This window comes from Pristiophorus japonicus, chromosome 1 (genome assembly GCF_044704955.1).
Source record: "Pristiophorus japonicus isolate sPriJap1 chromosome 1, sPriJap1.hap1, whole genome shotgun sequence".
NCBI classification, from domain to species: Eukaryota; Metazoa; Chordata; class Chondrichthyes; family Pristiophoridae; genus Pristiophorus; species Pristiophorus japonicus.
In genome coordinates this window covers 151,918,812-152,207,169 of record NC_091977.1, presented here as the reverse complement: position 1 = coordinate 152,207,169, position 288,358 = coordinate 151,918,812, and the positions used below count along the sequence as shown (strand labels likewise).

Below are 288,358 nucleotides of genomic sequence, written 5' to 3'. Positions count from 1 at the left end.
CCACCATATTATGGTCACTCTTCCCCAAGGGGCCTCGCACAACAAGATTGTTTATTAATCCTCTCTCGTTACACAAGAATTACATTCATCGCAAGAATTACATTCTTCCGAAGTCCATTTGACTTTGTACAGTTTATTTGCATTTTGTGGTCGGTAACATCACCTGGAGGCCTGGGGGGGTGAGAGACCAGGGGGGTTGGGGGGGAGGCGGGGTGGCTGAATGGAGGCCAGGGGGTGGGGGGAGGTCTCTGATCATGTGGGATATGTTAGGTAGGGACCCTGGATCCAGGAGGTAGGTGTAAAGGAACTTACATAGGATTACATAGGGATATACAGCACAGAAACAGGTCATTTGGCCCAACCAGTCCATGCCAGCGTTTATGCTCCACTCGAGCCTCCTCCCATGTTTCCTCATCTAACTCTATCAGCATAACCATCTATTCCCTGCTCCCTCATATTCTTATCTAACCTCCCCTTAAATGCAGTTATTCTATTTGCCTCAACCACTCCTTGTGGTCGCAAGTTCCACATTCTCACCACTCTCTGGGTAAATAAATTTCTTCTGAATTTCCTATTTGATTTCTTGATGGCTATCTGATATTGATGGCCTCTAGTTTTGCTCTTCCCCACGTGGAAACATTCTCTGTATCTACTATTTCAAAACTTTTCATAATTTTAAAGACCTCTATTAGGTCATCTATCAACATTCTCTTTTCAAGAGAAAAGAGACCCAGCCTGTTGATCCCTTCCTGATAGGTATATCCTGGCATTTCTGATATCATCCTTGTACATCTTTTTTGCACCCTCTCCAGTGCCTCTATATCCTTTTTATATGGTGAACAGAACTGCACGTAGTACTCCAAGTATGGTTGAACCAATGTTCAATACAAGTTTAGCATAACTTCACTACTTTTCAATTCTGTCCCTCTAGAAATAAACCCCAGTGCATGGTTTGCTTTTTTAATGACCTTACCTCCTGGATCCAGCAGTCCTCACCTTGCTGTAGCTGGTGAGTTTTATGCGGTGTGCAAAACCTGACCAGCTAAAGTTAAACATAAAATCGAGGTTAAAGAGGCTTCCAGCCTCATTATAATATTTAAATAGATGGCCCACCTCTTGGCAACAGGTTGGCTGCCTGACGCCATCCCACCTCCCTTAAAAGTGGAAATGGGCAAGTTGGAGGCAGGTTCGGGTCGGGATTCTGACTTTTAACACTTTAACTACCTCCATGCACCCAACCCACTCTTTTGTTTAGTATAGTCCTTACTACTAGGGGAATCAAGGGGTATGGTGAGAAAGCAGGAATGGGGTACTGAGGTTGCATGTTGAGCCATTAACTCATTGAATGGCGGTGCAGGCTCGAAGGGCCGAATGGCCTACTCCTGCACCTATTTTCTATGTTTCTATGTTTCGATAAAATCCGCCCCCTATGTTTCTAGGGAAATAATGATCATTTTAATAACCATACTGCTTTTGCTATTATAAAGTCATTGAAAAGTAGTACTGTAAGCAAGCAGTAAAAGTATGGAACGAGTCAAAACAAAAATGTGTCTTGCAACAACACCAACAAATTTCATTTATATAGGCCCAGAAATCCCTGTTTCTTCTTCACGCGGGCGTTCGACTAAAAATAGGAAAGAAGTGCACCTACCTTTTGGTCGAATGCCCACCAGAGATTCCGGACTCGAGGCCTCCTCTTCTTGCGCAATGGAGCGCGTTCACGTTGGGACGTCCGTAGGAGTCACGTGGGCCTGGACACCCAATCACAGTAAAGTATTTTCTCATTCATAGTAATAGGAGTTTCGTAAGTCGGAAACTCCTATTAACTATGAATGAGAAACACCCCCAAAAACCCAAACATTATATAAAACATTTTAAAAAACACCTCACATAAATACACTATAGAAATTAAAGTTGATAGAAATGTATTTTAAAGAAAAAAAATTTGCCGATTCAAAAAAAATTTTTTAATTATGCTTTAAAATAAAATTACCTGAGTGGGCAGGGTTTTAACATAATTATGTTTTTTTTAATTTTATTTTAATCATGTTTTTGATATGTTTTTAAACTCTTACGCCTGTAAAAATAGGCTATGTGCCTGCTTTTATCAGGGCAAGAGTTTTGAGGACATTTGCTGGGCAAGATATGGGTAAATCCTGCAATCTTGCCCAAGCAAATGTCCTCACTCCCGAAATGTCAGAAACGTGACAGATCGGAAAAGCCGCTTTTCAGCGCATGAGCGTTGCACGTTGAAAACCGGCTTATCCGATGCCTTCCCGGGTCTGTAGAAACATCGTACAGACTCAGGGAGGCTGGGATTTCTACGCCATAGTGTCTTTAACATAGTAAAATGTTCCAAGGCGCTTCATAGGAGCGTTATCAAACAAAATTTGACATCAAGCCACATAAGGAGAAATTATGGCAGATGACCAAAAGCTGGGTCAAAGAGGTAGGTTTTAAGGAGTGTCTTAAAAAAGGAAAGAGAGGTAGAGAGGTTTAGGGAAACAATTCCAGAGGTTAGGGCCTTGGAAGCTGAAAGCAGGGTTGCCAATGGTGGAGTGATTAAAATTCGAAATGCTCAAGAGGCCAGAATTGGAGTTGCGCAGATATCTTGGTGGGCTGGAGGAGATAGGAAGCGGGAAGGCCATGGACAGATTTGAAACAAGAATGAGAATTTTTAAATCGAGGCATTGCTTAACAGAAGCCAATGTAGGTCAGCGAGCACAGGTGATGGGTGAAAGGGACTTGGTGCGAGTTAGGACATGGGCAGCAGATTTTGGATGACCTTCAAGTTTACCAAGGGTACAACATGGGAGGCCATCTTCAGCTGCTTCATCAATGACCTTCTCTCCATCATAAGGTCAGAAGTGGGGATGTTTGCTGAGGATTGCTTCAGTTCCATTCGCAACTCCTCAGATAATGAAGCAGTCCGTGCTCACATGCAACAAGACCAGGACAACATTCAGGCTTGGGCTGATAAGTGACAAGTAACATTCGCGCCACACAATGTGCCAGACAATGACTATCTCCAACAAGAGAGAGCTTTATCACTGCCCTTGATATTCAATGACATTACCATCGATGAATCCCCCACTATCAACATCCTGGGGGTCACCGTTGACCAGAAACTTAACTGGACCAGTCACATAAATACTGTGGCAACAAAAGCAGGTCAGAGGCTGGGTATTCTGCGGCAATAGACTCACCTCTGACTGCCCAAAGACTTTCCACCATCTACAAGGCACAAGTCAGGTGTGTGATTGAATGCTCTCCACTTGCCTGGATGAGTGCCATGAAGGAGTGCTGGCACGTATATGTGATTGGAAGTTCATCTTGGGGTCAAATATGATATCAAGGTTGTGAACAGTCTGGTTCAGCCTCAGACAACACTCAAGAAGCTTAACACCATCCAGGACAAAGCTGCCTGCTTGATTGGCACCCCATCCAGCACCTTAAATATTCACTCCCTCCACCACCAGTGCACCATGGCTACTGTTATGTCTGAAATGTACTTATGAATGACTCCACGAGGCAATGTGTTGTACTCAAACTGTAGTGACTTTGGTCCTTTATTTGTAACTCCAGAGTGAGGCACAAGCATGGTAGGCGGCCTTTTATACTAGGCTCTGCACACCTATGCAGGTGACCCTCAGGTTTCTCACTGCAGTGCTCTCTGGTGGACAGCCTCTGCCACAGGGGCAGGAAAGCCCGGTCTCCACCAGTTGCATCCTCTAGTGGTGCCAGCATAGCATATACACAGTGTAAATCTTATTGATAGTACATCAGGTAACAAGTCTCCATCTTATGCAACTATACAGTGACTACACAGAGAATATAACTATAGTCTGCATATATAACATCACTCTCCCCCAAGTCCTTTGTGCCAATTACCTTTGCACTATGTGCTCTGGCTAAGCTCTCCCCAGACTTAAGTGCCAATAGCCCTTGCACCTTGGCTGTGCTTTGGCTTGGCTCGCTCCCTGTTAACCCCCAAGTCCTTTTGCCACAACGTTGGGTAGTGGTTACCAGTTTGGATGGTTCGATAATGCAGTGGAGGTTCCAGTGGGTTCTGGGTGTGATCCATGTGTGTGTCCATGGCTACATACATCCATTTCCCCACACCCCCCCACAGCGAGATCATGCAGTAGGCCCATTACATTAACATACAGGATCAGACACAGTGCTAGTACAAAGAAAGGAAGTTACAGTTTGTATTGTGACACTTACATTCATTAGGTTTTGCGGTCGTGCACCAAGTTTGGGTAGATTGCATTCATGGTTCAGTCATGGTAAGTACTGAGGTAGCAGTACAGATATGCGAGGACGCAGATTCCAGAGCAACCGGACGGGGTCCTAGTCATCTGATGGCGGCGCTGCGCCCCCTGCGACCAGGGTGGGCTTGGTTCACTCACCTAGCCAGGACTCAGGGCCTTTGCCGTTGTCTACTGGTGGGCAGAGCCACAGATGTGTGTGGCCTCCTTGTCCTCCTTTGAGGGCTGCAGAATCTTCTGCCTGCTCTCTAACGGTGTTGGGAATCTGGCTGTTCCAGGTCCAGTTTGGGGAACTCGTTGGTTCTGACCTTTCGCTCCCGGACACGGCCGAGGTAGTGACTGGGTCTGGGGTCTGCGCCGCCTCCACCCGGGTGGTGGGCAACGGCAGCCGACTGCGCGTATTGGCGCCATTTTCGTTTCCAGGTCCATGGCAAATAGTGTCATCGGGTACCTGCAGCATGGGATAGACCTGGGGCAGGGTATCAGGATCAGTGCCTTCACAATCCTGAGGTCGCTGGCCTATAAATTGTGGGGACACCTGGGCAGGGCATCAGGATCAGTGCCTTTACCCTCCCAAATTCACTCGCTTGCTACTTTTGGGGACACTCTATTCCTGACATCTCGCAACAACATATCGGGCTAGACTTTCCACTTTCAGACTAAGGCCGAAAAAAATGGGCCTTGTTCCAGCGATGCAGGACCAATCGCCCGTGCTGATCGCCGGCTCAAGGCCTATTTTTTTTGTTGCGATTTTCCACTTGGCTTTACCTCAGCAATGTCAAATGGGCGATGTGATTTCTCGGCAATCTCACAATCGCCCAAAGAAAACGGAAGTGAATGAAAAAAAAGCTTCCCTAGCAACGCATTACTGCGCATGTGCAGGTTGATTTTTTTTTCAGGTTGATGCTCCTTCCCGCGTTTTCGGAGGTCGGGGTCATCACACATGCTCAGAAGCTCTGTGAGGGCCGGGGAGAGAGAGAGAGAGAATAAAACATTTTGTGTTCTGAATAATCTCATATTAATCGATAATGGAGGCATCATTTGAAAGGAGTCGGGCCAAGCCTTTCAGCGAGGAGGCCAATGAGGTCCTGGTGAACGTTGCCAGCACCAGGTAGGAGGATCTGACACGGGGTGGGCATGGGAAACCTCCACCCCGTGCATAATCGAAGGATTTGGGTAGAGATTGCCGACGTGGTCACGTCTGCATCTAATGAAGCCCAGACACCGGACCAGTGCCGCAAGCGTTGGAACAGCTTACTGGCAGCTGCGAGAGTAAGTTGAAATTTATATTTATGTATTATTTAATGATCTAAAGAGTAACTAGAATCTGCAATGTTATTAGGTTACATTTAAACATAACTAAATTATGAATAAATTTATGCAACCCAGCATAAAATTAAATGTTGTCGTGTGAAATATGCAACGTAATGCTAATTTGTAATAAAACATTTAAATCTGTCAGTCTTAAATGTCTTCAATGTCTTAAATTGCCTGATCCATTTGCTTATGCCGTGCAATGTTATCGTATCATTTACAGAAGAAGATCTCGATCAATAATCGGGAGCAACGCAGGACGGGCGGGGGCTCTGCCATGATGCACAGTTTAAGTGCTTACGAGTAGCTCGCAGTGGCCTTGGTGGGGCCAGGAAGCCGTTCGGTCACATTCCGTGATGTGGCCGAACCCACCCTTGGGACATGTGAGTAATGAGAAATGTGCATTGTTCAATGTGTGAATCGTTAGTAAATACTAAGAATATCGTAGTTCCGCATGTAATGTTATGCAATTAAAATGTAATTTGATATTATGCAATGTTATGCAATTACAATGTAATGTTATGCAATTATAATATAATCTGATATATAATGGTGATGTACTATATGAGGTCATGTTAGGTCATGTTAGGTCATGTTAAACCTTGAGATCACCTGTGCATATGGGGTAATGGAAAGCATTGCAATGTTTTGAGTTCGAGAAAAATTGGAATGCAATGATTTAAATAGTTAATCGTTGTTTATCAAATTAAAGGTCAAGTGGTCGTCGAGTTAGTGGAGTGCACTACCACGGAACCGTCTCCAGCATTACAGGAGGCAGAAGAAGAAGAGGAGTCACTGCAGACTCCTGCTGCTGTGCTTCAGCAGGAGGAGGAGGAGACGGAGACGGAAGAAGAAGAGATATTTTTTGCGGTGGGGGGGGGGAACAACCTGTGGCCATCTCAGTTGAGATGGAAGAAGCACCGGGACCAAGCGGTGTGCAGGTGGCGACGCCAAGGCGCGTCATATTGCAAACGCCGACCCCACGGAGGTCTGGTCAGCGTGGCGGGCAATCGCCTGCCTTGGAGGGCCAGACAGAGAGCTTGATTTTCCTGTGTAGGGAGACGGTCGCAATGGGTCGCGAACTTATCCAGGGGTTCGAGGGATTCTCTGCGAACTGGAGCCAGTTTCCAGCATCCTGGAGCCAGTTCTGCCAGAACTTCTCCAACTGGTCTTCTGAGCAGTCACTGACTGCAAGGGAGACCTTGGAGGCTATTCGGCAGCAGACTGCCGCAACCAATGCCCTACGGCATGCGTTGCTGGCTGGACACGGCGCTGCACCCCAAGGTGTCGTGTCTGCTCGCAGCGAGACCCCTAGCACTCAAGCGAGTACGGAGGGCACAGTTCCTCTGGACTCAGAAGAAGAGCCTCAGGCTTCCGCTTCCTCTCCGTCACTGTCATGTATCTTACATTAATATATATAACTGTATCCTAACATGCTATACATGACTGTAATAAGATATGACCTGTAACCACCAGCATACCTTACCACCAGGGGTGCACTTGCAAGAGACAGGTATATAAGGACAGGTCTCAGGCAAGTGCAGCTTTCCAGAGCTGTGAAATAAAGGTGCAGGTCCAGAGTGACCTTGACTTCACTACATGCCTCGTGTGAATCTGTACTGAGGGGACAATACTTTACAGTGGCGACGGGTTACGGGATTACAGAATCCACACAATGGCGAACAACGGATCAGATGAAAAGTACAATGTGGGAGACAATTGGGAGGACTTTATAGAAAGGCTCCAGCAAAGCTTTGTAACCAAAGACTGGTTAGGCGACGATAAGGCAGATAAGAGAAGAGCCCATCTCTTGACCAGCTGTGGCTCGAAAACATACGCTTTAATGAAGGATCTGTTGGCACCCGAGAAACCAGCAAACAAGTCGTTTGAAGAATTGAGCACACTGGTAAGAGACCACCTGAAGCCAGTGAGCAGCCTACACATGGCCAGGCACAGGTTCTACAACTACAGACGCTGTGTGGGCAAGAGCATACCCGACTTCGTGGCGGAACTTCAGAGGTTGGCTAGTTTATGTGAGTTCTCCGATGAACTGAGGCGAGAAATGCTGAGAGACTTTTTCATTGAAGGAATAGGCCACGCAGGCATATTCCGAAAGCTCATAGAGACCAAGAACCTGACCTTAGAGGCAGCAGCACTGGTTGCACAGACATTCTTGGTAGGGGAAGAAGAAACGAGGTTAATTTACAATGCAGGTATGACAACTAACGAAATAGTGGAACAAGAAGTTCACAGCACTAAACAAGCTGCTACCCCCACACACAGACAAAACCGGGAGAACAGGCTCTCGACAGCAGGCAGAAGCCATCAAGGGCCACAGGAACGGCCGTTCACACCTCATCAACCCACAATGCGAGCAATCAACTACAAACTGAGAGAAGTTCAAGAGAGATCAGCCAGACGCAGCTCATTCTTTGGGAACTCTTTGAACAATGGAATAGGTCTGTGCTGGAGGTGTGGGGGTGGGCACTCGTCAAGGGGATGTCGATTTCAGCAGGCTGTTTGCAGAAATTGTGAATATACAGGGAATTTGGCCCGCATGTGCAAAGAAACGGAAGCTCGGCTGGTATACGAATCGTCGGATGGGTCGGAAAACGGACCAGAAGATGGTGGGGACAGTACCCGGGACACCGATGTACAGCGGGTCAACACGATCAATGGCCGCTGCTCCTACAACAGGACGCCTCCTATAATGATGAGGGTCCTACTCAACGGGATATCTGTCAACATGGCGCTGGATACGGGAGCGAGTCAATCTCTCATGGGGGCTCAACAATTTGAACAACTGTGGCCGCATAAAAGAGACAGACCAAAACTCACAAGGGTCGACACCAAACTAAGGACCTATACCAAAGAAATCGTACCAGTCCTTGGCAGCGCATGCTCTCTGTCACACACAAAGGGACAGTGAACCGACTTCATCCTGTGGATTGTCCCTGGAGACCCCCCAGCACTGCTGGGGAGAAGCTGGATGGCAAAACTAAACTGGAAATGGGGTGATATCCATGCCATGTCATTAGAGGAACGGATCTCCTGCTCAACAGTTATAAAGCGATTTGAACATCTCTTTCAGCCAGGTGTGGGCACTTTCAAAGGGGCCAAAGTCAAAATCTACATCACACAGGATGCTAGACCGGTCCATCACAAGGCCAGAGCTGTACCCTATGTGATGAGGGAAAAGATTGAACACGAACTAGACAGGCTTCTGCGGGAAGGCATTATATCACCTGTGGAATTTAGCGACTGGGCAAGTCCCATCGTCCCAGTCATGAAGTCTGATGGATCCGTACGAATCTGTGGGGACTACAAATCTACCATAAACAGAGTCTCCCTACAGGACCAGTACCCGCTGCCCAGAGCAGAGGACTTATTTGCCACATTGGCTGTAGGTAAATTTTTCTCAAAATTAGACCTCACATCTGCGTATATGACGCAAGAATTGACCGAGGAATCCAAGCTACTCACCACCATCAACACACATCGAGGCCTTTTCATGTACAATCGATGCCCATTCGGCATCAGGTCGGCAGCTGCAATATTCCAGCGCAACATGGAGAGTCTGCTCAAGTCCATCCCGGGGACGGTTGTATTTCAAGACGACATACTTATCACGGGCAGGGACACCGACTCCCATCTCCGTAATTTGGAGGAAGTACTAAAGCGGTTGGATCGGGTAGGCCTACGAGTCAAGAAATCCAAGTGCCTGTTTCTCGCACCCGAGGTTGAATTTTTGGGCGGAAGGATTGCCGCTGATGGAATCCGCCCAACAGAGTCCAAAACAGAAGCAATTTGCCTGGCACCCAGGCCCCGGAATGTCTCAGAACTGCGCGCCTTTCTCGGGCTACTCAATTACTTTGGGAACTTTATGCAGAACTTAAGCACGCTGCTGGAGCCTCTCCACGTGCTACTCAGGAAGGGGTGCGATTGGTTTTGGGAGGACACCCAGGAACGCGCCTTCAATAAGGCAAGCAACCTTCTGTGTTCCAACAGTGTTTTGACTTTCTTTGATCCAGGTAAAAAGCTAGTTCTCACATGCGATGCGTCAGCGTATGGGGTCGGGTGCATTTTGCAACATGTCAATAGTGCGGGCAAATTACAACCCATAGCTTATGCCTCCAGGTCACTTTCGCGGGCGGAGCGTGGGTACGGAATGATAGAGAAGGAGCGCTCGCGTGCGTGTACGGTGTCAAAAAGATGCACCAATACCTTTTCGGGGCCAAGTTCGCATTAGAAACCGTCCACAAGCCCCTCACGTCCCTCCTATCTGAGAGCAAGGCAATAAACGCCAACGCCTCGGCGTGAATTCAATGGTGGGCACTCATGCTGGCGTCCTACAACTATACCATAAGGCACAGACCAGGCACAAACAACAGTGCCGACACGCTCAGCAGGCGACCACGGAAGGGTCTGACGAACAGGACTGTGAGATAATCATGGGAATCAATGCCTTTGAGTCCACAGGTTCACCCATGACGGCTCGCCAAATCAGAGCCTGGACGGCCAGCGACCCCACGTTATCTTTAGTTAAAAAGATGTGTCCTAACTGGTGACTGGGCAGAGGCTCGCGATGCCTGCCCCGAGGAATTAAAACCCTTTCACAGGCGCATGCATGAGCTATCACTACAAGCAGACTGCCTGATGTGGTGCAGCCGAGTAGTCATGCCTCTGCGAGACAGAGAGGCATTTGTCCGGGAGCTCCACCGCGAGCACCCGGGGATCGTTCTCATGAAGGCCATAGCCAGATTCCACTTCTGGTGGCCTGGTATTGACGCGGACTTGGAGCTCTGCCCAACTCAGCAATGCCCCCAGGGAAGCTCCACTGAGCTCCTGGCCCTGGCCTACCAAACCGTGGTCACGGGTGCACTTGGACTATGTGGGCCCATTCATGGGCAAAATGTTCCTCGTAGTTGTAGATGCATTTTCAAAGTAGATCGAATGCACCATTTTAATCTCGAGCACAACCTCCACCACTGTGGAGAGCCTCGCAACCATGTTTGCAATGCACGGAATCCCTGACATATTGGTCAGTGACAATGGTCCCTGCTTCACCAGCGCAGAATTCCAAGACTTTATAATTGACCACGGCATAAATCACGTCAAGACGGCACCGTTCAAGCCGGCCTTCAACGGCCAGGTAGAGAGAGCAGTGCAAATCATTAAACAAGGCATGCTTAAAATCCAAGGTCCCACGCTGCAGGGTCGTCTGTCGTGACTGCTGCTGGCATACAGATCTCGTCTGCACTCACTGACTGGGATCCCCCCCGCACAACTGTTGATGAAAAGGACTTTAAAAACAAGGCTCTCATTAATCCTCCCCGACATGGACAAAATCGTTGAGGCAAAGCACCATAAGCTGACTGAGTACCATGACAGAAATTCGAGGGGGAGATGGAATGAGATAGGGGACAACGTGTTTGTACTAAACTATGGCAGGGGTCCCAAATGGCTTGCAGGGACAGTAACAGGCAAGGAAGGAAACAGTCTACTGGTAGTACAAATGGACAATGGCAAAACCTGCCGGAGGCATGTAGACCCAGTCAAAAGCAGATTTACCAACAACACTGCGGAACCAGAGGCAGACTACAATGTGGAACTCGCACCACACCTGGTGGACAGACAGAGGGAACAACCTGAGGAAAGGGCAATCCCAACAGACAGCCCAGGCGAGTCAACAACAATCACATCAATCGAAACAGACAGCCCAGGCGAGATACCAGCAACCACAGCCAAAGAAAAACAGACACCAAGGCAAACAACTGAACCACAACTCAGACGCTCCACGCGAGAGCGTAGACCACCGGAGAGACTGAACCTATAAAGACAATAAGACCTTGAGGGAGGGTGATGTCATGTATCTTACATTATTATATATAACTGTATCCTAACATGCTATACATGACTGTAATAAGATATGACCTGTAACCACCAGCATACTTTACCACCAGGGGTGCACTTGCAAGAGACAGGTATATAAGGACAGGTCTCAGGCAAGTGCAGCTTTCCAGAGCTGTGAAATAAAGGTGCAGGGCCAGAGTGACCTTGACTTCACTACATGGCTCGTGTGAATCTGTACTGAGGGGACAGGACTTTACAGTCACCTCCACCACGGCAGGAAGTCTTGACATCCCACTCTGCACGACGTCTTGGTGTTGGTCTGCATAGAACAAAATGGGCGGGTGGGGTGCGAACACGGGGTGGGACAGGATCTGGAGGGAAACGTGGCCGCAGGTAGGGAGGGGGGGAGTCCTTCTCTATCGTTCACTTGTTTTAAAATGTTCACTTGCTGTTATTAATTTATTATACTCTTGTTATTGTTATTGTTACCAAATTGGCCAATTGTATTCAATAGTTAAATGTTCACTTGTTCACTTGTTAAGATTACTTAACTGTTCACTTTCCATTCTTTCTGAAATGGTCACTTGTTATCGTTACTGAAATGGTAACTTATTAGCATGACTGAAATGGTCACTTGTTATCATTACTTAAATGGCCACTTGTTCCTTAAAATGTTCAATTTCTTCTTCTTCTAACGTTTTGGGGATTTTGAGGGAAGGGTGGGCTGGTGCGGGGGGTGGGGGGTTGGAGGGTGCGTGTTGTTCATTAGTTCTTAAAAAAAATATATTTTTGTTAATTAAAAAAAAAGCTTTCTACAACTTTTGTACCTTCTCCATTATTTACATAAGTTTTACAATATACAGTTCTTCATGCAGATTTGTTTGTTTATTCTGTTTCACCACGGAATATCATTACATAACTTCATTGTGTAAAACCTGTTTATTAAATAATTCCGATATATCATGAGATCTATTTAGCATAGATAATGTGATAATATCTATTTATATTCCCTGTCCTAAATTTCTGAGTACAATTGGCTTCAATTTTACTCTCTAAATAACTCAGAACAATTCCCCACCCTTCCTCAGAGGCTAAAAATGGCATCCGTAGTGCCCATTTCCCTCTCTAAGGCCCTGAAAAAGCAACTATATTTGAGCATTCTTTTGGGCCTTTCATCGGCCCAGCGAAGTGCATGCTAAGTGCTGAAACTTGGGATGGGCCTTGTGTGGGCGATCATTTGGGCGATCATCTCAGCGATCAAAGTGGAAACTTGGGGGCCTATTTTTCCGGCGATATTTTGTGCCTAGTTTCCACTTTTTACTCAAAATGGGCAGTAGAGGTCCATTTTGGGCCATAGATGGGCCATAGATGGGCGATGTGAAGTGGAAAGTCTAGCCCTTTGTTCTTTACATTAGGAATAGTACCGACATCTCGCAACAAAATTTTGATCACAATCTTAATCGGTTTGTTACATTGATTGCCATGCATACAATGTCTCTTTAAGTTCAGTTGGTTGCAGGTCTCCTTTAAGAGAACCCTGCTGGCTTTACCCCAATCAAATCCTTTGTTAGACACCACGTGTACATAGAAACATACATAGAAAATAGGTGCAGGAGAAGACCAAGTGGCCCTTCGAGCCTGCACCACCATTCAATATGATCATGGTTGATCATGCATTTCAGTATCCCATTCCTGCTTTCTCTCCATACCCTTTGATCCCTTTAGTCATTAGGGTCACATCTAACTCTCATTTGAATATATCTAACGAACTGGCCTCAACAACTTTCTTTGGTAGAGAATTCCACATGCTCACAACTCTCTGAGTGAAGAAGTTTCTCCTCATCTCGGTCCTAAATGGCTTACTCCTTATCCTTAGACTGTGACCCCTGGTTCTGGACTTCCCCAGCATTGGGAACATTCTTCCTGCCTCTAACCATTCTGAAAAGGACCCGTTTATCCCAACTCTCTGCTTCCTGTCTACCAACCAGTTCTCTATCCAATCTCTTTGCACACCAATCTCTTGTGTGGGACCTTGTCAAAAGCTTTTTGAAAGTCCAAATACACCACATCCACTGGCTCCCCCTTGTCCACTCTACTAGTTACATCCTCAAAAAATTCTAGAATATTTGTCAAGCATGATTTCCCTTTCATAAATCCATGCTGACTTTGACCAATCCTGTCACAGCTTTCCAAATGCGCTGTTATTACATCTTTAATAATTGATTCCAACATTTTCCCCACCACCAAGGTCAGGCTGTTTTCTCTCTCCCTCCTTTTTTAAAAAGTGGGGTTACATTAGCTACCCTCCAGTCCATAGGAACTGATCCAGAGTCAATAGAATGTTGGAAAATGACTATAGAGTGTTGGTCCCTCAGCGTTGCACCTCGTGATATGGCCGCGGCCATCTTTTTTTCAGCCACGCTGCACCTCGCTGCAGCAGAGACGCCATCTTGCCTCTATCCTCGAGGTCGACTGCCTTGATCCTTCTCTCCCGCGATTCTGCCACAAAAGCTGAAAGAGTGCCTGTGAATTCGATCTTCCTCCCCAGAACTCCTGTCATTGGAGCCGGGAAGGTACTTTTAGGTCGTTCCAGTCGGATCATTGCCACGCAGTCGTGATGGATGGTCTGTGCCTCAGGTGCTGCGCTGGTCTATTCTCTGGTGCCTGGCCCAAGCGAAGGTGAGGTTTTGCTCTGCCTCTGAGCATGGGGGACATCGATTGCTGGAGTGAAGAGGTCTTGCCATTTCCACTGGATCTTCCCCATCCACCTTCTTCCAAGTAGCGTTGGATCATCACTTGCAACAATCCACAGAGGTCGTTTGCCACAAAATATTGCTCAAGCCTTTCCATGAAGGCATCCCAATCATCACCCTCTGCGAAGTCTTTTAGTGTGCCAAAGGTAGCCATGATCGCGTGAAAGTCATTGTTCTCATCGCCAGTTGTTATGTCCATAATGTACTTATGAATGACTCCACAAGACAATGTGTTGTACTCAAACTGTAGTGACCTTGGTCCTTAATTCCAAACTCCAGAGTGAGGCACAAGAATGGTGTGCAGCCTTTTATACTGGGCCCTGCACACCTATGCAGGTGACCCTCAGGTCTCCCACTGCAGTGCTCTCTGGTGGACAGCCTCTGCCAAAGGGGCAGGAAACCCCAGTCTCCACCAGTTGCACCCTCTAGTGGTGCCAGCATATATACACAGTGTAAACCTTATTAATAGTACATCAGGTAACAAGTCTCCATCTTATGCAACTATACAGTGACTACACAGAGAGTATAACTATATTCTGAATATATATAACATCTAGAGTGTGTACCATCTACAAGATGCCCTGCAGCAACTTGCCAAGGCTTCTTTGACAGCACCTCCCGAAACCGCTACTTCTCCCACCTGGAAGGACAAGGGCAGCAGGTGCATGGGAACACCATCACCTGCAAGTTCTCCTCCAAGTCACACGCCATCCTGATTATGGGTGCATTGGGGAGTGTGAGTGTGGCGGAGGCCATCTCCAGCATGGCCCATGCCTCTCAGCAGTCCAGTGACAACATCATTGCCCATCTAAACAGGCAAACGAATTCAATGAGCGAGAGTGGGGTCCCAGAGGTGATGGTGCATGCTATGGTTGACATGGCAGCAGCCACGACATCAAAGGCTGAAGCCATACAAGATTTTTGTGATGTCATGCAGTCACTGGTTGCTGGCATGCACTCAGACTGCAGCGGTTCAAACACAGACTGCAGCATTTCAGGCACTCCTTGCATTCATTCAGTCTCACAGTGCTGCCATGCAAGCTGTGTCTGCCGCTATCCTCTCTGTCTTTTCACAGTCGGATGGGGAACACACGGTGCTGCAGCAGGTCAGCAATCTGTAGGGGCATATATTGCTCCTGATGCTCTGGCACCGTCCCGGAGGAGTGGCAGTTTGCCGCTGGAAATGGAAGGTGCTGTCCTTCCTCACGATGACAGCATTCCGGCTCCTGCCACTGCCAGTCCACCTCTGCAGCCGACACCCCAGCCATCCCACTCTGCTGCCTGCCATCCTGAGGCAGTGCAGTCAGCAGTCAGGACGTCTATGCCCACAGCTGTTCCAGGACGTCCTCGTAGGCCATCTGTCCTGTGCTCCTCAGACACACAGCAGCCCTCAAGCAGCCTTGCTGCAGGCACTGAGGCACCATTGAGGAAGAGCAGTAGGTGAGGGAGGGGGTTGAGGCTGAGGGGTGGGAAATGCCAACGGAAATCTCACTGATTAAAGATGTCCCCATGGGTCCCAGTTACATCATAAGAACATAAGAACATAAGAAATAGGAACAGGAGTAGGCCATATGGCCCCTCGAGCCTGCTCCGCCATTCAATAAGATCATGGCAGATCTTGGTGTCAATGTTATTCCTCTGTTGTTTTCTTTCAAGGGGCAGGTACTCCATGTTGATTTATTTGAGGGTGGGGTTTTAATGAAAAAGTCCAAGATCTGATGTTTCTTTTGTCATGTATCCTACATGGCTACTGTTGGTACTATCACAAGGTGTGCCACCAGAGGGCACAACAGTGGGAGAATTGTAGGTTACCTGTATAGGTGTGCCTGGCCTAATATAAAAGGCAGGCCACCAGGTGTGATCCTCTCTCTGGAGTTAACAATAAAGGACTAAGGTCACTACAGTTTAAGTACAACACATTGTCTCATGGAGTCATTATTAGAGCATCTAAGAACACAACAATTGGCGGCGAGATTACGAACTTTCACGCGAAAATGGCTATCCTTGGTATGTTGCAGCAGTTCGCCAATGGAGATGATTGGGACGCCTTTGTGGAGAGGCTTGAACATTTCTTCACAGCAAATGACCTGGCAGGAGACGACCCGGCCACACTGGCTGATAAGCGGCGAGCTATCTTGCTAACCTGTTGTGGGCCCACCGCCTTTTTCCTCATCAGGGACTTGCTGGTACCAGCGAAGACAATGACCAAGATATACAAGGAGCTCGTAACCCTGATCCATGAGCAACTCAAGCCCAAGGAGAGCACCCTCTCAGCCAGACACTGGTTCTATACCCTCCGACAGCCCGAAGGCCAGGAAATCGCGAAGTACGCCGCAGACCTCAGGAGGTTGCGAGGAGGCAACATCCTCCGAGCCAGAAGCAAGAGCTTCCTCCTGGCCCGCATGTGTCGTTGGCAATGAGGGTGCAGCACCTTGGGGTTCAGTGCCCCATTCCAGGAACACTAGTAGCCCTGTGGCACCAGTGTTCCTGGTTATCACCTCCAGGGCCACCGCTATACTTGGCACATACTCTGTCATGGTCGCGGGTATGGTGGCCAGCTGCTGGGATATGCCCCCCATTGTCTGGAGGATCTGCTGATCTATGTCAACACTCCTTCTGGAAAAATTAACCATGTCCCCGCTTAGATCTGCCGCTGGTGGAGCAGTCCTGCTGCGTCGAACCAACCTCTGCAGGGTCGGCACCCACATGGAGACACTTGAGGTGCCCTACAGCAAAGTGCTTGGGCCCACTACCTTCACGATGGAGGAGGACATGGTCGCAGGAGCACTAAATGTCATCGGTGTTGTAGGCATGATGGAGCTTGTTGCTGCAGGCTCCTCAAACTCTGCTCTGTCCTCAGTGGAGAAGGCATCCTACAGCTCCAGGGGCGAGATTCGGGACTCCTCACCACCAGACTGACGATCCCTCGCCGACTTCGCCGCCGGATCCGCACCTTGCCTCGGTGGTGTTGCCTGTGACTGCGATGTTAGCTGAGCTACAAAATATAAATGAGGTTATTAGAGGAGAAGGGGGCGCTAGGGTCACAGGGTGATTCAAATGCTACACACAGCATATGCATGAGAACAGCACTACCATTATCAAAATAATTTGACTAATTTTCAAGACGTGTTATTGGCGGGCACTCAATGAGGCACACGCACCGAATTCACTGACCGGGGTGCAAGCATGCACGTTGCACCAGGAGTACGTCATGATCAGAGCGATCGTCAGCAGCCAGGCACTAATGGTGAGCCTCTAATGAATTTGCCATCGGGGCGCTAAGTTTTCACGCTCGCATTAATGCCCCCTCTGGCCGCTAACTGAGGCTATAGAAAACCGAAAATCCAGCCCTTTGTGTCTTCCTCACAAATTGCTTTCTCACCTATCTTTGTATCGTCAGCAAATTTGGCTACAACACACTCGGTCCCTTCATCAAGTCATTAATATAGATTGTAAATAGTTGAGGCTGCAGCAGTGATCCCTGTGGCACCCCGCTAGTTACAGTTTGCCAACCTGAAAATGACCCATTCATCCCGACGCTCTGTTTTCTGTTAGTTAGCCAATCCTCTATCCATGTTACTATATTATCCCCAACACCCTGAGCTCTTATGTAGTATCCTTTTATGTGGCACCTTATCGAATACCTTTTGGAAATCTAAATACACTCCACCTAATGGTTTCCCTTTATCCATCCTGCTGTTACATCAACAAACTCCAATAAATTTGTCAAACAAGATTTCCCTTTCATAAAACTATGTTGACTCTGCTTGATTGCATTATGATTTTCTAAATGTCCTGCGACTGTTTCCTTACTAATGGATTCCAGCATTTTCCCAATGACAGATGTTAGGTTAACTGGCCTATAGTTACCTGTTTTCTATCTCCCTCCTTTCTTGAATAGGGGCATTACAGTTGCAATTTTCCAATCCGCTGGGTCCTTTCCAGATTCTGGGGAATTTTAGAAGATTACAACCAATGCATCCACTATCTTTTTTAAGACCGTAGGATGCAGGCCATCAGATCCAGTGGACTTGTCAGACCTTAGTCCCATTAGTTTGCCTAGTACTTTTTCTCTAGTGATAATGATTGTTTTAATTTCCTCCCTCCATTTTGCCCTGTGATTTTCTACTATTATTGGGATGCTTTTGTGTTTTCTACCATGAAGACAGATACAAAATATTTGTTCTAAGTCTCTGCCATTTCCTTGTTTCCCATTATTAATTCCCCAGTCTCATCCTCTAAGGGACTAACATTTACTTTAACTACTCTTTTCCTTTTTATACACTTGTAGATGTTCTTATGGTCTGTTTTTATATTTCTTGCTAGTTTACTTTCATAATCTATTTTACAAGAGAACATAAGAACATAAGAAATAGCAACAGGAGTAGGCCACATGGCCCCTCGAGCCTGCTCCGCCATTCAATAAGATCGTGGCTGATCTGATCATGGTCTCAGCTCCACTTCCCTGCCCGCTCCCCATAACCCCTTAACCCCTTATCATTTAAGAAACTGTCTATTTCTGTCTTAAAATTTACTCAATGCCCCAGCTCCATAGCTCTCTGAGGCAGCGAATTCCACAGATTTACAATTCTCTGAGAGAAGAAATTTCTCATCTCAGTTTTAAATGGACGGCCCCTTATTCTAAGATCATGCCCTCTCATTCTAGTCTCCCCCATCAGTGGAAACATCCTCTCTGCATCCACCTTGTCAAGCCCCCTCATAATCTTATTTCGGTAAGATCACCTCTCATTCTTCTGAATTCCAATGAGTAGAGGCCCAACCTACTCAACATTTCCTCATAAGTCAACCCACTCATCTCCAGAATCAACCTAGTGAACCTTTTCTGAACTGCCTCCAAAGCAAGTATATCCTTTCGTAAATATGGAAACCAAAACTACACGCAGTATTCCAGGTGTGGCCTCACCAATACCTTATATAGCTGTAGCAAGACTTCCCTGCTTTTACTCTCCATCCCCTTTGCAATAAAGGTCAAGGTTCCATTGGCCTTCCTGATCACTTGCTGTACCTGCATACTATCCTTTTGTGTTTCATGCACAAGTACCCCCAGGTCCTGCTGTACTGCAGCACTTTGCAATCTTTCTCCCTCTTTATTATTTTTTTTAGTCATCCTTTGTTGGTTTCTAAAATGTTCCCAATCTTCTAGCCTACCTCTAATCTTCGCAACATTGTATGCCTTTTCTTTCAATTTGATACCATCCTTAACTTCCGTAGATAGTCACGGGTGGTTCACCCTTCTCATAGTCTTTCTTTCTTAATGGAATATATAATTCAGGCGCTGCACGCCAATTGACATCATGATCTGCATATTGATGTGTGGGCGGCGAGCATAGGCAACGGCAGCACTACCGGCCTCCTCTGGACCTGATGGCCTACATTCTAGGGTTCTAAAGGAGGTGGTTGCAGAGGTAGTGGATATATTGTTTGTGACCTTCCAGAATTCCTGTGATTATACAAGATTGGAAGGTAGCAAATGTAACCCTGCTATTCAAGAAAGGAGGGAGAGAGAAAATAGGGAAATACAGGCCAGTTAGCCTGACATCAGTTGTCAGGAAAACGCTGGAATCCATTATTAAGGAAGTGGTAACAGAGCACTTAGAAGATCATATTATGATTAGAACAAGAATTAGGAGCAGGAGTAGGCCTTTCAGCCCTCGAGCCTGCTCCGCCATTCAATGAGATCATGGCTGATAGAAACATAGAAACATAGAAATTTACAGCACGAAAGGAGGCGGATCTTCTATCTCAACTCCACTCTCCTGCTCTATCCCCATATCCCTTGATTGTCTTAATATTCAAAAATCTATCGATTGTATTAATATCAAAAAATCTATCGATTGAATATACTCAAACTCTGAGCCTCCACAGATTCACCACCCTCTGAATGAAGATGTTTCTCTTCATCTCAGTCATAAATAGCCGGCCCCTTATTCTGAGACTGTGAACCCTGGTTCTAGACTCCTCAGCCAGAGGAAACATCCTCCCTGCCTCTACTCTGTCAAGCCCTGTAAGAATTGTGTATGTTTCAATGAGATCACCTCTCATTCTTCTAAATTCTAGAGAATATAGGTCGATTCTACTCAATCTCTCCTCATAGGACAATCCCCCCATCCCAGGGGAATCAGTCTGGTGAACCTTTGTTGCACTCCCTCAATGGCAAGTATATCCTTCCTTAGGTAAGGAGACCAAAACTATACACAATACTCCAGGTGCAGTCTCACCATGGCCCTATCTAATTGCAGTAAGACATCTTAACTCTTTACTCAAATCCTCTTGTAATAAGGGCCAACATACCATTTGTTTTCTTAATTGCTTGTTGTACCTGCATGTTAACTTTCAGTGATTCATGTACAAGGACACCCAGGTCCCTCTGATCACCAACATTTCCCAATCTCTCACCATTTAAAAAATACTCTTCTATTTTTCCTACCAAAGTAGAGAACTTTACATTTCTCCACATTATATTCCATTTGCCATGTTCTTGCGCACTCAATTAGACTGTCTATATCCCCTTGAAGTTTCTTTGCATCTTCCTCACAACTTACATTCCCACCTACCTTTGTATCATCAGCAAACTTGGATATATTACATTTGGTCCCCTCATCCAAATCATTGATATAGATTGTGAATAGCTGAGGCCCAAGCACCAAACCTTGCGGTACCCCACTAGTTACAGCCTGCCAACATGAAAAGAACCCATTTATTCCTACTCTCTGTTTTCTGTCCATTAACCAATCCTCAATCCATGCTAGTATATTACCCCAATCCCATGAGCCTTAATTTTGTTCAATAACCTCTTGTGTGACACCTTATCGAATGCCTTCTGAAAATCCAAATACACCATATTCACTGGTTCCCCCTTATCTATTCTGCTAGCTATAACCTCAAAAAACTCTAACAAATTTGTCAAACATGATTTCCCTTTCGTAAATCCGTGTTGACTCTGCCCAATCCTATTATTCTGTTCTAAGTTCCCTGTTACCACATCCTTTATAATAGATTCTAGCATTTCTCCTACTACTGATGTCAGGCTAACTGGTCTGTCGTTCCCTATTTTCTCTCTCCCTCCTTTTTTAAATAGTGGGGTTACATTAGCTACCTTCCAGTCTGTTGGAACCCTTCTAGAATTTAAGGAATTTTGGAAGGTAACAACCAATCCACTATCTCTATAGCCACCTCATTCAAACCCCTAGGGCGTAGGCCATCATGTCCAGAGGATTTATCGGCTTTCGGCCTCATTAATTTCACCAGTACTATTTTTTAATTAATACTAATTTCTTTCAGTTCCTGATTCTCGTTAGCCACCTCATATTCCATTATTTCCGGGAGGTTTTTCGTGTCTTCTACCGTGTAGACAGACACAAAATATTTGTTTAATTTCTCTGCCATTTCCTTATTCCCCATTATAATTTCTCCAGTCTCAGCCTGCAGGAGGCCCACATTCACTTTTGCTAATCTTTTCCTTTTTACATATCCAAAGAAGCCTTTACAGTCTGTTTTTATGTCTCTCGCTAATTTACTGTCATATTCTGTTGTCCCTTTCTTTATCAATTTCTTGGTCCTCGTTTGCTGAATACTAAAGTCCTCCCAATCCTCAGGCTTACTGCTCTTTTTGGCAGCATTATAAGTCTCTTCCTTTGATCTAATACTATCTTTAACTTCTCTTGGTAGCCACGATTGAATCACTTTTCTTGTGGGGTTTTTGTGCCTTAAATAATGTATGTTTGTTGTAAATTATGTATTCATTTTTTAGATGCTAGCCATTGCTTGTCTACCATCATACCTTTTAATGTAGTTTCCCAATCCACCTTAGCCAACTCTCTCCTCATACCTACGTAGTTTTCTTTGTTTAGATTTAAGACCTAGTTTCAGATTTAACTAAATCACTTTCAAACTTAATGTAAAATTCTATCATATAATGGTCACTCTTCCCTAAAGGCCCCTTTACTACAAGGTTATTAATTAATCCTTTCTCATTGCACAATACTAGATCTAAAATATCCTGTTGTCTAGATTAGGCAGAGTCAACATGGTTTTATGAAAGGGAAATCGTGTTTAGAATTTTTTATAACTAGCAGGGTAAAGAAAGGGGAACCAGTGGATGTAGTATATTTGGATTTCCAAAAGGCATTCGATAAGGTGCCACATAAAAGGTTGTTACAGAGGATAAGAGCTCATGGGATTGGGAATAATACCCACTACCGATGTCAGGCTGACCAGTCTACAATTACCTGTTTTCTCTCTCCCTCCTTTTTTAAAAAGTGGTGTTATATTGGCTACCCTCCACTCTATAGGAACTGATTCAGAGTCTATGGAATGTTGGAAAATGACTGTCAATGCATCCGCTATTTCCAAGGCCACCTCCTTAATGGACTCTGGGATGCAGTCCATCAGGCCCTGGGGATTTATCAGCCTTCAATCCCATCAATTTCCCCAACACAATTTTCCGACTAATAAGGATCTCTCTCAGTTCCTCCTTCTTACTAGACCCTCTGACCCCTTTTATATCCGGAAGGTTGTTTGTGTCCTCCTTAGTGAATACCGAACCAAAGTACTTGTTCAATTGGTCTGCCATTTCTTTGTTCCCCATTATGACTTCCCCTGATTCTGACTGCAGGAGACCTACGTTTGTCTTTACTAACCTTTTTCTCTTTACATATCTATAGAAGCTTTTGCAGTCCATCTTAATGTTCCCTGCAAGCTTCCTCTCGTACTCTATTTTCCCTGCCCTAATCAAACCCTTTGACCTCCTCTGCTGAGTTCTAAATTTCTCCCAGTCCCCGGGTTCGCTGCTATTTCTGGCCAATTTCTATGCCACTTCCTTGGCTTTAATACTATCCCTGATTTCCTTTGATAGCCACGGTTGAGCCACTTTCCCTTTTTTATTTTTACGCCAGACAGGGATGTACAATTGTTGTAGTTCATCCATGCGGTCTCTAAATGTCTGCCATTGCCCATCCACTGTCAACCCCTTAAGTATCATTCGCCAATCTATCCTAGACAATTCACGCCTCATACCTTCAAAGTTGCTCTTCTTTAAGTTCCATGGTCTCTGAATTAACTGTTTCATTCTCCATCTTAATGTAGAATTCCACCATATTATGGTCACTCTTTCCCAAGGGGCCTCACACAATGAGATTGCTAATTAATCCTCTCTCATTACACAACACCCAGTCTAAGATGGCCTTCCCCCTAATTGGTTCCTCGACATATTGGTCTAGAAAACCATCCTTTATGCACTCCAGGAAATCCTCCTCCACCGTATTGCTTCCAGTTTGGTTAGCCCAATCTATATGCATATTAAAGTCACCCATGATAACTGCTGCACCTTTATTGCATGCACCCCTAATTTCCTGTTTGATGCCCTCCCCAACATCACTACTACTGTTTGGAGGTCTGTACACAACTCCCACTAACGTTTTTTGCCCTTTGGTGTTCTGCAGCTCTACCCATATAGATTCCACATCATCCAAGCTAATGTCTTTCCTAACTATTGCATTAATCTCCTCTTTAACCAGCAATGCTACCCCACCTCCTTTTCCTTTTATTCTATCCTTTCTGAATGTTGAATACCCTTGGATGTTGAGTTCCCAGTCCTGATCATCCTGGAGCCACGTCTCTGTAATCCCAATCACGTCATATCTGTTAACATCTATTTGCACAGTTAATTCATCCATCTTATTATGGATACTCCTTGCATTAAGACACAAAGCCTTCAGGCTTGTTTTTTTAACACCTTTGTCCTTTTAGACTTATGGTCCTTCATTGAAACACCTGAGAACTCATCCCTTTTTGGCGTGCAAGCAAGTCATCCTCGATATGAGGGACCCCCTATGATGATGATGATATCTTTGGCCTCCTGATCTGAGGAAGGATGTACTTGCCTTAGAAGTGGTGCAACGAAGGTTCACTAGATTGATTCCTGGGATGAGAGGGTTGCTCTATGAGGAGAGATTGAGTAGATGGGGCCTATATGTTCTGGAGGTTAGAACAATGAGAGGTGATTTCAATGAAACATTTAAGATTCTGAGGGGGATTGATAGGGTAGATGCTGAGAGATTGTTTCCCCTGGTTAGACTAAGGGGCGTAGTCTCAGGATAAGACTTTGATGAAGAGAAATGTCTTCACTCAAAGGGTTGTGAATCTTTAGAATTCTCTATCCCAAAGGGCTGCGGATGCTGAGTCGTTGATTATATTCAAGGTTGAGATAGATAGCTTTCTGGAATTTAGGGGAAGCAAGGGATACGGGGATCGAGTGGGAAAGTGGAGTAGTGGTCGAAGATTAGCCATGCTGAATGTTTTAGATGTATGGCCCACTCCTGCTCCTAATTCGTATGTTCTTATGTTCTCCCCAAAATGGCGGCTGCCGCATTCCACGCAGGAAGCGGGCGGAAGCGAGGCGGTCGCCATTTTTCAGCAAAACCGACCTTAACAACCGGGGCTAGATCTCTGAATTTCACGCCCCACATTTCAGTTTGATGACCTATCAGAACTGGAAAAAGATAGAGAAGCAATGACGGCGAAATTCAGGCCCTTAGCGGCAGTAGTTACGGCTGGTTTTGAAAAGAAAAAATGGAGTCCGCCTCACTTCCGTCCACTTCTGGCACCGTCTGCGCTGTGCGCCACCTTGATGAGGATAATAATACATGCGGGATGTGCTTTCGCTAGCAGTCTGCAAAGTAGGCAGATCATGACATTAGTCAGCATGTAACGCTAATTTGACACATGACCAATGTTCCCTCTAATATTTTTTGTGCGTACGGTCCCTTTAACTGGCTGCATTGCCCATTCAAATTTTCGTGAATGTGCAGTTTCTTGCACTGAAAATTCGGTGAACGGCCTGCATGGAACCTCTAGACCGCTGCATGGCCACACAACTAAATGGAAATGTTGCGCGTGAACTACCATTTTGGACGTCGCCACTCCATTCAACACCTTGTCCTAAACACGCACAGCTGAACGTGCGTTTAGATACACGAGGGACCCCCCACCAGCACTATTTAAAGGGAAACATCCAACTTGCAGGTAAGTTGATTATTTCTCTTGACTGGCTCTTGCAGAGTTTGTATGAATAATGGGCTGCTGAAAGACATTTAAAAAGAGTGATGCTGGACTTGGGTAAGTGTTGGCTCCTACTGCAAGACTTCTGACTACACTACTTGCTCCCAGTCACCTACCCACCTAGGATCTTCAGGGAGCACTTCTCCTACCTACAGTTAAGCCAGGAGCAGTGTGTTTGCATAAAAGCATAGAATGGTTCCAGCACAGAAGACCATTCGGCCCTTCGAGCCTGCGAGAGCACTTCAGCTAATCCCACTCCCCTGCCCTTTCCCTGTAGCCCTGCAATTTATTTTCCTTCAGGTACTTATCCAACTCCCTTTTGAAAGCCATGATTGAGTCTACCTCCACCGCCCTTTCAGGCAGTGCATTCCAGATCCTAATCACGCGCTGCGTAAAAAAGTTTTTCTTATGTAGCTTTTGGTTCTTTTGCCAATCACCTTAAAATTGTATCCTCTGGTTCTCGACCCTTCTGCCAATGGGAACAGTTTATCTCTATCTCGTCTGTCCTGACCCCTCATGATTTTGAACACCTCTATCAAATCTCCTCTCACTCTTCTCTGCTATAAGGAGAACAACCACAGCTTCTCCAATCTATCCACATAACTGAAGTCCCTCATCTCCGGAATCATTCTCATCAATCTTTTCTGCACCCTCTCTAAGACTATCACATCCTTCCTAAGGTGCAGTGCCCAGAATTGGACACAATATTCCAGTTGAGGCCAAACCAATGTTTTATACAGGTTCATCATAATTTCTATGCTTTACTTCCAAATTTTGTGTCATCTGCAAATTTTGAAATTGTGCCCTGTACACCCACATCCCAGTCATTAATATATATCAAGAAAAGCAGCGGTTCTAGAACTGACCCCTGGGGAATACACCGTCCTCCAGTCCGAAAAACAACCGTTCACTACTACTCTGTTTCCTGTCATTTAGCCAATTTCATATCCATGCTGCCACTGTCCCTTTTAGTCCATGGGCTTCAACTTTGCTGGCAGGCCTTTATGTGGCACTTTGTCGAACGCCTTTTGGAAATCCATGTACACTACATCAACCGCATTGCCCTCATCAACTCTCTCTGTTACCTCAACAAAAAACTTGATCAAGTTGATTAAACACGATTTGCCTTTAACAAATCCATGCTGGCTTTCCTCAGTTAATCCACACTTATCCAAGTGACTGTTAATTTTGTCCATGATCATTGTTTCAAAAAGCTTCTCCACAACTAAGGTTAAACTGACTGACCTGTAGTTGCTAGGTTTGTCTTTACACCCTTTATTGAACAAGGGTGTAACATTTGCAATTCTCCTGTCCTCTGGCACCACCCCCATTTCTAAGGAGCATTGGAAGATTATGATCAATACCTCAGCAATTTCTTCCTTCATTTCCCTCAGCGTCCTAGGGTGCATCCCATCCGGTGCTGGTGACTTATTTACTTTAAGTACAGCCAACCTTTCTAGTACCTCGTCTTTATCAATTTTTATCTCATCCAGTATCTCCTCTATCTCCTCCTTCACTATGACTTTGGCAGTATCTTTTTCCTTGGTGAAGACAGATGCAAAGTACTCATTTAGTACACAGGCATACCCTCTGCTCCATGCATGGGTCTCCTTTTTGGTCCCTAATCGGCCCCACCCCTCCTCTTACTACCTGTTTACTATTTATATGCCTATAGAAGAATTTTGGATTACCTTTTGTGTTAGCTGCCATTCTATTCTCATACTCTCTCTTTGCCCCTCTTATTTTCTTTTTCACTTCACTTTCTATATTTAGCCTGATTTTCAGATGTATTCTTGACCTGATATCTGTCATACATGCTCTTTTTCAGCTTCATCTTACTCTCGATCTCTTTTGTCATCCAGGGAGCTCTGACTTTAGTTGCTCTATCTTTCCCCTTTGTGGGAATGTACCTCAGCTGTACCCAAACTATTTCCTCTTTAACGGCAGCCCATTGTTCCACTACAAGTTTTGCCTGCTAATCTTTGATTCCAATTTACCCGAGCCAGATCTGTTCTCATCCCATTGAAATTGGCCTTACTCCAATTAAGTATTTTTACTCTAGATTGCTCCCTGTCCTTTTCCATAGTTAATCTAAACCTTGTGATACTGTGATCACTGTTCCCTAAATGTTCACCTACTAAAACTTGCTCTGCTTGACCCACCTCATTCCCCAGAATCAGATCCAGCAATTTCTCCTTCCTTGTTGGGCTGGAAACTTACTGATACAGAAAGTTCTCCTGAACACACCAGAAATTCTTCCTCTCTCTACCCTTTACATTCTTACTATCCCAGTCTATATTAGGATAGTTTAAGTCTCCCATTATCAGTATAGTTTTTGCATCCCTCTGTAATTTCTCTGAAAATTTGCTCCGCTATATTTTTTACCCACTAGTTGGTGGCTGATAGAATCCATCTAGTAGTGTAATGGCACCTCTATTATTTCTTAACTCTAACCAAATAGATTCTGTCCTTGACCCCACCAGCACTGTAACATTATTCTTAACCAATACTGCCACCCCATCTCATATCTTTCCTTCCCTATCTTTCCTGAACACCTTACAGCCAGGAATATTTAATACCCAATCCTGCCCTTTTTTCAGCCAGGTCTCTGTTATTGCCACAACATCATATTCCCATGTGGCTATTTGCGCCTGCAGCTCACCAACCTTATTTATTATGCTTTGTGCGTTCACAAACATACACTGTAAATCTATCTTAGACCATTCTGTGTTCTCTCTTAGTCTGACCCCACCTAATACCTTACTATTTATTACTTTAGTGCTATCCGTCTCTCCCAATCCTTTGTGCCTTTTATTTCTCCTTTCTCATGTTACATCCTGGTGCCCATCCCCCTGCCAACTTAGTTTAAATCCTCCCCAACAGCACTAGTTGGGGTGCAACCCATCCATCCTGTTCAGGTCCCACCTTCCTCAGAACTGGCCCGAATGTCCCCAGGAATCTGAAGCCCTCTCTCCTGCACCATCTCTCCAGCCATGCATTCATCTGCTCTATCCTTCTATTTCTATATTCACTCGCATGTGGCACCAGGAATAATCCAGATGTTACTACCTTTGAGGTCCTGCTTTTTAACCTCTTTCCTAGCTCCCTAAAATATGCTTGCAGAACCTCATCCCTCTTTCTACCTATGTTGTTGGTACCGATATGGATCATGACCTCTGGCTGTTCACCCGCCCCTCAGAAGTGTTTTGCAGCCACTTAGTGACATCTTTGCCCCTGGCACCAGGGAGGCGACCTACCATCCTGGAATCACGCCTGCAAGCACAGAAACGCCTGTCTGTTCCCCTAACTAACGACACCTCTACCACTATTGCCTTTTCAATCTTCCTCTTCTCCCCCTTCTGTACAGCTGAGCCACTCATGGTGCCATGGACATGGCTCTGGCTGTACTCCCCAGAGGAACCATTGCCATCACCAGTATTCAGTACTGAGTGGTTGGAGAGTGAGATGCACTCAGGGGATTCCTGCACTACCTGCCTGGTCCTCCTCTTCTGTCTGGTTGTCACCCATTTCCTCTCTGCCTGCACACTCTTACACTGGGGGGTGACCACCTCCTGAAACGTGCCATAGCGTCCGTTTGGGGGCCGTAACAGCCGCGAGGCGGGATTTCCTGCGCCAGGCGCGGAAGTCCCGCTCTGCGACCTAAATTCAGGTTACCACCCCCGAGAGCAAATGGAGCGCAAAATATCGTGCTCTACTTTCTCTGTGTGGCACGAGTGGGGCAGAAAGGTTCAGTGAGGGGCGCAGCGCTACGCGGTGGGACACATAGTGCTGCCGCATAGACGGGGCGCTATCCTTCACTCTGCGGGGGAGTGATGGGTCCCTAACTGGACCATCGGGGAGCGGGGTGTCATGGCGTCAGGTTAAGTTAGAGAGAATAAATGCTAATACTTACCCACCAATCATCTACCTGCAATCCCGTGACGTCACTCCTTGCTTTTGCTGTTCTTTTAGAATTCGGCGGATTTGTGTCTGCCGCCTCTGCTGCCAACTCCTTTCAGGTCCCAGAGGTGGCAACAGAAATCTGCCACCTCCTGCAACCAGATCTGCAGCCCAAGAGCAGGGCACTGATGGTCCTAAAGGTGACTGTGGCCCTGAATATTTTAACCAATGGATGCTCCCAGGCTGGAACAGGCGGCAGAGCTAACATCTCGCAGTTTGATGTCCATTCCTGCATCCCAGATATCTTAGAGGCTTTGTATTATAGGAGAAGGGACTTTATTGTCTTTTCTCTAAACAGAGAGAAGCAGGACAAGCACGCAAATGGCTTTACTATAAAAGCGGGCTTCCCCATGGTGCAGGGCGCCATCGACTGCACACACGTGGCTTTGCGGGCGCCGCATATCAATGCTAAGATGTACTGTAACTGCAAAGGGTACCACTCACTTAATGCACAGTTGGTGTACGATCACACCTGGTATCATAAGAACATAATAAATAGGAGCAGGAGTAGACCACACGGCCCCTCGAGCCTGCTCCGCCACTTAATACGATCATGGTTGATCCGATCATGGACTCAGGTCCACTTCCCTGCCCGCTCCCCATAACCCCTTATTCCCTTATCGTTTAAGAAACTGTCTATTTCTGTCTTAAATTTATTCAATGTCCCAGCTTCCACAGCTCTCTGAGGCAGCAAATTCTACAGATCCACAACCCTCTGAGAGAAGAAATTTCTCCTCATTTCAGTTTTAAATGGGCGGCCCCTTATTCTAAGATTACGCCCTCTAGTTCTAGTCTCCCCTATCAGTGGAAACATCTTCTCTGCATCCACCTTGTCAAGCCCCTTCATTATCTTATACATTTCGATAAGATCACGTCTCATTCTTCTGAATTCCAATGAGTAGAGGCCCAACCTACTCAACCTTTCCTCATAAGTCAATTACCTCATCTCCGGAATCAACCTTGTGAACCTTCTCTGAACTGCCTCCAAAGCAAGTGTATCCTTTCGTAAATATGGAAACTAAAACTGCACGCAGTATTCCAGGTGTGGCCTCAGCATTACCCTGTACAACTGTAGCAAGACTTCCCTGCTTTTATACTCCATCCCCTTTGCAATAAAGGCCAAGATTCCATTGTACTGCAGCACTTTGCAATCTTTCTCCATTTAAATAATAACTTGCTCTTTGATTTTTTTCTGCCAAAGTGCATGACCTCACACTTTCCAACTGTAATGTATGTACATAAGGTCTGCCCACAGCACGAAGCAGATATCGTGACAAAACAGGAACTTCACGGCAAGTACTGTGCACAAAATTGTATCGACGGCCGGCAGAGCTGCACATGGCAGGGCTTACTCGACTGCGTATGTGAGAACGGGAGCTGCTCAAAGTTCACCATCGAGGGCCTACTTGACTGCGTATGCGAGAACGAGAGCCGCTCAAAGCCCGCCATCGGGCGCAAATCCGAGCTCAACGTGTTGGCGTTGCGGGTGCAATCACTGACCCCATCAGTGCCGCTTCAGGCAGTATGTATGCAGAGGGTGTGCGAAGACGGGCATCTTCAACGGATGTGTCCGCAGCGGAGCAAGCGAGCTGCGACACACCACGTGGATGATGATCAATTCAGCATGGATCTGGCGATGCAGCCCAAGACATTTGAGAGCTCCGAGGAGGAAGTGTATAGCGTACGTGCGTTCCTAACAAAGAGCCAACCGATAATGATGGAGGCAAAATTAAACGGCGTGCCGGTATTCATGGAATTAGACACGAGTGCGAGTCAATCGATAATGAGCCAGAGAACTTTCAAAAAGCTGTGGAAGACCAAGGCAGAGAAACCCAAGCTGAGTCCGATAAAAGCGAAGTTGCGTACCTATACCAAAGAGCTCATACCAGTGACCGGTAGTGCAGCAATAAGAGTGTCATACGAGGGAGCAGTTCATCATCAACCGTTATGGATTATCCCAGGCAACGGCCCATCGTTATTCGGCAGGAGTTGGCTCGAGAAAATAAAATGGAAATGGTACGATATCAAAGCTTTGTCATCAGCGGATGATGATTTGTGTGCTCAAGTGCTGAGCAAATTTCCCTCACTGTTTGAACCGGGAATTGGCAGCTTCAAGGGAGCCAAGGTGCAGATTCACCTAGGCCCAGACGCAAGGTCCATCCATCACAAAGCCAGGGCAGTCTCACACATGATGAGAGAAAAGGTCGAGCTCGAATTGGACAGCCTACAACGTGAAGGGGTCATCGAATTTAATGAATGGGCCAGTCCCATTGTTCCGGTGTTAAAGAGTGATGGCATGGTCAGGATTTGTGGAGACTACAAGGTCACGATCAACCAAGTTTTGAAACAAGATCAGTACCCGCTACTGAAAGCTGATGACCTGTTTGCAACGCTAGCCGGGGGGAAAATCGTTCACCAAATTGGATCTAACGTCGGCATACATGACACAGGAACTGGTTGAATCATCAAAGAAACTTACGTGCACCAACACGCACAAAGGACTGTTTATTTACAACAGGTGCCCTTTTGGCATTCGTTCGGCGGCAGCCATATTTCAGAGAAACATGGAGAGCCTATTGAAATCTGTCCCCAAGACCGTGGCATCCTAGTCACAGGTCGTGACACCACCGAGCACCTGCACAATCTGGAAGAGGTTCTGCGTCGTCTGGACAAAGTGGGACTCAGGCTGAAACGTTCGAAGTGTGTTTTCATGGCACCAGATGTCAAATTCCTTGGACAAAAGATTGCTGCAGACGGAATCAGGCCTACAGAAGCAAAAAAAAAGGCTATCAAAAATGCACCCAGGCCCCAGAATATGACAGAGCTGCATTCATTCCTGGGTCTTCTCAACTACTTCGATAACTTCTTACCCAAATTGAGCACAGTATTAGAGCCTTTGCACAAGCTGCTCAGGAAAGGAGACGACTGGGTGTGGGGTGAACTTCAAGACAGAGCCTTTGAGAAGGCTAGAAATCTGTTGTGTTCCCACAAGCTACTGGTACTGTATGACCCATGCAAGCGTCTAGTTTTGACCTGTGATGCATCGTCCTATGGGGTCGGCTGCGTACTCCAGCAAGCCAATGAGTCAGGCTAACTACAACCAGTTGCATATGCATCTTGAAGGCTTTAGCATGTGTTTATGGGATTAAAAAAATGCACCAATACCTGTTTGGGCTTCGCTTCGAGCTGGAAACCGATCACAAGCCGCTTATATCGTTGTTCTCGAAACATAAAGGTATCAATACCAACGCGTCGTCCCACATCCAGAGGTGGGCACTTACATTATCTGCCTATGATTATGTCATTCACCATAGACCAGGCACCAACAACTGCCCTGATGCATTGAGCCGGTTACCATTGCCCACACCGGAGGTGGAAACGCCAATGCCCGCACAGCTACTCATGGTCATGGATGCCTTTGAGAGTGAAGGGTCGCATGTCACTGCTCAACGAGTTAAGACCTGGACTAACCAGGATCCGACCCTATCGGTTGTAAAACATTGTGTTCTTAACGGGGACTGGTCGACCATCACCCAAGGAAATGGGTGATGAAACCAAACCGTACAGCTGTCGCAAAGATGAGCTTTCCATCCAGCCCGACTGTTTACTGTGGGGTAATCGTGTTGTAATGCCCAAGAAAGGCAGGGCGAGATTTGTAGGAGAGTTACATAGTACGCATCCTGGTTTTGTCATGATGAAGGCCATCGCCAGGTCCCATGTTTGGTGGCCTGGCATTGACTCGGACTTAGAGTCATGCGTGCATCAGTGCAGTGCTTGCATGCAGTTAAGCAATGCCCCAAAGGAAGCTCCGCTCAGTCTGTGGTCATGGCCATCCAAACCATGGTCTAGAATCCACATTGACTTTGCGGGCCCCTTCCTCAGTAAAATGTTTTTTGTGGTGGTGGCTGCATACTCCAAATGGATACCATTGTGTTCCTAACACAGATGAGCCTGCACACAGGGAGGTTAAAGTAACAGTGACCTCAGTCTTTAGTAAGACACTCCAGAGTGAGGAACAGGCCTTAGGGGCCGGTTTACACACAGTGCTCCCAAGGGATGCTGGGATCCCTTGGGACTTCAGGGGATGTGCTCTCTGGTGGCGGAACATGGGAGTGCATGCTTTACAGATACACAACATCACTCCTCCCCAAAGTCAAAGTGGAAACTATTTACAAGGCGAGGCGGTCGGGAGCCTTTCTTTCCCTGGTGGACTACCTCTGTACAAATGTCTGTTCTGGTGTGTTGGCTGTGCCCTCGCTGGGCTGGCGTGTTGTAGGTCCTGCAGGGCTGCTGGGTGAGCCTGGCCTTGCTGGGCTGTTGGGCATGATGGGTTCAATTTCCTGGTCCGGGGTGGTGTCGTGGGTGTGTGTTGTGGGCTCAAAAAAGGTGGTGTCTGCTGTGGGTTGTTCAGGGCAGTCTGTGAACCGCAGTCTCGTTTGGTCCAGGTGCTTTCTGCAAATTTGTCCATTGTCTAGTTTGACTACAAACACCCTACTCCCTTCTTCAGCTATCACCGTGCCCGCGATCCACTTGGGACCATGTCCATGGTTTAGCACATACACTGTGTCATTCAGATCAATTTCCCGTGACACAGTGGCGTGACCATCGTTTACATTTTGTTGCTGCCGCCTGCTCTCTACCTGATCATGCAGGTTGGGGTGAACCAGCAAGAGTCTGGTTTTAAGTGTCCTTTTCATGAGTAGCTCAGCCGGGGGCACCCCTGTGAGCGAGTGGGGTCCCGTGCGGTAGCTGAGCAGTAATCGGGACAGGCGGGTTTGGAGTGAGCCATCTGTGACTCGTTTAAGGCTCTGTTTGATGGTTTGTACTGCCTGCTCTGCCTGCCCATTGAAGGCTGGTTTAAACGGGGCTGAGGTGACATGTTTGATCCCATTGCGGGTCATGAATTCTTTAAATTTAGCACTGGTGAAACAAGGCCTGTTATCACTGACCAGTATGTCAGGCAGGCCGTGGGTGGAAAACATGGCCCTCAGGCTTTCAATGGTGACGGTGGCGGTGCTTCCCGACATTATTTCACATTCAATCCATTTTGAAAAATTATCCACCACCACCAGGAACATTTTATCGAGAAACAGGCCCGCATAATCGACATGGATCCTCAACCATGGTCTGGAGGGCCAGGACCACAAACGTAGTGGTGCCTCTCTGGGCACGTTGCTCAACTGAGCACACACGCTGCATTGCCATACACAGGACTCTAAGTCAGAGTCGATACTAGGCCACCACACGTGGGATCTGGCTATCGCTTTCATCATTACTATACCCGGATGTGTGCTGTGGAGATCCGAGATGAATGTCTCCCTGCCCTTTTTGGGTAGCACTACGCGGTTACCCCACAACAGGCAGTCTGCCTGAATGGACAGCTCGTCCTTTCGCCGCTGGAACGGCTTGATTAGGTCTTGCATTTCAACGGGGATGCTGGCCCAGCTCCCATGCAGTACACAGTTTTTTACGAAGGACAGCAGAGGATCTTGGCTGGTCCAAGTCCTAATCTGGCGGGCCGTGACAGGTGATTTACCATTTTCAAATGCTTCCATGACCATCAACAAGTCTGCGGGCTGCGCCACCATCAACAAGTTTGCAGGCTGCACCATTTCCATCCCTGTGGTGGGCAATGGTAGCCAACTGAGAGCATCCGCACAGTTCTTGATGCCTGGCCTGTGGCGGATGGTATAGTTATACGCTGATAGCACGAGTGCCCACCTTTGTATGTGGGCTGAGGCATTAGTATTTATCCCCTTGTTTTCAGCGAACAGGGATATGAGGGACTTGTGATCGGTTTCCAGCTCAAATTTGAGGCCAAATAGGTACTGATGCATTTTCTTTACCCCGAACATACACGCTAATGCCTCTTTCTCAATCATGCTGTAGGCCCTCTCAGCCTTAGACAAGCTCCTGGAGGCATAGGCGACAGGTTGCAACTTCCCTGCAACGTTAGCTTGTTGTAATACACACCCAACTCCGTACGACGATGCATCACATGCTAGCACAAGTCTTTTACACGGGTTATACAAGCTTGTTGGAGCATAAAATGTTTCTGGCTTTCTCAAAAGCAATTAAATGTTTTTTTCCCCATACCCAGTTCTCACCTTTACGCAAAAACACATGTAGGGGCTCTAAGAGGGTGCTTAACCCCGGTACGAAGTAACCAAAATAGTTGAGGAGTCCCAGGAACGACCGCAGCTCCGTGACGTTCTGTGGCCTGGGCGCGTTCCTGATAGCCTCTGTCTTGCCATCTGTGGGTCGAATGCCATCCGCCGCGATCTTTCTCCCCAAAAACTTCACTTCTGTTGCCATGAAGACGCATTTCGACCTCTTCAACCGCTGCCCTACGCGATCCAGTCGCTGGAGGACCTCCTCCAGGTTTTGTAGGTGCTCGACGGTGTCCCGACCCATGACCAATATGTCGGCCTGAAAAACCACCATGCGTTGTACCGACTTGAGTAGGCTCTCCATGTTTCTCTGGAAGATCGCTGCAGCCGACCGAATTCCAAACTGACATCTGTTATAGATGAACAGTCCCTTGTGCGTGTTGATGCAGGTGAGGCCCTTCGAAGACTCCTCCAGCTCCTGCATTATGCAGGCCGAAGTCAGGTCGAGCTTTGTGAATGTCTTGCCTCCTGCCAGCATCGCAAATAGGTCGTCTGCCTTAGGTAGCAGCTATTGGTCCTGTAGCGAGAAACGATTAATAGTTACTTTATAATCGCCACAAATCCTGACCATGCCATCACTTTTGAGTACTGGAACAATCGGGCTGGCCCACTCACTGAATTCCACTGGGGAGATGATGCGTTGCAGCCTGTCCAGCTCGATTTCCACTCTCTCCCTTTTCATGTGAGGTACTGCTCGCGCCTTGTGGTGAATGGGTCGTGCCTTTGGGACCAAGTGGATCCGCACCTTCGCCCCGGAAAAGTTTCCAATACCTGGCTCAAAAAGGGAAGGAAATTTGTTGAGAACCTGGGTACATGAGGCCTCATCGACATGTGATAGTGCTCGGATGTCATCCCAGTTCCAGCGGATTTTGCCCAGCCAGCTTCTTCCAAGCAGTGTGGGGCCATCGCCCGGGACAATACAGAGTGGCAGTTCATGCACCATGCCCTTGTAGGTAACCTTGACCATGGCGCTGCCCAGGACAGTGATGAGCTCTTTGGTGTACGTTCTCAGTTTCGTGTGGATGGGGCTCAGGGCTGGTCTGAGTGCCTTGTTGCACCACAGTCTCTCAAACATCTTTTTACTCATGATGGATTGGCTAGCACCAGTGTCCAGTTCCATGGCTGCGGGTAAGCCATTCAATTTTACATTCAGCATTATAGGTGGACATTTCGTCGAAAATGTGTGCACCCCGTGTACTTCAGCATCTGCCTCCTCTCTCTGAGGCTCGAAATTGCTTTGATCCACCATGGACCGATCTTCCTCTGCCACGTGGTGGTTAGCAGGTTTTGCAGAGCTTTTGGAGGTGCCCCATTGTTCCACAGCTCTTGCAAACATACCCTTTGAAGCGGCATGAATAGGAAGCCTCCACAACGCCAACAAGGTGTGAATTGCCTTGCATTCATCCTTTGTTGCGGACTCTGAGTCATCTTGGTCACCTGAGGCCTGCTGGTAGTTGCAGACTCGCGGTTTCTGCCCTGTACATTTCTGCTTGCAGACACAGTTCCAGTTAATTTATGAACATTGCTAGCACTTGTGTGCTGAGAGATTTGTTTGGTGTTATCACTAGTGGACATAAACGCCTGTGCTATCGCAATGGCCTTACTGAGGGTCGGTGTCTCTACAGTCAAAAGTTTTCGTAGGATGGTCTCATGGCCAATGCCCAGTACAAAAAAAGTCTCTGAGCATCTGCTCCAGGTAGCCATCAAACTCACATTGTCCTGCAAGTCGCCTTAGCTCGGTGACGTAGCTCGCCACTTCCTGACCTTCAGATCGCTGGCACGTGTAGAACCGATACCTCGCCATCAGCACGCTCTCCCTCAGGTTAAGATGCTCCCGAACCAGTGTACACAGCTCCTCATACAACTTATCTGTGGGTTTCACCGGAGCCAGAATATTCTTCATGAGGCTGTAGGTCGGTGCCCCGCAGACCGTGAGGAGGACCGCTCTCCTTCTCCGTCCAACTCGTTGGCTACAAAGTACTGGTTTAGCCGTTCGATATAGGCTTCCCATCCTCACCCTCCGAGAACTTCTCCAGAATGCCCACAATTTGCTGCATCTTTGCGTTGGATTTGTATACTCGTCGCCAGTTATTGTGTTCCTAACACAGATGAGACAGCACACAGGGGGATTAGAGTAACAGTGACCTCAGTCTTTATTAAGACACTCCAGAGTGAGGAACAGGCTTTCGGGGCCAGCTTATATACATTGCTCCCAAGGGATGCTGGGATCCCTTGGGACTTCAGGGGGTGCGTTCCCTGGTGGCGGAACATGGGAGTGCATGCTTGACAGATACACAACACAGTGGAGATAGTTTCTCTCTATCTACCCTATCTGTCCCCCTAATATCTTGAAAACTTCAATCAGATCACCCCTTAAACTTCTAAATTCTATGGATACAACCCTAATTTGTGTAATCGCACCTCGTAACAACGCTTGATCCGGGTATCATTCTGGTAAACCTACAATAAGATGCATTCCATCCAAAGCCATTATATCCTTCCTAATGTGTGGTGCCCAGAACAGCTCAAAGTACTTCAAGGGGCTGGATTTTCAGTTGTCAATAGCCTCAGTTAGCAGCCAGAGGGAGTGTTAATGCGAGCAATAGAGCTTAATGACTGTTTTAGCGCCCCGGCGGAAAATTCATTAGAAGTTTACCGCGGCGCAAACCAGTAGCACCTGGTTGCAGACGATCACTCTGATCATGACGACGGTCCTGGAGCAATGCCCATGCTTGCGCCCTGCTTGTTAAATTAGGTGCAGCTGCCTCATTTAGTGCCCACCAATAATCACATCAGTACAGGCTTCCAGAGTCATTAACTGGTGGCTACTTAAAAAGATGAGGAAGCACTTCCCTCGGAGGTCACAGCCAGTTTACACAGAGCATGGTGCGTGAGCCCCCGAGTTTGCAGATAGACATAACAGTTCAGCTTTAGAAAAAGCTATTTTGAAAACTTTAACGGGGGCATAACTACTTCGCCAGCATTGGATGCTCTAGCAAGGTGACGGCAAGAGAGAAGGGCTGTTGGCCATATCAGTGGCCGAAGGAGGAGAGCCCTTAGACGTCGGGGCAGGAGTCCTTATCCCCTATGACTTTACCAGTGGCAATGCTCATACCTGAACCTGTGTCAGGAGGCAGTGCTTCCGAAAGGAGGTAGGTACAGAGATATGGCATCTCCTGCAGGCAGACCTGCAGCCTCACATCAGCACCAGGACTGCGCTGCCCGTTGCAGTGAAAGTCATGGTGGCATTCACCTTCTACGCCTCTGGCTCCTTCCAGGCTGCATCAGGGGACATATGTAGTGTCTCACAATTCGTAGCACATCGCTGCATCCGTGACATCACACAGGCTCTCTGCACACGTAGAATGGACTTCATTACCTTTCCAATGACCAGGGAAAACAGGATGGGTTTACCAGGATAGCAGGCTTCCCAAGGTTGCAAGGAGCAACTGTTTGCACGCACATGGCCTTGCGAGCACCATTCCAGAATGCAGAGGTATTTAGAAACAGAAAGAGATACCACTTCTTAAATGTGCAGCTGGTGTGTGATCACACTCAGCCCATCCTCGCAGTCAACGCTTGCTATCCTGGAAGCTCACATGATGTGCATATCCTTTGGGAGAGCACTGTGCCTCGACTGTTTCAGCTACCACGGGAAGGCCGAAGCCGGCTGCTTGAGGACAACGGATACGGCCTGGCCACATGGCTAATGACCCCTCTCCACAACTCCGCCACAGAACTGGCAGAACGCTACAATGAGAGCCATGCCACCACCTGCAACATCATAGAGCAGACTATAGGGGTGCTGAAGCAATGATTCCGATGCCTGGACTGCTCTGGAGGCAGCCTTCAATACTCTCCTGAACAGGTTTCACTGTTCGTTGTGGTGTGCTGCACACCTTGGCCAAAATGAGGGCCCAGGGCTTGCCAGTGGAGGCCCACCTCAGGAGGACGAGGAGAAGGACGAGGAGGAGGAGTAACAGGAACAGGAATGTGCCGATGCCCCGAATGTCCAACAAGACGACGAGCACCAGGAGCAGCCACGGAGGAGGCAGCGTGCCAATATTGGCGGCGACAGGGCTCTTCGGAGGCAGCTCATAAGGGAGCGCTTCGCTTAAATGGGGTGAGTTGAGCGATGCAACTAATAATGACCTTGCATTGTGCCATGTTAATGCTACCTCTCCATTACAAGTGCAGGGTCATACACCAGAGGCTGAAGGAGATGGTCAAAGTTACACTTTGTTTTTCACACATCGCTCAAACAAGCCCAAAAAACCCACACCCTCAAACAAAACGAAATGGAGCACCCATCCCTTCAAAGAACATAAACAAAGATGAGACTTCATTACATTTCTACAGAGGTCCCAAGGGGAGACATTTGTTCAGTGGGTCTTACCCTGGTATTTCCCATCCTTCTGCCTCACACCCCTCCCACGCCTACTGCTCCTCCTCACTGTGGCCTCAGTGCCTGCAGCATGGCCGCTTGAGGGCTACTGTATGTGTGAGGGAGAAAGGACAGACGGCTTACTTTGACGCCCTGGACCAGCTGTTGCAATGGAAGGCCCAGCTGCTGACTGCACCGCCTCAGAATGGGGGCCGACAGTGTGGGACGGCTGGGGTGCAGGCCGTGGCGGGTGCAGAGGTGGACTGGCAGTGGCGGGAGCCAGAATGCTGTCATCATGAGAAAGGACAGCACTTTCTATTTCCAGCAGCACACTGCCAGTCCTCCGGAGTGGTGCCAGACATCAAGAGCAATATATGCAACCACAGATTGCTGACCTGCTGCGGCACCATCTGCTCCCCGCCCGACTATGGGGATGACAGAGAGGATAGCAGCAGACACAGCTTGCATCCTCCGCCTGCTCCACAACGACATGCAGACCGTGATCCTTACCAACGGATCCATTACAGACCCAATCCACGTCCGGACCGGGGTCAAACAGGGCTGCTTCATCGCCCCAACCCTCTTCTCAATCTTCCTTGCTGCCATGCTCCACCTCACAGTCAACAAGCTCCCCGCTAGAGTGGAACTAAACTACAGAACCAGTGGGAACCTGTTCAACCTTCGCCATCGCCAGGCCAAGTCCAAGACCACCGCAACCTCTGTCGTCGAGCTACAGTATGCGAACAACACCTGCGTCTGCGCACGTTCAGAGGCTGAACGCCAGGACATAGTCGACGTATTTACTGAGGCGTACGAAAGCATGGGCCTTATGTTAAACATCCATAAGACTAAGGTCCTCCACCAGCCTGTCCTCGCCGCGCAGCAAGATCCACGGCAAGGCCCTGGACAATGTGGACCATTTTCCATACCTCGGCAGGATTTTATCAACAAAAGCAGACATCAATGAGGAGATTCAACACCGCCTCCAGTGCGCCAGTGCAGCCTTCGGCCGCCTGAGGAAAAGAGTGTTTGAAAACCAGGCCCTCAAATCTACCACCAAGCTCATGGTCTACAGGGCTGTAGTAATACCCGCCCTCCTGTATGACTCAGAGACATCTCAAGTCGCTGGACAAATACCACCAATTTTGTGCCACCTTCAGCTCTTTGTCCGATTCCGACAAATTTCTCAATTGGTGGCGCGAACTTTTTCAAGGTGCTAAAATTACCGCTCCACCTGTTTTAAAGCCGCAACAGAGGCGCGACCGAATTTCCACCCCCAGGTGTGGTCTAACCAGGGTTTTGTATAGCTGCAGCATAACGTCTACCCGCCTTGTATTCTAGTCCTCTAAATATAAAGGCCAACATTCCATTAGCCTTTTTGATTAATTTCTGTACCTGTTCATGACATTTTAATGATCTATGTACCTGGACCCCCACGTCTCTTTGGACATCCACTGTTTTTAGCTTTTCACCATTTAGAAAGTATCCTGTTCCATCCGTTTTAGGATGATCTCACATTTGCCTACATTGAAATCCATTTACCACAGTTTTGCCCATTCACTTAATCTGTCGATGTCCCTTTGTAGTTTTATGCTTACACTGCCCACAATGCCATCTATCATTGTGTCATCAGCAAATTTGGAGCTATGACTTACTGTGCCATCATCTCAGCCATTAATAAATACTGTAAATAGTTGAGGCCCCACCACAGATCTCTGTGGGCATCACTAATCACCTCCTGCCAATTTGAGTACCTACCCATGATCCCTACTGCTTGTCTCCTGCCGCTCAGCCAATTTCCTAGCAAGGGCAATAATTTGCCCACAATGCTGTAGGCTTCTACCTTAGTTAACAGGTTTTTATGTGGGACTTTATCAAATGCCTTCTGGAAGTCCATATAAATAACATTCAATGACATTCATTCCCCTGTCCACTACTTTAGTCACCTCCTCAAAAAATTCAATCAGGTTTGTCAGGCATGACCTACCTTTCACAAATCCATGCTGGCTCTCTCTGATCTGTAGAGAGGGCTTTAAACTAATTAGTAGGGGGGAGGATTCAGGTGAGCGAAAATGTTAAAAGTCAAAGAATAAGGAAAGGCAATAGAGCACAGTAGCACTGGGGGAAATGAAAACCAGAGGGTGCCAGGAAGGGACAGAATGTATAAGCATAAAGGTGAATCAGAAAGTGGGGTCAAAGCAGGAAAAAATGGGAAAAGAAACAAATTTAAAAGCTTATCTGAGTGCACGTAGCATTCGTAACAAAATAGATCAGTTGACGGCACAAATAGATACAAATGGGTATGACCTGATAGCCATTACAGAGACATGATTGCAAGGTGACCTGGATTGGGAACTAAATATTCAGGGGTATTTGACAATTCGGAAGGACAGACAGAAAGGAAAAGGAGGTGGGGTAGCACTGTTAATAAAGGATGAGATCAGTGTGTTAGTGAGAAACGATATTGGTTCAGAAGAGCAAGATGTTGAATCAGTTTGGGTGGAGATAAGGAATAATAAGGGGGCAATGTCACTGGTGGGTGTAGTCTATAGGCTCCCTAACAGTAGCTACACTGTTGGACGGAGTATAAATCAAAAAATAATGGAGGCTTGTAAAAAAGAAATGGCAATAATCATGGGCGATTTTAACCTTCATATTGATTGGACAACGCAAATTGGCCAGGGTAGCCTTGAGGAAGAGTTCATAGAGTGCATCCGGGTTAGTTTCCTTGAACAGTACGTTACGGAACCAACCAGTGAGCAGGCTAGCTTAGATCTGGTACTGTGTAATGAGGCAGGATTAATAAATGATCTCCTAGTAAAGGATCCTCTCGGAATGAGTGACCACAACATAGTTGAATTTCAAATTCAGTTGGGGGGTGAGAAAGTTGGATCACAAACCAGTGTTCTAAGCTTAAATAAAGGCGACTACAAAGGTATAAAGGCAGAGTTGGCTAAAGTGGACTGGGAAAATAGATTAAATTATGGGACAGTTGATGAGCAATGGCAGACATTTAAGGAGATATTTCATAACTCGCAAAAATATATCCCAATGAGAAGGAAAGACTATAAGAGAAGGGATAACCATCTGTGGCTAACTAAGGAAATAAGGGATGGTATCAAATTGAAAACAAGGGCATACAATGTGGCCAAGACTAGTGGCAGGCCAGAGGATTGGGAAACTTTTAAAAACCAGCAAAGATGGACTAAAAAAATGATAAACAGAGGAAAGTAAACTAGCATGGAATATAAAAACAGACAGTAAGAGTTTCTACAGGTACATAAAAAGGAAAAGAGTGGCTAAAGTAAATGTTGGTCCCCTAGAGGATGAGACTGGGGAATTAATAACAGAGAACAGGGAAATGGCAGAGACGTTGAACAAATATTTTGTATCGGTCTTCACGGTAGAAGACACTAAAAACATCCCAATAGTTTTTATCAAGGGGCTATCGGAAGGGATAAACTTATTACAATCACTATCACTAAAGAAGTAGTACTCGGTAAAATAATGGGACTAAAGGCGGACAAGTCCCCTGGACCTGATGGCTGACATCCCAGGGTCTTAAAAGGAGTGGCTGCAGGGATATTGGATGCATTGATTGTTATCTACCAAAGTTCCCTGGATTCTGGGGTGGTCCCAGTGGATTGGAAAACCGAAAATGTAACCACCCTATTTAAAAAAGGAGGCAGACAAAAAGCAGGAAACTATAGACTAGTTAGCCTAACACCTGTTGTTGGGAAAATGCTGGAGTCCATTATTAAGGAAGCAGTAGTGGGACATTTGGAAAAGCATAATTCAATTAAGCAGAGTCAGCATAGTTTTATGAAAGGGAAATCACGTTTGACAAATTTGCTGGAGTTCTTTGAGGATGTAACGAGTAGGGTGGATAAGAGGGAACCAGTGGATGTGGTGTAGTTGGATTTCCAGAAGGCATTCGATAAGGTGCCACTGAAAAGGTTACTGCACAGGATAATAGTTCACAGGGGGTAATATATTAGCATGGGTAGAGGATTGGCTAACTAACAGAAAACAGAGAGTCAGAATAAATGGGTCATTTTCCGGTTGGCAAACAGTAACTAGTGGTGTGCCGTAGGGATTGGTGCTGGGTCCTCAACTATTTACAATCTATGTTAATGACTTGGATGAAGGGACCGAGTGTAATGTAGCCAAGTTTACTGATGATACAAAAATGGATGGGAAAGCAAATTGTGAGGAGGACCACAAAAAATCTGCAAAGGGATATGGACAGGCTAAGTGAGTGGGCAAACATTTGGCAGATTGAGAATAATGTGGGAAAATGTGAGGTTAACCACTTTGGCAGCAAAAATAGAAAAGCAAATTATAATTTAAATGGAGAAAAATTGCAAAGTGCTGCAGTACAGAGGGACCTGGGGGTCCTTGTGCATGAAACACAAAAAGTGAGTATGCAGGTACAGCAAGTAATCGGGAACGCAAATGGAATGTTGGGCTTTATTGGAAGAGGGCTAGAGTATAATAGCAGAGAAGTCCTGCTATAACTGTACAGGATATTGGTGAGGCCACACCTAGAGTACTGCATATAGTTTTGGTCTCTGCATTTAAGGAAAGATATACTTGCACTGGAGACTGTTCAGAGAAGGTTCAATAGGTTGATTCCGGAGATGAGGGGGTTGACTTCTGAAGATAGGTTGAATAGGTTGGGCCTATACTCATTGGAGTTCAGAAGAATGAGGTGATCTTATCGAAACATATAAGATAATGAGGGGGCTCGACAAGGTGGATGCAGAGAGGATATTTCCACTCATAGGAGAAACTAAAACTAGGGGACATAGTCTCAAATAAGGGGCCGCCCATTTAAAACTGAGATGAGGAGGAATTTCTTCTCTCAAAGGGTTGTAAATCTATGGAATTCTCTGCCCCAGAGAGCTGTGGAGACTAGGTCATTGAATATATTTAAGGCGGAGATAGACAGATTTTTGAGCTGTAAGGGAACAAAGGGTTATGGGGAGCGGGCAGAGAAGCGGAGCTGAGTCCATGATCAGATCAGCCATGATCATATTAAATAGCGAAGCAGGCTCGAGGCCTACTCCTGCTCCTACTTCTTATGTTGTTATGTTCTTATGATCAACTGAAAATTTTTGAGGTATTCAGTCACCCTATCCTTAATTATAGCAATTTCTCAACAACAGATGTTAGGCTAATTGGTCTATAATTCCTTGGTTTCCCTCTCTAGTCATTCTTAAATAGCAGAGTGACATGCAATTTTCCAGTCCAAAGGAAGCGTTCCTGAATCGAGAGAACTTTGGAAGATTATAATTGGGGCATCTGAAATGTGCTCACCTACTTCCTTTAAAACCCTGGGATGGAAACCATCTGGCCCTGGGGATTTGTCACTCTTTAGTTTCATTATTTTCTTCATTACTGTTATTTCACTTACATTAATTTTATTGAGTCCTTGTCCCTGATTCAAAATGAGTTTCCTTGGGATTTCAGGCATGCTATCCTCTTTTTCTACTGTAAATACTGATGCACAGTAATTATTCAACATGTCTGCTATTTCCTTATCATTGAAAATATTACTGCTTTCAGTTTTTAAGGGGGCAACATTGCTACTGACTATCCTCTTTTTCCTGATATTGTAAAAAATCTTTGTGTTTATTTTGATATCCCTTGCAAGTTTCTTTTCATACCCCCTTTTTGTAGCTTTTACTATCTGTTTTGTGATCCTTTGCTGTACTTTGTATCTTTCCCATTCGCCAATATCTGTGCAATGTTTTGCATTTTTGTACACTTTTTCTTCTAGTTTTATGCTGTCCCTTACCTCTTTAGTCATCCATGGCTTTTTTTTTTAGCAAGTAGAGCTCGTGCTGCTCAGGGGTATGAGCTGGTTCTGTATCACCTTCAATTCCTTTTTGAACATCTCCCACTGATCTTCTGTCATTTTACCCAATAACAGACTTGCCCAGTTTACTGTGTCTGTCTCATCCCATTGAGGTCGGCCTTACCGAAATCTAGAATCTTGGGCAGTGATTTCCCTTACCTCGGCGGGTCCATGGCGGGCGAAGTCAGTGGCGGGTCCCAACCTCGCTGCTGGTTCCAGGCCATTGTCTAAAATGATTTTACGTTGATTGGGCTTGTTAAGCCCGCCCAGCGCGTTTCCTTGCCAATTGAAGGAAACAGGTCTGATTACGTCATTCGATGACGCATCAACAGCCGGTTTCCTTAACGGGACCATGCACAAATTTAGTTTGACAGTTGCTCTGTCAATGTTCTACAGTATTGAGGTACTGCAAACACTGACAGAGGTGCACAGCTGCACTCAGGCTCTCCCATGACACCCTTCATATGTTTATGGAGGGAGTCATAGCATGCAGAGAGGTTCTCTTCCCTTTCCCATGGGCGGAAGAGAACTCCCCAGGAGACCAACGCAGAACATTGCACAGGAGGGCACAAGCAGGGAAGGACGTCAGGAAGACTAGGCTGCTGTGGCAAAAACCTTTCAATGATCTTAATAGATCACGAAACGTTACTGCTGTGCCACTCATTACATCCCCATCACTCTGCCTTCCCTACCTTACTCCTGCACAACCTTACTCACACCAACTTATCTTGCACCTTCACCCATTCCTCTCTATCTGTTTTATCACTTCCCACCCGCCACACACACTCTCATCCTAGTCCAATCATACCAGCTAACAGCACACAAGGGTTTACAGGGTACAATTTCAAAATGTGCAGGTGACACAAAACTTGGAAGTATAGTAAACAGTGAGGAAGATAGGCAGGCTGGTGGAATGGGCGGACATGTGACAGATGAAATTTAACACAGAAAAGTGCAGAGTGATACATTTTTGTACGAAGAACGAGGAGAGGCAATATAAACAAAGGGGTACAATTCTAAAGGGGGTGCATGAACAAAGTGACCTGGGCGTGTATGTGGACAAATCTTTGAAGGTGACAGGGCAGGTTGAGAAAGCGGTTAAAAAAGCATATGGGATCCTGGGCTTCATAAATAAAGATGAAGGGCTGGATTTTCGTTATGTTGCTGGCTCTATTCACGCCCCAGAAGGGCAGTAATGGCGGAAGAGAAGCTTACCGGGCGGGCGGGTGACCAGCTTCCAGTGCCCCGCCAGCAAATTTGTTGCCGGTTTTGCGGGACGCAGAGCAGCACTGCCGGTTTCGACTGCACTAATCCTATAGCGCCCCGTAGTGCGCCGTGGTGGGACCGGCTGGAAAACCAGATGGTCAGAGCTGTCCTGGCGGCAGTGAGTGATAGAATTGGTGAATGAGCTAAGTTTGATTGTTTTCTTTAGTTTTATTTTTGCGATGTAGCTTATTGTGGGGTGTTCAAGGTATTAGGAATGTTTGTTGTGTTTTTAGTTGCGATTTATTTTTGCCACAGAAGCCTCTCTAAGGGCATTCCGAGACCGTCTTTTTAAAAATGGATTTTCAGTTGTTCAGCTGGCCTTGCACCCTAAAAGAGGTGTGTAATGCCTCCCTTAGCGCTCCGCCCCACACTCAGAGCCCAGCCGATGAATTTTGCTGACTAAGGTGTAAGCATTTCTCGGGTGCTATAATTACTATCCCGCTATGAATAACGCCACAAAATGGACATAAACAAATCCAGCCCATAGAGTACAAAAGCAAGGAAGTTATTATGAACCTTTATAAAACACTGGTACGATCTCAACTGGAGTATTGTGCCCAATTCTAGGCACCGCACCTTAGGAAGGATGTGAAGGCCTTAGAGAGGGTGCAGAAAAGATTTACAAGAATGGTTCCAGGGATGAAGGACTTCAGTTACGTGGATAGACAGGAGAAGCTGGGGTTGTTCTCCTTAGAGCAAGAAGGTTGAGAGGAGATTTTATAAATTATGAGGGTTCTAGAAGGAGTAGATAGAGAGAAACTGTTCCCATTGGTGGAAGGGTCGAGAACCAGAGTACACAGATTTATGTTGATTGGCAGAAGAACCAAAGGCGACGTGAGGAAAAACTATTTTACGCAGCGAGTGGTTAGGATCTGGAATACACTGCCTGAGAGGGTGGTGGAGGTAGATTCAATTGTGGCTTTCAAAAGGGAATTGGATAAGTACCTGAAGAAAAACAAATTGCAGGGCTACAGGGAAAGGGGGAGGGAGTGGGACCAGCTGAAGTGCTCTTGCTGTAACCATTGGGCTCAATTTTCCCCAATGTCATTTTTTGGCCTATTTCAAGAGGTATGCCTGTTTATTTTTGGCCTGACTACTCCCCAAAAAACTTGAAAGTTTCCCCATTCTAATTTTTGAAATTGGCGTTGCGCAACCTGTCCTTTAGCTTTGGGAGGTGGAGCCTAATGTCCGCGCCGAAAAAGGGATGCCCCCCTGCCCTCCCCCACCCCACCCCGCCCCCCCGCTTCTGCGCATACACGAGAAAAAAAAAGATGTTTTTTACATGACTGCTATGGGCGCGCAGGCCCAATACAGCTCCCGGTTTGCATTCAGCCATTTTTAAAGAGCCAGTTGTGTGTGAGAACTTTGAGTGGTGTGTGAGTACTTTAATTCTCAGTGAAAAAATCGGAGCTGCAATATGCAACACGGCTCAAGGACCAAGAATTTCTCACATAACAAAGTGGAGGCACTGGTTACTGTAATTGAGGCCAGATGACACGAGCTGAACACCAGCAGAGGTCAAATAAAAGTTTCACCAAAAGAAATGATGAAACGCTGGAACCAACTTTCAAAAGATTACTGTGCAATGGTCTGGCGGTCAATGCAAAAAGAATTGGCAGGATCTTGGTCAAGTAGTTAGTGTAAGTAATATTTTTATTTATTCACTGGAATTGCAATTGTAAATGTGACCATCTATATGGCCCACTCAACAGAAAGACACCCTCTCCGAAAAGTTATATTTTCATCTTTGCTGTTGGGGAGGATTTAAACTGATATGGCAGGGGGATGGGAACCAATGCAGGGAGACAGAGGGAAACAAAAAGGAGGTAAAAGCAAAAGACAGAAAGGAGATGAGGAAAAGGGGAGGGCAGAGAAACCCAAGGCAAAGAACAAAAAGGGCCACTGTACAGCAAAATTCTAAAAGGACAAAGGGTGTTAAAAGAACAAGCCTGAAGGCTTTGTGTCTTAATGCAAGGAGTATCCGCAATAAAGTGGATGAATTAACTGTGCAAATAGATGTTAACAAATATGATGTGATTGGGATTACGGAGACGTGGCTCCAGGATGATCAGGGCTGGGAACTCAACATCCAGGGGTATTCAACATTCAGGAAAGATAGAATAAAAGGAAAAGGAGGTGGGGTAGCATTGCTGGTTAAGGAGCAAATTAAGGCAATAGTTCGGAAGGACATTAGCTTGGATGATGTGGAATCTATATGGGTGGAGCTGCAGAATACCAAAGGACAAAAAACGTTAGTGGGAGTTGTGTACAGACCTCCAAACAGTAGTAGTGATGTTGGGGAGGGCATCAAACATGAAATTAGGGGTGCGTGCAATAAAGGTGCAGCAGTTATAATGGGTGACTTTAATATGCACATAGATTGGGTTAACCAAACTGGAAGCAATACGGTAGAGGAGGATTTCCTGGAGTGCATAAGGGATGGTTTTTTAGACCAATATGTCGAGGAACCAACTAGGGGGGAGGCCATCTTAGACTGGGTGTTGTGTAATGAGAGAGGATTAATTAGCAATCTCGTTGTGCGAGGCCCCTTGGGGAAGAGTGACCATAATATGGTGGAATTCTGCATTAGGATGGAGAATGAAACAGTTAATTCAGAGACCATGGTCCAGAACTTAAAGAAGGGTAACTTTGAAGGTATGAGGCGTGAATTGGCTAGGATAGATTGGCGAATGATACTGAAGGGGTTGACTGTGGATGGGCAATGGCAGACATTTAGAGACCGCATGGATGAACTACAACAATTGTACATTCCTGTCTGTCGTAAAAATAAAAAAGGGAAGGTGGCTCAACCGTGGCTATCAAGGGAAATCAGGGATAGCATTAAAGCCAAGGAAGTGGCATACAAATTGGCCAGAAATAGCAGAGAACCCGGGGACTGGGAGAAATTTAGAACTCAGCAGAGGAGGACAAAGGGTTTGATTAGGGCAGGGAAAATGGAGTACGAGAAGAAGCTTGCAGGGAACATTAAGACGGATTGCAAAAGTTTCTATAGATATGTAAAGAGAAAAAGGTTAGTAAAGACAAACGTAGGTCCCCTGCAGTCAGAATCAGGGGAAGTCATAACGGGGAACAAAGAAATGGCGGACCAATTGAACAAGTACTTTGGTTCGGTATTCACTGAGGAGGACACAAACAACCTTCCGGATATAAAAGGGGTCGGAGGGTCTAGTAAGGAGGAGGAACTGAGGGAAATCCTTATTAGTCGGGAAATTGTGTTGGGGAAATTGATGGGATTGAAGGCCGATAAATCCCCAGGGCCTGATGGACTGCATCCCAGAGTACTTAAGGAGGTGGCCTTGGAAATAGTGGATGCATTGACAGTCATTTTCCAACATTCCATTGACTCTGGATCAGTTCCTATGGAGTGGAGGGTAGCCAATGTAACCCCACTTTTTAAAAAAGGAGGGAGAGAGAAAACAGGGAATTACAGACCGGTCAGCCTGACATCGGTAGTGGGTAAAATGATGGAATCAATTATTAAGGATGTCATCGCAGTGCATTTGGAAAGAGGTAATATGATAGGTCCAAGTCAGCATGGAAATCATGCTTGACAAATCTTCTGGAATTTTTTGAGGATGTTTCCAGTAGAGTGGACAAAGGAGAACCAGTCGATGTGGTATATTTGGACTTTCAGAAGGCTTTCGACAAGGTCCCACACAAGAGATTAATGTGCAAAGTTAAAGCACATGGGATTGGGGGTAGTGTGCTGACATGGATTGAGAACTGGTTGTCAGACAGGAAGCAAAGAGTAGGAGTAAATGGGGACTTTTCAGAATGGCAGGCAGTGACTAGTGGGGTACCGCAAGGTTCTGTGCTGGGGCCCCAGCTGTTTACACTGTACATTAATGATTTAGACGAGGGGATTAAATGTAGTATCTCCAAATTTGCGGATGACACTAAGTTGGGTGGCAGTGTGAGCTGCAAGGAGGATTCTATGAGGCTGCAGAGCGACTTGGATAGGTTAGGTGAGTGGGCAAATGCATGGCAGATGAAGTATAATGTGGATAAATGTGAGGTTATCCACTTTGGTGGTAAAAACAGAGAGACAGACTATTATCTGAATGGTGACAGATTAGGAAAAGGAGAGGTGCAACGAGACCTGGGTGTCATGGTACATCAGTCATTGAAGGTTGGCATGCAGGTACAGCAGGCGGTTAAGAAAGCAAATGGCATGTTGGCCTTCATAGCGAGGGGATTTGAGTACAAGGGCAGGGAGGTGTTGCTACAATTGTACAGGGCCTTGGTGAGGCCACACCTGGAGTATTGTGTACAGTTTTGGTCTCCTAACCTGAGGAAGGACATTCTTGCTATTGAGGGAGTGCAGCGAAGGTTCACCAGACTGATTCCCGGGATGGCGGGACTGACCTATCAAGAAAGACTGGATCAATTGGGCTTGTATTCACTGGAGTTCAGAAGAATGAGAGGGGACCTCATAGAAACGTTTAAAATTCTGACGGGGTTAGACAGGTTAGATGCAGGAAGAATGTTCCCAATGTTGGGGAAGTCCAGAACCAGGGGACACAGTCTAAGGATAAGGGGGAAGCCATTTAGGACTGAGATGAGGAGGAATTTCTTCACCCAGAGAGTGGTGAACCTGTGGAATTCTCTACCACAGAAAGTTGTTGAGGCCAATTCACTAAATATATTCAAAAAGGAGTTAGATGAAGTCCTTACTACTAGGGGAATCAAGGGGTATGGTGAGAAAGCAGGAATGGGGTACTGAAGTTGCATGTTCAGCCATGAACTCATTGAATGGCGGTGCAGGCTAGAAGGGCCGAATGGCCTACTCCTGCACCTATTTTCTATGTTTCTATGTTTCTATGTTTCTAAGATGGGCCGCAACAAAAGAGAGAGAACTCGAACAGGAGAAGGCCCGACATATCTGCACCCACTTGGAAGACAGGGTCGCTGCTTTGATGGGTCCTGCCTGGAGAAAAGCAACCACCACTGCACAAGCTGGGCCCACACTCAAGGGAGAGGGTAAGTCCTGCAAACTCTACAGTCTGGCTTTGCTGAAAGTTAAGTACTGTGCAAGCTAGCCATTCTTCGATTCATGGGGCTGTCTCCATCAGCTACGCTTTGGTTGATGCAATGTGCTATCATTCATCATGGTCGTTCAAATGAGCCTGCTGCCTGTGCTGTGTGAGCCTACTCATGCCACCCTGCCCCATCCTCTGCTGCTAACCATTTGTCTGTTCTGTTATATTTTGCAGAACTTGAGGCCAATCCTGACGAGGCTGAAGCCGAAACAGAAGAAGATTCAGACGCAGACTAGCCTGAAGAGAACATCTTCCAATTCCACCTTCCAGACCAAGAGCAAGGGGGTGAGGGGCAAGGGGAGGGGCAGGGGGGGGATGAAGCCCCCACTGTTGTACTCAATCTGGAGGAGGTGTTGGTGCTGCCCATTGAGGTGCCAGCCCCTTTCCTGAGTGGTACGAGTGTTGGGACATTTCATGGTTTCACACAGTCCGAGGCTGCAGGTTCCAGTGGGTGCAGCAAGCCACACCCAGGGTGAGGAGGGGAAGGAGAGCTCGACAACGCTCTCCTGAGGTACAGGATGCAACAGATGTGGTTCAGATGATGGCAATGAGTGGGGAGAGCATTGACCTTACGCGATCACTCCTGGACACCATCAGTAGGGTTGGGTGATGAGGTATCAGGATTGTCGGGAGAAGTAACAACACTCTTGCAAGAAATGGGAACACTGTCCGGGCACATTAGGGATGGAATGTCGCATGTAGCTGATGTGCTGTTGGTGAACATGAGGGAGGGAATGTTGCAGTTAGCCGAGATGCTGTCAGGGTACATGAGGGGGAGAATGTCGGAGATAGCTGCTGCAATAAGGGAACACGCCCAGACCCCGCAGCCATTGACGGAATCAACTGCCACTCCCACTCCAATCCCCAGACCAATCTCAGAAGAGGCCCAAGTCGGGCCTTCCACATTACCGCCTGCCCCCGCCCCCAATCAAGAAGTGCGCATTACCCGAGATGCCCGAAAGAATAAACTTGGTACCAACCCGAGAAACTCTGCGCCACCGCCTGCGGGCAGGGGCAGAGTTAACAAGGCCAAGTGCAGCAGGTGGCCTTCGAATAAGGTGGGAGAAGGGTGCAGCCTTTCTTTGCTGCTGCTGTTGCTGTGATTGTTGTTACTGTTGTAACTGTTCTCAAATTAAAAGTTTTTGTAAGTGATGTAAATTTACAAGTTTAAAAGTTTGTAAGTGATCTTAACTGAAAACTTTAAAGTTTGATACAAAAATATTTTTATTAAAGTTAAGTTAAGTACAAACAAGTTAAACTTTTGAATAAAATATATTTTAAATTATAACTGAATCATTTTCATTATTTGTTCCATTATTAACACAACTTTTTGAACTAAAGAAGAATCATTTCCATTATTTGTTCCATTAACACAACACAACATTATGGAACAAGTCCAAACAGTAAACATGGTCCATTTGGAATAGTTGCCGCTGAGCCTTCAGGCATCAAAGCGTTCACAGATGAGCTGCTGGCGCAAGGCTCGAGCAATCGTTAAAGGGGCACAACGGCCCGCCCTCCTCCGCCGTCGTGCTCCTGGTTCACGTAGTTGCATATCCTCCTCCTCCTTGTCATTCTCCTCCTCGTCATCTGCATCTTCCTCCTCATCATCAGTCACTCTCACCTCAGGTGGGTCTTCTACTACCAGCTACTGCTGCCTCATGATGGCTAAGTTGTGTAGCATACAGCAAACAACAGTGAACTGACCGACAATCTCAGGGGAGTATTGCAAGTAGCCTCCTGAATGGTCCAGGCATGGAAACGTTGCTTCAAGATGCTAATTATTGTGTCTGTAAGCACTCTATTAATGATTCCATGAGGTCAGGTATTGCACTTGAACTGTTGTGACCTTAATCCATTTATTGCAGCTCCTGAATGAGGGTACAGTAAGATGAGCTCCCTTTTATACTTGGTTACCTCCAGTGTGCAGGTGACCCCTAGGTCTCCACCAGTTGCACCCTCTGGTGGTACAGGCATAGTGTATACAGTGTGAAGATACATTCAGTGGTCTTATGTAACTGTACATTGAGTGTACAGGGTATATACTTATTTTATACATACACAACATCACTCCCCCTAAGTCTTGTGCCACTGGCCTTTGCAGTGTGTGCTCTGGCCCTCGACTTGAGTGCCCAAAGCCCTTGCACTTTGTCTGTGCTTGGGAATGACACTCTCCCTATAGACCCCTAAGTCCTTATTGCCACAACATTGGGAAATGGTCAGCAGAGGACGGATGGAAGTTGCAGTGGGGTTTGTATGGGTTCTGGGTGTGATCCATGTGTGCCCATGGCTACATACATCCATTTCCCTCCTCATCCCCATACATAGACAATGTGTGTGGCTCAACATCTGCATTTGCATACATGTACAGAGAAAAAATAGGATTAGTTATATCACTGTTTGGGTTTAGCAGCAGTGGAACAAGTACATATTACGGGTAAGGTACATACATGGTATTACAGTCTTGCCCCTGGGGTGTAGGTGCAGGAAGGTGAGGACGCTAGTTCCAGAGTGACCGGACTGTGTCAGCTGGATGGGCTCGGATCACTCACCTGGCTGAGTCTCAGGGCCTTTGCCTTTGCCTAGTGGTGGGCAGAGCCACAGGAATCTGTGGCCTCCCTGTCCTCCTTTGAGGGCTGCAGCATCTCCCTGTTGCCTTTCAGCGGTAGTGGGAGCCTGGTCATCACAGGTCCTGTCGGAAGGGCTGGAGGGTGCTGGCCTCTTGTTCCCAGTACTGGCCCTGGTGGCCAGAGAGGTAGGGCCGATCTGGGACAGGGTGCCAGTAGTGGTGCCTGTGCTGTCAGCTGATCGCTGGCCCTGCAGTGGGTATGTTCCCTCTGTGTGTGGCCACAATCCCTGGGGCATCACATTGGTTCCGGAGGCGCAGGCTACATGATCGGGTAGCCCGCTGGACCTGGGTGCTTCTGACGGGAGGTTACCCTTGGTTTTGTCGGCGTACAAGTAGAGCCCGGCATCGCACATCATTTCATCATTTATAGTCATGATACATTGGCTCCGACCGCAATCACCTGATTCAACATTGTTAGTTGTCTTTATATATTCGCATATGTCACTTAGATCTTCGCATTTGTCAATTACATCTTTTCCCTGTATACTACTGTATACATCGCTGTACAATGTTGCATTTAGATATTTGCATTTTGTTAATTACATCTTTTAAATGTGTATCACCGGCATCGCTGTACAAAGAGTGGAACTATCCCTTTAATTGTGCTGGGTTGCCGGTATCCTTTAAGAGGGCCTTGCAATCTTTACCCCAATCCAGTTCGCTGCTCGGCATCATGTGTTGCCCCCTCAACGCTGCCCCTCGTGGTTTGGTCCCGGCCATTTTGACTTCAGGCGCTTCACCTCGTGGTGCGGGCGCCATCTTCTTTCTCTCCATGAGGTAGGCTGCGGTGATCCTTTTCTCCCCAGGTTCTGCCACGGAAACAGGGAAGTTACCTTCTGCGCCGATCTTCTTCCTCCGGAGTCCTGCCACTGGAGCCCTGAAGGTGAGGTCTGGTCGTTTGGGTTGGATCATCTCGCCGTTGGGTAGTGCGGTCTGTGTCATCGCCGCGCAGTCGAGTTGGACGGTTGGATTTTCAGGTGCTGTGATAGATCCAAATTTGGGGCCGCATAGGACGTCGATCGCTGGGGCCTGGAGGCTTTCCCAGCTCCAACAGATTTGGATTTGTTTCATCCATCTTCTTCCTAGCAGCGTTGGACCATCACCAGCGACGATGCACAAAAGTAGCTTGTGCATTGCCCCGCTGTAGGACACCTGGACATCCACGCTGCCAACGACTGGGATGGTATTGTTCATGTAGGTGAGCAGCTTCACCTGGATTTGGAGCATTTTAGGTCGTTCGATTGGATTGTCCCAGAATTTCTCGAAGGCCGCCTGATTCATCAGTGATTGGCTCGCCCCTGTATCGACCTCCATCGAGTCTGGGACACCGTTGATTTCAACTTCCATTTTCAATGGGGAACTCTCAGTGGAACAGGTAAACACTCCGTATACCTCTTTCTGGGGCTGGGCTGCCTCCTGGACTCTCTCTTCATCTTCATCATCACTGGAGCCCGGGTGATCGGCCAATTCTTCAGCGACTTGGTGAGTAAAATTTTTCTTACACATTCGCTGTAGATGGCCTTTCATGTTGCAGCCTTTGCAAGTATAGTCTCTGTAGCGGCACTGGTGCCCTGTGATTTCCTCCACAGCGCCAGCATGGGGCTGGCCGGTTGGCCCCATGTGGCGGACTCGGGGTTACGGGACTCGGGGTCGCAGTCTTGCCTCTAAAGGGCGCTAGTCAGGTTCGAGTGCTGCGGGTGAGTCATCATCCTCTTGGAATCACAGGCCGAAGCCATGAACGCCTGGCTGACGTTAATTGCCTTCTGCAGGGTGACTGTGGTGTCCCTTGGGAGCACAGGTATTTAAGGAGGCCTCACAGGCTGGAGAGGCACTCTGGAGTCCTGCAATAAAAGACCTAGATCACACTTTACTTTGAGCTCACAGTATCTGGTCAGACTCTTTATTCATACACAATAACTGGCGACAAGATACAGATGACAAACCCAACGATGCAGAGAACAGTGGGCATCCTGGAGAAATTTTGGAGGGGGATGATTGGGAAACCTTCATGGAGCAACTCGACCAATACTTTGTGGCCAATGAGCTGGAAGGAGAAGCGAACACTGCCAAATGAAGGACGATTCTCCTCGCCGTTTGCGGGGCACCAATGTATGGCCTCATGAAAAATCGGCTTGCTCCAGCGAAACCCACAGAGAAATCATATGATGATTTGTGCACACTGGTCCAGGAGCATCTGAACCCGAACAAAAGCGTTCTGATGACGAGGTACCAGTTCTACACCTACAAAAGGTCTGAAGGCCAGGAAGTGGCGAGTTATGTCGCCGAGCTAAGACGCCTTGCAGGACATTACAAATTTTAATGACATTTAGAGCACATGCTCAGAGACTTTTTTGTACTTGGCATTGGCCATGAAATGATACTTCGCAAATTTTTGACTGTAGAGACCCCAACCTTGAGTAAAGCCATAGCGATAGCCCAGGCGTTCATTGCCACGAGTGACAATACCAAACAAATCTCTAAGCACACGAGTGCTGCTACAAGTACTGTGAATAAAGTAACGTTGCTTTCGAATCGCAACATACAAGGCAGACCTCACATGCCTACAGCTGCACGTCCACAGATGTCTGAGTCCACCATCAAGGGTGATGAATGCAAGGCCATTAACACCTTGCTGGCCCTGCGGGGGTGATCATCATTTCCATTCATGCTGCTTCAAAGGATACGTTTGCAAGGGCTGTGGAACAATGGGACATCTTCAACGTATGTGCAGACGAGCTGCAAACCCTGCTAATCCTGCAAACCACCATGTTGCAGAAGAGGACAGATCCACGGCGGATCACGATGAACCAGAGCCTCATACCGAGGAGGCAGAAGTATATGGGTTGCACACATTTTCCACAAAGTGTCCCCCGATAATGCTGAAGGTTGAATTAAATGGACTTCCGGTGTCAATGGAGCTGGACACGGGCGCGAGCCAGTCCATTATGAGCAAAAAGACTTTCGATAAATTGTGGTGCAGCAAGGCCTCAAGGCCAGTCCTGACTCCCATTCGCACTAAACTGAGAACTTACACAAAGGAACTGATTCCCGTAATCGACAGTGCTACTGTAAATGCACGTACGATGGAGCGGTGCACAAGCTACCACTCTGGGTGGTATCGGGCGATGGTCGGCAGGAGCTGGCTAGGAAAGATACGCTGGAACTGGGATGACGTCCGAGTGCTCTCGTCCATCGACGACACTTCGTGTGCCCAGGTCTTAAACAAGTTCCCCTCGCTGTTTGAACCAGGCATCGGGAAGTTCCAACGAGCAAAAGTGCAGATCCACCTAATTCTGGGGGCGCGACCCATGCATCACAAGGCGAGAGCAATACCGTACATGATGAGAGAGAGGGTGGAGATCGAGCTGGACCAACTGCAACGAGAGGGCATCATTTCGCCGATCGAATTCAACGAGTGGGCCAGTCCAATTGTTCCAGTCCTTAAGGGAGATGGCACCGTCAGAATCTGTGGTGATTATAAAGTAACTATCAATCATTTCTCCCTGCAGGATCAATGCCCACTACCAAATTCTGACGACTTTTTTGCGACTCTGGCAGGAGGAAAGACGTTCACGAAGCTGGACTTGACCTCGGCCTACAAGACGCAGGAGCTGGAGGAATCATCGAAGGGCCTCACCTGCATCAACACGCACAAAGGTCTCTTCATTTACAACAGATGCACGTTTGGGATTTGATCAGCCACAGCGATATTCCAGAGAAACATGGAAAGCTCACTGAAGTCGATCCCGTGCACCGTGGTCTTCCAGGACGACATCTCGGTTACAGGTCGGGACACAGTCGAGCATCTGCAGAACCTGGAGGAGGTTCTTAGTCGACTCAACTGCATGGGGTTCAGGTTAAAACGCTCGAAGTGTATTTTCCTGGTGCCTGAAGTGGAGTTCCTGGGGAGAAGAATCGCGGCGGACGGCATCAGGCCCACCGATTCGAAGACGGAGGCAATCGAGAACGCACCGAGGCCACAGAACGTGACGGAGCTGCAGTCGTTTCTAGGATTCCTGAACTACTTTGGTAACTTCTTACCGGGTCTCAGCACACTGTTAGAACCACTGCACACTTTACTGCATAAAGGAGACGAATGGGTATGGGGTAAAAGCCAAGAAAATGCCTTTGTTAAAGCTAGAAAACTGTTATGCTCAAACAAATTGCTTGTGTTGTATCATCCATATAAGCGTTTGGTACTAGCATGTGATACGTCGTCAAACAGTGTCGGGTGTGTATTGCAACAAGCTAATGAATCTGGGAAATTGCAACTGGTTGCTTATGCATCCAGAAGTCTGTCTAAGGCTGAGAGGGCCGACAGCATAATTGAAAAAGAAGCGTTAGCGTGTGTTTATGGGGTAAAGAAAATGCATCAATATCTGTTTGGGCTCAAATTTGAATTGGAAACTGACATTAGCCACTGATATCCCTCTTTTCTGAAAGTAAGGGGATAAACACGAATACATCGGCCCGCATCCAGAGATGGGCGCTCATGTTGTCCGCATACAACTATGCCATCTGCCACAGGCCAGGCACAGAAAACTGTGCCGATGCTCTCAGTAGGCTGCCATTGCCCACCACAGGGGTGGAAATGGCACAGCCCGCAGATTTAGTCATGGTAACGAAAGCATTCGAGAGTGAGCAATCACCTGTTACCGCCCGACAGATTAGAACCTGGACGAGCCAGAACCCCTTACTGTCCTTCGTAAAAAACTGTGTGCTTCACGGGAGCTGGTCCAGTGTCCCATTAGAAATGCAGGAAGAGATAAAGCCATACCAGCGGCGCAAAGATGAAATGTCTATACAGGCAGACTGCCTTCTGTGGGGTAATCGTGTAGTGGTACTAAAAAAGGGCAGGGACACTTTCATCAGTGATCTCCACAGCACTCACCCAGGCATTGTAATGATGAAAGCGTTAGCCAGATCCCACGTGTGGTGGCCCGGTATCGATGCGGACTTAGTGCGCATCGATACCGCGTGCACAAATGTAGCACATGTTCACAGTTAAGCAATGCACCCAGGAAGCTGCCACTAAGTTTATGGTCTTGGCCCTCCAAACTGTGGTCTGGGATCCATGTCAACTATGCAGGCCCATTCTTGCGTAAAATGTTCCTAGTGGTTGTAGATGCGTACTCCAAATGTGGGATAATGTCGGCAAGCACATCCGCTGCCACCACTGAAAGCCTGCGGGCCATGTTTGCCACACACGGCCTGCCTGATGTCCTTGTGAGTGACAATGGGCCATGTTTCACCAGTGCCGAGTTCAAAGAGTTCATGATCCGCAATGGGATCAAACATGTTGCATCTGCCCCGTTCAAACCAGCATCCAATGGTCAGGCAGAGAGAGCAGTGCAAATAATCAAGCAAAGCTTGAAGAGGGCAACTGAAGGCTCACTGCAGACTCGCCTATCCTGAGTCCTGCTTAGTTACCACACGAGACCCCACTCGCTCACTGGGATTCCACCCGCTGAACTGCTCATGAAAAGGGCACTTAAGACAAGTCTCTCGTTAGTCCACCCTGATCTACGCAAACAGGTAGAGAGCAGGCGGCTTCAACAAAGTACATATCATGATAGCGCAAATGTGTCACACAAAATTGAAATTAATGATCCTGTATTTGTGTTGAACTATGGACAAAGTCCCAAGTGGCTTCCCAGCACTGTTGTGGCCAAAGAGGGGAGTAGGGTGTTTCGGGTCAAATTTTCAAATGGAATCATCTACAGGAAACACTTGGACCAAACCAAACTCAGATTCACGGACTATCCAGAGCAACCCACATTAGACCCTACCTTTTTTTTGACCCCCCAACACACACACCAGTGGTTGACCACGAAGCAGAACCCATCACCTGCAGCAGCCCAGTAGGACTCACCACACCAGGCAGCCCAGCAAGGCCAGTTGCACAGCAACCCAGCGAGGGCCCAGCAAACAACTCACCAAAACCAGCATTTGCACCGAGACGATCAACTAGGGAAAGAAAGGCCCCAGATCGACTCACCTTGTAAATAGTTACACTATTGACTTTGTGGGGGAGTGTTGTTACATATGTGAACCTGTAACTACCTTGTGTAACCACCAGAGGGCTCATGCCCTAGAGCCCCAAGGGAACCCACAATCCCTTGGGAGCACCTGTACTTAAGGAGGCTTCACCGGCTGGAGAGGCACTCTGGAGACCTGCAATAAAAGACTAAGGTCACACTTTACTTTGAGCTCACAGTATCTGGTCAGACTCTTTATTCATAAACAGAGGAGGCCCTCGTGGCCGATTCCAATAACAAAGATGTCCCTCAGTGCTTCTGTGAGGTGGTCGCCAAAATCACATGGTGCAGCCATTCATCTAAGGTCTGCAGCATATTTTGCGATTTCTTGGCCTTCGGGCCGCCGGTGTATGTAGAATCGGTGTCTGGCTGTGAGGATGCTCTCTTTAGGTCTGAGCTGTTCCTGTATCATTGTTACGAGCTCCGCATACGTTTTGGTTGTCGTCTTCTCTGGGGCTAGCAAGTTCTTGACAATGCCATAAACGGTGGGTCCACAACTGCTGAGCAGGAGAGCTCTGCGCTTATCAGCCAGCGAGGTCGGTGTGTCTCCAGCCAGGTCATTCGTGATGAAAAAGTGTTCGAGTCTTTCCACAAAGGCATCCCAATCTTCCCCATCAGCGAATTGTTTAAAGTTGACAAGGTTAGCCATTTTTCGCATGGAAATTCGTAATCTCGTCGCCAGTTATTATGTTGTAAGCATGCTAGTAATGACTCCGTGAGGTACGGTATTGCACTTGAACTGTTGTGACCTTAGTCCATTTATTGCAGCTCCTGAATGAGGGTACAGTAAGGTGAGCTCCCTTTTATACTTGGTTACCAGCAGTGTACAGTTGACCCCTCGGTCTCCACCAGTTGCACCCTCTGGTGGTACAGGCACAGTGTATACAGTGTGAAGATACATTCAGTGGTCTTATGTAACTGTACATTGAGTGTACAGGGTATATACTTATTTTATACACACACAACACGAATGGTCCTCTATTATGCTGCGCGTCGCAATGTGCGACTTGTATTCCCGGTCAGCTTCTGTCCGGGTCACACATAGGGATGTCATGAGCCAGGTGGTGAGGCCGTACCCTTTGTCCCCAGCGGCCAGCTCTGCCCTTGTAGTTGCTGCTGAAACATGGCAGATATAGTGCTCTCACGTAGGATGAACACATCATGGGTGCTCCCAGGGTATCGCGCATCAACTGTCATGATGCGATGCATGTCGTCACAGGCGTGCTGCACATTCACAGAGTGGAAGCCTTTTCTGTTCCTATACATCTCGGAATCCTCCAAAGGTGCTCGCAAGGTGATGTGGGTACAATCAATGCAGACCTGTATCTTTGGGAAGCCAGCAATCTTGGAGAAGCCCACAGCCCTGTCACACATTGTCTGGGCGGTCATGGGGAACTTTATGTAGTCATTCCTCTGGGCATATAGTGCAGCAATCATCTGCCAAATGCAGATATATGTTGCATGTTGAGAAATGGCGCACACATCCCCAGTTGTGGCATGGAATGATCCAGATGCATAAAATGAAAATGCAGCTGTAACCTTTACTTCAACTGACAAAGCAGTCCTCCTGATGTTTCTAGGGGGCAGGTCTGTTTTTATTAACTTACAGATCTCAGTTACAATTTCTTTGTGAAAGGCAGCCTTCTCACAGTCTGCATCACTCAGACGCAGGTATGAACGCCTGTCTCGATATACCCGACATGGGTAAGGCCTCATGCCCATCATCCTACGTGCTCTGAGGTTCCTCATGCAATGACGTCGAATCAATCGTCTGCTCCGCAGCACCATCATGCAGAAAGCTTGCACGAAGTATGGCATTGTCAATATTACGCCCATAATTAAATTGTACCTTTACAAGAAGCTCAAAACAGCAGGGCAAAGCACTCTCACCTTCTTTCCTCTTTCTCTCCAAGGTGGACACCTTAGTATGGACCACACCCAGGTCTGCGCATGCGCAATAGGCTTGCTTAGAATGGGAAGCTAGGCATTCAATGAAGACATTGGGGCAACAACGTCCAATGCAATTCTTTAATTTTTGATATTTTTCGAAGTACCACCCCACCACCGAACATCTCCTCACCGGGCTAGAGGGTTGGAGCATCGGCCGAACACAGGGGCTTGCCTTCCAAACCCACCCTGACCACCCTGCCCCTCCCCACCCCCAGGCTCCTTTTGAAGCTGCTGTATAGCCTAAGGGTTCTCATCCCTTATATAAGTGGCTGGCAGTTCAGTTCGGCTTCCACCCCCTCCCCACCCCGAGCTTCTTTTGAAGCCGAGCCCTGAGCCCGTGTCCGGGCAAGGGAGCGATTCTGCCGGCCGATGCTCCGACCCTCGATCCCGGTGAGAACACGTTCAGTGGTGGCATGGTACTTTGAAAAAAATCTAAAAATAAAGAATTGCATTAGATTTCCATTTTCTCCCTTTTGACATTGAAAAAAATTAAGATTTATGATGCATATTCTTTGTCTTCTTGACTCCCTCCAAAACTTCGGCTAAAAACAATGGCGTCTTTCTGCACTGATTTTGTGCACTGGTTTGTCTTGTGCCCAAAAGGTTTTTCGGGAGTGGTCACATACGCCGCCCGAAGAAAAATGTAAGTTGGCCAAACAATGTGAAAAACTGGTGCAGACATCAGGTTATGCCCCCATGACGCAAAAAAATCGTAACTTAAAAAAATCGTATCTAAGTGAATTACGCTGGCGCAGAAACTTTGGGGAAACATAGAGATTTTAATTTACTAAAAAAAACGATGCAGGTCAAAAAAACGGCGCAGATAATTGGGGAAAATTGAGCCCAATTAATGATTCTATGATTCTATTCACACACACTTTTATCCCTCACAACAATTTGAATTCTTGCTGTGAGCTTTTAACTTCTTTCTGTTTTGTTACACCTCAAGTGTCCAACTCAAGATTTCAAATGAAACTCTTTCGCGGTCTTTGTCTGCTGTGAAAGGACTGATGTTAATTTCTCCTCCTCCTCCTGTGCTTTATCTTTTTCAATCTGTATTTTGTCTCCATCTCACACAAAGTCTGCATCTGTCATCCCTTAACTTTTTTTAAATTTAAAGTTGTGAGACCATGTAAGTATCTCTTGTCACGTTAAACAACCCAAATCATAAGTCATTGTCGCCACGTTAAACAACCTACCCGTTGAGTCCATCTGTGAACCCATCATGGTACCAACCCTGGGCTACTACGCAGGTCATTACAACCCAAAAACTCGTTAACAGGTACAACAGCCTTAACACTTAACACGTGCACAGAAACTTCGTACAAAACTGCACCTTGAGGCTCCACTGTGAGTAATTTATACGCGATTCAGGGGCGAAATTCCCCAGCGCCATGATTGGGGGCAGCAACCAACTCAGGCCCGGCCGCAAAATTGTGGTTACCATCCCTCACAGGAAGTGGTGCGCAATCCCGCGCGCTCCGCTTTCTGTTGGGGAGCTACTGGGGCGCGTTGGTCAGTGCTACGCGTCTGCTCCACATAGCGCTAACACGTTTAAATGCCTCTTCCCTTCAGTTAAAGGGGAGGGCTGCTGCGCACTCTGCCAGGCCTCTGATTTTTTCCCTCCACCTCCCCCCCAAGAGCTTTCTCCACAAAAGCTGAATGCAATACTTTATTGGGGTTTAGACATTTAACATTTTGGTGAGTGGGTGGCAGGTAAATTGCTGTAATAAATACAGCAACTGTTCCATACATGGGCTACAGGTTGACTCATTTCTTCCTAGTTCAGTGGTAACTGACGCGACCTTCGGCCTCCTGCTCAGTTTAGCGCTGGAAAGAGTGCATTACACCACAATTTCTACACATTGCTGATGCAAATTAGCAGGCAGCACCAAAATACCGGTGCTGCCTGCGCTCTCTCTGCGGGCGGCCGTTAGCCTTGGCCGGCGCTGTTTCCGGCCGGTTTCCGGCCTACTCAATTTTCTAGGCCTATTTCTTTCATCATCATAGGCAGTCCCTCGAATTCAAGGAAGACTTGCTTCCACTCTAAAACTGAGTTTTCAGGTGACTGTACAGTCCAATACAGGAATTACAATCTGTGTCACAGGTGGGACAGACAGTGGTTGAAGGAAAGGGTGGATGGGACTGGTTTGCCACAAGCTCCTTCCGCTGCCTGCGCTTGTTTTCTGCATGCTCTCAGCGACAAGACTCAACGTGCTGAGCGCCCTCCACTTAGGGCGGTCTTTGGCCAGAGATTCCAAAGTGTTGGTGCGGATGTTGCACTTTATCAAGGCGGCTTTGAGGGTGTTCTTGTAACATTTCCTCTGCCCACCTAGGGCTCACTTGCTGTGTAGGAGTTCCGATAGAGCGCTTGCTTTGGGAGTCTTGTGTCGGGCATGCGGACAATGTGGCCCGCCCAACAGAGCTGGTCGAGTGTGGTCAGTGCTTTGATGCTGTTTTTATTACATTATTGCATTAATAAAAGAAGCTACAAGGCAATATGTAAAGAAGTTAAAATACAAAGGTTAAACTTATAGACAGATATAACCTGTTGACACCGACAAGGTTGTGAGGTGATCGATCTCGAAATAATCTTGTGGTAACACATGAGCGGCCCAGCCTCGCTTGAGAATGTTCTAACTAAACAAAGCTTTATATCTTCCTTAATTATATTAAACCACCCATTATATTATGGGAACTTGAGCCTGCTTTTGTTCCGAAATGTCAATAGATTTCAATGTTTTCCCAAGCCAAGCAGCCTCCTAACCACGCTCGCATATTCCAAAATAGACAGAAACAGTCAACGAATGGGTTCCCATGCTATGATCCCATAACATACGATAATCACAGTCGACGAAATGTCTTCTGACTTCGGTGTATAAGGACAGTTAAACAAACTGCTGAAAATAAAAACTTTGGCCTAGAAATTCATTATCGCCCCCTTTGGGGACGGTAATATCCAGATGGTGGGAAACGATGTGACAGGCGCGGAAGTCCCGCCCTGCTCGCTAAATTCGGGTTACCGCTTCCAGAAAGAAATGGAGCACCAAGCAATGACTGCCCTGCGCCAAGAGAAGGGCATCTTCCTGGTCGCCAGACTTTCCCCCAGGACCCGCGCGTAGTCGCCCCCACCAAGATGTCCCAGAACGCCTTGTGGAACTCCACGGTCAGCCCGTCCAGCCCCGGGGCCTTTCCCCTCGAGAGCTGGTCGAGGGCACCGGTCAGCTCCGCCAAGCTTAGCGGAGCGTCCAGATTTTCGGCGCCCTCCAGGTCGACCTTCGGCAGATCCTCCCACAAAACTCAACGCGCTTCCTCGCTGGACGGATCCGGAGAGAACAGAGCCCTGTAATAGTCTCGGGCCCTGATGCTGATGCCCTCCGGATCCGAGACCAGAGATCCATCGTCGGCCAGCAGCGTCAAGAGCTGCTTACAGACCCCCCGTCTTTTTTCCAGTGAGTAGAAGAAGGGGGAGCCACGGTCAGGTCCCAGAGGAACCGGATCCGCGACCTCACGAACGTGCCTCGGGACCCGACGAGCTGCAGGTCCTTCAGCGCAGCCTTCTTCGCTTCGTACACCGTCCGCAGGGCCGGGTCCTCGACGACTTGACCGAGGCGGGATTCCAGGTCAAGCACCTCCCTTTCCAGGCGCCCGACACTGGCCGCCCGCCTCTTGATACAACAGCTCAACAACTCTTTTAGTTGTTAACTAATAATCAAGTGCCCCCTGATTTAAAACTTTTCAAACAAGTGCCCCCTTGTTTTTTAAAAACATTTTTTAGTTTTTTTTTCCGGGGGCACCGAGAGGCAAATTATACAAATGCCCCCTAGCTAAAAGGGGAGGAGGACACTAAAACCCGACACAATAAACCAATTAAACTTAAAACATATAAAATCAAATGAAAATTTGGTTGCCGGGGGTGATGATGCACTCCAGTCCCTCCGGCGCCCACCTCTCGCGGAAGGCCGCGAGCGTATCGGTGGACACCGCGTGCTCCATCTCCAGGGACACCCTGGCCCGGATGTAGGCGCGGAAGAGAGGCAGGCAGTCGGGCTGAACGACCCCGTCGACCACCCGCTGCCTGGAGCAGCTGATGGCCCCCTTGGCCGTGCCCAGCAGCAGTCCCATGAGGAGGCCTTCGGACTTACCCGCTCCCCTCCGCACAGGGTGCCCAAAGATCAGAAGTGTGGGACTGAAGTGCAACCAGAATTTGAGGAGCAGTCCCTTCAAATATTGGAACAGGGGCTGCAGCCTCGCACATTCCGTAAAAACATGGAACACGGACTCCTCCAGACCGCAGAAATTGCAGGCAGCCTGGGAGCCTGTGAACCAGCTTAAAAACTTGTTGCACAGGACTGCTCCATGCACCACCCTCCAGGCCAAGTCCCCAATAAATAAAGGGAGGACTCCCGCATAGAGAGCACGCCATTGGGAACCCCCGCCCCCTCCGGACGTCAAGATGGTGCGCCATGGCGTGTCTGGACGGCAGACGAGGATGGCAAGGTGGAGAGTGTGCAGAAGCAGCCCGTACAGGAAACGCACTCTGCGCAGAACTGAAAGGCACGGAGGGGATTTCCCCGAGGCGGCTCAAGTTGTGAGGCGCCGGGTCCCGAGGGAGGTTCCGGGGTTTGGCGCCGATGAGGAATTCTGTCCGGACGGGGGTCAGTTCGGACGCGATCTCCCCACGTGCTTGAGCCTCCTCGACACACCTAACGGAGTCAGGGCCCAGAGCTGTTTTTAGCGACTCGATGGCATCGGCCGCGCGGCGGACATGTTCCCAGTTTAGGCGCAGTGCAGCACGTCTGGTGCCATCCAGCCCGCTCCTCCGCCATCGAGCAGGTCCCTGACCCTGGTCACCTCGCCAGCCACGGCCCTCTCATCCACCTGCCACCTAAAACCTCGGTCATGGAGGTACGGATTCCTGAGCAGCGGCTCCTGCCGGACAGCCGCCACTCCAGCCGGTGGAGAGCTGCGCTTGGTGGCAACTCTGTTCCAGACCCTGATGAGTTCCTGGTAAAAGACAGGCAGCCCCTGCATGGCCCCCAGGCTCACAAACAGGAGCTGTGTGTCGTAATTGAGGCCGTACTGCTGGCAGAAGAAATACGTCGCCAGCGCACGCCACCTAGGAGTGGGCTCGACATAAAGGTATCTCTGCAGGGTCTGAAGACGGAAAGTCGCGAGCTGGGCGCTGACGCACATCAACGACTGACCGCCCTCCCTAAGTGCGAGACTCAAGACCGCGGCAGAGACCCAGTGCTTCCTGTTGTTCCAGCTTCTTCTGTATCTTGGCGACAAACGCAGGGGAAGGGGTCAAAGTGACCAGCCGGAACCACAGCATAGCGGCCACCAGCTGGTTTATGACTAGTGCTCGACCCCTGTAGGACAGCACTCAGAGCAGTCCTGTCCAGTGCCCTAGGCGAGCGGCGATCTTGACCTCCAGCTCTTGCCAGTTCGCAGGCCAGGCTTCCACGTCGGGGCTAAGGTAGACTCCCAGATAGAGGAGATGGGTCGTGCTCCAGGCAAAAGGCCTGAGCTCCTCCGGCAGGGAGTCCACCCGCCACTGACCCACCAGGGGTCCGGAACATTTCTCCCAGTTGATCCTGGCAGAGGATGCGGCCGAGTAAATCTCCTGGCACTCACGCATCCTCCGCAGGTCAGCAGGATCCTCTACCGTGAGGAGCACGTCATCGGCGTAAGCCGAGAGGACGACCTCCACGCCCGGCCCTTGCAGAGCCAGTCCCGTCAACCTCGTCCGCAGGAGGCGCAGGAAAGGCTCCACGCAGATGGCATATAACTGGCCGGACATGGAGCATCCCTGGCGCACCCCTCTCCTAAAGCGAAGGGGCGCCGTCAAGGACCCGTTAACCTTAATCAGACACTCCGCGGCGGCGTACAGAGGTCAGATCCGGGCGACGAAATGCGTCCCGAAACCGAAAGCGCGCAGAGTTCCGAACAGATAATCGTGATCCACCCTGTCGAACGCCTTCTCTTGGTCGAGGGATAAGAAGGCGACCGACAGACCAGCCTCCTGGGAATGATGGATGAGGTCCCGGACCAGATGGATGTTGTCGTGGATTGTCCGGCCCGGGACTGTGTAGGACTGGTCGGGGTGGATCATGTGGTCCAGCACGGCACCAAGGCGAGCAGACATCACCCTGGCGAAGATTTTGTAGTCCGTGCTGAGGAGGGAGTCCGGGCGCCAGTTCTTAAGTGGGCGGAGATCGCCCTTCTTAGGCAGCAGGATGATGACTGCCCTGCGCCAAGAGAGGGGCATCTCCCCGATCGCCAGACTTTCCCCCAGGTCCCGCGTGTAGTCGCCCCCCAGGACGTCCCAGAACGCCCTGTGGAACTCCACGGTCAGCCCGTCCAGCCCTGGGGCTTTTCCCCTCGAGAGCCGGTCGAGGGCGCCGGTCAGCTCTGCCAGGCTTAGCAGAGCTTCCAGATTTTCGGCGCCCTCCGGGCCGGCCTTCGGCTGGTCCTCCCACAAAACTCTACGCGCTTCCTTGCTGGACAACTCCGGAGAGAACAGAGCCCCGTAATATTCTCGGGCCCTGTTGCTGACGCCCTCCGGATCCGAGACAAGAGAGCCGTCGTCGGCCAGCAGCGTCAAGAGCTGCTTACGGACACCCTGTCTTTTTTCCAGCGAGTAGAAGAAGGGGGAGCCACGGTCCAGATCCCGCAAGAACCGGATCTGCGACCTCACGAACACGCCTCGGGACCAGACGAACTGCAGGTCCTTCAGCGCGGCCTTCTTCGCTTCGTACACCGTCCGCAGGACCGGGTCCTCGACGACTTGACCGAAACGGGATTCCAGGTCGAGCACCTCTTTTTCTAGGTGCCCGACCCTGGCCGCCCGCCTCTTGGTAGAACAGCTCAACAACTCTTTTTGGGGGAGACAAAGTAGACATTAAATCAAGTGCCGCCCGATCTGGGGGACACTCCAAACATTTTTCAAGGCCCTTTTTTGTGTTTTTTTTGTATTTTTTGGGGGGGTTTTTTGGTGTTTTTTTTGTATTTTTTGGGGGGGTTTTTTGTTGTTTTTTTTGGGGCACTAAAATCATATAATTTACAAATGCCCCCTATAAAAGGGGAGGGGGACACTAAAAATCCAGCAATTAAAACAAATTAAACTTTAAAACATATAAAATCAAATTAAAATTTGGTTGCCGGGGGTGACAATGCACTCCAGTCCCTCCGGCGCCCAGCTCTCGCGGAAGGCCGCGAGCGTACCGGTGGACACCGCGTGCTCCATCTCTAAGGACCCCCTGGCCCGGATGTAGGCACGGAAGAGAGGCAGGTAGTCAGGCTGAACGACCCCCTCGACCGCCCGCTGCCTGGACCGGCTGATGGCACCCTTGGCCGTGCCCAGGAGCAGTCCTACGAGGAGGCCCTCGGACCTACCCGCTCCCCTCCGCACAGGGTGCCCAAAGATCAGGAGTGTGGGACTGAACTGCAGCCAGAATTTCAGGAGCAGCCCCTTTAGATAATGAAACAGGGGCTGCAACCTTGTGCACTCAATAAAAACATGGAACACGGACTCCTCCAGACCGCAGAAATTGCAGGCGGCCTGGGAGTCCGTGAACCGGCTTAAAAATTTGTTGCACGGCACTGCTCCGTGCACCACCCTCCAGGCCAAGTCCCCGATGAATAGTGGGAGGACTCCCGCATAGAGTGCCCTCCATCGGGAACCCCCGCCTCCTCCGGACGGCAAGATGGTACGCCATGGCGTATCCGGACGGCCGGCGAGGATGGCAAAGTTGAGGGTGTGCAGGAGCAGCCCGTACAGGAAACCCCTCTGCGCAGAACTGAAAGGCACGGAGGGGATTTCCCCGAGGCGGCTCAAGTTGTGAGGCGCCGGCTCCCGAGGGAGGTTCCGGGGTTTGCCGCCGATGAGGAATTCCGTCCGGACGGGGATCAGTTCGGACGGGATCTCCCCACGTGCTTGAGCCTCCTAGACACACCTAACGGAGTCAGGGCCCAGTGCTGTTTTTAGCGACTCGATGGCATCGGCCGCACGGCAGACGTCGGCCGAATTTAGGCGTCGTGCCAGCATGTCTGGCGCCATCCAGCCCGCTCCTCCGCCATCGAGCAGGTCCCTGACCCTGGTCACCTCACCAGCCACAGCCCTCTCGTCCGACTGCCACCTAAAACCTCGGTCGTGGAGGTACGGATTCCCGAGCAGCAGCTCCCGCAGGACAGCCGCCACTCCAGCCGGTGGAGAGCTGCGCTTGGTGGAGATTTTGTTCCAGTACCTGGTGAGTTCCTTGTAAAAGACAGGCAGCCCCTGGACGCCCCCCAAGCTCACAAACAGGAGCTGCGTGTCGTAGTTGAGGCCGTGCTGCTGGCGGAAGAAATACGTCGCCAGCGCACGCCACCTAGGAGGGGGCTCGATGTAAAGGTATCTCTGCAGGGTCTGAAGACGGAAAGTCGCTAGCCGGGCGCTGACGCACACCAACGACTGACCGCCCTCCCTAAGCGAGATACTCAAGACCGCCGCAGAGACCCAGTGCTTCCTGTTGTTCCAGAAGAAGTCCACCAACTTCTTCTGTATCTTGGTGACAAACGCAGGGGGAGGGGTCAAAGTGACCAGCCGGTACCACAGCATAGCAGCCACCAGCTGGTTTATGACTGGCTCTCGACCCCTGTAGGACAGCACTCGGAGCAGTCCTGTCCAGCGCCCTAGGCGAGCGGCGACCTTGGCCTCCAGTTCTTGCCAGTTCGCCGGCCAGGCTTCCTCATCGGGGCTAAGGTAGACTCCCAGATAGAGGAGATGGGTCGTGCTCCAGGCAAAAGGCCTGAGCTCCTCCGGCAGGGAGTCCACCCACCACTGACCCACCAGGAGTCCGGAACATTTCTCCCAGTTGATCCTGGCGGAGGATGCGGCCGAGTAAATCTCCTGGCACTCGCGCATCCTCCGCAGGTCAGCGGGATCCTCTACCGTGAGGAGCACGTCATCGGCGTAAGCCGAGAGGACGACCTCCACGCCCGGCCCTTGCAGAGCCAGTCCCGTCAACCTCGTCCGCAGGAGGCGCAGGAAAGGCTCTACGCAGATGGCATATAACTGGCCGGACATGGGGCATCCCTGGCGCACCCGTCTCCTAAAGCGAAGGGGCGCCGTCAAGGACCCGTTAACCTTAATCAGACACTCAGCGGCGGCGTACAAAAGTCGGATCCGGGCGACGAAATGCGTCCCGAACCCGAAAGCGCGCAGAGTTCCGAACAGATAATCGTGATCCACCCTGTCGAACGCCTTCTCTTGGTCGAGGGATAGGAAGGCGACCGACAGACCAGCCTCCTGGGAGTGATGGATGAGGTCCCGGATCAGATGGATGTTATTGTGGATTATCCGGCCCAGGACCGTGTAGGACTGGTCGGGGTGGATCATGTGGTCCAGCACAGCGCCAAGGCGAGCAGACATCACCCTGGCGAAGATTTTGTAGTCCGTGCTGAGGAGGGAGACTGGGCGCCAGTTCTTAAGTGGGCGGAGATCGCCCTTCTTAGGCAGCAGGACGATAACTGCCCTGCGACAAGAGAGGGGCATCTCCCCGGGCGCCAGACTTTCCCCCAGGTCCCGCGCGTAGTCGCCCTCCAGGACGTCCCAGAACGCCCTGTGGAACTCCACGGTCAGCCCGTCCAGCCCTGGGGCTTTTCCCCTCGAGAGCCGGTCGAGGGCGCTGGTCAGCTCTGCCAGGCTTAGCGGAGCTTCCAGATTTTCGGCGCCCTCCGGGCCGGCCTTCGGCTGGTCCTCCCACAAAACTCTACGCGCTTCCTCGCTGGACGGCTCCGGAGAGAACAGAGCCCCGTAATATTCTCGGGCCCTGTTGCTGATGCCCTCCGGATCCGAGACGAGAGAGCCGTCGTCGGCCAGCAGCGTCAAGAGCTGCTTACGGACACCCTGTCTTTTTTCCAGCGAGTAGAAGAAGGGGGAGCCGCGGTTCAGATCCCGCAGGAACCGGATCCGTGACCTCACGAACGCGCCTCAGGACCCGACGAACTGCAGGTCCTTCAGCGCGGCCTTCTTCACTTCGTACACCGTCCGCAGGGCCGGGTCCTGGACGACTTGACCAAGACGGGATTCCAGGTCGAGCACCTCTTTTTCTAGGCGCCCGACCCTGGCCGCCCGCCCCTTGGTAGAACAGCTCAACAAACCTGTGAGCATACTCGCTGTTGCATGCAGTACACATAACTTGCTGTGTAAATTAGGTTAGTTCATTAAAACTTTGCTTTGTTAATTATTCTTGATTTCAGTTTACATTGTCATTGTGGTCAACCACATCTGCTTCGGTTTCGATTTTCTTCATCTTATCTTCCCTATATTACAACTTTATTAAACCATAGAATCATAGAATGGTTACAGCATGGAAGAAGACCACTGTGACAGATTATTATATGAATAATCATAGAATAGTACATTACAGAAGGAAGCCAGTTGGCCCATCAAGTCTGCTCCGGCTCTTTCAAAGTGCAATCCAGTTACTCCCACCGCCCACTCTTTCCACATATAACTGCAATTTTTTTCTCTTTCAAGTATTTGTCCAATTCGATTTTGAGGGAATGAGGATCCCCTTATTTCATTCATCGGACCAGTCCATGTGATCCCCGGGACGCTCGTGAACTGCCTGTGCCCCTGAGATACGTGGGTCTCTACCTGCGAGTACCTGGAGAGGCCCAGGAGCGAGAGTCGCCGTGGATCCCGAGGCTCTAGGTCGGCATGGATCATCTTTGCGGATCGAAGGCTGTTCTTCGCGGGAAGGCTCTGACCGCAAATTCAGGGCTTATATAATTGGAGTAAAAACTCATTCCAATAAGATGCATCAAATTTCCCCCTGATCAGTCAAACAGTGTAGGAGGTAAAAACAGGAAATGCTGGAAATCTCATTGGGTGGAAAGAAACAGAGTCAACGTTTCAGGTCTGTGACCCTTCGTCAGAACTGGAAACGTACAAAATGTAACAGATACTTAAGGAACTGCAGTGGCACAAAAAGGGGGAAGAGGAGGAAAGAACAAAAGGGAAGGTCTGTAATAGGTGGAAGGCAGGAGTGACTTGAGAGACAAAAGGGATGATGGGCTGACTTGTGATGGTAATGGCACAAGTTAGAAAACAAAAGATGAGTCTCGATAGGGTGTGAATGGCTGCCATAGGAAAGAGAAAAAATAAAAATATAAACGAAAAAGGCTGGGGGGGGGGGGGGTGGGGGGCGGGGGCAGCTGGTATTGTAAAAGAAGGGGAGGAAAGGGAACAAAATGTGGGCAGAGGTTATGGTCTGAAATTGTTGAACTCGATGTTGAGTCCAGAAGGCTGTAAAGTGGCTAAACGAAAGATGAGGTGCTGTTCCTCAAGCTTGTGTTGAGTTTCATTGGAACAGTGTAGGAGGCCGAGGATGGCGAGGTCAGTGTGGGAATGGAGCGGAGAATTAAAGTGACAGATGACCGGAAGCCTCGGGGGACGCTCACAGACTGAATATAGGAGGTAAATACTTTTCATAGAATCAAAGAAGTTTACAGCAAGGAAGGAGGCCATTTCGACCCATTGTGTCCGTGCCAACCAACAAGAGGCTATCCAGCCTAATCCCACTTTCCAGCTCTAGGTCTGTAACCCTGCAGATTACGACACTTCAGGTGCACATCCAAGTACTTTTTAAATGTGGTGAGAGTTTCTGCCTCTACCACCCTTTCAGATAGTGAGTTCCAGAATCCCACAATCCTCTGCATGAAGAAATTTCCCCTCAAATCCCCTCTAAATCTTCTACCAATTACTTTAAATTTATGCCCCCTGGTTGTGGACCCCTCTGCTAAGAGAAATAGGCCCTTTATATCCACTATATCTAGGTCCCTCATAATTTTATACACCTCAGTGAGGTCTCCCCTCAGTCTCCTCTGTTCCAAGGAAAATAAATCTAGCCTATCCCATCTGTCCTCATAGCTAAGATTCTCCACTCCCAGCAACATCCTTGTAAATCTCCTCTATACCCTCTCCAGTGCAATCACGTCCTTCCTGTAATGCGGTGACCAGAACTGCACGCAGTACTCCAACTGTGGCCTTACCAGTGTTTTATACAGTTCAAGCATAACCCCCTTGCTCTTGTATTCTATGTCTCGGCTAATAAAGGCAATCATTCCACATGCCTTCTTAACTACCTTACTTAAAGGCCTGCTACTTTCAGGGATCTGTGGACGTGCACTCCAAGGTCCCTTTGTTCCTCTACACTTCTCATTGTCCTACCACTTAAAGTGTATTCCCTTTCCTTGTTAGCCCTCCCCAAATGCATTACCTCACACTTCTCTGAATTAAATTCCATTTGCCAGTGTTCTGCCCACCTGACCAGTCCATTGATATCTTCCTGCAGTCCGCAGCTTTCTTCTTCATTATCAACCACACAGCCGATTTAGTATCATCTGCAAACTTCTTAATCATACCCCCTATATTCAAGTCCAGATCATTGATGTATATCACAAAAAGCAAGGGACCCAGTACTGAGCCCTGCGGAACCCCACTGGAAACATCTTTCCAGTCACAAAAACACCCATCAACCATTACCTTTTGTTTCCTGCCTCTGAACCAATTTTAGATCCAACTTGCCACTTTGCCCTGGATCCAATGGGCTTTTACTTTCGTGACCAGTCCGCCATGTGGGACATTATCAAAAGCTTTGCTAAAATCCATATACACTACATCATATGGCTTTGCCCTCATTGACCCTCCTGGTTACCTCCTTGAAAAATTCAATCAAGTTAGTCAGACACAGCCTTCCCTAAAAATTCTGTGCTGACTGTCCTTGATTAATCTGTGTCTTTCTAAGTGAAGATTTATCCTGTCCTTCAGGATTTTTTCCAATAATTTTCCCACCACTGAGGTTAGGCTGACTGGCCTGTAATTACTCGGTCTATCCCTTTCTCCCTTCTTAAACAAAGGTACAACATGAGCAATCCTCCAGTCCTCTGGCACCACACCTGAAGCCAGAGAGGATTGAAAATGATCGTCGAAGCCTCTGCTATTTCCTTTTTTGCTTCGCTTAACAGCCTGGAATACATTTCGTCTCGGCCTGGGGACTAATCCACTTTCAAAGCTGCTGAACCTCTTAATACCTCCTCTCTCACTATGCTTATTTCATCTAATATTTCACACTCCTCCTCCTTGATAGAAGTGTCTTGATAGAAGTTGCCTCTTTCTTTTGTGAAAACAGATGCAAAGTATTCATTAAGAAACATACCCACATCTTTTGCCTCCACACACAGATTACCCTCACGGTCTCTAATAGGCCCTAACCTTTCTTTAGTTATCCTCTTGCTTTTAATATATATATATAAAACATCTTTGGGTTTTCCTTGATTTTACTTGTCAAGAATTTTTCATGCTCTCTCTTTGCTTTCCTAATATCCTTTTTCATTTCACCCCTGGACTTTCATTACTCCAGAGATTTTGCAGTATTTAGCCCTTGGTATCTGTCATAAGCCTCCCTTTTTTTCTTTATCCTATCCTGTATGTCCCTCAACATCCAGGGAGCTCTAGATTTGTTAGTCCCACCGTTTTTCTTTAAAGGCACATATTTGGCCTGAACCCTCCGGATCTCCTCCTTGAATGCCTCCCACTGCTCTGACACTGATTTACCCTCAAGTAGCTGTTTCCAATCCACAATAACCAAATCACCTCTCAGCTTAGCAAAGTTGTTTTTTCCCCAATTTAGAACTTTTATTCCTGATCTAAGCTTGTCCTTTTCCATAACTACCTTAAATCTAACTGAATTATGGTCACTGGCACCGAAATGCTCTCCCACTGATACCCTTTTCACCTGCCTAGCTTCATTCCCTAAAATTAAATGCAGAACCATCCCCTCCCGTGTTGGGTTTGCTACATGCTGGCTAAAAAAGTTTACTTGAATGCATTTTAGGAATTCTACACCTTCTATACCATTCACAGTAGTTTTATCCCCGTTGATATTAGGATAGTTGAAATCCCCTACTATTACTGCCCTATAGTTTTTGCACTTCTTAGAAACTTAGAAACATAGAAATTAGGTGCAGGAGTAGGCCATTCAGCCCTTCGAGCCTGCACCACCATTCAATATGATCATGGAATTGTGTATAGACCAGCAAATAGTAGAAGTGAGGTTGGGGACAGCATCAAACATGAAATAAGGGATGTGTGCAATAAAGGTACAGTAGTAATCATGGGCGACTTTAATCTACACATTGATTGGGCTAACCTAACTGGTAGCAATGCGGTGGAGGAGGATTTCCTGGAGTGTATTAGGGATGGTTTTCTGGAGCCATATGTAGAGGAACCAACCAGGGAGCTGGCCATCCTAGACTGGGTGATGTGCAATGAGAAGGGACTAATTAGCAATCTTGTTGTGCGAAGCCCTTTGGGGAAAAGTGACCATAATATGGTAGAATTCCTTATTAAGATAGAGAGTGACACAGTTAATTCGGAAACTAGGGTCCTGAACTTAAGGAAAGGTAACTTTGACGGTATGAGGAGTGAATTGGCTAGAATAGACTGGCAAACGATACTCAAAGGGTTGACGGTGGATAAGCAATGGCAAACATTTAAAGATCACATCGATGAACTTCAGCAAATGTACATCCCTGTCTGGAGTAAAAATAAAACTGGGAAGGTGGCTCAACAATGGCTAACAAAGGAAATTAAGGATAGTGTTAAAGCCAAGGAAGAGGTATATAAATTGTCTAGAAAAAGCAACAAACCTGAGGACTGGGAGAAATTTAGAATTCAACAGAGGAGGACTAAGGATTTAATTAAAAGGGGGAAAATAGAGTACGAGAGGAAGCTTGCAGGGAATATAAAAACTGACTGCAAAAGCTTCTATAAATATGTGAAGAGAAAAAGATCAGTAAAGACAAACGTAGGTCTCTTGCAGTTGGATTCAGGTGAATTTATAATGGGGAACAAAGAAATGGCAGATCAATTGAACAAATACTTTGGTTCTGTCTTCACGAAGGAAGATACAAATAACCTTCCGAAGGTACGAGGGGACAGTGGGTCTAGTGAGAAGAAGGAACTGAAGGATATCCTTATTAGGTGGAAAATTGTGTTAGGGAAATTGATGGGATTGAAGGCCGATAAATCCCCGGGGCCTGATAGTCTGCATCTCAGAGTGCTCAAGGAAGTGGCCCTAGAAATAGTGGATGCATTGATGATTATTTTCCAACAGTCTATCAACTCTGGATCAGTTCCCATGAACTGGAGGGTAGCTAATATAACACCACTTTTTAAAAAAGGAGGGAGAGAAAAAACAGGTAATTATAGACCGGTTAGCTTGACATCAGTAGTGAGGAAAATGTTGGAATCAATCATGAAGGATGAAATAGCAGCGCATTTGGAAAGCGGTGACAGGATCGGACCAAGTCAGCATGGATTTATGAAAGGGAAATCATGTTTGACGAATCTTCTGGAATTTTTGCGGATGTAACTGGCAGAGTGGACAAGGGAGAACCAGTGGATGTGGTGTATTTGGACTTTCAGAAGGCTTTTGACAAGGTCCTACACAAGAGATTATTGTGCAAAATCAAAGCACATTGTATTGGGGGTAATATACTGATGTGGATAGGGAACTGGTTGGCAGACAGGAAGCAGAGAGTCAGGATAAACGGGTCCTTTTCAGAATGGCAGGCAGTGACTAGTGGAGTGCCGCAGGGCTCAGTGCTGGGACCCCAGCACTTTAGAATATACATTAACGATTTGGATGAAGGGATAGAGTGTAATATCTCCAAGTTTGCAGATGACACTAAACTGGGTGGCGGTGTGAGCTGTGAGGAGGACGCTAAGAGGCTGCAGGGTGACTTGGACAGGTTAGGTGAGTGGGCAAATGCATGGCAGATGCAGTATAATGTGGATAAATGTGAGGTTATCCATTTTGGGGGCAAAAACACAAAGGCAGAATATTATCTGAATGGTGGCAGACTAGGAAAAGGGGAGGTGCAATGAGACCTGGATGGCATGGTTCATCAATCACTGAAAGTGGGCATGCAGGTACAGCAGGCGGTAAAGAAGGCAAATGGTATGTTGGCCTTCATAGCTAGGGGATTTGAGTATAGAAGCAGGGAGGTCTTACTGCAGTTGTATAGGGCCTTAGTGAGGCCTCACCTGGAATATCGTGTTCAGTTTTGGTCTCCTAGTCTGAGGAAGGATGTTTTTGCTATTGAGGGAGTGCAGCGAAGGTTCACCAGACTGATTCCAGGGATGGCTGGTCTATCATATGAGGAGAGACTGGATCAACTGGGCCTTTATTCACTGGAGTTTAGAAGGATAAGAGGGGATCTCATAGAAGCATATAAGATTCTGACGGGACTGAACAGGTTAGATGCGGGAAGAATGTCCCCGATATTGGAGAAGTCCAGAAACAGGGGACATAGTCTTAGGATAAGGGGTAGGCTATTTAGGACTGAGATGAGGAGAAACTTCTTCACTCAGAGGGTTGTTAACCTGTGGAATTCCCTGCCGCAGAGAGTTGTTGATGCCAGTTCACTGGATATATTTAAGAGGGAGTTAGATATGGCTCTTATGGTTAAGGGGATCAAGGGGTATGGAGAGAAAGCAGGAAAGGGGTGCTGAAGGAATGATCAGCCATGATCTTATTGAATGGCGGTGCAGGCTCGAAGGGCCGAATGGCATACTCCTGCACCTATTTTCTATGTTTCAACCTCAGTAACCCTTTCCTGCTTTCTCTCCATACCGCTTGATCCCTTTAGTCATAAGGGCCACATCTAACTCCCTTTTGAATATATCTAACGAACTGGCCTCAACAACTTTCTGCAGTAGAGAATTCCACAGTTTAACAACTCTCTGAGTAAAGAAGTTTCTCCTCATCTCGGTCCTAAATGGCTTACTCCTTATCTTTAGACTATGACCCCTGGTTCTGGACTTCCCCAGCATCGGGAACATTCTTCCTGCCTCTAACCTGTTCAATCCCGTCAGAATTTTATATACTTCTATGAGATCCCCTCTCATTCTTCTAAACTCCAGTGAATACAAGCCCAGTCGATCCAGTCTCTCCTCATATGTCAGTCCTGGCATCCCGGGAATCAGTCTGGTGAACCTTTGCTGCACTCCCTCAATAGCAAGAACGTCCTTCCTCAGATTAGGAAACCAAAACTGAACACAATATTCCAGGTGTGGCCTCACCAGGGTCCTGTACAACTGCAGTAAAACCTCCCTGCTGCTATACTCAAATCCTCTTGCTATGAAGACCAACATGCCATTTGCCTTCTTCACCGCCTGCTGCACCTGCTTGCTAACTTTCAATGACTGATGTACCATGACACCCAGGTCTCGTTGTGTAAATGTAGATTCTTTTCTCTCAATCTGGTTCAGCAAAATTACTGAAACGAATACCGTTTGTGCTTTAAACAAAGCAAGCTTTTATTTGAAAAGCAAATCCCGATCGGGGACCTTATCAAACAGAAGGAATGCAACTCTGATAGATCGCACCCACTTCCTACGGACATAGTGACGTTACATTGTAAAGGGACGATGGTTATACATTTTCGGCAAAAGATAACAAGATAGGGCTAGAGTGACATCCTAGTTCAGCCTATCTCTTTTGATCCCTCTTTCCCTTTGTCCACTCATAAGCCAACCTAAGTATGGTCTGATTTTAAACAAAGACCTTCTGTTAATGTTTCAGGTTAATAACATGATTTAATAAGACCTTGAGGTTTTTCTGCAAGCTGTAGGTTTTGTTTCAATATGTATTAGTGTTGTAACATTTCGCAGTCTCGAGTCTGAGATGTCATGGCTATTCCTCCATGAATTCTTTGTTAGCTTATACTGTCCCTATACAATTCCCACGTTCTCAACTTCAATGTCTCTATACATTTTTAAACATTCACATTTGCACCTCCCCTTTTCCTAATCTGTCACCATTCAGATAATATTCTGTCTTCCTGTTTTTTCCACCAAAGTGGATAACCTCACACTTATCCACATTACACTGCATCTGCCATGCACTTGCCTACATATTTGCTCTTCTATCTCCCTCTCACTGTTTGGGGGTCTATAATACACTCCCAGCAGTGTGATCAGCCCTTTTGTGTTTTTCAGACCCATATGGCCTCATTTGATGATCCCTCTAACATATTATCCCTCCTCACAGCTGTAATAGTTTCTTTAATAAATACTACCCCCTCCCTTTTTACCCCCTTCTCTATCCCGTCTGAAGATCTTGTAACCAGGAATGTTGAGCTGCCATACCTGCCCCTCTGTAATAGCTATAATATCATACTCCCAAGTGTCTACCTGTGCTCTCAGCTAATCTGCCTTATTCGTTATACTCCTTGCATTGAAGCATATACCATTTAGTACAGCCAATCCTCCTTGTTGACTACTTTCTAGCCCTTGTTTCCTCTGTCCTTCAAATTCACTTTCTATACTTTTGCTTTCCAATTCCAGATTTACTCCCCTCCCTACAGAATCTATTCTCAGGTTTCCATCCCCCTGTCAATCTATTTTAAACCCTCCCCAAGAGCATTAGCAAACCACCCCCGCCCCCCCCCCCACCACGAGGATATTGGTCCTGGCTCTGTTGAGGTGCAACCTGTCCAGCTTGTACAGGTCCTACCTCCCCCAGAAGTGGTCCCAATGCATTAGGAATCTAAAGCCCTCCCTCCTGCACCATCTTTCCAGCCACGCATTCATCTGTTCTATCCTCCTATTTCTTTCTGTACTCACTAGCTCGTGGCACCTGGAGTAATCTGGAGATTACTACCTTTGAGGTCCTGCTTTTTAATCTCTCTCCTAGCTCCTTAAACTCTGCAGGACCTCATCCCTCTTCCTACCTATGTCATTGGTACCGAAATGGACCACGACCTTTGGCTGTTCACCCTCTCCCTCCAGAATGCCCTGCAGGCGGTTGGTGACATCCTTGACCCTGGCTCCAGAGAGGCAACATACCATCCTGGAGTCATGTCTGCGGCCGCAGAAATGCCTGTCTGCTCCCCTGACTATTGAATAGCCTACCACTATAGCTCTTCCATTCTTCTTCCTACCCCATTGTGCAGCTGAGCCACAGCTTTTAAAACTACAGTTGTAATAATCTCAGGAAATATTTTAAGCTGTGTTTCTTTAATTTTATACATTGGGGTTTTCTAGTTTAGGAATTGATAAAATGATATGCAAAGTTTGGAAGGCTGCTTTCAAAAATATTCTCACCAAGAGTTCTTCAAACGTCTGCTGTTGTCAAAATATTAATTGAATTCTCTTCTGAACGATTTACACCAGTGAACTCCTGACCAACAGTTCATGTTCCCTTTTTGTTATTTCCATCGATGTCTCATGCAATAGTTTAAGGAGATATTTTGTGGGGATTCCACTCACCGTCCCTCCAGATCTGAGCCTGTGCTTTAACACTCACTCACCAGGGAGTGAATCCCCTTTACGGTATGCAGGCTAGTGTACTGTCACTGCTAGCTACAAGATGGTAGATCCCCCTCCCCCTCCAGCACCATGGTGAAGCACAAACCTCCACACAGCAACCATCATGGTGAAAGATCTGTGGAGCTACGGCAGTCAAAGAGGTGGGAGTGTCAGGCGGTCTGTCACCCATTTGTGGACCACACACAACACCCCGACAAATTTCCACAAGAGAGCTGTGGCCAAATGCCTCATGATGTGGCATTACACACAATGCTCCAACCCTACACATGCCAACACCAGATCCGATAGTAAAACCCAGGAGCCGTCACCAAATGATCTGGCACAGCACATTGCCCGAGAACGCCGCACCAATCCTTCGGGCGTGACCTTCAGCCTCATGCTGAGCTTAACGCGGAAAGAGCGTATTACACAACAGATTCTCCGCTCCGCTCATTAAATTGGCAGGCAGCACCAAAATATCAATTTGCTGGTGGCCATTTGGCTGTTACTGGCAAACGTCAACCAATCACCCTTGTGCATTCCCTTAGTGCCTGTCTTCCATGTGCCTTTGCCTGTTCCAGTGCTTCTACACAGTGCTCCCCCTGTGGCTGCAGCATGGCTGGTGGAAGATTGTTGACTCTCAGTGGGGAGACTGCAGATGGCCTTAGAGGATGACTTCGAGCAGCTCTGGGCCTCGAAGGCCCAGCTTCGGACTGCACTATCTCAGCATGGATGGCAACAGTCTGGGCTGGCTGACCAACAGGCAACAGCAACCGCACTGGCAAAGTGACAGTGGTGGGAGGACGAATGCTGTCATCCTGAGAGAGGACAGCAGGTTCGTACTCCCCGGAGCCACAGCCACTTCCCCCCGGGCAGCGCCTCAGCAATCCTAGTAATCTGTTGGGAGGACAGATTCCAGGACTATTGCAACACCCTTTCCGCCCTACTATCTGCAGCTATGGTGTCAGCAGTCTGAGCTTGCATGGCAACAAGCTGACATTGCATGACAGAAGTCTGAGTTTCTACTGCAGCACTCACACTTTGGGTGACTTCTGCTTGTGCTGCAATGGAAGCTGAGACATCGGCCATCAGATGCTGCATCATGGTTGGGTCCACAAGTGTGTTAATGGAGTTATCTACTACTTTCAGGAGCTGGGCGCCAAGCTCTGTGCAAAGCCCTGTGTCAAGTTGGTGCCAAACTCCTCCATGCTACTTGATATTGTACACAGACTTTCTAGCAGGCCTGACAATACAGCAAGCATTTTGTTATGCATACCCATCAGAACTCGTGTGCAACCTTGCCCTCCGGTGAGCTGGCACCTATGCTACCTTTGGTCTCTGCCCTTGCTGTAGCGCACGTCTGCTTGGTGTCTCACCACATGCAGATTCTGCCTCTAAGCTATCCTTTAAATTATGTGCAGTGTTAGTATCTGAGCTGGTGGCTGCGAGTGTGAAATCGAGTAACGGTGTTTCTTCATCATCAGTGTCTTCTTACACTTCCACTTGTTGATATTCCATCACTGCCGGCCAGTTCTGGCCAAGCTGCAGTTCTGAAAAGAGAAAGGCACGAGCGTAGGGCTTTGGTGAGGGGAGGGGGAGTCAGTAAGAGGTGCATGCTTACACCATCTGCAGCTTGTAAATCAGAATAGATTGTGGGATGAGGGAGAAGTGGGATGTGAAAAGGAGGATTAGGTATGAGGATACCATCATCTTCGATAGTTTCAGCTCCGTCGCTGGCCATGACCTCAGCAATGGCCGCTCCAATGATCTGCTCTATCCACTGTCTCCTTCATGGGGATTAGGACATGCAGGCACGCCTGTCCCCCACTGGTTAGCTCCTGTTGGCTCCGGTTGTGCGCCACCTTGTCCTGCAAGAGAGAGGGAAGTGTGTCAGTGGGTGTGGAGCAATCTGTTTTGATGATGTACCTGTCATGGCCGAATAGCTGGCAGTATGTGCAAGCTGTGAGATGTGGGTGTAAGGCTTGCTGCAGTGCTAAGTATGTGGGGGCGAGGTGAAGCTATGAATGTTAGGTATGAGTCCTGATTGAGAGAGCTTGTTGGTAGTTGAGTGATGGGGGTGTGGTGTATAAGAACATAAGAAATAAGAGCAGAAGTAGAACATTTGGCCTCCCAAGCCTGCTCTGCCATTTAATAAGATCATGGCTGATATTGAGCAGTGCCTGAGGTTAGTGGTGCAGTTGATGGGATATGGCATTTGAAGATGCATTCACTGACCTTGACCACTCGTGTGAGGTCATTGAACATAAGAGCATCAGAAATAGGAGCAGGAGTAGGCCATACGGCACCTCGAGCCTGCTCCATTTAACACGATCATGGCTGATCCGATCATGGACTCAGGTCCACTTACCTGGCCGCTCTCCATAACCCCTTATTCCCTTTGTGGCACTGGATCCAGGACATTGGGGCTTGACTCCTGGCATTGACCGCCACACTATCAGGTCCCATGCCTTCTGAGAGTTTATCTGGAGGGCCTTGTGTTCCCCTATGAATAGAGAACATCTCTCCTCCTCGCTGCCTCCTCCACCAAGGCCTCCAGTGCAGCCTCGGAAAATCTTGGAACCCGCTCTCTGCCATGTTGTGCATTTATTCAGTCTTTTTGCAGATCAGAATAAGTCACACAACGACTTCTAGTACCTGCTCCAATCACAACGCACTTCCCCTTTAAGAGGTACAAGCTGGCTTTAAGTATTGCAGGTTAGCTTTATGTGGTGCTATCCTTTCACAATTTTTGTCTCCCTGCTGAGGTGTGCATCCACTCAACAGTGCGCTTAGTGCTGGCTGCATGCTGCAATCATGTTAATTAGCAGGCAGCACGAAGTTTTCGTGATACGATAAGTGCAGGTTAATCCCGCATAGCAATCCCTGCACCCGTTTTTGAGCACTGTCCAATTTAGCCCCCCATAGGTGGACCTGTTATATGTACCCTTGTAGCAAGCAGAGATAAGATGTGAAGTTTTGAAGTACATATACTTACAGCCATAGAGGCATGTTGCAGGCCGTACGATTTATGCTTACATGTACATGTATTTTGCCGCCACATTGAGATGAAAGGAATGTTTCAGGATAAACCTCTGTAAGAATGTGAGTGAAAGAAGAGTTACAAGGGTTTATTTGCTAATGCAAAGTGTTCTCTGCTGCTAATGTGCAGCCATGGTGTTCATTCAAAGTACAGTAAGGTAGAAATAGTGCCTTAGCTACCTGATTAAATCTCTAAGCTTTTTCCTTGCTTGCTAAGCAACACCTCGATTTCAAAATTCTTATCCTTGTTTTCAAATCCCTAACGGGGCTCACCCCTCCCTATCTCTGTAATCTCCTCCAGCCCCACAACTCCCCCCTCCACCTCGAGATGTCTGCGTTCCTCTAATTCTGCCCTCTTGAACATCCCTGATTATAATCACTCTACCATTGGTGACCATGCCTCCTGTTGCCTAAACCCTAAGCTCTGGAATTCCCTGCCTAAACCTCTCTGCCTCTCTAGCAATCTTTCTTTCTTCATAACGCACCTTAAAACCTACCTCTTTGACCAAGTTTTTGCTCACCTGATCTAATTTCTCCTCGTGTGGCTCGGTGTCAAATTTGTTGTCTTATAATACTCCTGTGAAGCGCCTTGGGACATTTCACTACGTTAAAGGTGCTATATAAATACAAGTTGTTTTTGTTGTATTCATGTTCTCTGGGTGTTGCATTGAGCATTATCTATAACCATAAACTTTGTGATGCTATTCTGGGCAGTCTGTGCCCTGAAGTACCAAAAATGGCCATTCTCCTTTGCCTAATGTGATTCAATAACACTTCAACTGAAGCATCAGTAAATATTGGGGAGTATGCTGTACCCCACCTGTCACCTCCATCCAAAGGCTGAAGCTAAATTGATGTTGTAGATTTCTCCTTTAGATAAAAAGCTTTTCTCCTTTAAGATACTGCAGTAAGTCTTTAAATCCTACAGCAGCCATAAAATCCATCCCACAGCTGCTTTTTTATCAAGCATTGTTTACCCTTGGAGCACAATAGAAACAATATGATATGGCTGACCCCAATGTAGCCATGTCTGCCTTATGCCCATTCTGTTCTCAGATTGGAAAATCCCTACATATAGGTGACAGAGGTAAAAAAAATGGTCTCATTCTCCATTATTCACATGTTGGGGTATAGTACTGGGGTGGTTATGTTACTGGACTAGAAATCCAGAAGTCTGGACTAATGAGTTCAAATCCCACCACAACAGCTGGGGAAACTAAATTTAGTTAATTAAATAAATCTGGAATTAAAAAGCTAGTATCACTAATCTTGAACATGAAACTACCAGATTGTCGTAAAAACCCATCTGGTTCACTAATGCCCTTTCGGGAAGGATATCTGCCATCCTTACCTACTCTGGCCAACATGTGACTCCAGACTCACAGCAATGTGGTTGACTCTTAACTGCCCTCTGAAATGGCCAAGCAGGTCACTCAGTTGTACCAAAGTGCTACAAAGAAGTATACTAAAAATACAACTGGACGGACAACCCGGCATCAACCTAGGCACCGGACATGACAAAGGCACACCCAGCCCAGTTGACTCTGCAAAGTCCTTCTCACTAACATCTGGGGACTTGTGCAAAAATTGGGACAGCTGTCCCACAGACTCGTCAAACAACAGTCTAACATAGTTATACTCACTGAATCATACCTTTCAGCCAACATCCCAGATTCCTTCATCGCCAACCCTGGGTATGTCCTGTCCCACCGGCAGGACAGACTCACCAGAAGTGGTAGCACAGTGATATACAGTCGGGAGGAAGTGGCCCTGGGAGTAATCAATATTGACTTTGGACCCCATGAAGTCTCATGACATCAGGTCAAACATGGGCATGGAAATCTCCTGCTGATTATCAATGAACCTTCCTCAACTGATAAATCAGTACTACCCTACGTTGAACACCACTTGGAAGAAGCACTTAGGGTAGCAAGGGCACAGAGCGTAATCTGGGTTGGGGACTTCAATGTCCATCACCAAAAGTGGCTCGGTAGCACCACTACTGATCGAGCTGGCTGAGTCATGAAGAACATAGCTGCCAGACTGGACCTGTGGCAGGTGGTGAGAGAACCAACATGAGGAAAAAACCTAATACAAAAGCAAAATGCTGCGGATGCTGGAATCTGAAATAAAAACAGAAAATGCTGGAAATCTCAGCGGGTCAGGCAGTATCTGTGGAGAGAAAAACAGAGTTAACGTTTCAGGTCAATGAACCTTTGTCAGATTGAAGGGAAAAATCTACTTGACCTCATCTTCACTAATCTACCTATCGCAGATGCATCTGTCCATGACAGTATAGGTAGGTGTGACCACTGCACAGTCCCTGTGGAGACAAAGTCCTGTCATCACACTGAGGACATAGAAACATAGAAACATAGAAAATAGGTGCAGGAGCAGGCCATTCAGCCCTTCTAGCCTGCACCGCCATTCAATGAGTTCATGGCTGAACATGAAACTTCAGTACCCACTTCCTGCTTTCACGCCATACCCCTTGATCCCCCGAGTAGTAAGGACTTCATCTAACTCCCTTTTGAATATATTTAGTGAATTGGCCTCAACTACTTCCTGTGGTAGAGAATTCCACAGGTTCACCACTCTGTGGGTGAAGAAGTTTCTCCTTATCTCGGTCCTAAATGGCTTACCCCTTATCCTTAGACTGTGACCCCTGGTTCTGGACTTCCCCAACATTGGGAACATTCTTCCTGCATCCAACCTGTCCAAACCCGTCAGAATTTTAAACGTTTCTATGAGGTCCCCTCTCACTCTTCTGAACTCCAGTGAATACAAGCCCAGTTGATCCAGTCTTTCTTGATAGGTCAGTCCCACCATCCCGGGAATCAGTCTGGTGAATCTTCGCTGCACTCCCTCAATAGCAAGAATGTCCTTCCTCAAGTTAGGAGACCAAAACTGTACACAATACTCCAGGTGTGGCCTCACCAAGGCCCTGTACAACTGTAGCAACACCTCCCTGCCCCTGTACTCAAATCCCCTCGCTATGAAGGCCAACATGCCATTTGCTTTCTTAACCGCCTGCTGTACCTGCATGCCAACCTTCAATGACTGATGTACCATGACACCCAGGTCTCGTTGCACCTTCCCTTTTCCTAATCTGTCACCATTCAGATAATAGTCTGTCTCTCTGTTTTTACCACCAAAGTGGATAACCTCACATTTATCCACATTATACTTCATCTGCCACGCATTTGCCCACTCACCTAACCTATCCAAGTCACTCTTAGCCTCATAGCATCCTCCTCGCAGCTCACACTGCCACCCAACTTAGTGTCATCCGCAAATTTGGAGATACTACATTTAATCCCCTCGTCTAAATCATTAATGTACAATGTAAACAGCTGGGGCCCCAGCACAGAACCCTGCGGTACCCCACTAGTCACTGCCTGCCATTCCGAAAAGTACCCATTTACTCCTACTCTTTGCTTCCTGTCTGACAACCAGTTCTCAATCCACGTCAGCACACTACCCCCAATCCCATGTGCTTTAACTTTGCACATTAATCTCCTGTGTGGGACCTTGTCGAAAGCCTTCTGAAAGTCCAAATATACCACATCAACTGGTACTCCTTTGTTCACTTTATTGGAAACATCCTCAAAAAATTCAAGAAGATTTGTCAAGCATGATCTCCCTTTCACAAATCCATGCTGACTTGGACCTATCATGTCATCATTTTCCAAATGCGCTGCTATGACATCCTTAATAATTGATTCCATCATTTTACCTACTACTGAGGTCAGGCTGACCGGTCTATAATTCCCTGCTTTCTCTCTCCCTCCTTTTTTAAAAAGTGGGGTTACATTGGCTACCCTCCACTCGATAGGAACTGATCCAGAGTCAATGGAATGTTGGAAAATGACTGTCAATGCATCCGCTATTTCCAAGGCCACCTCCTTAAGTACTCTGGGATGCAGTCCATCAGGCCCTGGGGATTTATCGGCCTTCAATCCCATCAATTTCCCCAACACAATTTCACGACTAATAAAGATTTCCCTCAGTTCCTCCTCCTTAATAGACCCTCTGACCACTTTTATATCCGGAAGGTTGTTTGTGTCCTCCTTAGTGAATACTGAACCAAAGTACTTGTTCAATTGGTCTGCCATTTCTTTGTTCCCCGTTATGACTTCCCCTGATTCTGACTGCAGGGGACCTACGTTTGTCTTTACTAACCTTTTTCTCTTTACATACCTATAGAAACTTTTGCAATCCGCCTTAATGTTCCCTGCAAGCTTCTTCTCGTACTCCATTTTCCCTGCCCTAATCAAACCCTTTGTCCTCCTCTGCTGAGTTCTAAATTTCTCCCAGTCCCCAGGTTCGCTGCTATTTCTGGCCAATTTGTATGCCATTTCCTTTGCCATCTTCAGCTGCTTCATCAATGACCTTCCCTCCATCATAAGGTCAGAAGTGGGGATGTTCGTTGATGATTGCATAGTGTTCAGTTCCATTCGCAATTCAGCAGATAATGAAGCAGTCCATGCCCGAATGCAGCAAAGCCTGGAAGACTTTCAGGCTTGGGCTGATAAATGGCAAGTAACACTCATGCCACACAAGTGCAAGGCAATGACCATCTCCAACAGGAGAGAGTCTAATCACCGCCCCATGACATTCAACAGCATTACCATTGCCGAATCCACTTCAACACCACTGACCAGAAATTTAACTAGACCAACCACGTAAATATTGTGGCTACAAGAGCAGGTCAGAGGCTGGGTATTCTGTGGTGAGTGACTCACCTCTTGACCAATGTCCTGTTAAGCAGCGCCCAATCTGCAGATCATGCACAGGTCGCTCAGCAACGTTATACTGGAAAAACCATGCATGCACGTTAATTTGAATGGGCCGCGCAGCCCGTACCCAAAAGAATATTGCTCCTGACTCCCCAAAGTCTTTCCATCATCTACAAGACACAAGTCAAGAGTGTGATGGAATATTCTCCATTTGCCAAGGTGAGTGCAGCTCCAACAACACTCAAAAAGCTCAACACCATACAGGACAAAGCAGCCGTCTTAATTGGCACACATTCCAGCATCTTAAACAGTCACTCCCTCCACCACCGCGTAGTGTGGCCGCAATGTGTACCATCTACAAGATGCACTGCAGCAAATCGCCAAGGCTTCTCCGGCAGCACCTCCCAAACCCGCTACCGCCTAGAAGGACAATAGCAGCATGTGCATGGGATCACCATCATCCTCAAGTTCGCCTCCAAGTCACACACCATCCTGACTTGGAAATATATTGCCGTTCCTTCATCGTTGTTGGGTCAAAATCCTAGAACTCCCTCCTTAACAGCACTATGGGTACCTTCACCTTACAGACAGCAACGATTCAAGAAGTTATTCACCACCACCTTCTCAAGGGCAATTAGGGATGGGCAATAAATGCTGGCCTTGCCAGAGATGCCCACATCCCATGAACGAAAAAAAAAAAAATTGATAATCTTATGCGCTGATAACTTACAAAACAACATAAAATGGAATTTGTTCAGATACATTCATATTCTGTGGTGTGGGATGGTGTTTAGGGACACTGGGATCAAGGATTCCAAAATGAGAAATTACAGGTAGCAATGTAAGGGTTAATGAGAGCTATGGTGGGAGGCTTGAAACTAGCCACTCTACCACCAGGGAAAGCAAACAGAGCAAAACGAGGGGCATGTAGGCTGAGATCTGAAATCGAGTGGTAACCCACCACATCAACCAGGGGAAGCTAATAGGGCAGGTGGGCATGGGTAGACTGTGGCCTCAGGCTCAGAATTAGGGGGTTGCAAATGGGTTGATGATTGAGGGAGGCCCACAAACAGGCAGGGGGTGTTCCTGTTTACCCATTTATTGGGTGAAAACCCCCAAATTTAGGTTTTAAAGACCCATTAATCAGGGGAAAATACCCCAAAATTAAATTAAAAAAAACAAAATCATGCTAGACCGGGGCGCACATGCTTAAGAGCCAACAATATTGCCCATGGCAGTGAAAGTAACTATGCATTTGATTTTTTTGCCTTGGGCTCTATCCAGGCTGCAGTAGGTGACATCAGCCACATTAGTTAGTTTGCAGTTCATGGCTGCATTAAGCAGTTCAGTGATATCCTCTTTGCCAACACCAATCAAGTTATAACATTCCCCCTGGATGCCAGCAATAAGTATAAAAGGGATGTAGGCTTTGCTGCCATAGCAGGCTTCCCTCAAGTTCAGGCTGTGATTGACTACACCCGTTAAGTGAAGATTTTCCTGGCGCTGCACCCAGGTGTACTGGATCACGCGGGTGCAATGAACATTGAAAAATGGGGTGGGTTGGAACACTTGCTTGGAAAGAAACTGCCCAATGCTCTAGCATTTAAATTGCAGGCAGAGGTCCTAACCCACCAGATGGTTTGTATTCTCCACTAGAATGTCTAGAAAATGCAATAACCTATTTTCTTAACAATCTTACTTGCCCAACAAGAAAGGACCCAGTGTTGGATCTAATTTTAGGGAATGAAGTGAGGCAAGTGGAGCATGTTTCAGTGGGGGAGCATATGGATGATCCCAATATTATTAGGTTTAGAGTAGTTATGGAAAAGGACAAGGAAAAATCAAATGTGAAAATATTTAACTGGAGGGCTAATTTCAATGAGTTGAAAAGAGATCTGTCCCAAATGGATTGAAATCAAAAATTAGCACATAAAACAGTAAATGAGCAATGGGAGGTCTTCAATCAGGAGATAGTTTGAGTACAGACTAGACTCATTCTCATGAGGGGGAAAGGAAGGGCATCCAAAGCTAGAGTTTTCTGGATGACTAAAGATATAGGGGGTGAAATTGCCCTGCGCCCCATTTGTAGTGCACAATTCAAATTAAATGAAAATTTAGCGCCCGGCAAGATGGGCAGCTAAATGTCTCGGAATTGCGGTCTTCAAATCCAAAAAATCTGCGGGCGGCAGCAGAGGTGTAATTCACCTCTGCGAGGCAATAGAGAGGCAGAAGCGTGGCGCTAACGCGTCACAACGCCCCTCCCCTTCTTTTAAAGGGGAGGGCTGCCGCGAATTCTGCAGCCGCTTTTCTGGCGCTCATTGGGCCACCAGGGAGGGTTTCGGCCGAGCTAGCGGCCAACAAAAATAAGATGCCAGCCACAGCGCAAGGCCCTCCCCTTTAAGGGTGACCGGGGTGCCCCAGTTACCACAGCTTTGCAACCCGCAATGCTGTCAATGGCATTGCCCCATGCTAACCTCGCTCCTGCGGGGCAATTTTCCTCGCGGGGTGTAATGGGGTTGGTGCGGGGTGATAAGGGGTCGGCGCACACAGCGATGATGTCATCGTCATGTGCGCCGCTGCCCGGGGTGAAAACTACTGAGCGTGGCGCAAAGCAGTTTTCGCCACCGCCATCTCAGGGGCAATTCCAGCTGGGTCACTTCCGCCGCCTGCTCCCGGGCGAAAAGTCCTTATCGCCCCGTTAACACCTCCCGGAGGCGCTAACGGGCCATTCCGAAAGGGGCAAATTTGGCTCCATAGAGGTTAAAATGAGACAGAAAAAGGAGGCTTATGATAAATATCGGGTTCATAATTCAGTGAAGAATCAAGCTGAATCCAAAAGTACAGAGAAGAAATGAAAAAGGAAATGAGAGGCAAAGAGAGTGTATGAGAATAGATTAGCGGGTAAAATAATAGGGAACCTGAAAGTTTTTTTATAAACATATAAATAATAAAAGTCAAAGGAAGGGTGGGGCTGATTAGAGACCAAAAAGGAAATATTCTCGTGGAGGCAGAGGTCATGGCTGAATTACTAAATGAGTACTTTGCATCTGACTTCACTAAAGAAGAGTGTTGCCAATGTCACACTAAAAGAAGTAGTAGACAAATTGGATAAGATGCATCCTAGGTTGCTGAGGGAAATAAGGGTGGAAATTGTGGAAGCTCTGGCCACAACCTTCCAATGCTCCTTATATATGGGAGTGGTGCCAGAGGACTGGAGGATTGCAAATGTTACACCCCTGTTCAAAAAAGGGGCGAGAGATAAACCCCGGTAGTTACAGGCTAATCAATCTAACGTCAGTAGTGGGGAAACTTTTAGAGACATTGATCTGGAACAAAATTAATTGGTTCTTGTAAAAATACAATTCTGGGCACCACACTTTACAAAGGATGACAAGGTCTTGGAGAGGGTGCAGAGGAGATTTACTAGAATGGTATGAGGAATGAAAGACTTCAATTATATAGAGAGACTCGAGAAACTGTTTGTTCTCCTTAATGCAGAAAAGTTTAAGGGGAGATTTAATAGATGTGTTCAAAATCTTGAAGGGTTTTGATAGAGTAAATAAGGAGAAACTGTTTCCAGTGGCAGGAGAGTCGCTAACCAGGGAGCAGATTTAAAATGATTGGCAAAAGAACCAGAGGCGACTTGTGGAAATATTTTTTGACGCAGCAAGTTGTTATGATCTGGAATGTACAACCTGAAAGGGTGGTGGAAGCAGATTCGATAATTATTTTCAAAAGGTAATTGCCTCAATACTTGAAAAGGAAAAAGTTGCTGGACTATGGCGAAAGAACAGGAGAATGGGACTAATTGGATAGCTCTTTCAAACAGCCAGCACAGACATGTAAAATTCTATGATTCTATGATCAGGACTTCTCCCAATGAGTCACCAGCTTTCACAAATAGAATAGGTTTCCATTCCCTTAATAGACAGCTAGTGATTGATCACCACCAGTGAGTCATACAGGCTTTTGCCAGATTTCCTGAGTATTAGTCAGTAGGTTGTAGGTTCAATTCCCGCTCCAGAGAATAGAGCACAAAATCTAGGCTGACAGCTCAGTGCAGTACTAAGGGAGTGCTGCACTGTCGGAGAACCCATTTGTTAGCGCGAATGTTTTCCTGCAAGAATCACTCGACACTCTGGGTCGGTTCCAACGCCAAAATGGCTTTTATTACGCTGGCGGGGAGAGAGCCTCTGGTCCAACTCCAGGCACTCCACTCCACCGCACAAAGAAATCCATCGATATTTATATGTTTTACAACAGTTCATTACAGTTACTTCAGCCCACATCGGCTGAACACAATCCAATCATAACGGGATTATAGATTACATATAGGTTTTTTTAGCCCAATAGAATTCCCCTGATACCTCAGGGGATGTATGTTCGGTTCTTGTCAGCTCAGGCTGATTCATGATCTTGTTATGTGATGCAGGCCCCCCCTTATCTCTGTTTCTCGGGGCTCTGCTGTGTGAAGTCATTGATTAAGGACATTCCATTCCAGGTACTATAATGGTTCGTTATAGTTATCTTGTCTCAAGCTGTTGATCCAAGGCATTCCCGGTAGTGGGCCTCACAGGGTCATTGCTCGGTCAGCCTCAGTCAGCAGTTCATTGCTTGACTAACTGAGTTCCCATCATGCTTGGGCAGCCATTTTATATTTGGCCATTTTAAACATATACACGTATAGATATATTCAGCAGGTGCCTCATGCCTAGTGTATAGATATATTCAGTAGGTGCCTAATACCCTACAACAATTCCCCCCTTTCGGTAAAGGGACTAATCCTAGTCCCCCTTTAACCAACCGCCTTACCTTTATTAGTTTTTGTGCACAGCCCGGTACTTCCTGCCTCAACGTGCTGGCCAGTCACGCGGTTTCAGGAGTCCCAGTTGCTTAGATCAAATTGACAAAGGCCAAATCCTCCTGCCCCTCTATTAGACAGGCTTGTTTAATATCCGGGGACCGGGCATGGGTCCCTCTTCGTTGCACGTGGTGCCTGCATGCCTGGCAGGCCATTATGCCCCATGTTATTGCTAAGATCAATTGTATCCCAACCAGTATGTGTGAAATTATTCGAATCCAAGGATGGATGTTCACAGTTATTCCCCAGTCCCAGACCTTTCTCCACCAACTCTGACTTTGTAAGTCTACATCGATATCTTCTTCCAGTACTTTGATTTTAGTTTGCAGTTGGTGGTAGAGCTTTACGGATTGACCCACCCGAGCCTCAATTCCCGTAATACTTCGGTTAGATGTGGGATAGGGACCTGATCTGGCTCGTCATAATCCTGCAAATGATCGTGGAGCTGATCGGTTACATTAATAACTTCGGGTTTCCGGCGCCTAACCTGGGTGATATGTGCTTGCCCGATCGTGACAGGTCGTAGCGGCGCAAAGCAAAAGTTCGGCTGCGGTATCGGGCACTGCAGGTCATTATACTCGTATGAACGCTCTGTAGTAGAGACGCAGTATCTTCCCTTCCCTCCGTAGCCTGCCCTCGCAAGGTGCCTGTGTGCGGGCACTATTTCTAGTACACATCTGTCGGTTCGGTTAAACCCGCACTCGTCTAGCTCACCTCGGCCCACCGGGTGAGGACATACTGTGATCTCCCCCCTTTGCTTGCATTCTGTTAGGGAAATCCCGGTAAGTATGTCGTTTCGGCGAACGGCGGAGGTGGTGGTCAGATAGTAACGTATGGAGACATTTTCCAGTATGACTCCGATATTCTCTAGTTGGTACAGGGGGAACGGCCCTGGATCCGGCGTGGCTATAGGGATCATCAGGACTACCCCTATCCCAGTAGTCCTACCCATCTGGCAATCTGGAATCGCTGGGTATACTCGGGTCAGTCCCTTCAGAGTACAATTATCCAGTGTCCCCCTCTGGTTAGCCAACTGAGCCAAATGTGAACTGTCTATCCAATCGGGTACCTCCCCGCTTTGGATCTGATCGAGATTGTGGCGGATCCGTCCCATCATCCACAGGCCATAAGCGTGACAGAGTTGCCCCTGTCTTTGCTTTCCTGTATCTTCATTTTCTCTATCAATGAGGTGATTGATGGTTTTGGCGTGAGCTTCCAGGACTGAGATGCCATCCAACTGGATTTCGGCACCCTCCTTTCCTAGGTTGGCTTGGTCTTCCTGGTTTTGCTCCACCCTCTCTAATAACCCCTTCATCACCCCTCTAAGCTGTTCCACCCTCTCGTTTAACCCTTGTATGTCTATCGAGTTTACTACGGAGGTCCCTGTATTGAAGCCGGTAGCAACATCATTAACTATTCCCCTCTTTATCCTGGGGGCTGACTCCTGTCCTTGGAATCCACTGGCACCCATTGCATCGGCAGCCTGCTGCATACAACTTTACTGAATACATTGTACATATTTCTTGCCTGCTCTGTACAATATTTCGGCATTCGTATGCCTGAGACATTGATCAGGACAGGCACAATTTCATGTTTGACATTATCATATAATAGTTCACCCTCGTTGAACAGTACAATCCCATTTTCTGGTCCCTTAGTAGTTATGGGGCATGGCAATTCCTCAGGCTGTGTGGTGGTTGTTATGGGGCACGGTGTCGGAGTGGGTGAGAAGCATACATACAACAATATTGCGGCAGCCTCTACCTCCTTGTAGTATCCACACAGCCCCACCCCCTTTTTGTGGGTGACTAACGGTTGTGGTTGGGCAGGGGGCGCACAAATTATCCCAAATACATTTATCGAGCCCCCTGGCCTCCCTTCGCCCAATGCAACTGCTCCTCGTACCCGTGGAGCATTGCACGCATACTTTGTCCTTATTCAGGTTCACTTGCAGCCATGCATTAAAATAAGTCCTGTCCTTGCTCCAGTCCTTGGCTGCTGGGATGCACATTCCATCCGTTAAATTAAACAAGACTCCATAGTTCATGTAGTTGTTTATTTCCTGAGTGCGCTGCAATCCGTTGGTATAATCCAGTGTTTGCGTGGGTCTTAAGGTTCCCAATATTATGAGTTGAATCAGTCGTCGCGGTCCCATCTCGGTGAATTTTATCTGCAATTTTAAACAGACAGCCTGGTCATCACCAGGTGTTAGGTTCTGGTCTACTTGTGTCGCGGTCACTCTGTGGAATCGGAGGTAAGGATTAGGTTATCCATATTCTTTATAGTCGTACCATCTCTATCACTTCATGTCCCTGTCTGGACTGCCGTCGGTTTTGTATTTGAGCCTGCTGTGCTCGAGCCTGCACGATGACCCATCTAAATATTATTCAAACTCCAATCAACACCAATGCCACCACTATTCCTCCAAACATCGCAGTCTGCTTTACTGTTAGGTTGGATTTGTGGACTATACCTACCCCCTGTGGAGTACATTGGCTCGATTGTCATAGGTGATGGTGCTATGGCTGCACACTGCACTATCCGCATGGTCCCGTTTTTAAAAATCTCTTCCAGCCTGTTTATCTTAACTTTTAATTCTTGACCAGCTAGTTCTGTTTTATTTTTATTCTGACTATCCCACCATTTACTCTGTCTGTCAGGTGAGTCTTCTTTATTTTAGTAAGAAATTTAAATTAGTAAGGTCCAGTGTAAAACAGCTGTCAATGGAAAGGGTTAACTCCTTTACAGGTTTGTAAGAAGGCCTGATGTCATTACGTGACTTCGCGTAATCATCCAAATCTTTGTGCCTTCAAAACTTGCTTAGAAATTAGGAATCCGTTAAAACAGCAGAAATCATTAGTAAAGTGGTCATAATAAAAATCTTTTCATTGGGAAAGACAGCATTTTCTAAACTTCTAATTCAAGTACTTGCCAAAGATTTTTTTTTAAATGAGAGACTGAAATCCAATTTTCACACAAGCTGCATACATTCCAACATTTCGGTTTTTTTTAATGGTTCCGTTCACTGGGCAAATCTTGTGTTTTATTTCTCTCTCTGCTGAGTTCGCATAGCTTAGATCTTTTCTCCTCGGTTATTTTCAAAACCCTCCTCCTTGTTTAGACTGTTCGGGACTTTTCTTGATAAACAACCCGGCTATTCTGGAAATCTTTTCAAACTGCAGTGAAACTTTATCGTAATTTAAAATCATTATCAATGTAGAGTGTCTTTTACCTCTTCCAATTTTTTTTTTCCTTTTCCCAATTAAACCAATATCTTTTTCACAGCAAACATCAACTAGTATTTAGTAAGTTAGGTCTTTTTCCATTGCAAACACATTTTTTTTTCAGCACTTATTTAGTACGTTACATCTTTTTTCAAACCTTTTAGTTTTATTTCTTTTTTTTTTAAAAAGAGATCAGATTTAACTTTTTGTTTTAAATGTATCGCATTTTGTTGTGCCTTTTCTGAACCAGTGGTACTTGAAACCTTCACAACAAAATTAATTCTTCACTGTTCCCATCCTAATTTCTGCTCCCCTTTTGTAGAATTGATATTTATTGTTGAATTACAAAATGTCAAATATGGTAATACTGGTTTTTTTTGCCTAACTTCTGTTTTAGAAGCTGATCAAAACTTTAATCTTTTGCTCTGTAACTTCAATTTTGTGATACAGTATCTCATAAATTAAATTTTTTTTAAGCTTTAGCTTCTGACGCAGCATGTGTAAAAATCTCTTTACTGAGCTAGAAGCTTTCACGTCAAGGTTTTACACAAAGGAAAAATGGGACCTTACTTCCCCAGCCTGCAGCCTCGACACACCCACACAAGCTTCTTTTTTTTTAAAAGGCATTACAGTTTCCCTTCTCTGTTCTTTATCTTATTCCTAGACAGACATTCACAAAAGTCTCTTTTCATTCAACAAAGTTTATTGTTTAGCTGGCTCTATTCTTGGATCCATACTTAACTTAAGATAATCACTATCAGGTTTTTAAAAAATTTCTTACATATTGATTTACTTCCTCTGTTAATTTTACATGGGCTCGCAGTATCAAGACCACAGCCTTTTCATTTTTATCTTTCTTTTCCTTCTCCCACCATTCCCGCTGATTTGCTGGGGGTCCTGGGGATCCCATCCTGACTTAATCATCTTCTCAATTAGTTTCTTTTGTTTTTTCGCCAGGTGGCGGGTAAGGGACCCTTCCAATCCCCAATCGAGGTTACTTGCTTTATTGGCCATTCCTGGGTAGGACTAGAACCGTTAGGAATCTACTCTCAGAGGTCCGATTTTTACCTAGCATAACTTGTAGTAGACGGTCTCCTGGCTACTGTCAGGTCACAAGTTCTACTGTTACACAAACTTATACAATTCTTAAAACGCGTTTAAGAAATTCCCGCAGTGCCCCACGCCTCCTGAACGACTACCTACCACTGTTTTGTCTGTCGGTCCGACCCTGTTCACGGGTTTAGTTTCCGTTGGTCGCTGTGCACCGCCTGGTCTCTGGGGTATATTTTCAAATCACACTACTGGGTCTGGGAAGTGTTGCTCGGTATCACGATCCCACGGCCTAAGTGTGTTTCCTACGCCTACTTAGTTCCTGGCCGTCACATGGGACTAAAGTCCTCTTAATTCAGGCTCAGGCTAGTCATTTGAGATATTAGACCGTCTTCTCGTGTCGATCAACCGGCTTCCACCTCCCACACCCTTTATAATTAAACATTTTTTATACTCACCCGGGTTTTTCCAAGGGCGTCCAGCGACTCCGGGAAATCCTGTTCGTGACGCCACTGTTAGCGCGAATGTTTTCCTGCAAGAATCACTCAACACTCTGGGTCGGTTCCAATGCCAAAACGGCAGGGAGAGAGCCTCTAGTCCAACTCCAGGCACTCCACTCCACCGAACAAAGAAATCCATCGATATTTATATGTTTTACAACAGTTCATTACAGTTACTTCAGCCCACATCGGCTGGACACAATCCAATCATAATGATTATAGATTACATATAGGTTTCTTTAGCCCAATAGAATTCCCCTGATACCTCAGGGGATGTATGTTCGGTTCTTGTCAGCTCGGGCTGATTCATGATCTTGTTATGTGATGCAGGCGCCCCCTTATCTCTGTTCCTCGGGGCTCTGCTGTGTGAAGTCATTGATTAAGGACATTCCATACCAGGTACTATAATGGTTCGTTATAGTTATCTTGTCTCAAGCTGTTGATCCAAGGCATTCCCGGTAGTGGGCCTCACAGGGTCATTGCTCGGTCAGCCTCAGTCAGCAGTTTATTGCTTGACTAACTGAGTTCCCATCATGCTTGGGCAGCCATTTTATATTTGGCCATTTTAAACATATACGCATATAGATATATTCAGCAGGTGCCCAATACCCTACAACACCATTATTTGGTAATTACCTCATTGTTGTTTGGGAGACCTCGCTGTATGTAAATTGGCTGCCTCATTTTCTATATTACAAAAATGACTACACTTCAAAAGTACTTAATTGATTGTAGAGTACTTTGGGACATCCTGAGAGAACGAAAGAAAGAAAGATTTGCATTTATATAGCACCTTTCATGATCACCGGACGTCTCAAAGTGCTTTACAGCCAATTAACTACCTTTTGAAGTGTAGTCACTATTGTAATGTAGGAAACGCGGCAGCCAATTTGCACACAGCTAGCTCCCACAAACAGCCATATAATCTGCTTTAGTGATGTTGTTGGGGGCTAAATATTGCCCAGGACACCGGGGATAACTCCCTGCTCTTTTTCGAAATAGTGTCACGGGATCTTTTACGTTCACCTGAGGGCAGACGGAGCCTCGGTTTGACATCTCATCCAAAAGACAGCACTCCCTCAGTATTGCATTGGAATGTCAGCCTAGATATTTGCGTTCAAGTTCTGGAGTGGGACCTAAACCCACAACCTTCTGACTCAGAGGTGAGGGTGCTACCAACTGAACAACTGACTGACCGAGCTTGTGAAAGGTGTTGTATAAATGCAAGTCTTTCTTTATACTGTGCTGGGTCTCCACCTTGAGAATAAAGCCTATCCTCTTTAAACCTGGATCATAACACTGTTACAAAACCACTGAACCAAGATACAACCTGAGCCATGAGACCACTAGAGCCATCACTGAGCAGCCCATTGGACTCCTCAACCGAATATTTTCATTGTCTGAACATGTCTGGGGGCTTTCTGCATTCTGCAAAACTTTGCTGTGCAACGGGGACAGCTTGTAGAACCTGCACAACAAAAAGCATCCAAGGCTCACGCCAGAATGATTTAAAAAGATGAATAAATTATTCAAATGTTGTAGGACTTTTTTCTGATATTAGACTGCCATAACACTGGATTCACTCAGCAACTCATGGCACTAAAAGTCAGGAAGAACCTTTCAACAGCACTATTTAAAGAGCTCATCCACTACTCACAGGTTAGTTGTTGTCCTGGGAGGAAACGGGCGATGTTACGGAGGGAGATGGAAGTAGGCGGTCTTGGTTATGGAGCGGATATGTGGTTGGAAGCGCATCTCAATGTCAAATACGACACCCAGGATTGCGAATGGTCTGGTTCAGCCTAAGATAGTTGCCAGGAAGAGGGATGGAGTTGGTGGCTAGGGAACGGTGTTTGTGGCAATGCATTTGGTCTTCCCAATATTTAGCTGGAGGAAATGTCTCCTCATCCAGTTCTGGACATCAGACAAGCAGTGTGACAAATCAGGGACAGTGGAGGGGTCAAGAGAGGTGCTGGTGATGTCGAGCTGGGTGCTGTTAGCGTACATGTGGAACTCGTTTTGTTTTTGGATGATGTCACCGAGGGACAAAAAGAAAAGAGTGGCTAAAATAAATGTTGGTCCCTTAGAGGACAAAACCGGAGAATTAGTAATGGGGAACATGGAGATGGCAGAAACTCTGAACAAATATTTTGTATCAGTCTTTACGGTAGAGGACACTAAAAATATCCCATCGGTGGATAGTCAAGGGGCTATAGGGAGGGAGGAACTTATCACAATCACTAAGGAGGTGGTACTCAATAAGATAATGGGATTAAAGGTAGATAAATCCCCTGGACCTGATGGCTTGCATCCTAGGGTCTTAAGAGAAATAGCTACAGGGATAGTGGATGCATTGGTTGTAATTTACCAAAATTCCCTGAATTCTGGGGAGGTCCCAGCAGATTGGAAAACTGCAAATATAACGCCCCTATTTAAAAAAGGAGGCAGACTAAAAGCAGGAAACTATAGACCAGTTAGCATAACATCTGTGGTTGGGTAAATGTTGGAGTCCATTATTAAAGAAGCAGTAGCAGGACATTTGGAAAAGCATTCAGCCAGAGAGAGTCAGCTTGGATTTATGAAGGGGAAGTCATGTTTGACAAATTTGCTGAAATTCTTTGAGGATGTAACGAACAGGGTGAATAAAGGGGAACCATTGGATGTGGTGTATTTGGACTTCCAGAAGACATTTGACAAGGTGCTACATAAAAGGTTACTGCACAAGATAAAAGTTCACGGGGTTGGGGTGATATATTTGCATGGATAGAGGATTGGCTAATCAACAGAAAACAGAGTCGGGATAAATGGGTAATTTTCCGGTTGGCAAACATTAACTAATGGGGTGCCACAGGGATTGGTGCTGGGGGATCAACTATTTACAATCTATATTAATTATTTGGATGAAGGGACCAAGTGTAATGTAGCCAAGTTTGCTGACGATACAAAGATGGGAGGAAAAGCAATGTGTGAGGAGAGGAGGACACAAAAAACCTGCAAAAGGACATAGACAGGCTAAGTGAGTGGGCAAAAATTTGGCAGATGGAGTATAATATTGGAAAGTGTGAGGTTATGTATTTTGGCAGAAAAAAAATCGAAGAGCAAGTTATTATTTAAATGGAGAAAAATTGCAAAGTGCTGCAGTAGAGCGGGACCTGGGGTCCTGGTGCATGAAACACAAAAGGCTAGTATGCAGGTAAAATAAGTGATCAGGAAGGCAAATGGAATCTTGGCATTTATTGCAAAGGGAATGGAGTATAAAAGCAAGGAAGTGTTGCTACAGTTATACAGGGTATTGGTGAGGTCACACCTGGAATACTGCGAACAGTTTTGGTTTCCATATTTAAGAAAGGCTAAACTTGCTTTGGAGGCAGTTTAGAGAAGGTTCACTAGGTTGATTCCGGAGATGAGGGGGTTGACTTACGTTATGTATGCAATAAAGGTTCAAACTGAGTACTGTTTAACTAAGCAAGGTACAACCTTGCTTCTGCTTTATTTTGGCCCAAAGTGATTGACTCACAAAATGGCTGACCTTTTATACCAGAGCAGCACCATGTACGTGCTGCTCAGTGACCTCCAACAATGACAACATCTGGTGGCTACAAACAGCATGTACATACATGACAATACCCTCCTCTGAGATCTTATCACACTCTTTCACAGGTTGAGACTGTCCGGTGCTTTACGCTCCCGGATTGATCTTCTCAGTTCGATTCCGGCCTTGGGTGAATGTGCGGAGTCTGTTGTGGCTGGTGGCTGGATGGCTGACTTGTTGGGGGTGGCAGTGGCCATGTCAGGAATTGCAACTCCATTTTTATTGAATAAGTCTGTGATGGAAATTCTGGGGTCACTGATGACCCTTGAGTCCACTGAAGGCTGCTGGTAGGTTGGTTGGTCATCGACGGTTTCTTCATCCGACTGCTCTGGCTCGTCGGTGTGCCTCAGCTTTGTTTGATCCATGTGTTTCCTGCAAGTTTGCCCATTCTTGAGCTTAATAACGAATATTCTGTTGCCCTTCTTGGCCATGACCGTACCAGCGATCCATTTGGGACCCTGACCATAATTCAACATACAGGATCATTAACAGAAATCTTGCGTGACATAGTTGTGCGATCGTGATACTCTTGTTGATTCTGTCTTCTGTATTCAACATGATTACTTAAATCTGGGTGTACCAGAGATAACTTGGTCTTAAGACCTCTTTTCATCATGAGTTCAGCGGGCGAGACCCCTGTGAATCAGTGGGGTCTTGTCCTGTAACTCAGCAGTATGCAGGACAAGCGGGTCTGCAGTGACCCTTGGGTTACTCTCCTCATGCTTTGCTTGATAATTTGTACTGCACGTTCAGTTTGCCCGTTGGACGCAGGCTTGAACGGTGCTGACCTTACATGTTTTATGCCGTTGAGATTTACAAACTCCTGAAACTCCTCACTGATGAAGCATGACCCATTGTCGCTCACTACTATGTCAGGCAGACCATGTGTCGCGAACATGACATGGAGATTCTCTATGGTTGCCATGGACGTGCTGGATGACATGATTATGCGTTCTATCCACTTAATAAGCATCCACCACCACTAAAAACATCTTGCCCTGGAAGGGACCTGCAAAATCTACATGGATCCTGGATCAAGGTTTGGATGAGCCTGACCACAGACTCAGCGACAATTCTGCTGGTGCTTTGCTGAGCTGCATGCAAGTGTTGCACTGATGTACACGTGCTTCCAGCTCAGAATCAATTCCTGGCCACCATACATGGGACCTAGCGATGGCCTTCATCATAACTATACCAGGATGTGTGCTGTGTAACTCATGCACAAACTTCCCTTTCCCTTTCTTAGGCATTACAACACAATTGCCCCACAATATGCAATCTGCTTGAATAGACAGTTCGTCCTTGCGACAAATGTACGGTTTGGCCTCCTCGCACATTTGCTTAGGTATGGCAGACCAATCTCCTTTGAGGATGCAACCCTTTATCACCGATGATATCGGGTCCTGGCTGGTCCAGGTATTAACTTGTTGAGAAGTGACACGGGTACCTTCACTCTCAAAAGCATCCATGATTAACATTAAATCTGCCGGTTGTGGTGTTTCCACCTCCGTTGTGGACAACGGCAACCGGCTCAAAGCATCGGCACAATTCTCTGTGCCAGGTCTGTGGCAAATGACATAATCATAGGCAGATAATGTCAACACCCAACTTTGGATGCGGGATGAAGCGTTGGTATTGATACCTTTGCTTTTTGAAAACAACGAAATGAGCGGCTTGTGATCGGTCTCTAATTCGAACCTCAAACTGAACAGGTATTGATGCATCTTTTTAAAACCGTACAAACACGGTTCTTTTTCTACCATACTGTAGGCTCTTTCTGCTTTAGACAAACTTTTGGATGCATACGCGACAGATTGAAGTTTCCCCGACTCATTGGCTTGTTGTAACACGTAAACTAATTCCATATGACGATGCGTCACAGTCCAAAACTAAACGTTTACATGGGTCATAATGTAGCAGCAGCTTGTTTGAGCAAAGCAGATTGGCGGCTTTCTCGAAAGTTCTGTCTTGCACTCACACCCAGCCTTTTCTCAATAGCATGTGCAGTGGTACTCAATTTAGTTAGGAAGTTACCAAAGTAGTTGAGTAGACCCAGGAACGAACGCAGCTCCGTCACGTTCTGCGGCTTGGGTGCATTCTTGTTGGCTTTGGTTTTCACGTCAGTAGGTCTGGTGCCATCAGCGGCGATTTTCCTCCCAAGGAATTCGACCTCCGGTGCTATGAAGACGCACTTCGGGCATTTAAGTCTGAGTCCCACTCTGTCCAAACGCAGTAAAACCTCTTCCAGGTTGTTCAGATGTTTCTTGGAGTCACGACCGGTGATCAGGATGTCATCTTGGAACACGACAGTTCTGGGAACGGACTTCAGTTGACTTTCCATATTCCTCTGGAATATTACTGCAGCTGAGTGAATTCCAAACGGCACCTGTGGTAAATAAACAGTCCTTTGAGCGTGTTAATGCACGTAAGTCTCTTCGACATCTCGACCAACTTCTGCGTCATATAGGCCAACGTTAAATCCAGTTTTGTAAAAGACTTCCATCCGGCTAGCATCGCAAACAAGTCATCAGCCTTCGGTAATGGGTACTGATCTTGTTTTGAAACCCTGTTGATCGTAGCCTTGTAGCCTCCACAGATTCTGACTGTGCCATCACTTATCAGCACAGGAACAATGGGGCTGGCCCATTCATTAAATTTGACAGGTGATATGATCCCTTCACGCTGGAGTGTGTCCAGTTCAATTTTGACCTTCTCCCTCATCATATACGGCACTGCCTGAGCTTTATGATGGACGGGTCTTGCATCCGAGTCCACGTGGATCTACACCTTGGCTCCCGTGAAGTTCCGATACCCGGTTCGAACAGCGAGGGCACTTGCTCAATACTTGGGTACATGTATCTTCCTCCGACGACAACGCCTTTATGTCGTTCCAGTCGCATCTGATTTTCTCCAACCAGCTCCTGCCGAGCAGCGTTGGGCCATTGCCTGGAACAATCCACAGCAGTAACTTGTGAACCACACCGTTATACGACACATTAATTTGTGCACTGTCAATCGCCTTTATCAATTCTTTGGTGTACATGCACAGATTGGCGTTAACAGGACTCAGCCTGGGCCTCACAGTCTTAGTATCCCACAGATTATTAAATGCCCTCTCGTTCATGATCGATTGACTCACCCCTGTGTCCAGTTCCATCGATGCCCCGTTAAATTTCACATTAATCAAAATTGGTTTACTCTTGTTTATGAAAGAGTACAGTCCATACACTTCCTCTTCTGGCATCTCGGATTGCGTATCCGGATCCGCGTTAGTCTGACTCTCATCCTCCACGTGGTGTGTCGCAGCTCACTTGCTCATTTGCGGACACTTGCGCTGGAGATGCCCCACTCTCAGACAGCCTTTGCAATTATATTGCTTAAATTGGCACTGGTGGTGATTTCCCCCACAATGGCAACACGGAGAAGTCGGATACATTCCCGCTGGTGGACTTTTGGCAGCCACAGGTTTTGCGAACCCAGCCAGATAGGCCCCGCCATGTGCCGCTCTGCCAAACACCGAGTCATTCGCGAACGCAGCCGGATAGGCCCTGCCATTTGCCGCTCTGCTGAACGCCGAATCAATTGCATTTACAGTACTTGCCGAGGTTTGGTTCTTCACCGCTATTTGCTTTAGATTCCTGTCCGTCGTCATACATGATTGAACGATCTGGATGGCTCTTTTTAAATCCAACTCCTCCACCACCAGAAGTTTGCGCAGGATCACCTCGTGGTTGATACCGATAAAAAGTCCCGCAGCATGTCTGCCAACACCGTCCCGAACTTGCACGGTCCCACTAGACGGATGCAATAAAGGTTCAAACTGAGTACTGTTTAACTAAGCAAGGTAAACCTTGGCTTTGTTATATTTAAAGTGCCTGACTCTCAAAATACCAGAGCAGCACCATGTGCGTGTTGCTCAGTGGCCTCCAATAATGACATCATCTGGTGGCTACATCAGCATGTACATACATGACAACTTATGAGGAAAGGTTGAGTAGGTTGGGCCTCTACTCATTGGAATTCAAAAGGATAAGAGGTGATCTTATCGAAACGTATAAGATTATGAGGGTGCTTGACAAGGTGGATGCAGAGAGGATGTTTCCACTGATAGGGGAGACTGGAACTAGGGGGCATAATCTTAGAATAAGGGGCCGCCCATTTAAAACTGAGATGAGGAGGAATTTCTTCTCTCAGAGGGTTGTAAATCTGTGGAATTCGCTGCCTCAGAGAGCTGTGGAAGCTAAGTCATTGAATAAATTTAAGACATAGTTTCTTAACCGAAAAGGGGTTATGGGGAGCAGGCTGGAAAGTGGACCTGATTCCATGATCAGATCAGCTATGATCGTATTAAATGGCAGAGCAGGTTCGAGGGGTCGTATGGCCTACTCCTGCTCCTATTTATTATGTTCTTATAAAAGCAGGGAAGTCCTGCTACAACTGTACAGCGTATGGGTGAGGCTACACCTATAGTACCGCGTAGTTTTGGTCTCCTTATTTATGGAGGGATATACTTGCATTGGAGGCAGTTCAGAGAAGGTTTACTAGGTTGATTCCTGAGATGAGGGGGTTGATTTATGAAGAAAGGTTGAGCAGGTTGGACCTATACTCATTGGAGTTTCCAAGAATGAGCGGTGATCTCATTGAAACATCGAAGATAATGAGGGAGCGCGACAAGGTAGATGCAGAGAGTATGTTTCCACTCGTGGGGGTAACTAGAACTAGGGGGCATAGTTTCATAAGGGGTTGCCCATTTAGAACTGAGATGAGGAGGAATTTCTTCTCTCAGAGGTTGGTAAATCTGTGGAATTCTCCACCCCAGAGAGCTGTGGAGGCTGGGTCATTGAATATGTTTAAGGTGGGGATAGATTTTTGAGCATTAAGGGAGTGAAGGGTTATGGGAAGCAGGCAGGGAAATGGAGCTGAGTGTATGATCAGATCAGCCATGATATTAAATAGCGGAGCAGGTTTGAGGGGCCAAATGGCCTACACCTGCTCCTATTTCTTATGTTCTTATGCTCAGTTCGCTCTTGGCTAATAAAGCAAGCTCACGGACTAGCAGCTCAGCGTGTCTCTGTCCTTCATTTGTTTTATCCACATACATTACATCACTCACCACCTCGCAATGTAGTCCAGAGGCTCGCTATTCTCTTGGAAAAGAAGAACCGCCTAGCATCCAGTCTCTTCTGTGTATATCTACTGCTTAAGCTAGGAAGCCCAAGTAACTATTTGTTTACGTAGATCGTTCGTTCTTGAGTTGTTAGCTTTTTGGAGTTGAGCTAGTTATTTCTAGTTTGACATCCACGCAAAGCTGTAGGGCCTCTCTATCGTTGTTAATGAGACGTACTCTGTGGTTCCACTTTCAGCAGCCCCGGGAACTGAACTATCAACCTGCTTGAGATGAAGGCAAGAACGAGAGGAGGAGAATAAAAAATGTAACACTCAACCAGTGAGCGGAACTGTGCTGCGGCACGTGGAGCGCAGTGCGGGGAACCTTTCAGGTGTCGCACCCGGGCTAACGCGGGGAAAGGCGGAAGGAAGGCAACCTGTAGCGGTGCGAGGCAGGGTTGGGGACCGTCACTTGGCCGGACAGGCAGTTGGGCAGTTGGTGCGGCGGTTCCAGCTTTCGGGCAGCAGCATGTCGCGCGGGAGCGGGAGCAGGAGCAGGAGCAGCATTTTCAGCGGTTACCGGGCGCTCGCACTCTACTGCAACCACGTCCCGCACGTGGTCCGCTTCCACCAGCGGCACCGCGAGTTCTACCTGGTCACGGCCGTGGGAGCCAGCTTCCACACCTACAATGTGAGTAACATTACTCCCCGTGTTGTGTATTCAGCTTCCACACCTACAGTGTGAGTAACATTACTCCCCGTGTTGTGTATTCAGCTTCCACACCTACAGTGTGAGTAACATTACTCCCCGTGTTGTGTATTCAGCTTCCACACCTACAGTGTGAGTAACATTACTCCCCGTGTTGTATATTCAGCTTCCACACCTACAATGTGAGTAACATTACTCCCCGTGTTGTGTATTCAGCTTCCACACCTACAGTGTGAGTAACATTACTCCCCGTGTTGTGTATTCAGCTTCCACACCTACAGTGTGAGTAACATTACTCCCCGTGTTGTGTATTCAGCTTCCACACCTACAATGTGAGTAACATTACTCCCCGTGTTGTGTATTCAGCTTCCACACCTACAGTGTGAGTAACATTACTCCCCGTGTTGTGTATTCAGCTTCCACACCTACAATGTGAGTAACATTACTCCCCGTGTTGTGTATTCAGCTTCCACACCTACAATGTGAGTAACATTACTCCCCGTGTTGTGTATTCAGCTTCCACACCTACAATGTGAGTAACATTACTCCCCGTGTTGTATATTCAGCTTCCACGCCTACAATGTGAGTAACATTACTCCCCGCGTTGTGTATTCAGCTTCCACACCTACAATGTGAGTACATTACTCCATGTCCTGTCGATTAATATCATAATCTAGACCTACAATTGGAGGTTTCAAGACACATAGATTTTTATTATGTAAGGGTATCCAGGGATATGGAACAAAGGGTCATTTGAGGTGTGTAGATCGGTGATCTAGTTGAAGATCAAGGCCTACTCTTCCTAAGATGCATCTGAGATGCTGCCTGTTTAAAATTCCATGTCATTTTAAAACTGGTAAAGAAGGCAGAAAGCATTTATATAGCACTTTTAACGCACTCACTACACCCCTAAGCGCTTTACAGGCAGTGAAGCATTTTTGAAATGTCACTGTTGTAGGGAATGCGGCAGCCAGTTTATTCACATCAAGCACCCATAAACAGCAATTAAATAAATGACCAAATCATCCAAGTCTTATTTGAGGGACAAATGTTGTTCAAAGTACCAGGTGAACTCTTCTGCTCTTTGATTACTATCTTGGGATCTTTTGCATCCATCTGCTTCAGTTTAAACTAAAAAATAGGTGCAGATGTAGGCCATTCGACCCTTCGAGCCTGCACAACCATTCAATAAGATCATTGCTGATCATTCCTTCAGTACCCCTTTCCTGCTTTCTCTCCATGCCCCTTGATCCCCTTAACTGTAAAGGCCATATCTAACTCCCTCTTGAATATATCCAATGAACTGACATCAACATCTCTCTCCGGCAGGGAATTCCACAGGTCAACAACTCTGAGTGAAGAAGTTTATCCTCATCTCAGTCCTAAATGGCCTACCCCTTATCCTAAGACTATGTCCCCTGATTCTGGACTTCCCCAACATCAAGAACATTCTTCCTGCATCTAACCTGTCCAGTCCTGTCATGTTTCTATGAGGTCCCCTCTCATCCTTCTAAACGCCAGTGAATAAAGGCCCAGTTGATCCAGTCTCTCCTCATATGACAGCCCAGCCATCCCTGGAAGCAGCCTGGTGAACCTTTGCTGCAATCCCTCAATAGCAAGAACGTCCTTCCTCAGACTAGGAGACCAAAACAGAACACAATATTCCAGGTGAGGCCTCACTAAGGCCCTGTACAACTGCAGTAAGACGTCCCTGCTCCTATATTCAAATCCCCTAGCTATGAAGGCCAACATACCCTTTACCGCCTGCTGTACCTGTGTGCCCACTTTCAGTGACTGATGAACCATGACACCCAGGTCTCGTTGCACCTCCCCTTTTTCTAGTCTGCCGCCATTCAGATAATATTCTGCCTTTGTGTTTTTGCCCCCAAAATGGATAACCTCACATTTATCTACATTATACTGCATCTGCCATGTATTTGCCCACTCACCGAATCTGTCCAAGTCACCCTGCAGCCTCTTAGCGTCCTCCTCACAGCTCTCACCGCCATCCAGTTTAGTGTCATCTGCAAACTTGCAGATATTACATTCTATTCCTTCATCCAAATCGTTAATGTATATTGTAAAGAGCTGGGGTCCCAGCACTGAGCCCTGCGGCACCCCACTAGTAACTGCCTGCCATTGTGAAAAGGACCCGTTTATCCCGACTCTCTGCTTCCTGTCTGCCAACCAGTTCTCTATCCACGTCAGTATATTACCCCCAATACCATGTGCTTTGACTTTGCACACCAATCTCTTGCGTGGGACCTTGTTAAAAGCCTTTTGAAAGTCCAAATACACCACATCCACTTGTTCTCCTTTGTCCACTCTGCTAGTTACATCCCCAAAAAATTCCAGAAGATTTGTCAAGCATGATTTCCCTTTCATAAATCCATGCTGACTTGGTCTGCTCCTGTCACTGCTTTCCAAATGGGCTGCTATTTCATCCTTAATGATTGATTCCAACATTTTCCCCACTACTGATGTCGGGCTAACCGGTCTATAATTACCCGCGCTCTCTCTCTTTTTCAAAAGTGGCGTTACATTAGCTACCCTCCAGTCCATAGAAACTGATCGAGTCAATAGATTGTTGAAAGTTGAAATGGATTGGTTGTTGCAGCATGGTGTGCTAAAGAACATTGCAGATCCAGAGCTTAAGCTATCTGTAACCGTACTAACTGGACACAGTCGAGCCACAGGAGACCACTAATCAAGTAAATTCAATTAGAAGGGTTTCATGTATAAGAACATAAGAAATAGGAGCAGGAGTAGGCCATTTGGCTCCTTGAGCATTCAATAAGATCATGGCTGATCTGATCATGGGCTTAGCTCCACTACCCTGCCTGCTCCCCATAACCCTTTGTTCCCTTATCGCTCAAAATTCTGTCTATCTCCGCCTTATATTCAATGACCCAGCCTCCACAGCTCTCTGGGGCAGAGAATTCCACAGGTTTACCATCCTTAGAGAAGAAATTCCTCCTCATCTCAGTTTTAAATAGGCGGCCCCTTATTCTGGGCTCAATTTTGGCCATGACTTACTCCCAAAAAATTGGAGCAAGTTTTTTTTGTTGTAAGTTTTAAAAAAAAAAGCCACTTTTCCCAATAAACTTGCTCCAGAGTAAATCAATTAGGTACCATTTTTTTTTTTAGTTGATTTTTTTTTCAAAAGGGTGCAGTCCCAGACACTTATGCCAGTTTTGGCCAGCAAAAACACTCCAAATCGACTTAGGTCAGTGTATGTGGCCAGCTCTGAAAACGTTGCAGTTAATCGGCGGACCTTAGGCCAGGAATAGGGGAGGGAATGGAACTGGAGAGGACTTGAAACTAAACAACCAAGCACCAAACATTGCAAGGAAAAGCTCAAACAATTAAAATACTAATAGAAATCAAGTAAATCTGACCTTAATCTTTAAAGTCGGCCGGGAAGGCAGGGGGCCGGCCTGTGCGTGAGGCCATTCAGCCTGGGATAGGAGCGGCAAGATACGCATCGGGAGTCCAGTTATCCAGGGCTTGGGGTGGCTGCAAATTAGGCCGGGGGGGAATGTGTGGAAGCAGAGCGACCGAACACGGCATCAGTGTGGGGGGGGAGGAGGAGAGAGAGTGAGAGATGCTGCCCTTTAAATCAGCGGTGGGGGGGACGGCAAAGTAGAGCAACTGAACGTGGCATCGGTGGGGCGGGGTGGGGGGAAGAGAGAGAGATACTGCCCTTAAAATCAATGGTGGGGGAGGAGAGGAGGGAGGCAGGTCACAAGACCCAAGAGGAGGCGAGGAGAGGACAAAGGACCTTTTGGGTGTGATCCATCTGGAGAGAGAACTGCAAACCTGTGCTGTGCTGCCTGCTTTGACCTTCTTTGAAAGTTTAACTTTTAAGTATGGGGTTAATACTCTCAATGCCATACCTTTTGCGAGCGTTCTGCGTCATTGTGCTACGTAGGAGACAATTGATTAGAGCTCATCACATCAGGAACATCAGAGCCCGTAGGCTGCTGGGCAGGAGACCTTACCCACATCGGCAATTTCGAGTCAGGCGTTCGTACCTGGACCTGAGTCTTGCAGAGTGTGTCAGAAGGCTGTGTTTCTGCACAGAAGTTGTCCGTGAGATATCTGTGACTTGCTGAGAGCAGACCTACAGCCGAGAAGCAGCAGGTGGACTGCTTTGTCAGTTGAAGTGAAGGTTACAGCTGCACTTTCCTTCTATGCCTCCGGATCGTTTCAATCTACAACTGGAGATGTGTGTGCCATCTCTCAACATGCAATACATGTCTCCATTCACCAGGTCACAGCTGCACTGTATGCAAGGAGGGGTGACTTCATCAAGTTCCCAATGACCGGCCAAGCAATGTATGAGCAGGCTGTGGGGTTCTTAGGATTTCTAGCTTCCAAAAGGTACAGGGCTGCATTGATTGTACCCACATCGCCTTGCGAGCACCTTTTGGAGGATGCCGAGATGTATAGGAATAGAAAAGGCTTCCACTCCATTAATGTGCAGCTCGTGTGTAACGACATGCATCGCATCATGTCAGTCGATGCAAGATACCCTGACAGCACCCATGATGCATTCATCCTACGCGACAGCTTTATGTCTGAAATGTTTGAGCAGAAGAGAAGAACTGGTTACTGGGAGACAATGGATTCAGCTTTGCCACCTGGCTTGTGACACCCCTACGTGTAACCCAGATGGAAGCTGACCGTGAATACAACATGTTGCACATTGCGACACGCAGCATAATAGAGAGGACCATTGGCATCTTGAAACCGCGTTTCCGATGCCTGGACCATTTCAGAGGCTGCTTGCAATACTCCCCTGAGATTGTCGGTCAGTTCACTATTGTGTGCTGTATGCTGTATAACTTGGCCATCATGAGGCAGCAGCACCTGGTAGTGGAAGAAGACCTACCTGAGGTGAGAGTGGCTCATGATGATGTGGAAGATGCAGGTGGCGAGCAGGAGGAGGAGAATGATGATAACGATGAGGAAACCATGCAAGTGCCTGAGGCCAGAGCAGGACGTCGGAGGAGGGCAGGCCGTTGTGCCCCTTTAACGGTTGCTCAAGCCTTGCGCCAGCAGCTCATCTGTGAACGCTTTACTGATGCCTGAGGGCTCAGACAGCTATTCCGCATGGACATGTTTATTTTTTGGAGCTGTTCCTAATCTTGTGTTGTGTTAATGGAACATAATTCAGCTTTAATGTAAAATATATTTTATTCAAAACTTCGCAATGTACTTAACTTTAGTGTAATAAAATTATTCTTGTAACAAACTTACTACAAAGTTCACTTATAAACTTATAAATTTACATAACTTACAAAAAAATCCAATGTGAGAACAGTTAGAACAGTGAGTGATGTGACATAAAAAACAAAAACAACAGCTGCAGCAAAGAAAGGCTGCACCCATCTCTCATCTCCCTTATTCTAAGACCGTCCGCTGCGCTTGGTCTTGGACTCCACCACCCCTACCCACAGGCGGTGGCACAGTGTTTCTGGGGTACACACCAAGATTCTTCTTTCTAACATCTCGACCACTGGGCACCTCTTGTGGGTGGGGGGCGTCAGCGTCACATGGCAAGTTGGAGGGTGCGGCTTTGGGCTGTTCAGAGCTTGGTGCGGGGATTGGAGTGGGAGTGGCAGTTGATTCTGTCAATGGGCACGGGGTCTGGGCGTGTTCCCTTATTGCAGCAGCTAATTCTCATATGCCTCCCTCATGCACCTTGACAGTGTCTTAGTGGTCTGAAACATTCCCTCCTTCATGGCCTTGGTCATTGCAACTGTCGTTCTTTCCACTACCACTGACATTCCATCCCTCATGGCCACTATTCCCTCGCTGATGAACACTATTCCCTCACTGATGTTAGCGGACATGGTTCCCATTTCCCGTGCCGTTACTGTTACTTCTCCCGACAGTCCCGCTACCTCCTCACTCACCCCAGTTATGGTGTCCAGGAGTGATTGGGTAAGGTCAATGCTCTCCTCACCCAATGCCATGATCTGAACCACATCTGTTACATCCTGCATCTCAGGAGAGCGTGGTCGATTTCTCCTTCCGCTCTCCCTGGATCTGGCTCGTGGCATCCCAGTGGGAAGCGCAGGCTGGGACGTTGGGACCCTGGGTGTTCCCTGCTGATTTCCACCACCAAAGAGACCTGCAACCTCGGATGGTGGGGCCACGGGTGTGAAATGCTGCGGCACAACACCACCACTGGAATCCGCACCTTCGGACGCTGGGAAACCATAGAATGTCGAACCACCAATCATGAATGGCCTGGCAAGTCGGATATGTTGACCTCCAAGATTCAGTAGAACACTCCTATCATCGAACCCCTTCCCCATCCAGTCAAACTGCCCCTCACGCCCGTGTTGGTTTGAAGGGCTGATCTCTTCAAGCTTGTCCAAATCTGAATCTTGATTTGGATCATCAGGATTGTCCAAGTTCTGCAAAATATAACAGAACAGTCAAATGGTCAGCAGCAGAGGAGGGGGCAGGATGGGTGGCATGAGTACTCTGACACATAGCAGGCCAGGCAGCATGTTGATTTGAAGGGCCACGATGAATTTTCATGACTTACTCCCTCGCGTGCGAGCCCAGCTTGTGCAGTACTGATGGTTTTTCCCCAGGCAGGACCCATCAAAGCAGTGACCCTCTCTTCCAAGGGTGTCAGTGGTTGCAGATTTGCTGGTCCTCCTCCTGTTCGAGTTGTTTCCCTTTTGTTGTGGGACAGTTTCCTCTGCAAAGATGAAAATGCAACTTTTTAGAGAGGGTGTCTTTCTGTTGGTTGGGTCAGTTGGTCACATTTACAATTGAAATTGCATTGAATAAATGGAAATATTGCTTACCAAGGTCCTGCCACTTCTTTTTACACTGGCTTCCAGATCACTTGGTGTTCACCAATGCGCAGAATTCTTCTGCAACTTCGTTCCAGTGTTTCTTCATCTCTTTGGGTGGCACTTTTGTGTGACCTCTGCTGGTATCCAGGTACTGCCATCTGTTCTCAATGACTGTAACCAGTGACTCGACTTTGTCATGCAACAAATTCTTTGTTCTTGGTATAAGTTGCTGCATTATTGCTGCAGCTGCTCTGAGATGCTAACAGCACTTTGCAATGCTCTGAGACACAGCACTTTTGCAATGATCCCAAACACAGTCCTTATTTTGCATACAAACAGCACCGTCTGTCACTTTTCCAGGCATGCAGCACTTAATTTGAGGAACCAACTCAGGCAGGCACTGCTGCTTGTATTCAGCAGTTAATTCGGTTCAGAGCTCTCCTTTTGGCACGAAAATAAAACCAGCTGCGATTACCTTTAAAAATGGCCGAGTGCCAAGTTTTGGTGCATGCGAGCACATTGGACCCGACACCACTCCGCATGCGGGCAGCTGCCGGCATTGTTTTCAGCACAGGGCTGTAGCTCCGCCCCCCCCCCCCCCCACTGCACGATATACGCCGCACCAGGACCCGGGGCATTCGACCAGAGCGGCCAGGATGGGGGCACATTTTTTCGCGCCGTTTACAGCACACAAAGTCGGCGCATCTAGGGTAAGTGCGCCAAAAAAAGGGGTTGGGGAAAATTGAGCCCTCTGAAACTCTACCCCCTAGTCCTAGATTCCCCCATGAGTGGAAACATTCTTTCGGCATCTACCTTGTCGAACCCCCTCATTATCTTGTATGTTTCGTTAAGATCACCTCTCATTCTTCAAACTCCAGTGAGTACAGGCCCAACCTGCGAATACACGACCTCATCTCTCACCTGGAGGGAGGAGAGCATGCTGGGAGATCTGAGATGCAGTGATCGTGACCATCTTTAAAAAAGGGGACGTCCGACTGCGGCAATTACAGAGGAATTGCCCTGTTATCAGCCACTGGGAAAGTCGTCGCTAGAGTCCTCCTCAACCGTCTTCTCCCTGTGGCTGAGGAGCTCTTCCTGGAGACACAATGTGGATTCCGTCCTCTTCGGGGCACAATGGACATGATTTTTGCAGCGCGACACCTGCAGGAAAAATGCAGGGAACAGCACCAGCCCTTATACATGGTCTTCTTCGACACTGTCAACCGCGAGGGCCTATGGAGCGTCGTCCTCCGTTTCGGATGCCCCCAAAAGTTTGTCACCATCCTCCGCCTGCTGCATGACGACATGCAGGCCGTAATCCTTACCAACTGACCCAATCCACGACCGGACCGGGGTCAAACAGGGCTGCGTCATTGCCCCAACCCTCTTCTCAATCTTCCTCGCCGCCATGCTCCACCTCACAGTCGACAAGCTCCACGCTGGAGTGAAACTAAACTACAGAACCAGTGGGAACATGTTCAACCTCCGCCGTCTCCAGGCCAGGTCCAAGACCACCCCAACCTCTCTCGTCGAGCTACAGTACGCGGATGACGCCTGCGGACGAGGCTGAACTCCAGGATATCGTCGACATATTTACTAAGATGTACAAAAGCATAGGCCTCGTGCTAAACATCAGCAAGATAAAGGACACCCTCAAAGCCTTCACCAGCCTGTCCTTGCCGCACAGTACTGTCCCCCGGTCATCAAGATCCACGGCGCGCCCCTGGACGACGTGGACCGCTTCCCATATCTCGGGAGCCTCCTATCAACAAGAGCAGGTATTGACGACGAGATCCAACACTGCCTTCAGTGTGCTAGTGCAGCCTTCGGCCACCTGAGGAAAAGAGTGTTCAAAGACCAGGCCCTCAAAACTGCCGCCAAGCTCATGGTCTTACAGGGCAGTAGTGATACCACCCCTCCTGTATGGCTCAGCAACATGGACCATGTACAGTAGGCACCTCAAGTCGCTGGAGAAATATCATCAACGATGTCTCCACAAGATTCTACAAATCCCCTGGGAGAACAGACGCACCAACATTAGTGTCCTCGACCAGGCCAACATCCCCAGCATTGAAGCACTGACCACACTTGATCAGCTCCGCTGGGCAGGCCACATAGTTTCCATGCCAGACACGAGACTCCCAAAGCAAGCGCTGCACTCTGAACTCCTTCACGGCAAACGAGCCAAAGGTGTGCAGCGGAAACGTTACAAGGACACCCTCAAAGCCTCCCTGATAAAGTGCAACATCCCCACTGACACCTGAGACCTTGGCCAAAGACCGCCCTAAGTAGAGGAAGCGCATCCGGAAGGGCGGTGAGCACCTCGAGTCTCGTCGTCGAGAGCATGCAGAAATCAAGCGCAGGCAGCGGAAAGAGCGCGCGGCAAACCAGTCCCACCCACTCCTTCCCTCAATGACTACCTGTCCCACGTGTGACAGAGACTGTGGTTCTTGTATTGGACTGTACAGCCACCTAAGAACTTACGTTAAGAGTGGAAGCAAGTCTTCCTCTACTCCGAGGGACTGCTTATGATGATGAATAATGGACTTGAGCATTTTTTTCCAACGTCGGATGTTAGGCTAACTGGTCTATAATTTCCTGCTTTCTGTCTGCCTCCTTTTTTAAATAGGGGCATGACATTTGCGGTTTTCCAATCCGCTGGGACCTCCCCAGAATCCAGGGAATTTAGGTAGATTACAACCAATGCATCCACTATCTCTGCAGCCATTTCTTTTAAGACCCGAGGGTGCAAGCTATCGGGTCCAGGGGACTTGTCCACCTTTAGTCCCATTATATTACCGAGTACTACTACTTTAGTGACCACGATTGTTTTAAGTTCCTCCTATAGCCCCTTGATTATCCACTATTGGGATGTGAAGACCAATACAAAATATTTGTTCAAAGTCTCTGCCATTTCCCTGTCCCCCATTATTAATTCCCCAGTCTATCTTCCCTCGTTATTTTTTTAGTCGTTCTTTGCTGGTTTTTAAAAATTTCCCAATTCTTTGACCTCCCACTAATCCTGGCCACTTTGTGTGCCGTTGTTTTCAATTTGATACCATTCTTTATTTCCTTAAGTTAGCCACGGATGGTTATCCCTTCTCTTAAAGTCTTTCCTTTTGAGTTGTGAAATATCTCCTTAAATGATCATACATGTTAGAATTAAGCAGGCCATCATCAGACCGAGAATCATGAGATGAGCAGTAATTTCTGATCCTCCTTGAAGAGTAAATATAAGCTATTAAAGGGTTGCAAGAAAATCTTGAGGCATGAATGGTGCACGAAAGGACACTCACAAGTAACAACATTTGCTTTGCCTTTAGCTTGGGCATCTGGTAATTTGATAAACCTGTGTACTTGAATTGTAGCTAGAACCTGCTGGACTACTGCTTGAACGAGATCTCGACAAAGTGCTCTCTCAAACCGTTTATATGTGAATGGACATACAATCAATGCCTTCTGATATATGCATTTCATGAATCCCCTTGGAGCTGAGGAGGTGCCATTTGGGAGAACCTTTTATCAAAGCGTTAAACAGCAAATAGTGTATGGAGTTGCGCCTTGAGACGCCATTGGCTTAAAATTATACTTGGGTTAAATCGTTAAATTGCTGTGTTTGATTTTTTTACATTTTTGTGAGAGGTTTAGTATAGGATGGGAGTGGAACAGATGACTGAAACCTGCATGACTTGGGAGATCCTGAAATCTTGTTCTACAGGAGATTGGAGAATTACTGTAATGCACATACCAGTAGCTGGTCACCCTGCAATAGTGAATTAAAGAAAAACTTTAATTTAAAGAACACCTTTCACATCCTTGAGATGTCTTGAGGTACTTCACAACCAATGAATTACTGTTATGTATGCAAATGCAGCAGCCAATTTTCACACAGCAAGATCCCACAAAGAGCAATCGGATAAATAACTGATCTGTTTTTGCTGGTGTTGGTTGAAGGATAAATGTTGGCCAGGGCAAGGTGAAATTCCCTATTCGACTTTGAATAGTTCCAGAGGACTGTTTGCCTTCGCCTAATCAAGTAGATGGGGCCTCGATTTGATGTTTCCTGAAAGATGGCACCTCCGACAATGCAGCACTCCATTGGTACTACACTGAAGTGTCACGCTAGATTATATGATCAAATTAGTGAGGAGGGAATTGGGTGGCCATCAGGATAGGAAGAGGAGAAATGGGAGGCAGTGCAGGGAACCCTGAGAATGTTGAATTGGCAAACACATAGTCCATATAGCCTGTAACATTGACAGCGACTAAGAATGGCAACCATGAGGAATTCCACTGCACTGGAGATTTCATCGTTGGGAATAGACAATAACTTGAATTAATAGAGCACTATTAATGTAGAAAAATTGGAGTGCAGAATTTGGGAGCGATTATAGGGCTGGAGAGATTGTGAAGGGATTTATAGACAAGGATTTTAAATTTGAATACATTGAGGTGAGGGGAGCTGGTAATGTTTGATGGGAATGGATGAACCAGACATGAGCAGCAGAGTTTTAAAATCATTTGTTTTTGTGATGTGGATGATGTTGGCAAGACTGCATTTATTGCCCATCCAAAGTTGCACTTAATAGCACATGTTGGGCTGCTGCTTTGAACCGCTGCAGTTGTGCAAATCTAGCCCCTTGATTTTTGTACAGCATAAGTTAGTTTTCCATTTTGAAATATTTTGGTGAATATCTCATTAGCGTAAATCATATAACTTACATTTTTTTATCACCATTAATATAGTAAAACAACCCAAAGTAATCATCCATAGGCTAATCAGTAATATAAATAACATTTCTGTTATTTAACAGGTGAAAAGACTTGGAATAGTTGCAGTTAGTAAGTATACAAATTTCTATTCATATTGTTTTTAAAATTTAGATTATGGTTTGCTTGCATTCTTTACTTTATAAAAGACAACTCTTCTGATTCATATTGATTGGTGCAATCTGCAGTAAATTACAATTCAAGCTCATTTTTCACCATAATCAAGGGTATAAGTAATTTGTTACACTTGCAAGGTGAGATGTATCCCTGAAGTTACCAACATAAAAAATCAAGAATATTTACAGTGCTTCACAAAAGAAATGCAGACCATTCTAAAAGTTAGCAGAACAGATTTTACTGGTCATTCATCTCATTTGTTGTTTGGACATCGCTGCATGCTTAAGTGATTGCATTTCAAAAATAATTAATTGCTTGCATTTGGAATGTCTGGAGGCTGTGATAAGATATGAATCAGAAGATTTTTTTTTACCAACTGTACTGAGAAAGTGGTGTGGGATGTAGTTCTTAATAGTAGTGGCTCTGCTACTACCATTAGTCACTCGGGGAATTCCACAGGGATTATTGTTGGGACTGTTGCTCTTCATTATCAGTGATCTGACTAAGGACATCAGGGGAATTGTCTGCAAGTTGTTGATGTGGGAGGTGTCTATCAATCATCATAGTCGCCTGGAACTTGTTTGACTTTGGGTTTCTTCACATTACTGACCACCTCCGTTTGTCCCTCGAGCTTGTCCAGCTTTTTGTGGTTGATTCCATCCTGTATACATCAGCTTAGGTTTGCGCAACCTCTGTGCTCATGCCATTATCTCCTTTATGGTTTAATAGCTAAATCACTTCATCTTGTATACCTTCCTTCTGTGCCGTAAATGGGACAGTGGATATCTTGGGACTGATTCTGGAAGGCTCCACTTGCTGGATAGGAGTGTAGGAAAGAAGAACTAATTGTGTTTTGTGACATCCCAAAACGCTTATCTGCCAATTAAGTATTATTGAAGTGTAGTCACGACTATAATTTAGGGAAACAGGGTCAGCAGAGATCCACAAACAGCAATGAGATAAATAAGCAGATAATCTGTTTTGGTGGTGGTGTTTCAAGGACAGATATTATTTTGGACTTTGAGAGACCTCCCTAGCTCTTTGATTACTGCCATGGGATATTTTACATCTACCCAAGCGGGCAGATGGGGCCTCGGTTTAACGTTTCATTCAAAAGATGGCATCTCTAAAAGTGTAGTGCCTTCTCAGTACTAGACTGAACTCTTGAGTCCTGGCATGAAGCTTGAATACGACCTTCTGACTCCGAGGCACGAATGCTACCACTGAGTCACAGTTGATACCTAAAATGTTAGTTGAGCAATCCGCCCAGATTTTGTGAATTAAAGCCTTTAAACATATTCTGAGGCTATACTACAGTCCATTGAAACCCTCAGTACTACTGACAAATGCATGTTGATCAGTCCCGTGCCAAATCAATTTTTTTTTTAAACCAAAGCTTTCTCTCCCATTGAATTGTTCACACATGTGAAATGAGGATGATTTGGATTGCCTAATCTTTTAGTAGTTGGCTTCTGAAAGGTGTCTTATTATTTTCAGTATTGGTTGTAAAATTTGCTTTTTTTTATTACTACCAACTTTATCTACATTTTTATTACTGCATATGTGCTTGGTGAGACATTTACCATGCTTTTTCCGAAAGGAATCTTGCTTCTAGCGCATATTTCACTTTTTATCAAAATGCCCAGTATGGGAATCTCTTTGGTACACCAATATTTGTAGGAAGTAAATTGATTCACAATGAGACAAGGAAGGCAGGTACAGTTACTATCGGATGTTATGTACCTGCCCATACTACTCTAGAACCTATATCCAGATAGATCCTACCTAGGCATATCAGAAAAGAGTTAGCTGGGCTATTTCTTTATGAAAAGGAATGGTGTCACAAAATTGAGTAATCTCTTGGCAAACTTATAATTACTGTAGGGACGGCTATTTCTGTGCCTCTACAGGCAGCAGAACCTTCCAAGACACCATTAGTTACCATCACCAACAGCATATTCATCACATTCCCTGTGGAAGAAGTGCTAGTTGGACAGGGCACTGAACTTTTACCGGTGCCAGGGCTCCCAAGAGTGCAGAGCATTGCAGATGGCATCCATTTGGTAATCGGATTCCAAACACCTACACCATAGTGTATGAAATTAAAGGTCCAATCTATTGATGTCTAGGTTCTGTTAGATGATGGGAATCTCATTGTACAAGTCAAAACCTGATACAAAAATAGAAAATGCTGGAAACACTCAGTAGCTTAGGGAGTATCTGCGAAGAGAATAGATAAAATGTTTTGGCTATGGATATTTCAGATAAACAGCATTTAAAAAGGAACAACCGAAGGAAGGGAAAAAACTATATAACTACACACTGGAAAATAAATAGAATGTCCTGTGACCAGATCAAGTGATCATCCATTTGCTTAATTTGGATTAGTGTTAATTGTTTTTTGATAAACATTATATTCGATATAATCAGAAATATGGAACTCCTTCCCCCAATATCTCTACCTCGACACCAGAAACCTCCTTGCGACCCCTTTTTTTTTTTATCATGCTTTTAATCATTACGGACATACTTCTAATTTTTTTCTTCCTGCTCTTTTTTTTCTATCAACCCTGTAAAGCATTCTGAAAGGTTTCTTTTTATTATATTGAGCACTATATAAAGGTACAACGTCCCGAATCCGGCAACCTCTGGACTGAGGCCGTTTCGGTTTTTGGGTTTTTCCAGATTTCAGAAAAGAAATCCGATGTCCCGAATCTGGCAACCTCGTGGACAATTTTCGGGTATTTCTGGATTTTGGAGAAAATCCAGCAACCTTGAGGCCGGGCTGGCTTGAGTATTTTTCTGTATTTAAAATATGAAACGGAATGTACTCAAAGCATGTGTTGGGATGAAAGGAAGACTTTTCTTCAAGGTGGACTCCCTGAAATAAGGAATCGACACCTGCCTGTGTAGCGACCACTGAATCACTCAGACGAAACCTCGGTTCAACCGGTCGTTATTCAAGCATGCAGGGGAAGAGTTCAGGAATGAACCTTTGAAATACAAGGATTTCTACATGCACAGTTATACAGTTTTATTTGAGGTGTGCAACCCTCCTATAAAACTCATTGATTTGAAGACCCTTATCAGACTCTTTTCCTTCCCCCCCCCCCCGATCAAAACCCCCCCCACAATCAAGGGTTTCTAGATGCACAGTTATTTTCGGTCCGTTTTGAGAGCAGAAAGTCGGCGCACCTCAGGTAAGTGTGCCGAAAATACCGGAGAGCCAAATTTGGGCCCATTGTACCTGTAAATACAAGCTATTGTTTTGATGGTGGTTGTTTTTCTCAGTCTATTTTTATATTTGGGAAACATAACTTTATATATAAATTTAAATGTCTGTTATTGAATCATTTCCTCTAAGGAAGTTTGGCCTTGGCATTTGTAACAAAATAAATCTGGCCTAATTTTAAATAAAAGTCAATTCTGATGATATTCCAGTTTAAATGTTGTAATTTATCCTTTTAGGTAATGCACTTCCTGAAGACATCACTTGTCTGGCAGCAGACCGAATGCTTGTGTTTGCAGCTCATGGCAACTCTGTAAAAGCATTCGCCAGAAACAAAGAGGTGAGTTTAAATTTTGTTCAGTAAGTTGAATGATATCTTTTGAGAAATTTCAAAACTTTAGAAACTCATTTATGACTCTTGGACTTTATAATTAAAATTAACTTGTATTGATCATTTTTTCCTGATTTATAAATGTGCGTAGGGTATTAATCTTGCATAAAACAATTAAAATATCTTAAATGATAAAGAATAAAAATAGATAGGAAGGACTGGGGTTGCAAAAGGTGAGAAGAATAAACCTGGTAACTACAGGCCAATCAGTTTAACATCTGTGGTGGGAAACCTACTAGAGACCATTGACGTGGACAAAATTAATTCTCACTCGGAGAAGCATGGGTTAATAAGGGACAGTCAGTACAGATTAGTTAAAGGCAAATCATGTCTGACTAAGGAGCTAAATTTAAAAAGTAGGACCTCAAAAGTAGTAATCTTGGGATTGCTACCAGTGCCACGTCTTAGTCAGAGTAGGAATCGCAGGATAGCTCAGATGAATAGGTGGCTTGAGCAGTGGTGCAGCAGGGAGGGATTCAAATTCCTGGGACATTGGAACCGGTTCTGGGGGAGGTGGGACCAGTACAAACCGGACGATCTGCACCTAGGCAGGACCAGAACCAATGTCCTAGGCAGAGTGTTTGCCAGTGCTGATGGGGAGGAGTTAAACTAATATGGCAGGGTGATGGGAACCAATGCAGGGGGACAGAGGGAAATAAAATGGAGACAGAAGCAAAAGACAGAAAGGAGATGAGTAAAAGTGGAGGGCAGAGAAATCCAAGGCAAAAAACAAAAAGGGCCACTGTACAGTAAAATTCTAAAGGGTCAAAGTGTAATAAAAAGGCAAGCCTGAAAGCTCAGTGCCTCAATGCGAGGAGTATTCGGAACCCAGAAGAGGGCTCTGAGCTAGTTAGAGTGGGTGAGAGCTCAGATGAACAGGACCCCAAAAAAGAATGCAAAAGGCAGGAGACAATAGAGCAGAGTAGCACTGGGGTAAGTGTAAACCACAAGATGACAGGAAGGGACAATATGTATGAATATAAAGGGGCTGCAGGAGGGGTCAAAACTAAAATTCATAGTTTAAAAACTAGTATTAAAACACTCTACCCAAACGCACGCAGCATTCGAAATAAAGTAAATGAGTTGACGGCACAAATCATTACAAATGGGTATGATTTGGTGACCATTACAGAAACGTGGTTGCAGGGTGGCCAAGACTGGGAATTAAATATACTGGGGTATCTGACAATTCGGAAAGATAGACAAGAAGGGAAAGGAGGTGGGGTAGCTCTGTTAATAAAGGATGATATCGGCAGTTGTGAGAGATGATATTGGCTCTAATGAACAAAATGTTGAATCATTGTGGGTGGAGATTAGAGATAGTAAGGGGAAAAAGTCACTGGTGGGTGTAGTTTATAGGCCCCCAAATAATAACTTCACGGAGGGGCAGACGATAATCAAGGGAATAATGGAGGCATGTGAAAAAGGAACAGCAGTAATCATGGGGGATTTTAACCTAAATATCGATTGGTCAAATCAAATAGCATGGGGTAGCCTTGAGGAGGAATTCATAGAATGCATATAGGATTGTTTCTTCGAACAATGTGTTACAGAACCTACAAGGGAGCAAGCTATCTTAGATCTGGTCCTGTGTAATGAGACAGAAATAATAAACGATCTCCTAGTAAAAGATCCTCTCGGAATGAGTGATCACAGTATGGTTGAATTTGTAATACAGATTGAGGGTGAGGAAGTAGTGTCTCAAACGAGCGTACTATGCTTAAACAAAGGGGACTACAGTGGGATGAGGGCAGAGTTGGCTAAAGTAGACTGGGAACACAGACTAAATGGTGGCACAATTGAGGAACAGTGGAGGACTTTTAAGGAGCTCTTTCATAGTGCTCAACAAAAATATATTCCAGTGAAAAAGAAGGGCGGTAAGAGAAGGGAGAATCAGCCGTGGATATCCAAGGAAATAAAGGGGAGTATCAAATCAAAGACCAATGTGTATAAGGTGGCCAAGGTTAGTGGGAAACTAGAAGATTGGGAAAATTTTAAACGACAGCAAAGAATGACTAAGAAAGCAATAAAGAAAGGAAAGATAGATTACGAAAGTAAACTTGCGCAAAACATAAAAACAGATAGTAAAAGCTTTTACCGATATGTAAAATGGAAAAGAGTGACTAAAGTAAATGTTGGTCCCTTAGAAGATGAGAAGGGGGATTTAATAATGGGAAATGTGGAAATGGCTGAGACCTTAAACAATTATTTTGCTTCGGTCTTCACAGTGGAAGACACAAAAACCATGCCAAAAATTGCTGGTCACGGGAATGTGGGAAGGGAGGACCTTGAGATAATCACTTTCACTAGGGGGGTAGTGCTGGATAGGCTAATGAGACTCAAGGTAGACAAGTCCCCTGGTCCTGATGAAATGCATCCCAGGGTATTAAGAGATGGCGGAAGTTATAGCAGATGCATTCGTTATAATCTACCAAAATTCGCTGGACTCTGAGCAGGTACCATCGGATTGGAAAGCAGCTAATGTTGTGCCTCTGTTTAAAAAAGGGGGCAGACAAAAGGCAGGTAACTCTAGGCTGGTTAGTTTAACATCTGTAGTGGGGAAAATGCTTGAAGCTATCATTAAGGAAGAAATAGCGGGACATCTAGATAGGAATAGTGCAATCAAGCAACATGGATTCATGAAAGGGAAATCATGTTTAACTAATTTACTGGAATTCTTTGAGGATATAACGAGCATGGTGGATAGAGGTGTACCGATGGATGTGGTGTATTTAGATTTCCAGAGGGCATTCAATAAGGTGCCACACAAAAAGTTACTGCAGAAGATAAAGGTACGCGGAGTCAGAGGAAATGTATTAGCATGGCTAGAGAATTGGCTGGCTAACAGAAAGCAGAGAGTCGGGATAAATGGGTCCTTTTCGGGTTGGAAATCGGTGGTTAGTGGTGTGCCACAGGGATCGGTGCTGGGACCACAACTGTTTACAATATACATAGATGACCTGGAAAAGGGGACAGAGTGTAGTGTAACAAAATTTGCAGATGACACAAAGATTAGTGGGAAAGTGGGTTGTGTAGAGGAAACAGCGAGGCTGCAAAGAGATTTAGATAGGTTAAGCGAATGGGCTAAGGTTTGGCAGATGGAATACAGTGTCGGAAAATGTGAGGTCATCCACCTTGGGGGGGGGAAAAAAAACAGTAAAAGGGAATATTATTTGAATGGGGAGAAATTACAACATGCTGTGGTGCAGAGGGACCTGGCGGTCTTTGTGCATGAAACTCTTTTTGGAGTTTATCTGAAAAACATAAAACATTAAACCGTGCCACCCGACATGGATGACACACCAGACATTTACAAGGCCCTTTTTTTTTTCTTTTTTGTGTTTTTTTTTGTGTTTTTCTTTTTTTTGGGCACTAAAATCACATTTTTCCAGTGCCCCCTATAAAAGGGGAGGGGGACACTAAAAGCACCGGCAATTAAAACAAATTAAACTTCAAAATATAAAATCAAATTAAAATTTGGTTGCCGGGCGTGACGATGCACTCCAGTCCCTCCGGTGCCCACCTCTCGCGGAAGGCCGCGAGCGTACCGGTGAACACCGCGTGCAGTCTACTGCACCTGGTATTCCCAGGCGGTCTCCCATCCAAGTACTAACCAGGCCTGACTCTGCTTAGCTTCTGAGATCAGACAAGATCGGGCATTTTCAGACTAGTGTGACTGTATTCCCAAAAAGTTAGTTTGCAGGTGCAGCAGGTAATCAGGAAGGCGAATGGAATGTTGGCCGCCTTCATTGCGAGAGGGATGGAGTACAAAAGCAGGGAGGTCCTGCTGCAACTGTATAGGGTATTGGTGAGGCCGCACCTGGAGTACTGTGTGTAGTTTTGGTCACCTTACTTAAGGAAGGATATACTAGCTTTGGAGAGGGTACAGAGACGATTCACTAGGCTGATTCCGGAGATGAGAGGGTTACCTTATGATGATAGATTGAGCAGACTGGGTCTTTACTCGTTGGAGTTCAGAGGGATGAGGGTGATCTTATAGAAACATTTAAAATAATGAAAGGGATAGACAAGATAGAGGCAGAGAGGTTGTTTCCATTGGTCGGGGAGACTCGAACTAGGGGGCACAACCTCAAAATACGGGGGAGCCAATTTAAAACCGAATTGAGAAGGAATTTCTTCTCCCAGAGGGTTGTGAATCTGTGGAATTCTCTGCCCAAGGAAGCAGTTGAGGCTAGCTCATTGAATGTATTCAAATCACAGATAGATAGATTTTTAACCAATAAGGGAATTAAGGGTTATGGGGAGCGCGCGGGTAAGTGGAGCTGAGTCCACGGCCAGATCAGCCATGATCTTGTGTAATGGCGGAGCAGGCTCGAGGGGCTAGATGGCCTACTCCTGTTCCTAATTCTTATGTTCTAACCTGTTCGAGTTCTTTTGAAGTAACAGAGAAGGTTGACGAGAAGTTGTTGTATATTTGGACGTTCAGAAGGCATTTGATAAATTACCACACAACAAACTTATTTGGAAAATAGAAGCATATGGCAATAAAGGGATGGTGGTAACTTGCGTACATAATTGGCTAAGGGATAGGAGGCAGAGAGTAGCGGTGAACGGGTATTTTTCTGACTGGAGAGAAGTATGGAGTGCGGGTCCCCCTAGGGGTCGGTGTTAAGATTATTGCTTTTCTTGTTATATGATCTAATTGAATGGCGGAACAGGCTCAAGGGGCTGAATGGCCTACTATATGTAATTGTGAAACAATTGTCTTTAGTTTCTTTATTAGGTGGTGAACATGCAAGTAAAGATTCTATTTCACAATTTATGAAACAATTCACAGTTTTTGGGATACACAAGATACCTATAATAAAATTCCACATTTTAAGAAGCAGCTAAGCTTAAGGACAATGTCATTGAAGAATCCATATTAACAAAACAAAACAAAATAACTATTGTTTTGGGTGCACATGTTTATCGAAAAATGCTTTTGAGATTGTACAGTGACACTTTTGACACCTGTAACTTAGAAAACTGCACATCATTCAAAAATGAGTTGATATATTTCCTAGCTGTGCATAATCCATGGACTGGATTCTGTTAAGTATTATTTTGATGTTACATCATTCAAATGTACTTGATTATTATTGTTTGACCAGTTTATCTATTGAGTACTAACACTTGAAATTCATTTTTGATTCATAGAATTATTTTTAAATAGAGTAGTATTTTTACCCGTTAACTGAATTCAGTTGGGGCATCAAAGTTGTAATAGTAATTACACCACAAAATCATCATTCAATAGAGTATAAACTAATTTTGTGTATTTATTTACTATGGTATATTAAAATTTAAATTGTTCTGTGGCATTTCTTGTAACCAGTATGTTGGAGAACCATGTAGGTTTCTTTCCCTGCTCTGCTGTATTCCTTTTTTCAGCATGCTTCTATTGGGGAATCAGAATCGGGCCAAGGCATCTCCACACAAGGAGGAAGGTTGTTGCCAGCCCATTTGCATATGCCTGTTGGTGGATGACTTGAGAACAACAAGAATCATAGAAATTAGGACACAGAAGGAGGCCATTTGACCCATTGTGTCTGTGCCGGCCGAAAAAGAGCTATCCGGCCTGGGAATAATTACCCATCCTATTGAGTAGGGAAAATATGTGACCCAGTTAGACCTGAACGCAGAGAAAATTGTGGAGGGGAAATTGGAAAAATTGCAACTTGGGGTTAGTTATTTTAACTTAGAAGTTCTTGAATCTGCTTGCCATTCCATAACTAATGTAACTGACACTTGTTGGTCTAAGTATAAAAACAGAAACATATATAATCTTTTCAAACAAAAGATCAAAAGAAATAAAATACTTCCAAGTGAAAGCCAAAATGAAACAACAATCATCAGTATATTGATGTAAAATTGAGCTGCTAATTTTTAATCCTGGTACACATTAGGCAGCTCACCATACAGTGGCCTCCCCCAACTCCAGAATTCAATATGTGGTGAGAAGGCAAAAGAGGTGTGTTTCAGATCTATCAAAAGGCTAGCGTTGTTGGGCCTAATTGTTGTCATTTGTTCTTTATTTTTATATCCAATTAAAATGATTAATAGAGGAACCCGTATTACATAGAATATACAGTACAGAAAATACAGCACAGAAAAAAGCCATTCAGCCCAACCAGTTCATGCTCCACTTGAGCTTCCTCCCATCCTTCCTCATTTAACTATCAGCATAACCCTCTATTTCCTTCTCCCTCATATGCTTTTCTAGCATTCCCTTAAATGCATCGATACTACTTGCCTCAACTACTCCCTATGGTATAGAGTTTTACATAGTTTCTTCCGAATTCCCTATTTGATTTCTTGGTGACTATCTTATATTGATGGCCTCTAGTTTTGCTCTTTCCCACCTGGAAACACTTTCTCTGTGTCGTGTCTTTATCAAAACCTTTCATAGTTTTAAAGACCTCTATTGGGTCACCCCTCAGCTCTTTTCAAGAGAAAAGAGACCCATCATCCTTTCCTGATCGATATAACCTTGCATTTCTGGTGGTATCCTTTTAATAATATGGCGATCAGAACTAACACAGTACATTAAGTGTGGTCTAACCAAGATACAATATCTTCTTTGCTTTCCCACCTCTAAAGATTGACAACATCCGTTAATTGCTTCTGCTTTAAATTCCCTCCCTTCTCCTTGTCCATTTTCCCCCTGCCGTAACCCTTAAATTTGTATACTTCTCTAATTTCTCTCCTATCTTGCCCTTTCCAAGCTTATCTTGTCAATGAGACTGACCACCTGCTCTCTCGACCCTGTTCTTACAAAATTGCTGACTACCCACCTTCCCTTCCTGCTCCCATGTTAGTGGATATTGTTAACAGCCCCCCCCCCCCCCCACTTCAAATCTGCCGTCATCACCCCTCTTCTCAAAAAAAACAACTCTTGATCCTTCACTCTCCGCAAACTATCACCGCATCTCCAAACTCATTTTCCTCTCCAAAGTTCTTGAATGTTTTGTCGCCTTCCAATTCCATGCATATCTTTCCCAGAACTCCTTGTTTGAATCCCTCCAAACAGGCTTCCACCCCTGCCACAGTCCGAAACTGCTCTTGCCAAGGTCACAAATTGCATCCTAATTTTTCTGCAACAAAGGTAATTTATCTCTTCTAATCCTTCTGGACCTGTCTGCAGCCTTTGACACGGCTAACGACAAAATTCTGCTCCAGTGCACCTCCACTGTCATCCAGCTGGATGGGACTGCAGAAGCCTAGTTTCATTCCTATCTTTCCAGCCGTAACCATAGAATCACCTGCACTGGATTGACTCTCTTCGACCCATACCTTCACCTCTAGTGTCCCCCAAGGATCTATCCTTTGCCTCCTAGTTCTCATCTGCATGCTGCCCCTCGGTGACATCATCTGAGTGTTTTCACATGTATGCCGATAGTACCCAGCTCTCCTCCACCTCTCCCAACCCCTCCACCGTCTCTATACTATTAGACTGCTTGTCTGACATTCAGCACTGGATGAGTAGAAATTTCCCCAATTAAATATTGGGAAGACCAAAGCCATTGTCTTTGGTTCACGCCACAAACTTCGTTCCCATTCCACTGATTCGATCTCTCTCCCCAGCAGCTGTCTAAGGGTGACAAAGTCTGGTCGCAATCTTGGTGTCATATTTCATCACAAATTGAGCTTCTTACCTCAACTTATCTGCTGCCGAAATACTCATCTGTGCCTTTATCACCTCTAAACTTGACTATTCCTGGCCGGCTTCCCTAGTTCTACCCTCCATAAACTTGAGGTCATCCATAACTCGCACCAAGTCCCGCTCACCTATCTCCCCTATGTTTGCTGACCTACATTGGCTCCCAGTTAAGCAACGACTCGATTTAAAAAATTCTCATTCTTGTTATCAAATCCTCCATGGCCTTTCCCCATCTAATCTCTAATCTCCAGCCCTATAATTATCACAGACTTCTGCACTGTGCCTATTCTAGCCTTATTGATCACCCCCGATTTTAAATGCTCCGCCATTGGTTGTTGTGCCTTCAGCTGCCGAGGTCGTAAGCTTTGGAATTCCCTACCTAAATCCACTTCTCTTTCCTCCTTTAAAATGCTCCTTAAAACCTACCTCTTCGATCAACATTTTGGCCATCTGCCCCAACTTCTCCTTAGGTGGCTCGTTATCATTTTTTTTAATAACATTCCTGTGAAGCACCTTGGGATGATATATTACGTTCACCCATGGTGTCTCATTAATGTTTAGTTTGTTCTTGTTTTTAGTGGAATATATTTTTCCTGGACTCTGAACACCATTTTAAATGTTTCCCATTGCTGTTCTACATCATTATTTGCCAATATTGTTCATTTTATCTTCCCAAGTTCTATTCTAAGCCCCTCAATCAGCTTTTCTCCAATCTATTATCCTGGGCTTTGACATGCTTATGTCCTTCTCAATTATTTTCCTAAACTATATCATATTATGGTCACTATTGCCTAGATGTTCCCCTCCTTTTACTTCTCTTATCTGCTCTGGTTCATTCTGCATTACTAGATCCAGTAGCAAATCCTCCCTTGTTGGGCTACTTACATAATGGTTTAAAAAGGTGTCCTGCACACATTGTAGGAACTCCATTCCCTTATCCCCTTTACCTATCTACCTCAATTAATTTTGAGGTAGTTGAAATCCCCCGTGATTTATTATTTTGCTTTTTGCTAATTTCCCTAATTTGTTTGCCTATTTCTTCCTCCATCTGCCTTCCACTATTGGGTGATCAATAGACTACCCCTATTAGTCTATTGATCACCCAATAGACTAATAGGGGTAGTCTATTGATCACCCAATATTTTTATCATTTATCTCTATCCACACGGTATCAATTTCTGTCTTATAGATGGCTGCGTTACTTATTTCTACTGCCATCATGTTATCTTTATTATATCATGGAATAGTTTAGAAATGTTTAGGACAACAGATTACATTATCTGTTCTTTTTGGAAGTCCAAATTTAAACGTAAAATCTACCACTTTTATGGACTTGTTTTTATTTTGTCGTGATGTGCAATTTAATTGTAGTCCTTCGTCTTAAACTCGCTAACCTTGAGCTCTCATGATGGACTGTGCATCTTGTTAAACTTAACCACTACTATTGATTTTTTGGTAAATTATAGTTCCATGAGTCGGATTGCCCCTGATACCTCGCCCAAGTAGCCATTGTTCAAGTGATCTCAAACCCAATCCTGTCCAGACTGACATCCATAACATGTAATTCCAGCAGCAACTGGTCTGTATGGCTCTGCTATCGCCATAACCAGCTAAGCAGTAGGGTTGTCTAAATTATATTGTTGCTGTATGGCAGTACTGAAAGAAAGGAAATGCAGGACTAGAGAAGTTGCAGCTTTTCATCCAATACATCAAGAAATTTTCAACTGTTACCAAAAATATTTTAATATTTGGTGAATAAAACTTGCAACATTTTGTCAGTAAAACGATACACAGTTTGGGTTCTTGCGATTCTGTATATATACTAAGTTTCCCCCTTGATCATCCAGGGTAATCAGGGTAAAAATTGGGGTGCGTGATCAGCCATGATCTTGTTGAATGGAGGCGCAGGCTCGAAAGGCCGAATGGCCGACTCCTGCACCTATTTTCTATTTTCTATGTTCTATGTAATCTCTTTTTCAGTATAATTCATTGATTTAACTTGTTAATACAGTACTTGAAACATTTTTTTAGTTTGGCAACAAGTGCTTGTTTTCTCTAATTATCAGACAATTGACCGATTTTTTTTTTTTTCCCTTCATTTTAGATTGTGCATACATATAAAGGACATAATGCAGAGGTCCACCTTCTGTTGCCCTTTGGTGATCATATGATCTCAGTGGATCGAGATAACATACTTATCATTTGGGATGTGCAATCAGAGGGTGAGTTTATTAGATTACATAATATACTTGCTGCTGTACTTCTAGAATCTCTTCGACCACTACTTCCTTTCCTACATTTTCAGGATTGTCATTTGGAAGTATTGAGATTAGCAATTTAATCTGAGCATAGGATAACACTTGTACACTATCAGTTATGTTTTCAATGCTTTATGTTTCTTTAATTTTGTCCTATCATTTCTGAAATTGTTGACTCATTCTGGGTTCCATGTCATCTAGTCTTCCGATACCGCATCCAAATGGCCATTCTTTGTGTGTCCAGAGATTTGGTACACGATTCTACTACGGGTCATTGTAGCCAAGCCTAATCTTGTTCTACATACACATACTGGATAGTAATTGGAAGTGGTTTATTTTTCTCCCTGTCCCACCCATAGCCCAAGAACACTGAAACCAATTGTAATACCCTACTCCAGATGTGATAATCTGATTTATTCCAATGAATGTTTGAACCTGGGACCTTCCTGATCTGTATGGTTCAGTATTATGGTGCATTTAACCTCTGAGCCACCTGAAATTCAGTGTTTAGATTGTCTCTGCATTGTAACATTTTATCACACACCAGTAAGATGTGCATCACTGCTGGAATGCACAACGCATATAACACAATCCTAGAATATAATAAAATACAATAACCATGACCAGTTGTTTCATGATGCAATGGTAACTTCAGTTTTGGATTCAATGGGCCCAAGTTTCGGGCTGCGCCTAGAACGGTGCAGCCCCGACCTGGACGCCCGTTTTTCACGCCACAAAGTGCACCTAAAAAATACTTACCAATTCTCCGGCTCCCTGCAGGTTCTCTGGAGCTGGGCGTGGCGCAGCACGAGCTGTGGGGTGCGGAGCCAGGTCCCTGCGCTGAAAACCGTGCCGGGACCCTCTGTACATGCGCGCTACAGTGGGCGCGCATGTGCAGTAGCTCCAGGCGCCCAAAACTGTGTGGGAGGGGCCCGAAGCACGCAGCCCCTAGCCCTGGCCGAATGGCCTCACTGGGGCTGCGTGGATAAGGCTGACCTCCCACGCCCAGCTCCTGCTTCCTCCTGACCCGACTCGTCCCCGACCCGACCACACCCCCACCCCCGGACCCGACCCGACTCGCGTTCCCCCCCGGACCCGACCCCGGACTCTCGCTTCGCCCCTGGACCCGACCCAATCTTGGACTCACGTCCCTCCCCCCCCCCCCGCCCCAGGACCCGATCCCCGACCACCTACCTGTAAATCCGGTGCTGGGCCCGAAGTCTTGGGCCCAGCCCATTCAGCCTCCCTCTCCTCTCTCCTCCCTTCTCTTTCTCACCCCACCCCCACCCCCCCCTTCTCTTCACCCCCCTCCCCCTCCCTTCTCCCTTCTCCCTCTCTGTCTGTGTGTCCCTCCCTCCCTCCCGTCTCTCTCTCTCTCTCTCTCTCTCTCATTTCCCCCCCCTCCCACCCTCGCTGTTAGAAACACAGACACTGACAGACAGAGAGTGAGAGAGACACAGACAGACAGAGACACTGCGGGGGGGGGGGGCCCGTCGCAACACGCTGTTGGAGGGCTCCCGGTGCTGCAGTCGGTAAGTAGAAAATGTTTTGTTTTATTGATTTAAAAAAAATAATAATAATTTTTTGATTGATTTATTGATATGTTTATCATTTATTATTGATGGCTCTTTATTTGTAAAACTGGTGTTTAATGTTTGTAAACTTCCCTTTAAACCCCCCCCCCCCCCCCCATTCCCTACGCCTGATTTGTAACCTACGCCTGATTTTCTAAGTGTAGGCAAGGTTTTTCTGAGCGTACAAAAGTCTACACTTACTCCATTCTAAGTTAGTTTGTAGTAAGTTTTCACTGCCTAAACTTTCAAAACGGGCGTATGTGGCCGGACACGCCCCTTTTGGAAAAACAAAAATCTGTTCCAAACTGAAACTGTTCTAACTGACTCACTAGAACTGGAGCAAACTAAATGCCGAGAATTGCAATTTCTAAGATACTCCATTCTAAACCAGTTGCTCCAAAAAAACAGGAGCAACTTTGGTTCGGTATTCACAAACAACCTTCCGGATACAAAAAGGGTCGGAGGGTCTAGTAAGGAGGAGGAAGAGGGAAATCCTTATTAGTCGGGAAATTGTGTTGGGGAAATTGATGGGATTGAAGGCTGATAAATCCCCAGGGCCTGATGGACTGCATCCCAGAGTACTTAAGGAGGTGGCCTTGGAAATAGTGGATGCATTGACAGTCATTTTCCAACATTCCATTCTCTGGATCAGTTCCTATGGAATGGAGGGTAGCCAATGTAACCCCACTTTTTAAAAAAGAAGGGAGAGAGATAACGGAATTATAGACCGGTCAGCCTGACATCGGTAGTGGGTAAAATGATGGAATCAATTATTAAGCATGTCATAGCAGTGCATTTGGAAAGAGGTGACATGATAGGTCCAAGTCGGCATGGATTTGTGAAAGGGAAATCATGCTTGACAAATCTTCTGGAATTTTTTGAGGATGTTTCCAGTAGAGTGGACAAGGGAGAACCAGTTGATGTGGTATATTTGGACTTTCAGAAGGCTTTCGACAAGGTCCCACACAAGAGATTAATGTGCAAAGTTAAAGCACATGGGATTGGAGGTAGTGTGCTGACATGGATTGAGAACTGGTTGTCAGACAGGAAGCAAAGAGTAGGAGTAAATGGGGACGTTTCAGAATGGCAGGCAGTGACTAGTGGGGTACCGCAAGATTCTGTGCTGGGGCCCCAGCTGTTTACACTGTACATTAATGATTTAGACGAGGGGATTAAATGTAGTATCTCCAAATTTGCAGATGACAAAGTTGGGTGGCAGTGTGAGCTGTGAGGAGGATGCTATGCGGCTGCAGAGCGACTTGGATAGGTTAGGTGAGTGGGCAAATGCATGGCAGATGAAGTATAATGTGGATAAATGTGAGGTTATCCACTTTGGTGGTAAAAACAGAGAGACAGACTTATCAGAATGGTGACAGATTAGGAAAAGGGGAGGTGCAAAGAGACCTGGGTGTCATGGTACATTAGTCATTGAAGGTTGGCATACAGGTACAACAGGCAGTTAAGAAAGCAAATGGCATGTTGGCCTTCATAGCGAGGGGATTTGAGTACAGGGGCAGGGAGGTGTTGCTACAGTTGTACAGGGCCTTGGTGAGGCCACACCTGGAGTATTGTGTACAGTTTTGGTCTCCTAACCTGAGGAAGGACATTTTTGCTATTGAGGGAGTGCAGCGAAGGTTCACCAGACTGATTCCCGGGATGGCGGGACTGACCTATCAAGAAAGACTGGATCAACTGGGCTTGTATTCACTGGAGTTCAGAAGAATGAGAGGGGACCTCATAGAAACGTTTAAAATTCTGACGGGGTTAGACAGGTTAGATGCAGGAAGAATGTTTCAAATGTTGGGGAAGTCCAGAACCAGGGGACACAGTCTAAGGATAAGGGGTAAGCCATTTAGGACCGAGATGAGGAGGAACTTCTTCACCCAGAGAGTGATGAACCTGTGGAATTCTCTACCACAGAGAGTTGTTGAGGCCAGTTCACTAAATATATTCAAAAAGGAGTTAGATGAAGTCCTTACTACTAGGGGGATCAAGGGGTATGGCGAGAAAGCAGGAATGGGGTACTGAAGTTGCATGTTCAGCCATGAACTCATTGAATGGCGGTGCACCTATTTTCTATGTTTCTAACTCGGGCTGAAACTTGACCCCAAAATGACAGGCTTGCAAAAAAATGCAAGTACCTCCTAGTTTCTACAAATTTTTTTTAAAAAGTACATTTGCTGCCGTTATAAAAATACCATTAGTTAACTGGAATTAGAATATTCCTTTAAGTTATCTGATGCTTTTGTTTAACCCTTGATTATTTATTTGCAGAAGAGTATCTTCAACTGAACTTTGATAAAATCGTGTTTGCAGTTTCTGCACTTTTGCACCCAAGTACCTATATCAACAAAATTCTTCTTGGCAGCCAGCAAGGGAGTCTTCAGCTATGGAATATCAAGTCCAAGTCAGTTCAGCTTCTTTAGTATTGTTTTATAAAATTGTTGCAATATTAAGGTTTCAGTTAAAGTTGTTGCTCTCTCAATTATTTTTCATATAATTCAGTTAAAGCTAAAAACGCATTTAAAGCCAAAAAAGTAAATTTCATCCAACCTTATTCCCTTCATTGTTCCTGATGGTCAGTGAAAGTTGGGATTTCAATGTCTAGATAATCATGCGACAGCTCTAATATACTACATTTATGTCCTGTTTTATTTAAGGTCATAGTGCAATTCTGTATTGCTTCTGCAAGGATTTGCACTTTATTGTGCTGATTTCTGTTCTTTGCTCCTGCGTCCTGTTACTGAGAAAATTGTGGAGCGCTGCAACTTTAATGTACTTGATGGGTAAAAATAGAAATATAGAAAGTAGGTGCAGGAGTAGGCCATTCGGCCCTTCGAGCCTGCACCACCATTCAATATGATCATGACTGACCATGCAACTTCAGTACCCCATTCCTGCTTTCTCTCCATACCCCTTGATCCCTTTAGCCACATCTAATTCCCTTTTGAATGTATCAAACGAACTGGTCTCAACAACTTTCTGTGGTAGAGAATTCCACAGGTTCACAATTCTCTGAGTGAAGAAGTTTCTCCTCATCTCGGTCCTAAATGGCTTACCCCTTATCCTTAGACTGTGACCCCTGGTTCTGGACTTCCCCAACATCGGGAACATTCTTCATGCATCTAACCTGTCCAATCCCGTCGGAATTTTATGTTTCTGTGAGATCCCCTCTCATTCTTCTAAATTCCAGTGAATATAAGCCTAGTTGATCCAGTCTTTCTTCATATGTCAGCCCAGCCATCCTGGGAATCAGTCTGCTGAACCTTCGCTGCATTCCCTCTATAGCAAGAATGTCCTTCCTCCGATTAGGAGACCAAAACTACACACAATATTCAAGGTGTGGTCTCACCAAGACCCTGTACAACTGCAGTAAGACCTCCCTGCTCCTATACTCAAATCCCCTAGCTATGAAGGCCAGCGTGCCATTTGCCTTCTTTACTGCCTGCTGTACCTGCATGCCTACCTTCAATGACTGATGTACCATGACACCAAGGCCTCGTTGCACCTCCCCTTTTACTAATCTGTCACCATTCAGATAATCTGCCTTCCTGTTTTTGCAATCAAAGTGGATAACCTCACACTTATCCACATTATACTGCATCTGCCATGCATTTGCCCATTCACCTAACCTGTCCAAGTCCCCCTGCAGCCTCCTAGCATCCTCTTCGCAGCTCGCAGTGCCACCCAGCTTAGTGTCATCTGCAAACTTGGAGATTACATTCAATTCCTTCGTCTAAATCATTAATGTATATTGTAAATAGCTGGGGTCCCAGCACTGAACCCTGCGGTACCCCACTAGTCACTGCCTGCCATTCTGAAAAGGACCCGTTTATTCCCACTCTTTGCTTCCTGTCTGCCAACCAGTTCTCTATCCACGTCAGTATATTACCCCCAATACCATGTGCTTTGACTTTGCACACTAATCTCTTGTGTGGGACCTTGTCAAAAGCCTTATTATTTGTAAAAGTACCACAGATCTCACTGGGATTATGTGCTGCATTATTTACGAGTGACTGACTGTTTTGGGAGTATACAGTTTTTATTTCAAATTGAAGGGAAACCTTGTGCCTTTGTTAGCTTTTTGACCCCATTTTGGTGTGCTAGGACTAACGTAGAAGCTGAAGGTCTCCTGAATCACCTGCTTAGATCAGTCTCTTTCTCCCAGAGGAATTGAAAGTTAGAAGTGAGGGGTGATTAGTGTTATGTGCAATACCTCCCCATGGTTCCCCCAAATGATCTACTTTTGGTTACTTCCTTTTCCTTATCTGCATTTCTAATTTGTTCTTGACGTGGATGATGTTGGCACCATTTATTGCCCATCCCTATTTGCCCTGCAATGGTGGTGGTGTGGGCCTTCTGCTTAAACCGCTGCAGTCCTTATGATAATGGTGATTCCACTGTGCCCCCTTGGCGACATCATCCACAGGCTCAGTGTAAAATTTTATGTGAACACTGATATCCAACTCTACCCTTTGACCTTTCCGCTGCCTCTGTGCCTTTGGATAGGTCACCTCTTCCTCCAGCTCAGCGTCAGCAAGACCAAAGCTATGCAGGCTTGAAGGGCCGAATGGCCTACTCCTGCACCTATTTTCTATGTTTCTATCATCATCAGCCCCCACCACAAGATCCACTTCTTTGCCACTGACTCCATGGCCAGTCCCTTATGCTGAACCAGACTGTTTGCAGTCTGGTGTCCTGTTTGTCCCTCGGCTGAGCTTCAAACCCAACACGCGTGACTGGAATAATAGTGTAGAAGGAAGGGTTTCAGATTACTGGGACTGCAACCACTTTTTGGGCCAAGGAAGGTTAAACAGATGGATTGTCCTTCAGTTGAACTGGAGAGGTTTTGTGAACTTAATGGGGCTGAATTTGTGGCCCCCACGGGCACATACGAGGTGCGCACATGCCCGTAGTGGTCCTGCAAGTTCCGGGTTTAGGCATGCACTGTGCATGTGCCTAAACCCGGAACTTGTGATCTGTCAAGAATCTTCTAACAGAAATGGACATTTGCTGGTGGAGAGTTGGGCTATTTGCCCAACTTCTGCCCAGCGAATGCCCGTGAAATTCTTAAGACTTTTAAAGGACAGAAAAATACAATTTTTCAATAATTTAAACATTTAATAACCTGTGACAGTGTTTATTTTAAGACCCTTTAAAAATATGTAAATGTTTTTAAATAAATTTTTGTTTTAAATTAATTAAATTCCCTTTTGATGTGTGTGATTTTCTTAAGTGTTTGTGTATTTTTTGGGGTATTCCCAGTCATACTTATGGTGATTCCGTGTATACGGAACTCACCGCAAGTATGATGGGAATACCCCTATTTTGATTGGTTGGGCCGGCCCACGTGATCTCAGGGACGCTTGCGAAATGCCTACGTCCGTGGGATACGTGGGCCTCTACGCAGGCCCCTGTGTAGAGGCCCCGGACCGCAAGTCGCCGAATCACCCGGACCACCAGATAAGCTTGTAGAATTCTTTCAGGTCAGAGGCATCCGTCCGCGGGAAGCCTTCTACCGCAATTTCTAGATCAATATAAGTAAGAGAAACAAATGGTAATGGAGTATTCTTTGTCAGAGATTGTAAAGATTCAAGTTGTTGCTTTACTTTATTTATAAAGTGGCATTGTGTGGATTTGTGCCACATGAGACCGATTGGTTCAATTGGAATGAATAGAGATTGGCAGTCGGAAATTCAATTTAAGATTTGAGATCTTCTGATTTTAAAACTTTTTTACAAATCCAACTGTACAGTCTAATAAGTATTGTTTGGCTACATAGGTTTCACGTCATGACAGAATAAAGTTTACATTGCATTTGACGACAAGTTCATGTATGGAAAGCATGCAACAGCTGTAAAAGTAAGCTGTTAGGCCAGAGTAAATGTCATTTCTGACCAAATGAACTATCCCTTATTTAGCAAGTGACCCACTTTTCTTTTGAAATGCATCATTTTGTTGGACTTGACAACTATCTACTTGGAATGTTCTATTGACATGGGTGTGGTTTCTAGAAATGTTTGATTTACTTTTGTCAAACATGAGAAATCTTAGTCTGTAATTGTTTAGTCATATTCATAGTGAATATGTAGTGAAAGTGATTCATACGGGAATTAATTTTGTTAATTGTTAATATACTTGATAGTAACAGCTAGTCATGCCTCAAAAATATAGATGAGTCATTTCCTTAACTGAACAACAAAGATATGAGAATTCAACAATTATCAAGTACTTTTTAAACTCTCCAATGTTATGACTGCTTTTTCTTTTGATTTCTAGCAAACTTTTATTTACGTTTCAAGGTTGGGGCTCAGGAGTATCTGTGCTTCAGCAGGTCAGTGCAGTGTTTTGTTGTAATGTGCTACTAATGAGTTTAAATACAATAGGTTAATTATGTATTTGAAAATATGGTTTCACTTTCCAGTAAAAATAACAGCATAAACAGTCCTAAGCATTTAAGTGATTCATTGCAATCTTTTCAAAAATGCTATGAAAGAATTGGCATTGTAAATTTTAGAATCTCTTTCCTCGAATCATACAGCACAGAAAGAGGCCATTCGCTCTATTATACCTGTGCCAACTCTTTAAAAGAGCTATTCAATCAGTGCCACTCATTCCCTTGCTTTTTCCTATAGCCTTGCAGATTTTCCTTTTCAAGTATTTATCCGATTTGAAATAGGTACTATTGAATCTGCTTCCATCACCTTTTTGGGTAGTGCATTATAGATTGTAACAACTCGCTGCGTTTAAAAAAAAAAAATCTTAATCTCTGTTGGGGTAAAAAGAAGACTTCTCTTCTTTAAGGTGGATTCCCTGAATTAAGGAATCGACACCAGCCCTTATAACATCCACGAAATCGATCAGACAAAACCTTGGATTACTTGTCCGATCTTTATTCAAGCATATGCAGGGGAAGCGTTCCAGACTTAGCTGCCTAGGAATGAATCTTCAACAAACACATGAACCTACACACACAGTTATACAGTTTTCGAGGCATGGTGGCCTTGTGAACACTAGCTTACGACTTCTGGTTGGCTTACCACTGATCAGCGGAGCTACATTGATTCGTTAGCCCTTATCAGACTGGCTGCTGAGTGGTTTCGCAACCTCTCCATCTCCCATAGCATGTGCCGATCTCAGTCTATTGGAATGTGTTGTTCCGCAGTCTTAACCTTGCTCTGGCTTTTTCAGCTTGGTCTGCAGTTTTTAAAGATAAATACACAAGCAAAGCTATTCCCTTTAACCTGATTCCATGCCATTCCATTATTTGGGTCTTAAGTATCCTTTTTACTTAAGTAGTATGCTTCTTACTCAAGTGTACTTTTTACTCCCTTACAATCTCCCCGCTGGTTCTGTTACCAATTATCTTAAATCTGTGTCCTTTGGTTATTGTGCCCCCTGCCACTGGAAACAGTTTCCCTTTATTTGCTCTGTCAAAACCCTACATAATATCGAACACCTCTATTAAATCTCCCCTTAACCTTCTCTGCTCTAAGGGGAACAATCCCAGCTTCTCTACACTCCCCACATAACTGAAGTCACTCATCTCTGGTATCATTCTAGTAAATCTCCTTTGTACCCCCTCCAAAGCCTTTACTTCTTTCCTTAAGTGTGGTGCCCATAATTGGACTTAATACTCAGCTGAGGTATAACTAGTGATTTATAAAGGTTTAGCATAATTTCTGTTTTTTTTACACTATGCCACTCTTTATAAAGCCAAGCATCCTATGCGCTTTTTTAATTGCTGTATCAACTTGTGTTGTGATTTGTGTATACGAACCTTTGGGTCGCTCTGTTCCTACAATTTTAAAGGGGATGCACCATTTAGTTTCTGTTGCCACACCTCATTCTTTGTTCCAAAATCTCATCATTCTTTCACTCCATGCCCCCACATATATTAAATGTTCAAATAAGTAGCAGCTTTTGAATTATTCAACCTTTTATGGGAGTGATCATATCCAATACTGAATTGCTGCTGAAATGATTACCTAAGACATCTTTGTAGGCTGCTGCTATTCTGCCAGACCCAGTCTGAGACTGTGTTTAAAGTATGCAGAGATGGTAGATCCAAGATTTGTTGTCTGAGGTCCACTCACTTCTGTGTAAATACTACTTGCATTTTAATGGGATAGAGGCAGAGTCAATTTATGATTGTCCTATCATGAATTCTACATCTACCACACACCACTGTCTTTTTCATTTATGGAGCACTAAATTCCTTCTTCCACTTCCCTGACAAAAATCAAGTGGTGTTCATATCTCAATAACCCATGATGTGAATGCAATGCAAATGCAGTGTTATATCTTGGAGGTAGTTGCATAATAGCATGAAGGTGTAGCTACTATATGCTATTTAAATGGAAAGAATCTGACCAAATTTCATTTTTACATTATTAAAAATATTTACACCATTGTTTTAAACTCCATGGGGTCATGATCAATGCTGCTTATTATTCTAATGGAAAAGCAGAGAATTTCCCCATTCTTTTCCCCTATATTTCTCGTGGTAGGTTTCTTGTATATTCAACAAAGTTTGGAGCTACAGTGAGTCCAAATTAAATTGTTAGTGTGAGTATACAGGAAGTTAACCAATGATTTAAATGTTTGATTTGCAATTACAGTAACATATGGTTGCTTGCTTTGCTATATAATTTAAAAGAAAACAGCATTAATTTGCAAAAGCGAGCTTAAAAGAAAGATACTTCCTGCTAAAATACTGGCACTTTATTGCTAAATAAGTTAGTACTTGAATACAATTCTATAATCAAGGCCACTGATGCATGGCTTTTGAGATAAATTGACACAATTGTGGAGTATGATGCTCAAAACACCAATTTAAAAATCTCATAAGGGAATTTGATTTACTAAATTACTGTAAATCTGGTCATATTTATAATCATATTAGAAGATTTCAAATTTTTTGGTGATAAAGGTACAGTGGTTCCATAAACATTTTAATTTCCATTTTATTGGGTTTTATTCTATTGTTTAGGCCCCAGCTGTGGATGTAGTTGCAGTAGGCCTCACATCTGGTCAGATAATTATTCATAATCTGAAATATGATGAAATGTTGATGAAATTTCAACAAGACTGGGGACCGATCACAGCTATATCATTTCGCACAGGTAATCTGATTATATCAGTCAATTATTTAAAATAAATTTAAGATGGGAATGAAAGCTTTAGTCATATTGTGTATTAAGTTAAGATTTAAGAATCTGTGAAATCTTTGAAATACAATTTAAGTATCACTGTTTAAATACAGGACCGTGTCATGATTTTGGTACCACGGCAACCAATTCTACACCGTACAGTCTGGTTTGACTAGTTTCATTGTATGAAGTAAAACTTTGATCATTATACAAACTGCAGTTGACTGTTTTTTAAAAAAAAAGTTAAGCCCATTATGTTAATCTTTCAATTGTTGAGATATTGCAAAACAGAGAATTATATAGTTACCAGTAGTTTTAGAAAACTCCTATCTATTATAATGTCTGTTTTATCAGGGAGACATCAAAGTGTATTCCTTATAAATTACTTTGCACAAAGTAGTTACTTGAACAATCCTTGTATGGGTACAACATTGTTTCACATTTTACTTTTTAAGATGGTTATCCAGTGATGGCTGCTGGGAGTCCTGTGGGTCATGTTGGACTATGGGATTTGGAGGAGAAGAAGCTGATTGGTCAAATGAGGGAAACGCATACAACAGCGGTTTCAGGACTAACATTTGTTCATGGAGAACAACTTCTCATTACCACTGGTGAAGACAATGCAATCCGGGTATGATGCATGTGCTGTTAATGGCATCAAATTAATGCATGTTTAGAAAATATTGTTTTCTAAGGAAACTGGGTTGATTAAAATCTGTAAATAGATAATACTACGATGATATATGTGCTGATTTTAATGTAACATGCAATAATTACTGATGGTGCTATTCACATTATGTGCTGCAGTGCTACTTTCTGTCTCATTAGTTGTTTGCAGGAGCTGCCTGCATGGATTCCCTCCCAGAGGAAAAAATTAAAATGACAATAAGCAAGTAACATTAAGGTTGTACTGTATTACAAAGAAAATTTGTTCAGAGCAGTAAAACTCTCTGGTGTTAAGATGACACTGTTGTGGTTCATGAAGTTGTCTCAACCCTTCAGTGTTATGATCTTGTAATATATTGCAGACTACAAGTTATTATTTTTGAAATGTGATTCTGCAGACCGTCTCTCTGCTCCTGATTGTCTCAAACTCTGATAGACCTATCAGACGACCAACCATACTGACTTGTGTCACTTACGTAAGGATTATATTTAAGGCACTTTGGTATTGTTAGTGGTATGCTTGTGCAGTATAGAACTATGATTGGATTAATAAAGCTACAGCTCTCAATACAGTGAGCTCCTGGTTTCAACCATGTTATTGGAGGAGATACTGTGTGGAACCCAGACAGTTTCTGAGAGGGAGTAAGGCACACACTGGTTTTGTATATTTTCTACTGCCTAGCTATCGGCCTTTTATTTGTTAACCAGTCCACTTAGTTATCAGAGATCAGTCAATATGCTCCCAAGTAAAGTTCATTTTATTCAAAGTATAATATCTTAAACAAGGTTAAGTACTTGCAACCGAGCAAGCTTAGTCAGGGAAATAATGAATCCAAAGTTGTGTTATCATATGTTGCCTTAGAAACCTCAGTTGCTTACAAGCTTCTTAAATGTTAATTTATGGCATGCCTGCCATGACATGATCTGGCCTGGTTCGCATGCAACCTGATATACATTTTTCAGCTACAGTGTGCATTATACAATGGTCCATTGATGTGGGTGAAGCTGTCCTTCCACCATCCTGTATTCCACTTTCCTACTTGCTAAAGTAAGCAAGTTTATCTTTTTCCTTTTCCAAGGTCTCCAGATCATTAATTAGGTTTTTACAAGGTTAGTAACAGGCAGTACCATGTATGGATGTTTTCAGGGCTCACAGAGAGATGAGAATGGCAGGAGGTATCGACCTTTCCTCGCAAGGGCACCAGAATGATGATTCAAACCGAGTGGAATCTTCTGCTTGTATTTGTGTGCGCTGTTTCTTTTTACTTTACTGGAGTCAGCATTCTACATTTTAATCCATGTGATCTAATACATTTAACACGATACTTCAGCCATTGCTTTCCTTAACCATCCCCTCACCTCTACCTTTGATACCCTTGTCCCCGACAAAGTTTTACTGTCTCCCATCCTGGTCATTTTCCCTGTCACTGCCCCCATATTCAGTCCCTCGCATCTAGTGGGGGTAGACTTGAGCATATTGGCACACAAATGGTTTAGTCATTCATCACTGGACCTGGCTGGACCACATCAAGGGCCATCAGGCCTTATTCCCCTCTGCCAAGCCCACCCACTGCTACAGGATCATCCTGGAGAGCGAAAATAACCCTAGGCACCTTTTCTCCAACACGAGCCTTGTGCTTAAACTGCTCTCACTGCCCACTCCGGCATCACTTCCACCAGCAATTGTGAACTCATGGACTTTTTTTGTCATGAAGGTTGAAACTATCATTCAGTTACCTCTGCTATTTCTCCCTGCCCCTTGCTCACCAAGACAAACCTGCTTCTCTCTCTAGTTTCTCTCGTATCTCTTGTGCTCATGGAGCTCGTCTTGCCCATGAGACCCACCCCCTTCTCCCATGACCCCATTCCCACTAAACTGACTCCCCAACTTTCCTTTATGGCCCCCATGCTAGCTGACATTGTAAATTACTCCTCCAAAATTCTCTGGACTCTGGGGAGGTACCAGCGGATTGGAAAGCAGCTAATGTAACGCCTCTGTTTTTTTTTTTAAAAAAGGGGGCAGGTAACTATAGGCCGGTTAGTTTAACATCTGTAGTGGGGAAAATGCTTGAAACTATCATTAAGGAAGAAATAGCGGGACATCTAGATAGGAATAGTGCAATCAAGCAGAAGCAGCATGGATTCATGAAGGGGAAATCATGTTTGACTAATTTACTGGAATTCTTTGAGGCTGTAACGAGCATGGTGGATGGAGGTGTGCCGGTGGATGTGGTGTATTTGGATTTCCAGAGGGCATTCAATAAGGTGCCACACAAAAGGTTACTGCAGAAGATAGTGGTCCGCGGAGTCAGAGGAAATGTATTAGCATGGATAGAGAATTGGCTGGCGAACAGAAAGCAGAGAGTCGGGATAAATGGGTCCTTTTCGGGTTGGAAATCGGTGGTTAGTGGTGTGCCACAGGGATCGGTGCTGGGGCCACAACTGTTTACAATATACATAAATGACCTGGAAGAGTGGACAGAGTGTAGTGTAACAAAATTTGCAGATGACACCCAGATTAGTGGGAAAGCGGGTTGTGTAGAGGACACAGAGAGGCTGCAAAGAGATTTGGATAGGTTAAGCGAATGGGCTAAGGTTTGGCAGATGGAATACAATGTCGGAAAGTGCGAGGTCATCCACCTTGGGGGAAAAAAAACAGTAAAAGGGAATATTATTTGAATGGGGAGAAATTACAACATGCTGAGGTACAGAGGGACCTGGGGGTCCTTGTGCATGAATCCCAAAAAGTAGTTTGCAGGTAATCAGGAAGGCGAATGGAATGTTGGCCTTCATTGCGAGAGGGATGGAGTACCAAAGCAGGGAGGTCCTGCTGCAACGGTATTGGTAAGGTAGCACCTGGAGTACTGCGTGTAGTTTTGGTCACCTTACTTAAGGAAGGATATACTGGCTTTGGAGGGGGTACAGAGACGATTCACTAGGCTGATTCCGGAGATGAGAGGGTTACCTTATGATGATAGATTGAGTACACTGGGTCTTTACTTGTTGGAGTTCAGAAGGATGAGGGGTGATATTATAGAAACATTTAAAATAATGAAAGGGATAGACAAGATAGAGGCATAGAGGTTGTTTCCACTGGTAGGGGAGACTAGAACTAGGGGGCACAGCCTCAAAATACGGGGGAGCCAATTTAAAACCAAGTTGAGAAGGAATTTCTTCTCTGAGAGTTGTGAATCTGTGGAATTCTCTGCCCAAGGAAACAGTTGAGGCTAGCTCATTGAATGTATTCAAGTCACAGATCGATAGATTTTTAACCAATAAGGGAATTAAGGGTTACGGGGAGCGGGCGGGTAAGTGAAGCTGAGTGCACGGCCAGATCAGCCATGATCTTGTTGAATGGCGGAGCAGGCTCGAGGGGCTAGATGGCCTACTCCTGTTCCTAATTCTTATGTTCTTCGAAATGGTTCAACTCCCTTTCAAAACTGCCATCATCATCGATCTTTCTCAAAAAATCCACTCTCAACCCCTCTGTCTCTACAAACTGCTGCTTTATCATGAATCTCCATTTCCATTTCCTTTTAATGTGTTATTGCCTCCCCCCGGCCAAATCTTGCCTTGTTTGAATTTCTTCAGTCACGTTTCTGCCCCCATCACAGCATCGAAATAGCCTTAACCAAAGTCACAAATGGCATCTTCTGCAATTGTCATCATATTGTCCCTTCTCACCTTCTCTGCAGCCTTTGACACGGTGGACAGCAGCATTCTCGTCTAACATCTTTCTCCGTTGTCCAGCTCGGTGGGACTGCCCTTGCTTGGTTCCAGTCATGCCTATCTGATTATAGCCAGAGCGTCTCAAACCATGCCGTCTTTTTCCACCGCTGTACCCCTGAGGGTTGTGGGGGGGGTGGGGGGGGTTCATGCTATCCTTTAGTGACATCATCTGCATGCATGGGGTCAGCTTCTCCATGTATGCTGATGACATCCAGCTCTATCAATACACCAACTCTTGGCCTTTCACTGCCTCTGTTTTGTCAGACTTTTTGCTCGATATGAGTCTCAATTTGCTCCCATTAAAAATTATGAAGACCGACAGAAGCCATCGTCTTTGGCTCCCAGTGCTAACTCTTGCACTCTTGCCACTGATTCAAAACCCCATCCATAGACCTTGTCCAAGGCTAAACCAGACAGTTGGCAATCTTCGTGTTCTATTCCACTCTGCGCTTAACTTCTGACCCCGTATCCTGTCCATCACAAAGACTGCCTACTTCCACCTCCATAACATCGCCTGCCTCTGCCTCAGTGCATCAGCCTCCAGCCATGACTATTCGAATGCTTCCCTGGTTGACCACTTTTTTTTTTTTGCACCTTCCATATACATTAGCTGATCCGAAGCTCACCCTTCACATTGTCCTTGCTGACCTATATCGTGTCAAATTTTTAATTTTCAGCCTTGTTTATAAATCCCTTTATGGCCTCCGCTCTTTCTATCTCTGCAATCTGTCCCTGCCCTACACCCCACCCCTCTGGAACTCTCGGTTCCTTGATGCTTCTTGTGCACTCCTACTCCCTTCGCCCCATCATTGGCCTTAAGTCTCCTATACCCCATGCTCTGGAATTGTCTTGCTAAACCTTGCTTCTCCACCTCCTTTTGAGACCCTCCTTAAAACCCACCTCTTTGACCTAGTTTCTGGACACTCCTAATATCTCATTCTTTAGATCAGCATCCATCTTTTTGATTATGCCTCTGTGAATCACACGGGATGCTTTTCTACATTAAATGTACTATATTAATGCAAGTAGTTTTTGTTCTAACAGGCTAGTTGATGTTGCATTGCTGAAGTCCTGAAAGGGGGTCATCTGTCACATCCTTGCCCAGAATATGAGGGGATCTAAAGCAGGACAAATTGTAAAAACAGTTTTGAAAAATGTAATTAAACATTTTGGTCTGAACACGTATTATCGTATTGATGTGACAGATGGCAATTGCATTGGTAACTCCTTTACTATTATGCCAATTGCAACTTATACAGTATGGAGGGATTCACTGACACCAATTTCAAAACCAAAGGTAAACTATAACCACCCAGTAGACCTTGATTTGTGTATCCAGCTGTTTTTTCTCTTCCTTCATTTACCCCTGAATTATATAATGCAAAAATCTGCAAAGTCAGTGATAATGCACGATGACCAGTGAAAAATTGCTGTATTCTTTTTTTAAACTGAATAGGTGATGACATTTATGTGGGGCTGACTAATAGCTCTATTTAAATGTCATGGATCTAATGGCGTGACTCATGAATTCACTAGGTAGTAATTGTTCTTTATCATATTCAGATTTTCAGTGGTTCATTGTAAATACCAAATTAAAGGAGAAAATGCCTGGAATTATGTCACATTAGTCAGTCTTATGTGGTGCACATAGAAAGTAAAAGTAAAGTGTAGTCTTCCGATGAAGTCTGGTGAGATAATTGGACAAAGGTATCCAGACGCAAGAATTTTAATAAGATAATGGTCAATTGCACATGGTAAGGCAGAGACTGTTGCTTGTCTCAAGTGTCTTTGTACAAGGTACAAATAAGTCTAAAAATATTTAACTGCAGGTGGGCTAATTTCAGTGAGTTGAAAGGGATCTGGCCCAGGTGGACTGGAATAAAAAAAGTTAGTAGGCTAAACAGTAATTGAATCTTTAAAGAGGAGATGGTTTGGGTACGAACTGGAAACATTCATTCCTATGAGGGGGGGAAAGGAAGGTCATGCAAAGCTAGAACTCCCTGGATGACTAAAGTTACAGAGGTTAAATTGAGGCAGGAACAGGTGGTTTATGATAATTGTATGGTTCATAATACAGTAGGGAGCCAAGCAGAATATAGGAAGTACAGAGGAGTTCTTAAAAAAAAAAAAAAGTAGAGTATGAGAATAGATTAACCGCTAACATAAGAGAACCAAAAAGTCTTTTCATAAACACACAAATCGTCAAAGGAAGGTTGGCTGATTAGGGACCAAAAAGGAGATAATCTTGTGGAAGCCAAGAGCATGGCTAAGATACTAACTGAGTAATTTGCATCTGTCTTCACTGGAGAAGAGAATGCTGCCAGTGCAGCAGTAAAGGAGGAGGCAGGATAGGATTAAAAAATAAAAGGCTGGCTGTCCTTAAAGTAGAAAAGTCACCTGGTTGAGATGAGATGCATCGTAAGTTAGTGAGGGAAGTAGGATGGAAATTGCAGAGGCTCTGGCCACAATCTTTCAATCCTCCTTGGATATGGGGGTAGTGCCAGAGAATTGGATGATTGCAAATGTTACACCTCTTTTTAAAAGAGGGCAGCTATAGGCCAGCCAGCCGAACACTTTGTGATAATCCGGGTTAAAATTAAGTGACATTTGAAAAAGTATGGGCTAATAAATGAAAGTCAGCATGAATTTGTAAAGGAAAATTGTGTTTGACTAACTTGATTGAGTTCTTTGAGTTAACAGTTTGAGGGTAGTGTGGTTGATGTGTATATGTAGACTTTCAAAAGGAATTTAACAAAATACCACATAATAGACTTGTTAGCAAAATTGAAGTCCATGGGATTAAAGGGACAGTGGCAACATTGATACAAAATTGGCTAAAGGACAGAGGCAGGGAGTAGTGGTGAATTTGATGTTTTCCAGTGGTCAGTATTGGGACCACTGCACTTCTTGATATGACCTGTACTTGGGTATATATGGCACAATTTCAAAGTGTGCACATGATACAAAACTCAGAAATGTCGTTAACAATGAGGAGAATAGTAACAGACGACCAGGAGGACATAGACAAACTAGTGAAATGGGCAGAAACAATGACCGATTCAATTTAACGCAGAGAATTGTGAAGTAATACGTTTTGCTTAGGGAGTCTCGTGTCGGGCGATGTGGCCCGTCCAACGGAGCTGGTAGAGTGCGGTCAGTGCTTCGATGCTGGGGATATTGGCCTGAGCGAGAACACTGATGTTGGTGCATCTATCCTCCCAGTGGGATTTGCAGGATCTTGCGGAGGCAGCATTGATGGTACTTCTCCAGCGCTTTGAGATGTCTGCTGTATATGGTCCACGTCTCTGAGCCATATAGGAGGGTGGGTATCACTACTGCCCTGTAGACCATAAGCTTGGTGCCAGATTTGAGGTCCTGGTCTTCAAACACTCTCTTCCTCAGAAGACCGAAGGCTGCGCTGGCGCACTGGAGGCGTGTTGGACCTCGTCATCAATGTCTGCCCTTGCTGATAGTAGGCTCCCAAAGTATGGAAAATATTCCATGTTGTCCAAGGGCGCTCTACTCTGAACTCCTACACAGCAAGCGGCCCCAGGTGGGCAGAGGAAAGGTTTCAAGGACACCCTCAAAGCCACCTTGATAAAGTGCAACATCCTCACCAGCTACTGGGAGTCCCTTGCCCAAGACCGCCCAAAATGGAGGAAGAGCATCCATCCGGGAGGGCGCTGAGCACCTCGAGTCTTGTCGCCAAGAGCATGCAGAAATCGAGCACAGACAGCGGAAGGAGCATGTGGCAAACTAGGCTCCCCACCCACCCTTTCCTTCAACCACTGTCTGCCCCACCTGTGTCAGAGACTGCAATTCCCGTATTGGACTGTATAGTCACCTGAGAACTCACTTTTCGAGTGGAAGCAAATCTTCCTCGATTCCGAGGGACTACCTATGATGATGATGATGATGAATACATTTTGGTAGAAAGAATGAGAAGAGGCATTATAAACTAAATGGTACAATTTTAAAGTGGGTGCAGGAACAGAGCAACCTGGGTGTGTATGCACACACTCTTTTGAAGGTGGCAGGACAAGTTCAGAAGATTGTTAAAAATGCATATGGGATCCTTATTGTTATTAATAGTGAAAGAGTGCAAAAGCAAGGACGTTAATGCTAAACCTTTATAAAACACAGGTTAGGCCTCAGCTCGAGTATTCTGGGCACCAAACTTTAGGAAGGAAATCAATACCTTGGTGCAGAAGCGATTCGCTAGAATGGTACGACCGATGAAAGACTTCAGTTACGTGGAGAATACCAGGAAAGTGACGCAAAGTCTAAAAGACAGGAGGCTAAATTCGATAATCCCCGAAAAGGGGCACGGGGATCGCGATGAGCGATTAACCTGCGCCTGTTGCTTCCGATGCAGGCTGCATGCAAACTTCGTGATACCTGCTAATTTAAATGATTGGAGCGTGCAGCCAGTGCTAAATGTGCTGTTGAGTGATGCACGCCTCAGCAGGGGGCCCAAGAGGCTAGCACTATTTATCTAGTCTGTACTACTTAAACCCAGCCTGCACCTCTTAAAGGGGAGGTGTATTCAGGCTGGAGCAGTTGCTGGAAGTCTTTGTGGAGGATATTATGAGCAGGAAGAAGACTGAATAATGGTGCAGCAAGTGAGAGCGCATTCTCCAAGGTTCTCTGACACTGCTTTGGAGATCTTGGTGGAGGAGGTGGACAAGGAGCAACGAGGTCCTCGATCCACAGGGGGCTAGTAGGCCCTCCAGACAAACTACGCGAAGGCAGATAGCCGTGGCGGTCAATGCCAGTAATCGAGCTCCAAGGATCTCTGACAAAAATTTCAATGACCTCACACAAGTGGTCAAGGTCAGTGAATGTATTTGTAAATGCCATATACCACCAACTGCACCTCTAGCCTCAGCAGCTGCTCAATGCCCCACACCCCCATCACTCACCTACCAACAATCTCTATCAAACAACACTCCTACCTCATTCATATTTTTCACCTCTCTCTCACACATTTAGCACTGCTGCAAGCAAGGTAGCACTGCATAGGAGCACTAGGACTGGTAAAGGCACAAAGGGAATGCACAAGCGTGATTAGTCGATGTTTGTATGCACTGGCATGGTTTGATTTTATAAATTTGATTTGGAATGTTTATTTTGTGTAGCGCCCAAACAACGGGCACTATGGAGCCGAATTTTGTGGCCAGAAACTTTAAACTTAGTTGCTTTGGATGGCAGGGAGGCTGCAGTGGGGTGAGTTTTCAGTTGTGGCCAGTAGAGGCTCAGTAGCTGGGTAATGGGATCATGTTCTCTGCGGCAGCACCCAAGCGGTGAGAGGCCTGCAACTGCACCATAATGACGACTGTTCACACAGGAACTCGTGTTACAAATTTTTGCAGTGATTTACATTGAAATTGCTGACCTAAGAGGATTATTCAAAAATTGTGATAACAGTAAAGCTTGCAGACAGTAGGTATATATGGCTCATACACAAAATAATATATAGATGTATATTAAGAGCAATGATCCTAACATTGAGCCCTGGTGTAGTGCCACTATTTATGTCCCTCCAGTTTTTAAAAACTTCTATGAACCACTACTCTCCTTTATATCCCTGAGCCAACTTCCTATCTATGCTGCCACTTTCCTTTTAATACAGTTGTGCCTTAATTTTATCAAGAAGGGTCCTATGCACCACCCTTTAAAGAAAGAAAGAACTTGTATTTATATAGCACCTTTCACGACCTCAGGACATTCCAAAGCACATTACAGCCAATTAAGTACTTTTGAAGTGTCACTTGTACTGTAAGGAAATCCATATCCAACATCATTACATTTCCTTTATCAATTATTTCTTCAAAAAACTATTAAAATTGTATGATATGACTTGCCTTTTATATATCTCTGCTGACTGTCCTTTAATAACCTATGTCTTAATGAGTATTCATTCTATCCCATATTATGGCCTCCAGAAGCTTACTTATTGCCACTGTTAGGCTAACTAACCTACAGTTTATCGCTTTTTCTAAGTGTTTTTATTAGCTGTTTTCATGTGACTTGCTTTCTCTTTGTTGTCTTATTGAGATGATCTTCATGATTCCTTCACTAGAGTTATTCTTTCAATTAAACCGATTAACCCATTATTTCTTTTCTCGATTTTTCTTTTTTCTTCAGCCCGACTAAGGGGCTAATTTAACTTTGTTTCAATGAAGGGTCTGTGCCCAAAATGTTAACTTGCCCCATCCTATCTCTGTAATCTTTTTGAGCCTCGCAACCCCACAAGATGTCTGCGCTCCTCAAGTTCTCCCCTCTTGAACATCCCTCATTATAACTGCTCAACCATCAGTGACCGTGCCTTCAGCTGTTTGGGCTCTAAGCTCAGGAACTCTCTCCTTAAACCTCTCCGCCTCTCTATATCTCTTTCCTCCTTTAAGACGCTTCTTAAAACCTACCTCATTCACCAAGCTTTTGGTCATCTGCCTTAATTTCTTCTTTTGTGGCTCGTTGTCAAATTTACCTGTTTTGTCTTGTAATACTGTTGTAAAGCGCCTTGGGACGTTTTACTACGTTAAAGACACTATATAACTAAAAGTTATTATTTATTGTTATTACCTCAGCATATGTTCTATCTTATTTATTTGAATTTTATTCCCTTTTCTGCCACCTGTATAACATGCATTGGGACTTTTCTGCATTAAAACACTAAAGTTCACATTTTTATTGTAGTTCAATAGGAAGTTTTGCTATGCTGTTGTAGGACTGGACTCTGGCCAGTGGATGACACGAATTTCATTTTTTATAATTTAATGCCTTCAGTTTTACTCATTTCCAACCTGTGGGTGGCACTGTACAGGAAACAGACAGTCTAATGCAGTATTTGAGTCAGCACTGCGGGAGCAAAGTTTGAAAAGGGAAAGAACGATTGTGTTTGTAGTCTACTTCCTTTCCCTCAATTTTCTTTCCCTTATATGATTCATAGAATCATGGAATTTTACAGCACAAAATGAGGCCAATATGCCCATCTGCTGGCTCTAATCCACTTAGCCTCATTTCCCTGCTTTTTTTTGTTATTTTTCAAGTATTTGCCCACTTCCCTTTTGCTTCCACATATTTGCTGGGACATTCCATGTTCTAACATTCCTCTGCTTTAAAAATAATCTCCTATGTTCTCCCTTCATTCTTTTGATGTTGATATTAAATTTATGGCCTCTATGTACCCCCTCATGAACCAGGGGAAATAGTTTTTCCTTATTTACCTCATCTAATGTTCTCTGTCTGATTGAAAATAGACTCCGTTTCGCTAGCTTGTCCTCCTAGTTAATTACCCTTAATCTTGGTATCCTCTTACGAAGCCTCCTCTGCACCATCTCATGGACTTGGCAGCTTTCCTAAGACACTGTGGCAAAACATGGACACTGTATTCCAACTGTAATCTGACTAATTTTTGTAAAGGTTTAGAATCCCCTCTTTGCTTCTCTACATTCTTTCCATATTTATTAAACCTTGAATCCCAGTTGCTTTTTTTGCAGCTTTATATGCCCTCCAACTTTTAAAGATTTAGCTAGCTAAACCTTTTTTTAAAGATTTGTGTATCTAACTTCTGGCCAATGTTCCCCCTGAGGTGCGCAGCCGCACACCAGTCGTGAGGTCCCATGCAGGCCGCTCCCCAGTTGTTTCACCGGAATAGATATGGCGCATGCCTGGCCGCAGCAAGAAAAAAAACAGGGAACATTGCTTCTGACCCAAACTCATTGACTTCTTGCTTGGGGTATGCTTCCACAAATTGTAAGACACACTCCAATACCTTGTGCAACTATCAGTTATTATGTGTGATTCCTGGTGATGGATGCCGGTAAGTTATTTAACTGCGGGCAACATCACAACCAAGACCTATGAAGTCGCAAGATACAGTTTATGTAGGAACCAATGATGTAGGGAAAAGCAGAATGTAACTCTTGCAGAGAGATACTTTTAGGAGTAAGTTTTGGATTAAAGTACAAGACCTCAAGGGTGGTAGTCTCAGGATTACTTTTGATGCCACTTGCTGAAGAAGTCATGTCAATGCAAGGCTAGAAAAATAGTTTAGGAGGAAGAGTTTCTGATTTCCAGGACATTGAAAGAGAGACTTGCATTTATATAGTGCCTTTTCACAACCTCAGGGCATCCCAAAGTGCTTTACAGTCAATCAAGTACTTTTGAAGTATCGTCACTATTGTAATGTAGGAAACACGGCAACCAATTTGCATGCAGCAAGCTCCCACAAGCAGCAATGTGATAATGACCAGATCATCTTTTTTAGGGGGGTTTAATTGAGGGATAACAATTGGCCAGGACACCAGAGATAACTTCCCTATCACTTCTTCGAAATAGTGCCATGGGTCTTTTATGTTCCCTTGAGAGATCAGATGGAGCCTCGGTTTAACGTCTCATCTGAAAGACTGGGGCCGGGGAAGGACTGGCTGCGCTATGAATTAAAGACAGTTACTGCTGTCTTTACAGCAAGTATAAATAAGACAGTGGGGGAGAATTAAAACTAATATGGTAGAATTCTTTATTAAGGTGGAGAGTGACACAGTTATATCGGAAACTAGGGTCCTGAACTTAAGGAAAGGTAACTTCGATGGTATAAGGCGTGAATTGGCTAGAATAGACTGACAAAGGATACTTAAAGGGTTGACAGTGGATAAGCAATGGCAAACATTTAAAGATCACATGGATGAACTTCAACAATTGTACATGCCTGTCTGGAGTAAAAATAAAACTGGGAAGGTGGCTCAACCGTGGCTAACAAAGGAAATTAAGGATAGTGTTAAAGCCAAGGAAGAGGCATATCATTTGGCTAGAAAAAGCAGCAAACCTGAGGACTGGGAGAAATTTAGAATTCAACAGAGGAAGACTAAGGGCTTAATTAAGAGGGGGAAAATTAGAGTACGAGAGGAAGCTTGCAGGGAACCTAAAAACTGACTGCAAAAGCTTCTATAGATACAGGAAGAGAAAAAGATTAGTGAAGACAAACGTAGGTCCCTTGCAGTCGGATTCAGGTGAATTTATAATGGGAAACAAAGAAATGGCAGATCAATTGAACAAATACTTTGGTTCTGTCTTCACGAAGGAAGACACAAATAACCTTCCGGAAGTACTAGGGGGCAGTGAGAAGGAAGAACTGAAGAATATCCTTATTAGGCGGGAAAGTGTGTTAGGGAAATTGATGGAATTGAAGGCCGATAAATCCCCGGGGCCTGATGGTCTGCATCCCAGAGTACTTAAGGAAGTGGCCCTAGAAATAGTGAATGCATTGGTGATCATTTTCCAACTGCCTATCGACTCTGGATCAGTTCCTATGGACTGGAGGGTAGCTAATGTAACACCACTTTTAAAAAGGAGGGGGGAGAGAAAATGGGTAATTATAGACCGGTTAGCCTGACATCAGTAGTGGGGAAAATGTTGGAATCAATCATTAAGGATGAAATAGCAGCGCATTTGGAAAGCAGTGACTGGATTGGACCAAGTCAGCATGGATTTATGAAAAGGAAATCATGCTTGACGAATCTTCTGGAATTTTTTGAGTACGTAACTAGCAGAATGGACAAGGGAGAACCAGTGGATGTGGTGTATTTGGACTTTCAAAAGGCTTTTGACAAGGTTCCGCAAAAGAGATTTGTGTGCAAAATCAAAGCACATGGTATTGGGGTTAATGTACTGACGTGGATAGAGAACTGGTTGGCAGACAGGAAGCAGAGAGTCGGGATAAACGGGTCCTTTTCAGAATGGCAGGCAGTGACTAGTGGAGTAACGCAGGGCTGAGTGCTGGGACTCCAGCTCTTTACAATATACATTAACGATTTAGATGAAGGAATTGAGTGTAATATCTCCAAGTTTGCGGATAACACTAAACTGGGTGGCGGTGAGAGCTGTGAGGAAGACGCTAAGAGGCTGCAGGGAGACTTGGGCAGATTAGGTGAGTGAGCAAAGGATAAATGTGAGGTTATCCATTTTGGGGGCAGAAACACGAAGGCAGAATATTATCTGGATGGCGGCAGATTAGTAAAAGAGGAGGTGCAACGAGACTTGGGTGTCATGGTTCATCAGTCACAAAGTGGGCATGCAGGTACAGCAGGCGGTGAAGAAGGCAAATGGTATGTTGGCCTTCATAGCTAGAGGATTTGAGTATAGGAGCAGGGAGGTCTTACTGCAGTTGTACAGGGCCTTAGTGAGGCCTCACCTGGAATATTGTGTACAGTTTTGGTCTCCTAATCTGAGGAAGGACGTTCTTGCTATTGAGGGAGTGCAGCGAAGGTTCACCAGACTGATTCCAGGGATGGCTGGACTGTCATGAGGAGAGACTGGATCAACTGGGCCTTTATTCACTGGAGTTTAGAAGGATGAGAAGCGATCTCATAGAAACGTATAAGATTCTGACGGGACTGGACAGGTTAGATGCAGGAAGAATGTTCCCGATGTTGGGGAAGTTCAGAACCAGGGGACATAGTTTTAGGATCAGGGATAGACCATTTAGGACTGAGATGAGGAGAAACGTCTTCACTCAGAGTTGTTAACCTGTGGAATTCCCTACCGCAGAGAATTGGTGATGCCAGTTCATTGGATATATTCAAGAGGGAGTTAGATATGGCCCTTACGGCTAAGGGGATAAAGGAGTATGGAGAGAAAGCAGGAAAGGGGTACTGAGGGAATGATCAGCCATGATCTTATTGAATGGCGGTGCAGGCTCGAAGGACCGAATGGCCTACTCCTGTACCTATTTTCTATGTTTCTAATAGGGCAGAGGAAGGGACAAACAGATAACCTAGGAAAAAAAAAGTCAAGAAGATAAAAGAAAAAAGAACTTTCATTTACATCACATCTTTACACATCATCAAGATGCTGCAAAGCATGTCGCAACCAATTAAGTAGCTTTTGAAGTTTAGTCACTATTGTTTTGCAGACAAATGCAGCAGTCAAGTTGTGCACAGCAAGATCCTACAAACAGCAGCGAGATAAATTACCACTTAATCTGTTTTTGGGCTGAGGAGTAAAAAATAACCGAGAGCTCCCCTGCTCTTATTTAAGTTGTACCATATCTCCTAGCTCTTCTTCAAATAGTACCATGGGAGTATTTAAATACACCAGAGGGGATAGATAGGGACTTGTCAGAAAGATAGCACTCCTTCAGTATTGCACTGTGTGCCAGCCTAGATTATGTATTGAAGTCTCTGGAATAAGGCTTAAACCCACAATCGGTTTACTCACAGGCTGACTCCCTATAGTTAGGAAAGTATCTGAGTGCGGCAAAGGTGAAACTCTGTTGTGGGCAAGGAGGCGAGACTGCAGTAGACCAACAGGTGAAGAAAATGAATTGAACCAAGAGCCAAGAACTTGGTTGTCAAATAAAAGAAATGTGTACATGGTCAGATGCAGTTGTTAAAGGTGGTCTCAATTTACCAGGGAGAAACATAGAAACATAGAAACATAGAAACATAGAAACATAGAAACATAGAAACATAGAAAATAGGTGCAGGAGCAGGCCATTCAGCCCTTCTAGCCTGCACCGCCATTCAATGAGTTCATGGCTGAACATGAAACTTCAGTACCTCCTTCCTGCTTTCTCGCCATAACCCTTGATCCCCTGAGTAGTAAGAACTTCATCTAACTCCCTTTTGAATATATTTAGTGAATTGGCCTCAACTACTTTGTGGTAGAGAATTCCACAGGTTCACCACTCTCTGGGTGAAGAAGTTTCTCCTCATCTCGGTCCTAAATGGCTTACCCCTTATCCTCAGACTGTGACCCCTGGCTCTGGACTTCCCCAACATTGGGAACATTCTTCCTGCATCTAAGCTGTCTAACCCCGTCAGAATTTTAAATGTTTCTATGAGGTCCCCTCTCATTCTTCTGAACTCCAGTGAATACAAGCCCAGTTGATCCAGTCTTTCTTGATAGGTCAGTCCCGCCATCCCGGGAATCAGTCTGGTGAACCTTCGCTGCACTCCCTCAATAGCAAGAATGTCCTTCCTCAAGTTAGGAGACCAAAACTGTACACAATACTCCAGGTGTGGCCTCACCAAGGCCCTGTACAACTGTAGCAACACCTCCCTGCCCCTGTATTCAAATCCCCTCGCTATGAAGGCCAACATGCCATTTGCTTTCTTAACCGCCTACTGTACCTGCATGCTAACCTTCAATGACTGATGTACCATGACACCCAGGTCTCGTTGCACCTTCCCTTTTCCTAATCTGTCACCATTCAGAAATTAGAAAATCTATAAATGATGCAGTAGGAGTGAAAGCATGATCCTGAACACAATACTGGATTGTTACAAGAAGCAATTGATCAAAAGAAATCGCATGAGCTGGGCACTATTGGACATAAGAACATAAGAAATAGGAGTAGGCCATATGGCCCCTCCCCATATGGCCCACTCCCCATAACCATTGACTCTCATCGTTCAAAAATCTGTCTATTTCCACCTTAAATATATTCAGTGACCCAGCCTCCACAGCACTCTGGGGTAGAGAATTCCAAAGATTCACAACCCCCTGAGAGAAGCATTTCTTCCTCATCTCTATTTTTTAAATGGGCGACCCCTTATTCTGAAACTATTGCCCCCTAGTTCTAGATTCCCCCATGAGGGGAAACATCCTCTCTGCATCTACCCTGTCAAGCCCCCTTAGAATCTTATATGTTTCAATAAGATCACCTCTCATTCTTCTAAACTCCAATGTATAGGCCTAACCTGCTCAACCTTTCTTAAGACAACCCCTTCATCTTAGGAATCCACCTTGTGAACCTTCTCTAAACTGCCTCCAATGCAAGTATATCCCTCCTTAAATAAGGAGACCAAAATTGTAAGCAGGACTTCCCTACTTTTATTCTCCATCCTCTTTGCAATAAAGGCCAACATTTCATTTGCGTTCCTAATTACTTGCTGTACCTGCATGCTAACTTTTTGTGTTCCATGTACAAGGACCTCCAGATCCCTCTGTACCACAGCATTTTGTAATCTCTCCCCATATAAATAATAATTTGCTTTTTTATTTTTCCTACCAAAATGGATAACCTCATATTTTCCAACATTATGGGCCCAAGTTTCCACATGATTTGCGCCTGATTTTTAGGAGCAACTGGTGGACAACGGACTATCTTAGAAATCGCAATTCTCCACATTTTTTTTTCTGCAGTTCTAGTCAGGTAGAACAGTTCTACTTTGGAACAGAATTTTTTCTTCTAAAGGGGGCGTGTCCGGCCATTGACGCCTGATTTCAAAGTTTCCACAGTGAAAACGTACTCCAAACTAACTTAGAATGGAGCAAGTGAAGATTTTTGTAGAACTGAAAAAACCTGTTCTACACATTAAAAAATCAGGCGCAGGTTACAAATTAGGCGTCCAGAACGAGGAGGGGGGTGAACGGGAAGTCATTAAATTCTACAATAAATCCTTATTTATACTTATACAAATATTATACAAATAAATCCAACCTGAATAAACATTTATAAGCAAAGAAAAGATTAAATAAACCATCTTCCTACCTGTGTGAAAGTGCTTCAGCCAGCCTCACAAGTTCGTTCCCGACGGCGGGAGGGAGGGGAGTGCAGGCCTGCCCGCCCAAACGCAGCGGGGAGGGAGTGAGGGAGTGCGGGCCCGCCCGAATGCAGCGAGTGGGGGGGGGGGGAAGGAGGAAGACGTTCCCGACGGCGGGAGGGAGGGGAGTGCGGGCCTGCCCGCCCGCCCGAACACAGCGGGGGTGGGAAGACGTTCCCGACGGCGGGAGGGAGGGGAGTGCGGGCCCGCCCGAACGCAGCGGGGGGGAGGTGGGTAGAGACGTTCCCGACAGTGGGAGGGAGGGGAGTGCGGGCCTGCCCACCCGACCGAACGCAGCGGGGGGGGGGAAAAGACGTTCCCGACGGCGGGAAGGAGGGGAGTGCGGGGCCGCCCGCCCGAACGCAGCGGGGGGAGGAGAGGGGGAGGAGGACTTTTCCGACGGCGGGAGGGAGGGGGGGGGGGGGGGGGGGAGTGCGGGCCCGCCCGAACGCAGCGGGGGGGGGGGGGGGGGGGGAGAGACGTTCCCGACAGCGGGAGGGAGGGGAGTGCGGGCCCGCCCGAACGCAGCGGGGTGGGGGGGGGGGGGGTGGAGGGAGGAAGACGTTCCCGACGGCGGGAGGGAGTGCGGGCCCGCCCGAACGCAGCCGGGGGCGGGGGGGAGACGTTGCAGACGGCGGGCGGGAAGGAGACAGTGAGAAGGTTGCAGGAAGCCTCAGTGCTGATTTGCTGATGGCAATGTGCTTTTATTAAAAAATGTTCAAAAATTAAACGGCTACAAAGAACTACAAAAATGGCCGAGTGCCAATGTTTTCCTTCACACTGCACGTGCGCCAACGCGCACGCGCAGGGATGCCGGCAGGAAAAAAACTAATTTAAATAGTACCTGCCCCCTCCCACTTACAAAATCGGCGCGAGTGTAGGCTCCGCCCCCCTGGGCGCCATGCCAAACAGACAAGGAGCTGCATAGCTCTCCAGAATCGCGGGGGTTTTTTCCGGCGCCGTTTTAGGTGCGAAAAACGGGCGCCCAGCTCGGAGGGGCACCCATTTTTTATTGTGTGGAAACTTGAGCCCTATAATCCATCTGCCAAATCTTTGCCCATTCACTTAGCCTATCTATATCCCTTTGTATATTCTTTGCGTCCTCCTCACCACTTGCTTTCCCACTGGTATTATTAGCCGGGAGATAGTAGAACAGAGTCAGAATACTTTTGGTGGGGTGAAATCCTTGCTTAAGAGTAATTTACCTATTTTTTTTAAATGACTATAAATATATTTATTTCATGGCTAGGTCTGGATTTTTGATGCTCCAGGAGGTGGAGGTCGCCTTTTACGATGCCGTACGGGACACAGTGCCCCTCCAACCAAAATAAAATATCATGGATCTGATGGACAAAATATTCTTAGCTCTGGTAAGAACAACATTTTCTTGCATGTGTTATTGCTTGGCCTTGAGTTATCTGATTGTATGGAAATAAATCTCCACTTTGTTTATGGTTTCATCAGAATAAGCCACACTTAAATGTAATAAAAATAAAACTGCTGTATAACATACAAGAAAATACAATTGACTTAATGTTCATTATCCCCTGCCCGAATGTAAGCTATTCTGCATACATCTACATATCTGGTGAATTGCAAACTCATTATAAAAGATCATTCATCACTTGTTTCTCCATGGCATTGGTAAACTAGGCAATCTTCTGCCAATGCATTCTTTATTTTTCCAATATGTGTGGAGAACAATATTATTCAACAATGAGCATGTAGAGATGAAAGAGCCAAAAAGAGTTCAATACAATATATTGTCTGATGTAGCCAAAGTGGCAAATGCTCGATTCTATTATTATTAGCGACGTGGTAACAGGGCACTTAAAAAATAATAATAGGATTTAGCAGAGTCAACATGGATTTATGAAAGGGAAATCATGTTTGACGAATTTGTTAGTTTTTCTGAGATTGTAGCTAGCAGAATAGAAAAGGGGGAACCAGTGGATGTGGTGTATTTGGATTTTCAGAAGGCATTCAATATGGTGCCACACAAGAAGTTATTAAACAAAGTTAGGGCTCATGGAATTGAGGGTAATATACTTACATGGATTGGTTAACAGACAGAAAACAGAGAGTAGGAATAAACGGGTCATTTTCAGATTGGCAGACTAACTAGTGGGGTACCGTAAGGATCAGTGCTTGGGCCTCAGCTATTCACATTCACAATCTATATCAATGATTTGGATGAGGGGACCAAATGTAATACAGGTGTAGCACCTAAAATTTGGGACTGAGGCCGTTCCGGACTTTCGAACGTGTTTTTGATGTCCAAAGTCCAGAAACGCCAGAGTCCAGGTTCAAGTATTTGCGGATTTTGGAACACCAGAGGCGTGTCCCAAGTCCGGAAATGCCAAGCCCAGGTTACAATATTTCCGGTTTTTGACATCATTTTATCGTTCTTCTCTTCGCAGACCTTATAGTCCTTGCTTCTTTGCAACTCTCTTGTTTTTGTACCTGTATGTTTTGGAACGTAGTCTGATGCCCTGTACACCTGTACCTGTACAAGCCGAAGGGGACTTGCGCGCAGAGTTTGGTTGGTTCTAGCTGAAGGGACTTGTGTGTTGTGCAGAGTTGGTTCTCGCTGGGGACTTGCGCGCAGAGCTTGGTTGTTTCTGGCCGAAGGGACTTGCATGCGGACCCAAGAGCAACGGTGCGGTGACTGTGAAGACCTGGCCTGGAACATGTAGGATTGGAGATTTTTATTCTTGTAATTTTTGTTATATGGATTTCATTTTTTGACGTTTCCCTGGGCCCGGCTGGTACCGATAAGGGTTTGGCAGGGTGTCCAGATTCCGGAACATTTTGCAGATTCTGGACGACCCTGCCACGGATTGGTCCGGATTCCGGAAATCTGGATTTTCGATGTTGCACCTGTATATCTAACTTTGCTAATAATACAAAGCTAGGTGGGAATGTAAGTTGTGAGGAGGATGCAAAGAGGCTTCAAGGGAATGGGCAAGAATATGGCAAATGGAATATAATGTGAAGTTATCCACTTTTGTAGGAAAAATAGAAAAGCAGAGTATTTTTAAATGGTGAGAGATTGGGAAATGTTGGTGTTCAGAGAGACCTGGGTGTCCTTGTACACAAATCACTGAATATTAACAGGCAGGTACATCAAGCAATTAAGAAAATAAATGGTGTGTTGACCTTTATTACAAGAGGATTTGAGTATAAGAGTAAAGATGTCTTACTGCAATTATATAGGTCCCTGGTGAGACCACACCTGGAGTATTGTATACAGTTTTGGTCTCCTTACCTAAGGAAGGATATACTTGCCATAGGAGTGCAACGACGGTTCACCAGACAGATTCCTGGAATGTGGGGGGGGAGGGGGGGGGGAAATAGTCCTATGAGGAGAGATTGCATAGACTATGCCTATATTCCCTAGAGTTTAGAAGAATGAGAGGTGATCTCATTGAAACATACAAAATTCTTATCGGGTTTACCAGGTTAGATGCAGGGAGGATGTTTCCCCTGGATGGGGAGTCTAGAACCAGGGATCACAGTGTCAGAATAAGGGGTCAGCCATTTAGGACTGGGATGATAAATTTCTTCATTCAGTGGTGAATCTTTGGAATTCTCTACCCCAGAGGGCTGTGGAGGCTCAGTCGTTGAGTATATTCAAGACCAAGATTGATAGATTTTTGGATATTAAGGGAATCAAGGGATATAGGGGATAGCGCAGGAAAGTGGAGTTGAGGTAGAAGATCAGCCTTGATCTTATTGAATGGTGTAGCAGGCTCGATGGGCCGAATGGCTTACTCCTGCTCCTACAGTATTTCTTATGTAAATTTGAAGTCTGAGAAATAGAAGACTACCACCACACTGAAAAAAATCAAACATAGATTGGCGAATGATACTGAAGGGGTTGAATGTGGATGGGCAATGGCAGACATTTAGAGACCGCATGGATGAACTACAACAATTGTACATTCCTGTCTGTCATAAAAATAAAAAAGGGAAGGTGGCTCAACCGTGGCTATCAAGGGAAATCAGGGATAGCATTAAAGCCAACGAAGTGGCATACAAATTGGCCAGAAATAGCAGCGAACCCGGGGACTGGGAGAAATTTAGAACTCAGCAGAGGAGGACAAAGGGTTTGATTAGGGCAGGGAAAATGGAGTACGAGAAGAAGCTTGCAGGGAACATTAAGACGGATTGCAAAAGTTTCTATAGATATGTAAAGAGAAAAAGGTTAGTAAAGACAAACGTAGGTCCCCTGCAGTCAGAATCAGGGGAAGTCATAATGGGGAACAAAGAAATGGCGGACCAATTGAACAAGTACTTTGGTTCGGTATTCACTGAAGAGGACACAAACAACCTTCCGGATATAAAAGGGGTCGGAGGGTCTAGTAAGGAGGAGGAACTGAGGGAAATCCTTTATTAGTCGGGAAATTGTGTTGGGGAAATTGATGGGATTGAAGGCCGATAAATCCCCAGGGCCTGATGGACTGCATCCCAGAGTACTTAAGGAGGTGGCCTTGGAAATAGTGGATGCATTGATAGTCATTTTCCAACATTCCATTGACTCTGGATCAGTTCCTATGGAGTGGAGGGTAGCCAATGTAACCCCACTTTTTAAAAAAGGAGGGAGAGAGAAAACAGGGAATTACAGACCGGTCAGCCTGACATCGGTAGTGGGTAAAATGATGGAATCAATTATTAAGGATGTCATAGCAGTGCATTTGGAAAGAGGTAATATGATAGGTGCTAGTCAGCATGGATTTGTGAAAGGGAAATCATGCTTGACAAATCTTCTGGAATTTTTTGAGGATGTTTCCAGTAGAGTGGACAAGGGAGAACCAGTTGATGTGGTATATTTGGACTTTCAGAAGGCTTTCGACAAGGTCCCACACAAGAGATTAATGTGCAAAGTTAAAGCACATGGGATTGGGGGTAGTGTGCTGACATGGATTGAGAACTGGTTGTCAGACAGGAAGCAAAGAGTAGGAGTAAATGGGGACTTTTCAGAATGGCAGGCAGTGACTAGTGGGGTACCGCAAGGTTCTGTGCTGGGGCCCCAGCTGTTTACACTGTACATTAATGATTTAGACGAGGGGATTAAATGTAGTATCTCCAAATTTGCGGATGACACTAAGTTGGGTGGCAGTGTGAGCTGCAAGGAGGATTCTATGAGGCTGCAGAGCGACTTGGTTAGGTTAGGTGAGTGGGCAAATGCACGGCAGATGAAGTATAATGTGGATAAATGTAAGGTTATCCACTTTGGTGGTAAAAACAGAGAGACAGACTATTATCTGAATGGTGACAGATTAGGAAAAGGGGAGGTGCAAAGAGACCTGGGTGTCATGGTACATCAGTCATTGAAGGTTGGCAAGCAGTTAAAGCAGGCGGTTAAGAAAGCAAATGGCATGTTGGCCTTCATAGCGAGGGGATTTGAGTACAAGGGCAGGGAGGTGTTGCTACAATTGTACAGGGCCTTGGTGAGGCCACACCTGGAGTATTGTGTACAGTTTTGGTCTCCTAACTTGAGGAAGGACATTCTTGCTATTGAGGGAGTGCAGCGAAGGTTCACCAGACTGATTCCCGGGATGGCGGGACTGACCTATCAAGAAAGACTCTGACCTATCAAGAAAGACTGGATCAACTGGGCTTGTATTCACTGGAGTTCAGAAGAATGAGAGGGGACCTCATAGAAACGTTTAAAATTCTGACGGGGTTAGACAGGTTAGATGCAGGAAGAATGTTCCCAATGTTGGGGAAGTCCAGAACCAGGGGACACAGTCTAAGGATAAGGGGGAAGCCATTTAGGACCGAGATGAGGAGGAATTTCTTCACCCAGAGAGTGGTGAACCTGTGGAATTCTCTACCACAGAAAGTAGTTGAGGCCAATTCACTAAATATATTCAAAAAGGAGTTAGATGAAGTCCTTACTACTAGGGGAATCAAGGGGTATGGTGAGAAAGCAGGAATGGGGTACTGAAGTTGCATGTTCAGCCATGAACTCATTGAATGGCGGTGCAGGCTAGAAGGGCCGAATGGCCTACTCCTGCACCTATTTTCTATGTTTCTATATCTTTTTCACCAGCATCCTTCTGCCATAGTTAACATGCTTTGTTCTTGAGATTCTCCAAAATCAGAATTGGACAAGATGTGATTCCCATTTTTAAAAAGCAGGTTATTCTAGGTGGGGAGGACTTATTTTTGCGTCTAATTGAACTCTTCTGAATTTCCTTTCTCCTGAAGTGTCTCAAAATAATGCTCTGAAGACAATTGCTAATCAGTTGGAGCATTTTCTAATGTCCCAAAGCATTAAAAAAATAAACTGGATGTACCATTTAAACAATGGCAAATGTTATATTTGTTAGTGGTGCTGTTTGGATCTTTTTAGTTCCATTTTTAGTCCCAGTAGCACTTGTAATACCATACTTTCTAAAGTCATTACTATATACAAGAGCACTATTTGACATGAAAGTTACCTAAGATTCACAACAGCAGCAGTGTACCGTGAATTTTTATAGATAATCCTGCTTTAACTGCAAAAGCAAAGCATATAGATTTGTGACTCAAAATCCAATGTTCATCTGGGCATTATTTTATAGAATTTTACAGTATGCAGGAAGGCTGCTCAGCCTATTGCACCTGCACTGAGTCTTTAACTATCCTCTTAGTCCCTTTCTTTTGTGGTTTCCCTATGTCCTTTTAAGTTTTACATTTTCAAATATTTAACTACTTCCAATTTTACGGATTCTGCTTCTACCACTGTTTCTGGTAGCATATTTCATGTGCAAACATTCCTCTGCATAAAAATATTTCTCCAAATCTTTGTGATCTTTTGTTGGTCTTAAATTTATGGCCTCAGTGTTAATAGTATGTCCATATTTGTTATTTAAAGCGGTCAATTTTGAATGCCATTCAAATCTCCTATTAATCTATATTAGTGAAAAGAGGAGCAGTTTGTCAAGTCGTCTTTAATTACAGCTTTATCAACTTGCCCACTCATTTTTAAAGATTTTTGTATCTGAACAGCTAAGTTGCTCTGCTCTTCCATTTTTAAAATGTTATCATTTAGTGTATTTTCCTCCTCTTTGAAAATGGATTATCTCATTTTTCTCCGCTTTAAATTTAATCTGACATTTATCTGCCTAAACTATTAACCTGTCTATATCCTCTTGTGGTTTTATAGCCAGTCCCACTGGTGCATCATTGACCAGGGAGGAAGTCGGTGTCACAGCCCTCCACCTGGCTGTGGGCATAGAGAAACTGGATATGGTGACAAGAGTTTAAATAGGAATTTCTTAAGTTTTGACCCAAGATCAGGAGGTGAAAGCTAAAAATAAAGGTGGTCAGTTTTTACTGTTAGAAGTAGTCTGAAAGAAAGGTAATGCCAAAAACAAGTCAGTCCACAAAATATATAAGATGGATAACTATTTATTCTAGGAGAGAAGCGAGATTGTTAAGAAAGTGGAATTTGCTTTGATTGTTGTTTTGTATGTTCATTTGCTGTCTGTGCAATAATATAGTATAATGATTTATATCACAGTCGGATTCAGGTGAATTTATAATGGGGAACAAAGAAATGGCAGACCAATTGAACCAATACTTTGGTTCTGTCTTCACAAAGGAAGATACAAATAACCTTCTGAATGTACTAGGGGACAGTGGGTCTAGTGAGAATGAGGAACTGAAAGATATCCTTATTAGGTGGGAAATTGTGTTGGGGAAATGGATGGGATTAAAGGCCGATAAATCCCCGGGTCCTGATAGTCTGCATCCCAGAGTACTTAAGGAAGTGGCCCTAGAAATAGTGGATGCATTGGTGATCATTTTCCAACAATCTATCGACTCTGGATCAGTTCCTATGGACTGGAGGGTAGCTAATGTAATGCCACTTTTTAAAAAAAGGAGGGAGAGAGAAAGCGGGTAATTATAGACTGGTTAACCTGACATCAGTTGTGGGGAAAATGTTGGAATCAATCATTAAGGATGAAATAGCAGCCCATTTGGAAAGCAGTGACAGGATCGGACAGAGTCAGCATGGATTTATGAAGGGGAAATCATGCTTGACGAATCTTCTGGAATTTTTTGAGAATGTAACTAGGGAGAATCAGTGGATGTGGTGTATTTGGACTTTCAAAAGGCTTTTGACAAGGTCCCGCACAAGTGATCGGTGTGCAAAATCAAAGCGCATGGTATTGGGGGTAATGTATTGACGTGGATAGAGAACTGGTTGGCAGACAGGGAACAGAGAGTCGGGATAAACGGGTCCTTTTCAGAATGGCAGGCAGTTACTAGTGGGGTGCCGCAGGGCTCAGTGCTGGGACCCCAGCTCTTTACAATATACATTAACGATTTGGATGAAGGAATAGAGTGTAATATCTCCAAGTTTGCGGATGACACGAAACTGGATGGCGGTGTGAGCTGTGAGGAGGACGCTAAGAGGCTGCAGGGTGAATTGGACAGATTAGGTGAGTGGGCAAATACATGGCAGATGCAGTATAATGTGGATAAATGTGAGGTTATCCATTTTGGGGGCAAAAACACGAAGGCAGAATATTATCTGAATGGCAGCAGACTAGAAAAAGGGGAGGTGCAACGAGACCTGGGTGTCATGGTTCATCAGTCACTGAAAGTGGGCACACAGGTACAGCAGGCGGTAAAGAAGGCAAATGGTATGTTGGCCTTCATAGCTAGGGGATTTGAATATGGGAGCAGGGAGGTCTTACTGCAGTTGTACAGGGACTTAGTGAGGCCTCACCTGGAATATTGTGTTCAGTTTTGGTCTCCTCATCTGAGGAAGGACGTTCTTGCTATTGAGGGAGTGCAGCGAAGGTTCACCAGACCGATTCCAGGGATGGCGGGCTGTCATATTAGGAGAGACTGGATCAACTGGGCCTTCATTCACTGGCCTTTAGAAGGATGAAAGGGGATCTCATAGAAACATATAAGATTCTGACGGGACTGGACAGGTTAGATGCGGGAAGAATGTTCTCGGTGTTGGGGAAAGTCCAGAACCAGGGGACATAGTCTTAGGATAAGGGATAGGCCATTTAGGACTGAGATGAGGAGAAACTTCTTCATTCAGAGAGTTGTTGACCTGTGGAATTCCCTACCGCAGAGAGTTGTTGATGCCAGTTCATTGGATATATTCAAGAGAGAGTTAGATATGGCCCTTACGGTTAAGGGGATCAAGGGGTATGGAGAGAAAGCAGGAAAGGGGTACTGAATGAATGATCAGCCATGATCTTATTGAATGGCGGTGCAGGCTCGAAGGGCCGAATGGCCTACTCCTGCACCTATTTTCTATGTTTCTATCACGAATTTGCCAGTAGACCTATCAATAAAAGTGGCTATTTCTCTCTTGGGTTGGTGGGTTTAAAGAGAATATATGCTGTTCTCAAAATAAATGGAATACATTCTCGATAATGGAACCAGACAGTTAATGGTATCACTTGTTGCGTTACACACACTGGCCCATTTGATTGTAAAAATCTTAGATGCCTGCAATTTGTGGCTTTTCAAAAAATAAACCTGTGTCAGGTCACTGTTTTAAAACACAACACTTAAATGTAACTCAATTCCAAAATCCTTCCATGAAGAAAAAATTATAAAGTGCCTGTTGCATGCTTTTTGAAAATCTGCTCACCTTTTACGAAGCTGTACTGGCTACCCTTGATTAACCCATGTTTTTCTAAGCGAGCATTCATTTTATCCTGTATTATGATCTCTACCCACTTCCTCTGTTAAGCTAAGATCTATTAGGTCTATAGTTCCCCAGTTTAATCCTTTCCCCCATCTTGAATGCAGACGTGACATTGGCAAACCTCCAGTCCTCTGGTACAGCTTTTGTATTCAAGGATATTATCAGGACCAGATGAGTTTCCACTTTCAGGTGCCACCAACCTTTTCAGTGCTACTTGTATGTTTATAGTTATCATGTCAAAATTATTTATCTCTTCCTCTTGTAGTATTTCATTTCTACTACCATTCTTTTTTTTTTTGCAAAATTTATTCTTGCTTTTTCGCTAATTTATTTACATATTTCATCTTCTCTGGATTGTCCCAACTGTATTTCATGAACTTAGAGACTATTGCAAAAAACGTTTATCAAAGTAAAAATATAAGAAAAGCTAAATGTAACCCACTTATATAATCATAATTATAAAGCAATCTTTCTCATGGACAAGAACATATCAGATTATTGAGATTTGCATCTCCAAGCTACCTTTCATGTCCATTATTTTTTTTTAATTTTAAGCGTAATATCTGACCTCTGATGGCTTCAGGCAATGTTAGAATCATATAATTTGGAAGGAAGTACTTGAAAGTAACTAGAGATGAATGATTTGCTCTCCTTTCCTATGTAGAAGAGCTAGGCTTCTGCTTGATATCCCCCAAAAAATCTGACGCTCCTGATCCTAGTGGCCTGCAGCAATGCGCAGCGCAAGGGGAAGCTCGGGGGAGGAGTCCTGCTCAGAGTCAGGCAGATGAGGACCTAGATTGGGAAGCTATGTTCAGGGAGTCCATGCAGATGCACCATGAGATTATGGGTGCATCGGAAAGTGTGACGCAGAGCATGAATGTACTTGCTATGAGTGTGGCGGAGGCCACCTCCAGCCTTGCCCATGCTCGCAGCAGTCCACTGAGCCCATCCTTGCTCGTCTAAACTGAGAAGCAGCCACAACGAGCGACAGTGGGTTCCCAGAGGTAATAGCGCGTGCCATGCTTAACGTGACAGTAGCCATGACATCACAGGCCGAAGCCACGCAAGGTGTTCGTGATGTCATGCAGACTCTGGTTGCTGGCATGCAATCTCAGACTGCAGCATTTCAAGCGCTCCCTGCATTTATGCCATCTCAGATTGATACCTCAAGACTTGCTTAGAATGAATCCTTAGGTGGCTGAACAGTCCAATACGAGAGCCACAGTCCCTGCCACAGCTGGGACAGACAGACAGTCATTGAGGGTAATGGAGGGTCTGAAAGGTTTGCCGCATGTTCTTCCCGCTGCCTATACTTGTTTTCTGCATGCACTCGGCGATGAGACTCGAGGCCCTCAGCGCCCTCCCGGATGCACTTCCTCCACTTAGGGCAGTCTTTGGTCAGGTACTCCCAGGTGTTGGTGGGGATGTTGCACTTTATCATGGAGGCTTTGAGGATGTCCTTGTAACGTTTTCTATGTCCACCTTTGGCTCGTTTGCCATGAAACATAGAAACATAGAAAATAGGTGCAGGAGTAGACCATTCGGCCCTTCGAGCCTGCACTGCCATTCAATGAGTTCGTGGCTGAACATGCAACTTCAGTACCCCATTCCTGCTTTCTCGCCATACCCCTTGATCCCCCTATTAGTAAGGACTACATCTAACTCCTTTTTGAATATATTAAGTGAATTGGCCTCAACAACTTTCTGTGGTAGAGAATTCCACAGGTTCACCACTCTGGGTGAAGAAGTTTCTCCTCACCTCGGTCCTAAATGGCTTACCCCTTATCCTTAGACTGTGACCCCTGGTTCTGGACTTCCCCAACATTGGGAACATTCTTCCTGCATCTAACCTGTCGAAACCCGTCAGAATTTTAAACGTTTCTATGAGATCACCTCTCATTCTTCTGAACTCCAGTGAATACAAGCCCAGTTGATCCAGTCTTTCTTGATATGTCAGTCCCGCCATCCCGGGAATCAATCTGGTGAACCTTCGCTGCACTCTCTCAATAGCAAGAATCTCCTTCCTCAGGTTAGGAGACCAAAACTGTCCACAATACTCCAGGTGTGGCCTCACCAAGGCCCTGTACAACTGTGGTAACACCTCCCTGCCCCTGTACTCAAATCCCCTCGCTATGAAGGCCACCATACCATTTGCTTTCTTAACCGCCTGCTGTACCTGCATGCCAACCTTCAATGACTGATGTACCATGACACCCAGGTCTTGTTGCAATTCCCCTTTTCCTAATCTGTCACCATTCAGATAATTGTCTGTCTCTCTGTTTTTACCACCAAAGTAGATAACCTCACATTTATCCACATTATACTTCATCTGCCATGCATTTGCCCACTCACCTAACCAAGTCGCTCTGCAGCCTCATAGCATCCTCCTCGCAGCTCACACTGCCACCCAACTTAGGCCCCAAGTTTCCACATGATTTGCTCCTGATTTTTAGTAGCAACTGGTGTAGAACGGAGTATCTTAGAAATCGGAATTCTCGTCATTTAGTTTGCTCCAGTTCTAGTCAGTTAGAACAGTTTCACTTTGGAACAGAATTTTATTTTCAAAAGGGGGTGTGTCCGGCCACTTATGCCTGTTTTCAAAGTTTCGTCAGTGAAAACTTACTCCAAACTAACTTAGAATGGAGTAAGTGAAGATTTTTGTACGCTCGGAAAAACCTTGTCTACACTTTAGAAAATCAGGCGTAGGTTACAAATCAGGCGTAGGGAAATGGGGGGAGGGGGGGGGTTTAAAGGGAAGTTTACAAACATTAAACACTTCAGTTTTACAAATAAAGAGCTATCATCAATAATAAATGATAAATACATCAATAAATCAACAAATAAATCAATCAAAAAAAAAAAAAATTTTCTACTTACTGACTGCAGCACCGGGAGCCCTCCAACAGCGTGCTGGGATGCCTCCCCCCCCCCCCCCAGTGTGTCTCTGTCAGTGTCTCTATCTCTCTGTCTATCTGTGTGTGTCTCTCATTCTCTGTCTGTCAGTGTCTTTGGGGGGGGGGGGGGGGGGTGGCGGTTGTGGGAGGGAGTTCGGGTCGGGGGGTGGGGGGGTTGTGGGAGGGAGGTCGGTTCGGGTCAGGGAGAGGGAGGTCAGGTCAAATCCAGTCCGGGGCGGGGGGTCGGGTCTATATCAATGACTTAAATGAGGGGACTTAATGTAATATACAGGGTATTGGTGAGGCCACACCTAGAGTACTGCGTACAGTTTTGGTCTCCATATTTAAGGAAGGATATACTTGCATTGGAGGCTGTTCAGAGAAGGTTCACTAGGTTGATTCCAGAGATGAGGGGATTGACTTATGAAGATAGGTTGAGTAGGTTGGGCCTATCCCCATCAGAAGAATGAGAGGTGATCTTATCGAAACATGTAAGATAATGAGGGGGCTTGATAAGGTGGATGCAGTGAGGATATTTCCACTCACCAGCCATGATCTTTATTAAATGGCGGAGCAGGCTCGAGGTGCCAGGTGGCCGACGACTCCTGTTTCTGATGTTCTTATATCAAAGTTTGCTGACGAAGCAAAGCTAGGTGGGAAAGTAAGTTGTGAGGAGGACTTAAAAGAGACTTCATAGTGAAGAAGACAGGTTAAGTGACTCCTTCCAGTCTATAGGAAACATAGAAAATAGCTGCATGCGAAGGCCATTCAGCCCTTCGAGCCTGCACCACCATTCAATAAGATCATGGCTGATCATTCCCTCAGTACCCCTTTCCTGTTTTCTCTCCATACCCCTTGATCCCCTTAGCCGTAAGGGCCATATCTAACTCCCTCTTGAATATATCCAATGAACTGGCATCAACAACTCTCTGCGGCAGGGAATTCCACAGGTTAACAACTCTGAGTGAAGAAGTTTCTCCTCATCTCAGTCCTAAAATGGCCTACCCCTTATCCTAAGACTGTGTCCCCTGGCTCTGGACTTCCCCAATATCGGGAACATTCTACCCGTATCTAACCTGTCCCATCCCTGCAGTAAGACCTCCCTGCTCCTATACTCAAATCCTCTAGCTATGAAGGCCAACATACCATTTGCCTTCTTCACCGTCTGCTGTACCTGTATGTCAACTTTCAATGACTGATGAACCATGACATCCAGGTCTCGTTGCATCTCCCTTTTTCCTAATCTGCCGCCATTCAGATAATCTATCTTTTGCGTTTTTGCCCCGAAAATGGATAACCTCACATTTATCCACATTATACTGCATCTGCCATGCATTTGCCCACTCACCTAACCTGTCCAAGTCACTCTACAGCCTCTTAGCGTCCCCTTCACAGCTCACACCGCTACCCAGTTTAGTGTCATCTGCAAACTTGGAGATACTAGACTCAATTCCTTCATCTAAATCATTGATGTATATTGTAAAGAGCTGGGGTCCCAGCACTAAGCCCTGCGGCACTCCACTCGTCATTGCCTGCAATTCTGAAAAGGACCCATTTATCCCGACTCTCTGCTTCCTGTCTGCCAACCAGTTTTCTATCTATGTCAGTATATTACCCCCAATACCATGTGCTTTGATTTTGCACACCAGTCTCTTGTGTGGGACCTTGTCAAAAGTCTTTTGAAAGTCCAAATACACCACATCCACTGGTTCTCCCTTGTCCACTCTACTGGTTACATCCTCAAAAATTCCATAAGATTCGTCGAGCATGATTTCCCCTTCATAAATCCATGCTGACTTGGACTGATCCTGTCACTGCTTTCCAAATGCACTGCTATTGCATCCTTAATGATTGATTCCAATATTTTTCTCACTACTGATGTCAGGCTAACCGGTCTATAATTCCCCGCTTTCTTTCTCCCTTTCTCCCTCCCTTTTTAAAAAGTGGTGTTACATTAGCTACCCTCCGGTCTATAGGAACTGATCCAGAGTCGATAGACTGTTGGAAAATGATCACCAATGCATCCACTATTTCTAGGGCCACTTCCTTAAGTACTCTGGGATGCAGACCATCAGGCCCCGGGGATTTATCGGCCTTCAATCCCATCAATTTCCCTAACACAATTTCCCACCTAATGAGGATATCCTTCAGTTCCTCCTTCTCTCTAGACCCTCGGTCCCCTAGTACCTCCGGAAGGTTATTTGTGTCTTCCTTCGTGAAGACAGAACCAAAGTATTTGTTCCATTGGTCTGCCATTTCTTTGTTCCCCATTATAAATTCACCTGAATCCGACTGCAAGGGACCTACATTTATCTTCAGTAATCTTTTTCTCTTCACGTATCTATAGAAGCTTTTGCAGTCATTTTTATTTTCCTGGCAAGCTTCTTCTCGTACTCTATTTTCCCCCTCTTAATTAAACCCTTTGTCCTTCTCTGCTGAATTCTAAATTTCTCCCAGTCCTCAAGTTTGTTGTTTTTTCTGGCCAATTTATATGCCTCTTCATTGGATTTAACACTATCCTTAATTTCACTTGTTCGCCATGGTTGAGCCACCTTCCCCATTTTATTTTTACTCCAGACAGGGATGTACAATTGCTGAAGTTCATCCATGTGATCTTTAAATGTTTGCCATTGCCTATCCACTGTCAACCCTTTAAGTATCATTTGCCAGTCGATTCTAGCTAATTCAAGCCTCAAACCATCAAAGTTACCTTTCCTTAAGTTCAGGACCCGAGTTTCTGAATTAACTGTGTCACTCTCCATCTTAATAAAGAATTCTACCATGTTATGGTCACTCTTCCCCAAGAGGCCTCGCACAACAAGATTGCTAATTAGTCCTTTCTCATTACACATCACCCAGTCTAGGATGGCCAGCTCCCTAGTTGGTTCCTCGACATCTTGGACTAGAAAACCATCCCTAATACATTTCAGGAAATCCTCCTCCACCGCATTGCTACCAGTTTGGTTCGCCCAATCAATATGTAGATTAAAGTCACCCATGATAACTGGTGTACCTTTATTGCATGCATCCCTAATTTCTTGTTTGATGCTGTCCCCAACCTTACTACTACTGTTCGGTGGTCTGTACACAACTCCCACTAGCGTTTTCTGCCCCTTGGTATTCCGTAGCTCCACCCATACTGATTCCACATCATCCAAGCTAATGTCCTTTCTTACTATTGCATTAATTTCCTCTTTAACCAGCAATGCCACCCTGCCTCCTTTTCCTTTCTGTCTATCCTTCCTAAATGTTGAATACCCCTGGATGTTGAGTTCCCAGCCTTGGTCACCCTGGAGCCATGTCTCCGTGATGATAATTACATCTAATTCGTTAACTGCTATCTGCGCAGTTAATTTGTCCACCTTATTCCGAATAATCCTCGCATTGAGGCACAGAGCCTTCAGGCTTTTCTTTCCAACACACTTTGCCCCTTTAGAATTTTGCTATAATGTGGCCCTTTTTGCTTTATGTGTTGGGTTTCTCTGCCCTCCACTTTTACTTTTCTTCTTTCTATCTTTTGCTTCTGCCCCCATTCTACTTCCCCCTGTCTCCCTGCATAGGTTCTCATCCCCCTGCCATATTAGTTTAACTCCTCCCCAACAGCACTAGCAAACACTTCCCCCTAAGACATTGGTTCCGGTCCTGCCCAGACTGTCTGGTTGTACTGGTCCCACCTCCCCCAGAACCGATTCCAATGTCCCAGGAATTTGAATCCCTCCCTTGTGCACCACTCCACAAGCAATGTATTCATCTGAGCTATCCTGCGAGTCCTACTCTGACTAGCACGTGGCACTAGTAGCAATCCTGAGATTACTACTTTTGAGGTCCTATTTTTTTAATTTAGCTCCTAACTCCCTAAATTTGTCTTGTAGGAAATCATCCCGTTTTTTACCTATATCATTCGTACCTATATGCACCACGACAACTGGCTATTCACCCTCCCTATTCAGACTGCCCTGCGCCTGCTCCGAGACATCCTTGACCCTTGCACCAGGGAGGCAACATACCATCATGGAGTCTCTGTTGCGGCCACAGAAACGTCTATCTATTCCCCTTACAATTGAATTCCCTATCACTATAGCTCTCCTACTTATTTTTCCTGCCCTCCTGTGCAGCAGAGCCAGCCACGGTGCCATGGACTTGGCTGCTGCTACCCTTCCATGATGAGTCATCCCCCTCAACAGTACCCAAAGCGGTGTATCTGTTTGGCAGGTGGATGACGCAGGGGACCTCTGCACTACCTTCCTTGCACTGCTCTTCCTGTTGGTCATCCATTCCCTATCTGACTGTGTAGCCTTTAGCTGCGGTATGACCAACTCACTAAATGTGCTATTCACGTCATTCTCAGCATCGTGGATGCTCCAGAGTGAATCCACCCGCAGCTCCAGTGCCGCCATGCGGTCCGTCAGGAGCTGCAGGCGGATACACTTCCCACACACGTAGTTGTCAGGGACACCGGAAGTGTCCCTGACTTCCCACATAGTACAGGAGGAGCATAACATGTGTCAGAGTTCTCCTGCCATGACTTAACCCTTAGGTAAACTTAAATTGGCAACAACAATGCTAAAGGTTACTTATTGATAAAAAAGAAAAGATGAAGAAAAATTACTTACCAATCACTTACCCCCTTGGCTGTGATGTCACCTTTCGATTTCTTTCTACTTTTTTTGCCTTCTCCCTGCTGCAGCTGCACCAGCCGGCCTTTATAGGCCGCTCCGACGTCCTTGAACTCCCGCCTCTCCAACTGATGGGCCTCTTGTAGGCCTCCCGACGCAACGCTGCTCCTCCTCCTCGCTCTCCCGCCCCCCCGACTGCGACTGATGGGCCTCTTGTAGGCCTCCCAACTCGACGCTGCTCCTGCTCCTCGCTCTCCCGTTCCCCGACCTCGAACTATTCCAGAGTGCAGTGAGCTATTAAAAATACAGGCTAGGGGTTTGCACAGCAGATGTCCCATCTCCATGAGGACCGTCGGGTGGATATCATCTGGCCCACCTGCTCTATATCTATTTTCAAGTTCTTAATTCTTTCTAAAACAATATGTTCATCTATGATAATACTAGTTTTGTTAGTAACTTTATTAAATCCTTATAGTTGAGCATCAGTTTCAAGGGTGAAGACTGATGCAAAGTACTCATTTAATATTTCCGCCACACCCAGTGAGTCCTTGAGCATTCTTTAAAGGCCCAATACAGTCTTTGACAGTTCTCTGACTCTTCACATAACTGAAAAAGCTTTTCCCATTACTTCCACAGTTGTCTATGATCCTTTTTTTTCCATTAGCCTTTTAGCTGATCTAATAGCAGCCTTTGGTTTCTTTAGTTCCTTATACACAGCTCTGTTTAGTTGAGTACTAAATGTCTTTAATTTAGAGAAACATTTTTGTTTACATCTTATTTGTCTTTGTACATGACCTGCCAGCCACCTTGGCTTTTTCTTACCACACTCTTGACTTTCATATTTGTTTTCCACATTTTTATCTTCTTCAAAACCTTCTATTTGTATTCTACATCGGTCTCATCTGCCATTTTGGTAAAGTTTGCTCTTCTGAAATCTGGTATGAGTTGCAGATTCTCGGTATCTTTTAGTTCTACTAGCCAATTAAAACCATATAGCAAATCTATACAAGGAATGGACTTCCAGATAGAGTAGTGAAAGCAAAAATGCAGGAAACATTTAAGAAACAATTGGATGCTGCAGAAGGACCTTTTGGGGGACATTTCAGAATGGATGAATGAAGATAGGACAAAAAGTCTCCCTCATCTATAATTGTTATTTGAAGTAACTCAAGTCTACAATTTTGGGGCCTAGCTACAGGGTGATGTCAGCCTCCCCATTTAGATCAGCAGAGGGTTTTTTTCAAAGCTTATCTGGACCTTTCCATGAACTGGCTAAAACACAAAAGCATGCTGAAGTTAAGTTTATGACTAGGAGAAGCTGTGCATGAACAGAACATGAACATGTGCATTATTGCTAAATCCATCCCACATTATACATTGAGATTGGGGCAGGTTAAGCTCAGCAGTAACCAGTGCATATTACTAATCTTCCAATGGAAGTGACTCATAAGAACATAAGAAATAGGAGCAGGAGTAAGCCATTTGGCCTCTTGAGCCTGCTCCGCCAATCACTAAAGATCATGGCTGATCTGATCCTGGCCTCAACTCCACTTCCTCATAACCCTTATCATTCAAAACTCCGTGTATCTCCACTTTAAATATATTTAAAGACACAGTACTATAAAAGAGGTCTAATTGTTCTGCTATGCGGTGGTCTGCAGGAGTAATTTGGCTATTTTTATGAACCAATTTGATTAAAGTACAGCTGCAAATCCACTTTTTTGTGCTCTTCACTTTTTTTTAAATTGTTTTATTTTTAAAATGTCACTCATTTATATATTTTTTAATATAGGACGGGATGGAACTTTGCAGTCATTTTCCACTATTCATGAACGTTTTAATAAGAGTTTGGGACTGGGTAAGTTTAGTTGAAAAATATGATGGCTATGTTACAGTTAACTTTTTTCAGTGTGATTAAAATGTACTACATATTTTAAAATGTGGAATCCATTCAATAAATAGCAACAAAAGTATTTCACTTTTTTTTATGACAAACTGGTAAAATTTTTCTAACATTATTTTTTAACATGTTTAACTTTCTTTTGAGAATAATGACACTGAAGCGCTACAATACGTTTCTCCCTTCTCCCTCCTCCTCCTCCCCCATCCCCACCCCATGCTTGACTAGTTTTCTCAGCTGGGCCCTCTGGAAGAGTGAGAAGGCATCCCACGGTGGCTTCATCCACAGAAGAATGAGGAAAGAAAACATTTGCTGTCCATTCTCTCAAACGTCCTCATAACCTAGCTCAAAGGAAATACAAAATGAGATGTAGATCATAGAAAGGCTAAAAGGAACTTAAACAAGCAAATCCTCATGGATGCATGATATTTATTCAATGGTTATTGAGAAAGACAAAGGGATAGGCTTTGTGAAGTGCCGCTAGGAAGTCTCAATTGGATCGACAAAACACAGTCGAGCAACTAAGCATCCATCAATGAAAAGGAAAAAAAGAAAGACTTACATTTATATAGCGTCTTTCACAACCACCGGACGTCTCAAAGCACTTTACAGCCAATGAATTACTTTTGGAGTGTAGTCACTGCTGTAATGTGGGAAACGCGGCAGCCAGCTTGCACAAACAGCAATGTGATAATGACCAGATAATCTGTTTTTGTTATGTTGATTGAGGGATAAATATTGGCCAGGACACCGGGGATAACTCTCCTACTCGTCTACGAAATAGTGCCATGGAATCTTTTACGTCCATCTAAGGGCAGACAGGTCCTCGGTTTAACGTCTCAACCGAAAGCCGGCACCTCCAACAGTGCAGCACTCCCTCAGTACTGCACTGGAGTGTCAGCCTAGATTTCTTGTGCCCAAGGGTGGGACTTGAACCTACAACCTTCTGACTCGGAGGCGAGTGTGCTACCCACTGAGCCACAGCTGACACAGTGCAGAATAAAATCAACTATCTGGAGTAAACTTGAGGACTGCTTATATAAAGACTAATATATTATAGCCAACATAAATTCAGAAGGGACTAATTTTGCATTGCGGATGAGACATTAAACCGAGGCCCCATCTGGTGTCTCAGGTGGGTGTAAAAGATTGCTACAGTTGTAGCAAGACTTCCCTACTTTTATACTCCATCCCCCTTGCAATAAAGGCCAACATTTCATTTGCCTTCCTAATTACTTGTTGTCCCTGCATGCTAATTTTTTGTGTTTTATGTACAAGGACCCCAAGATCCCTCAGCATTACAACAGTGACTACACTTCAAAAGTACTTAATTGTAAAGCACTTTGAAACGTCCGGTGGTTGTGAGAGGCGCTATATAAATGCAAGACTCTCTTTCTTGCCAACCTCCTTGACTTCTTTAGTAAATGACATCTCACGTGGACTTTAAAAATCCTAGACTTTATTGTACTGGAACCTTCTGAGAACTCTGCATTCCTTCAATTCTGGCCTCTTGTGCATCCCTGATTTTCTTTGCCCCGTCATTGGCAGTATTGCCTTCAACTGTCTAGGCCCTGAATGTTGGAATTCCCTCCCTGAACTTCTCCAGCTCCTTTATGATACACCTTGAATCTTACCGCTTGCCTGTCCTAATATCTTGTGTGCCTCGGTGTCAAATTTTGTTTGATAATGCTCCTGTGAAGCATCTTAGAACATTTAACTTAACATACCTTAGGGCTGAAATTCAGGCACGCCAGAAACCTGGCGCGCCTATGATTTCTCACATGTTTTTACCGCCGCATGCGAAGAGGTCGCCTCTTGATCAATATTCAGGATTTTGTCGTTTTTTCACGACAAGACCGGAAATTGATCTTAATGGGGGCGGAAGTGCAGCGGTAAGTCCTGGTGAAGGGCGGAAGTTGGGGCGGGACCGAGTCTCTGCCGCTGTCACTCTGTGGCGGAGTGGTGGTGACATCAGTGCATGTGTGCCTCAGCATGTGTCTCCCCTCATTTAAAGAGGAGAGAATTGCCGATTCTGTAGGTTCGGCCACTGGGCCACCAGGGAGGGTTTCGGCCGGGTCTGGCCTGGCACCCAAGAGGGCGTGCCAGGCAGCTTGTTGGTGGCCCGGCCGAACCCAGTGTAATAATTGGCTGGCCGATCGGGGAGTCGGCCTGCAAAAATTAAAACATGGCGGCCACGGCAGTGTGCCCTTCCCTTGAGCTGCCATGCTGCGCACATACAGAACAAGGTGCACCGACAGAAAAAGTTGTCTGGGGCACCGCGTGGTGGCGCAAAGACTTTTGCAAGTAAATTTGGGGTGCAGTGTGCTGGAGGTGCGGGAGATTGACGGTGCGCGCTTTGATGAAGCGCTTGCGGCGGTCAGCAGCAACGGGACGGAAATGAGGACAGGTTGAAAAATCTCCAAACTAAATTTGGGTCGTGGCGGCCAATGGACTGCAACATGGCAGCATGCAAATGGCGGTAACGGGCCTTATCCGGACCCCGAATTTCGGCCCCTTTGAATCCTACCGCTTACTTGTCCTAATATCTCCTTATGTGTCTCACTGTTAAATATTGTTCGATAATGCTCCTGTGAAGCGCCTTGGGACATTTTACTAAGTTAAAGATGTTATGTAAATAGACATTGTTCTTCCTTTAACAAAGTTCTGCATAAAATATATTATGCTTAAAAATAAAAATTTTGCTCCAACGATCTAGGATTTCACTCAAACAAAATTGTGTACCCACCCCTATAATGTAAATAAATAAAAGTTGGCAATGGTGCAAAGTAGTGGGTACTTGTTGTTTGAATGATGCCAAGGTGAGGGAGGAAATTCAGAGTGGAATGCCTAAGGAGCAGTATTGTGACAGCAACTGTTTCTAAAGGACTATGACGACAACTTGCATTTATATAGTGCCTTTTAATGTAGTAAAACATCCCAAAGCACTTCACAGGTGTGTAATCAAAGACAAATCGGGAGTGGGGACAGGCAGTTGAATCTGAGGAGGTAGCAAGGAACATTACAATAAGGAAGCAACTAGCTTACAATAAAATTAATTTGTTCCAGGGTGCTATGACTTTGCTCGAAGATATCCAAATAATTACAGATGATTACCCATCTTAATTCATCCATCCAGAAAATCCCTTGTTGCAGAACCCAGTTGTTTCTTAAATTCATGCCAGGTATTTGCCTTCCACTATTCTGGATGTCCATTCCATATATTAATAATTTTTTGTATGAAGAATTTCCTGATAGATATCCATCTGAAATTTTCTGAATATTGAGCACTCCAAAAAATGCAAATTTGTGACTCTCTCTACTCTTGAAATATGTAATTGGGCACAACAGTGCTGGATGAAAATTAATGCTATTAAATTCAATGATGGATGAAATGTAAAGTACTACACAATTGGAACAGGCTGAATAAGTACTCAGCAGAGATCAAGAGTTGCAGGCCTAAAAGCTGATTGTAAATCACAATGGTGCCTAATGAAAATATGTGGTATATTTCATTTGTAAAGTGACAGTGCATCCACTACCTATACTTGCATACATAATCGCAAACAAAGAGGTTTAAGGTTTTAACAGATTGCAAATCTCCAGTGATTGGACATCATGAACGCAATCAGTAAAGTAAATGTGATGCTTAATTCTGTAGGCAAAACGGCAGAATAGAAGATGGAGAAAGCTGTGTTTATATTGTATTCTGCTCTGGTCAGACCACAACTTGAATACTGTGTCAGTTCTGGTAACTGAGAGAGCAAACATTCGAGCCTCAAGACTGATCCCTCTTATCAGTAGACCCAAATTATTTGGAAGACTGGAGCAACTTGTCGTTACAACCTTGAAAGTAGGCTACTGAATACTGATTTAATAGAGGTATACACAATTATTAATCGGATATAGAAAAGTTAAATCCAAAAGTGCTACTTCAAATTAAGCAATGACTAGGACAAGATTGCAGGAGTTAACCTGGCAAAAGGCAAATTTAGGACTGATCTTGGAAAAATTCCTCACTGAATGATCAATACATGGAATGGACCTTCAACTTGGTAGTGGAGGCAAAAACGCTAGAAATATTTAAACAGCTAGATTAGTTACAGATGGTTCTTTCTGGATGGGCTGAATGGCTTTCCTCATCCATATCTCTCTTGTGAATATTAGCAAAGACCTAGAAGCAAATCAACTACTTGCCTTCTTGGCAGGGAATGGGAGAGAGACCCCTAAAAAGCAAGGAAGAATGGCTTATAATAGCAGCTGAATAAATAACATGCCTATTTAATCTTCTAAATTAACACATAATCTGTATTTGTTTGCATCCTTCCTTCTCTTTAGAAATGTGTAACGAAGAGTTGCTTTTATGAGCATGTTTTTTTTTGTTTTAAGGTTCCATTAACAAAAAGAAATCCAAAAAGAAAGGGTTGAAGTATGATACAATGAAACTACCTCCTATTACTACATTTGCTTCAGGTAATGGTACATCTACACAAATTCTGGTTTTCTAGTTTAGAATGAGCTGAATAGCCTTCATGTTGGAAGATTTTAGAGTTTAAACACACAGGACGGAATTTTCTGGGGTCCATGCGGGCACGATCGGAGGTGGTTTGGATGGTCAATGTGGTAAAAAGTCGGAGCGGATCAGGAACCCGCCATCATCCCGCCCCCATGCAGCTTTCTCTCGAGCTCATTTGGCGATGTGGCAGAGGCGGGTGGCCCAAATCGAAATCATTATAAGCTCGTTGTCGGACAGTTAAGAGCCTTTTTCCCCCTACATTTCAAATTTTCCTGCATGGCCACGGGATTCACGCAGCTCGGGAACCACGTCTGTCAACCTGAGGTGGGAGTTGAGTGGCCATTGCTCCAGCTGATTACTTGACCGCATCAAATGAACTATAAAAGCTCCGATCTCACAGCTGATCAATTTCCTCAGGCAGAAGCTGTTGATAACTACATTGCCAGCACAGATTTAACTTTCTGCAGGCTGCAAGTGTTTCCAACAAAGTCTTCATCCAGTGTCCACCTCATTGGAACAACTGCTCTCACCATTGACATTGCTTCTGTCAACTCTACTTGATCTGCCATCTATTCCATCAACATGGGTGCTGTTTATACTGTCTCAGCTTGGTTCTCAAAATCTGACATTGATGAGCCCCAACACCAGCAGCACTAACAATACCGTCACCTACCTTCTCCGCAACTACCCAATGATACTGGACAGGACAGAGGGCATCAACATCTGAGCACATTGCTGCCAGGAGGACAGGGATGGCTTCATCATGGCCAGATTTACTTAACTTTATGCTGTACACCCATATGGCTGCCACATGCTCTGCCAGGTGGTACCACCCCACAGCAACACCATAAACCATCCCCACAATGACCAAGCCATTTTGGTACCGTTATGTCTTCACCATTCACTACAACTCCAGAAGCTACTTCCAAAGATGCACACACATTTCTCCAAGACCGGAAAGTGGTGAAAATAAAGAATGTTATTGTTGAGATCACATTAACAGAAACTTGACATTAACATTGAATAAAACATCCAAGTGGCTACCCTTGTGAATCTACTTGTGTCATCTTTCTCTTGCATGTGCTTCTGAGGTGCCACCCCTGTGGCTTCAGCAGAAGCAGAGGCATACTGCACACTTCCCTCCTGCAACTGATTAGATACTCTTGGCAGACGTTCTTTGGGTTTTGGAGCCTGTGATGGCTCCACCAAAGTCTGCTCCTCCTGCGACTGTAGGGGCAAACTCGGCCATCGCTGTCCGAGGAGGCATCTGGGGCTCTGACTGAGAGGGTGGCAACAGAGAAGCAGTGTCAGCGCTTTGAGAGGAACACACACTTCCATGTCTCTTCTCACCATCATCCCGCACTTCCCAGCTAGCAAGGAGCTGAAGAGCACCTTGCTGCACATCAGTGGGGCCATGAGACCCCACATCTACGCTAACATCCCTCCTAGAGAGAAGGTCTATGAGCCTCTGCCATCTATTCTCCATAGATAGCATATGCTCATGTAAGTGGCACATCAGCTGCTCCATGCAGGTGGCCATCCATTATCATGGAAGAGCCTACAGGTGGCATTGCCTGCGTGAGGACGGTGCTCATGTTGGAGGTGGACTCCTCCATTCTCTGAATATTTGCAGTCATCGCGTTCGCAAAACTTGTCACAGCCTCCTGCACTTCCTGCATCTTCAGGATCTCCTTTCTGCATGGCCTCTCAGGCTGTGTCTGCATGCAGCTGAACAGAGCTGGGAGCATCCTGTGTCCTCGTCTCCACCATCTGCTCTTGTTCACATGTGAGTTGTGAGACACCAGGTAACAACACTGTCTCATGTGGAACCCACCGAGGTATTTGTATCTGTGCTGGCGCTGGGTGCACTTATGTCTGGTGCACCCACAGAAGTTGGAAACTCCTCTAAGGAGTCTGCTTCTTCTTTCCCCAGTAGTGGGGGGGCTCTTGATGGACCTGTGAGAGAGTAAAGAGATGAGTTAGATATATCACATGAATATTTAATACAGATACCATTATGTAATTGATGACCATTCAGTGGCTGATTACATCAGTCCCCATATGAAGGACTGATTTACAGCATGTAGCTGTTTGATATGTAATTCTGTCACCAGGTTGCTAAGGTGTCCCCCTCACTCCGTCTCCCACCTCGAACAGCTCGGCGAATCCCAATACTTCTAACCCAGCTATTGTGAGGGTGGTAAACAATGGCATTCCGCCTCCCTCTTATTGTGGCCTCTCTCCTGCAAGGAGGGAAAGAAGAAATGGTTGAGTGAGACTGGTGGAATGAGTGTAATGAATGGATGGGTTTGATCTTGAGGGAGACTGATGGAGTGGGTTGGCAATGCCAAATGGCCTCCGTGTGTTAGTTGGTATGATTACGTTGGGGTGAGTGTGAGGAGTGGCTAGTAAGATGAGGATGTCATAATGTAGATAGAGAGGGATGGGTAGATGTGCAAGGTATGTTCTGAGTAATAATGTAAAGGAGTAGGGTTGGGAAGGCAGAGTGATGGGGATGTGCTGCGGGGCACAGCGGGATGAATTTGAGTGGCTTCCTACTCGTCTTTCCTGATTTAATTAGATCATTGAAATGTTTTCAGATCTGCACACAGGTCCTCCTGACCACCTCTGCAATTTGGAGCCAAGCTCATTTTGTCTCCTGGGGAGGTATCTTCCACCCATCGGAAGGGAAGAGGACCTCCCTGCGTGCTGACACCCTCCACAAGGATATGGAGGGAGTTATTGGAGAACCTGGGTGCAGCTCTCTGCCACTGTGCAGTCATTGTTCCAAAAACTTGGAAACGTCAAAAGCTCCATTGCAGTGACTGCACACTCCTAGATGAACCTTCAAATGCAATATGGCCATGGCTCCTTTAAATCTACTGGCTGAAAACACGCCCATCAGACCAGCATCCTCTAATTGGGCCAGGTAATACGCTGGGCGGGCTTAATAGGCCCCATTGACGCAAAGTCGTTTTCTGCAGCAGGATGAAAGCAGCAACGTCCCACCATGTCGACTGCCCGCATCTGACCCACCTAGGTACAGAAAATTAGGCCATAGAATCTTACTAGACTTTTCAAGAATATTTTAGTTTGTATACTTATAATTAAGCAATATATGTCCTCAACTTGAAAAATATTTGATATATATATATATATATATATATTATAAAATATTTTATTTATATATATTATATATATGTGTGTGTGTTTCTAATGTGGCTAATGAATTTGCTTTTGATTTGTTATGATAGAAACAGCACGTCAGAGTTATTGGGATGGAATTGTTGCCTGCCATCAAGGGTATCTAATCAGTACAACATGGAACTACCAGAAAACATCAATGGGAGCACACAAACTTGAGCCTAAGAGATTTCATAAAGATCGTACCCTGGATATATATGCCACAGTATGTAAATTTTGCACTGTTCCTAAAATTATTTTTTTAGCATAGTCATTAGCATGTGTTTCTGTGTATATGACTGTGCTGTAGAAGAGAGATTTTTTTTAAAAGTCAGAATTTACTGAATAAAAAGGACGGACAATTGACAGGACTAATGAACCACAATTATCACTACGTATAACTGATGATTGCATTTTTCATTTGTATAATATTGACAGGTTTCAACTAACTAGTTCTGAACTCTGAGGAGAGTTGAAAGTATAGGGGTAAAAATACATTTGACTGCATTTTCTTTCTCTTTCATGTACACACATAGACACACACACACACACACACAATTTTTGCTGAAGCATTATCAGTAGCAATTGGATATCTAGTCTGATGGCCAGGGACATCACAACAAATATGTTCTCTTTCAAAACAGGAAAGAGCAGGGGATTGGGACTAATTGGAAAGCTTTTTTAAAAAAGCCACTACCGATGGCCAAATGGCCACTTTCTGTGATGTATGATTTTATGAAAGACACAAGGGTAGCAGAGAGTTTCCAATCTTCAATTAGCATTTCAAGCAACTGTTTTGCTGATATCAGCAACCTTTGTGTTTAAAAATTAACATGCAAAAATCAAGATCCATATTCCTTTTCAGACCAAATGTCTGCAATCTAAAATGTTACTTTAAATATTGGCACATCTATTACGTATTTCTAGCATTGCCTATTTTTAATTTAGATTTACAGGTGTAGAAATTCGAAAACTGGTGGTATTGGATCGGTCTCCAATTATACGCAGTGTCTGATACACAATAACAACTTGTATTTATATAGCGCCTTTAATGTAGTGAAATGTCCCAAGGAGCTTCACAGGGATATTATGAGATAAAAGATTTGACACCGAGCTGCACAAGTAGAAATTAGTGTAGGTGACCAAAAGCTTGGTCAAAGAGGTATGTTTAAAGGAGCATCTTGAAGGAGGAAAGAGAGGTAGAGAAGTGGAGAGGTTTAGGCAGGGAGTTCGAGCTTGGGGCCTAGGCAACAGAAGGCATGGCCACCAATGGTTGAGCGATTATAATCAAGGATGCTCAACAGGGCAGAATTAGAGGAGCGCAGATATCCTCTAGCGGGGGTGGGGGGCGGCTTTGTGGGGCTGGAAGAGATTACAGAGATAGGGAGGGGTGAAATCATGGAGGAATTTGAAAATACAGATGAGAATTTTGAAATCGAGGCGTTGCTTAACCACAAGCCAATGTAAGTCAGTGAGCACAGGGGTGATGGGTAAACGGGACTTGGTGTGAGTTAGGACACGAAGGCAACTTTTGGATCATCTCTAGTTTACGTAGAGTATACTGGGAGGCCAGCCAGGAGTGCGTTGCAATAGTCAAGTCTAGAGTCCATTGTAGTCAATGGAACTTTTTTAAAATTCGTTTTATTGGGTGTCGCTGGCAAAGCCAGCATTTATTGCCCATCCCGAATTGTCCTTGAGAAGGTGGTGATGAGCCACTGCAGTCCATGTGGTGAAGGTATTTCCCTAGTGCTATTAGGGAGGAAGTTCCAGGATACAATGAGGGAATGATATATTTCCAAGTTAGGATGGCGTGTGACTTGGAGGGGAATGTGGAGGTGATGTTGTACCCATATGCCTGCTGACCTTGTCCATCAATTGGTAGAGGCCACAGGTTTGAGAGGTGCTGTCGAAGAAGCCTTGACGAGTTGCTGCAGTGCATCTTGTTAGCTGGTATACACTGCAGCCACGGTACGCCGGTGGTGGAGGGAGTGAATGTTTATGGTGGTAGATGCCAATTAAGCGGGCTGCTTTTTCCTGTATTGTGTTGAGCTTCTTGAGTGGCGTTGGCACTGATCCAGGCAAGTGGAGAGTATTCCATCACACTCCTGACTTGTGCCTTGTAGATGGTGGAAAGACTTTGGGGAGTTAGGAGATGAGATGCTCGCCGCAGAATACCCAGCCGCTGACCTCTTTTTGCCACAGTATTTATGTGGCTGGTCAATGGTGATCCCCAGGATGTTGTTGACTGGGAATTCGGCGATAGTATTGCTGTTGAGTGTTGAGGGGTGGTGGTTAGACGCTCTCTTGTTGGAGATATTCATTGACGCGAATGTTACTTGCCACTTTTCAGCCCAAGCCTGGATGTCGTCCAGATCTTGCTGCATGCGGCATACTGGTTGGGCCGAGGACACTGCCCTAAGAAACTCCTGCAGCAATATCAGGCGCTACCTGTTTTGCGCCACCACCCAAGATGAATTCCTAGGCCACAGTATTTTTTAATCCATCATTTGTTTATATTGTAGTTCAACTTTAAAAAAAAAAGATATATTTTAAAACATTAATGGCTTGAATATTTTCATAACTGCAAAATACATATTTTTTTAATTTATTGAGATTTAAATGTTACGTGTCCGCTCTGGTTGCACTCTCACCACCTGAATCAGAAAGTTATAGGTTCAGGTCACACTCCAGAAATTGAGCACATCATCTCAGCTGACATTTCATGGTATGTTAAACCTTTCCATGACATTAAAGATTCCATGACATTATTTGAAGAGCTAACCAACATTTATCCCTTAACCGACACCAATAAAATAGTTTAATTGGTCACTTATCTCATTGCTGTTTGTGGGACCTAGCTATTGCCAGATTGCATGCTGTATTTTCCTACATTACACTGACCACACTTCAAAGGTAATTTATCTCTCAAGTGCTTTGGGCCGACCTGAGGCCACGAAATGCGCGCTATGAATGTTAGTTCTTACTATATTTTTTTTACTCCACTTAACACATATAATCGGCAAATTTGTTTATTTACTGATTTAAAATTGCACAATATGAAGTAAATATTAATTTGGTACTGTATCCTTTGGATATTAATGAATAGTTCAGGTAGCATATGTAGATATAATCTGACAATTCTCCCATTTCTCTCCTTGTGTACAATAAACCCAGTATGTAAATTGTGTGCAGATGACCCATTGATGTGTTCTGTACGAATTAAATTTTATAAATAACGGCGCCTAATCTAGCTGGAATGTAGAAGCATCACTGAAATTGAAACATTTTTGATCCTTTACTGTTTTAAAATAGGCATTTCAGTAATATCATATCTTATATTCTAGAGTTTTAATGGAGCAGTGTCCAGACAAAACATAAAATCCAGGTGCTAATGTGATGTATCGCTGTTATAGGAGAGAATAGGTACACTGAAAAAGAAGCAAAGTGTGAAAGTGTTTTAGGCGGATAGAATCCTTGTATTGATACAAATATGTATATCACATTAAAAGTGAGTGCACAATGTGATCTGAAAATTTAAAATACATGGACCCAGAAGTTGCAATTGGAGGCTTCCGCGGTGGATGCCTCTGACCACGAAAATTTTTACGGAAGTACCAGTTGTTCCCGGTGTTTTGGGGGCTTCTGGGCCTCTACGTGAAGACCTGCGCAGAGGCCCGCGTATCCCAACAGCGTATGTCAGAGTAGGAGTATTCCCATTCATACTTATGGTGATTCTGTATGTACGGAAATATGAATGGGAATACCCCCCCAAAACACACACACTCATTAAATACATTACAAAAACACATTACATATTTAAAATTAATTAAAATACAATTTAAATATTTTATACAAAAAAAGTTTAATTTTTTTAATATGTTTTAACAGGGCTAAAATAAACTTGCCTTAATGGACAGGGTTTGTTAATATATAAATTAGTTTTATTTTTCTATTTTATTTTTCTATTTTTTAAAACTCTTACGTTAGCAAAAGCATGCCTTACACCTGCTTTCACCAGGCGTAAGAATTTGAAGAATATTTGGTGGGCAGGAGTAGCCCAAATAGTTCAACTCTCTGCCTGCAGAGGCCATTTACTTCTGGATGCTTGACAGATGGCAAGTTCCGGGTTTAGACGCATGCATACCAAAACCCGGAACTTGCGGGGCTCTTACGGGTGCACTTCGTACACATCTGTAGGGGCCGCGAATTCAGGCCCATAGTTTACAGTTATGATTGCTTGCCATGCCAAGCGAAGTTTGTCCATCCTGCACACAAGTCTGCTCCATCATCATCACCACTGGGCAAGTAGTTAAGATGCTGGGGATTCAACTGCTGGCAATGATATTGCAGCAAAGGCTCATAATGTCAGATTCCTCACCAAAGCCACAATCTTTAATCCAATCTATTATGGAATGAAAGCAGTTCATTTTCAAATATTGTGAATGCATAGCGCTTCATTATTTTCTTCAACCTTTTAAGCTTTAGCCTTTGCTATCGGGGAAAATTGTGGCTCAGTTGGTAGCACCCTTGCCTCCGAGTCAGAAGGTTGCAGGTTCAAGAGGGACTTGAAGACAAAAATCTAGGTTGACACTCCAGTGAAGTACTGAGGGAGAGCTGCACTGTTGGAGGTGCCATCTTTCAGATGACATGTAAAAGCAGCTCTTTCTGGTGGATGTGAAAGATCCCATGGCACTATTCGAAGAAGAGCAGGGGAGTTATCCCCAGTGCCCTGGCCAACATTAATCCCTCAATCAACAACACTAAAAAGAGATTATCTGGTCATTATCACATTGCTGTTTGCAGGGGCTTGCTGTGCACAAATTGGCTGCCGCGTTTCTTAAATTACCACAGTGACTACACTTCAAAAAATACTTAATTGACTGTAAAGCGCTTTGGGACATCCGGTGGTTGTGAAAGGTGCTATATAAATGCAAGTCTTTTTATAAAATAGTGGGAAACTGAGGGGCTAATAAGACTTAGGTACTTAGAGTAAATGATATCAGTAGAGAAAAGATACTTGAGAAACTAATGGGACTAAAAGTCGACACATCCCCTGGACCTTAGAGCCCACATCCTAGGGTTCTAAAAGAGGTGGCTGCAGAGATGGTGACTGCATTAGTTGTGAGCTTCTAAAATTCCCTAGATATTATAACGCTCCCAGTGGATTGGACGGTAGAAAATGTAACCCTACTATTCAAGAAAGAAGGGAGCGAGAACTACAGGCCAGTTAGACAAGTTGTTGGGAAAATTCTGCGATCCATTATTGAGAAAGTAGAGTAAAGGCACTTAGAAAATCCGATGATTATGCAGAATCAGTTTGGTTTTATGAAAGGGAAATCGTGTTTAACAAATGTATTAGTTTTTTGAGGTAACTAGCAGGGTAGATAAGAGGAAACCAGTGGATGTAGTATATTTGGATTTCCAAAAGGCATTCAATAAGTTGCCACATAAAAGGTTGTATTAAAAAAGGTTGGGGTAATATCTTATCATGGATAGGGGATTGGATAACGGACAGAAAACAGAGCAGGAATAAGCATGTCATTTTCCAACTAGTGGGGAGCCGCAAGGATCAGTGCTTGGGCCTCAGCTATTTACAATCTATATTAATGATTTGGATGGAGGGACCGAGTGCAATGTATCCAAGTTAGCTGACGATACAAAGCTAGGTGGGAAAGTAAGCTGTGAGGAGAACACAAAGCCTGCAAAGAGATATGGACAGGTTAAGTGAGTGGGCAATAAGATGGCAGATGGAGTATAATGTGAGGTTATTCGCTTTGGTAGGAAGAATAAAAAAAAAGATTTTTTTAAATGGTGAGAAACAATTGAATGTTTGTATAAAAACAGAAAATGCTGGAAATACTCAGCAGGTCAGGCAGCATCTGGAGAGAGAAGCAGAGTTAACGTTTTAGGTCGATGACCCTTCATCAGAACTGGAAAAAGTTAAGAGATGTAACAGATTTTTAAGCAAGTGTAGGGGCAGGGAAAGGGGGGAGGGGAGGAAAGAACAAAAGTGAAGGTCTATGATGGGATGGAAGGCTGAAGAGATTGAGGCAAAAGGAGATAGTAATAGGACAAGTTAAGAAACAAAAGATGAGTCTAGATAGGATGTCGATGAAGATGGCAGAATTATCAACCGCTGCTGTGGGAAAGAATAAAAAGCAGAAAATAAATAGGGTAAGAGATTATGGTTTGAAATTGTTGAACTCTTGAGTCCAGGCGGCTGTAAAGTGCCTGAACAAAAGATGAGGTGCTGTTCCTCGAGCTTGTGTTGAGCTGCCTGATGCACAGATGCTGCCTGACCTGCTGAGCATTTCCAGCATTTTCTACTTTTATTTCAGATTCCAGCATCCGCAGTATTTTGCTTGTGTATTAAATGTTGTTGTTCAGAGAGATTTAGGGTGTCCTCATACAGAAAGCAAAGTTATAGCAAGTGATGAGGAAGGCAAGTGGCATGTTGGCCTTTATTGCAAGGTGGTTGGAGTACAAGAGTGGAAGTCTTACTACAATTGTACAGGGCTTTGGTGAGACCACACCCAAATACTGTGCACAGTTTTGGTCGTATCTGAGAAAGAACATGCATGTCTTAAGAGACGGTGCAACAAAGATTCTCACTATATTGATTCCTGGGATATGAGAGTTGTCCTGTGAGGAGAGATTGAGTAGACTCGAGTTTAGAAGAATGAGAGGTGATCTCATTGAAATATAAGATTCTGAGGGGGGGGTGACAGGGTCAATGCTGACAGATTGATTCCCCTGACTGGAGAGTCGAGAACGAGGGGGCATAGTCTCAGGATTAGAGTCCAGACTTTTAAGCCAAGACGCGGAGGAATCTTGTGACTCGGGTTTGTGAATCTTTGGAATTCTCTGCCCCTACGGGCTGTGGATGCTGAATCATTGAGTATATTCAAGCCATGATCATCATGAATGGTGGTGCAGGCTTGAAGGGCCGAATGGCCTGCTCCTGCACCTATTTTCTATGTTTCTGAGATACAGATTTTTTGACTCAGCGAATCAAGAGATATGGGGATCGGGTGGGAAAGTGGAGTTGAGGTCAAAATTTGCCATGATCTTATTGAATGGCGGAGCAGCCTCGAGGGGCCATATGGCCTACTCCTATTTCTTATCAGTTTGCGTTAGTTTTACCAGCGCAATCCAGGTGAAATCGGCCAAACCAGCACAAAAGATTGCAGACACTCAATTTACGCATGAATTTCCATGATTTTTAACACTGGTTTAAAAAGCATTTTTCCCAAAGCCAGCTAGGCCTATAAAACTGGCCACACTTTCAGATTGAAATAATGAGGATGACTGGTGCCAATTGCGGCCATTTCTGGCTGCTCGAGGAGGGTCTTCTGATTGAGCTTGTTTTCTTAGGTGCACAGGCACTCGTCGACACGTATTTTTTTAAAGTTACTACATTTTTAAAATTTAATTTACTAAGAGACTGATTAGTGTACACTAATGAAACTAGTAAAACGTTCAGTAGTTTTTAAGTCATTTTCAGTGATTTTAAAATCAGGTGGAGGACTTAGATGCACATTAAAAATGCTTATTTTTTGAGAGATACCCAATCAGTCCCACCCACCCACCCTTTCCCTTAACGACTGTCTGTTCCGCCTGTGGCAGGGACTGTGGTTCTCTTATTGGACTGTTCATTCACCTAAGAACTCATTTTTAGAGTGGAAGCAAGTCTGCCTCGATTCCAAGGGACTGCCTTGATGATGATGACGACCCAATTTTAGGTGTATTAATGAAAGTACACCAGGTTACTACTCATTAATGCATCACTGAATATTTTATAAGAAAAGAAAAGAAATCTTTACCCTGACCAATGCGCTGGTTTATGGAAGATTTTATGCTTGTGATTTTGCAAATGCATTTCAGCGGAAACTTGAATTGTAACCTAACCCAGCACAATTTGCGCCCATTTTCCCGATTGCGCCCAAAGCAGAATCTCTACCTCTAGATTTTTTTTTCTCTCCCTTGAGCTCTCTTCAAGCTATGGGTAATCACTTTAAGCATGTGGGTTAATTGCACTTTTGTTCAGTGTAATTGTTATCTACTATATTCAGACTCTTTATTCAAAATCAGTCCCATCATGTTGAGCTTCTTTGAACCACCCATCAATTATTTCCTTTCCCTTCCTCTCTTGAAGGACTGAACTTTTTGTCATCGACCTGGCTTCCCGAGCCCGATCGAATGATGCCCAGCAGGGTCATGAATGGCTGCAGGACATTGAGGGAGGAGGGTGATCAGCCAGAGGTTGTTGTCCATATCGGTATAGAGGCATAGAAAATAAGTGCAGGAGTAGGCTATTTGGCCCTTCGAGCCTGTACCGCCATTCAATAAGATCATGGCCGATCATTCCCTCCGTACCCCTTTCCTGCTTTCTCTCCATACCCCTTGATCCCCTTAGCCGTAAGGGCCATATCTAACTCCCTCTTGAATATATCCAATGAACTGGCATCAACAACTCTCTGCGGCAGGGAATTCCATAGGTTAACAACTCTCTGAGCTCAACATTCCTGGTTTTTCAGGGTTTTCAGACGGAACACGGGGATTAAAAAAGGAGGGGGGGTCGTGGTCTTGATTAAAGAAACAATTATAGCTGTGAGGAGGGATGATATGTTAGAAGGATTATCAAATGAGGCCATGTGAGTTGAATTGAACAAAAAAGGGGCGATCACACTGCTGAGTGAATTATCGATCCCCAAACAGTGAGAGGGAGATGGAAGAGCAAATATGTCAGAAAATTTCTGAAGTGCAAAACTATAGGGCAGTAATAGTAGCGGATTTCAACTACCCTAATTACGCTAGAGGACTGCTAACGTTTATCATTGTTTAAGAAGGGCGAAAGGGATAGACTGATTAATTACAGGCCAATCGGCCTAACATCGGTGGTGGGAAAATTATTGGGAAAAAAATCTCCGGGGCAGAATAAATCTTCATTTAGAAAGACACGGATTAATCAAGGACATTCAGCATGAATTTGTTAAGGGAAGGTTGTGTCTAACTAACTTGATTTTAATTTTTTGAGGAGATAACTAGGGTCGATGACGTGCATTTGATGTCTATATGGATTTTAGCAAGGCTTTTGATAAGGTCTCTCATGGCAGACTGATCACGAAAGTAAAAGCCCATGGGATCCAAGGCAATGTGACGAGTTGGATCCAAAATTGGTTCCAAGGCAGGAAGCAAAGGGTAATGGTTGATGGGTGTTTTTGTGACTGGAAGGCTATTTCCAGTGGGGTTCCGCAGGGCTCTACTAGATCCCTTGCTTTTTGTGGTACGGGTGTATATCAACGATTTAGACATGATTGTTGGGGGTATGATTAAGAAGTTTGCAGATGATACCAAAATTGGATGCGTGGTTGATAATAAAGAAGAAAGCTGTAGACTGCAGGAAGATATCATCATAGACAGTCCCTCAGAATCGAAGAAGTCTTGCTTCCACTCTTAAAATGAGCCCTTAGGTGGCTGAACAATCCAATACGAGAACCACAGTCCCTGTCACAAGTGGGACGATAGTCGTTGAGGGAAGGGGTGGGTGGGAGGGACAGGTTTGCCGCACGCTCTTTCCACAGCCTGTGCTTGATTTCTGCGTGCTCTCCGCGATGAGACTCGAGGTGCTCGGCGCCCTCCAGGATGCACTTCCTCCACTTAGGGCGGTCTTTGGCCAGGGACTCTCGGGTGTCAGTGGGGATGTTGCACTTTTTCAGGGAGGCTTTGAAGGTGTCTTTGTAATGTTTCCTCTGTCCACCTTTGGCTCGTTTGCCGTGAAGAAGTTCCAAGTAGAGCGCTTGCTTTGGGAGTCTAGTGTCTGGCATAGAAACATAGAAAATAGGTGCCCTTCGAGCCTGCACCACCATTGAATAAGATCATGGCTGATCATTCCTTCAGTACCCCGTTCCTGCTTTCTCTCCATACCCCTTGATCCCTTTAGCCGCAAGGGCCATATCTAACTCCCTCTTGAATACATCCAATGAACTGGCATCAACACCTCTCTGCAGTAGGGAATTCCATAGGTTAACAACTCTGAGTGATGAAGTTCCTCCTCATCTCAGTCCTAAATGGCTTACCCTTATCCTAAGACTATGTTCCATGGTTCTGGACTTCCCCAACATCGAGAACATTCTTCCTGCATCTAATCTGTCCAGTCCCGTCAGAATTTTATATGTTTCTATGAGATCCCCTCTCATCCTTCTAAACACCAGTGAATACAGGCCCAGTCGATCCAGTCTCCTCATATGTCAGTCCTGCCATCCCAGGAATCAGTCTGGTGAACCTCCGCTGCACTCCCTCAATAGCAAGAATGTCCTTCCTCAGATTGCGGACAATGTGGCCTACCCAGCAGAGCTGATCAAATGTGGTCAGTGCTTCAATGCTGGGGATGTTGGCCTGGTCGAGGATGCTAATGTTGGTGCGTCTGATATCAATCAGGTGGGCAGGACAATGGCAAATGTAATTCAATCCTGAGAAGTGTGAGGTAATACATTTGGGGAAGGTTAACAAGGCAAGGGAATACACAAATGGTCAGACACTGAAAAGTGTAGAGGAACAAAAGGACCTTGGAGTGCATGTCAACAGATCCCTGAAGGTAGCTGGCCAAGTAGATAAAGTGGTTAAGAAGACATACGGACTACTTGCCTTTATTAGCCAAGGCAGAGAATACAAGAGTAGGGAGGTTATGCTTGAACTGTATAAAACACAAGTTAGGCCACAGCTAGAGTACTGTGTGCATTTCTGGTCACCACAGTACAGGAAAGATGTGATTGCACGATAGAGGGTACAGAGGAGATTTACGAGGATGTTGCCTGGACTGGAGAATTATAGCTGAGGAAAGATTGGATAGGCTGGGGATGTTTTCTTCGGAACAGAGGAGACTGAGGGGAGGCCTGATTGAGGTGTATAAAATTATGAGGGGCTTAGATAGAGCGGATAGGAAGGACCTATTTCTCTTAGCAGAGAGGTCAACAACCAGGGGGCATAGATTTAAAGTAATTGGTAGGAAGTTGAGAGGGGATTTGAGGGCAATTCTTTTCACCCAGAGGGTGATGGGGCGGTCTGGAACTCACTGCCTGAAAGGATGGTAGAGGCAGAAATCCCTACCACATTTAAAAAGTATTTAGATATGCACTTGAAGTGCCGTAACCTACAAGGCTTACGGACCAAGAGCTGGAATGTGGGATTAGGCTGGATAGATCTTTGTCGGCCAGCGCGGACACAATGGGCCAAAATAGCCTCCTACCATGCTGTAAATTTCTATGATCTCTCTAACCTCGAACCCTCCAACCCCAGCCGCCAAACACACTGTTCCTTTTACTCTAGCCTTTATGCATCCCCCTTCCTTTCGCCCCACCTTTGCCAGTTGTACCTTCTGCCAGCTGGGCCCCATACTCTGGAATGTCTTCCCTATATTTCTCTCCTTTAAGGCCCTCACCTCTGATCAAGCTTTTGGTCACCCATCCTAATAAAGCCTCCTTTATCTCGGTGTCCACTTTTTGTCTGATTACACCTCCTGTAAAATACTTTTGGGACATTTTTCTACATTAAAAGCACTATATAAATGCAAGTAGATTTTCATTTATGTCTGCTCAGCCTATTTGAAATACATTTGCAATGATTTGACTGGAGCATCAGTATTGTCAGTTCTGTAGAGCTCAGCAGTTTACAGTTTTGCCTTTTCAGCTGGAGAACGCTGTATACGATGGTGAGCATTTTATGTGGGAAGTAGTAAAAGGAATTGGAAACAAAATGTCAAACATTTCGTTTCAAATGTTTCAGCTCAACTCTCGTGCATTTTTTCAGAGTTTGCATTATCTGCCAGCATCAGGTATGCGTTAGTTATATGATAGTTAAGATTCTTGTAGTTGCCCTGACATTAAGCAAATATTACATTGATGGAGCTTAGTGCAGTGCCGAGTAGAGAACCATTAAAGCTCCTGAAGCATTACGGTCAGGAATTCTATTTTATTTGAGGGAGAAATTTTCTCAAACCAATTTGTAGTGCTAAATCTGAAAGTCAGCTACTGTGTTTTAAGTTTTTGCCAAATTTACAAACTGCTACAGGTAGTATTTAAAAAAAAAAAATCTCAAACGTAGTGTGATGCTGGAGTAGTGCTGTGCTGACTCCAGTTTGCGGCAGGAACCCACACAAAGCTCCAGAAACCAATGTGTGTCATGATGTGCATTTTGAAACCAGTCTGTCTACTTGGCACCAATCCACCCTCTCTCTCCTCTTCCTACCTCCCTTCTCCCCTCGAGTAGTAGGCTTGTGCTTAAGCAGGTTGAAGTTGTATATACAGAAATGCACAGACTGAATACTGATTTCTTCCAAAATGTAAAATGTTACTACATGCACAGGCACACAAATGTGATGTTGTTAGTTACACATCTAAGATTGCACGTGAATGCTCAACTGGACCACTGGTCATATAAATCTTGTACTGTCTGGGTAGCTTATTGGTCTATGGGAGGTGGAAGGGAGTATACATGGAGTATACATCTAGTCACAACAGATGGCGAGGAACTAAGAATACATCAATTATCTTAATCCTGTGGGAGGGGGATGCGGGAGAACTATTTTCTATAATTTTAGTACAGAAGGATATTCGTTCCAGCAAATCTATCCCTTTTTCATAGAGCAAACTCACCTACTTATCTTCACAACATACTCTTTCAACCCCTCTTTCCTCCAGAAATGTGCCAGTTGTTTCTTGAACCAGTTGTTTCTGCTTCCGTGGACCCCTCTAACTTAGTCTTCCACAATTCCATTACATTTTGATAGAGAACATTCTGATTAACTTCCTTTCTTATTCCAAATATACTAACTTTTTAGCATGTTTGAACCCTTTACCAAAGTGAATAATCTGTTTTGATCAATTTTCTTCATAATGGTAAAGTTTATTTTGATGTCCTTGCAGTCTCTCTTTTCCAATGAAAAGCTCAATTTTTTTTAACCTTACCTCAACCTAAATGCCAGCTACTGGGAAGTGTTTTTGTAGCTCAGTTGCAGTACCCTCTCGAGGTGTTTTATAACCAGGTGACCTGAACTGCACACAGGACTCCATTTGGAGTCTTAACAATGCTTTATGGAACGGTATACAACCTTTATTTGATTTGAACTTTTATTTTTCTGCTACCACAACCCACTGCTATGTTTGTTTTTATTGTAGCTAAGTATTGAGTTGATGGTTTCATAGGTTTATCCAGTGTTTCCTCCTGGCTCTTTTTCCTTACCAGCACACTCTACCAAGGTTCCTCTTGTGTCCTTTGTTCCCTGTTACAGTTTAGGTATTTTCTCACATACAGTGGTGGTAGTCACTCCCATAAGCATCTTCTGTTTAGGGATGTGCCTATACTATATCTAAATACAATAATGTAACTAAGCCATGTAACAATAGTATCACCATGTAATCTGAACTGAATATTCATGTCTTTTGCACATGTACTTCAATCTCTTTGAAGTTGGGCCAACAAAGCACTTGGTGAGACTAAAGCCAGATACGACTTGTTAACCTACTTTGTTTCTTTGAATAAAGTTATGATCAGATTCACTTAGCTCAATCAGTACAACTTGTCTTCATGTAATAGTACAAAATAGCAAACACAATGGGGGGAAAATTGCAGTTGGAGGCTTCCTTTGTAAGAACACCTCCAACCCGAAAATAATCTACGAAAGTACCTGGTGGTCCCAGAGGCCTAGGCTCGCTGCGCAGTGCATGGGAGATGTACGTACGTGCTGGAGTCACATGGGCCTGGACCACCGATCACTATGCAATATTCTCATTGATAAAAATGGGAACTCCGTTTGTACAAGTTCCCATTACTGTCAATGAGAAAAACCCCTAAAACACCAAAAACACAGCATAATAAATAAATAAAACACCTCACATATTTAAAATTAAATGTTTTAGAAAAACAATATTTTTTGGATTTAAAAAAAAAGTGTTTTAATAGGGTAAAAAATAAACTTGCCTTAATGGACAGGGTTTTTAATTTAAAAATGAGTGTTTAAATTTAATTTTTATATATTTTAAAAGTGTTACGCTGGTAAAAGTAAGCTGTGCGCTTGCTTTTACCAGATGTAAAAGTTTGAAGGATATTCGCTGGGCCCGTGCCGATGTCCTTCTGGGGATGCGGAGGATCTGTACGGAGAAATCTTGACAGATTGGAAAAGCCAATTTTCAGTCCGTGCGCACTTTGTATGGACCCGGCGAAGCTGAAATTTTTGGCCCAATATGTTGCTGTACATCAATGGGAATCTTTTAAGCCATTCTTGTCTGAAAGGAGCCAAGAAAAAGAGCATTGGAAGTATGAAACCATGAAGGGAAGGAATGGGGATAATGTAGTCAACATTTTAAAGATTTAATGATGAGCAAGAAAGATCAGATATAGAAATAATTATATTGAAAGAACAAAGTGATGAAAATAAAGCATAAATCAAAGTTACTTGTGCGCTTCCATGATACGTGACTAATCTATGTACCCATCCTCTGTTAATTTCCAAGATGCTTATTTGCTTGTGCAGTTTATTTTGTTGTCGAGTCGATGTATTTAAAAAAAAATATCAAACGCTATAAAAGAATTTTGTTGCATTCTTAGGCCGTGGATATCACATCTTGTGGAAATTTTGCTGTTGTTGGCCTTTCTTCGGGCCATGTAGACGTATATAATCTGCAATCGGGCATCCATAGAGGACAGTATGGTGAAGAAAAGAGTAAGTACAAGGTCAAAGATAAAAATGTTTGGTATCATTTGCTTTAATGGTAATTTGTGCAGACAACTGTATGCAGAGCAATGAAATATGGAAATTGAGGAGGAGGATTATCATACTAAGTGTTGTACAAAACACCATATTTTAAAAATATGAATACATAGTATTGTCAAACCACCATTTGCGGCCTGCTCGCTAATGTGACAGCATAATGCAAAATATTCGGCAGCGACTAATAATTTTTGACACAAAGTGTATCCATATTAAAAGCAGAAATTGCTGAAAATGCTCAGCAGGTCAATCAGCATCTGTGGAGAGAGAAACAGTTAATGTTTCATGGACCTGAAATATTGGGGTCAAGTTTCGGCCTAAGTTCCTATTTTTTTAGAGCAACTAGTTTAGAATGGAGTATCTTAGAAATTGCAATTCTCGGTATTTAGTTTGCTCCAGTTCTAGTCAGTTAGAACAGTTTCATTTTAGAACAGATTTTTTTTCAAAAGGGGGCATGTCCAGCCACTTACGCCTGTTTTGCAAGTTTAGGCAGTAGAAACTTACTCCAAATTAACTTAGAATGGAGTAAGTGTAGATTTTTGTACGTTCAGAAAAACCTTGCCTACACTTTACAAATCAGGCGTAGGGAACGAGGCGGGGGGTTGGAAGTCATTAAATTCTACAAGCATTCGACAGTCTCACTTATACAAATAAAGAACTATCCTGAATAAAAAATTATAAATAAAGCAAATAAAAAATATTGAATATTCCTACCTGTGTGAAGCAGCAGCAGCCTTCGAGCTGCGGAGCTTCAGGCCTTTCGTGCAGGAGACAGGGGCGGCGTCAGTCCACCGACGGCAGCCCAACAACGGCAGCAAGCAGCCTTCGAGCTGCGGTGCTTCAGGTAGGCCTTTCATTGCAGGCGACAAGGGCGGTGTCAGTGGCACGGCGGCAGCCGAAGAGGCAGTAAGCAGCATTCGAGCTACAGAGGAGCTTGAGGCCATTCAGCCAGGAGAAGGGGGGGGCACGGTTGGGGCCACACACACAGCCAACGCAGCAGCCTCCACAGCTGTGAATTTATTTTTATAGGCTGCAGGCCATTCGGCCAGGAGACAGGGTAGGTGTGCAAAGCACTGGGAGGGGGCGACAGCCAGCCAGTTTAAAAGTTAAATTTGTAATTGAAGTATGGGTGCTGCATTATCAACATCACTGATTATGCAATGGTTCGCCAGCAATTTTGATTAGAGCTCACCGCACCAGGAACATCATAGCCCGTAGGCTGATGGGCAGGAGACCTTACCCACGTCGGCAAGATCGAGCCAGGCGCTCGTACCTGGACATGAGCGAGGCTGATTGTGTCAAAAGGCTGCATTTCCGCAGAGAAGTCGCTGAGATCTGTGATATGCTGAGAGCAGATTTGCAGCCCAGAAGCAGAACGCCGACTGCCTTGTCTGTTGGAGTGAAGGTAACAGCTGCACTTGCCTTCTATGCCTCGGGATCGTTTCAGGCTACAACTGGAGATTTGTGCGCCATCTCTCAACGTGCAATACATGCCTGCGTTTACCAGGTCACGGCTGCACTGTATGCGCAGAGGATTGACTTCATCAAGTTCCCAATGACCGCACAAGCGATCCATGACAGGTCTGTGGGCTTCTTCAGGATTGCTGGCTTCCCAAATGTACAGGGCTGCATTGATTGTACCCACATCGCCTTGCGAGCACCTGTGGAGGATTCCGAGCAGTACAGGAATAGAAAAGGTTTCCACTCCATCAATGTGCAGCTCATGTGTGACGACAAGCAGCGCATCATGTCAGTCGATGCGAGATACCCTGGCAGCACTCATGATGCGTTCATTCTATGTGACAGGTTTATATCTGACATGTTTGAGCAGCAGCCAGAAGGGCAGAGCTGGCTACTGGAGACAAAGGGTATGACCTGACCACCTGGCTCATGACACCCCCACGCGTGACACGGACTGAAGCTGACCGTCAAAACAACATGGCACACATTGCGACGCGCAGCATCATAGAGAGGACCATTGGCATCTTGAAACACCGTTTCCGATGCCTGGACCATTCCGGAGGCCACTTGCAATACACTCCTCAGATTGTCGGTCACTTCACTGTTGTGCACCGCATGCTCCATAACTTAGCCATCATGAGGCAGCAAAAGCTGGTAGTGGAACCAGAAGACCCACATGAGGGGCCAGCGCATGATGATAGTAATGTGGAAGAGCAGGATGAGGATGATAACAATCAGGAAAGCATGCAGGTGCCTGATGCCGGAGCACGAGGTCGGAGGAGGGTCGTCCATCGTGCTCCTTTAATGATTGCTCGAGCCCTGCACCAGCAGCTCATCCATGAACGCTTCAATTGCTGAAGCCTGAGGGCTCTGCGACCACTGTTGCACAATGACATGTTTATTCTTTGTAGTTGTTCCTATGTTGTGTTGTGTTAATGGAAGATGAATCAGTTTTAATGAAAATATATTTTATTGAAAAGTTATCACTAATAAAATATTTGTTGTAGCAAACTTTACTTTTTAATAGGACTCTTGAAGGTCACTTAAAAACTTTAAGATCACTTATAAACTTGTAAAGTTACAAAACAATTTCAATGTGAAAAATCTTAGACTCAAGATCACTTAAACTTCAAGATCACTTTTTAGGTGCAAAATTAAATAAGTTATAAAATGTGAGAGCATTTACACTAACAACATTTATGTTGTAAAGTTTCAAAACAATTTCAATTTGAAAAACGCTACTACAGTTACATCAAGAATAAGAACAAAAGCAGCAAAGAAAGGCTGCAACCATCTCTCATCCACATCTCGGTGAATGTTCACTTCTTCATGGGGGTGTCATTTGATTGGTGCCCTTATTGCAGCGGCTATCTCCCTGATGGCCTGTGCTGTCACTTGCATGCCCTCCCTGACAGCCTGTGCCGTCGATTGCACTCCCTCGGACATTCCCTCCCTAAGTTCCCGTGTTATTACTGCTATTTCTCCCGTCAGTACCGTCACCTCTTCACCCACTGCACTGACGCTACCGATGAGTAATCGGGTAAGCTCATTGGTCTCCATACCCAGTGCCACAACCTGAGCCGCATCTGTTGCACGCTGCATCTCAGGAGAGCGTGTCTCCAATCTCCTCCTCTGCCTGGGTCTGCCTCGCAACACCACTACACAGGGAGGCGCGGGCTGGGACGGCGGGCTCTCGGTGTTCTAGACGACAGCACTAGAGTGGGAGGCGCGGGCTGGGATGGTACAGCCCTGGGTCTTGCATCCGGCACCACTCGAGTGCGAGCTATGTGCTGGGATGGTGGGTGAATGGGTGTAAACTGCTGCATTATATCACCAGCACCACTGGGACCCGTAACGTCGTAATCAAAACCATGGAAGGTGAAACCAGAACCTATGCAAGGGGTTGAAACTCTGATGCTCCTTAATGTGGGCTCATAAAGATTAATTTGGAAGCTCTTCCCTGTAGACATTTCTGTCATCGCCGCCTGCAGCCAGTCTGGATCGTCCGCATCTAGTTGTACTGGTTCTTGTTCTGGATCTTCAGGATCTTCAATGTTGATGGCATCATCATCATGTTCTGCAAAATACATCAGAATAGTCAAATGTTTAATAGCAAGGGAGGGGGCAGGATGGGTGGCATGAGTACTCTCACACATAGCAGGCCAGGCAGCAGGTTGATCTGATGGGCCACGATGCATTTTCAGGACTTACCCTCTTGCTCGCATGCGGGCCCAGCTTGTGCTGTACTGATTGCTTTTCTCCATGTACGACTCACCATAGCAGCTACCCTTTGTTCCAAGGGTGTCAGTGGATGCAGATTGGGCGTGCCTCCTCCTGTTCGAGTTGCTTCCCTTTTGTTGTGGGCCAATTTCTTCTGAAAAGAGTAAAATATAACCTTTTACAGAGTGCGTCTTTCTGCAGGGTGGGACGTACAGATAGTCACATTACAATTACGATTACATTAAAAAATGAAAATATTACTTACACTAACTACTTGACCAACGTCGTGCCATTTCTTTTTACACTGGCTTCCAGATCTCATGGTATGCACCACTGCGCAGTAATCTTCTGCAACTTGGTTCCAACGTTTCTTCATTTCTTTAGGTGGCACTTTTATGCGACCTCTGTTGCTGGTATCTAGCTCCTGCCATCTCTGCTCTATGACATTAACTCCACTTCCTCATGCAAGAAATTCTTTGTTTTTGGTGGACGTTGTTCCATTGCTGTATTGAATTGACACTCCTATTTTTCAAAACATACAGTCCTTATTTTGCATGCACCAATGCAGCACTTGTTCTGGAAGTTTAGCAGCAAAAAGCAGCACTCACTGATTTCAGCAGGTGATTTCTTCAACAGTGCTGCTAAAAGCACTCCTTCAGGCACAAAAAATCACCAAGATTCAATCCCAAGCTTTCCACAGCTCCACAAAACAAATAGTACTTTTCTTCAAGTTCCTTTTAAAAATGGCCGAGTGCCAATGTTTGTAACCTACTGCGCGCGTAGGGCTGCCAGCACGACAACGTCGGATCAGAGTTAGCCCTGCCCCCTTGCACTTTCAAAATCGGTGCGACGCTGTGGCTCTGCCCCCCGCTGATCTGTGCGCGCCAAGCTCCGAGGAACCTGCAGGAAGGCCGAGAATTCCTCCGTAGGTTTTTGATGTGCTTTTGGGCGCCAAAAACGGGCGTCGATGTCAGGGCTGCGCTGTTCTAGGCGCGTCCCGAAACTTGACCCCATTAACTCTGTTTCTCTCCACAGATGCTGCCTGACTTGCTGAGCATTTCCAGCATTTTCTATTTTTATTTCAGATTTCCTGCATCCGCAGTATTTTGCTTTTGTATCTATTAAAATGGTTATTTTTGATATGTAATTGTATCATTGCAATCTATTTGAGATTATAGCATAATTTAAAAATGATGAGAAGGATGCAGGTTGAATTGTGTAGACAGTATGATTTTATAATTCTCATTTGTAAGATTTGTTGTCACACTGAAATATTTTTTTAATAGGTATAGATAAAAATTGAACAAAACAATTGTCTCCTTTCTATTACAGATGTAAAGCTGAGATTTTTTTCTAAAAAGGTCTTATTTCCTTGTGACATACAAGACATTAGTTTAATTTAAAGGAGACAGATTTTTGTCCCAACTTTCTCCCTCCTTTCCTGAAGGTTCTGTTCCTTCTCCAATTGCTCAGGTGCTGGTAATCCTCCTGTATCTTGCCCAAGTTGTAATTTGTTTGAGCCTAAATGATGAGGATCAACAAAAGGGCAGTTTGACTACAGAGGACGGCACAGTAAGCTATGATCCTGTTCTCGCCCATTCTTCTTCCTATGACTGGTCATTGATAAATAATTGAGAACAAGAAAAAAAAATTGTACTGAAGCCAGTTGCAGTATCCCAATTGCTGCTTTACACAAGATCAGCTTATACAACATAGATTTGAAATAAGCACACTTAATGTTTTGTATAGCTCAATGCCATGCCACATTTATATATCATACACCATTGTGTAGCTACTGTGGGGATATGTAAGGGGACCCCCACTGGTGCAGAAGTGTTGAGTCTCTGCCTGGTCTTTACAGGATTGAAAGTATAACAAAGACAAATCTCTCCAGCATAGGATGTAGGGAATCCCATTCTATTTGGTTGAGTGCCTTCTCTGTATCCAGGAAGAGATAACTGATCTAAATCCTTCTGTTCACCATTAGCTGAATCATCTGTGCCTAGTATGCTGCCTATTTTAGTGTTCTGCGAATTTAATAAGCTTACAATTAGTATCTATATCTAGGTGATTAATGTAGATAAGAAACAACAGGGGCCCAAGTGCTACTACCCCTGTGGCACTCCCCTCAGTCTGACACTGCATTTTTATCGTTTACTGTGTTTCCTTTATTTGGGATAAAATGTTATCTGTAAAAGAGGTTAATATGTTTCTGTGCATTACATAGCATGACATACTACAATTATACCAATAATGAAAATAAAGCAAATTTATATATTATTAGAAAAGTATACATTTTATAAAATAAGATGTTGGACAATATGTTCAAAGCTGTGTTCTAACTTTAGGCTCAAATGACTTTTTTAAGCCACATTCTTGGATGATAGCTTCTGAAACGTTAATCACATTTGCTCTTAGGTATTTTATGTCCTTTTTTTCCCCACCTTTTATAGAAGTTGGAATTAGGTTTCATGGGCACTGTTTGTGCTCTTGCTCAAGTGAACATTCTTCATGTCTGAACCCAGATTAAAGGGCTATTTGACTTTCAGCATCACAGTGAAGCCTGATCTTACCCGTACCCATATTCATATGCATGCATTTTCCAGCAGGGGGTTAATAATAGTGGTCTGAAGTATGAGTCTTGGTTATTTTTTTTCCCTCTACTGTCCTAGAAAAAAGCAAGTTAATTGCAGACCAGGGGTGAAGCCTTGGGATTCTGTTGGTGTGTGGCTCAACACAACACCACACGGAGCATTAATTTACTGAACTATTGGTGAAGTCCTAGGTGAAATTAAAACACTTGTGATTATGTCACACCTTATCACAATGTCTGGAAGTGCTTTGGTTACTTGAAGTGCAAAGATTTGTTATATTGGCAAACACTGCAGGTATTTTGGCCCAACATCTCTTTCCCCAACCCCCCGCCCCTCAAATATGTTTCTGGAGGTATTCGTTGAGGGAGGAACTTTGGGCAGAATATTCAGAGAAACGTGCCATGAACTCTTTAACGCCCACCTGAATCACTGAAACAGGCAAACAAGGCCTTGGTTTAACATCTCATCTGAAGGACAGTACATCTGACAATGTAGCAGTCCCTCATACTGCATTGGATGTAAACCTATGACTTGCTGAAGTTGGGCAGGGGGATTGTTTTAAGTTAAATAATTCAATGCACTGGTTCTGTAGTTCTGGTGAATATGCTAATTCTGGCTATCAACTTAATTTCCTAAGCTCACGAAGGCCAGATCCGAGGGGTTGCTGTTGACGGACTGAATCAGCTCACAATTACTGCTGGTGGGGATAAACTGATCAAGTTTTGGAAGTTTAAATCAAAGGAGTTGGTCTATACGACTACACTGGATGCATCACCAGCCAGCATTTTGCTACATAGAGAAAGGTGGGAAATGTGTCCTTTTCAATCAATGAGTTATTCTATTTTTTTTTAAGTTGTGTTCCTGCTGCTTGTAATGGTTTTATGCATCGCCTTAATATCCTGTCCAAGTGCTTTTAGGAGCAGAAATGGCACGAAATGTAAAAGTCATATTTAACTCTGGCTTCAATGATTTGTAATTGTTGATATAAGCTCATGCTACGAAAGTGAAGGATTAAAAATTTGAATTTTGTTGATTGACTTGTGTTGGGAATTACTAATCCAAAACTGGTTTCTTAAGTGTGTATCTATTATCTGAGCCACACTTATGAAATTCACAGATTATAAGTAGTAGTTATTCCCATTCCTGACAGTATTGTAGAACGACCTGTTGGCCTGGAAATTTCTGGCTCCTGGAAGCGGTGGTATAAAAGATGTTAGCAGACCAGCATACACATTGGAGGTTCTGCATGGTCTCTCCCAAGATGTGTGATAGCGGTGTTATGATGTGCACAAACATCTGAGAGGGTTTCAGGATATACTTGCCATAGAGGGAGTGCAACAAAGGTTCACCAGACTCATTCCTGGGATGGGGGGGTGGGGTGGGATGATTGTCCTATGAGGAAAGATTGAGTAGACTAGGCCTATATTCTCTCGCGTTTATAAGAATGAGAGGTGATATCATTGAAACATACAAAATTCTTACAGGGTAGATGCAGGGAGGATGTTTCCCCTGGCTGGGGGTCTAGAACCAGGGGTCACAATCTCAGAATAAGGGGTTGGCCATTTAGGACAGATGACGAGGAGGAATGTCTTCACTCAGAGGGTGGTGAATCCTTTAAATTCTCTACCCCATAGGGATGTGGATGCTCAGTCATTGAGTATATTCAAGACAGTGATTGATAGATTTTTCGATATCAAGGGATATGTGGATAGTGCAGGAGAGTGGAGATCTTACTGAATGGCGGAGCAAGCTCAAGGAGCCAAATGGCCTACTTCTGCTCCTATTTCTTATGTTTCTTGTGTTCTAACTCATTACAGAGCAGCCTGGAGAAAGTGGCAGGCACACCTGAAAATCTCCCCCCACTTCATGGGGAACCAAGGGTCTAATAAAAATGAGGAACTTAAAGTAATTAATATTAGTAAAGAAAAAGTACTGGAGAAATGAATGGGACTAAAAGCCAACAAATCCCTTGGACCTGTTGGTCTACATCCTAGAGTTCTAAAAGAGGTGGCTGCTGAGATAGTAGATGCATTGGTTGTGATCTTCCAAAATTCCCTAAATTCTGGAATGGTCCCAGTAGATTGGAAGGTAGCAAATGAAACACCGCTATTCAAGAAAGGAGGGAGAGAGAAAACGGGCAACTATAGGCCAGTTAGCCTGACATCTGTCATCAGGAAAAGTTCTGGAATCCATAATTAAAGAAGTTGTAATTAGGGCACTTAAAAAAAATCATCATATGATTAGGCAGATTCAGCATGTTATTGTAAAAAGGAAATTGTGTTCAACAAATCTATTAGAGTTTTTTGAGGATGTAACTAGCAGAGTAGATAAGAGAACCAGTGGATGTAGTATATTTGGATTTTCAAAAGGCATTTGATATGGTGCCACATGAAGGGTTATTACACATGGGATTGGGGGTAAAATATAAAAATGGATAGAGGATTGGTTAAAAGACAGGAAACAAGAGTAGGAATAAACATGCTCTTTTCAGGTTGGCAGGCTAATACTAGTGGGGTGTCGCAAGGATCAGTGCTTGGGCCTCAGCTATTTACAATCTATATTAGATGAAGGGACCAAGGATAATGTATCAAAGTTTGTTGATTATACAAAGCTAGGTGAGCAAGTAAGTTGTGAGGAGGACACAATCTGCAAAGAGATATAGACAGGTTCATTGAGTGGGCAAGAAGGTGGCAAATGGAGTATAATGTGGGGAAATGTGAGGTTATCCACTTTGGTGGGAAGAATAGAAAAATGGAATATTTTTTAAATGGTGAGAATCTATTAAATGTTGGTGTCAGATTGGAAATAGCCAAGTTACGGCTATCTCTGGTCACTTTAATAATCAGGATTGACTGTAAACCAATTTGGTGGGTATATTGGGCCCAAGTTTCCACATGATTTGCGCCTGATTTTTAGGAGTAACTGGTGGAGAACGGACTATCTTAGAAATCGTAATTCTCCACATTTTTTTTTCTGCAGTTCTAGTCAGTTAGAACAGTTTCACTTTGGAACAGAATTTTTTCTTCAAAAGGGGGTGTGTCCGGCCACTGACGCCTGATTTCAAAGTTTCCACAGTGAAAACGTACTCCAAACTAACTTAGAATGGAGCAAGTGAAGATTTTTGTAGAACTGAAAAAACCTTGTCTACACATTAAAAAATCAGGCGCAGGTTACAAATTAGGCGTCCAGAACGAGGTGGGGGGGGGGGGGGGAGGGAAGTCATTAAATTCTATAATAAATCCTTATTTATACTTATACAAATATTATACAAATAAATCCAACCTGAATAAAAATTTATAAGCAAAGAAAAAATTAAATAAACCATCTTCCTACCTGTGTGAAAGTGCTTCAGCCAGGGAGAATGATGCAGGAAGCCTCAAGTTGAGGAAGCCGTTCGTTCCCGCAGGGCGGGGGGGGAGAAACGGCTGCCTCAACTTTCTGAGGCTTCCTGCAGCCTTCTCACTGCTGCAAGAAGCCTCAGTGCTGATGGCAATGTGCTTTTATTAAAAAATGTTCAAAAATTAAACAGCTACCAAGAACTACAAAAATGGCCGAGTGCCAATGTTTCCTTCACACTGCGCGTGCGCGAACACTCCAAGGCGCACGCGCAGGGTTGCTGGCAGGAAAAGAACTAATTTAAATGGTACCCGCCCCCTCCCACTTACAAAATCGGCGCGATGGTAGGCTCCGCCCTCCTGGGCGCCGCGCCAAGCAGACATGGAGCTGCAGGGCGCTCCAGAATCACGCGTTTTTTTTTCCGGCGCCATTTTAGGCGCGAAAAACGGGCGCCCAGCTCGGCGGGGCGCCCGTTTTTTATTGTATGGAAACTTGGGCCCATTGTGTTTAATCAGAGTTTAAGATGGAATATAACACATTAGTTATACACCAAAAACATCCGACCGTGACAATTTGTTGATACCAATCTGATCAGGCAAATGGCTGACATACGTAAGCAGTTCTCTGGCTTGCAGCCTCTTTTTCTTCGTCTAGAGCTTCCTTCAGTAAAGCATGGAATCGCTCAAAGAGCATTTGACCAGCCCAACTTCTGTTTCGCTCTCCCCTCGCACCATTTGTGAGGACAGCTTTGAGAAGGCTGCTTTTATTCTCTTAGGGGCTGGGATATTGACAAGACCGTTTAACCTATAGAGGTTCCCTAAAAACTCAATACTCAATGATGTGTCGAGTTCTTTGTTTCAATTCTGAATCAAGAATCCTCCCTAAAGATGTCTCATGATTTTGGCCACATTTCTTTTCTGTGTATACTTTCTCAGCGTTTCTTCCTTTTGAAATTCATGTCTTATCTTTTTCATCCTTATCCTCTATTTGATCTCTAGGCCCAAAAGAGAAAACTGCCTGCTTCAGGGTCAAAATCTCCTTTATGACATAGCAAATTGTTTACATTAACTTTCCTCCATTTTAAGTATTTCTGTAACACATTGTCTCAAGATTTCAATTTTGTTTATGTATCTTTAACTTGAAAACAACAGATAATAGTTGTCATAGTGCAGAATGCTATAACATTTCAACAGGGAAGCAAATCATTAGCATTTCTAAGCATCTAATCCCAGTCTGAGGAGTCACTTCGTCGCCAGTTCAACACAACCATTTAAACACAGCCTTCACTTTGGCAGAAAAAAATCAAGGAGCAAGTTATTATTTAAATGGAGAAAGATTGCAAAGTGCTGCAATACAGGGGGACCTGGGGGTACTTGTGCATGAAACACAAAAGGATAGTATGCAGGTGCAGCAAGTGATCAGGAAGGCCAATGGAATCTTGGCCTTTATTGCAAAGGGAATGGAGTATAAAAGCAGGGAAGTCTTGCTATAGCTATATAAGATATTGCTGAGGCCACACTTGGAATACTGCATACAGTTTTGGTTTCTATATTTACGAAAGGATATACTTGCTTTGGAGGCAGTTCAGAGAAGGTTCACTGGATTGATTCCAGAGATAAGGGGGTTCCGGAGATGAGGGGGTTGATTTATGAGGAAAGGTTGAGTAGGTTGGGCCTCTACTCATTGGACTTCAGAAGAATGAGAGGTGATCTTATCGAATGGTATAAGATTGAGGGGCAGAGAGGATGTTTCCACTGATGGGGGAGACTAGAACTAGGGGGCACAATCTTAGAATAAGGGGCTGCCCATTTAAGACTGAGATGAGGAGGAATTTATTTTCTGAGGGTTGTAAATCTGTGGAATTTGCTGCCTCAGAGAGCTATGGAAGCTGAGACATTGAATGGATTTAAGACAGAGATAGGCAGTTTGTTAACCCATACAGGAATAAGGAATGATGGGGAGCGGGCAGGGAAGTGGACCTGAGTCCATGATTGGATCAGCCATGATCGTATTAAATGGCAGAGCAAGCTCAAGGGGCCGTATGGTCTAATCCTCCTATTTCTTATGTTCTTCTTCGCATCACTGTTTTAGTTGCATAACCACATCTTGGCCCCAAGTTTCCACATGATTTGCTCCTGATTTTTAGGAGCAACTGGTGTAGAACGGTGTATCTTAGAAATCAGAATTCTCCACATTTAGTTTCCTCCAGTTCTAGTCAGGTAGAACAGTTTCACTTTGGAACAGAATTTTTTTTTCAAAAGGGGGCGTGTCTGGCCACTGACACCTGATTTCAAAGTTTCGTGAGTGAAAACGTACTCCAAACTAACTTAGAATGGAGTAAGTGAAGATTTTTGTACGCTTGAAAAAACCTTGTCTACACTTTAAAAAATCAGGCGCAGGTTACAAATTAGGCGTCGGGAACGAGGTGGGGGGGGGTGGGGGAAGGGAAGTCATTAAATTCTACAATCAATCCTTAGTTATACTTATACAAATATACAAATAAATCCAACCTGAATAAAAATTTATAAGCAAAGAAAAGATTAAATAAACCATGTTCCTACCTGTGTGAAAGTGCTTCAGGCAGGCCTTTCAGGCAGCGGTGTGGCGTCAGTGTCTCGACGGCAGCGGCAGCAAGCTTCGAGCTGAGCTGCAGTGCTTGAGGCAGGCCTTCATTCTCTTCGTGGCTGGCCGCGAAGAACCAGCACCGGACGGACCCGAGGCCATTCGGCCATGAGATAGCAGCGGCGTCAGTGGCTGGCCGGCAGCCGAAGAATCAACGCAGGACACACGCAGCTCATTAAGGTTCTTGAGGCCATTCGGCCACGCTTTAGGGGCGGCGTCAGTGGCTGGCCGGCAGCCAAAGATACAGCAGCAGCCTTCAAGCTGTGAGGGGGACTGAGGCCATTTGGACAGGGAGAGGCAGCCACATAGACAATTTTATATTTAAATTTGCAGAATGGGTGCTGCATTGTCAACACCACATATTATGCAATGGTTTGTGAGAGGGAGGCGCAGGCTCGGACGGTAGTGCACTGACTGTAGAATGCTGCATTATACCAGCAGCACCACTAGAACCCGCAACATCAGAAGCGAAACCATGGAAGGTGGAACCAAGACCTATGCTAGGGGTTGAAACTCTAAATTGAAAGCTCTCCCCTGCAGACATTTCAGTCATCGCAGCCATCATCCATTCTGAATCGTCCGCAGCTGGTTGTACTGGTTCTTGTTCTGTACCCTCAGGATCCTCAGGGTTGGCAGCAGCAGCATCGTCATCATCATCATCATGTTCTGCAAAATACATCAGAACAGTCAAATGCTTAACAGCAAGGGAGGGGGCCAGATGGGTGGCATGAGTACTCTCACACATAGCAGGCCAGGCAGCAGGTTTAAAGGGCCATGATACATTTCCAGGACTTGTCCTCTTCCTCGCGTGCGGGCCCAGCTTGTGCTGTACCGATTGCTTTACTCCATGTCCGACTCATCATAGCAGCTACCCTTTGTTCCAAGGGTGTCAGTGGATGCAGATTGGGCACGCCTCCTCCTGTCCGAGTTGCCTCCCTTTTGTTGTGGGCCAATTTCTTCTGCAAAGAGTAAAATATAACTTTTTACAGAGTGTGTCAGTCTGCAAGGTGGGACATACAGATAGCCAGGTTACAATTACAATTAAATTAAAAATAGGAAATATTACTTAAACTAACTACTTGACCAAAGTCGTGCCATTTCTTTTTACACTGACTTCCAGATCTCCTGGTATGCACCACTGCGCAGTAATCTTCTGCAACTTGGTTCCAGTGTTTCTTCATTTCTTTTGGTGGCACTTTTATGCGACCTCTGTTGCTGGTATCTAGCTCCTGCCATCTCTGCTCAATTACGTTGACTAATATCTCCACTTCCTCATGCAAGAAATTCTTTGTTCTTGGTGGACGTTGATCCATTGCAAAGTTGAATTGGCACTCTTATTTCTCCAAACACACAGTCCTTAATTTGCATGCACCAATGCAGCACTGGTTCTGCAAGTTTAGCAGTGAAAAGCTGAACTCACTGATTTCAGCAGGTGATTTATTCAGCAGTGCTGCTAAAAGCACTCCCTCACACACAGAAATATCAAAAAAAATTAAATTACAAGCCTTTTCAGGGGTCCAAGAAACAAATCTTCACTTTTTCTGCAGTATTTTTAAAAATGGCCGAGTGCCAATGTTTGTGTGAGACTGCGCGAATGCTCCAATGCGCACGCGCAGGGTTGCCGGCACCACGAAGGCTAATTTAAATTGTACCCACCCCCTGCTGCGAAGAGCGTGCCGCACCAAGCAGACATCGAGCTCCAAGGAGCTCGAGAATATCGGACTTTTTTTTAGGCGCAGCTTTCGGCGCGAAAAAGAGGCGCCCAGCTCGGAGGTGCGCCGTTTTCGCCGCGGCACGAAACTTGAGGCCACAGTTTGGACACCCCTGATTTCTAACAAGGGATTTGGGTGTCCTTGTACACAAAACACAAAGTTAGCAAGCAGGTACTGAAAGTAATTAGGAACACAAATGTTATCTTGGCCTTTATTGCAATGGGGTTGGAACAAAATTGTACAGAAATCTTGCTGCAATTGTACAGGGCTTTGGTGAGACCACATCTGGAGTAGTGTACAGTTTTGGTCTCATTGCCTAAGGAAGGATATAGTTACTTTAGAGGGCGTGCAACAAAGGTTCTCCAGATTGATTCCTGGGATGAGCGTTGTCCTATGATTAGAGATTGAGTAGAATGGGCCTATACTCCTTGGAGTTTAGAAGAATGAGGTGATCTCATTGAAATATGCAAGATTCTGAGCGGGCTTGATGGGTTAGATGATGAGAGGCTGTTTCACCTGGCTGGAGCATCAACGACAAGAGGACATAGTCTCAGGATAAGAGGTTGGCCACTTAGGACCGGGTTGAGGAGAAATGTCTTCACTCAGAGGGTTGTGAATCTTTTGAATTCTCTACCCCAGAGGGCTGTGGGTGGTCAGTCGTTGAGTATTTTCAAGGCTGAGGTTAATAGATTTTTGGACTGTAAGGGAGTCGAGGGATATGGGTATTGGGCGGGAAAGTGGAGTTGAGGTTGAAGATCAGTCATGATCTTACTGAATGGCGAAGCAGGCTCGAGAGGCTGTATGGCCTACTCCTCCTATTTCTTATGTTTTCCTCTCTCTCATACATTTCCCCCCCCCCCCCCCCCCCAAACCCATCACTACTCCTTTCTTCTTGCTCTCCGGCTGCAGTCCCAGCCTTGAACCCTCCTGTCTAAGCCTACAGCTAACTTCTGTGCCTCTCTTGGCATTCTCCAAAGGATCCATTGAGGCACCCATCACTGCCTCCTCCAAGCAGCCAACCCCAACTGCCTTTGTAAAACACTTAGAGGCATTTTTCTACATTAAAGGTGCTATATAAATGAAAATTGTTGATTGATTAGGATTAGGATGTAATAGCTACAAGGAGCAAGGATTTGACTTGGATCATTAGAGATGTTGGTGAGGCAAAGCAGATCTTAGATCAGCTGAGACTTTGATAGTAGTAATCTATTCTATGAAAGTGTATCAAATGAGTCTTGATACTCAAGTGTCTAGCAGAAGTTGCTAGTTCTTCATGGGCTGGTTCTTCATCAGCAGTGTCATCATCCCACACTCTGGCATCCTCTAGGACATCTGCCATCAGTACTTTCCTAATTGCAAAGTTGTGAAGCCCACAATATGCTACCACAATCTGGTTCATACTACAAGGCACCTCTGGACCCAGACACATAATCATATGCATCCCAAAGGCTTGTTCAATGCTTATCCTGGTGTCTGCGTGTATTTCATTGCAGCACTGGTACTTTTCCAAAAATGCTTCATGAGCCACGGATTAGTGCTATCCCTTGCCAGCCATCCTGCTTCTGTCCCTGCTGTTGAAATAAAGCTGGACTGACAAAGTATAAAAGCATCATGACATATTCCCAGCATATTGTGAATTCCTGTGCTAGAAACTGCCTGTTGGCACAATTTACTTTAATAATGAGAGAATTGAAGCCTTTGCAGCATATAAATATGGAGGGCATTGGTGACTTGCCTTATAGAGGAGTGCTTGACAAATTAGTTGGTCTGGCAAAAGTCCTCTAGCTCCCTGGAATGAGCCTGTGTGTAGAAGTTGAGAACTTTAGTCACTTCGTGCTGCAGTCAGAGCTGTGCATACTATGGACCTTGATTGCAGATCTGGCTGCTGCAATAAATAGAGCTTCTCCAAAGTTTCATGATCGAAGAGCAGCCTGCTAAGATCAAGCTCCTCGGAAAGGTCTTGGAAAATGCATCGAGGTCTATACATCCTCCTGGAAAGCTAGTCTGGCTTTCCTCTGGTGCTGCCTGATTAATTTGGCTTCTTTTATTAGTCATGAAATGGTGTTGGGGATATTGATGAGATTGAAGTCTGATAAATTTCCAGGGCCTGATAGTCTGCATCCCAGAGTACTTAAGGAAGTGGCCCTAGAAATAGTAGATGCATTGATGGTCATTTTCCAACATTCTATAGACGCTGGATCAGTTCCTATGGATTAGAGGGTAGCTAATGTAACCCCACTTTTTAAAAAAAGGAGGGAGAGAGAAAACAGGGAATTATAGACCGGTTAGCCTGACATCGGTAGTGGGGAAAATGCTGGAATCAATTATTAAAAATGTAATAGCAGCGCATTTGGAAAGCAGTGACAGGATCAGTCCAAGTCAGCATGGATTTATGAAAGGGAAATCATGCTTGACAAATCTTCTAGAATTTTTTGAGGATGTAACTAGTAGAGTGGATAAGGGAGAACCAGTGGATGTGGTGTATTTGGACTTTCAAAAGGCTTTTGACAAGGTCCCACACAAGAGATTAGTGTGCAAAATTAAGGCACGTGGGATTGGGGATAATGTATTAACGTGGATAGAGAACTGGTTGGCAGACAGGAAGCAAAAGGCCCAAGTTTCGGCCTGAGTTGCTCCTGTTTTTTTGGAGCAACTGGTTTAGAATGGAGTATCTTAGAAATTGCAATTCTCGGCATTTAGTTTGCTCCAGCTCTAGTCAGTTAGAACAGTTTCACTTTGGAACAGAATTATTTTTTCAAAAGGGGACATGTCCGGCCTGTTTTCAAAGTTTAGGCAGTGAAAACTTACTCCAAACTAACTTAGAATGGAGTAAGTGGAGATTTTTGTACGCTCGAAAAAACCTTGCCTACACTTTACAAATCAAGCGTAGGTTACAAATTAGGCGTAGGGAACGGGGGGTGAGGGAAGTAATTAAATTCTACGATCATTCAACAGTCATACTTGTACAAATAAAGATCCAACCTGAATAAAAATTTATAAACAAAGCAAAGATTAAATATTCCATGTTCCTACCTGTGTGAAGCAGCAGCAGTCTTCAAGCTGCGGTGCTTCAGGCAGGCCTTCCTTCCATCAGTGGCTGGACGACAGCTGAAGAAACAACAAGCAGTCTTCAAGCTGCGAAGGGGACTGAGGCCATTTGGCCACACGATGGGGGTGGCATCAGTGGCTCGATGGCAGCCGAAGATACAGCAATCAAGCAGCCTTCGAGCTGTGAGGGGGACTGAGGCCATTTGGCCACGGGATAGGGGCATCGTCAGTGACTGGCAGGTGATTTATTCAACAGTGCTGCTAAAAGCACTCCTTCACACACAAAAAAAATCACTAAAATTAACTCTCGAGCCTTTCCAGGGGTCCACGGTTCACTTTTCCTCTAGTCTCTTTAAAAATGGCCGAGTGCCAATGTTTATTTCCCACTGCACATGCGCACACGCTCCAACGCGCACGCGCAGGGTTGCCGGCATGACGTTGCCTTATTTAAATTAGGCCCACACCCCCCACTGCTTGTAGAATCGGCGCGAGTGTCTGGCTCCGCCCCCAGCTGTTCTGTGCACGCCGCGCCAAGCTGCTGAAGACCTGCGAGGAGCCGGAGAATATCGGAGGTTTTTTCGGCGCACTTTCGAGCGCGAAAAACGGGCGTCCAGGTCGGGGCTGCGTCGTTTTAGGCGCGGCCTGAAACTTTGGCCCAAAGAGTGGGAATAAACTGGTCCTTTTCAGAATGGCAGGCAGCGACTAGTAGGGTACCGCAAGGTTCAGTGCTGGGACCCCAGCTATTTACAATATATTAATGATTTAGACGAAGGAATTGAATGTAATATCTCCAAGTTTGCAGATGATACTAAGCTGGGTGGCAGTGTGAGCTGTGAGAAGGATGCTAAGAGGCTGCAGGGTGACTTGGACAGGTTAGGTGAGTGGGCAAATGCATGGCAGATGCAGTATAATGAGGATAACTGAAGTTATCCACTTTGGTGCAAAAACAGGAAAGCAGAATATTATCTGAATGGTGACAGATTAGTAAAAGGGGAGGTGCAGAGAGACCTGAATGTCATGGTACATCAGTCATTGAAAGTAGGCATGCAGATACAGCAGGCAGTAAAGAAAGCAAATGGCATGTTGGCCTTCATAGCGAGAGGATTTGAGTGTAGGAGCAGGGAGGTCTTACTACAGTTGTACAGGGCCTTGATGAGGCCACACCTTGAGTATTTTGTGCAGTTTTGGTCTCCTAATCTGAGGAATGATGATCTTGCTATTGAGGGAGTGCAGCGAAGGTTCACCAGACTGATTCCCGGAATGGCTGGACTGACAGATGAGGAGAGACTGGATCGACTAGGCTTATAGTCACTGGAATTTAGAAGAATGAGAAGGGATCTCATAGAAGCATATAAAATTCTGACTGGATTGGACAGGTTAGATGCAGAAAGAATGTTCCCGATGTTGGGGAAGTCCAGAACCAGGGGTCACAGTCTAAGGATAGGGGGTAAGCCATCTAGAACCGAGATGAGGAGAAACTTATCCACCCAGAGAGTTGTGAACCTATGGAATTCTCCACCACAGAAAGTTGTTGAGTCCAATTCGTTGGATATATTCAAAAGGGAGCTAGATGTGGCCCTTTATGGCTAAAGGGATCAGGGGATACGAAGAGAAGGCATGAGTAGGGTCCAGTTGCAATGATCAGCCATGATCAAATTGAATGGTGGTGCAGGTTCGAATGGCCTGCTCCTGCATCTATTTTCAATGTTTTTCCAGCCCCCTGCTGCACCTCTTCCACCAGTGTGTGTATATGTAAAGTTGGATACCAATTGGGAAGCCCTCAAATACGAGCTCTGTAATTCTCTTGAAATACAATGATGTCGAGTATAGGGAAGAGATTCCTGAGAATAACGTTGATTTTTTTTCAATATCTGTAATCCATCCCAGGATATGGCCAAAAGTAATTCGCAACTCATGTCTTATCTCGTCCTTGCCACAAATTGCCAGGTTATTTACACAATAATAATGGCGGCACATTAAACTCGTGTTATTTTGCCAGCAAATTTTGGCCCAACATCTCTCTGTTGGAGAAAAGACCTCCAACTGAATAGTTTGAATATTGTACCTCCATGATTAGTTTCACAGCTAAGAATAACTGTATACCTTTTAGGCCTAAATGACAAGTCAGGACAAATAATTAATTAACGAAAACAAAAGACACGATTTAGATTTTCTTCATCTTGTCTTGAGACAAAAACAAGACTGCAGATTGATCAACATAACCAACCACCTCATATGCTCATATGACTGAACAAAAGTCATATATTAAAATTATCTTGTTTATATTGTGTTTTTTTTAAAAAGTGTAGCCTCTTCACTTTCGGGTCATCAACATATAACATAACTGTAGCCTATCTTTTTTTTTAAAAAAAAGTTGAGTTGCAGGGCCACAGATCTGTATAATGACAGCATTTTGCTGTTGGATGCACTGTTTGGTAATCAGTAGATATAAGTTGGTAGATAAGAATTTACAAATCTAATCTATTGAGTAAGACCATAATATATGAAGTAGAACCAATTGGAGAAGGTCCAAATGTACTTTGCATTCTATTTTTTAAAACTTCTCGATTTCAGTGTGGCACAAGATTTTACTGCTTTGACAAATTACTCTTCAGAAATTGATGCATCTATATTTATATTCTTTTCACCAGTGGCATGTTGGCTGTTGCTGTGGATGATTTCAGGATAGCAGTCCTGGATAGTGAAACAAGAAAAATTGTGAGGAGATTCTCTGGACATCAGAATCAAATAAATGATATGGTATGATATTTTGCAGGAATAGTTTCTCGCATTTTTGGGAGGGCGTTTACATCTTGAATATCATTTCAGTCTGGTTTAACCAGTTCTATTTGAATTTGACTGGTGGTGTATGTCACTGTGGAGAGTGGGCAGAATAATGTCAATTATTTTAGCCAGTTATGCTTCACTTGTGGACTAATGTAGCTGCAGTTTATAAGAGAGATAGCTGATGCTCTATTTTATATTCTACGAAAGCATCAATGTGTAATCTAAATGCACTCTTATTTTTCGCTGTTGAGGATTGCTTTAGCATTTTAGCAGCAACTTTTAATAACTACGGTGGAACTGACACATTGCTCCAATACTGTGATTTTACATTTAAAAATGAATGTCTTTAATTGATAATTAAAAATAATGGATAATACTTTGAAGCATTAATAAACCGTTCCTTGGAATGGTGGGATGCAGGTTCAATGCCCCATTTTGCAGAGTACTAAATCTCAATAATTGACTGCAGGAGTGTGATAAAGTGGAGACTTGTGCTTCCTCACAGGAATAGAGAGGTAGCCCTGGACTATTCTTGCAGACTCCCTTGCAGAATGGCGGGGGGAAATAAAGAAAAAGATAAACTCAGAAAAATCTTACTTTAGAATTAAAAACAACGTTGAAATGTCAAGCCTAGTTTATAGACAATTGGGGTCGATTTTCGCTGCCTTCACGTTAACGTTAACTGCCTCAAAATCGGGTCGGTAGCTTTATCGCACCATTAATACAGCGATGCAATCAGCTTCAATTTGAAAGAGGTCTACTGTTGGGTGTCCAAAGCTGTAATACACCAATTAATTAAACGGGCCACCCGTTTCCGGTGATAGAATCCAGATTTCCATATTAAAAGTGGCCTGTCACTTAATAGAACCCCGATTGCCATTTAAGGTCGGAATGAATCGGAGCATGAGCCGTGTGCACTTCAACCAGTTCCACGGCTGATGGAACCGAAGAGGCCCGCAAAAGATTAAATGTTTAATTATTTTTGTGCAGGAGTGCACCTCCATAATCCACAAAACTAACCTAGGCCGCAACCGTTCTGGGACTCCGGATACCACATCTCCATAAAATCTCTCAGGGCTCTTCAACAGAATGGGCGGCTGACCAGTGCGCACAGCCAGTCAGACAACCAAAAGTCAAAGTTGACCCCATTGAAATTATCACAGAAACAATAGTGCAACACATCTTAATTGCAGCAATATTCACAATTAAACTTGTAGGGAACGGTAGCATAGTGGTTAATTTACGGCACAAGTAATCCAGATGCTTGGACTAATATTCCGGAGACGTGAGCTATGGAATTTAAATTCAGTTAATTAAATAAATCTGGAATAAAAAGCTAGTGTTCGTAATGGTGACCATGAAACTAACGGTTTGTTGTAAAAACCCATCTAGTTCACTAATGTCCTGCAGAGAAGGAAATCTGCCGTTCTTACCTGGTCTGGCCTATATGTGTCTCCAGACCCACAGCAATGTTGACTCTTAACTGCTCTCTGAAATGGCCTAACAAGTCACACAGTGATAACAAACCGCTACAGAAAACAACAATAAGATGAATAGAACTGGACGGACCACCCAGCATCGATCTTGGCACCGGACACGACAACGGCACACCCAGCCCAGTCGACCCTGCAAAGTCCTCCTCACTGGGGACATGCCAAAATTGGGAGAGCTGTCCCTCAGACTAGTCGAGCAACAGCCTGACATAGGTATAATTTTGAGTGTATGACTATCAGCCAATATCCCAGACTCCTCCATCACCATCTCTGGGTATGTCTTGTCCCACCGGCAAGACAGACCCACCTGAGATGGTGGCACAGTGGTATACAAGCGGGAGCAAGTCGCCCTTGGACTCCACAACATTGACTCCGGACCTCATGAAGTCTCATGGCTTCAGGTTAGGCATGGGCAAGGAAACCTCCTGCTGATTACCACCTACCGCCCTCCCTCAGCTGATGAATCAGTACTCCTCCATGTTGAACACCACCTGGAAGAAGCAATGAGGGTAACAAGGGCACAGAATGTACTCGGGGGGGGGGGGGGGGGGGGGGGGGGGGAACTTCAGTGTGCATCACAAGAGTGGCTCGGTAGTCACTACTGACCGAGCTGGCCGAGTTCTGAAGGACGTAGCTATCAGACTGTGCCTGCAGCAGGTGGTGAGAGAATCAACACGAGGGAAAAACCTACTTGACCTCATCCTCGTCAATCTACCTGTCGCAAATGCATCCATCCATGACGGCATTGGTAGCAGTGATCACCGCACAGTTATTGTGGAGACGAAGTCCCGTCTTCACACTGAAGATGCCCCCTATCGTGTTGTGTGGCACGACCACCGTGTTAAAGGGGATAGATTCAGATTCAGATCAGATCCAGCAGCTCAAAACTGGGCATCCATGAGGCGCTGTGGGCCACCAACAGCAGCAGAATTGTATTCCACCCCAATCTGTAATTCATGGCCCGGCATATCCCTGACTCTGCCATTGCCATTACCATCAAGCCAGGGGACCAACGGTGGCTCAATGAGAAGTGCAGACGAGCATGCCAGGAGCGGAGCAGCAACGTGCATGCTAAGCAGCATGCTATCAAGAGCTAAGCGATCCCATAATTAGAGGAACAGATCAAGGTTCTGCAGTCCTGCCACATCAAGTCGTGAATGGTGGTGGACAATTAAACAACTAACTGGAGGAGCAGGCTCCATGAATATCCCAGCACACAAGTGCACAAGTGAAGCGTTGGCAAACCTCTTCAGTCAGAACTGCCGAGGGGAATGAGGTTCCCACCATCACAGCAGCCAGTCTTCAGCCAATTCGATCCACTTCATGTGATATCAAGAAGCGGCTGAGCACACTGGATACAGCAAAGGCTATGAGCCCCGACAACATACCAGTTATCGTGCTGAAGACTTAACTGCGCCTCTAGCCAAGCTGTTCAGTATAGCTACAATGCTGACAAATACCTGAAAATGTGGAAAACTGTTCAGATATATCCTATCCACAAAAAGCAGGACAAATCCAATCCGGCCAATTACCGCCCCGTCAGTCCACTTTCAATCATCAGCAAAGTGATGGAAGGTGTCAATAGTAAACAGAGAGTTGGGATAAATGGGTAATTTTCAGATTGGCAGACTGTAAATGGTGGGGTGCCACAGGGATCAGTGCTGGGGCCTCAATTATTTACAATCTATTAATGACTTGGATGAAGGGACCGAGTGTACTGTACCCACATTCTTTGTTGATACAAAGATAGGTGGGAAAGCAACTTGTGAGGGGGACACACACAATCTGCAAAGGGATGTAGATAGGCTAAGTGAATGGGCAAAAAATTGGCAGGTGGAGTGTAATCTGGGAAAATGTGAGGTTATCCACTTTGGTAGGAAGGATAAAAAAGCAAATTATTATTTAAATGGAGAGAGACTACAAAATGCTGCGCTACTGAGGGATCTGGGGGTCCTTGTACGTGAAGCACAAAAAGTTAGTATACAAGTACAGCAAGTAATCAGGAAGGCAAATGGAATGTTGGCCTTTATTGCAAGGGGGATGGAGTATAAAAGTAGGGAAGTCCTGCTACAACTGTACAGGGCGTTGGTAAGACCACAACTGGAGTACTGCGTTCAGTTTTGGTCTCCTTATTAAAGGAAGGATATACTTGCATTGGAAGCAGTTCAGAGAAGGTTCACATGGTTGATTCCTGAGATGAAGGGGCTGTCCTATCAAGAAAGGTTGAGCAGGTTGGGCCTATACTCATTGGCATTTAGAAGAATGAGAGGTGATCGTATTGAAATGTATAAGATTCCGAGGGGGCTTGACAGGGTAGATGTAGAGAGGATGTTTCCCCTCGGGGAATCTAGAACTAGGGGGGCATAGTTTCATATTAAGGGGTTGCCCATTTAAAACAGAAATGAGGAGGAATTTCTTCTGAGGCTTGAAAATCTATGGAATTCTCTGCCCGAGAGCTGTGGAGGCTGGGTCTTTGAATATATTTAAGATGGAAATAGACAGATTTTTGAACTATAAGGGAGTCGAGGGTTATGGGGTGTGGGCAGGAAAGTTGAGTTAAGGCCAAGATCAGATCAGCCATGATCTTATTGACTGGCAGAGCAAGCTCGAGGTGGCCAAATGGTCTACTCCTGCTCCTGTTTCTTATGTTCTTGTGCTATCAAGCGACACTTACCAATAACCTGCTCACCGATGCTCAGTTTGGGTTCCACCAGGACCACTCCGCTCCAGACCCCATTACAGACTTGGTCCAAACATGGATGAAAGAGCTAAATTCCAGAGGTGAGGTGAGAGTGACTGCCTTTGAGATCAAGGCAACATTTGACCGAGTGTGGCGTCGAGGAGCCCTAGTAAAATTGAAGTCACTGGGAATTGGGGAGGAAAACTCCACTGGCTGGAGTCATATCTAGCACAAAGGAAAGTGTTGGAAGTTAATCATTTCAGCCCCAGAACATTGCTTCAGGTGTTCCTTCAGGTAGTGTCCGAGGCCCAACCATCTTCAGCTGCTTCATCAATGACCTTCCCTCCGTCATAAGGTCAGAAGTGGAGATGTTCAGTTCCATTCGCAACTCCTCAGTTCATGAAGCAGTCCATGCCCGCATGCAGCAAGACCTGGACGACATTCAGGCTTGTGCTGATAAGTGGCAAGTAACATTCATGCTATGCAAGTGCCAGGCAATGACCATCTCCAACAAGCAGGAGTCTAACCATCTCCCCTGATGGTTACCATCGCTGAATCCCCCACAATAAACTTCCTGGGTGTCTCCATTGACCAGAAATCTAACTGGACCAGCCACATAAATATTGTGGCAACAAGAGCAGGTCAGAGGCTGTATTCTGCAGCGAGTGTCTCACCTCCTGACTCCCCAAAGCCTTTCCACCATCGACAAGACGCAAGTCAGAAGGGAGATGGAATACTCTCCACTTGCCTGGATGAATGCTTCTCCAACAACACTTAAGAAGCTCGACACCATCCAGGCCAAAGCAGCCTGCTTAATTAGTGCCCCCATCCACCACCTTCAAGATTTGCTCTCTCCACTCCTGGCGCACCGTGGCCACAGTGTGTACCATCTACAAGATGCACTGTAGCAACTCGCCAATGCTGCTTTGGCAGCACCTCCCAAACCCGCGACCTCTACCACCTAGACGGACAAGGCCGCAGGCACAAGGGAGCACCATTACCTGCAAGTTCCCCATCCAAGTTACACTCCATCCTGACTTGTAAATACATCGCCGTTCCTTCATCGCTGGGTCAAAATCCTGGAACATCCTCCCTAACAGCACTGAGGGAGTACCTTCACCACACGGGCTGCAGCGGTTCAAAAAGGCTGCTCACCACTACCTTCTCGAGGGCAATTAGGGATGGGCAATAAATATTGGCCTTGCCAGCAATGCCCATGTCCCGGAACGATTTTTTTTTAAATCACCCTTTCCCATATCCCATGACAGATTTCCCTTTGACCTCATCTTGCACCCCACCAGCCTCCACATTCAACGGTTCTCCCTCCCCTTTTAGCATTCAGAGGAAATTGTTCCCTCCGTGACACCCTGGTCCACTCTTCAGGCGCCTTCTGTTACAAGCGCAAGAGAGAATGCCTGACCTTTCACCACCTCCTTTTCACACCTTCCAGATGAAACAGCAATTTACTTGTACTTGTCCCAGCTTAGTATACTATATTTGCAGCTGGTGATATGGTCTTCTCTACATTGGGAGATGAATTGTAGATTGGGTAATCACTTTGCTGAACATAGAAACATAGAAAATAGGTGCAGGAGTAGGCCCTTCGAGCCGACACCGCCATTCATTGAGTTCATAGCTGAACACACAACTTCAGTACCCCATTCCTGCTTTCTCGCCATACCCCTTGATCCCCCTAGTAATAAGGACTACATCTAACTCCTTTTTGAATATATCCAATGAACTAGCATCAACAACTCTCTGCAGCAGGGAATTCCACAGGTTAACGACTCTCTGAGTGAAGAAGTTTCTCCTCATCTCAGTCCTAAATGGCCTACTCCTTATCCTAAGACGATGTCCCCTGGTTCTGGACTTCCCCAACATCGGGAACATTCTTCCCGCATCTAACCTGTCCAGTCCCGTCAGAATCTTATACGTTTCTATGAGATCCCCTCTCATCCTTCTAAACTCCAGTGAATAAAGGCCCAGTTGATCCAGTCTCTCCTCATATGACAGTCCAGCCATCCCTGGAACTAGTCTAGTGAACCTTCGCTGCACTCTCAATAGCAAGAACGTCCTTCCTCAGATTAGGAGACCAAAACTGAACACAATGTTCCAGGTGAGGCCTCACTAAGGCCCTGTACAATTGCAGTAAGACCTCCCTGCTCCTATACTCAAATCCCCTAGCTATGAAGGCCAACATACCATTTGCGTTCTTCACCGCCTGCTGTACCTGCATGCCAACCTTCAATGACTGATGAATCATGACACCCAGGTCTCGCTGCACCTCCCCTTTTCCTAATCTGCCATTCAGATAATCTATCTTTGTGTTTTTGTCTCCAAAATGGATAACCTCTCATTTATCCACATTATACTGCATCTGTCATGCATTTGCCCACTCACCTAACCTGTCCAAGTCACCCTGCAGCCTCTTAGCATCCTCCTCACAGCTCACACCGTCACCCAGTTTAGTGACATCTGCAAACTTGGAGGTATTACACTCAATTCCTTCATCTAAATCATTAATGTATATTGTAAATAGCTGGGGTCTCAGCACTGAGCCCTGCGGCACTCCACTAGTCACTGCCTGCCATTCTGAAAGGGACCATTTATCCCAACTCTCTGCTTCCTGTCTGCCAACCAGTTCTCTATCCACGTCAGTACATTACGCCCAATACCATGTGTATTGATTTTGCACACCAATCTCTTGTGCAGGACCTTGTCAAAAGCCTTTTGAAAGTCCAAATACACCACATCCACTGGTTCTCCTTTGTCCACTCTGCTAGTTACATCCTCAAAAAATTCTAGAAGATTCGTCAAGCATGATTTCCCTTTCATAAATCCATGCTGACTTGGACCGATCCTGTCACTGCTTTCCAAATGCGCTGCTATTTCATCCTTAATGATTGATTCCAACATTTTCCCCACTACTGATGTCAGGCTAACCGGTCTATAATTACAGGTTTTCTCTCTCCTTTTTAAAAAAAGTGGTGTTACATTAGCTACCCTCCAGTCCATAGGAACTGATCCAGATCGACTGTTGGAAAATGATCACCAATGCATCCACTATTTCTAGGGCCACTTCCTTAAGTACTCTGGGATGCAGACGATCAGGCCCCAGGGATTTATCAGCCTTCAATCCCATCAATTTCCCGTCGAATCAGAATATTCTTCAGTTCCTCCTTCTCACTAGACCCACTGTCCCCTAGTACATTCGGAAGGTTATTTGTGTTTTCCTTCGTGAAGACAGAACCGAAGTATTTGTTCAATTGGTCTGCCATTTCTTTGTTCCCCATTATAAATTCACCTGAATCTGACTGCAAGGGACCTACATTTGTCTTCACTAAAATGTTTCTCTTCACATATTTATAGAAGCTTTTGCAGTCAGTTTTTATGTTCCCTGCAAGCTTCCTCTCATACTCTATTTTCCCCCTCTTAATTAAACCGTTAGTCCTCCTTTGTTGAATTCTAAATTTCTCTCAATCCTCAGGTTTGTTACTTTTTCTTGCCAATTTATATGCCTCTTCCTTGGTTTTAACACTATCCTTAATTTCCCTTGTTTGCCACGATTGAGCCACCTTCCCCGTTTTATTTTTACTCCAGACAGGGATGTGCAATTGCTGAAGTTCATCCATGTGATCTTTAAATGTTTGCCATTGCTTATCCTTTAGGTATCCTTTGCCAGTCTATTCTAGCCAATTCACACCTCATACCGTCGAAGTTACCTTTCCTTAAGTTCAGGGCCCTAGTTTCCGAATTAACTGTGTCACTCTCCATCTTAATAAAGAATTCTACCATATTATGGTACTCTTTCCCCAAGGGGCCTCGCACAACAAGATTGCTAATTAGTCCCTTCTCATTACACATCATCCAGTTTAGGATGGCCAGCTCTCTCGTTGGTTCCTCGACATATTGGACTAGAAAATCATCCCTCACACACTCCAGGAAATCCTCCTCCACCGCATTGCTACCAGTTTGGTTAGCCCAATCAATATGCAGATTAAAGTCGCCCATGATAACTGCTGTACCTTTATTGCACACATCCCTTATTTCTTGTTTGATGCTGTCCCCAACCCCACTACTACTGTTTGGTGGTCTGTACACAACTCCCACTACCGTTTTTTGCCCTTTGGTATTCCGCAGCTCCACCCATACCGATTCCACATCATCCAGGCTAATGTCCCTCCTTACTATTGCATTAATTTCCTCTTTAACCAGCAACGCCACCCCGCCTCCTTTTCCTCTCTGCCTATCCTTCCTAAATGTTGAATACCCCCTGGATGTTGAGTTCCCAGCCTTGGTCACCCTGGAGCCATGTCTCCGTGATGCCAATTACATCCTATCCGTTAACTGCTGTCTGCACAGTTAATTCGTCCATCTTATTCCGAATACTCCTCGCATTGAGGCACAGAGCCTTCAGGCTTGTCTTTTTAACACACTTTGCCCCTTTAGAATTTTGCTGTAATGTGGCCCTTTTTGTTTTTTGCCTTGGGTTTCTCTGCCCGCCACTTTTACTATTCTCCTTTATATCTTTTGCTTCTGCCACCATTTTATTTCCCTCTGTCTCCCTGCATAGGTTCCCATCCCCCTGCCATGTTAGTTTAACTCCTTCCCAACAGCACAAGCAAACACTCCCCCTGGAACATTGGTTCTGGTCCTGCTCAGGTGCAGACCATCCGGTTTGTACTGGTCCCATCTCCCCCAGAGCCAGTTCCAATGTCCCAGGAATTTGAATCCCTCCCTTTTGCACCACTCCTCAAGCCATGTATTCATCTGAGCTATCCTGCGGCTCCTACTCTGACTAGCACGTTGCACTGGTAGCAATCCCGAGATTACCGATTGAACAAGTACTTTGGTTCAGTATTCACGAAGGTGGACATAAACAATCTTCCGGATATAAAAGGGGTCAGAGGGTCTAGTAAGAAGGAGGAACTGAGGGAAATCCTTATTAGTCAGGAAATTGTGTTGGGGAAATTGATGGGATTGAAGGCCGATAAATCCCCAGGGCCTGATGGACGACATCCCAGAGTACTTAAGGAGGTGGCCTTAGAAATAGCGGATGCATTGACAGTCATTTTACAACATTCCATAGACTCTGGATCAGTTCCTATGGAGTGGAGGGTAGACAATGTAACCCCACTTTTTATAAAAAAAAAGGAGGGCGAGAGAAAACAGGGAATTATAGACCGGTCAGCCTGACATCGGTAGTGGGTAAAATGTTGCAATCAATTATTAAGGATGCTATAGCAGCGCATTTGGAAAGAGGTGACATGATAGGTGCAAGTCAGCATGGATTTGTGAAAGGGAAAGCATGCTTGACAAATCTTCTGGAATTTTTTGAGGCTGTTTCCAGTAGAGTGGACAAGGGGGAACCAGTTAATGTGGTGTATTTGGACTGTCAGAAGGCTTTCGACAAGGTCTCACACAAGAGATTAATGTGCAAAGTTAAAGCACATGGGAGTGGGGGTAGTGTGCTGACATGGATTGAGAGCTGGTTGACAGACAGGAAGCAAAGAGTAGGAGTAAATGGGTACTTTTCAGAATGGCAGGCAGTGACTAGTGGGGTACCGCAAGGTTCTGTGCTGGGGCCTCAGCTGTTTACATTATACATTAATGATTTGGACGAGGGGATTAAACGTAGTATCTCCAAATTTGCGGATGACACTAAGTTGGGTGGCAGTGTGAGCTGCGAGGAGGATGTTATGTGGCTGCAGAGTGACTTGGATAGGTTAGGTGAGTGGGTAAATGCATGGCAGATGAAGTATAATGTGGATAAATGTGAGGTTATCCACTTTGGTGGTAAAAACAGAGAGACAGACTATTATCTGAATGGTAACAGATTAGGTAAAGGGGAGGTGCAACAAGACCTGGGTGTCATGGTACATCAATCTTTGAAGGTTGGCATGCAGGTACAGCAGGCGGTTAAGAAAGCAAATGGCATGTTGGCCTTCATAGCGAGGGGATTTGAGTACAGGGGCAGGGAGGTGTTACTACAGTTGTACAGGGCCTTGGTGAGGCCACACCTGGATTATTGTGTAAAGTTTTGGTCTCCTAACTTGAGGAAGGACATTCTTGCTATTGAGGGAGTGCAGCGAAGATTCATCAGACTGATTACCGGGATGGCGGGACTGACATATCAAGCAAGACTGGATCAACTGGGCTTGTATTCACTGGAGTTCAGAAGAATGAGAGGGGATCTCATAGAAACGTTTAAAATTCTGACTGGTTTAGACAGGTTAGATGCAGGAAGAATGTTCCCAATGTTGGGGAAGTCCAGAACCAGGGGTCACAATCTAAGGATAAGGGGTAAGCCATTTAGGACCGAGATGAGGAGAAACTTCTTCACCCAGAGAGTGGTGAACCTGTGGAATTCTCTACCACAGGAAATTGTTGAGGCCAATTTACAAAATATATTCAAAAAGGAGTTAGATGTAGTCCTTACTACTAGGGGGATCAAGGGGTATGGCGAGAAAGCAGGAATGGGGTACTGAAGTTGCATGTTCAGCCATGAACTCAGGGAATGGCGGTGCAGGCTCGAAGGGCCGAATGGCCTACTCCTGCACCTATTTTCTATGTTACTACTTTTGAGGTCCTACTTTTTAATTTAGCTCCTAGCTCCCTAAATTCGTCTCGTAGGACCTCCTCCCATTTTTTTACCAATATCGTTGGTGCCTATGTGCACCACTTCAACTGGCTGTTCACCCTCCCTTTTCAGAATGTCCTGCACCCGCTCCGAGACATCCTTGACCCTTGCACCAGGGAGGCAACATACCACCCTGGAGTCTCGGTTGCGGCCGCAGAAACGCCTATCTATTCCCCTTACAATCGAATCCCCTATCACTATAGCTCTCCCACTCTCTTTTTCCTGTCCTCCTGTGCAGCAGAGCCACCCACGGTGCCATGAATTTGGCTGCTGCTGCTGCCCTCCCCTGATGAGTCATCCCCCTCAACAGTACCCAAAGCAGTGTATCTGTTTTGCAGGGGGCTGACCTCAGGGAACCCCTGCACTCCCGTCCTTGCACTGCTCTTCCTGTTGGTCACCCATCCCCTATCTGGCTGTGTACCCTTTACCTGCGGTGAGACCAACTAGCTAAACGTGCTATTCACGTCATTCTCAGCATCATGGATGCTCCAGAGTGAATCCACTCGCAGCTCCAGTGCCGCAATGCGGTCCATCAGAAGCTGGAGGCGGATGCACTTCCCGCACACGTAGTCGTCGGGGACACGAAGCGTCCCTGACTTTCCACATAGTACAGGAGGAGCATAACACGTGTCCGAGCTCTCCTGCCATGACTTAACCCTTAGATTAACTTAATTTGGCAACAACAATGCTAAAGGTTACTTGCTGATAAAGAAAAGAAAACGAAAAACTACTTACCAATCACTTGCCCCCTTGGCTGTGATGTCACCTTTCGCTTTCTTTCTACTTTTTTGCCTTCTTTCTGCAGCTGCACCGACTGGCCTCTTCGACCTTGAACTCGCGGCCTTTTTATAGGCCTCCGACCCCGGACTCCCGCCTCCCCATCTGCTGTTCTGTTGTATTACACCTCTGGGGCTTATCTTTTTTTTTCTTTACTTGTCTCATTACTACCCTGTTTTGCCTTGCGCCATCATCCCTTTTGTCATTTGAATCACTTCTGTCTCCCACCCTATTACAGACTCTTTGTTCTTTCCTTAACCCCCTGCCTACTTTATCCCTGACTACCTGTTTAAAAACCTAAATCTCTAACTTGTTCTAGTTCGGTGACCGGTCATTGCCCTAAAATGTTTAATCCCGTTTCTCTCTCCACAGACGCTGCCTGATCTGCTAAGTGTGTTCCAGCATTTTCTCGTTTATTTCACAAATTATGGCTCTATTTGAAATGAATAATTATTTAACAAAATTAGACTAAAGACAATATAACACTAACTGTTGAATACAACTCTATATCCTATTACTATGACCATACAATTTTTAAACATTTTTTTGCAGGCCTTTAGTCCAGATGGTCGTTGGTTAATTACTGCTTCAATGGACTGTACCATTAGGACCTGGGATCTCCCATCAGGGTGGTAAGTTGAAATAAAAGGTCACACATTAATAATATTGGAAGAAAGTTCTGTTGCTACTTTATGCTGTTGTACTTAGTTATTTTAGTAAACTAGCAGATCTCTTGTGGAGATGATCACGGATGAGGCCTTGAATTAAAGACTTTAAATGTAAGGAAGGCATTAAAGGCAGAAAAGACAATTTATTGATTAAATTTAACCATATTATTGTGAAATATGTAAATATTTAAAACCTTATTTTGCACATCAAAGTTCAATTACTGAGGAAGAATAGCAGATTTTTTTAAAGAATTTTGAGTCATTTGAACAATTCATTAAACCATGACAAACAAACAACAAAAACCATTGGAAATTCCTATTATAAATATTTGTATTGGTAGTTTCAGTGTTAAATATTGACACAAAGGTGTGACCATAAATTGTGGCAACAGAAGGTAAGGTTTGTGGTCAGTAAGTATTTGTGCATCCACAAGATTTTTTTGTAATATATAGTTACTTGCTGCAACACTTTTTATGTTAATGTTTGTCAAAATTTACAATAGAAACTACTCATGCAAGCATTTATAACAGATAAACCCTTTCTAACCTTGTGAACATTTATAATGGGGAGAAACCTATGTAAACATATCAACATTTTATAATCTGTAAACCAATAGTAAACCAGAATTATATTTTTACAATGAGCAAAGCTTCCAGTTATATTACCTATGTTTTGGCGATTGTTAGATAATATAAGCATTTTTATTACTGAGACACACAGATAGCAAAAGATAGCGACAAAATGGTGAGACAGAGCTGCACAGACAGACCAAGCCCCTGTGAAGCGAAACTCTGTTTCACGAACTCACTACCGCGGAATACCGGATATCTATCACCATCTAATAGTATTTTGTATTTCATCCTACTCTGTATTCTCAGTTTAACTGGTAAAGGATGCTGCTGTGTTGTCTGTGTATCGGACATTCATTTCTGCACGAGTCAGAACTTTCTATGGCAAGGCAAAGCCATTCTGTTCAGTTTCCCCAGAAACTTTTGGGCATCAGGTACTGATTCCATTCCTGGCTGCGTGTCCGTGTTGCACCCGATGGTGTGCAATTGTGTACATTATTTAGCTCCAAGTTAAGTTAATACCCCACATCTGTTTCATTGTAAAGATAGTCTACTCCCATCTCTCTGCAACAGTAGCAGTCTCACGTCTGCCGTCATTGAAACCATTGTCCGCACCTTCCTGAGCTCATGATTCTCTGCTACCTAGCCATCAGCCTGCATAAACTCCAAATAATGCAGAACTTTGCTGCTTGCTTCATGCCCCATACAATGGGCTCAAGTTTCGGCCTGAGTTGCTCCTATTTTTTGGCGGGGAGGCTGAACGGGCCGGGCCGCTGCTGCAGCCGCCGACACTTCGGAAGGCCCCACCGACGATGGAGAAGAGGGGGGGAGGGAGGGGCGGAAGGTCTGATGGGGAGGGAGCTGAACGGGAGGGAGGTCCAGTCCGATCTTCGCCTGGTGAGCCCATTCGGCCAGGGCTAGGGTCGGGCCCCTCCCACACAGCCTCGGGGGCCTGGAGCTACTGCACATGCGCGCACGCTCTAGCACGCATGTGCAAAGGTCCCGGCACTGTTTTCAGCGCTGGGACCTGGCTCCACCCCCGACCCCTTGTGCTGCACCATGTCAAGCACAAAGTCGTCCTGAGGAGACCAGAGAATCGCAAGGTAAGCTTTTCGCGCCCTTTTACTTCCAGAAAGTCGGCGCACCTTATCGAGATGCGCCGTTTTTCCAGAGGGCGGAAACTTGTGCCCTAAGTTGCCACTCCTGTTCTTAATGGGCACCATTGATGATCCATACCCCAGTAGTCTACTTTATTAGCCTCTTAATTTTCAAATCTCTCCATGACCTTGCTCCAGCTTCCCTCTTCAACCCTCTGGTGTTCTACTGTCTTCTCACCTGCCCCTCCACTCCCTCCTCCATCATTGGTGGCAGAGCCCTTGGTACATGCCTGTGCACCATAGAGTTCTCTTCACCCACCTTGCCACTTTTCTCCCCTCTTCAAAACCTCAAAAGCTGCATCTTTGACAGTGCCTTCAATAATCTCTCCCAATTCCTGCTCTGTATCCTCTTCTGTAAAGCACCTCGGGACACTTGTGAAAAGAACTGTAAACATTTAGAATTAAATTAAATTATATTTTCAAAGTTTTTAATTTGAAATCCTGTTTTTTTTTTCACTTTCTCTCTCCACAGCTTAATCGACTGCTTTTTGCTTGATTCGGCAGCTGTCAGTATTACCATGTCCTCTACTGGAGACTTTCTGGCTTCTGCTCATGTAGATGACTTGGGAATTTACCTCTGGTATGTGCAACTTTTACAGAACAAAAATATTATATTCATCATTTGTTAATGTGTTTCTCCAAATCTATTTTCAGACACAAAAGTGAAATGTTTCACTTTCTTTCTTCAGTGATTATTGGCAATGTTTTAGTTAAGCATTTGTTCAGCGGTTACATGAGAGACTACTTGTATTTTTAATGTTGTCAAGTACTTTGTGAATTCAAAGACCCAATTAGCTTCCTGCATTGTGCCATTGTACAAAGGTATAGGTGTAATTACTAAGTGTAATGACTGCTACCAGTATAAAAAGATAAAGCGCCTTTCACAACCACTGGGCATCTCAAAGAGCTTTAAAGCCAGTTAAGTACTTTTTGAATTGTAGTCACTGTTGTCACGTAGGAAATGCAGCAGCCAATTTGTGCACAGCAAGCTCCCACAAACAGCAATGTGATGATGACCAAATAATTTTTTTTTTAAGTGATGTTGATTGAGGGATAAATATTGGCCAGGACGTGGGGGAATCTAGAACTAGGGGACATAGTTTCCGAATAAGTGGTCGTCCATTTAAAACGGAAATGAAGAGGAATTTCTTCTCTGAGGGTTGTGAATCTTTGTAATTCTCTACCCCTGAGAGCTGTGGCAGATGGGTTATTGAATATATTTAAGGTGGAGATACAGATTTTTGAATGGTATGAGAGTCGAGGGTTATGGGGAGCGGGCAGGGAAGTGGAGTTGAGGCAAAGATCAGATCGGCCATGATATTGAATGGTGGAGCAGGCTCAAGGGGCCAAATGGCCTACTCCTGCTCCTATTATGTTCTCATGACACCAGAGATAACTTCCCTGCTCTTCAAAATAGTGCCATGGGACCTTTTACGTCCACCTGAAATAGCAGATGGGACCTTGGTTTAACAACTCATCCCAAAGACCGCATCTTTGACAGACCAGCACTCCCTCAGTACTGCACTGGAGTGTCGGCCAATATTTTTTTGCTTTAGTAACTGGAGTGGGACCTGAACCCACAACCTTCTGACTCAGAGGTGAGTGTGCTACCAACTGAGGTAATGGCAAATAAAATAATGTTCCCAAATCCTACAAGAGATATCAGAAACCAAATGAATTGTACAAACTTTACAACAGAAACTTCCATTTGTAGAGTGCCTTTAACATAGTAAAATTACCTATAGTTCTTCACAGGAGAGCTAAACAAAATCTGACATCGAGCCACTTAAGATATGAGGTGACCAAAAGCTTGGTTGAAAAGATAGATTTTAAGGAAGGGAGAGAGATAGAGATGCGGGGAAGTTTAGGGAAGGAATTTCGGAGCATAGGGTTTAGGCAGCTGAAGGCACGGCTACCAATGGTGGAACTATTAAAATCGGGAATGCACAAGAGGCCAGAATTGGAGAAGCACAGAGATTTCAGAGGGTTGTATGGCTGGAGGAGGTTACAAAGATGGGGAGGGACGCGACCATGGTGGGATTTGAAAACAAGGATGAGAATTTTAAAACTGGGGCGTTGCCAGACTGGGAGCCAATGTAGGTCAGCGAGCACAGGGGTGGGTGATGGGTGAATGTTGACTTCCAGCGAGTTAGGATACAAGCAGCAGAGTTCTGGATGAGCTCAAGTTGATCGACCAGGAGAGCGTTGGAATAGTCAAATGTAGAGGTAACAAAGGCTTGCTGATGCGAGGGTGGAAGAGTTGGAGGACGTTAGTAAGGTAGACGAAGGCAGGTCTTGGTGATTGAGCGGATGTGTGGTCTGAAGCTCATCTCGGGGTCAAATACAACACTAAGGTTGCAAACAGTGTAGTTCAGCCTCTGGCAATTGCCAGGGAGAAGGATGGAGTAGGTGGCTATGGAACATAAGAAATAGGAGCAGGAGTAAGCCATTTGACCCCTAGAGCCTGCTCTGCCATTCAATAAGAGGCTAATCTGATCCTGGCCTCAACTCTACTTCTCCGCCTGCTCCCCATAACCCTCGACTCCCTTATCATTCAAAAATCTGTCTATCCCCACCTTAAATATATTCAAAGACCCAACCTCCACAGGGGTAGAGAATTCCAAAGATTCACAACCCTCTGAGGGAAGAAATTCCTTGCCATTTCCATTTTAAATGTGCGACCCCTTATTTTGAAACGATGCCCCCTAGTTCTAAATTCCCCCACGAGGGGAAACATCCTCTCTGCATCTACCCTGTCAAGCCCCCTTAGAATCTTATATGTTTCAATAAGATCACCTCTTATTCTAAACTCCAACCTGCTCAACCTTTCTTCATATGACAACCCCTTCATCTCAGGAATCAACCTCATGAACCATCTCTGAACTGCCTCCAATGCAAGTATATCCTTCCTTAAACAAGGAGACCACAACTCCAAGTGTGGTCTTACCGTTGTAGCAGGACTTCCATACTTTTATACTCCATCCCCCTTACAATAAAGGCCAACATTCTATTTGCATTCCTAATTACTTGCTGTACCTGCATATTAACTTTTTGTGTTTCATGTACAAGGACCCCCAGATCCCTTTGTACTGCAGCATTTTGTAATCTCTATCCATTTAAATAATTTGCTTTTTTATTTTTCCTACCAAAGTGGATAACCTCACATTTCACATTATATTCCATTTGCCAAATTGTTGCCCACTAACTTAGCCTATCTATATCCCTTTGTAGAATCTTTGCATCCTCCTCACAACTTGCTTTCCCACCTATCTTTGTATCATCAGCAAATTTGGCTACATTGCACTCGGTTCATTCATCCAAGTCATTAATATAAATTGTCAATAGTTGAGGCCCCAGTACTGATCACTGTGGCACTCCACTAGCTAGAGTTTGCCAACCTGAAAATGACCAATCTGTCCCAACTTTGTTTGCTGTTAGTAAGCCAATCTTCTCTCCACGCTAATATATTACCCCCAACCCCATGAGCTCTTATCTTGTGCAGTAACCCCCTATTATGTGGCACCTTATCGAATGCTTTCTGGAAATCCAAATACACGACATCTACTGGTTCCCCTTTATCCACCCTGCTTGTTACATCCTCAAAGAACTCCAGCAAATTTGTCAAACATGATTTCCCTTTCATAAAACCATGTTGACTCTTCTTGATTGCATTATGATTTCTAAATGTCCTGCTACTACTTCCTTAATGATGGACTCCATGATGAACCATGACACCCAGGTCTCATTGCACCTCCCCTTTTCCTAATCTGCCACCATTCAGAATATTATCTGAATGGTGGCAGATTAGAAAAAGGGGAGGTGCAACGAGACCTGGATGTCATGGTACATCAGTCATTGAAAGTTGGCATACAGGTACAGCAGGCGGTAAAGAAGGCAAATGGTATGTTGGCCTTCATAGCTAGGGGATTTGAGTATAGGAGCAGGGAGGTCTTACTGCAGTTGTACAGGACCTTGGTGAGGCCTCACCTGAAATATTGTGTTCAATTTTGGTCTCCTAATCTGAGGAAGGATGTTCTTGCTATTGAGGGAGTGCAGCGAAGGTTCACCAGACTGATTCCGGGGATGGCTGGACTGACATATGAGGAGAGACTGGATCAACTGGGCCTTTATACATTGGAGTTTAGAAGGATGAGGGGATCCCATAGAAACATACAAGATTCTGATGAGACGGGACAGGTTGGATGCGGGAAGAATGTTCCCGATGTTGGGGAAGTCCAGAACCAGGGGACACAGTCTTAGGATAAGGGGTAGGCCATTTAAGACTGAGATGAGGAGAAACTTCTTCACTCAGAGAGTTGTTAACCTGTGGAATTCCCTGCCGCAGAGAGTTGCTGTTGCCAGTTCATTAGATATATTCAAGAGGGAGTTAGATATGGCCTGTACAGCTAAGGGGATCAAGGGGTATGGAGAGAAAGCAGGAAAGGGGTACTGAGGGAATGATCAGCCATGATCATATCGAATGGTGTTGCAGGCTCGAAGGGCCGAATGGCCTACTCCTGCACCTATTTTCTATGTTTCTATGTTTCCAGCCTTTTCCCAATGACTGATGTTAGGCTACTTTCTGTCTCCCTCCTTTCTTAAATAGGGGCATTACATTTGCGGTTTTCCAGTCCGCTGGGACCTCTCCAGAATCCAGGGAATTTTAGTAGATTATAACCAATGCATCCACTATCTCTGCAGCCACTTCTTTTTAGACCCTAAGATGCAGGCCATCAGGTCCAGGGGACTTGTCCGCTTTTAGTCCCATTAATTTGCCTCGCTCTTTTTCTCTAGTGATGGTGATTGTTTAAGTTCCTTCCTTCCTATTATCTTATTATTGGGATGCTTTTAGTGTCTTCTACCGTGAAGGCTGATACAAAATATTTGTTCAAAGTCTCCGTCATATCCGTATTTCCCCATTATTAATGCCCCAGTCTCATCCTCTAAGGGGCCAATGTTTACTTTAGCTACTCGCTGCTTTTTTTATATACCTGTCTGTCTGTTTTTATATTTCTTGCTGGTTTACTCTCGCATGCTATCTTCTCTGTCTTTACTTTTTTAGTCGTCTTTTGCTGGTTTCTAAAAATTTCCCAATCCTCTGGCCTTCCACTGTCTTCAACATTGTATGCCTTTGTTTTCAATTTGATACCATCCTTTACTTCCTTAGTTAGCCAGCGATGGTTCATCCTTCTTAGAATCTTTCTTTCTCACTGGAATATATCTTTGGTGAGAGTTATGAAATATTTCAAATCTTTGCCACTGCTTTTCTGCAGTCTTGCCTTTTAATATATTTTCCCAGTCCACTTTAACCAACTCTGCCTTCATACCTTTGTAATTACCTTTATTTAAGTTCAGGACACAAGTTTGAGACCTAGCTTTCTCACCCTCAAACCGAATTTGAAATTCTACCATGCTATGGTCACTCTTCCCAAAAGCATCCTTCAGTATGAGATCATTAATTAGTCCAGACTCGTTGCACATTACCAGATCTAAAATAGTCTGCTCGCTGGTTGGTTCCACAACGTATTGTTCCAAGAAACCATCCCGAATACACTCTATGAACTCTTCCTCAAGGCTACCTTTGCCAATTTGATTTGTCCAATCAATATGAAGATTAAAATCGCCCATGATTATTGTCTTACTTTCTTACAAGCTTCCATTATATCTTGATTTATATTCTGTCCTACAATGTGACTACTGTTAGGGGGCCTATAGACTACTCCCACCAGTGACTTCTTTCCCTTATTGTTTCTTATCTCCACCCAAGCTGGTTCTACATCTTGATCTTCTGAGTCAGTATCATTTCTCACTACTGCAATGATCTCATCCTTTATTAACAGAGTTACCCCACCTCCTTTTCCTTTTTGCCTACCCTGACGAATGGCAAATACCCCTGAATATTCAGTTCCCAGCCTTGGTCACTTTGCAACCACGTCTCTGTAATGGCAATCAGATCATACCCATTTATTTCTATTTGTGCCATCAACGCATCTATCTTGTTACGAATGCTGCGTGCGTTCAGATATAGAGCTTTTATTATTGAATTATGTGTATATGCTCTGTCCCTTCCTGTCTCACACTGATTATCATTACCCTGCACTTTTGCCTTCTCCTTTCTCTTCGACTTTTTAAATTTCCGCTCACTGGATCCCTACCTCCCACTATTTAGTTTAAAGTCTATCTACAGCCCTATTTATTCGATTCACCAGGACACTGGTCCCAGCCTGGTTCAAGTGAAGCCCGTCTCGATGAAATAGCTCCCTCTTATTCCAGTACTGGTGCCAATACCCCATGAATTGAAATGCCCCACTAAAAAGTTAGACCTAAAGAGATTTAGGTGTAACTGGGGGTTTAAGAGCATATTGACTGCTAAACAAAGATTATGACCCTGAAAAACTAATTTTAATTTTGAATGCTTATGGCAGGGACTGAAGACAATGGGTTCAGTCTTCCCAATATTTAGTTGGAGGGAATTTCTGCGCATCCTGTCAGACAAGCAATGGGACATATTCGAGGCAGTGAAGGGGTCGAGAGAGAGGTGATGATGAGGTAGAGCTGGGTGTCCTCAGTGTATATGTGATACCTGACGACGTGTTTTTGGATGATGTCGCCGAGGGGCAGCATATAGATAAGAAATAGGAGAGGGTCCAAGGATAGATCCTTGGGGTACTCCAGAGGTAATGGAGCAGGTCCTCAAAATTAGTTTTTCAGGGCCATAACCTTTATTTAGCGCTCTTAAACCCCCCCAGTTACACCTAATCTCTTTAGGTCTAACTTTTTAGTGGGAAATTTAACATGGAAGAGACAAAATTTTCGTTAGTTTCTATGATTTGGAAGATTTCACTGATTGCCGTCTCAGGGTGGTGGGCACATCACAGTCTGTGGAGGAGCAGTGAATGACAGATCACAACGTCAGGATTTTTAAATCTTGAAGTTGAGGTCAGTTTCAAAGATGAAATGACTGCTAATGCTGCCAGTTCACCATCAGGACTGCAAATTCTGGGTCAGTATTCTAGCTGGGGCCTGACCAGTGAGAAGGTTTACCGTAACTACTTTGCTTTTGTGCTCTATGCCTCTATTTATAAAGTCAAGGATCCCCATATGTTTTTTAACAGCCATCTCAAATTGTCCTGCCACCTTCAAAGATATATGTATGTGAACCCTGAGGTCTTTTTGTTCCTGCACCCACTTTAAAATTGTACATTTTAATTTATATTGCCTCTTTTAATTTTTCCTTCTAAATTGCCGCACTTCACACTTCTCGGCATTAAATGTCATCTTTCACGTGTCAGCCCATTTCACCAGTCTGTCTATGTCCTCCTAAAGTCTGTTACTATCCTCCTCATTGTTTACTACATTTCCAAGCTTTCTCTCATCTGCAAACTTTAAAATATGTTTGTGCTTCTTAAATGTTATGCATGGTTTGGTAAAGTTCAATTAATGTCCATGCATTGCAGATTTCAAATACGTAGTGCTGGTTAGTTTTATATACCATTTAATGTATTGCATTGGAAATCTAGGCACATTGTGGAAAAACCATTGATGCAAGCACAAGGGGGGTGATACTCAAGTGTTTGTTCTTTACTTCTGCATTCTTCATTCTGCTGAGGTTGAAACCAATAGGAATTGAACAAGGCTATTAGTGGACTAGGCCAGTAATGAAGTGCAATAGGAGAATTGTCAATTATTTCTCATCTACTTTTGAAATATTTAGATGATGAAGTAACAGTTTTGTTTTTAAACTTTCCACTGAGGGAGTGATGTATTATCAGAGATGGCATCTTTCAGATAAGATGTTTAACAAAGCCTGTAAAAGATCCCATGGCAGTATTCAAGGTAAAGCGGGGAAATTCTGCCATTATCCTGGCCAGCACTTGTACCTCAATCAACACCTCCAAAGACTAGTTAACTGGTTATTTATCTCGTTGCTGTCTGTAAGAGTTTGCTGTGGGCAAATTGGCTTCCATGTTTGGCTACAAAACAGAAGTGCCTACGCTTCAAAAGCAATACACTGGCTGTGAAGCGCTTTGGGATGTCCTGAGGATATGAAAGGCAGTATGGAAATGCAGGTTCCTTTCTTTTTATAAAAGCACAACTGCACATAACCATAAGTGAGCAGAAACTGTAAGAGTCATACATCAATGAGCTGTCAATGAATTTGAATTGGAAAAATGTATATTTCCTTTCAAAAAATAAATGTTTGGGTGGGTTGACCATGAAATGCAAGCCATCAAACTATGTTAATTGTATGAACAGCAAATCCTAAAATGTCCTTTTCTCCCTCTTTTTTTATTTAGGTCCAACAATACGCTGTATAATATTATTTCCCTTCGGCCGCTTCCTGCTGATTATCAACCTTCTGTTATAATGCTTCCTGGAATGTGCCAACAACAAGGTTTTTTTTTAAATGAACTTAACTTCCAGAAATTGCATTTAAATTTTAGGTTTTCAGGCTGCTTAATATTGTGTATATGCTGCTACCTCAAATGATTTTTTAAAAAATGATAAAAAAATTATAATGTTGATTATTTGGCTTTCTTGGGTTCTCTTTAAACAGAATATGTAATGTATGTGGAAGTTTATTACAACTTGTTGGCTTTTAACATTTTTAAATAATGTGGAAACCACTTTTGTTTTAGAGCTGGAGACTTCAGACAAAGAAGAAGAAGTAGAAGGTCAGATGATAGAATATGATTCATCTGAACAGCTGGGAGAGCAGTTGGTGACACTCTCTTTACTTCCAGAATCACGCTGGAAAAATCTTCTCAACCTCGATGTTATCAAGGTAGCAAATTGTTAATGTACTTTTTAATCTAAATGTTCTTGAATGAAACGTGGACCATTTCCCATGCTTCGGGAGCCTCTTATCAACAAGGGCAGACATTGACGACGAGATTCAACACCGCCTCCAATGCAGCCTTCGGCCGCCTGAGGAAAAGAGTGTTCGAAGATCCAGCCTTCAAATCTGCCACCAAGCTCATGGTCTACAGGGCTGTAGTAATATCTGCCCTCCTGTATGGCTCAGAGACATGGACCATGTACAGTAGACACCTCCAAGTCGCTGGAGAAATACCACCAATGATGTCTCCACAAGATCCTGCAAATCCCCTGGGAGGACAGACGTACCAACGTTGGCGTCCTCGACCAGGCTAACATCCCCAGCATTGAAGCACTGACCACACTCGATCAGCTCCGCTGGGCAGGCCACATTGTTTGCATGTCTGACACGAGACTCCCAAAGCAAGCACTCTATTTGGAACTCCTTCGTAGCAAACCAGCCAAAGGTGGACAGAGGAAACGTTTCAAGGGCACCCTCAAAGCCTCCCTAATAAAGTGCAACATCCCCACCGACACCTGGGAGGAAGTACATCCAGGAGGGTGCTGAGCAACTCGAGTCTCATCGCCAAGAGCATGCAGAAATCATGCGCAGGCAGCAGAAAGAGCGTGCGGCAAACGAGTCCCACCCACCCTTTCCCTCAATGACTGTTTGTCCCACCTGTGACGGGGACTGTGGTTCTCGTATTGGACTGTTCAGTCACCTTCCGGTGTCCCTTACGACTACATGTGTAAGAAGTGTATCCGCCTCCATCTCCTGATGGACCGCGTTGCGGAATTGGAGCTGAGGGTGGATTCACTCTGGAGCATCCACGATGCTGAGAATGACATAAGTGGAGTGAGTTGGTCTTACCGCATGAGAAGGATCCACAGCCAGCTAGGGAATGGAAGACCAGCAGGAAGAGTAGTACAAAGAAGGTAGTGCAGGGGTCCCATCTGGTCATCCCCCTGCAAAACCGATACACTGTTTTGAGTGCTGTTGAAGGAGTTGACTCATTAGGGGAGAGCAGCAGCAGCCAAGTTCATGGCACCATGGCTGGCTCTGTTGTACAGGAGGGCATAAAAAAGAGTGGGAGAGCGATAGTGATTGAATCCCCTATCATAAGGGGAATAGATAGGCGTTTCTGCGGCCGCAATCGAGACTCCAGGATGGTATGTTGCCTCCCTGGTGCAAGGGTCAAGGATGTCTCCGAGCGAGTGCAGGACATTCTGAAAAGGGAGGGAGAACAGCCAGTTGTCGTGGTGCACATTGGTACCAACGACATAGGTAAAAAAAGGGATAACGTCCTACGAGACGAATTTAAGGAGCTAGGAGTTAAATTAAAAAGTAGGACCTCAAAAGTAGTAATCTCGGGATTGCTACCAGTGCCACGTGCTAGTCAGAGTAGGAATCGCAGGATAGCACAGATGAAATCGTGGCTTGAGCAGTGGTGCAGCAGGGAGGGATTCAAATTCGTGGGGCATTGGAACAGGTTCTGGGGGAGGTGGGACCAGTACAAACCGGACGGTCTGCACTTGGGCAGGAAGGGAACCAATGTCCTAGGGGAGTGTTTGCTAGTGCTGTTGGTGAGGAGTTAAACTAATATGGGAACCAATACAGGGAGACAGAGGGAAACAAAAGTCAGAAAAGAGATGAGTAAAAGTGGAGGGCAGAGAAACCAAAGGCAAGAAACAAAAAGGGCCACTGAATATAAAAGGGCTGCAGGAGGGGTAAAAACTAAAAATCATGGTTTAAAAACTAGGATGAAAACACTCTACCTAAATGCACGCAGCATTAGAAATAAAGTAAATGAGTTGACGGCACAAATCATTACAAATGGGTATGATTTGGTGGCCATTACAGAGACATGGTTGCAAGGTGGCCAGGACTGGGAATTAAACGTACAGGGGTATCTGACGATTCGGAAAGATAGGCAGGAAGGGAAGGGAGGTGGGGTAGCTCTGTTAATAAGGGATGATATCGGGGCAGTTGTGAGGGATGATATTGGCTCCAATGAACAAAATGTTGAATCATTGTGGGTGGAGATTAGAGATAGTAAGGGGAAAAAGTCACTGGTCGGCGTAGTTTATAGGCCCCCAAATAATAACTTCATGGTGGGGCGGGCAATAATCAAGGGAATAATGGAGGCATGTGAAAAAGGAACGGCAGTAGTTATGGGGGATTTTAACCTACATATCGATTGGTCAAATCAAATCGCAGGGGATAGCCTGGAGGAGGAATTCATAGAATGCATACGGGATTGTTTCTTAGAACAGTATGTAACAGAGCCTACAAGGGAGCAAGCCATTTTGGATCTGGTCCTGTGTAACGAGACAGGAAAAATAAACGATCTCCTCGTAAAAGATCCTCTCGGAATGAGTGATCACAATATGGTTGAATTTGTAATACAGATTGAGGATGAGGAAGTTGTGCCAGAAACGAGCGTACTATGCTTAAACAAAGGGGACTACAGTGGGATGAGGGCAGAGTTGGCTAAAGTAGACTGGAAACAAGGACTAAACGGTGGCACAATTGAGGAACAGTGGAGGACTTTTAAGGAGCTCTTTCATAATGCGCAACAAAAATATATTCCAGTGAAAAAGAAGGGCGGCAAGAGAAGAGATAACCAGCCGTGGATAACCAAGGAAATAAAAAAGTATCAAATCAAAGACCAATGCGTATAAGGTGGCCAAGGTTAGTGGGAAACTAGAGGATTGGGAAGATTTTAAGCAACAGCAAAGAATGACTAAAAAAGCAATAAAGAAAGGGAAGATAGATTACGAAGGTAAACTTGCGCAAAACATAAAAACAGATAGTAAAAGCTTTTACAGATGTATAAAACGGAAAAGAGTGACTAAAGTAAATGTTGGTCCCTTAGAAGATGAAAAGGGGGATTTAATAATGGGAAATGTGGAAATGGCTGAGACCTTAAACAATTATTTTGCTTCCGTCTTCACAGTGGAAGATACAAAAACCATGCCAAAAATTGCTGGTCATAGGAATGTGGGAAGGGAGGACCTTGAGATGATCACTCACTAGGGAGGTAGTGCTGGACAGACTAATGGGACTGAAGGTAGACCAAGTCCCCTGGTCCTGATGAAATGCATCCCAGGGTATTAAAAGAGATGGCGGAAGTTATAGCAGATGCATTTGTTATAATCTACCAAAATTCTCTGGACTCTGGGGAGGTACCAGCGGATTGGAGAGCAGCTAATGTAACGCCTCTGTTTAAAAAAGGGGGCAAGCAAAAGGCAGGTAACTATAGGCCGGTTAGTTGAACATCTGTAGTGGGGAAAATGCTTGAAACTATCATTAAGGAAGAAATAGCGGGACATCTGGATAGGAATAGTGCAATCAAGCAGACGCAGCATGTATTCATGAAGGGGAAATCATGTTTCACTAACTTACTGGAATTCTTTGAGGATATAACGAGCATGGTGGATAGAGGTGTACCGATGGATGTGGCGTATTTAGATTTCCAAAAGGCATTCGATAAGGTGTCACACAAAAGGTTACTGCAGAAGATAAAGGTACGCGGAGTCAGAGGAAATGTATTAGCATGGATAGAGAATTGGCTGGCGAACAGAAAGCAGAGAGTCGGGATAAATGGGTCCTTTTCGGGTTGGAAATCGGTGGTTAGTGGTGTGCCACAGGGATCAGTGCTGGGACCACAACTGTTTACAATATACATAGATGACCTAGAGGAGGGGACAGAGTGTAGTGCAACAAAATTTGCAGATGACACTAAGATTAGTGGGAAAGCGGCTTGTGTAGAGGACTCAGAAAGGCTACAAGGAGATTTGGATAGGTTAAGCGAATGGGCTAAGGTTTGGCAGATGGAATACAATGTCGGAAAGTGTGAGGTGATCCACCTTGGGGGGAAAAAAACACAGTAAAAGGGAATATTATTTGAATGGGGAGAAATTACAACATGCTGTGGTGCAGAGGGACCTGGGGGTCCTTGTGCATGAATCCCAAAAGGTTAGTTTGCAGGTGCAGCAGGTAATCAGGAAGGTAAATGGAATGTTGGCCTTCATTGCGAAAGGGATGGAGTACAAAAGCAGGGAGGTGTTGCTGCAACTGTATAAGGTATTGGTAAGGCCGCACCTGGAGTACTGCGTGCAGTTTTGGTCACCTTACTTAAGGAAGGATATACTAGCTTTCGAAGGGGTACAGAGACGATTCACTAGGCTGATTCGAGAAATGAGGGGATTACCTTATGATAAATTGAGTAGACTGGGTCTTTACTCCTTGGAGTTCAGAAGGATGAGGGGTGATCTTATAGAAACATTTAAAATCATGAAAGGGATAGACAAGATAGAGGCAGAGAGGTTGTTTCCATTGGTGGGGGAGACTAGAACTAGGGGGCACAGCCTCAAAATACGGAGGAGCCAATTTAAAACCGAGTTGAGAAAGAATTTCTTCTCCCAGAGGGTTGTGAATCACTGGAATTCTCTGTCCAAGGAAGCAGTTGAGGCTAGCTCATTGAATGTATTCAAGTCACAGATAGATAGATTTTTAAGCAATAAGGGAATTAAGGGTTACGGGGAGCGGGCGGGTAAGTGGAGCTGAGTCCACGGCCAGATCAGCCATGATCTTGTTGAATGGCGGAGCAGGCTCGAGGGGCTAGATGGCCTACTCCTGTTCCTAATTCTTATGTTCTTATGTTCTAAGAACTCATTTTTAGAGTTGAAGCAAGTCTTCCTCGGTTCCGAGGGACTCTCGATGATGATGATGATATGAAAATAACATGCCTTAGGGAAAAAAGTTAAATCAGTTGTTATTACTCTGCCTTCTGTGCACATATATTGTTTTGTACACATCCCACTGATGGCTTACAATATGTGGTCTTGTTCATTTATTCATAGTTTCAATGTTGTAAATTGCTTACTACCTAAATTTCAATTAAATGTTTACTTTATTTTTGAATGTTTGTCTAATACCTTTATCATAAGCCATACTTTCATTATCCATAAGTTATTTGAGAACTCGGGGATAATTTTAATTGGTTAGAATGATATATCAAACTAAAGGTGCCATCATATATTTTAGTAAAACTTATCTTGATGGCCATTTTAAAATCACAATGTTCTGATCATTCATCTATTTTGTTTGGCTGATCTACAGAAAAGGAACAAACCCAAGGAACCACCTAAAGTGCCCAAATCTGTTCCCTTCTTCATTCCAACTGTTCCTGGCCTAGTGCCTCACTTTGCTGCTGCAGAACAACAAACTGCGGAGGGCCAGGTAGGAGGGAAACAAAGAGTGTTTGATATATGTCTATGGTGATATCATTATTCAAGACAGGCAAAGACCTGGTGTTTGAGCCTTTTGCAAGCTTTTGACATTTATGCTCTTCTATGCAATTTGATTTTCTTGGTTTGAAAATGTTACAGTTGTGGAAGAGATGTCAGAAGTAAAATTATCAAGTGGCACTTAAAATCTGTTGCTTAAAAATATACACCCAGTTGGTTCTGGCATCACTAGATCCATCTTAATTTCATCATAACAAAAGGAAAACAAGATTTTTCCTTTAGAAATTGCAGCAAAAATGTAATTTATTTGGATTAATAATACAGATATTGGGCTCAAGTTTCTGCCTGAGTTGCTCCTATTTTTTTTGGAGCAATTGGTTTAGAATGGAGCATCTTAGAAATTGCAATTCTCGCCATTTAGTTTGCTCCAGTTCTAGTGAGTTAGAATAGTTCCATTTTAGAACAGACTTTTTTTTTTATTTAAAGGGGCATGTCCAGCCACTTACGCCTGTTTTGCAAGTTTCGACAGCAAAAACTTACTCCATTCTAAGTTAGTTTGGAGTAAGTGTAGATTTTTGTACGCTCAGAAAAACCTTGCCCACACTTTGGCCCCAAGTTTCCACACGCGGCAAAACAGGCACCCCTCCGAGCTGGGCGCCCGTTTTTCGCGCCGAAAACGGCGCCTGAAAAAAAACGTGCTATTCTCGAGCGCTTTGCAGCTCGATGTCAGCTTGGCGCGGAGCCTACCACTCGGGCTGATTTTGTAAGTAGGAGGGGGCAGGTACCATTTAAATGAGTTTTTTTTGTGCCGGCAACCCTGCGCGTGCGCGTTGGAGCGTTCGCGCATGCACAGTGTGAAGGAAACATTGGCACTCGGCCATTTTTGTAGTTCTTTGTAGCTGTTCAATTTTTAACATTTTTTAATAAAACCACATTGCCCTTCCATGATCAGCACTGAGGCTTCTTGCAGCAATGAGAAGGCTACAGGAAGCCTCAGAAGTTGAGGCAGCCGTTTCCCGACGGGCCCGACCGACGGCAGGGGGGGGCCTCCGCCCCCGCCCCGCCGTCGGGAATGGCTGCCTCAACTTCTGAGGCTTCCTGCAGCCTTCTCACTGCCTCCCCCCTGCTGCCTCCCCCCCCCCCCCCCGCCGTCGGGAACGGCTGCCTCCCCCCGCTGCTGTCGGTCGGGCCCTTACTGCCTTCCCTACCCTGCCGTCGGGAACGGCTGCCCCAACTTGTGAGGCTTCCTGCAGCCTTCTCCCTGCCTGAAGCACTTTCACACAGGTAGGAACATGGTTTATTTAATCTTTTCTTTGCTTATAAATTTTTATTCAGGTTGGAATTATTTGTATAATATTTGTATAAGTATAACTAAGGATTTATTGTAGAATTTAATGACTTCCCTCCCCCCCCCCCCCCCCCCCCCCCCCCCACCTCGTTCCCGACGCCTAATTTGTAACCTGCGCCTGATTTTTTAATGTGTAGACAAGGTTTTTTCAGGCCTACAAAAATCTTCGCTTGCTCCATTCTAAGTTAGTTTGGAGTACGTTTTCACTGTGGAAACTTTCAAATCAGGCGTCAGTGGCCGGACACGCCCCCTTTTTGAAAAAAAAATTCTGTTCAAAAGTGAAACTGTTCTACCTGACTAGAACTGCAGAAAACTTAAATGTGGAGAATTGCGATTTCTAAGATACTCCATTCTCCACCAGTTGCTCCTAAAAATCAGGAGCAAATCATGTGGAAACTTGGGGCCTATAAATTAGGCGATGGGGGCGGTGGGGGGGGGGGGGGGGGCGGGGCGCAGTTTACAAACATTAAACACTTCATTTTTACAAATAAAAAGCCATCATCAATAATAAATTATAAATAAATCAATAAATCAACCAATAAATCAAATTTTAAAAAAAGTTTTAAAAAAAATAATAAAAAATCAATCAATAAATAAAAAAAATTAAGTTTCTACTCACCTACTGCAGCACCGGGAGCCCTCCAACAGCCTGCTGGGACGGAACCCCCCAGGAGATGCCGGTCAGGTGGGCCCCGCCGCCGCCCAGGACTTCGGGCGGGCCCCGCCAACGCCGCTTCGGGCGTGGCCCGCACCCAGCAGATGATCGCCGCCCAGGACTGTTTGAGTTCTCATCACTGCTTTCTGTGTGGCTGGAATCTAGGGCTACTGGCTCCACAAGTTCCTTAGTCAGACACTCATTGTCCTCTTTCACAATTTCACGGGAGGCTTCTACAACTATGCTCGTGCTCCCTTCTGAGGAACTCTTGACAAGAATTCAGGGAATCTTGAAACAATTGTGGGTGGTGTCTGAAGACCGAAAGCCAGAATCAGGAAATTTTTGCAATGATCACTCCAAGTGAGTATCTTGTCTGGAAGGGCGGGGGGACGGGGGTTAGGTGGCTATTTAAGAGAAAGGATTGTGTTGTGAATTCAGAAGGATGTTGTGGGAGCGTGGATTCTTTTGTGTCAGAGTGCAGTACTACATTCAGTCTCTGGGTCATGGATATCTGCCACTCCTGGAGGCTCTGAACTTGATTCCATAAAAACTTTACAGCTTCATCCTGCACCTAGAAGATGCCAGGCCACCGAGGACTTAGGGCGGGGCCCGCCCCCCCCCCAGCGAGATGCCGGGCGGACAGGCACAAAAGAATCCACGCTCCCACAACATCCTTCTGAATGCACAACACAATCCTTTCTCTTAAATAGCCATCGAACCCCGCCCTTCCAGACAAGATACTCACTTGGAGTGATCATTGCAAAAATTTCGATCATTGCGGGCCTTGCCAACGACGACGGCGCCACTTCGGGCGGGGCCTGCACCCAGAAGATGCCGGGCCGCTGCCAAGGACTTTGGGCGGGACCCGCCCCCCAGCGAGATGCCGGGCAGACGGGCCCTGCCGATGACGACAACGCCACTTAGGGTGGGGCCCGCACCCAGAAGATGCCCGGCTGCCGCTGAGGACTTCGAGCGAGGCCCGCCCACAGCGAGATGCTGGGCGGGCCCCGCCGACGACAAGGTAAGGGCTGTCAGGCCACTCGGCCCGAGTTAAGGGCGACGTCCCTTCGGCCAGGGATAGGGTCGTCTCCTGGAGACAGGACGCGCTGGAAGGGCCAGGAGCCACTGCGCACACGCACATCCTCCACTGTGCACGCACGCAGCTGCCAGCACTGTTTTTGGCGCAGGGCTGTAGCTCCGCCCCCAGCAGCTCCTGCCGCGCCGAGCTGGAAACAGGCCTACAGATATCAGAGAATCGCGAGGTAAGTATTTAGTGCTTTTTCAGTTCTACAAATTAAGCGGGCCTCTCCGATGTGTGCCGTACTAGCGGTGGTCTGAAACTTGAGCCCATTGAGTGTATCTGATGCACTGTGATGGAGGATTGTTTAAATATTAATGTAATCTGGATTATAACATTCTCTACATAGATTCAGAAATTAATAAGTATCAGAACCATTGTGGCATTTTGTGTTCTAAATCTTTTTTCCAAAATGTACAAATAAATTTAGGATATTTTCTAGATTGGAATTCAGTTCTGTAATATTGAAAAATATATATGTACGATGCAAAGGAAGTTCTGAAATCAGAGTAAAGAATGTGAAATCTTCTTCAATTCTACTAAATCTTTTTATCTTATTCTCAGTCCAAAGTGGTAAACCTGGGCATATTGGCACAAAAAACAGAATTGTACATGCAGCTGGAGGGTGCTCTAAACACCAGTAATTGTAAGTAACTTGTAGCTGATGTTTTTTCTTAAATTGAATGTGCTTGGTGTATCCCTTTTATTGATTAAAAGTATATTGTCAGTATTCTACACTTCTAACATTGGGCTATGCCATGTAAGAATAGTAAGTTAGTGGTCTTCAAGAAGACCAAATCAACATGAAACAATTAGATTCTTATGAGTACCATCTTTTTCCAATGTTGTGAGCATATATAGAAATCTTAGCAAAGAAGCATAGATCTCATGTTTTTAATAAGTTACTCTGTTTTGCCAACTTGGTTCTCTACATTATGTTGTGGCTGTGAAAGTGACATATTCCCTAACTTCTGCCTGTGTTAGCCACAAAAAAGCAGTTGGAAAGGACATGGAGGTTGTGCAGGAATCCATTTTCCACAGCTTTTCTTTCCTGCATGGGAAAGTTCCTTGCTACTACTTGGCATCTGCTACAAATGACCAAGCTAGAATTGTGTATTTCTGATGTATGGGGATCATATGGCTTTTATACTGTTACTGATTTGTTAAGAGCTCAACCTTACACTACTATACAGATAACATAGATAAAAATAAAGATGCAGCGCATATTGTTCTTAGATTCTCTATATATTGTGGGAATAAAGCCTTGTTTGATTTCTTCTGGATAAACCATGTGTTTAGCATACATATGAAACTGATGAGGTAGATGAATGGGATGGTCTTTTTCTCCCATATGATATAAAGCCCCAGCATCTGCACCATTGCATCAGTTTGTTTCCCTTCAACTGATGTTGCTCCTCACACCTCTTGCCACTGCATTGCATCTCTCCAGAAGAGTAGGGCAATTGACAAAGTCATTGCAGTTTCACACTTTGCAAGTAGTTTCTGTTTCTAGACAGTAGCTTTTTCTGGTTTTATCCTGAAAATAGGGTTGGTTGGAGAACCTCCCAAAAAATATATTTATTAGGGCACACAAACAAATCAAGGAAAATAAAATCAATGGGCTCAATTTTCCCCAAAGCATTTTTTTGGCCTACTTGAAGAGTTACGCCCAATTTTTTGGGGGGGGTGCCTAAGTATGCCAAAAAAATATTCCCTGTTGGATTTTTTCATTTTTGGCGTGGCATAATCCAACCTTTAGTTTTGGCGGTGGAGCCTTGATCTGCGCCAAAAAGATCAGGCTGCCATGGTAACAAGGCACACAATGCGTGCTGAGGCTGCAAAATGAAGCATACGAACAACTCCCAACACATTAAAAGAATTGACAAACACATAGCAGCAACTTACCTCCAACCCTACCTGAATACTGCAGAGAGTTGTTGATGCCAGTTCATTGGATATATTCAAGAGGGAGTTAGATATGGCCCTTGCGGCTAAATGGATCAAGGGGTATGGAGAGAAAGCAGGAAAGGGGTACTGAGGGAATGATCAGCCATGATCTTATTGAATGGTGGTGCAGGCTCGAAGGGCTGAATGGCCTGCTCCTGCACCTATTTTCTATGTTTCTATGAATGGCTTGCCGGTCCGGTCCCCATTCTCCTGATCTGGTCCCATTCTCAGCCCCGGACACACACACATTCTGTCTGTCTGTCTGAACCGGGGACCGAGAATGGGACCGGACAGCCATCGAGCGGGGTTGGAGGTAAGTTGCTGCTATGTGTTTTTCAATTCTTTCTGTGTCCAGGCACCTGCTGTGCTGATTTCCTTAACTCTCCAGAAGGTTTTTCTGCAGAGGCCACATATGCTGGCCTAAGCACAACTGGAGTAACTCTCAGCTGGCCAAAATTCCCTAACTGGCCATAATTGGTGTAGGTGGCTGGTTACGCCCCCTTTAGCTGAAAAAAAAACTGACCTAAAAAAATCGTAACTAACTGAGTTACACTGGTGCAAATTGATTGGGGAAACTGTGGTTTTTCAACTTGGGCCAAAAAGAGCAGCTTGCTCAAAAAAAACGGCACAAATCACTGGGGAAAATTGAGCCCAATACTAGTGGCTTGTTTAAGGGTTCAGCTGCGAGCAGTGCTCTTTCAAAGGCTTAGGATAATGACCATTAACTGTACTCTTCAGACAGCCATATAGAGTTGTGAAAGAGCAAGCAAAATATCCAAGAGCCCCCAAAAAGGGTTTATGTGAGACAATTTGAATTTTAGCACTCACCGCACCCCCCCGCTCCTACCTTAAGCTGACTCCAAGTCATAGTCAACATCTTCACTGAGGCGTACGAAAGCATGGGCCTTAAACTAAACATCCGTAAGACACACAGTACTGCGCCCGCCCCCCCCCCCCAGTCATCAAGATCCACAGCGTGGCCCTGGACAACATGGACCACTTTCCATACCTCGGGAGCCTGTTATCAGTAAGGGCAGACATCGACGGCGAGGTCGCCTGAGAAAGAGTGTTCAAAGATCAGGCCCTCAAATCTGCCACCAAGTTCATAGTCTACAGGGCTGTAGTGATACCCGCCCTCCTGTATGGCTCAGAAACGTGGACCATATACAATAGACACCTCAAATCGCTGAAGATATATCACCAACGATGTCTCCGCAAGATCCTGCAAATCCCTTGGGAGGACAGACGCACCAACGTTAGCGTCCTCGATCAGGCCAACATCCCCAGCATCAAAGCACTGACCACACTCAACCAGCTCCATTGGGCGGGCCACATTGTTCACATGCCTGACACAAGACTCCCAAAGCAAGTGCTCTACTCTGAACTCCTACACGGCAAGCAAACCCAAGGTGGGCAGAGGAAATGTTTCAAGGACACCCTCAAAGCCTCCTTGATAAAATGTAACATTCCCACCGACACCTGGGAGTCCCTGGCCAAAGACCGCCCTAAGTGGATGAAGTGCATCCGGGAGGGCACTGAGCATTTCGAGTCTCGTCGCCGAGAGCATGCAGAAAACGAGCGCAGGCAGTGGAAGGAGCGTGTGGCAAACCAGTCCCAACCACCACCCTTTCCTTCAATGACTATCTGTCCCACCTGTGACAGAGACTGTAATTCCCGTATTGGACTGTTCAGTCACCTAAGAACTCACTTTTAGAGTGGAAACAAGTCGTCTTCAATTTTGAGGGACTGCCTATGATGATGATTTCACTAATTATTAATTTCTTGGTCTATTCTTTTAAAATCCAATATTTTTATGTTCCTCTCATTTTTCTTTAGTTCTCAAGCATTTCAATGTCAATGCTATTTATGATCTCTGGATTCTTTCTCTTTCCACCCCCACCCCACAACACACTAATTTTGATGAATATTTTTTCTGCTATTGACCTCTCTCTCTTAAATTGCTATTCCTCCACGTGTTTTGTTATGTATTGTCTTCTGTATTCTGCCCTGGTATTTTGATCTCCTAGTCGATGTCCCATTCTAATTACATCTCTATTCTATTGATCTTTCATTTTTCCATCAACACATTTCCAATTCTATTCCTGGTTCATCTTTGGTTCAGTGTAATGCTGGTGGTGCCCATATTTTCTTTAGCTTCATATATTTAATTCTTAATCTTCATTAGGTAAGTATAAAAGCATTTAAAGTTATCCTTCAAAGGCCTGGGTGCCGATATTGCCCCTTTTTTGCGCCACAGGTAGGCGCTAACGGGGTACAATTGCCTTTTCACCCGCAGGTGGCGGCTGGGGCGATTTGGATTTTATGATTTGCGCCCCGGGCCAGCGTGCACCTGCCGATTACATCATCATCATCATGCACGCTGACCCCTCACGGCCCCACGGGGGAAATTGCCCCGCGGGACATGAGGCTGGCACAGGCGCTGACGTCCGTCCGGGATGCCCCATAAAGGTGGGGGGGGGGGGCGCGCGTGTGCGCCCCCAGACGGCATTTTTTTGTGGATGGCCAATTTTTCCATCGGCTATGGCAATGGCAACCCACATCTCAACGTGGCCGCCATCATGCAGCCCGGCAATTCTCTTTGCGTGCGGGCCACTGGCCCAATTGAGATTGTCCCTGGTGGCCACCAAAGAGCCTTGCAGAGTCCGCAGAGGCCTTCTCTTTAAATGAAGGGGAGGGGCATTGTGGCACAGCACTGACTCCTCGGGAGCACCCCTCCAACGAGGTGGAGCGCCTACGACAGCGCTCTGCCTTGAGGACAATTCCACGCTGGGCGTTAACTGATCTGGGCCCAGAAGGATACCGTCTCCGGATAGGCTGCGGGGCAATTTCGGCCCTTTTATCTTTTTAAACCTCCACATATATTTGCTTTTCTATCATTCTCTGAACATTATTATTTACTCCTGTCTCCCATGACCATCAATAACTATTTGGTCATGCGTGGGTCCGAAAGTATTAGCTCGCCATGTAAAAAATACATGAGACATTGGGAAAATAGGAGAAACAATAAATAAAATTCTCCTTAGTTCCACATTCTCCACACACCATAGGATTGAAGCCCAAGTTTTTAGAAAAACCAAGTGCAGAGCACAGACATGAAAACATACATTGTTACGATATTGCAGGTAAGCATTGGATGTGATCCTCTAACATTTCAAGACTTGCACCATTAGGCCCGTTCACATTTCCCCAGCTAAAAGCTGTTTTCTCCTTGTATTGGACCTTTCTTAACCCAAGTTTCATAGAAACATAGAAACATAGAAAATAGGTGCAGGAGCAGGCCATTCAGCCCTTCTAGCCTGCACCGCCATTCAATGAGTTCATGGCTGAACATGAAACTTCAGTACCCCCTTCCTGCTTTCTCGCCATAACCCTTGATCCCCCGAGTAGTAAGGACTTCATCTAACTCCCTTTTGAATATATTTAGTGAATTGGCCTCAACTACTTTCTGTGGTAGAGAATTCCACAGGTTCACCACTCTCTGGGTGAAGAAGTTTCTCCTCATCTCGGTCCTAAATGGCTTACCCCTTATCCTCAGACTGTGACCCCTGGTTCTGGACTTCCCCAACATTGGGAACATTCTTTCTGCATCTAACCTGTCTAAACCCGTCAGAATTTTAAACGTTTCTATGAGGTCCCCTCTCATTCTTCTGAACTCCAGTGAATACAAGCCCAATTGATCCAATCTTTCTTGATAGGTCAGTCCCGCCATCCCGGGAATCAGTCTGGTGAACCTTCGCTGCACTCCCTCAATAGCAAGAATGTCCTTCCTCAAGTTAGGAGACCAAAACTGTACACAATACTCCAGGTGTGGCCTCACCAAGGCCCTGTACAACTGTAGCAACACCTCCCTGCCCCTGTATTCAAATCCCCTCGCTATGAAGGCCAACATGCCATTTGCTTTCTTAACCGCCTGCTGTACCTGCATGCCAACCTTCAATGACTGATGTACCATGACACCCAGGTCTCGTTGCACCTTCCCTTTTCCTAATCTGTCACCATTCAGATAATAGTCTGTCTCTCTGTTTTTACCACCAAAGTGGATAACCTCACATTTATCCACATTATACTTCATCTGCCATGCATTTGCCCACTCACCTAACCTATCCAAGTCACTCTGCAGCCTAATAGCATCCTCCTCGCAGCTCACACTGCCACCCAACTTAGTATCATCCGCAAATTTGGAGATACTGCATTTAATCCCCTCGTCTAAATCATTAATGTACAATGTAAACAGCTGGGGCCCCAGCACAGAACCTTGCGGCACTCCACTAGTCACTGCCTGCCATTCTGAAAAGTACCCGTTTACTCCTACTCTTTGCTTCCTGTCTGACAACCAGTTCTCAATCCACGTCAGCACACTACCCCCAATCCCATGTGCTTTAACTTTGCACATTAATCTCTTGTGTGGGACCTTGTCGAAAGCCTTCTGAAAGTCCAAATATACCACATCAACTGGTTCTCCTTTGTCCACTTTACTGGAAACATCCTCAAAAAATTCCAGAAGATTTGTCAAGCATGATTTCCCTTTCACAAATCCATGCTGACTTCGACCTATCATGTCACCATTTTCCAGATGCACTGCTATGACATCCTTAATAATTGATTCCATCATTTTACCCACTACTGAGGTCAGGCTGACCGGTCTATAATTCCCTGTTTTCTCTCTCCCTCCTTTTTTAAAAAGTGGGGTTACATTGGCTACCCTCCACTCCATAGGAACTGATCCAGAGTCAATGGAATGTTGGAAAATGACTGTCAATGCATCCGCTATTTCCAAGGCCACCTCCTTAAGTACTCTAGGATGCAGGCCATCAGGCCCTGGGGATTTATCGGCCTTCAATCCCATCAATTTCCCCAACACAATTTCCCGACTAATAAAGATTTCCCTCAGTTCCTCTTCCTTACTAGACCCTCTGACCCCTTTTATATTCAAACAAAGTCTCCAGCTTTTCTACAGTTAGATTAGCTAGGCATAAGAGTGGAACATTCTGTTAATCCATCTGGTCTATCTGGAGTTTTAATGTGTTTTTTCCCAGGAAGCCAGTGTTGCTGCATGGATACAGGCAGTCATTTTCAAGATAAATCTATAATGAAATGCAAGGTTTAGGTCATATGGCAACACCAGTGACCAATTCCTTGGTTTTTTTTCCTGTAACAATTCCTGTCTTTGGGGATTCTGCTAGTTTTACTGTCATTCTAGTTCATAAATTATTACAAAATAATAGCAAAGCTAAATGGGGCGAATAGGCTCCGACATCTGTATTTCTCGGTGTGTGATTCTCCACATTTAGCTGGTTCTGCTTTAGAAATCCAGTTGCAGGTGATATTTTTGCAGCATCATCTGTGTTTTGGAATTCAAAAATGACTATCTTGGCTTTTATGAATAATTGTAACCAAATGCATTTTCAAACTAAAGGTTTCAAAGGAAATAAGCATTTTTTTTTCAATTCCTTGCAGATGACCATGCAGTTAAACTTCTGAAAAGAATGGGACCATCGAATATTGACATTGAGCTGAGGGGCTTGGCCCCAGAAGGAGGTGGTTCTTTGGATGTGATGCAGAGCTTTCTGCAAATGATCAGCTACATGCTTGGTACCAAGCGTGATTTTGAGTTGGCTCAGGCCTACCTGGCATTGTACCTAAAGGTAATTAGAGTTATCCAAGAAAGTTTGGAAACAGAAAAATTTGTTCATTTTGTATTTTCCACACACTAGGAGCATAACCCAGCATTTCTTGGAAAGCCACATGCTGAGCATGCACATAAATTTCCAGCTTCTATTTTATATAAACAGGATCTGAGCCTGTTCATTTTTCTCCAGGAAATATTCTTTGCTGCTCACATTGAACATCTTATTGCCAAAATCTAGGCTGAAAGTCTCCAGCTTTTAAAAATAGATTCAATTACACAGATAGAGTATTGGTGTGTGTAGGATGCATTATATATGAGTAATGAAGATGACCTATCCCAATAGGTAATCTACCTTTTCCATCATCATTTGTATATGTTGTAAATATTTATAATTCATACCGCGGGATATATAATTTATTAGTTGAATATCAACTTGAAGTCATATGAAGAACTTGGAACTTGAGGATGCAGTGGATATTACCGTTGCCCATAGGGCTAAATGGACTGGCAGTAACACACAAGTGACTGTTGTGTAGAGGTGAAGTATCTGAAATACAATGATATTTTAATGAAAAAGCAATCATGTAAAAAAAAGTTGTAGAATCCAGTTAATATTTGCAGTAGTGTTAACCGTAACTTTATTTAGTTTAACTTTAGCATTAAACATTATTGTTAGTAATACTTTAAATGCCAACATAACTTGAATATTTTCAAAAGAAACTTTTTGCCTCACTCATGACCGAGTCATTGTACCTCTATTTGTGTGAGTGAAATGAGATGAAAGTTTCATAACTGTTGTCAGCATTTCACTTGCACCTTCTCCCTTGTAACTTCTTTCAGTGATTTAATCATATCGCACCTTGGGTAAGAAACGGCCATTGCTTTCAAACACGGACCTATAGTATCATAAAAGTTTACGGCACGAAAGGAGGCCATTTGTCCCATTCTTTCTCTGATTTGCTGTCAGCATACTACATTGATGGTTATCCACAAAGCATTTTCCCAAACCATGGATTTCAATGCCCAAGGACTAATATGCAGATTAACAGCATCCTGGTGGCTTCATGTGCCAATTCCAATAGTTTGCCATTCTTCACTGCCTTGTCATCAACTGGGAATCCAGAATCCAGGCCCGGATGAAAGTATCCCAGGCTGTTGAGTAGCAAAAGAGGAAATAGCAGAGGCTCTGACCATCATTTTCCAGTTCTCTCTGGCTACAGGTGGGTGCCAGAGGACTGGAGGACTGCTAATGTACCTTTGTTTAAAAAGGGAGAAAGAGATAGATCGAGTAATTACAGGCCAGTCAGTGGGAAAATTGTTGGAAAAAATCCTGAGGGACAGGATAAATTTTCATTTGGAAAGACATGGATTAATCCAAGGAAAGTCAGCATGGATTTATTAAGGGAAGGTGTGTCTGACTAACTTGATTGAATGTTTCGAGAAGGTAACCAGGAGGGTTGATGAAGGCACAGTGCGTATGATGTAGCGTATATGAATTTTAGCAAAGCTTTTGATAAAGTCACACATGGCAGACTGGTCACGAAAGTAAAAGCCCGTGGGATCCAGGGCGAAATGGCAAGCTGGATCCAAAATTGGCTCAGAGGCAGGAAGCAAAAGGTAATGGTTGGATTTTTTTGTGACTGGAAGGCTGTATCCAGTGGGGTTCTGCAGGGCTCAGTTCTGGGTCCCTTGCTTTTTGTGATATATATCAATGACTTGGACTTGAATGTTGAGGGTATGATTAAGAAGTTTACAGATGACACTAAAATAGACTGTGTGGTTGATAATGAAGAAAGCTGTGGACCGCAGGACAATCTCAATGTACTGGTCAGGTGGGCAGATCAGTGGCAAATGGAATTAAATCCGGATAAGTGTAAGATAATGCATTAGGGAAGGACTAACAAGGCAAGGGAATACACATTGAATGGTACAACACTGAAAAGTGTAGAGGAACAAGGGGACCTTGGGAGTGCAGGTCCACATATCCCTGAAGGTAGCAGGCCAGGTAGATAAGGTGGTTAAGAAGGCATATGGAACACTTGCCTTTATTAGCCGAGGCATGGAATACAAGAGCAAGGAGGGCCTGGATAGGGAAGGACCTGTTTCCCTTGGCAAAGGGGTCAACAATCAGGGGGCATAGGTTTAAAGTAACTGGTGGGGGTGGGGGGGGGGGTATAGGGGAGATACGAGGGGAGATTTCTTTACCCAGAGGATGATGGGGGTGTGGAGGTCACTGCCTGAAAAGGTGGTAGAGGCAGAAAGCCTCAAGATTTTAAAAATACTTGGATGTGTACTTAAAGTGTCTTAACCCACAGGGCTACAGACCAAGAGCTGGAAAGTGGGATTAGGCTAGATAGCTCTTTGTTGGCCGGCACTAACACGATGGGCCGAAATGGCCTCCTTCCGTGCTGTAAATTTCTATGATTCTATGAGCACTGAAGTATTTGATGATCTCTTGATTTGACTTAATCAAGTGCTTTATTCATTGAATGCAGCAAGCTTTTCAGCATGTGGGAAAACTGACACTTGTATCAATCTTGGACAGTCGTGACCACTAACACGAATCTTCTATAGGCACCATCACACATGTTATGATTTCTTTTTATTGTGGCTAGGGTTTTGAAGTTTTATTCAGTGAGAAGATATTGACTGATGTCCCAATGTTTTAAGTATCTCTGTTGCAAGACATCAGCTGGAATTGTAAATGAGGGAACTTTATTTCTTTCTAACCACTTTTCTAACAAACTTCTTCAACCATGAACTTATTTAGTCATTTGTTTGTGAAGTAGGTCACTAGAAACTTATTTGGCCAAGTTTTTGAAGCAGCAAGCAGTCTCGTGTTTGCCAATGACAAAAAGTGTTTTTTATGAGACATACCTCTGGCTCCCTTGATCTCCTTCCTGCTCAACTAATCTTGGTCATCATGCTTGATTTGCATTGTAAATTGGCATCATCAAAAAGTGTCCCTTTGACCCATCCATCCTCTGCAGATTCTTGAATGTGTCAGTGCCTTCCAGCTCCATACACATCTATCCTGAAACTGCCTCGTTTAATACCTTTTGTCTTGCTAAGCACTGAGAGCACCTTGGCCAAAGTCACATAACCTATGTGACTGATTAAGATACTTTTGTCCTCCTTGACTTCTCTGTAGCGTTCAATATGCATGAGCATGCCATACTCCATCATCTCTCTATCATCTAGCTTCATGGGACTGCCCTCACATGGTTTCATTCCTACCTCTTGAAAAGCAGCCGGAGCATCTGCAGCAATAGCATCTCTTCCTGTCCTCGTACCGTCACTTATGCAGTTTCTAAGGATTTATCCTCAACTTCCTTCTCTTTATCTATATATGGATAGAGATAAAAGATAATAAAGGATCAATCACACTAATAGGTGTAGTCTACAGCCCACCTAATAGTGGAAGGGAGGTGGAAGAAGAAATATGCAGACAAATTAGGGAAATGAATAAAAAACAGAATAATAATCATGGGGGATTTCAACTACCCTGATATTAATTGGATAAAAGAGGTAGGTAAAGGGGATAAGGGAATGGAGTTCCTACAATGTGTACAGGACTCCTTTCTAACCCAATATGTAAAAAGCCCAACAAGGGAGGATTCACTATTGGATTTAGTAATGGGGAATGAACCAAAGCAGATAATAGAAGTAAAAGTAGAGGAACATCTAGGCAATAGTGACCATAATATAAGACGCTTTAAGATGATTGAGAAGGGCATGAGTATGACAAACCAGAGTAATAGATTGGGGAAAAGCTGATTTTGAGGGGCTGAGAATAGAGCTTGGGAAAAGAAAATGACAACAATATTGGCAAACAACGATGTAGAACAGCAATGGAAACATTTAAGAGTATTCAACAGACTGCAGAAACACTGGCCCAGAAATTCCCCTCGGACTTCCTGCAGGCAAAGCACTGTAAAATAGAAATAAAGTGCGCACTTACCTTAAGCTGCTAGGCCCGCTTGAGATCCCGGTCCGGAGGCCTCTCGTGACTGCGCGTCGCAGTGCATTCACGTTGGGACATCCGCAGGAGTCACATGGGCCTGGATACCCAATCACAGATAAGTATTTTCTCATTCATAGTAACAGGAGATTCGTAAGTTATGAATCTCCTATTACTATGAATGAGAAAAGACCCAAAATGCATAAACAATATATAAAACATTTTTTAAAAACACCTCACATAATACACTAATAGAAATTAAAGTTGTTGTAAATGATTTTTAAAGAAAAAAAAATTGGCGATTTTTTTTTAAGGTTAGAGTTTAAAATAACATTACCTGAGTGAGCAGGGTTTAAACATAAATGTTTTTAAAATTTTTATTTTAATCATGTTTTTAATATTTTTAAACTCTTGACGCCTATAAAAGTAGACTATGCACCTGCTTCTATCAGGCACAAGAGTTTTGAGGACATTTGCCGGGCAAGATATGCGTAAATCCCACAATCTTGCCCATACAAATGTCCTCACTCCCGGGATGTCTACGATCTGTCAAGCTCCAGCTTGATGGATCGTAAAAGCCGGTTTTCAGCACGTGCGCATTGTGTGCTGAAAACCGGCGTTTCCGATGCCTTCCCGGGTCCATAGAAACTTCGTACAGGCCCGGAACGTCGGAATTTCCACACCAATATGTTCCACTAAAAGGAAAGAACAAACTAAACACTAATGAAACTCCATGGATGAATAAAACCACAAGAGAACAATTGAGGGCAAGGAAAAACATTAAATACATGGATAGTAGAGGAGTGCATGATAAGGGAGAATACGAAGAGATTAGGAGAGGAGTCAAAAAAACAATTAGGAATGCAAAGAGAAACTATGAAATTAAATTATCAAGGGACATAAAACAATATCGTAAAATATTTTACAGGCACATCAATTTTTTTTAAAAAAGGAAGGTTGAGATGGGAATAGGACTATTAAGGGATATAGACCGGATAATACCATAGGTAACGATAGATGGCAAAAATATTAAATCATTATTTTGCTGCAGTATTTACCGAGGAGATGGAACAGGTGGACATGGCATTGGATGATATTAGTAATGAGATAAGTGCATTTAAAATAATAAAAAGAGGATATATTAAATAAACTAATCAAACTCAAAGAATAAAACATCTGGTACGGATGGATTGCATCCAGCATTTTAAAAGAATCTAGGGAAATGATAGCAAAGACATTACTACACATTTAATAATTCATTAGAAAAAGGTATAGTGCCAGAGGACTGGCAGATAACCAATATTTAAGAAGTGGGGTAGAACATGTCCAGGGAATTATAGACCACTCAGCTTAACATCGGTGGTAGAAAAAGTAATGGTGTCCCTACTAAAGGAGAAAATAGGGGAACATCTAGAAACCAAAAATATAGTAATGAATAGTCAGCATGGATTTCAAAAGGGAAAGTCTCGCTTGGCCAACCTCATTGAATTTTTTGAAGAGGTAACGGAGAGTAAAAAATGGTAATGCAGTAGATGTAATTTATCTAGATTTTCAAATGGCCTTCGATAAGGTACCCCATAATAGACTGATGAACAAGGTCAGACAATGCAGAGTCAGGGGACAAGTAGCAGAATGGGTAGCTAGCTGGCTTCAAGACAGAGTAGGGAGAAAAGGTAGTTAGTACAGTGGCAGAAAGTGGGTTGTGCTGTTCCGCAAGGATCAGTGCTGGGACCATTGTTCACAATTTATATTAACGATTTAGACTTTGGAATTAAAAACACAATTTCTAAATCTGCAGATGACACCAAATTCATGGGGGGTGGAGTGGAAATAGTCAATATTGAGTAGGACTGCAACAAATTAAAGGAGGACATTAATAAACTTGCAGAATGGGCATATAATTGGCAAATGAAGTGCAACACACACAAATGTAAGATATTACATTTTGGTAGGAAGATTAGGGAGGTCACTTATTACTTGGTGGTGAGAGTCTAGGTGAGGTAGAGGAACAATGGGCTCTGAGTACAAATACACAAATCACTAAACGTTGCAACACAGGTTAGCAAAGCCATAAAAAAGCAAACCAAGCACTAGGGTTTATTTCTAGAGGTATAGAATTGAAAAGTAGGGAAGTTATGCTGAACCTGTATCAAACCTTGGTTGGACCCCATTGGAGTACTGTGCAGTTCTGGTCGCCATATTATAAAAAGGATATAGGGGGACTGGAGAGGGTGCAGAGACGATTTACAAGGATGATACCAGAAATGCGAGGGTATACATCAGGAAAAGATGCTGAGTCTCGTCTCTTTTGAAAAAAGACTGAGAGATCTTTAAAATTGTGAAAGGTATTAATAGAGTGGATACAGAGAGAATGTTTCCACTTGCGGGGAAGTGCATAACTAGAAGTCATCAATATAAGGTAGTCACCAAGAAATCCAATAGGGAATTCAGAAGAAACTTCTTTACCCAAAGAGTGGTGAGAATGTGGAACTCGCTGCCACAGGGAGTGGTTGAAGCGAATAGTATAGATAGATTTAAGGGGAGGCTAGACAAGTATATGAGGGAGAAGGGAATATGCTGATGGATTTAGATGAGGAAAGATGGGAGGAGGCTCAAGTGGAGCATAAACGCCGGCATGGACTAGTCGGGCCAAAGGTCTGTTTCTGTGCCGTATATCCTATGTAATCCATGCCGACACTCCATGTTTAGCAATTCATTGCCAGATCTGACTGGACCACATTGAGCACTGTCGTGCCGTGCTCTCCTCTTCCAAGACTGCTCATTACTTCAGGATCATCCTGGAATGTGGATAACCCCGGCTTATTTTCTTTATTAACTTAAACCTTTCTCCCCTGCCCCCTCCATCCTCGCCCCCAAAAAGTGTACGGAATTCATGGTCTTCTTTGTCAATAAGATTGAGAATTGTTCAGCTGCCTCTGCCACAGCCCTCACTTCTACCTTGCCCACCAAACTGGGTTTCCCTTTGAACATTGATCTTTCTCTAGTTTCTCTCCAATCTCCTGATAGGCCCTCTCCGAGCTCACCTTGTCCATGGGACTAACCATCTGCTCTCTTAACTCTATTCTCACTAAACTGTTGACCACCCAACATCTCTTCTTGGCCTCCATGCTAGCTGATATTATAATGATTCTCTCACCTCGGGTGCTGTGCCCCTCCCTTGCAAATCTGCCCTCATCACTCCTTCTTTAAAAAAAAAACACTTGACCCCCTCTATCCTTGCAAACTACCACCCCATTGCCAGCGCCCTTTCCTCTCAAGTTCTTGAACATGTTGTCTCCTCCCAGAACTGTGCCCATCTTTGCCACAATTTCATGTTTGAATATCTCCAATCAGGGTTTCGTCCTTGCTACAGCACTGAAATAGCCCCAATCAAAGTCAAAAATGACATACTCTATAACTGTGACCATAGGTGCACCATTCCTTCTCGACCAGTCTGCAGTCTTTGACATTGTTGACAATATCATCCTCCTCCAACCTGTCCTCCGTTGTCCAGGTAAGTGGAACTGCTAACTGGTTTCAATATTATCCATTCGTAGCCAGAGCATCTGCAATGGCTTCTCTTGCCAATGCATCGTTGCCTCTAGAGTCCCCCGCGGGTCTATCCTTAGCCCCCTATTTCTCATTTACATGCTGCCCCTCGGCAACATCAACCGAAGACGTGCGCCAGGCTTCACATGTATGCTGACCACTCCTAGCTCTACCTCACCACCAGTGTTCCCTTTAAGCTGCGCAACCGCGCAGCTGTCTGAAGGTTCATTGCAATCCTCTTGCTGGCTTTACATGTGCAGTTATTTGAAAGGGCCACATTGCCCGTTAAAGGGGTTGCGTGCTCCAAAAAGATTTAAAGGGAGCACTGCTCACAACCACCTTTCTCGATCCGTCCACGGCCTCTCTGTTATCACACTGCTTGTCCAACATCCAGTTCTGGATTAGCTGCAGTTTCCTCTAATGAAACATTGGGGACACTGAAGCCATCATCGTCTTGCCCCCACCATAAAACTCCATTCCCTCGCCAATGATGCCATTCCCCCTCCTTGGCCACTGTCTCAGGCTGAACCAGACTGTTCACAACCTTAACATTCCATTTGACCCTGAGGTGAGCTTCCAACCCCATATCCTCTCCATCATAAAGACTACCTGCATAACATCATCCTTCTCTGTCCCTGCATCAGCTTATCTGTTTCTGAAACCCTCATCCGTGCCTTTGTTACCTCCAGAATTAACTATTCTGATGCTCTCCTGGCTGGTTACTCATCTTCCAATCTCTTTAAACTTGAGCTTATCCAAAACTCTGCTGTTGGTATCCTAACCCACATTAAGTCCTGTTTGCCCATCACCCTTGAGCTTGCTGATCTACCTTGGCTCCCAGTCCATTAATGCCCTAATTTTAAAATTCTTATCTTGGTGTTCAAATCCCTCCATTGCCTCACTGCTCCCTATCTGCATAACCTACTCTAGCCCTCCAAGAACTCTACATTCCTCCAACTCTGGCATCCCCACTCACTTTGCCCCACCATAGGCATCTGTGCTTTCAGCTGTCTAGGTCCTAAGATCTGGAGTTTTCTCCCTAAACCTCTTGGCTTCTCCACCTCGCTCTCCTCCTTAAAACCTACCTCTGTAATCAAAGGTTTAGACACTCATCCTAATATCTCCTTCTTTGCCTCTGTCAATTTTCATCAGATTACGCTACATTAAATGCACTACTTAAATGCAAGTTGTTAAATGCATCAATACTATCTGCTTCAACCACTCCAAGTGCTAGCGAGTTCCACAATCTCCATGTAAAAAAATTCTTCCTAAATTCTTTATTTGACCTATTAATGACTATCCTACATTGAAGCCCCTTTGTTTTGGACTCAAGTGAAAAGAGTTTCTCCACATCAACCCCCTTTATAATTTTAAAGACTTTATCAGGTCTCCTCTTTGTTTTCTCATTTCCAGAGAACAGAGCCCCAGTCTATTCAGTGATTCCTAGTAGTTGCATCTTTTCAATTCTGGTAATGTCCTTGTAAATGTTTTCTGAACTTTAATATCGCTTTTGCCATATGGAGACCAGAACTGCACACAGTAGTCCACGGTTCCATATTAATTTAACATTACCTCCCTAATTTTGTATTCTATCTCTCTTGAAATGAACCCAAGTATTTTGTTTACACACTCTATGGCCTTTTCAACTTGTGTAGTTACTTGTGCAATTTATATATTCATATTCCAGATTTCTTTGCTGCTCTGCCCCATTTAGTTTCTTATCTTCCAAGGAATAAGTGCCCTCCTTTATTCCTCCTACCAGTATGAACCACCTCACACTTTGCAGTATTGAATTTTATTTGCCATTTATCTGCTGTTTATGTCTTCCTGTATTTTGTTTTTGACCTTCGATCATTAGCTATATCTCCTAATTTGGTATTATTTGCAAATTTTGACATTATACCTCCAATTTCTGAGTCCAAATAATTTATGTATATGGTGAGCAATAATGGTCCTAGCATGGATCCCTGCAGGCTACCACTTCCCATTTTCTGCCAGTCTGAGAATCTTCCCTTATGGCCACTTGCTCAGGCTGAACCAATGTGTGCAAAACCTGTTGTTTGGGACAAGAACAGACAGGTTACCATTGCATAAGATCAAGTTACTATATTTTTTAAATCTTTGTTGGAAAGTCTTCGGTAGTGAAGGAAAACTGTCCCAGTATGCTGCTGTGTAGGTTAGCCAAGGCAATAAAGTGGCTCTCGTCTTCCCTGACCAAGGATGATGTACAATATGTTGTAGCTGTATACAGAAACCGTGTGAGATTCCAAAATATTGAGTGATCGATCTTAACTTTACATTTATGAGGTAATGTTTTTGACTTAGCAAGGAGCTTTGCTCATCCAGATATATCAACAAATCATGTGCAACACATGTCTGAATTTCTGAGATGCACTCCTGATGCACAAAGGAGATTGCTGAAGTCATTGATACGTCATCATCAGCCATATGTCCCAGCCTAGAGAGCCAGCAGAAGCTGACCAACATCTTCAAGAAAGCGGACACCATCCCCACACACCCCCACTTCACCCAAAAAAAACAGATTGCAATCTTCTTAGTCGGTCCTTTGTATCGAGGATGACTCGCTTCCGAGGATGACTTGCTTCCACACCAAAAAGGGATGAGTTCACAGGTGTTTCAATGAGGGACCTGATATTCCAGGTCCAGAACTACATGTTGAAGGATGGAACATGCCTCTGCGTGGATTCTTTTAATATGCACACCAGCCATCACACAGGCTTGTCAGAGCTAGGTCTTGGTTCAGGGGCAAGGATTAACCAAGACAACTGGAGACCGGCTCTGCTGCACGGACCTAGTGCACGCACATATTGCAGTGTAGGCTGACCCGTGCTGCCCCAGGACCCTTGCCTCTGCTGGGCCCTGAATACTTGCCGCACCTGTGCCCCGACCTTGTCGCTCATGCTTCAGCGACCTGGATTATGATGGCGTCCAATCCAGTCGCCCTCTTCACATGCGTCATCTGCATATTGTAATTCGATGACAGAGGATGGCACGACCTTGGATTTATAGCCACTGGTTTACATTGATTGCTTAAATCAAATTATGTTTTTACGAGATCGATATTAAATCTCAGACGTTTGATCAACGTTGTGGAACTTCTTTCTGCAATTTCTTTGTGAAAACCAATATTTAGTGGCCTTGAAAATAAGTTGTGCCAAAAATACAATGAAATGCGAGTTGGCATAAATTCATCCCCATCACTTGTATTGCAGAGGAAAACTAAAGTACATAAACGTGTAATGGTAGGTTAGAAATTTCTAACGGAGTTGTGAGATTTCTAGAGATCTAGGGGCCCGCTTTCCTGACATCCAAGGGATTTTTATTTTTGACAACAACAGGCTTTGAAATGCAGTATGACCTTTGAAAGCAAATATATCCAAATATTTTAAATAAGAATTATTACAAGTGACTCTGGTCTTGTACTTCTAGAAGGTGTTTATGAAGAATCCTAAAGCGATCTATTAGCTGTATCCATGTCACTGCCTGCACAATAAATATTTACAATATTTGAATATATGGGTAAAGATTAGCTCTTAGAATAAATTATAACTTCCTCCAATATAAGAATTAATATGCTCTGTTAATTAAAAGGTTTATCAATCCTCTGAGTTTATAAAAATTTGAAAAGTTAATACTGCGCATCAGTTTGGCTCAGTACATAGCATTCACCACATCAGAAAGTTGTGGGTTCAAACCAGTGTTCCCTATAACTTATGGGGGGCCGTGCAACCCATTCAAAGTACTGCGCATGCACTGATTTTCTATTTAAAAGCTGGTCAGGCAGGACCCCTTGAGTGCTGCGCAGCCTCGCATCCTAAAGGGAACATAGGTTCAAACCCCACTACAGATTTATCACATTATCTCAGCTGCTACTTCAGTGCGGTACTGAGGGAATGCTGCTATATTGTTTAAAGTGTTAACTTTCCAAACAGGAAACTAAGAGAATCTGAACTCCAAAACAAAACTTTAGACTTTGAGACTGTTTCCTTGCACCTTATGCTGTGGGGTAGATTCCTAGTAGAAATTATTATAATTGGTTAATTGCACCATGTTGAGAAGGGAGGGAGAAGATCCAGTTTCAAGTGCAAGTGGAGTAATGTTTTAAATGTACAATAAGAAGTTTTAATGTAAATTGCTACACCTGGTTATGCGATAAGCAAAACAATAAAACACTTAGTATACCCTGACTGAAAGCTGACACTGATCTAGTGAATAATACAAAATATTTGGGATTATTCCAGCTAATAATTGATCCACTACATCACGTTGAGATAGCTGGTCATATTTAGTAGAAATGTGGAGAAATATGAAGAAGAGTAAAATCCTTAACATAAAATAGCTATAACTATACAAGCTCTCCATAAGTGATTAGTGTTGCATTGATCCAGGAAGTATTTAAGGTAATCATGGATATGTTGAAGGTGAATGTGGCTGACAGTTTTTCCGAGACTGAGCCAAGATACTGAATTACAAAGATGTCCATAGCTGATGCTCCATCCACAATTCAATATGATTATTTGCACGGGATCTTCTGCATCCTACTGTGCATGCATACCGTATGAGGATGGAGCCTAAACGTCGACCCGTCTCCACCGGAACCGCGTGCGCGTATCCGATGTTGCAGCAGCGCATGCGCGGCCGCAACCACTCTTTCCTCAGCTCCTTGTGGAGGTGGTCAGGGGAGAGGAAAGGGGATCTCGATTGGGGGGGTGGGGGCTGGAGAAGGTTAGGAACTCTGGGGAAGAGGGGGAGGTCAGGAACTTGGGGGTGGGGAGACAGTCAGGAACTCTGGAGGGAGAGGTCAGGAACTGTGGGCAGTGAAGGTAAGGAACTGGTGGGGGTTGGGGGGTTAAAACACAGGACAGTGGGGATTGGGGGGGGCAGTGCAGAATTGATGCAAGTCTAAAGGGTGGATCAAGAACATGATCCAGATATGCTTGAAGCTATCATTAAGGAAGAAATAGCGGGACATCTAGATAGGAATAGTGCAATCAAGCAGACGCAACATGGATTCATGAAGGCCAAAAGAGAGATATATTATGCTTGAAGCTATCATGAAGAATTAGTCGGATTCATGAAGGCGAAATCATGTTTAACTAATTTACTGGAAATCTTTGAGGATATAACGAGCATGGTGGATAGAGGTGTACCGATGGATGTGGCGTATTTAGATTTCCAAAAGGCATTCGATAAGGTGCCACACAAAAGGTTACTGCAGAAGATAAAGGTACGCGGAGTCAGAGGAAATGTATTAGCATGGATCGAGAATTGGCTGGCTAACAGAAAGCAAAGAGTTAGGATAAATGGGCCCTTTTCGGGTTGGAAATCAGTGGTTAGTGGTGTGCCACAGGGATCGGTGCTGGGACCACAACTGTTTACAATATACATAGATGACCTGGAAGAGGGGACAGAGTGTAGTGTAACAAAATTTGCAAATGACACAAAGATTAGTGGGAAAGCAGGTTGTGTAGAGGACACAGAGGCTGCAAAGAGATTTAGATAGGTTAAGCGAATGGGCTAAGGTTTGGCACATGGAATACAATGTCGGAAAATGTGAGGTCATCCATCTTGGGGGGGGGAAAAAAACAGTAAAAGGGAATATTATTTGAATGGGGAGAAATTACAACATGCTGAGGTACAGAGGAACCTGGGGGTCCTTGTGCATGAAACCCAAAAGTTACTTTGCAGGTGCAGCAGGTAATCAGGAAGGCGAATGGAATGTTGGCCTTAATTGTGAGAGGGATGGAGTACAAAAGCAGGGAGGTCTTGCTGCAACTGTACAGGATATTGGTGAGGCCACACCTGGAGTACTGCGTGCAGTTTTGGTCACCTTACTTAAGGAAGGATATACTAGCTTTGGAGGGGGTACAGAGACGATTCACTAGGCTGATTCCGGAGATGATAGATTGAGTAGACTGGGTCTTTATTCATTGGAGTTCAGAAGGATGAGGAGTGATCTTATAGAAACATTTAAAATAATGAAAGGGATAGACAAGATAGAGGCAGAGAGGTTGTTTCCACTGGTCGGGGAGACTAGAACTAGGGGGCACAGCCTCAAAATACGGGGGAGCCAATTTAAAACCGAGTTGAGAAGGAATTTCTTCTCCCAGTGGGTTGTGAATCTGTGAAATTCTCTGCCCAAAGAAGCAGTTGAGGCTAGCTCATTGAATGTATTCAAATCACATAGCTTTTTAACCAATAAGGAAATTAAGGGTTACGGGGAGCAGGCGGGTAAATGGAGCTGAGTCCACGGCCAGATCAGCCATGATCTTGTTGAATGGCGGAGCAGGCTCAAGGGGCTAGATGGCCTACTCCCGTTCCTAATTCTTATGTTCTTATGTTATGTTCTTATGTTCCAACCGGCTGAATTAGTGAATTCCCTTCTCTGACACTGAGTTGGTGAAAAGACCTCTCCCCAGTGTGAACTCGCTGGTGTCAGAAGGTTGGATAATACACGTGCACCATTCCTTCATTCTGAATTAAATAATTTTTTATCACATCCAGAAAGAAAAAAAATTAAAACACCAAAGGAGTAACTAACCCAATAATTGGAGTATAAAGGGCTCAAGTTTGCTGACGGCGCCTAGTGAGTTTTTTGGTGCCAAAGCCCAGTTCAAAGATTCCCCAGTGTTGGAGCGCCGGCGTCTACTACCAGCGGCAGAATGTATGACGCCAAACATTCTGGCGCTGGTGTACCTGTAAAGGAAGGTTGCGCACCATTTCTGTGCATAAGTCAAACTATCCCCACCCACAATTTTTAAAACCGGCGCACAGATCCTAGAAGCTCCGAAGGAAAAACCCTTCCTTGCCTGCAGTTAGAGAACCCGTGCCGATCTGCTCCTATCCCCGGCCGAAGGGACTCCCTGTCTCTTATACATCAACTTTTAGGGAATTTAAAAAGCAAACAATAACTATAGGCAAGTATAAAAATAGAAATAAATGTAAACTTACCATTAATGCTGATCCTGCAATGATGAATGTCAGCTTGCAATAAAAGAAAAAATCTTTACCTTTTTCCTGCGATCTTCTCACTCCCCAAACTCTTCCACAAAGTGCAGGGAAACCTTTTACAATTACCAGGATTGAAAAAGTAGCAGACAAATCGGAGTTGTCGTCTTTAACCATCCAATGCAGCCTCGCCTTCGCCCGATTCTCCAGGATGTCGACTGCAGCCACTGCTAGCCCCCGGCCGAAGGTCCTCCACCCACGAGACCTGCTGCTATCCCAGGCCGAAGATCTGCACATAGACAGTGCAAGACACTCCAGGCTCATAGGGAAGCAGTGATTTCTAATCAAGATTGAACATTACATTTTATATACTAAATAATCCCACCACAAATCTTATGTTTTAATAGAGTGTTGTACTTGGGTGGACATTATATTTTGCGCATGCGCAATTAGTTGTCTTTTTTTTTAAAAGAGCGCATACACTGCGGTTCCGGCGCACGCTGGAAGCCCCGCCCTGCAAGAACAGCACTGGTAGCGCCAGGAGATGTGCATGGTGGAAGAAAATGTAGGTTTTTTATTTTCAACGCTGAGCCAATAAAAACGGGCGTCCAGGTAAGTGAGCGCCATTATTTTTTATTAGGGAAACTTGGGCACAAAGTCTTTTACTTTACAATTCAAGGACAGCTATAATTACAATTGTAGAACACCAGATAACAAAGGATCTTCACAAAGCTAACTACACTTCCATTTTCTATAGGCTGCATTGCAAGACTGGATCAAATTACACAGTGGTGACTGCTCTACAGTGGGCAGGACCAAATTACATATTCCAGATTAACTGTTGGGTGTTTCCTCCAAGTGGACCAATCTGAAATCTAATCCAACCCACTGATGTTGCAAATAAACGCCGCCTTCACAATTATAGAAGTACCTGGTGGACTTCAGAGTGAATTTGCACATTGATGCCCTAAAAACTTTATAACATGCTAATGTAGAAATTATGTTCATGCTCGACTTTATATTTTTATGCTGTGTATGTACAATATATTCTATCCCAGTGGAAATGCAAGCTTCAAATACATTATAGCCACAAAAAAGATACTTTGAATGAGAATGCAGCTGTGTGCCTCATGTACTAGATACTTCACATTAATTATTATTTAGTATGGAAGCCCCATATGCAGATCTGAGCAGTGCATGTGCACAAGAGCTTTGCCAAGGCATGTTGGAAGTTTAAATCTAGTGCTAGTTTTTGTCAGGAAATGCTAATTGCCACACAAAATGTGGACAACTATGGTATGTTTTCAATAATGGTTCAATATTTTGTTCTGAATACTGACCTCCAGAATTAATAAATATTTTACAAAAGAACATAAGAAATAGCAGCAGTCTGCTCTGCCATTCAATAAGGTCATGGCTGGTCTGACCATGGACTCGGCTCCACTTCCCCGCCTGCTCCCTATAACCTCTTATCCCCTTATCATTTAAGAAACTGTCTATTTCTGTCTTAAATTTATTCGCTGTCCCAGCTTCCACAGCTCTCTGAGGCAGTGAATTCCACACATTTACAACCTTCAGAAGAAATTTCTCCTCACCTCTGTTTTAAATGGGCGGCCCCTTATTCCAAGATCATGCCCTCTAGTTCTACTCTTCCCCATCAGTGGAAACATCCTCTCTGCATCCATCTTGTCAAGCCCCCTCATAATCTTATACGTTTCAATAAGATCACCTCTCATTCTTCTGAATTCCAATGAGTAGAGGCCCAACCTACTTAACCGATCTTCATAAGTCAACCTCCTCATCCCCAGAATCAACCTAGTGAACCTTCTCTGACTTGCCTCCAAAGCAAGTATATCCTTTCGTAAATATAGAAACCAAAACGGCACGCAATGTTCCAGGTGTGACCTCACCAATACCGTATATAGCTGCAGCAAGACTTCCCTGCTTTTATACTCCATCCCCTTTGCAATAAAGGCCAAGATACCATTGGACTTCCTGAACACTTGCTGTACCTGCATACTATCCTTTTTGTGTTTCATGCACAAGTACCCCCAGGTCCCGCTGTACTGTAGCACTTTGCAATCTTTCTCAATTTAAATAATAACTTGCTCTTTGATGTTTTTTTCTTCCAAAGTGCATGACCTCACACTTTCTGACATTATACTCTATCTGCCAATTTTTGCCCACTCACTTAGCCTGTCTATGTCCTTTTGCAGATTTTTTGTGTCCTTCACACACATTGCTTTTCCTCCCATCTTTGTATCGTCTGCAAACTTGGCTACATTACACTCAGTCCCTTCTTCCAAGTCGTTAATATAGATTGTAAATAGTTGGGGTCCCAGCACTGATCCCTGCGGCACCCCACTAGTTACTGCTTGCCAACCAGAGAATGAACCATTTATCCCAACTCTCTGTTTTCTGTTAGATCAGTTATTACTTAAAGCAGAAATATTTGTAACGGTTTGTGAATTTCTGCATTTACTGCTTGAACATATTCTAAAGTGGATGGATAATGTGTGCAGGCTTGAAGAATTGAACAATACCTTTTGTAATTTAGATTTCAGGAAATTGAGCATAAATTAACAAGGTCCCTAAAGCAGAAATTCTTCTTTCCTTGATTATATGGTTTTCAATACTGTTACATTAACATTGTTCCAATGCTCCAGCACATATATAAAATGACAGAATGTAGATAATGTAGCAGTGTCTACCTTTCAGATCATTTCATACTTTCGTTTGGAAATCTTGTTGCCAGGTTATTTTACTCATGTCCATTACTATATTTATAGTACCCATATATGTAAGTGATCCAATCAAAAACACATCAGCCAAACCTACAAAGGCAGTCCTCCCATGAAGTGTGTAGAGCAGTTGTGTTGCAGTCATAAAGTATCGATTTTCTGTGAACTTTGCAAATTACAAAGTCAATTGTGTAGTAGTTGAGCATATTATCACATCTTCCAGAGTAAAATAATGCTTTGTTTTCATCATCATCATCATCGGCAGTCCCTTGGAATCGAAGATTTGCTTCCACTCTAAATATGAATCTTAGAAACATAGAAACATAGAAAATAGGTGCAGGAGCAGGCCATTCAGCCCTTCTAGCCTGCACCGCCATTCAATGAGTTCATGGCTGAACATGAAACTTCAGTACCCCCTTCCTGCTTTCTCGCCATAACCCTTGATCCCCCGAGTAGTAAGGACTTCATCTAACTCCCTTTTGAATATATTTAGTGAATTGGCCTCAACTACTTTCTGTGGTAGAGAATTCCACAGGTTCACCACTCTCTGGGTGAAGAAGTTTCTCCTCATCTCGGTCCTAAATGGCTTACCCCTTATCCTCAGACTGTGACCCCTGGTTCTGGACTTCCCCAACATTGGGAACATTCTTTCTGCATCTAACCTGTCTAAACCCGTCAGAATTTTAAACGTTTCTATGAGGTCCCCTCTCATTCTTCTGAACTCCAGTGAATACAAGCCCAATTGATCCAATCTTTCTTGATAGGTCAGTCCCGCCATCCCGGGAATCAGTCTGGTGAACCTTCGCTGCACTCCCTCAATAGCAAGAATGTCCTTCCTCAAGTTAGGAGACCAAAACTGTACACAATACTCCAGGTGTGGCCTCACCAAGGCCCTGTACAACTGTAGCAACACCTCCCTGCCCCTGTATTCAAATCCCCTCGCTATGAAGGCCAACATGCCATTTGCTTTCTTAACCGCCTGCTGTACCTGCATGCCAACCTTCAATGACTGATGTACCATGACACCCAGGTCTCGTTGCACCTTCCCTTTTCCTAATCTGTCACCATTCAGATAATAGTCTGTCTCTCTGTTTTTACCACCAAAGTGGATAACCTCACATTTATCCACATTATACTTCATCTGCCATGCATTTGCCCACTCACCTAACCTATCCAAGTCACTCTGCAGCCTAATAGCATCCTCCTCGCAGCTCACACTGCCACCCAACTTAGTATCATCCGCAAATTTGGAGATACTGCATTTAATCCCCTCGTCTAAATCATTAATGTACAATGTAAACAGCTGGGGCCCCAGCACAGAACCTTGCGGCACTCCACTAGTCACTGCCTGCCATTCTGAAAAGTACCCGTTTACTCCTACTCTTTGCTTCCTGTCTGACAACCAGTTCTCAATCCACGTCAGCACACTACCCCCAATCCCATGTGCTTTAACTTTGCACATTAATCTCTTGTGTGGGACCTTGTCGAAAGCCTTCTGAAAGTCCAAATATACCACATCAACTGGTTCTCCTTTGGTGGCTGAACAGTCCAATACGAGAACCATAGTCCCTGTGGGGCAGATAGTCATTGAGGGAAAGGGTGGGTGGGACTGGTTTTACCGCATGCTCTTTCCGCTGTCTGCGCTTGATTTCTGCAAGCTCTCGGCGATGAGACTCTAGGTGCTCGCCACCCTCCCAGATGCACTTCCTCCACTTGGGGCAGTCTTTGGTCAGGGTTTCCCAGGTGTCAGTGGGGATGTTGCATTTTATCAGGGAGGCTTTGAGGGTGTGCTTGTAATGTTTCCTCTGCCCACCTTTGGCTCGTTTGCCGTGAAGGAGTTCCGAGTAGAGCGCTTGCTTTGGGAGTCTCGTGTCTGGCATGCGAACAGTGTGGCCTGCCCAGCGGAGCTGATCAAGTGTGGTCAGTGCTTCAATGCTGGGGATGTTGGCCTGGTCAAGGACGCTAATATTGGTGGGTCTGCCCTCCCAGGGGATTTGCAGGATCTTGCGGCGACATCGCAGACATTGATGACGAGATTCAACACCACCTCCAATGTGTCAGTGCAGTTTTCGGCCGCCTGAGGAAAAGTGTGTTCAAAGACTAGGTCCTTAAATTTGCCACCAAGCTCATGGTCTACAGGGCTGTAGTAATACCCGCCCTCCTGTATGGCTGAGACGTGGACAATGTGCAGTAGGCACCTCAAGTCGCTGGAGAAATACCACCAACGATGTCTCCGCAAGATCCTACATTGTGTTTTACAACAAAATTGTTCATGGTCAATTGTTCTTGTACGCTCTGAATAAATGTATTGCATCTGGTTCCCAGTAGTCAGGTATAGTTAAATTATAGTAAGCTCCTGGAATCATAAGTTTGAAAGTCTTTAGAAACTACTATTGCTTTATTTGAATAATAAATAATTTAATTTTACAAAGTGAACAGTAACCGTTACCTTTTGGGAAGTGACAGTTTTTTTTAATCTATTATTTATTCTTACTACGTTAAAGCCCTATATAAATACAAGTTGTTGTACATATCAATCTCAGATTCAAAATTAACAATTGACCTAGCAACAACTGCCGTTTGCAGAAGAGAGTTCCAAACTTCTACCACCCATTGTGTGTAGAAGTATTTAATAACTTCACTCCGAAAGGCCTGGCTTTAACTTATAGGCTATGTACCCTAGTCTTAGACTACCTAACTAGCGGAAATAGTTTCTCTCTTTCTACCCTATCAGTTCCACTTAATATCTTGAAAACTTCGATCAAATCACCCTTTAACCTTTTAAATTCCAGGGGATACAACCCTAGTTTGTGTAATCTCTCGTAATTTAACTCTTGAAGTCCAGGTATAATTGTGGTAAATCTACACTGCAGCCCCTTCAAGGGCTTTGTATGGCTGTAGCATAACTTCTACCCCTTCTAGATATAAAGGGTAGCATTTCATTAGTTTCTGGTTACTTTCTGCACCTGTCCATGACATTTTAACAGTCTATGTACATGGACCCCTAAGTCTCTTTAGGCTTCCGCTGTCTCTAGCTTTTCACTATTTAGAAAGTACTTTGATCAATTTTTTAAGTCCAAAGTGGATGACCTCACACTTGCCTGTATTGAAATCCATTTGCCAATTTTGCCCATTCACTTAATCTATTAATATCCTTGTCATTTTATGCTTCTATCTGCACTGCTTACAATACCGCCTAGAAGTATAGAACGGTTACAGCACAGAAGGCGGCCATTCAGCCCATGGAGCCTGTGCCAGCTCTCTGCAAGAGTACCTCAGCTAGTCCCACTCCCCCGTCCTTTCCCTGTAGCCCTACAATTTTTTTTCTTCCCTTTTGAAAGCCACAATTCAATCTGCTTTCATTACCCTTTCAGACAGCGAATTCCAGATCCCAACCACTCAGTGTTTTTTAAAGTTTTTCTTCATGTCTCCTTTGGTTCTTCTGCCTTGAATCTGTATCCTCTGGTTCTCGATCCTTCTGCCAATGGAAACAGTTTCTCTCTATCTACTGTGTGTCTAGACCCTTCATGATTTTGAACATCTTGATCAAATCTCTCAACCTTCTCTGCTCTAAGGAGAACAATCCTGGCTTTTCCAGTCTATCCACATAACTGAAGTCCCTCATCCCGGGAACCATTCTTGTATAACTTTTCTGCACCCTCACTAAGGCCTTCACGTCCTTCCTAAAGTGCGGTGTCCAGAATTGAGGCCCTAACACAGATCTCTGTGGGATACCACTAGTCACTGCCTGCCCATTAACCCTACTCTCTGACTCCCTATCGCTCATCCAATTTCCTAACCAGGTCAATAATTTGACTTCAATTCCATGAGCTTCAACTTAAACTCCCGCTTAAGAGACTGTTAGATTATCGAATGCCTTCTGGAAGTCTATATAAATAACATCCATAGACATTGTCCTGTCCACTACTTTAGTCACCTCTTCAAAAAATTCAGTCCGGTTCGTCAGGCGTGACCTACCCTTTCCAAATTTATGCTGGCTCTTTCTGATCAGTGGAAAACTTTCAAGGTGTTCAGTTATTCTATCCTTAATTCTGGACTCTAGTAATTTACAGACAACAGATGTTAGGCTAACTGGTCTATAATTCTCTGGTTTCGCTCTTTCACCTTTCTTAAATAGTGGAGTGACGTGTGCAATTTTCCAATCTAAAGGAACAGTTCCTGAATTGAGAGAACTTTGTAAGATAATAGTTCCTTTAAAACCCTAGGATGGAAACCATCTCATCCTATTACTTTAATATTTAAATAAGTGGCAATGTTGGTGGTTTTAAAAGAAATCAAATGTAGGACATTCTTATCTGGCTGCTTCCTGTGTATGTTATAGCAGTTTTGTTGATAGTTTCATTGCTACAGTGGTTTTTCACTATAAAGTTCTTGCTCTATTATTATGCTCCAGTGTAGCTACTTACTGTCTTTTAACAATAATGTGATTACTGAATGAAAATACAATTTTTTCTCAATTAACATGTTCTCTTCCTCTTCTCTCCTCCTCGCCCTCCCACACCGCTCCCGCCACCACCGGCAGCTCCATCTTAAGGTTATTGCTGTTGAGCCAGTGCTACTCGAAGAAATGTGTAAAGTATCAGTGTTGCTTGAAGAAACATGGATGCACATGCAGGCACTTTTCAACCAGAGCATGTGTCTGCTAGGTTACATGAAAAGTGCTCTATTGTAGGCTAAAACCTAGTACTGTTCAGTGATTCAGTGCACATTCTAAATAGACTGAGTGTAACTTAATGCACCTACACATGACATTGTGCCACTTTTTTCTCACTGCATTATAGACTGAGTGTACATTGTCATGGATGGAAATTGCATTTTACAGTTCATTTCTATACTTTCAAAGCTTGAAATTTTCTGTTGAGCTTAATTTCTTAAAAGGGATGTTGTATTGATGGTGCATTTGAATATGCCTATAATAGGCTGCACATGGAAGAGAAAATGGCCCAAAATTTTTTGTGGATCATGGTCTATTTTATTTATGCTGGCTCTCTTAATTTGCCCCTGTTTACATTGCTGTGTAAATAGAAATGGTTTTATTTTGCAATTGTACCAGCTGTATGATACGAAAACTATTTTGTAGAATATACAATTGGATATCTTCCTGTACTTCAGTATTTTGTAGCTCATCGTAATTAATAGCATGCACCTGAAGTCGTTGAATTGAAAAGAATGTATATTTTATAGAATCAAACCATTTTATCTACTCATCATTTATTGTTTGTACCTGTTTGCATCTTTTATATGAATCTAATAAACTTGATCATATTTGTCAGTCATACATTTACATCTGCTTAGTTATAATCAGAATGGAGTTACTTATTCTTTAAGTTTGAGGTTAATTTGAAAATAACTATATTAATAAAACAAAAGCGAAATACTGCGGATGCTGGAGTTTGAAATAAAAATAGAAAATGCTGGAAATCTCAGCAGGTCAAGCAGCATCTGTGGAGAGAAACAGTTAATGTTTCACGTCTGACCCTTCGTCAGAACTGGAAAACTCAGATGTAACAGGTTCTTAAGGAAGTGCAGGGGGAGGGGAGGGGAAAAAAAGGGAAGGCCCCTGTGATAGGATGGAAGGCTGAAGAGATTAAGAAACAAAAGGGATGATGGGCAAAAATGCGATGGTAATGGGACAGGTTAAAAAACAAAAGATGAGTCTGGATGGGTTGTGAATGGCGGAATCATCACCAGCTGCCATGGGAATGTAAAAACAAGGAGTGTAATTTTTTTTAAAAGATTGCACTCAATGTTAGTCCAAAAGGCTTGTAAAGTGCCTAAGCGAAAGATGAAGTGCTGTTCCTCGAGCTTCGTTGGAACAGTGTAAGTGGTTGAGGACGGAGAGATCAGAATGGGATTGGAGCGGAGAATTAAAGTGACAGGTGACCGGAAGCTCGGGGTCACACTTATGGACTGAACAGAAATGTTCTGCAAAACGGTTACCCAATCTGCGTTTGGTCTCCCCAACGTAGAGGAGATCACACGGTGAGCAGCGAATACAGTATACTAAATTGAAAGAAGTACAAGTAAGTCGCTGTTTCACCTAGAAGAAGTGTTTCAGGCCCTGGACAATGGGAAGGAAGGAGGTAAAAGGCCAGGTGTTGCATCTCGAGCGCTTGCACGGGAAGGTGCTGTGGGAAAGGGAGGGGCTGATTGAGAAGTGGACCAGGGTGTCGCAGAGGGAGTGGTCCTTTCGGAATGCTGAGAAGGGAGGGGAAGATGTGTTTGGTGGTGGGATCACGCTGAAGCTGGTGGAGGATGATCCGTTGAACGTGAAGGTTGGTGCAATGAAAGGTGAGGACAAAGGAAACCCTATCGTGGTTCTGGGAGGGAGGGGAATAGAACGGACACAGTCGAGGGCATGTCAGCCACAGTCAAGGGTAATCCTCGGTTCCTTTTTCCCCTTGCTGCCTGCTCAGAAGATCAGGCTCGTTTCAAGATGATGGGATCAGTGTTAAATATCGGTGGATGGTTTTAACCATCCTCTTCGCTAGGCAGGTGGGGTTAAGGTCGTCCCTATAGTGGACATTTCCAAGTAAATTCGTTTTGGAATGATGGCAATAAAGGGAGTCAAATCCCATTTAAACAGAAACAACTTTTAAGTGAAGGTTTACAAATAGACATCAATGATTTGACGTATATATGGATTACATTACATAGGATATACAGCACAGAAACAGTCCATTTGGCCCAACCAGTCCTTGCTAGCATTTATGCTCCACTCGAGCCGCCTCCCGTCTTTTCTCATTTAAATATCAGCATAACCCTCTATTCCCTTCTCTCTCATATGCTTGTCTAGCCTTCCCTTGTATGCATCTATGCTATTCGCTTCCCTGTGGTAGCGAGTTTCACATTCTCGCTGCTCTTTGGTGTAAGATAAAACTTACCTGCATGTTGTGATAGTGTTTTAATAATGCTTTTGTTATATAAAATTAACTAAAATGCGTGTAAACTTAGCTAACCATTTTTCAGCAAAGCATTATGATAGATTGAGCCAATATTATGTTAACCATTTTTTTAACTGTTGAGACAGCTTTGTTACAGCTAGGGTGGTCAAGGTCACAATATTAATTAGTAAGATAAGGGTCTGCAGCATGCATCATTTTCTTATTATAATTTTGCAAAACCAAACTTAGTAATGAATTATGTGCAAAGTTGTTTGTGCACCTCGTTTAACACCCCAAAAATTACTTTTTCTATTCCGTCATGGTGGAAAAACGGGTGCAAACCTGCCGAATTTCGAGCCCAGCATGTCTTCATTTTTTTTTTAATGTGAAAGTCTTATGTCCGGTACTAGGGATATTCACACTTTGAAATAACCAAAATTTCACAATGAAAGTCGAGTTTTCATAAATTAATTAATCTCAATAATTCCAATCAAATTCAGACCAATATCTTAACTAAACACAATAGAGCAGGTAAAACAAAATAGCACAGTATGTTACATCACTTTTCATATTCTTCTTCCTTCAGATGTCTTTCCAATTGACTGTAAAAAAAAATACCAAATATAACTGGAGAATCATTAGTTTTTGTATTTAACAAACATCATACACATTCTACATAAAAGGAAAAAGGTGGAGCTTCCCTTAGCTTGTAGCTTCGAGAAATTCATGCAGGCTTTTTTTTCCAAAAAGGTATTGCACTGAAAGGGACAAGATCATTCCCTTCTCCTTTCTTTATCTCGAATTGATTTTAAAATGAGACCACACATTTTTAACTTAAACTATATAAGACAATAGCAATTTTTTACTGTAATCCAATTAAAGTGTTCAAATTCATTTTTTTTAAAGCAGACACCATCTCAACTGTAACTTCAAGGCTGAAGTTTATCTCTTGTAAAACAAACCGTCTTTTGTGCATTTCATAGCTTCATAACTCAATCAAAATAAATCCACACCTGTGTTTCTAACTTAAAATGTAATTCAATTCTAGGTACACAATGTACATTTTAACATTCAATTTATCCACACTTGCGTAAAACTTCCCAGGTCATGGACAGAAAGGTTAACCAGCTAGCTTTTGCACAGAAAAGTGGGTGGAGCTTAATCAAACATAACAGACACTTTCTTTTAAAGACATTCACACAAACCTTTCACTCAACAAAGCTTATTTTTCTCCTCGGCACAAAAGCTGAAGCTTGTGTGTCAGTTTTATTTTCTCTTTTTTATTAGTTTTCTCAGCAATTTATTTTCTGGTTCCCTGTTTTTTTTCTTCCTTTGCTGAGTTCTTGGACCTTCCCACTCTTGCTCCTGCTCTTTATGCTTATCCTGTTTCTCAAGTCAGTTTCTAACCGGCTTCTTTAAGATTCTGCAGCGTTGAAACATAGAAAATAGGTGCAGGAGCAGGCCACTCAGCCCTTCTAGCC

At 44.7% G+C, this 288,358-nt stretch overlaps 2 protein-coding genes and 1 pseudogene across 5 annotated transcripts; 1 reads left to right on the top strand and 2 right to left on the bottom strand.

Annotated features, from left to right (window-relative positions):
* Window positions 1–93,940: 93,940 nt before the first annotated feature.
* Window positions 93,941–108,348, bottom strand: LOC139266121 (uncharacterized). Of its 2 annotated transcripts, XM_070883971.1 has the most exons (3): window positions 108,072–108,348; window positions 99,325–99,398; window positions 93,941–96,762 (listed from the first exon to the last, which is right to left on the bottom strand). In XM_070883971.1, the coding sequence occupies exon 3, from the start codon at window positions 96,082–96,084 to the stop codon at window positions 94,936–94,938; it is 1,149 nt and encodes a 382-aa protein (XP_070740072.1). In that variant the 5' UTR covers window positions 96,085–96,762; window positions 99,325–99,398; window positions 108,072–108,348; the 3' UTR covers window positions 93,941–94,935. The 2 variants fall into 2 exon arrangements, 1 of the variants encoding a protein (XP_070740072.1); XR_011593689.1 differs by lacking the exons at window positions 93,941–96,762; window positions 99,325–99,398 and adding an exon at window positions 101,049–106,752.
* A 104-nt stretch (window positions 108,349–108,452) lies between these two features.
* On the top strand, window positions 108,453–285,221 carry wdr36 (WD repeat domain 36). 3 transcript variants are annotated; one of them, XM_070883949.1, is made up of 24 exons: window positions 108,453–108,755; window positions 120,409–120,436; window positions 123,950–124,050; window positions 133,869–133,986; window positions 137,871–138,003; window positions 141,876–141,930; window positions 144,589–144,721; window positions 145,204–145,379; window positions 163,943–164,063; window positions 181,669–181,734; window positions 186,163–186,246; window positions 189,544–189,698; window positions 204,077–204,191; window positions 211,152–211,317; window positions 223,884–223,992; window positions 236,162–236,241; window positions 238,477–238,584; window positions 246,302–246,399; window positions 246,644–246,789; window positions 251,947–252,066; window positions 255,720–255,801; window positions 262,581–262,768; window positions 270,144–270,227; window positions 284,516–285,221. In XM_070883949.1, exons 1-24 carry the CDS (start codon window positions 108,594–108,596, stop codon window positions 284,663–284,665), a joined length of 2,778 nt encoding a protein of 925 aa, XP_070740050.1. In that variant the 5' UTR covers window positions 108,453–108,593; the 3' UTR covers window positions 284,666–285,221. The 3 variants fall into 3 exon arrangements, with proteins under 3 accessions (XP_070740050.1, XP_070740057.1, XP_070740063.1); XM_070883956.1 differs by lacking the exon at window positions 181,669–181,734; XM_070883962.1 differs by lacking the exon at window positions 270,144–270,227 and having other exon boundaries at window positions 108,454–108,755.
* On the bottom strand, window positions 127,667–127,785 carry LOC139278788 (5S ribosomal RNA; annotated as a pseudogene).
* Window positions 285,222–288,358: the final 3,137 nt, after the last annotated feature.

Coding starts and splice junctions, on each gene's coding strand:
- LOC139266121 (XM_070883971.1), bottom strand. CDS start 96,084: ATGCAGCAGGCTGCCGATGCAATGGGTGCCAGTGGATTCCAAGGACAG.
- wdr36 (XM_070883949.1), top strand. CDS start 108,594: ATGTCGCGCGGGAGCGGGAGCAGGAGCAGGAGCAGCATTTTCAGCGGT. Junction 141,931..144,588: donor GAGTATCTGTGCTTCAGCAG/GTCAGTGCAGTG, acceptor TCTATTGTTTAG/GCCCCAGCTGTGGATGTAGT. Junction 144,722..145,203: donor AGCTATATCATTTCGCACAG/GTAATCTGATTA, acceptor TTACTTTTTAAG/ATGGTTATCCAGTGATGGCT.